The sequence below is a fragment of the Mercenaria mercenaria genome, chromosome 10, assembly GCF_021730395.1.
Source record: "Mercenaria mercenaria strain notata chromosome 10, MADL_Memer_1, whole genome shotgun sequence".
Classification (NCBI taxonomy): Eukaryota; Metazoa; Mollusca; class Bivalvia; order Venerida; family Veneridae; genus Mercenaria; species Mercenaria mercenaria.
In genome coordinates this window covers 43,161,785-43,399,598 of record NC_069370.1, presented here as the reverse complement: position 1 = coordinate 43,399,598, position 237,814 = coordinate 43,161,785, and the positions used below count along the sequence as shown (strand labels likewise).

At 35.0% G+C, this 237,814-nt stretch overlaps 5 protein-coding genes across 8 annotated transcripts; all 5 read left to right on the top strand.

Annotated features, from left to right (window-relative positions):
- The first annotated feature begins 14,286 nt into the window (after nt 1-14,286).
- LOC123527405 (uncharacterized) lies at nt 14,287-18,720 on the top strand. Its single transcript, XM_053516893.1, has one exon. The coding sequence runs from the start codon at nt 14,287-14,289 to the stop codon at nt 18,718-18,720; it is 4,434 nt and encodes a 1,477-aa protein (XP_053372868.1).
- An 8,702-nt stretch (nt 18,721-27,422) lies between these two features.
- LOC123561760 (F-box/LRR-repeat protein 20-like) lies at nt 27,423-102,764 on the top strand. 4 transcript variants are annotated; one of them, XM_053552931.1, is made up of 15 exons: nt 33,482-33,595; nt 43,259-43,982; nt 51,732-51,802; nt 52,957-53,011; nt 70,659-70,733; nt 77,881-77,975; nt 82,520-82,588; nt 83,858-83,953; nt 86,677-86,803; nt 90,706-90,780; nt 94,972-95,102; nt 96,964-97,024; nt 99,481-99,582; nt 100,407-100,619; nt 102,010-102,764. In XM_053552931.1, the coding sequence occupies exons 2-15, from the start codon at nt 43,884-43,886 to the stop codon at nt 102,115-102,117; spliced, it is 1,377 nt and encodes a 458-aa protein (XP_053408906.1). In that variant the 5' UTR covers nt 33,482-33,595; nt 43,259-43,883; the 3' UTR covers nt 102,118-102,764. The 4 variants fall into 4 exon arrangements, with proteins under 4 accessions (XP_053408908.1, XP_053408906.1, XP_053408907.1 ...); XM_053552932.1 differs by lacking the exon at nt 33,482-33,595 and adding an exon at nt 33,620-33,730; XM_053552933.1 differs by lacking the exons at nt 33,482-33,595; nt 43,259-43,982 and adding an exon at nt 27,423-27,595.
- A 10,396-nt stretch (nt 102,765-113,160) lies between these two features.
- On the top strand, nt 113,161-117,052 carry LOC123560360 (perlucin-like). Its single transcript, XM_045352560.2, has 5 exons — nt 113,161-113,287; nt 114,991-115,109; nt 115,484-115,583; nt 116,453-116,678; nt 116,984-117,052. Exons 1-5 carry the CDS (start codon nt 113,239-113,241, stop codon nt 117,012-117,014), a joined length of 525 nt encoding a protein of 174 aa, XP_045208495.1. The 5' UTR covers nt 113,161-113,238; the 3' UTR covers nt 117,015-117,052.
- A 732-nt stretch (nt 117,053-117,784) lies between these two features.
- Nucleotides 117,785-121,933, top strand: LOC123560359 (perlucin-like). Its single transcript, XM_053516892.1, has 5 exons — nt 117,785-117,877; nt 119,532-119,780; nt 120,218-120,317; nt 121,338-121,563; nt 121,865-121,933. Exons 1-5 carry the CDS (start codon nt 117,785-117,787, stop codon nt 121,893-121,895), a joined length of 699 nt encoding a protein of 232 aa, XP_053372867.1. The 3' UTR covers nt 121,896-121,933.
- A 4,559-nt stretch (nt 121,934-126,492) lies between these two features.
- Nucleotides 126,493-191,939, top strand: LOC123561759 (protein sel-1 homolog 3-like). Its single transcript, XM_053516891.1, has 24 exons — nt 126,493-126,633; nt 129,783-130,344; nt 136,978-137,104; nt 138,872-138,999; nt 139,345-139,460; nt 139,773-139,831; nt 140,367-140,502; nt 140,619-140,757; nt 141,437-141,648; nt 141,958-142,092; nt 142,727-142,844; nt 146,981-147,042; nt 149,099-149,218; nt 150,345-150,483; nt 151,599-151,657; nt 151,874-151,981; nt 154,526-154,650; nt 156,571-156,654; nt 158,000-158,090; nt 158,556-158,646; nt 188,754-188,860; nt 189,540-189,667; nt 189,939-190,041; nt 191,229-191,939. The coding sequence occupies exons 1-24, from the start codon at nt 126,580-126,582 to the stop codon at nt 191,328-191,330; spliced, it is 3,105 nt and encodes a 1,034-aa protein (XP_053372866.1). The 5' UTR covers nt 126,493-126,579; the 3' UTR covers nt 191,331-191,939.
- Nucleotides 191,940-237,814: the final 45,875 nt, after the last annotated feature.

Sequence of the window (237,814 nt, the reverse complement as noted above, 5' to 3'; positions counted from 1 at the left end):
ATTGAAACTTCACACACTTATTCACTGTGATAAACTGACTTACATTGCACAGGTTCCATAACTCTATTTTGATTTTTTACAAAATTATGCCCCTTTTTTGACTTAGAAATTTTTGGTTAAGGTTTTGTATGTAAGCTGGTATCTCAGTAACCACTTGTGGGAATGGATTGAAACTTCACACACTTATTAACTGTGATAAATTGACTTACATTGCACAGGTTCCATAACTCTATTTTGCTTTTTTACAAAATTATGCCCCTTTTTTGACTTAGAAAATTTTGGTTAAGGTTTTGTATGTAAGCTGGTATCTCAGTAACCACTATTTGGAATGGATTGAAACTTCACCACTTGTTCACTGTCATGATCTGACATGCACAAAGCAGGTCCTATAACTTTATTTTGCTTTTTTACAAAATAATGCCCCTTTTTTAACATAGAAATTTTTGGTTAAGTTTTTGTATGTAAGCTGGTATCTCAGTATCCTCTAATGGGAAAGGGTTGAAACTTCACACACTTGTTCACTGTCATAATATGACATGCAGTGCAAACGGTCAATAACTCAACTTTGCATTTTACAAAATTATGCCCCTTTTTAAACTTAGGAGTTTTGGGTTAAATTCTTATATGTAAGCTGGTATCTCAGTACCCACTAATGGGAATGGATTGAAACTTCACACGCTTGTCCACTGTCATGAGCTGAAAAGCACTATGCAAGTTCCATAACCCTATTTTGCTTTTTTGCTAATATATGCCCCTTTTTCGATTTTCGTATTCATTCAATCGACAAGGCTGTTGAATAGTCGAGCGTTGCTATCCTCCGACAGCTCTTGTTTATCACCCTCTACCAAGATTGTGTCTGATCCTAAGGTGACCCCTACCAAGATTATTCGATTTATTCTGAGTCGTCAGAAAAAAACAACATGGCCGCCTGAAGTCATGGAATTTTGATTTTCCTATACAGTCGAGACTGCCTTAACGACCCCCTGAATTTAGCGACTCCCTGTCATATGCGACCCTATTTTATGCTCCGGACGCAATTTACTATTAAAAGAGTCTGAATTAAGCAACCCCCTGCCTTACGCGACAAGCGACTGTGAAATCGGGCTCCGGAATCGATATTTAGACCGTTTTCAGCGACTTTGAGACGCTCCCTCGCAAGTTTTTACACGATAGAGTTACCGTTCTTTATCTCGCGTGAAGTTGTTTGAGACGAGAACTTTTTTGTTTACAAAAAATGGCTGATGAAAAACATAAAAAAGAACTGTTTTGACATTAGAACAGCGCGTTAAGGCACTTGAATTGCTCGATTAGGGAAAACCAGCGTATAAAGTCGCTGAAGAATTCGGAGTCGGTGCATAAATTAACTTTATTCCTGGTGAAACAAAAATATGGCGGTATTTAACAGGAAACGACGAAGTAAACACAGATTAAAGATGCAGTCAATAATCAAATAAATGTCAGTGAACAATTAGTACACAAAAATATAAATATCATAAACCTCAGTGTGTAAACAGTTCAAATGGAACATTTATATTTTACTGCTCCCCTTTATTTTCTTGCCAGATCATGAGCTTAAATTTGTTTTATCAACATCATGCGAATGATGCAAATTATTTGAAATTTATATTTTATCAATATGCAATTAAAGAAATAGTATTTAATCATTTTCCACTCCTACCTTAAAAGAGGCCAATATATAAGTATCCGATATTCATGTACTCTAATTGGAAAAAATATATGAAACCAGCGTCATCCTGTTAAGTGAGACTGTTTTAAGAGACTCCCTGTCATATGTGACCTTTTTCGCTGCTTCCCAAAGTCGGTCTCTTAAAACAGTCTCGACTGTATGCGTGTATGTCAGAAACTGACGGCTCAATATCATAATAATTTACTTGGAGTGGTTAAAAAATTCTGATTCGTAAAGAACAAACCAATGCTGCTGGAACTAAAAAGTAGAAAAATCTTCAGACGACATCACCTCCAAAACCATTTGTGCAATTTAAAGATACTTTTAACATAAATGTTCCTTAAGTGACCCTCTCCTAAGAATATTAAACTTCTGATTTTTTTCACACAAAAAAACAAGTCGTTATGCGATGTTTTTTCTCTTTTATGTATATCATGGGATATTTAAAATGTGCTCGTCAGAAGCTACCAGCTCAAATTTCAAACAGTTTCACAGGAATGTTTTTGAGTAAACCTCAACCAAGTTTGCTCAAATTATTCCACATGGCCGCCAGTTTCCTGTATGTATACGATGGGAAATTAAAAGAAAAACTACTTCTTGACAAAAACTTTTCATTCAATTTTGAATAATTTCATAGGAATGTTCTATGGATGACCATCTACGAAGAGAGATCATAATATTTCAATTTGGCTAAAACATTGGTTGCCAGAGCTTAAATGACATCTCCTTTGATTTTGAAATAAAATCACATAATTGTTGCTTGGATGACTCTCTACTGACAATGTTATTATAAAAGAAGAAACGTTATTGTCAGGTATTGGTCTAGTTTTCGATATATGGCTGCATTAAAATGGCCAGTTCTTAAGATTTTTGGTAGAAATATTTCTTGTTAAACTGGTTTGAGGCGTTAAACTTTGTTGAGTTGTAATATGTTGTTAACATTCTTAGAACCCGTAATCTGTTATAGACAAGGTTCAGGCCCATATTCTGGCATAGACGCTGTGAGGACACATTTAAGGATTGAACGTTATTTTTGTGCGTTTTTACAGGTATATTAAAAATAAAAGCTCCTTTGGAAGTATGAATAATAGCAAATTTGGTTTGAATGAGTCTATTCGTGAGAAATAATGAAACTTGCAAGCACCTCATGTCACCTAGCACAGGCTTAAGCCGGGTTTCTATTATCCATAAACATTGAATGGATTCCATAATCCCCAGGGACTAGAAATACGAATAACAGAACGAGTATGAGGAGGTTTTTTACGGCCGCTACATGGCACCAAACACCCCGCCCTTAGCACCGACTTAAGTGTGCACCTGTTACAAAGATACATTTGAGCCGCGCCATAAGAAAGCCAACATAGTGGGTTTGCGACCTGCATGGATCCAGACCAGCCTGCGCAGTCGCACCGACACAATTAAGGTCATATGGCAGCTTTTGATGGTGGAGGAAGACCCCAGGTGCCCCTCCGTCTATTATTTCATCACGAGCGGCCACCTGGGCAGAACCACCGACCTTCCGTAAGCCAGCTGGATGGCTTCCTCACATGTAGAATTCAACGCCCGAGTGAGGTTCGAACCCACATCGATGAGGGGCAAGTGATTTGAAGTCAGCGACCTTAACCACTCGGCCACGGAGGCCCCAAATCTTCAATCTACCTCTCGTGAAGCATTTGAACAAACTTGAGAGAGGTCAAACCAGGGCGCTAAAACCAAGTTTGGTTAAGATCCATCAAGCGCTTCACGAGAAATCTTCAATCTACCTCTCGTGAAGCACTTGATGGATCTTAACCAAACTTGGTTTTAGCGCCCTGGTTTGACCTCTCTCAAGTTTGTTCAAATGGTTTTAAAGAGTGTCTTTACAGCAAAATTAGAAAAACCTTTAAAAACTTTAAATATACTGCGTAATGGATATTCCCAAACTTTGTCAAAAGCAAGGTCAAAGGTTAAGATCCTCCTTACGTGAAACACTTTGCGGTCCATTTGATTCTCTAACAGTTTTTAGAATAACATCAGATCTATCGCTCAATCTCCGGCTCCGGAAAGGGTTGCCCATGCTATTACGGCACCAATATTGTTTTACGAACATAAACAGTCTGTACAAGATACAAAGTGAATGTGAATACTAGAGCTGCTTCTGAGAAAATCGCATGTCTTCAACAACTGCTTAATTGGCTGAATAGTTTATGAGTCAACCACGCACCAAGACTTCAACTGCCTTATCAGACTTTCAGTGCTTTGATCGTCAAAAACAAGTTTCAACGGCCATAATTCCGAAGTGCCTGAGCCGATTTGACTAGTTATCGAATTTGGCCGAGCACTTATTAGCAAAAACATTTTTTTAAGTTTGGTGAAAATCGGATGAGAAATGTCCGACTTTGAGTGCGGACAGGATTTATGACAGACAGACACACACACACAGGAGTAAGTCAATATGACTCCCAAACCACTGTGTGGTGGGAGACATAATTACCTGTTAAAATCACTACAAGAGCCCATAATTTGTTATAAACACCATTAATAGACAATTACACACACACTTTTAGGTCTCCCAAACCACTGTGTGGTGGGAGACATAATTACCTGTTATAATCACTACAAGAGCCCATAATTTGTTACAAACACTATTAATAGACACTTACACACACACACTGTTAGGACCCATAACTCGTATTGAGTGCCATAACCTGTTACAGACACAATTAGGACTCGTAATAAGGACCCATATTCTATAATAGACATTGTGATGCCACTTTCACTATTAGGGACCATAACCATTAGATATGAGGACACATAACCGGAACATGACAAACACGTTTAAGATCCGTAACTTGTTATAGATGCTATGATGACCTATATACTTTTAACAGACACTGTCGTATCCATAGCCTTTTTTGATACTATTTGGACCTAATATAAATAGATAGAGAGCAATAATGCTAAATTTAACACATAACCATAATTTTACAACATAATGTACATATTCCAAATACCCGTCATTTAAACAGGTTTTAGGGGCACAACGCATACAAAGTCATGTAGCGACTTTTCCAGCTTTTGATTGTAGAGAATACCCAAAGTGTCCAAGGTATTATTTCATCACGGGCGGGCACCTGGATAGAACTAAGCCTGCTGAATGGCTTCCACACATGAACAATTCTACTGTAGATTATTTTGTACAGCAAACGTTTCTATTCATGTTTGATACTATGATGAGCTATAAGGAAATTTAGACTGTATTTTATGTCAATTAAACTTATACATACTTTCACCAAAATCAGATTGTATAACCTTATCCCGCGCTTAAACAAGTAGCACACATACTTTGGTACAGGCTTGTATTCTGCTTTTCTGACAAATGATTTCAGACAGGAAATAGTCTTATGCATGATTTTGCTATTGGAAATTTCAACAATTCTAATGAAGTAATGTAAAATGTTTTGATAGAAACCAGCCCATTCTAACATGCTGTTTTTGCAGTACATTTAATCTGCGTTTCGTGTGATCCACGAGGCCGTTTTTGTAAAACAGATCACGAAATTAGAACACGTTGGTTTGGTTATGTGCACCACTTGAAGGCAGAAGCTTAGTTGTTTAAGGTAAGTTTTGTACGTCCGTACGACTTGCTTTAGAACCCGTATAACGGCAACTTTTCAAAGGTTTTATTAACTTCAATTATTGTTAAAAGCGTAAAAGATGTATCAAGTCGATGTGTTGAATCAACTGTATAAATGAGTATGAAACAACAAAGAAACTGATAAATGATACATCATTTCACTTTTCTCCTGCAGAGTATGTATAATTTCAATTACGCAGACAAAACTGAACAAGTACAAAATATAACAACACACTTAACTTTAGAAAGGTAGTCAAATTAAGAAGGGGCTCTTGAAGTGGTTTCACAGTTACTCTAAGCGAGCGAAATGGTTGCAAACTTACAAAATGGCGGATATTTGCTAAAAATATCGCTCATGCGCTTGTTTTTTTCATCAGTTAAGTGGGTTCCTATGGTATTTTTAACTCTACGGATGTGTACATGCATCAGTCCTATGTCCACGTCACACTCAGTTTTGCGATTCAGCGTCGTAGATTTCGAATTGAGGAAGTTATTGAAGGTATAAAATGATCATGTCCATGTTTTGATATTCGAACGGTGTCGTTTCTTGCCGGTTCTATAATTGCTTATTTTCATACTAGCCTGCTCAGTTTGTGGCTCTTAAACGAGACAAATCAACTAATTGTGAAGAAAGTAGATTTATTATGAACAGCAATAGAAAGCATCATCTGCAGACAGATTATTGTGATCAATTAAGTAATATCTGATGCCATCTCTTGATGGATGATTTGTCAGCAAATCTAATTGAAAGAAGAAACGCCCTTTGCGACTTCGAATAATTCATCAAATTGCTAGTTACTACAATTACACTCACTTTGTTGCTACCTATAATCACTATTGTTTTCAAAGGTAACTGACAATCGTCAGTTATAAATAAACGTTACGTACGAATTTGAAATAAAACTTCTGCTTGTTGCAAATGGCGTTGTCTAATATAAAGTGAGATAACTCCGATATAATTTCTGATAAATAATGTAGAACGGCAAGAAACGATGCCGTTCAAATAACATGGACATGATCATTTAATTCGAATCTATGACGCTGAAACGCAAAGCCGAGTGTGACGTAGACATAGAACTGATGCATGTACATATCCGTTAAGGTCAAAATACCATAGGAACCCACTTAACTGATTGAAAAAGAAGCGAATGTGTGATAATTATAGCAAATATCTGCCATTTTGTAAGTTGCAAACATTTTGTTCGCTTGAAATAAGTGTGCAACCACTTCACGTCCTGTCCATTGTAACGGTGGTGATGTTTTACTTGCAATCGTAGTACCTTAATTATTTTGGTCCTCTTGCCTTCGATCCGTCACCAACGTGTCTTCTGCTATCATTCTATTTTGTCTACCATCGTGTGATCATCGTGTGAACCTTATACGACATCGACACCACGATGGATTATCGGAGACGCCATTATCGTCTGTTCCTTCTTTCTTGGGTGCAACGAAATTAGCAGAAATCAGTTATCGTAGTTTACTAAGAAATATTACTTTCTTATGGTTGTAATGATTCCAGTCATAGATGTTTCGAATGTATAACATCGACATTTTGTTTACAATTATTCTCAGATAAGCAATGATTAATAGTATATGGTACTTCACGTATTTCAGACTTTGAATGATTAAGTAGTACCATGAGTACGTCTAAATTTTATTTGGTTTTACACATTTTTTTCAGTTACGTGCAGTGTTGTTGCATCAACTATTCATTTTTTTATAACACAATTTTAAAGTAACTCGAGTGGAATTAAAATCTATGTAACAGTTACATCACCGAGCTACTACTACTCATAGATCAGTACTCACAGTGCCGTAAGCACAACTCAATAAATAGTAATTACAGACTCTGTGTACCGTGAACAATACTCAGTAAGTAAAACTCAAAGCACCGTGATGACTACTCAGTGATAAGTTTTTAAAGTGCAGTGACCGCTTCTGTTCAGTGATTTATGTTCTATAAGAAGTAAACAAATAAATAAAAAACAAGCCAGGATAGGTCATTAGTGATGAATACTTATGACAAGTTTGTTTGTTTGTTTGTAAGTTTATTCATAGTCGCCACTTTTAACCAATTCGGGCGCCTCCTTAAATTAGAAGACTGTTAGAACTTAATGTTCGCGGGAAGACAGCACAAGATACAGCAGACACTTCCATTCTCTAGGAGCTTCCATGGTTCTTCAGCGTGCAAGATGTAAAGTACCTATACACGGGACTTTTACATCACTGTTACCTCAAGGTTAGTAGAAAAAAACTTTAGTTGGAGGAGCAATGACTACTTGGAACAAAGGATCTGAGAATGATCTTACTTTAAGATGGGAAATGTAGTATACTTAGTTACAGTTTTAACTAAAGAAACTCTGTTTTGAGCATCAAATCAGTTACATGATTGTTCCCTATTTCGTATATGGTTTGCTTTTATTTCTGCTCAGTGACCAATGCTCATGTCAATGTGTTTGCTACTCACTGAGTATTGCTCTGAATAGTGGTAATGGCAATGTGTGTGCTTCACATCAGTGTGTTTGTAAATTACATTACATTACATTGTTGTCTAGTTAATGGTAACAGCTCTATACTGTTACTCCTCGCTGAACATTTCTGACATCAATGTGTGTGTGTTATTCACTGAATATTGGTCATATCAATGTGTGTGCTACTCACTCAGCAGTCCTCTTTGATAAGCGGTAATGGCGTGTTCTACTCAATGACCACCGCTCGCATCTGTGTTTGTTACTCACTATACATTGCTCTCTGGATAGTGGTTATATATATATATATATAAATAACGGCTCTGTATTTACTACTCACTGAATAATGTTATTATAAATGTGCGTATTATTCTCTGAACATCGCTCTCTTAAAAGTGGTATCGGCGCTGTATTTGCTTCTCACTGAACACTGCTCACATCAATGTCCGTGCTTCTCACTGAATATTGCATTCTAAATAAGGATAACGGCATTGAATGCGCTACGAAATGAGCATTGCTTTCATCAATGAGCGTGCTGCTTACTAAAACCTGCTCTCTGAAAAGTGGCTATGGCAATGTATTTGCTACTCACTGAACATTGCTCACATCATTGTTTGCTACTCACTGGATATTGCTCTCTGAATAGTGGTAACGGCGCTGTATTTCATATTCACTGTACATCGTGTGCTGCTTACTAGATATTGCTTTTTGAGGAGTGCATGGTTACTTACTGTGCGTGCTACTCACTGAATATTGCTGTCTGAATAATGATAAATAGTGAGTGTCACTCCCCAATATCTGCTCAAAATAAAGTCTGTTTTGAATTAATTTAAAGGCGTACGCTAGAATTCCCTGTATATGAGATGGGCGAAAATTTTCCCAATAACAGAATTTCTTTAAACTTTGGATATTAAAGGACAATCATCTAAGAAACAAAAATATGCAATAAAAATTATAGGTCAACGGTATCGAAAAAGAGTTATCTGCCCTTGAAAACGTCATTTTTGGGGGAAATGCGGTTTTCAAGGGCAGATAACTCTTTTTCGATACCGGTGACCTATGATTTTTACTGCATTTTTTTGTTTCTTAGATGATTGTCCTTCAATATCCAAAGTTTGAAGAAATTCTGTTATTGGGAAAATTTTCTCACCAAATTCTAGCATATGTCCTTAACAAAAATTTCATTAAATCAGATTTTCTTTCTAAAAATGTTACCACCGTTATCTACATTTTGATATGTTAAAATTTGGATTGATCTTACAGACTGAAGCGCCTTTTGATCGTCTATACTTTTTCAATATCTATCATCATTTGTTAATAGATTATACGGCACACATCGTTAAAGATCGAAGTGTTGGGTTTACGTTGATATTCAGACTATGAAACTGGCCCCTCTATCTCAAGTGACCAGGCTCCTATCACCTTTATGGATCACGGGTCGACAGTTCCGTCATTTCATAGATTTGTATATCTTTCCAACTGGATGTCACCTGAGATTTAAAGGTATTTCCAACAGGTCCATATTGGAAGGTATACATATTGCATGACCAAATATGTTGAACCTAGCTGTGCCGTGCCTTTGGATTTAATATCACTGTATCTTTTAAGAGTGTACTAAAAGCTACAAATGTGTCCATTTTTCTCACCCTCTAATATATACGGTACTTCGACGAACATCTAAATCACTACTACATATCGATCCAAATGCAAATGAACATAATATACATTGCATATACATTTTTGTACATACAAGCAATAACAGAAGACCGGTATCCCCGCAAAACTAGAGCAGTCGCTCTCATGGTATATATACGTACACATACATGGCAATCATAGAATAAGAGGACAGCACCAAAAGCGAGATGTAAGATTGAAGCCTTCGGCATGATACCAAATACGCTCGGGTTCACATTCATTCAGGCCGGTAGGGTTTGTCCGACAGACGAGAGCGATTGATGTCAAGGTGAGCACAAGTTTTTCTATTTCATATATATATATCCCTACTTTAGAGAACCATGACACAGGTTTGTTTCAACTTTATAATATTATTATACGCTCACGAGGGTATAACTTCATGTCCAGAAAAGCTTTAGTAACAGGTGTATATTACTTATTTACTGGACTTTATAACTTCAAGCGACATACAGTGAGTAGTATGCACTCACAGAGTTAGCCGTATACAAAATGAGTACTAGGCACTGATCATGAGAAGTATTCTCAGTACTGTGAGTGTATGCCACTCACTTGGTAGTGTCCATGGCACTAGGAGTACTTGGCATTGAGTGGTGTTCATTACACTGTGAGTGAATGTTACTCAATGCATGTTGCCCACTGGGTAGTGTCTATGGCACTAGGAGTACTTGTCACTGCGTGGTGTTTATTACACTGTGAGTGAATGTTACTCAGTGCATATTGCCCACTAGATAGTGTCTATGTCACCAGGAGTACTTGTTACTGAGTGGTGTTCATTACACTGTGAATGAATGTTACTCAATGCATGTTGCCCACTAGGTAGTGTCTATGGCACTAGGAGTACTTGTCACTGCGTGGTGTTTATTACACTGTGAGTGAAGGTTACTCAATGCATGATGCCCCCTAGGTAGTGTCTATGGCACTAGGAGTACTTGTCATTGAATGGTGTTCATTACACTGTGAGTGAAGGTTACTCAATGCATGTTGCCCACTGGGTAGTGTCTATGGCACTAGGAGTACTTGTCATTGAGTGGTGTTCATTACACTGTGAGTGAATGTTACTCAATGCATGTTGCCCACTGGGTAGTGTCTATGGCACTAGAAGTACTTGTCACTGAGTCGTCATCATTACACTGTGAGTGAATGTTACTCAGTGCATGTTGCCCACTGGGTAGTGTCTATGGCACTAGGAGTACTTGTCACTGAGTGGTGCTCATTACACTGTGAGTGAATGTAACTCAATACACGTTGTCCACTGGGAAGTGTCTATGGGACTAGGAGTACTGCCACTGAGTGGTGTTTATTACACTGTGGGTGAATGTTATTCAATGCACGTTGCCCACTAGGTAGTGTCTATGGCACTAGGAGTACTTGTCCCTGAGTGGTGTTAATTACACTGTAAGTGAATGCTACTCAATGCACGTTGCTCACGGCACTAGGAGCACTTGTCACTGAGTGATGTTCATTACACTGTAAATGAATGTTACTCCATACACGTTGTCCACTGGGAAGTGTCTATGACACTAGGAGTACTTGTCACTGAGTGGTGTTCATTACACTTTGAGTGAATGTTATTCAATGCACGTTGCCCACTAGGTAGTGTCCATGGCACTAGGAGTACTTGTCGCTGGGTGGTATTCATTACACTGTGAGTAAATGTTACTCAATGCGTTTCCCACTGTGTAGTGTCCATGGCACTAGGAGTACTTGTCACTGAGTGGTGTTAATTACACTGAGTGTTAGTGAATGCTACTCAATGCACGTTGCTCATGGCACTAGGAGTACTTGTCACTGAGTCGTGTTCATTACACTGTGAGTGAATGTTATTCAATACATGTTGTCCACTGGGAAGTGTCTATGGCACTAGGAGTACTTGTCACTGAGTTGTGTTTATTACACTGGGAGTGAATGTTACTCAATGCATGTTGCCCACTAGATAGTGTCTGTTAGAAACATAAATGTAGTTTCTAATATTTGTTGTATCTGACGCTATTTATTTGACGTCTGTTTGGCGTCTTCAGCCACGTGATAATTTGCGGCGTTCATTGACGTCAACGTCATAGTTGTTTATACTTCCGCCCAGACTTTGAAACGTTAATTAACTGAACTGGACGTTAACTGTGGACATAAATTATTCTGATGAGACTTGATGAGTAAGAGACCAAATTCGGTAACTAAATACTGTTAATTTATTCAAAGCGTAATTACTGAACTCGAAGTTATAACATAAATGAATATATCGATATAGACTAAGTTTAATTTTCTGCATGATTGGATAGTGCAAGCTTTGTTGATGTGAAGTATGTTTAAAAGTACATCTGTTGTTTATATGAGTATATGTATAATTGGTGAGCGCAGTATGAATGTTGTTTGTATGTTTGTATTTGCAGAGAATCGCTATAACTAGAGAAATAAAAGAGTAAAGGCGCATCTCTCGTTTAGTCACTGAGTTGATCCAAGTCCCAGAACAATTCTCGAATCGTCGAATAATCGAATGCTCGAATCCAGCGGTTGATGTAGATCCACTGAAAAAACAGTGACGATACCATTGGATACAAGATGACAGATTCTGAAAACAAAACCTTTCAAGGACTTAAAGCCCCAACATTTACTACCCTGGCAGTAAGTTTTGTAGGAGGAGCCTATCAAATAACAATGCTACTCTACGCTGTCTGTTAGCTAAAAATAGCTCACTTTAAATGATTCACAGGCAAATGTAAACAATGGTCAGTTGAAGAAGAAATTTTAATTAGTTTGCATGTTTTGATGGTTAAAAACTATTATTATCCATATGTGCATCCATATCAGTATCAATCTATGAAAAATTGAGTCAAGACTAGCATTCCTGATTTTTAATCTTGTTTATGTAAATTTAACAATGAAACTCAAAATCAAACTTCATTTAACTAAAATTCTGTCATTACTGGCTGGTCATTAATTGAGATAACCTAGCACATAAAGTAGAATAATAAACTATTTAATCTGGGTGCAGAACAATACACACAAATTAGCAAGTGCTGCTGTGATAAGGACTAATAAATTTGAAATTAATATTTATCACTAATGTCTGTTATTAGTAGTTCCCTTATTCTTTAAAACATTTTTTTGATATTACATATAAAAATATAACTGTAGAAATGACTATGATATTTCTAATTGGTTTAAAAAATTTCAAATTACTTTCTGGAGAACTTTTGCAATGCACTCTAGGTTTAATTCCATTGATATATGAAGCTTCTGACGATCAAGTTTGTTGATAAATATTAACCACGTGGGAATTGTTTACTATTTCTGTTCCTCTAGGGTTCATGACCTCAATTGCTCTCAGCAAATTCAATTTTTGGCAGTTAGGTTTAAATAATTTTTTGAAACTATACTTCAGCATTTTTTTGTTTATAAAAAATAAAAACACCAATTGTTAAGAATATTTCAATTGTATTTATGCAATTTTTCATAACTTTTTATTCAGTGGATTTATAAAATTGAAAAAGAGGGCTCTCTGATGTGATAACATGCAAATTTATATATAAAATCTGCCCCAGCACCATCTTGTGGCTTTTATATGGCAGTTGGGGGTTTAAGCGGTCAAGGTCAGCACAATGTGCGCAACTGACGAAACTGTATAAGGAGTTGGAGCAATACATGATTTCTCATGATAATGATGATCTTGTTGAAAACTTGTATGTGAAACTGTGCGACAAATTCAACGCTTTCAAGAACATACATTTAGAGTGCCTAGACTTATGTGACGAACCCGCCGATTGTGAAAATCTAGAACAATCCTATGAGTGTTATCATAATAATTTCACAGAGTTTCAGGAAAGATATGAACAATGGAAGTCATCGAACCAGTATAATGAAAATGACGAAATTTGTAGCAATGCGTCATCAACGTGTAAAACGAAACTTGCGAGTTCCAAAGCTGAAAGTTTGATTGCTGAGCAAAAGTTAAATTCTCTTAGAAAAAAACACGAGCTTGAACTGGCGCGCAGAGAAATAGAAATTAAACAGCAAGAACTTGAATATCGGTGTGAATTAGAGCAAGCGCGTATTGAAGAATCGGTCTGGCACGAGGCATTGGAGGAAGAAACTGGTCAGCACGTGCAAGATTCGTCATATGTGAAGCAGACGACAGTAAATGATTTCACTTCCGGTCATGAACAGTCGGATAAGAACATAAGAAGTGCACACGACGACTGTGTAATTATAAATACACCTAACAACACTCATTTGGTAACGGAGCAACGTAAGAATGGATCAATGAATCAGAACGCGCATCCATCTGAGAATGTAGTCACGAGCGTTTGAGAAATACAGACACTAACGTTTTGAGAAATACAGACACTAGCATAGAATCAGCTTTTCAGTTGCTGGCAAATACGTTACAAGAAGGATTCAACTTACCAAAGCCGGAGCTCCTGAGATTCAGCGGTTCAACATTGGAATACTGCAAATTTGTGAGTAACTTTGAAACAAACATTGACTGTAAAGTTCGTGACGACAGGTTACGACTTAGTTACTTGATACAATACTGCGACGGAGAGGCAAAGAGTGCAATAGAAGACTGTGTATTACTGAGTCCAAGTGAAGGTTATAAACGAGCAAGAGACATTTTGTACTCACGGTACGGTAGGCCACATAACATTGCTAGAACTTATGTAGATAAAATTGTTAATGGTCATTCCTTAAAGGCGTCTGACACTAATGGTCTTTCAGATTTAGCACTTGAGATGAGAAAATGTGAAATTACTTTGTCTTAGTTAGGATTTAAGTCAGACATAGATAACACAGACAACTTACGTCGCATTGTTAGACGTTTGCCGATGCACGTCCGCGGTAAATGGGTAGATATTGCACACTCAATAACTGAGTCTGGTAGGGAACCGGGCTTTTCAGATCTAGTGAAATTTGTAGAAGAAAAGGCTCGAATCGCCACTTCCCTATATGGCCTTGACCTTGCAAATGAGAAGAGTCATGGTAAGATTGTTGAAGATCGAACCTTTAAGTCAAAGCCAAGTCCTGCACCTCGTAGAAATAATGCTGTCAGTTTTGCTACGAATAGTGCAGTAAACAATCCAATGTATAAGCTGTCACGTAAGTGCTATTGTTGTTCAGGTAATTGTAAAGATTTAGCTTCATGTACAAAATTTACAGCCATGAATTTAAATGACAGGGAACAGTTTGTAAAAAAGAACAGACTTTGTTTCAATTGTTTAAAGGGCAAACATTTTTCTAACGTTTGTAGAAAACCTACTGGGTGCAATGTAACAGAATGCAAATCTAGACACCACTTTCTTTTACATAAGTGGGTAGATAGTAAATCTGATCACACAGATCAACCATTTGTCGTAAATTGCGCAACTAAAAGCGGATCTTATGTGAAGAACTGTTTAGGTATAATACCTGTACTTATTAGAGGTAAAAGTGGGACGTACTGCAAGACTTATGCTCTGCTTGACGAGGGAGCTGACCAAACATTATGTGATGAACGCTTGTTGAAAACGCTGAACCTACCGTCCAAACCTGTGACGTTCAAGATGTCTACAGCAAGCTCTTCCGGTATTATTGTTGAAGGACAGGAAGTTGAGCTGCACGTGCAACCGGCGTCAGGTGGTAACGACGTTACGTTGAGAAAAGTTTGGTCAGTAAAATCTCTTCCAGTATCAACTAGATCTGCTGTGAGAAACGCTGACATCCGAGATCTACCATATTTATCTAAGATAGAAATCCCTGAAATCGACTCTAGCTCTGTGATGCTTCTTATTGGAACAGATGCACCACAGGCACATATACCCTTAGAAGTGCGTTCAGGCCGCCATGATCAACCCTACGCCATTAAAACTCAACTAGGCTGGGCAGTGCGTGGACCTGTTACAGACACTACAACACAGAAATCAGCTAATGTAAATTTTCATCAGTCAGCTGATGTATTGTTACAACAACAACTTGAGAAAATGTGGACTACGGACTTTGATGACAAAGTGAAAGTAGAAAGAAATTCAATGTCTCTAGAAGACAAGAAAGCTTTAAACAATATGAACTCTTCGTTGAGATATGAAAATGGACATTACAAACTGAAATTACCATGGCGTGACGAGAAAGCAGTAATGCCTAACAACTTGACTCTTGCGCATGCGCGACTCGAACATTTGAAGAGGAAGTTAGCACGAGATCAAGAGCTGCATAAAATGTACACAGCATCAGTAACTGACTATATCCAGAAAGGACATGCACAGGAAGTAACACACATTGAATCTGATAGTAACCGCGTGTGGTACTTACCCCATCATCCTGTGACGAATCCTAATAAGCCCGGAAAAGTGAGAGTTGTATTTGACTGTGCCGCCAAATACAAAGGAATTTCCCTAAATAGTCAACTTCTACAAGGACCCGACTTTATGAACAGCTTGGTTGGCGTTTTAATCAGATTTCGTCAAGAGCCCGTTGCTATAGCAGCCGACATCGAGGCTATGTTTCATCAGGTCCGTGTCGAAGATTTAGATTGTGATGCCCTACGGTTTCTATGGTGGCCTGAAGGGGACATGACTCAACAACCTAGATGCTATAAGATGCTGGTTCACCTATTTGGCGCGACCTCATCCCCAAGTTGCACAGCATATGCATTAATACGAACAGCGACGGATAACGCACATATGTATAAACCAGAGGTAATCAACACCGTTAAAAGGAACTTTTACGTTGACGACTGCTTAAAATCAGTTTCTTCTGATGAGAAAGCAATCGAGTTAGCCGCAGACTTACAGTCATTGTTAAGGAGAGGAGGATTTCGTCTGACGAAATGGCTCAGCAATAAGAGAGATGTCGTTGAATCTATCCCAGAGTCAGAACGAGCGCCATCTATAATGAATCTTAGCAAGAGCGACAGTTTGCCAGTAGATCGTGCCCTCGGTGTTCAGTGGAATGTAGAGAAAGATGAACTCAAATTTAAAGTGAAAGTAAGTGAAAAGCCAATAACAAGACGCGGCATCCTTTCCATCGTCAGTTCCATATTTGATCCCCTTGGACTGGTAGCACCAGTAACTCTACGTGCAAAGGCTATAGTACAAAACCTATGTAGACAGAAGCTTTCATGGGACGATCCTATCCCTGAAAAAGATACGTACGAGTGGAAACAATGGTTAGATACTCTTCCATATTTAGAAGCTGTCTCTGTGAGAAGATGTTTTAAACCACAGGACTTTGGAACATTAAAGAATGCCCAGCTACATGTATTCTGCGACGGTTCTCAACTTGGCTACGGCGCATGCGTGTACTTGAGATTAAAAGATGAAAAGAACCTGATTTCATGCTCTCTGGTTGCTGGAAAATCACGACTAGCACCAATAAAACAGACATCTATTCCAAGACTTGAACTTTCAGGAGCAGTTGTCGCTTCCCGGCTTTATACGCTAGTAGCAGAAGAACTAGAAATAAACATTGACAGTGTGACATTCTGGACAGATTCTATGATTGTCCTTGGATATATTAAAAACGAAACCCGGAGATTCAAAACCTTTGTTGGAAATAGGGTAAGTGAAATTCATGATGTGACGTCACGAGACCAATGGAGACACGTAGATACGGCTTCCACTCCAGCAGACGTCGCTTCTAGAGGAATGCATGCCAGTGATTTTAAGACAATGAAATTTTGGATGCATGGACCTGAATTCCTTCAAAAAGATGAAAGCCATTGGCCAAGCCACCTAACTAAACCTGAATTAGACGACGACGACACTGAGCTGAAAAAAGAGGTTGTCGTCAACACAACTAGTGCAGTTGAAACCATTCAAAGTATAATAGATAGATACTCCAGTTGGACGAAGCTGAGAAGGGCCGTTGCTTGGTTACTAAGATATAAGGCATACTGCAGACGTAAACACTTAAACCACACCTTGGGACTGAGTGAAGGTGACTTAAGCACCAATGAACTCAACATGGCGGAACATACCATATTAGCGTTGGTTCAACGTACGTCGTTTACTGATGAGAGAATATATCTACAAAATGGGAATTCTGTAAGAAAAGACAGTTGTTTAGCATCTTTGAAACCGATTATACACCATGACCTGATCAGAGTACAAGGACGCTTACAATGCGAATATCCAAGCAAATATCCAGTCGTACTACCTAGCAAACACCATTTAACAAAACTAATAATAAAACATATCCACGAACATAATGGTCACGTTGGAAAAGAGCATGTACTTTCTATGTCACGTGAGAAATATTGGATTCTACACGGACCTAGCGCAGTGAAGAGTATTTTGAGAGGTTGCATCCCATGCAGACGACAACATAAACCGTTAATGACCCAACAGATGGCGCCCTTGCTAGACGAGCAGACGACACCGGATATGCCACCATTTTCCCATATTGGAATCGATTATTTCGGACCATTTATTGTGAAGACAGCTCGTGCACGAGAAAAGCGTTATGGTTGTATTTTCACGTGCCTAACGTCGCGTGCGGTACATTTTGAAATTGCTCACAGTCTATCTACTGATTCCATTATATCTGCCTTTCAACGGTTTCAAAGTCGACGTGGACGCCCACGGAAAGTCTTCAGTGATAATGGAACCAATCTTGTTGGAGGTGAAACTGAACTCCGAAAATCATTGCAGCTATGGAACCAGTCCAAACTCAGTGGATTTTTTGCTCAGAACGACATTGAATGGCATTTCAACCCTCCGAACGCAAGCCATATGGGAGGAGCATGGGAACGTTTAATTCGTTCTGCTAGAGTTATATTGAAATCTCTCGTCCGAGAACAACTACTTAACGACGAGCAGCTGCTTACATTAATGGCTGAAACAGAGAAAATACTAAATGACAGACCTTTGACACCCGTTAGCAGTGATCCCAGAGACCCACCAGCATTAACGCCGAGTATACTACTGCTAACGAAATCAAACCAGTGCTTACCTGTTGGTATCTTTAAGAAGCAAGATATATACGCAAAACGGTGGTGGAGAGAAGTGCAGTATCTCGCAAATGTATTTTGGAAACGATGGTTGAGAGAATACTTGCCACTACTTCAGAAACGTCAGAAATGGCAACGTAAAACTGTAAACCTGAAGAAAGATGATGTAGTTCTTGTTGCCGTTGACAATGTTCCCAGAGGACAGTGGCCACTAGCCCGAGTGGTTGACGTGAATCTTGGTAGAGATGGCCTAGTTAGAAGCTGTGTGATCAGAACTAAATCAGGTCAATTAATTAGGCCAGTTACTAAACTGTGTCTTCTTGAGGCTTCAATGTAAATTTGATCCTAACATTTTTCGAAGCTAAATAATAATTATAACAAACAAGTAAGAGCCAAGTTTTGTTGTACAAATTGTTATAAATGCGCTAATTAGGAGTTGTCTTTATGAAACCGATAATTGTTTTTGTTCAGATTTCGTGCACCTTAAATCGATTAACTAATTACGTGAAATATGTCATCAACTTAAGAATTATTGATTATTGATAAAGCATGGATGTGAAATTTTTTGAAAAGTTTATTTGTTATGAAATGTATGTAATTTCATAGTGGGGACTGTTAGAAACATAAATGTAGTTTCTAATATTTGTTGTATCTGACGCTATTTATTTGACGTCTGTTTGGCGTCTTCAGCCACGTGATAATTTGCGGCGTTCATTGACGTCAACGTCATAGTTGTTTATACTTCCGCCCAGACTTTGAAACGTTAACTGAACTGGACGTTAACTGTGGACATAAATTATTCTGATGAGACTTGATGAGTAAGAGACCAAATTCGGTAACTAATTACTGTTAATTTATTCAAAGCGTAATTACTGAACTCGAAGTTATAACATAAAATGAATATATCGATATAGACTAAGTTTAATTTTCTGCATGATTGGATAGTGCAAGCTTTGTTGATGTGAAGTATGTTTAAAAGTACATCTGTTGTTTATATGAGAATATGTATAATTGGTGAGCGCAGTATGAATGTTGTTTGTATGTTTGTATTTGTAGAGAATCGCTATAACTAGAGTAATAAAAGAGTAAAGGCGCATCTCTCGTTTAGTCACTGAGTTGATATAAGTCCCAGAACAGTGTCTATGGCACTAGGAGTACTTGTCACTGAGTGGTGTTCATTACACTGTGAGTGAATGTTACTCAATGCATGTTGCCCCTTGGGAAATGTCAATGACACTAGGAGTACTTGTCACTGAGTGGTGTTCATCAACTGTGAATGAATGTTACTCAATGCATGTTGCCCACTGGGAAGTGTCTATGGCACTAGGAGTACTTGTCACTTAGTCGTGTTTATTACACTGTGAGTGAATGTTACTCAATGCATGTTGCCCACTGGGTAGTGTCTATGGCACTAGGAGTACTTGTCACCGGGTGGTGTTCATTACACTGTGAGTGAATGTTACTCAATGCATGTTGCCCACTGGGTAATGTCTATTGCACTAGGAGTACTTGTTACTGATTGGTGTTCATTACACTGTGAGTGAATGTTACTCAATACACGTTGTCCACTAGGAAATGTCTATGGCACTAGGAGTACTTGTCACTGAGTGGTGTTCATCAACTGTGAGTGAATGTTACTCAATGCATGTTGCCCACTGGGTAGTGTCTATGGCACTAGGAGTACTTGTCACTTAGTCGTGTTTATTACACTGTGAGTGAATGTTACTCAATGCATGTTGCCCACTAGATAGTGTTTATGGCACTAGGAGTACTTGTCACTGAGTGGTGTTCATTACACTGTGAGTGAATGTTACTCAATGCATGTTGCCTACTACGTAGTGTCTATGGCACTAAGAGTACTTGTCACTAAGACGTGTTCATTACACTGTGAGTGAATGTTACTGAATACACGTTGTCCACTGGGTAGTGTCTATGGCAACTAGGAGTACTTGTCACTGAGTGGTGTTCATTACAGTGTGTATAGAATGTTACTCAATGCATGTTGCCCACTAGGTAGTGTCTATGGCACTAGGAGTACTTGTCACAGAGTGGTGTTTATTACACTGTGAGTGAATGTTACTCAATGCATGTTGCCTACTGGGTAGTGTCTATGGCACTAGGAGTACTTGTCACCGGGTGGTGTTCTTTACACTGTGAGTGAATGTTACTCAATGCATTTTGCCCAATGGGTAGTGTCTATGGCACTAGGAGTACTTGTCACTGAGTGGTATTCATAACACTGTGAGTGAATGTTACTCAATACTCGTTGTCCATTGGGAAGTGTCTATGGCACTAGGAGTACTTGTCACTGAATGGTGTTCATTAACTGTGAGTGAATGTTACTCACTGCACGTTGCCCACTAGGTAGTGTCCATGGCACTAGGAGTACTTGTCGCTGAGTGGTGTTCATTACACTGAGTAAATGTTACTCAATGCGTTTCCCACTGTGTAGTGTCCATGACACTAGAAGAACTTGTAACTGAGTGGTGTTCATTACACTGTGAGTGAATGTTACTCACTGCACACAGGGTAGTGTCCATTGCACTAGAAGTACTTGTCACTGAGTGATGTTCATTACACTGTGAGTGAATGTTACTAACTACATGCTGCACACTGGGTAGGGTCCATGGCACTAGAAATAGTTGTCACTCAGTAGTGTTCATTACACGGTGAGTGCATGCCACTCAATGCACGTTTCCCACTGGGTAGCGTTCATAGCACTAGAAGCTCTTGTCAATGGACGGTGTTCATTACACTGTGAGTGAATGCTACTCTCTGCACGTTGCTCAATGGGTAGTGTCACTGGCACTAGGAGCACTTGTCACTGAGTGGTTTCATTACACTGTGAGTGAATGTCATCCTCTACGTTTCCTATAGGGTAGTATCCATAGTGCAAGGCGTACTTGTCACTGAGTAGTGTTCATTACACTGTGAGTGAATGTTATTCAACGCACGTTGTTCACTGGGCAATGTCCATGGTACCAGAAGTACTTGTCACTGAGTGTTGTTTATTACACTGTGAGTGAAGGTTACTCAATGCACGTTGCCCACTTGGTAGTATCCATGGTACTAGAAGTACTTTCACTGAGTGGTGTTCATTACACTGTGAGTGAATGTTTCTCAATTCACGTTTCCCACTAGGTAGTGTCCATTGCACTAGGAGTACTTGTCACTGAGTGGTGTTCATGGCACTATAAGTGTATGCTAGTCACTGCACTTTCTTCGATAGTTTCCATGTCACTGTGAGTTCAAGTCTCTGAGAACTGTTCACGTCAATGTGATACTCACTGAAAATTGCTAAGCGGGTAGTGTGAATATTTTTCACCTAGTAGTTGGTGAAATTCGCCAGACTCCATTCAAAATATCACTAGTTCGAATGGCGCAGTACATTGGTAAAACTGGTTGAGTTTGTGTCTTGATTCAACAGAAGTATGTCATTTTTCGACGCCGTCTAAGTTCGTTTTCGTTACCTATGCCACGTGACTTCAGTTTGCAAATCAAACTACTTGACAACACGTTATAGATAATTTATCAAAATGGAAGATTTATGCAACACTCTGCCTGATTGGACGAGAGTGTCAATTTCTTTCACTCTGTTGATTGTGCTACGCTGAGTAAAATGTAGACAAAGCGTTTATCCTAAACGACGCTGTTCACAGTTTTAAAGCTAACTTTGGCTCAGTATATTTAGCAAGAATATTGATATATCTCAAAATGATAAGTAAGTTTAATAAATATGATAAAAACCTGTTCAAATACCAACATATATCAAATTAAAGAAAGAGCTGAATACGATCTGCGTATCACATGAATAAGGGTGTGATAAGAGTCTTTTATGTAGAGAAGTGCTTTTTAAAAGATTTTCCTTGTTACAATTGTCGTCTGTATATGAAAAGGTTTCTTGCTTTTGTGACTTATTCAGATTGCATATTAAAATGAGTACTTGTTTGCTTTGATATATTTGTTATAAATTATTTAACTGATTTATTATATATGAATATTTTTCTTTAGTATGGTATGCAAATATTGAACTCAGTTGAAATCTGTTTTATTATATATATGCTATATAATGACTGAATCTCATTACACTGAAATGAAGGTACGTTGCATACAGTTTATCTATGTGATATGACTACGGTCAAACTTTGCTTATGAAACAGAAATATTGAAATAATTACAATTGTATGTTTTGCTTGACCTTCACTTTTTTTTATAGGTGTGACGTCATTGTCCAAAGATTCATGAATAGCGAATATGCATTTGTTAAAGCGGGATCTGTTGGCCTATTTTAGAAATAAATAAAAATAATAAATAAAAAAATCCTTTAATTGATTTTTTCTCATGTATTCTAATCAAACTTGATTTGTAGCATCTTTATTAGGCCCGCAGACAACTTTGTTCAGCTGGGACATTTAACCCCTTTTAAGGGCTGCTAGAGCTAAAACTAGAAATGCCTTTATACAGCGTCTCATGAACAGCTTGGTGGATCTTTGTCATACTTGGTCTGGAGCATCATTATAAGGTCCTCTTCCAAATTTATTTATATAGGAACTTGGGCCCTATTAGGGACCACTATAGCTAAAAGTAGATATGCCTTTCTTCGCATTAACCACTAAAATGTAATGGATTTTGTGTAACAATATCGTAAGGGCTCCTGCTATTTTGTTACAAATGGGGATAGGGACCAATTTAGCTAAAAATATAAACACGTTTAATGACCTCTTCTCATGAACCGCTTCATGAATCTTCATCAAACTAGTGCTGACATTATTCGTCTAAGGATAAACGAAACAAAATTGCAACCCTACGAAACCTTTGAGAAAAATTAAAAGAGAACCATTTAAATTGTTAAAGTGTGGTGTTTAGTTTTGCAATTTGAAAAATGTTAGATGAAAGATGAATGTTAGATGAAAAATTCATAAACTTCTTTCCTTATTACAATTCGCCGACCATCATTTTTAAAGATATTTCTTGTTAAACATATTTTGAAATACAACATTGATTTAGAATTGATTTTGTTGATTTTGTTCTCGTGTGTCCATTTCTCCGAAAGAGTTTACTCTTGTCAGGAATTAAATAAATTTCTACCTGTGTTTGTTTAAAGCTAGCGTATTGCATCAGCATCAGAAATGCTAAACTTACAATTCATTTCCACTTCCTGTATTTCTCGAATATTGTTAGCTCCTGGTACGCTATGCATAGGCTTTGACATACAGGGCTATTTCCAAAAAAATACAATTGTTTTCTATATTTTACTCAGTCATTTGTCCAGTCAAGATAGGAAGAGACTGTTTTAACTAACTGAAGGTGGTATATGACAATAACATGTGACAAATCGTCCGATCAATAACATGTTCCATGTAAATCCTATGCAGTAATTATGTGGTATTAACTTATTATGTGACTTTTGAGTTTAAGGCTACCACACTGAAACTGTAACGTACAGAAGAGCATTAGTGCCAGGTGCGTTTTATTTATTAACTCAAAGTTTCGAGATACTAACTTGAAATTTCGACTTAGTAACTCGAAATTTCGGGTTACTAAAAACGGATCGACCGACCGACCCACAGTCCGACCGGGAAGCTCACTCCTATAAACTTCGTGTGTGGGGTATAATGAATTCACAGTATTATCTAGCCTATCTGAGGTACCCTAGTTACTAAGTATACGGTGAACTCGGCCTTTGACCTCATGACAGCGGAAGTCATCTGCTGAGCACAGAATATCAAATAATTTATATATTGTGTTGTTGTTTTTTTTTTGGTTGAGTTGAGTTGAACATCACACCCACACATTTATAGATCATTGGTGACTTTCCAGTTTTTCATGGTTGAGAAAGACCCCAGGTGCCCCTTCGTGCATAATTTCAGACATGGACAGGCACATGGGTAGAACTGCTGACCTTCCAAAAGCCAATAGGATGCTTCCTCACACGAAAGAATTCTACACCCAAAATGACATTTCAAGTCCACAGCAGTGAGGTGTATGTGATTTGAAGCCAGCAACCTGAACCAATCGACCACTGAAGCCTCTAAGGATTTTATTTACAGTTTCACTTCTGCAAGTCCAAGAAATCTCAAATAACTGACAGAAGAACCATCTTAAACCCAAAGACCATTAGTTCAACTCAACTCAACGAATTAGAGTTAGTAACCCGAACTTTCGAGTTAGTAAGTCGAAATTTCGAGTTCGTAAGTCGAAATTTCAGGACTGTAAGTCGAAATTTCGAGTTACGTAAATTACCAAGTCTAAATTTAATAAATAAAACGCACCTGGCACTAACGCTTTTTCGTAGTAACGGCTCAGTTAATTTACGTCCGTTTTTCACCGTTGTTATGTTTTATTAAACGAAAACAATCAACCGCGTTTCCGTAGACCAGATCGATAAAATGTGTTTAGATATTTACAAAGGTTATCAGAGCGGACGCAGTAGTCAAGTGGTACTCTCTGACTACGAAACCAGGGGCCGTGAGTTCGAGCCCCTTCTCCTCCAACTAAGATTACCAACATTTGGATAAGAGTCCCTTACGTGTATGGGTGCTTTACACCTGGACTATCCTCCCATTAACATCACTAACAGTCTTCTGGAGGAGTCGCCCATACGGGTTACCAGTGGCGACTATAAATAAGCTGAAATACAAACAAACAAAGGTCCTATGCAGAGCAATTTTAAATTCGGTAAATCGACAGCACAACTGTCGCCATTTTGCTAAATATACATGTATATACATACATCAAGGAATCCTGATACGATAAAAGCAACATAAGTACACTGTATATGGTATAGTAATTACAAGTAAAAGTCAATCGTGACTCTCCGATATCCGAATGAGTGGGTGTGGGTGGGAATCCGACTAAGTGGGGATGGGGGGGGGGGGGGGGGGGAGCAATATGATATGAAGTATACCATATCACATTTAGAAACAGAAATGCATTTGTGGAGAAGGCTTATCCAATTCTTGTTAGAAACATATTTTTAGTTTACTTACCAGTCTCAAATATATTCTAAAACAATCACTTTATTAATTTATGTGTTCAAGTGAAATAAAGGTTTTTGACTTGACTTGCGATAGATCTATCAGTTAATAATAATATATTATTATTATTATTATTATTATTATACCAGATTTATATAGCGCCCTTTTCATGATAAACACGTTCAAAGGCGCTTTACATATAGCAAACGCAGCCACACAGGGCGCGAAATTCATCCTCTACTAGTACAGACACAGAGCGATCTGACCAGAGGGACAGAGTGAGATAAAGCCCCCAGAACAGATAGAGAGAAATCAATTTAGATACAGGCCTGTCCGGCTAACTTAGCCTAGCTTTTTGCGAATAGACAGTCTGGTTCTTTAACGTGCCCGGTGTATAGCACCGATACACGCGAAGCCGTCTTTCCTGGGAAGAACCACTACAGGCCTCTTAGTAAATATATTCGAGAGAAAATAAAAACACTAAAAATTACTGCAACGATAGCCAGGATTCGTTTTTGCAGACTATTATCAAGATGTACACTTTTTGAAAATGTCACAAGTTTTCGGTTTGTTTTTATTGAAGGAGCAGATATCATAGAACTATTTAAATCCATAATCTGATACACCCTGTACGAAATTTTACAGCTGTAAAAGACCTGTATTTTTGTTCAAAATAACAGTCATGATTATCTCAATCTTACTCCTGTAGATTTTATATAACAACATTGATTTTACAGCTGTAGATTTCAATTTACAGCTGTAAAACGACTGTAAAACAGGTTGAATTATGCAAATGAGATACAGCAGTAAAAAAAAGTTACAGCTCTAAAAACGAAAAAGTTACAGCTGTAAATATGCCTAAAAGTTACAGCTGTAGAAATATAACAGGCGTTGAAAAAGAGTACATTATTTTAAGGGATATAATCAGAAGTACAAAAAGTTTTAGGATGAGTTGTATTTCTCTAGAAAGGGTAGAAATTACTACATAAATGGCAAAATAAATGATCTGGTAAGGAACAATATGAAGTATGTTTCTAGTGTAGCAACTGCAAAGTTAAAGAGTAGGATACAAAGTAGAAACTATGTATCGTATCTTGTTGATAAAACTTTCTATGTCATGAAAACATATGACAATTTTGCAATTATTTCCTTTAAACTGATCAGTTTTAAATAACTTGACGAGTAAATTGTTAATGCATGTGCTTACATATGTCCTTTTACAACTGTATTAGATAATTAAACATTTGCAATTACTCCATAATGGCTAAAATTCCAATATTTTAGATGATGTGGTGTCTCTGTGTATTTCAGTTATATCCCGCCAAAATGCATTAAAGATGGCTGACAGTACTCATGTTTCCCTCCAAAAAAGTTACAGCTGTAATTTTGAGACATGACCATTTTACAGTTGTAACTTTCAATTAATATTTTTACAGCTGTATTTTTGAGACCAGCAATTATATTACACCTGTAAATTTCAACTATATTTCTGGTAATTCTCCACTTACAAGTCTTTTACGGCTATAATTTCAAAATACAGGTCTTTTACAGACATTTTACAGCTGTAAAACAGGTCCTGTTTTCGTACAGGACGTTATATACACGGTCTTGAAATACATTTTAAAGAAACTGAGAACTTAAAACGATTTATTCAAAATGAACATCTTGTGATTAAGGCGTGAATTAAATTGTTCGTTTATCATTAAAATAAGAATATTTTGCTGTAAACAACGATATGCATTTTTGACAGTTTGTAGTATATAAAATTTCCCGCCACAAAATATTTGCGAAAAACCCGAAGTCTTCCTAATGATAATTGTGTTAAATTGGATTTAATTGGCTGTTAAAATTAGCTACAGCAATACTCTTAATGTGCTGATCGATAGGCTATAATTCAGATTTTATAGTTCATTCGCAGCTGTTGAAGTAATGTTACAGAAATCAGGCAATTCACTTAAATTCAGTCATTTTGATAATAATTACCTTAATCCGTATAAAATTTAAGGGCACCTGTTTGTTAAAGGAACATAGATGCGTCATAAACGTTCGACCAATCAAATAGTACGTTACAACTGGCTTAGGCAGAACTGTCAATGTTATTATTTTTCTTTTGTCCAATTATTTGTAAATTTACAATGAAAACATTGTCTAAATGATACTACAGTGTCCAAAATGATGAATAACCACAACCACCACGTACACCAGAATGGGTTCCATCATAAATCTAGATCGGAGGTACGATTCAGAGTTTATATTGCCAACAATCGATTGTTATCGTGTTTGTTTTGGTAAAATTTCAGTGAGGTCATCAGCTGATTTCAATCAAATTATCTTCTTGATTTATTGTCTGATGTTAAAAATACTAAGACAACCCATAGATGGTGTAGTACTAGAGTTGAATTATTGCCAAGATATTAATTTAAATTCAGTTTTGAGCCTGTTTAGTAAGAAATAGCAAATTTGAAAACTTGAAGAACTTGTTTGAAATTTTTCCTGCCATGTGACTTGAAGATAAAAATTTTATTAGGAAAGTCTCCAGTTTGAAATCAATGTGGTGGATGCTGTAGGTTCAGTCGGCATCATGCGTAGTTTAGACCTTATATAGAGACTCTACTTTGATAGTCCAAATAATAGGATGTTTTGGGTCAGCGTGATCAATAACTTTTGACTGCATGTCGCTGTCCCTTCACGTCCAAACTTATTCTGCATACTTCTGTTAGGAAATCCCCATTGAAATCCATTGGGAACAATTTCTGGTACATGTACAAAGTATTTGTAATGATTACATCTCTAATAATGAATTTATGTTGACATTAAAGCATAAACTTGCCTTGCTTACATTTTAGGAATGTATATTTTGTGTTTTGTTTCTGCAATTTAGTCTCATCGGCAGTCTGCTGTGTATTGAAACCGGTGTCAGGGTAATATCTCCTCACACCTGTCACATCATATTTTTGAAGATTTAAGTCTCTTAATTATTTAAAATTATTAGTTATATTCAACCAATTTTAAGTTTCTACATGATTTATTAGAGCAAGTAAGTCTGACCAGTATATTATGACTTTTTTGGATTTTTTTAATGATTGTCTTCTTTTTCCTAATGATCAGTAAGGCTTAGAGGGATGACAACTAAAAAATATCAGATCATGAAATAAGTCATGGATCCGATATAAGTCAAATGAGTAAGACTACTTTGAAGTAGTCTATGTTATAATCTGCCAGCAAGTGAACATGCCAACTAGCAACAGGTACCTACACCAGTCCAACTCATTAAGAAGAAGGTTTGCTCTCTGTCAGGGCTTCAGTAATTGCCAGTTTTTATCATAAATTTTGGCAGTGTCTCGGGTACAGGTCCATATAGATCTATAGAATCAGATTCTAGGGGTACAGATCCGTATCTCTGGACAGGACTGTTAGGGGTTGTCTAGGGGTATAGACCTCCTTTTTTCAGATATTTAGGTTTATTTATGTCAATTTATTTTGAAAATGAAATATCAAATAAGCCTTATCAATATTCACCTAAAACTTGAAATTTAGGTGAATATTGGTATTAATAGGTCAATTTTATTGATCGTCACTTTGTGAAACAATGAATGCAAACTGTAGATCTGTTGAGCAACCCTATTTTAAGAACAGTTAAAACCAAATATACGTTATAAATCCCCAGCAATTTGCTGTCCAGATACCCATTTACAGCTGGGTCGATTGAGCCAATCTTGATAAAATGCCTTTCCCACACGCAGTGGGAGTAGCCAGGAATCAAACCTGGGGCCTTCACTTCCATAGGATTTTAACATCTAAACCCTCTCGACCAATGCATCCATATTTGTTAAATCGTATTTGATAGTTCATTTCAACAAAATAATACATGTAATTTTAAACAAACAACATATAGAAAAAGGAAGTCCATACCCTTTGACAGACTCCCTAACAGGTAAGGATTCGTACCTCAAGAATCAGATTCTAGGGGTACTGATCCATACCACTAGACACTTCCATTAATTTTTCAGACTGATTCATAAAACTGTGGAAACTGTTGTGTGTGCCTTATGGTAACTAGACACCTACATAGCCTGGTCTCTAGGTGTCCAGTTATCAGTTTGGATATAAATTAACAATTAAATAGCTGCAAATTTGCCAAAGGTTAGGATCAGTGCTAAGGAAAGAGGCATAATTGAAACAAAATATGAAATTTGGTGGTTCATTTTTTTTATTACATTTATGTTTCTTTCATACATTTCCTACACGGGATCCAACAAGAACTTAAAAGTCAGTGTTTGTCCATTTTATCGGCCGTTTTTTTAAAGCTTATATGAGCACAAAATGCTCAGGGTGAGCTATTGTGCAATCTGACTAAAGTACTTGATCTTCTAAACGAAGATCTGAGAACGACCCATTCACATTCGTCTTCTGTATATTTTGGATTTCCAGTATTGCTATTTTTATTTTATCCAATCAGACGACATGTTCGAATGTCAAAGAGTAAGAAAAATGTGCAGTTATTCTAGGGCTCGAACCCAGGACCCCTCGCTTACAAAGCAAGTGGCCTACCAATTGAGCTAACCGGCTATCTGATACATTATGACATAAGAATTGTAAATATCAAAAGTCAAGGCTACAGGTAGATTTGCAAGATGTTGTAAGTTAGGCTCTGATTGGCTAGCGAAAGGGTCGTCAGAACGAGGCAATGAATAGGTCGTTCTCAGATCCTATGCGTAGCGTAATAGGATATGTACTTTAGTCAGATTGAGCTATTGTGATCACTCACTGTCAGTTGTCCATCCGCACTTTTCTTCAAATGACGTGTGATGGAGGTTGGTAAAACTTGGCCATGATGTTCTTAGCATGGTCTTCTGCCAAAAAACTTGTTTAAACAGTTCTGCTTGGTTGAACATAGGCACCACCACAGCTAAAAATAGAAAAATCTAAACCACTAGTCTGATTTTGAAATAAGTTCACACAAATTGTCCTTGTGTGACCGTCTACTAGGAGTGTTAAAATTATTCTGATTCTTCCAAAAAACATGGCCACCATGGGGCGTGGTCACTTTATGATATTGTCTCGTAGTATCCTATGTCATCATTCCCCCAACGTCTTACCCCATCTCCCCCACCACCTCCCACCCAACACACACACACATTACCTACCCATATTTATCATAATGATTGAGTTTTCAATATTATCGAAGGATATAGTACATTTCTGTTGGACAGATGCTTACAGATCGCTGGTCCTTATTCGCCTCTAGCATTCCCTGAGGCCATCCAGCCGTAGCACAGAAGACCTCATAGGGATGTTATGCAGCAGGAATAAAAAATGTGTACAGATCTTTTTATTTGCCTGTGAAACAGGTCATATTAAGGGAACAATTGCCATGGATGGTGTGTGGCATCTACAAAAGTTGTCCACTCCCTAAATTGAGCATTAAACACTAAACTTGTTCACAATATTTATGGGCATAATATCTTGGCCAAGTTCAACCTTTAGCCAGCTGATATGTGATTTTAATTGCCTTTGTGACCAGTACAGACCAAGATCAGCCTGCACATCCATACAGTCTGATCATGGTCTGCACTGTTCGCTATTCAGTCAGTAAATTTTCAGTGAACATCCCTTTGACTAATAAATGGTACAACCCAGATTGAATGATAGATCAGTCAATTTTTAAAATACAGCAGGGTAAAGGTTTATAACTAGCTGGATCCTCCAAAGTTCTCTGGAGTTATGGTTCTTGAATAACTCAAAAGTAAGCATGCCAGCTTGAGAAGTTCTTACTTAGTGTTTACCAAACTTGGTCATAAATTTTATATATGTCAGACAAGTTCAATAAACAGCTGGAAGATACAAGTTACTCTTGAGTTATGGCCCTTGAAATACTTTAAATTGTGAAAATTGGCAGTGCCGGCTTTTTCCCAATGTTCACCAAACTTAGAATGTTTATGGGCATATTAACTTGGCCATATTTGCTACTAGATGGATACAATCTAGTCCTAGTCATTCTTGAGTTATGACCCTCTGATTATTTGTAAAATTGTAAAAAAATGAGGTTCCACGTAATAACATCAGCAGTTCTTATCCAGAGTTCACCAAATTTTAATAGTCAGAATGTTTATGGGGATATCAACTTAGCCAAGTTGTTTATCTGCAGGATAGTCCCAGTCCTTGCATTATGGCCCTTGAATAACTTGTAAAATTGCAAGGAAATGAGAGTTTGCTTAATAAGTTAAACAGTTCTTATTCAGAGTTCACCAAACTTAGTCAGAATGTTTATGGGCATATTATCTTAATCAAGTTTGATAACCAGCCAGATATAGTCTTTGTCACTCTGGACTTTTTGCCCTTGAATTTGTCAAAGTTCAGAAAATTGACAACAGTCTGCTCAGTAAGTACATCATTTTCAAAGTCAAAAGTAATTTGCTGTGATGGATATTATATTGTGACAGTTTGACATTCTTTGTTTATCATTTTTTATCTGCACTTCTTACCAGTTACCTTGTTCATGTTGTTGACTCAGGATGCACCAAGTACAAAACTGGAAGAAGTTCTAATAGTCTAATTTACTTGCCATACCAGAAACCGTGGCGGAAGAAAAATTCAAACAGTTGTATTATCATCCAATTCATTGTTCTCTTCTGCCCGGGCAAGGTCTGGATCCTGACACATTATATGAAAGAGATTGACAGGACATTCCACAGAAATTTTGAAATTATAGAGGTCAAGCTGTGTGTTAGTAGTCTTGTAATTTATGTGCAAATCAGGATTGAAAAGTACGCATACTCTGAGGCTCGAAACCAGCACTCTCATACTCACATAATGCAGGTGGAAAATGAAAAATGTGAGTCGAATTTCCCTGAGCTTGCAGTTTTGCAATTTTAAAATATTAAATGGAAATGACAGTGGTTTTCTTTTCTTCTACTTTTGGTTTTGATTTGCTGTAAGTATAATGCATTGATTGATGATGTTTCACACTGTTCAGATCAATAGTACACAATGCTCAGTAGTCTGTCCCTCAGTATACTGCTAATCTGATTATGTCTCTCCCCTCCCCCTCCTCTTTAAACAATTTCTCCTCATGAACCACTTCAAGGATCTTCCTCAAACTTGGTCTATAGCGTTATTATAAGGACCTCTCCCAGTTTGTTCAAATGGGGGCACTTGGTCCCTCTTAGGGTCCACTAGAGCTAAAATTAGAGGTACTTTTAAACAACTTCTTCTCATGAACCACATGATGAATCTTAATCAAACTTGGTCTGTTACTAAGCATCATCATAAGATCCCCTGGAGCCCAAATTTGGGAAAATGGGGACAGCTGGCCCCTTTTAGGGACCCCTAGAGTTAAAAATAAAAATACCTTAAAATAACTTCTCATTTAATTTTTGCATGATGGATCTTCATCAACCCTGGTCTGGAGTGTCATTGTATTTGGTCCTCTCCCAAGTTTTTTCAAATGGGGGCACTTGGCTTCATCAAAATTTTAGGGGCTGCTAGAGCTGAAAAATAGAAACACCTTTAAATGACCTTTTCTTAATTATGAACTACTTGATGGATCTTCATCAAACTTGGTTTGTAGTATCATTTTAAAGGTTCTGCTTGGTCCCTTTTAGGGGACATCAGACCTATGATTAGAAAAAAAAACAACATACTTGTGGTTGGTCTAATGGTCATGCAGTTTTTGGGCGTCACAGCAAAATATAGAAAAAAAACAAACCTTTAAATAACTTCCTTTTTATTGAAGTGCTTAAAGGACTGGTTAGAAACAGGGTCAGATGGTCAAGGGACCTCTTCAGACGAGTGACTTAGACCCAGTTGTGTCTCTTGTTTAGTGACAAGGCTTTGAATAGTTGAGCATTGCTGTTCTCGGACAACTCTTGTTATTGCCAGTTTGTTGTTGCTATTAAAAATGGCCCCCTTTTAGCAGTAGTTTTGCATGTACTTGAGAACTAACTTCTAAATTCTATTAAGAAGTTTCTTATTTAAATAAAAATGCTTTATCTTAGAAAATTTGTAGAATGACTGGTTCTATGCTTGTTAAGCATAAGAGAGTTTGCAAGGTATTGATTTTGGTATATCAGATTAGGCTTAGAACCAGTCGAGAGAGGCAGCATAACATTGCCTGCTGGTGCTACACGTTTATTTGTTTATTCAGTTTGTTCAGCAGTTTGGAGGAATATATATTGATAGGACTAGCGACAATTATGTGTGATTATTTGTTCTGGGTGTTTGAACTACTCATAGGTGGTGAAAGTGATAAATTACTGGACTTAAGCATTCTTTCTGTCATCTAAATCCAGTTAGATTTTACAAAACTGATATTGCATTTCACCTGTCTCTTCCTCTTGCATTCCTTGTTAAATCAGCTGTTGAAAAATTGTAAATTACTTATCTGTGAATTTGCTGGAATATGTATTAATATAATATCATTGACAGAAACATTTATGTGATGCTTTTAATGAATTCAGTGGGAATTTAACTGGATAAATATTAGTTTAAGTTGTGTAAATTTGTGCTGCATTTTGTGGAATTATGTTTTGTAGTGTATTATGTTCCAGAATGCAGACAAAACAAGAAAAGTTATTATTATATAAGTTAGACAGGTGTAGATAGGTATTTTGTACATTTTGTGGACTTTTATTCTGTAGTGTCTCTTCTGTAGTGGGAACAAAACAGGAAAACTATAATTCAAATATTATATTATATTAGTAGTTGAGTACTTTGTTAGATGGGCTGTAAGTGACATGTGGTTTTCTTATTTTATTTCCAAACTATTGCTTAAAGGGAATTTCGATAGTTTTTTATGCGCATCTTTCTGCGCAGCCGACACTTTCTATGGAAAACTGAACTGAAGTCAACATTTGTTGAAACATGTTACAGACAATCTTAAATATGAGGAATCTTGAATGAAATAACATTTTTGATAAGTTTTATCAGTAAACAAATGTTGATACTGGTTTATGTTGTATTGACAAGTATCATGCCTGACAGGTATCTTGCTACTTTTGTGGTTGTGTTTTCAAATCGCATTTTGGTACAAAGACAGTGTTGTTCATATAATGTAAGATAATTGACTTAGTACTGATAAGACAATATCACCTTTCAGATTATTTAGTATTCAATTATAGAAAGGATTAAGAATTTTTAAAACTTGTTTTTAACTTCTAGCAGACATACATGTAATCAATTTGGCCAGGTTCGCGCCATTTTCCGTCCGAACAGGTGTTGTATTCTAGCGGTCTTAACATAAAATTTAGCCTGGTGACCCATACATTTTTAGCCATTTTTATGCTCACAATACAATTATCTATACACAAGAAAAATAGGAAAAAATTCTATGAAAGAATTTTTTCAAAATTTAAAAAAATATTCTTCACTATGGGTATTTTTCACTGAAAAAAGTTCACAAAAGTAAATATGTAACAATATTTTTTGTTCGTTTGTACCCATTATTGTAAGGATAGAGTATTACAAATATGACTATGATATCAAATAAGTATATGATAAAATCTGTAAAAAGAAAAAACTTTATTGTGCTGTCTTGATGTATATTTTGGTTGGTATTTATAAAAAAGCAGAAAATTATGAAAATGTTGAAAAATCGCTAGCAGTTTCAGCAACAGTGGGTGTGTTCAAAACAATTTTTCACAAAAACAAGCCTGGTGACCTATTGTTTTTATTTGTTCATTGTTTTCAGCACAGAATTTCCTATCATATATGTGAATTTAAAAAAATTCTATGAAAGAAAAAAAACTATAGGAATTCTCTTTAAAGTAGTGCAGTGCTTACTTTGAATGTAAATGTATTAACTTCCTCATTATGTTACTGACTGTTCACACAATTAAATGGAGCAGACTAGCACTTTAATATCATGCCGGACACAATTGATTCTGCCTTTGTGACCAGTGTAGATCATGATCAGCACCCCTTTTAAAGTTAATGGCACTGTCCAGATTGAAAGATGGACAGGTTCATTATAGAAATTTAGCAGGGCAAGGGTTAAAATAAAAAAAAAATCATATCTCACTGATAACAGTCAAATGGCTGGCTGTCATAAAGATGCATCCAGTAGGTGGTGATGAGATGATGAATATTGACAGGGTCTATGTTAAAGGTCAAGGCTAAAGTTCAAATTTGGCCCGCATATGGTTATTGTACATAGCATAAGTTACTTAATAACCATTCAAGTTATTGACTATAAACTTGGCATATAGATTAGGTGGTAATGTGATGATGTTGCAGGTCGATATAGGACATAGGTCGAAATGAAAAATTGAGCTCAAAGGTCAAATTTGTCTATTGACTACTATAATATTACTTAATAACTTTGCAAGATTTTACTTTAAGCTTGCCCCCCCACCACCCCCACCTTGTACCTTCCCCCCCAAAAATCTTATAGTTACTTGTGCTTTACTATCCTGTCGTCGTCTTTATACAAAACACCACAACCCCCATCCACTACCACATTACCCTACCCCCTTCCAACACACACGCACACACACAAACCCCTCATTTAAAAAATAATTTATTCCTCCTGCTCTGATCCAAAACATTGGTTGTATATTTCCCTGCTTTGTGGAGCTCTTGTTTGTTTGGTTTATATAAGTTTAAAGTGTTAAAGTATCAAGTTTAAAGGAAGAAAATTGTAAAGTTTTGTTCAAGTTGTATTATTAGCACTCTTCCTTGTATCAAATTCCTGTTTTTTTAATGCCACTAGTGACTTTCTATATAACTTATACAGTATGGAGAATTAAAGGGGAATATGCCTCAATCTGGAATGTCACCCCTTTAAAAAATGGTGTAAAGACTAAAAGAGAGATTTAGTGGACTTGGGAACTTATATTTCATGTCTATTAAGTTGGGTTAACTTGGTTAAGGGTTACTTTAATGGATTTTTGAGATACTTATTAAGTCTATTACTTTAAGGGATTTGTGATAAACTTGTTTAACTTAGTTAAGTGCCTAGGCGAAAATGAAGGTCATATGACCATGGTCGACTGGCACCACAGTTTTTTACCATGGTCATGGACCATGGTAAAACTGTTGATAGTCTTTTCTGACCATGGTCAACCATGGCTACTCCTCTCTCACCATGGTTGACCATGGCTGACACTGCTCATGACCATGCTTTCACCGTGGTATTTGATAGTTGACCACTTTAAAACGTGGTCAACCATCAAAAACCGTGGTGACCATGGTCAACCATGATCATCATTTGGCCTGGGTGTTACTTGAATGGATTTGGAAAAAAACTTGTTTAACTTGGTTGAAGTGCTGCTTTAAGGGATTTGAGATAAACTAAATTTAACTTTAAGTTAATTTAATGTTTCTGAAATTAGGACTTTGTGATTACTTTAATCAGTTTCAAACATCTTTTGTGGTAATTTGATTGAATTAGTTAAGAATTAAAATGTAAAGTTACTTACATCTGGATGGTTTAATGAAAAAGTGTGAAAGTAATGGCTGACAGGTTTTACTGACTTACATGATATGAAGTTGGCAGATGAATAAATAAGGCTTAAAATAAACATTGAAATTGTGTAGGAGTGGGTACAGTTATAAGTTTGTTTTACCAATAAGCATACTCTTAAATTTCTTTTTAAACACTTACTATTATAAATGAAGCTATATAAATTTCTTTTTTTGACATAATTTCTTGGATTATTATACCCTTGGGTATAGCAATGTGGGGGCTATATTTCAGTACCGCATGTCTGTCCGTCCATTTGTTCATCCATCTGTCTGCCATTTATGTCAGCACAATATCTTTTTAACCACTTAAAAAATTTTCATTATGCTCCCCTTCGAAGAAGGAGGGGTATATTGTTTTGCAGATGTCTGTCGGTGTGTAGACCAATCTTTTTCCGGATGATAACTCAAGAACGCTTGGGCCTAGGATCATGAAAGTTGATAGGGAGGTTGGTCATAACCAACAGATGACCCCTATTGATTTTGAGACCAGTAGGTCAAAGGTCAAGGTCACAGGGACCCAGAACAGTTAAACGGTTTCCGGATGATAACTCAAGAATGCTTGGGCCTAGGATCATGAAAGTTGACAGGGAGGTTGGTCATGACAGCGGATGACCCCTATTGATTTTGAGATCAGTAGGTCAAAGTTCGAGGTCAAAGTGACCTGGAACTGTTAAACGGTTTCCGGATGATAACTTAAGAATGCTTGGGCCTAGGATCATGAAACTTGATAAGGAGGTTGGTCATGACCAGCGGATGACCCCTATTAATTTTGAGATCAGTAGGTCAAAGGTCAACATCACGGTGACATGGAACTGTTAAACGGACTTTGGAATATAACTCAAGAACGCTTTTGCCTAGGATCATGAAAATTCATAGGAAAGTTGGTCATGAACAGCAGATGACCCCAATTGATTTTGAGGTCAGTAGGCCAAAGGTCAAGGTCACAGTGACCTGGAACAGTTAAAACGGTTTCTGGACGATAACTTGAGAAGGCTTGGGCCTAGAATCATGTAACTATTGATGTTGAGGTCAAAGGTCAAGGTCACAGTGACCTGGAACAACTGTTTCCGGATGATAACACAAAAATGCTTCGGCCTAGGATCATGAAAGTTGATAGGGAGGTTGGTCATATCCAGTAGATGACCCCTATTGATTTTGGGTCAGTAGGCCAAAGGTCAAGGTCACATTGACCCGGAACATTTAAACCATTTCCGGACAATAACTTGAGATCGCTTTGTCATAGGAACACGAAAATTTATAGGGAGGTTGATCATGACCAGCAGATGACCCCTATTGATTTTGAGGTCAATAAGTCAAAGGTCAAGGTCACATTGACCCAAAACATTAGAACTTTTGTGTACAGTGGCTAAAAAATTTCTGTTCCTTGTTCAATTACTGGATGCATCAAGGGGGGCATTTCGTGTTCTACGAGCTCTTGTTGCATCAGTTTTTAACCTCATCAAGACAGCATGCAGGTAACTAGGTTGAAGGTTACACTTGTAGGTCATAGATCAGGTAGTTTAATGTTGTGTCTTCCTCAGATCTGCTAAACTGCTTACAAGATTTTCATAAAACTAACCTTGAATATTCGCCTCATCAAGACAAAGGTTTATAGGTTCAACTTCGAGGTCAAAGTTGCACTTAGAGGTCAAAGATCAAATTGCTCAAATTTTTGTCTGCTACCGTTACTCTCAACCACTTTCATAAAGCTAACATGGATTGTCAACCTCATCAAGATGACATGCAGAGCGCATAACCGGCATTAACCCAGGTCACTAGGTTCAAGGTCAAGGTCACACTTGAAGGTCAAATGTCATGGTCAGCATCTGGGCATCTGGGGGGTATTAATCACCTTGAGTGATGACTCTAGTTACTTGGTAGGTTAACATAATTTACCAAATATATTGTTGAAAAAAAAGTGAACCTGGTCATTAAGGTTTAGGAATATATCTTCAAAACACAGAAATTTTTGATGAACAAACAAAATTTTTACCAACAATCTATCTGGCCATTACAATGTTCTGTCGTAGTGTCCTGTGCGATGGATATTTAAAATATTCTCAAAAAGTTGCCCCCCTTTAGAAATGAATACCATTTGTAAAGAAATAAAAATAAACAATTGCTGAAAACTACGTTCAACCTATTTATATGAACTTTCACCACCGGGACATTATTGCAAGTGCATTTAAATGAAGATATATGTAACAGTTCTTTGAAAATGGTGAGTTTTTAAAGGTGTTGAACTGTCCGAAAGTATGGCCCCTTTATGCAGCCCTTTTCCGGACTTTAATGTATAATAACAGTAAACTGACAGTTGTTGTGTAGAGTAATATACATAATTTATATGCTGTTCAATTTTCATGTGAAACAATCTTTTCTTTCTATGATTTGGTGTTGTTTGATTTTTTTCCCTCAAAATGTAAGGCTAAGTCTTAAAACAAAACATAAAGACGTTTAGTTATGTTTTTACCCCTATTAACAGAACTCCCATAAAACATTCCTTTCTATTTACAATCAATAAACATACTTTGTTTATAAACAACATGAGGAGTACATAAACCAATAATACCTGCCTCCACTGATTGTGATGTTATTCTTTCTGATACATGTCAGTAAAAGTCTTCTGAAACTGTATGAATTATAATTTCTGAATCTTTCAGATACATTTCTGTTCGTGTTCAGAAAAAAATCAAAACATTTTCAGAACAAAAACTTTCTTTTCAGACAATATTGAGACTGCTGAAAGTCATTCAGACATGGTTTAGTCTGTTTTAAAACATGTTTGAGAAATACATGTAGTAAGAAAAGTATTTTCGTGAGGGTTACTCCACCAGTACTCTGCGGTTGGACGAACAGCCACTGTGTAAACTACCCGCCGTTACTTGACCATTATACGTATAATGTGAAAATTATTATTCAGTAATGAAAAACTTTCAGGGAGACAAATTTTCATGGATTTCAAGGTTATATCAGGCTTTACAAATACATCTCAGCAATTAAAATGACATTCAGATTAAGTTGCTTTATCATTAAAGTTTGAAATCTGGGAATTTATGGCCCCACAATGTAGCTATTTTAACTGAAACATTAATTATCATTAACCTCTAGCCTGCTTAATTTCTAAACATTCAATTTGATCAGTACCACTTATTATGCGAAGGGGTGTTCATGGAAAAATTACTGACCATGGTCTGTGCAGGCTGATCTTCAAGGTCTGCACTGGCCACAAAGGCAGAATCACTTACCACCAGCAGGCTTAAAAGGGGAGTTGAAATGATTTTACCATAAATTCCTGATTATAACAAGTAAATCAGGTGTTAAATTTAAATTATGACCGGTTCAAAACATGTTTCTTATTTTGTTTAGAAAATGTACTTCTAGCAGTATTTCTTAGAAGAAACAAGAAATGAATAGACAATCAAGTAGTGAATTTCTGATGTGATGCCCTTAGGCTACTAGTATGCAAATCATCCTGCATTGTCAGAAAGGCATAAATGGGGGAAAACAGAATTGGTTATTGTGTTTAGATCGATTTTAACAATATAATTTACACCAAAATTTGCATATTTGTAGCGATCAATAATGAAAATGCATTAACAGTTGTGCATGGTACAGGTATTATGATACAAAGTGCAACTTTTGTATGCCTTGGAGAGAAAGTTCTAATACCAAATGAGACTCTTTTAATGAAGAGTTTCATGTTTTGTACATTACAATAGTTGTGTTGCAAATTAGATTTTGTATTACTTTATTATACTGCAGAGTTTCAGACTTGGGGGATTATCAAGCGAAAAGTGCATGTTTCCAATGTTTCAGTGTTCGGTGTTAACACAGATTGTTTGAATTACTTGCTTCTCACCATTGCGGGTCTGAAAACTAAGACAGGCTTCAGGAGTAGAATATGCCATGTGAGGAAGTTATACAGATTGCTTATAGAAGGTCAGAGATTCTACCCAGGTGACCTGACGATCCATGCCTAAAATGATGCCCAAAAGGGGCACCTGGGATCAAGCTCCACCATCAAAAGCTGAATAAGTTGTCATATGACCTAAATGTGTAAAAAAAACAAAAACACACTGACTTTTACTGAAAAAGTAGAAGTTCAAATGCAAATGTTAACAAGATGTTTTTTAACCTTAAGCCTGCTGATCGAGGGCAAGTGATTTTGCCTTTGCGACGAGTGCAGACCAAGATCAGCCTGCACATCTATGAAGGTTGATCATGCATATGGTCTGCACTGTTTACTTTTCATTCAGTAAATTTTCAGTGAACACCCCTTTGAATAATAAGTGGTGCTGCCTAAATTGAATGATGGACCAGTCCATTTTAGAAATATGTAAGACGGCTCGAAAATAGGGATCTGTATTTTCTTCTGTTGTACATTCTTTTTAAAATTCACAAAATATTTGATATCATATCTAAATTTATATGTTTCTGAGAAACTCAGCACTCTTGGTGCCATTCACAAAATCCAATTTCTATTTTTCAGTTCTGTAGAAATAAATCTTTTTGCATATAATTATTTATATAAAGAATAATGCCTTGTGATTTTCATCTGTGTTATATTTTTGTTCAAGTTTTCCTGGTTGAGGGGATTTTCTGAGTTCAAGTGTTGATAATACATAATTAAGGAGAATTTCTAATGGAAGGTTTTTGAAGTGCCATCTTGGGAACTATTTTATGGGTTGCAACTTTAAATCAATGAAACATTGATGACTCTGACTGACATTAAAGCAACAAAATCTCTTTTGTAGTTTGTGGAATCTGTTTAAGAATATCATTTGTTTCAGTTGCTATTATTATATGTGGTTTTGAAAATTTGAATTTTTCAACCACTGAACCAAATTGCTTTACAAAAAACTGTACAATAAATTTCACTGGTACTAAACTACATAGGTCACATGTGGTGACCAGGAACAGTTAAACCATTTCTAGACCATATTAAACTTGAGAATGCTTGGGCCTAGGATCATGAATGACCAGCAGATGACACCTATTGATTTTGAGGTTTGACTTTGTCATTGCCTCATTGGCTTACTTCTGTGACAATGCTGTATGGTGGGGGTATCATTCATCACTCCTGTGACAACTCTCGTTTTAAGATGGTGACATTCAAGGGAGACAACTCACTAGAAAACAATAGAAAAAAGTAATATGAAAAATACAATACATATACACTAAGATTTAATTTTTAGTTGAGTATCAGTACAATTCTTAAACATATTTTAATATGGAAATACATTAGTACCAATATAAGTTGGTAGGTGTTCAGTCAGTATTGTTCATTTTTAGCTCGACTATTCGAAGAATAGGGGAACTATCCTACTCGCCCCGGCATTGGCGTGAGTGTTAGCGTTGGCGTGAGCGTCACACAAACGTTAAAGTTTGCGTACCACCCAAAATATTTTCAAAGTCCATTGAGATATTGCTTTCATATTTTGCATACTTGTTTACCATCATAACCCCAGTCAGTAAAAAGGAGGAGGCTACTCTGTCAAGCATTTTGACTGAATTATGACCCCTTTTCGACTCAGAATAAATGTTAAAGTTTGCGTACCACCCCAAATATTTTCAAAGTCCATTGAGGTATTGCTTTCATATTTTGCATACTTGTTTACCATCATGACCCCCGTCTGTGAAAAGGAGGAGGCAACTCTATCAAGCATTTTGAACGAATTATGGCCCCTTTTCGACTTAAAATAAATGTTAAAGTTTGTGTACCACACCAAATATTTTCAAAATCCATTGAGATATTGCTTTCATATTTTGCATACTTGTTTACCATCATGACCCCAGTCTGGAAAAAGGAGGAGGCAACTCTATCAAGCATTTTGACTGAATTATGGCACCTTTTCGACTTAGAATATGCTTATTGTAATGTTAAAGTTTTACTCATTGCTAATATTATACTATCAAGCACTGAGAATAGTCGAGCACGCTGTCCACTGACAGCTCTTGTTAATTTTACAGGATCTCATTTCTTTGTAGCATTTACTAAGCTAGTGCACTTATTTGTTGGTTATGTACGTTATAGGATCTGATTTCCTTGTAGTCAAGTCTTCATGTAGTTTGGTAGGTGTTTGATATATATCAGACAATATTTTTCCTGTTTAATAGGATTTTGTTTGCTTAGTTGTAGCAGGAGTCTCGGATATGTTGGTAGATTTTCAAGGAATATTGCATTATTGCTGAGGACCTCATTTAATCCTTACATGCTTATGAGATCAGTGATTTGCTTTCAGGTGATTTGTTTTCTTTTAAAAGAATCATTTATATATAGGTGTGGTGTTCAATAAGCAAACATGAAAATAATGTTTCATTTTCTGGTCCTGACAGACATCAAAATTGTATGCTGATGAAGCCATGTGTTAGCTAATTGAATTTATTTAGTATGAATTTGCAAACGTAGGAAATTTAAAGTCCTTAGTTCTTCAGGCAGTGCAAGTAGAATCAAGTTGAATCAATAAGAATGGCTAAGAGGAGCTGTTGAAAATGTAGCTACAGAAACAGTTTGAAAGTAGTTGAAAATGACAAGAACATGGCAAAAAGTGGTTGGAAGATAATGCACCCAAACCAAAATGGCGCATGGAAAATTAGAAAAATATAGAAAATGATAAGATCATGGTAAAAAAAATGAATAGATGATAGTGGAATATATGATATGAACAAAATGGAAAGTGAAAAAAAAAAAACAGAGTGAAAAATGATACAGCTGAAAATCATTAGAACAAAGCAGAAATTATTTGAACACAGTGAAAAATGATATAAAGACCTTTGGGAGGAAAACAAGAACATATTATAGAGAATGGTTGGGACATAGAGGAGTGACTAAACAATGAAAAAAAAGCTGTAGAACCGAGTTCAAGACATGACTGATATAAATTGATGAATAACCATAGAGCAATTGAAGGAACATCACAATCCATGGCTTCATGCAGATCTAGAAACTTGGCTAATTGGCATTTAATGATAGTTGAATAATTGTTGAAAAGAGAAAATGTAAAGAAATGGAATACACAAAACTTGTAGAGATGTAATGGAAATGTGAAAGATCCTTGTAATGCTACCATGTGGAAGGATCATGTCTGGATGTTGCTGTAATCATGTGTTCAGAACAAACTGGCCACTCGTACACTGGGGAGAGTCCCCCTATAGACAGGTGTGTTCTATATTTTATAGTCACTCGTACACTGGGGAGAGTCCCCCTATAGACAGCTGTGTTCTATATTTTATAGTCACTCATACACTGGGGAGAGTCACCCTATAAACAGGTGTGTTCTTTATTTTATAGTCACCCTACTCAGGGGAGGTTTTCCCAAAAAGGCAAGAGTGCATAACTTTTACATTTTCTAGTCTCAGATTAAAGCATTCCTTTGCAGGAACCTTTAATAAAGTACATACATGAAACAATATTAAGGTAAACTTGGGGAAGTTCTTCTATGGACAAGACTTAGTGTAAATTTAACATTCTCTAGTATATTTTCTCATCAGTTTCACAGCAGCTTTGATATTTGTTTGATTTTTCTCTGGAAAAGATGGGACTGCATGTTGTGTTTTAGGTTTTCTAGTTACCCTTGTGGCATAAACTATGTAGTAGCAAGATATATATTTGAATCCATCACTGTATATATATTTGACAGCAAATAATAATGGTTGAGTTTTCAGTTTGACAGAAGACATTAGTACTCTGCCTTTTTTTGTGGGAAAGTTCATCAGCTACTTGAGGGTAACAAGTATACAGGTACAGGTATAGAACCTAGGTTATTCACAGATGGTAAATGACTAAAATATTGTTGAATGTGGCATTTAAAACCCAGATCATTGAGTTTCCTGCCATTAAGCTTGTCATAACTATTGTCAAAAAAGCTATAATTATTATATCCCTTGCAAGGTGTATAAACACCTAATTTTAACCCTTTCCATGCCGGACAGGACTGCTTTTCCCTTTGCGACCAATGTAGATCATGATAAGCCTGCACATCTATGCAGTCTGATCATGATCTGCACTGTTCACTATTCAGACAGTACCTTTTTAATTAGCACCCCTTATAACAGTTAATTGTACTATCCAAATTGAAAGATGGACAAGTTCATTTTAGAAATTTAGCATGGTAAGGGTTAATGATTCTCTGCAAGCTGATACCTGTAACTTATTTTTTATCACAACTGAATGTAATTACGTACAGTCATGCCTTTCCCACAACAGTTAATTTTTTGGAGAATAGGGGTGCTATTCTACCCGCCCTGGCATTGGCCTGAGCTTTCTTGGTTAAAGACTTTCAGCAACCTTTGTATTTAGCTCACCAGAGCCAAAGGCTCAGGGTGAGCTATTAGGATCACTCACCGTCCGGCGTCCATCGTCTGTTGTCCGGCGTCTGTCTTCCGTCCGTAAACTTTTACTTTAAACGACATCTCCTCATAAACCGCTAGGCCAATTTCATCCAAACTTCACAGGAATGTTCCTTGGGTGAAGCTCTACAAAAATTGTTCAAAGAATTGAATTCCATGCAGAACTCTGGTTGCCATGGCAACCGAAAGGAAAAACTTTAAAAATCTTCTTCTCAAAAACCAGAAGCCTAGAGCTTAGATATTTGGTGTGAAGCATTGCCTAGTGGACCTCTATTAAGTTGTTAAAATCATGACCCCAGGATCAAAATTGACCCCGCCCCAGGGGTCACTTGATTTTGCATAGATTTCTATAGGAAAATCTTCAAATTTAAAAAAAAAATAAACCAGAAGGCCTAGAGCTTAGATATTTGACATGTAGCATTGCCTATTGGACCTCTACAAAATTTTTCAAATCATGACCCCGAGGGTCAAAATTGACCCCGCCCTAAGGGTCACTTGATTTTACATAGGAAAATCTTCAAAAATTTTCTAAAAATAAACCAGAAGGCCTAGATCTTAGATATTTGACATGTAGCATTGCCTAGTAGACTTCTACAAAATTTGTTCAAATCATGACCCCGCCCCATGGGGTTACTTGATTGTCCATAGAAAAATCTTCAAAATTTTATAAAAATCAACCAGAAGGCCTAGAGCTTAGATATTTGACATGTAGCATTGCTTAGTGGACCTCTACAAAATTTTTTCAAATCTTGACCTCTAGGGTCAAATTGACCCAGCCCCAGGTGTTACTTGATTGTAAATAGGGAAATCTTCATAAATTTGCTAAAAATAAACCAGAAGGCCTAGATCTTAGATATTTGATATGTAACATTGCCTAGTAGACTTCTACAAACTTTATTCAAATCATGTCCCCCGGGGTAAAATTGGCCCTGCCCCAGGGGTCACTTGATTTTACATAGGAAAATCTTAAATTTTTTTCTAAAAATAAACCAAAAGGCCTAGAGCTTAGATATTTCACATGTAGCATTGCCTAGTGGACCTCTACAAAATTTGTTCAAATCATGACCCCAGGGGTCAAATTGTCCCCGCCCCATGGGGTTACTTGATTGTACGTAGAAAAATCTTCAAAATTTTCTAAAAATAAACCAGAAGGCCTAGAGCTCTACAAAATTTGTTCAAATCATGACCCCGGGGGTCAAAATTGACCCCACCCCAGGGGTCACTTGATTTTACATAGGAAAATCTTAAAAAAAATTCTAAAAGTAAACCAGAAGGCCTAGAGCTTAGATATTTGACATGTAGCATTGCCTAGTGGACCTCTACAAAATTTGTTCAAATCATGACCCCCAGGGTCAAATTGACCCCGCCCCATGGGGTTACTTGATTGTACATAGAAAAATCTTCATTTTTTTCTAAAAATAAACCAGAAGGCCTAGATCTTAGATATTTGACATGTAGCATTGCCTAGTGGACCTCTACAAAATTTGTTCAAATCTTGACCCCCCCCCCCCCAGGGTCAGATTGACCCAGCCCTAGGGGTTACTTGATTGTACATAGGGAAAACTTCATAAATTTGCTAAAAATAAACCAGAAGGCCTATAGATCTTTGATATTTGATATGTAGCATTGCCCAGTAGACTTCTACAAACTTTGTTCAAATCCTGACCCCCGGGGTAAAATTGGCCCCGCCCCAGGGATAACTTGATTGTACATCGGAAAATCTTCCAAAAAATTTCTAACAATCATCAGTTTGACATTTGAAACATGTAGCTCATATTTCTCTGGTGAGCGATCCAGGGTCATCATGACCCTCTTGTTCTTTGTTACTATTGCTTATATCTTACTGTAACTTCACATTAACATTGTTCTGCATGCAAACAAAGTATTTGCAGGGGCTGGGCCCATTATACCCAAGGTCAAGGTCACCAAGGTGTTATTTAAGGTTAATGTTTTTCGGCAACCTTTGTGTTTCTGTCATATCTTTGTTACTATTGCTTATATCTAACTGTAAAGTCACATAAACATTGTTCAGCATACAAACAAAATATGTGCAGGGACTGGGCCGTTATACCCAAGGTCATGGTCACCAAGTTGTTATACTTGGAATTATTTTCATTTTAAATTTTTTCAAAAGCTTCGTTTATAGACATATCTTTGGTACTTTAAAAGATAATGACTTGAAATTAAAAACATTTCTTTATAATCATTATCTGCATATGTGATTACAATCCCCATAACTCTAATTGTAATTTTGACAGAATTATGCCCCTTTGATACTTTAAGTTTTTTGGCAATCTTCACTTTCTGGATATAACTTTACGCAGTCAAAATTGACTGTTTATTACGATGTTAATTCATGGTTTACCATGGTAGTTGATGGTCATGGGACAATGGTTTACCATGGTTGACCATGGCTGTGGTAATTTGCACCACAGTCATAAAACATGGTATCAGACTGTGGCCAAAAAACCTTGGTCAGCCATGATTTTTTTCACCATGGTTGGCCAGGGGTTTTGGCCATGGTCTAATACCATGTTTTATGACAGTGGTAGACAACCATGGTTGGGGACCATGGTCGACCGTGATGATTATTGACTATCCCAAAAATACTTAGTAACGAAAAATCAAAATACACTATTTTGATATATTTTAAAATCACTATATTTGAAACAATGTTTTGCACTTTACAAATTATAAACATTCATGTTGAAGGTTTGTTTAAAATATATTAAAATATTTCACGCTGACAGATAAGTAATTAAGGACGGATTGCACCAAACCGGAAGTGACTACTCAGTGTTACATGTGAAGTAGTCCAAAATGTAGTTCCATGCTATGGATGAAATCTGGTATAATGAGTGACATGAGGAGGTGACAGTTAAATTTTTGGCTTATGTTTATTGCTTATTGTATTGAGAATACCGTAGATCTAGACCATTTTCATTGTAAATTTCCTGGAATAAGTTTTATTCTTTGCGAAAAATGTCTACCTACGCGTAATTGCTAAACGGCTGTTTTCATGGGGGCATTTTTAGAGGGTGATGTTTCTCAGAACAGATTATTTTTCTTATATACAACATAACATGTCAATATTTTTCTAGTTTTGATAAGAAGACATGTTATACTAAATGACCATATATGGTTTTCATATCATTGAAATGCTCTAAAGTGCTGAAAATGAGGTCTGAATGTTTTGTTATTAATATGAAATAAATAAGGAATTGAACTGGTAGAATGTAACCTATAAATGTATAAATATGAATTTGAAAGGGTCGTGAAAACACATGACAATTGCAGTCTATATCTATTTTTGCAAGTCAGTCATTTATTTGTCATAAAATTTCTAAGTTGACAACAAATTATAGTCAGACTATGAAAGTTTACCTTTGAATCTGTCTTTAAATGCAGGAAAACTCTGCTTTAACTAGGAAAACTTTTGGAGCCAAAATGCAGTCAGGCGTCTTTGGTACATTGTAAAACTTGATAAGTGTGAAAATTACTAACATGACCATGGTAGAAAAAAGTTGATCACTGTAGACCATGGTCAAACTGATGATCGTCTTTTCTGACCATCGTCGACCATGGCCAGTCTTATCTCAGAATGGTCGACCATGGCCGCCCGTGCTCCTGACCATGCATGTTTTCACGATGGTATTTGATGGTTGACCATGTTAAAACATGTCCAACCATCGAAAACCGTGGTGACGTCATCATTTCGTCTGGGTAGTACAATTTACATGATATAAGATAATGACTTGAAACTTAAAATGTATCTCTATCATCATCATCTGCATGTGTGGTAACAATCCCCATAACTCTGATTTGTATTTTTGACCAAATTATGCCCCTTTCATACTTAATTTTTTTTTTTGACAAACTTTTACAAAAAATATATATATATTGAGACATGAATTCAATAGTAGAGCGCGCTGTCTTACGGACAGCTCTTGTTTTACCAGCAGAACTCTTACAAGTGAAAAATTATAGGGAGTCTCTGTATTGCAGTGTCATTAAGATAGTTACTGCCAACTAGTCTAAAGAGGTCTGTAAATCTAATGGGTTAGATCATTCTTCAGTTTTGGATTTTTGGACTGTTGAGCCATCAGACTGTTTGACTTTTGACCTATTTATCCTTTAGACCACTGGACTTGAACCATTTATATGTTAACAATGTTTTTATTTCAGGATTTGTTATCAAGTTTCTACAGTAGACTTAGTTGTCTTTCATAAGGTTTGAAAACACTGCTTGTAAATCCAATATTATAGTGTCATTGATCTTGGAAGTGATGATTATATTTTCTTGCATTTTTATACCCCCTTCAAATAAGTTGGGGTATATTGTTTTGCAGATGTTGGTAAGTTGCTATGTTGGTCGGTTGGTCCATAGACCAATTGGTTTCCGGATGATAACTCAAGAACACTTTGGCCTAGGATTATGAAAGTTTGTAGGGAGGTTGGCCATAACCAGCAGATGACCCAAATTGATTTTGAGATCAGTAGGTCAAAGGTCAAGGTCACAGTGACCCAGAACAGTTAAACGGTTTCCGGATGATAAGTAAAGAACGCTTCAACCTAGGATCATGAAAGTTGACAGAAAAGATGGCCATGACCAGCAGATGACTATTATTGATTTTGAGGTCAGTAGGTCAAAGGTCAAGGTCACAGTGACCCCGAACAGTTAAATGGTTTCCAGATGATAAGACAAGAACGCTTGGGCCTAGGATCATGAAAGATGACAGGGAAGAAGGTCATAACCAGCAGATGACCGCTATTGATTTTGAGGTCAGTAGGTCAAAAGTTAAGGTCACAGTGACCTGGAACAGTTAAATGGTTTCCGGGTGAAAACTCAAGTGCACTCGGGCCTAGGATCATGAAAGTTGATAGGGATGTTGGTCATGACCAGCAGATGACCCCTATTGATTTTGAGGTCAGTAGGTCAAAGGTCAAGGTCACAGTGACCCGGAACAGTTAAAACATTTCCGGAGGTTAACTTGAGAATGCTTAGGCCTAGGATCACGAAACTTGATAGGTTGGTTGATCATGACCAGCAGATGACCCATATTGATTTTGAATTCAGTAGGTCAAAGGTCCAGGTCACAGTGATCCGGAATAGTTGAACTGTTTTCGGATGATAACTTGAGAATGCTTGGGCCTAGGATCATAACTTAAAAGGGAGGTTGATGGTCAGAGACCACCAATTCAAAAAAGTACAGGGAACTTACTTGGAATGAGGTAAGTGTATACCTGGGAATAAGGTAACGTCTGTGCGTGCTGATTAGTCAGTCATGTAAACAAACCCAGGAAGTGATTATTTTTTCAAAATTGATATTTTTTCACTGCATTTACAGTATTTTATTATACATTTTGACAAAATTTGCTACATTTTATGTGTATTGAAAAAAAGTTTTATCAAAACGAATTTCTCCCGCCATGTCAATGATGTAAACGGGGTCATCTCATTCACACGAAAATTACTTAAATAGAGTAACACTATTCATATATTTTTCGTCCGATATTTTGGTAGAACTAAGATAACTCTTGAAAAACTTGTAATTAGATATACATGTTTCGATGTATTGAAGGCCGTACACGCCATAATGTTACAATGTAAGTCTATGGGAAAACAATTGGTGGTCTCTAACCTGATCATGACCAGCAGATGACCCCTATTGAATTTTGAGGTCAGTAGGTCAAAGGTCAAGGTCACAGTGACCTGGAACAGTCAAACTGTTTCTGGACAATTATTTAAGAATGCTTGGACCTAGGATCAAGAAAATTGCCTATGGAGGTTGGTCATGACAAGCAGAAAACCCCCATTGATTTTGAGGTCAGTAGGCCAAAGGTCAAGGTCACAGTGACCTGGAACAGTTTAACGTTTCCAGACACTAACTTGAGAATGCTTGGGCCTAGGATCACGAAACTTAAGAGAGAGGTTGATCATGACCAGCAAATGACCCCTATTGATTTTGAGGTCAGTAGGTCAAAGGTCAAGGTCACTGTGACCTGGAACAGTTGAACCCTTTCCGGACGATATCTTGAGAATGCTTGGGCATAGGACCACAAAACTTAATAGGAGGTTGATCATAACCAGCAGATGAGCCCTATTGATTTTGAGGTCAGTAGGTCAAAGGTCAATGTCACATTGACCCAGAACTTATTTTGCCAAATAGCTAGAGAATGCTTAAGTCTAAGATCACATTTGATACAGCGGTCACTTATGACTGGTAAATGACCCATAATTATTGATTTGATGTCAGTACGTCAAAATGTCCAGTGCACAGCGACCAAATAATTTCTGTTCCTTGTGCAATTAATGAATGCGTCAAGGGGGGCATTTCGTGTTCTGCGAGCTCTTGTTATTTCATGTTTCATGAATTTCTGTAATTGATGCATTTCAGGTAAAGAAATCTCTTAAATTTCTTTAGCTGATGATTTTATGTTTTAGTTTCCAAAAATATTTGATTTAATGATAATGATTTTACATTCACTCACTTGCATTTCAGATTAAAAAATCTCTTTGACTGATGATGATTTAATATTCTTACATTTGTATTTTCAGGTTTCACAAATCTCTATAACTGATGATGATGCTCAAATCAACAGGAAACTGCCAAAGGAACTTCTTCTGAGGTAAAGTTCAAACTTATAAGTATCCTGAAATGACTGCTTTCCTTGTGATTTCAAATACATATTGGCTACCAAAGATACCTCAGAATGGTTATAAACAATACTGAACTAACTAACCACTCAGTGACTATTTGACTGACCAATGATATTGGGAGAATCTTGTAAAAATATCACAGTAGTTGTGTTTAAAGTGTGTGGAGCCTGCTGTCTCCATATTTTGACACAAGAATGAATATCATACCCTTATGAAAGTTATGTAATAAACTCTGTGAAAAGATCCTTTGGAAGCATAGAACAAAACCAGGCAACATATTAGCAGACTTGGTTTGATTGTATCTCTATGCAAGTACACTTTGTTTTATTAACTGTTTTGAACCATTACTATTACTTAAAGGTTTGAATGACCTAGCACAAGATTTGGGTGTAATCACTTATATAAATTTTTTTTTGAACACTGTTAATATTAGAAGGATGGTATTGTTATACACCCAGAGACCAAAGTATATTGGGGCTGTATTGGAGTCGTGCTTGTCAGTAAGTCAGACTGTCTGCCAAAACTCACTGTCAGTCTATAAATTGGTGTCCACTCTATATTTTCTTAACTGCTGAGAATATGTTTTTAGAACTTGCAATGGTAATTGATTTCATCAAGACAACATGCTGAGAGCAAAACCCAGGTCGCTGGGTCCAAGGTCAGTCTTTGAGGTCAAAGAACAAATAGCATAACTTGTGTTAGCTCCATATTGTCTAAACACTGCTTAGAACATTTTCATAAAACTAACGTCAATTGTTTACCTGATCAAGATGACATGCAGAGTACACAACTTGGTGAGTAGGTTCAAGGTCAAGGTCACATTGGAAAGTAAAGCATTTTGCCTTCACTGTATCAAAGTGGCATCTGGAGGGATTAATCATCTTTATAGAGTGATAGCTCTAGCTGATTTATTTTGAAACTGTTATTGCTTTATAAAGTTCTGGAGTTGAGAATTGTTAACCATTAACATGTCACCTCAATTGACCATGATTTTGTGGTAGATATTACAACATGTTTAACATTGAAAACTGGAATTCCAGAGCATTTTTTGAAACTATCTGAAAAATTAACTGTATGTACATAAACTTGTCTTTAAAAATGTTAGTATTGTTCTATTTTTCAGAATTTTCTCCTTCTTAGATGTGGTGACCCTGTGTCGATGTGCTCAAGTCTCTAAGGTAAATTAGGTCTCATATAGATACTGTTAATTCATTAATATTTGTTGGAATGATTTTTGTGAATTTCAAGGTCAATTCAATCCACAAAATTAAATCCAAAGACAAAATAAAATACACATTCATTTGATGTTTAAAGGTTAAAAACCACAAATTTATATCCAGGAAATAACCATTTTGGTTCAAACCACAAAATTTCTTGTCTGCAAAATCAAATGGTTTCACTGTATTTGTCAGTATATATTGCTTTTTTGGAGAAAGCAGGTTTAATATACAGTACTTCAGCTGTTATACATAATGTATTGCTACAAAAGTGTAAATATTGAGAAGCAGTTTGAAAGTAGTTTGTGTAGCAGAGTGGTTACGGACGGTTACTGACCTTGAATCTATTTCCTGTCACCACCCTGTTTTAGATATAGAACTTGTTTCATATCTCGAAGCTATCCACTCATCATGAATAAGGTTACACTTGGACTACCCGTGTGACCACCTAGCTGTGCCAGAAACGATGTCCGAAGGGCACCACGGATCTGACCTTGAAGGTTGCAAAATGACTGAAATTGTGTTGGTGTTATTTATAGACCTTAATTATCAGCTGTGTGATTCACTATTTCATGGAAAAGAATGGCATAAGTCTATTTAGAGATACATACAGGAAATTGATACTTGAAACTATTCAACAATGTAACACTCAAAGCAGAATTGTAGGGTTTTTCAGTGATATGATATGTACATCAATAAAATGTAGAAAAGTTGATCAGATAAACAAGCTTTTTAAGTTATTTTTAGCTCATCTGATTTTTTGAAAAAAAATGATGAGTTATTGTCATCACTTGAGCGGTTGTCGGCGTCGGCGTCGGCGTCGGTGTCGGCGTCGGCGTCTGCGTCGGCGTTGCCTGGTTAAGTTTTATGTTTAGGTCAGCTTTTCTCCTAAACTATCAAAGCTATTGCTTTGAAACTTGGAATACTTGTTCACCATCATAAGCTGACCCTGTATAGCAAGAAACATAACTCCATCTTGCTTTTTGCAAGATTTATGGCCCCTTTTGTACTTAGAAAATATCAGATTTCTTGGTTAAGTTTTATGTTTAGGTCAACTTTTCTCCTAAACTATCAAAGCTATTGCTTTGAAACTTGGAATACTTGTTCACCATCATGAGCAGACCCTGTACATCAAGAAACTTAACTCCATCTTGCTTTTTGCAAGAATTATTGCCCCTTTTGGACTTAGAAAATCAGTTTTCTTGGTTAAGTTTTATGTTTAGGTCAGCTTTTATCCTAAACTATCAAAGCTATTCCTTTAAAACTTGCAACACTTGTTCACCATCATAAGCTGACCCTGTACAGCAAGAAACATAACTCCATCCTGCTTTTTGCAAGATTTATGGCCCCTTTTGGACTTAGAAAATATCAGATTTCTTGGTTAAGTTTTATGTTTAGGTCAACTTTTTCTCTTAAACTATCGAAGCTATTGCTTTAAAACTTGCAACTCTTGTTCACCATCATAAGCTGACCCTGTACAGCAAGCAACATAACTCCATCCTGCTTTTTGCAATAATTATTGCCCTTTTTGGACTTAGAAAAATCATTTTCTTGGTTGAATATTATGTTTAAGTCAACTTTTCTCATAAACTATCAAAGCTATTGCTTTAAAACTTGCAACAGTTTTTCACCATCATAAGTGGACACTGTACATCAAGAAACATAACTCTATCCTGCTTTTTGCAAGAGTGATGGCCCTTTTTAGACTTAGAAAATCATGGGTAGGACAATATTTCTATTATACAAAAAAAATCAGATGAGCATCAGCACCCGCAAGGCGGTGCTCTTGTTTTATGTGATCTTTGTTTACAATCATTTTTAACTCCGCTATTCAAGTCTGAGCTATTCTGCTTACCCTGGTGTTGTCGTTGGCATCACACCTTGGTTAAAGTTTTGCATGCAAGTACGTATAGCTATCATTTAAAGGCATGTAGCTTTGAAACTTATTTTTTTCTTTTTCTAGGTCAATTACCAACCTCACTGGGGTCAAAACCCATAACTCTGACATGCATTTTGGCCAAATTATGCCCCTTTTTGGACTTAAATCCTGGTTAAAGTTTAACATAAAAGTTACTATCTCAAAAAGTAATGCAGATGTTGAATTGAAACTTCACAGATTTCTTCTGGTTTATAAAACTTGGTCATAGCATTTTTTGTAAATTTTTTATAATTTATGGTATTTCCTCAAGCTCAAGTAGAGAACAATTTCAGTGTGATGGCCACTATCTAAAACATTTGCAGAGAATTCATTACAGCATTAATTTTGATAAAAGAAACATCAAACTATTGTTAAACAATTATAAAACACAAAATAAAACTAGTACAGTAAATATCGTTTTTTCTAGGGTGCCTCAAGTACTCAGATTTAATGAGATAGAATTCTAACTCCAACATTGAAAAATTAAGGTCGATTCCTGTGGGCCTGTTTTGAATTTTGCTCACTTCATTCAAAAATAGCCTTGGGGCAGAAGTAAAACCTACCTGCATTTCTTCCACAATATGTAATCTATTATAAAAGAATGAAGGCAAAATAGAGAACTTTTACCGCATGTAACTCAGTATTTTTTAAGATGTCTAACTCTACCCATCCTGATTCAGAGGTTAATTCACTTTGCACAGCAAGAAATCGCTTATAAAATGAAAATTTTCCACTTTTGTACAATACATCCATAATAAGTCTTGAAAGAAGTAAAAACTTATTAAAAGAAAAGGAAAATATGGAAAAAATCATTTTGGTCCCAGTGGGATTGAACCTACTGCAGTCAAAGTAGGTTTATGGTAGGAATTGAATACTCTTCAAAAAAGAGGTACTCTATTACAGGTCCAATACCTTAACATTTAGGGTAATTTTCCTGCTTCTGGGACAACAATTCGAATAGTCGAGCATAATGGCTCTTGTAAACATTTAGCCTGCTGGCAGCAAGTGATTTTGCCTTTGTGACCAGTGCAGTCTAAGATCAGCCTGCACGGACTGATCATGGTCTGTACACTAGCTGTTTGCTATTCAGTCAGTAAATTTTCAGTGAACACCCCTTTAAATAATAAGTGGAACTGCCCAAATTGAATAATTTACCAGGGCAAAGGTTAACATGCTCGTAAGGAATTTTATAGTTTTGGCTATAAACTCTTTTCATTAGGATAGGATTTTGTGGATCTCAAATTTTGCACATGAAATGACTGGGAAGTTTACCGTTCATTGTAATTTCATTTTGTGGATTGACTTAACCACAGAATCCATGCAAAATTAGTCCCCCATGAAAATTAAAGATTTTACAGTGCATGAAATTAACTTTTCTGTCAACCACCCAAAGGGGATTGTCTCCAGAAATGCAGTAAGTTCTGCAACATTAAGGAATCTGTATTGTCTTGGAAAAAATAATGGTATTAACAGTTTCTTAGAGAGAATTTAAACAATATATACCGCTCTTGCATGGCATAAATACTAGTAATTACCAGTAATTGCGTTCTCTCAGAGATATGCAACCAGTTATTATAGAAATTTTATTGCGTTAAGTATTTAGGATAGATCATGCCTTAATGTGGGAAGTATTGATCCTGCCTGTATGTTTTTTATAGCAAGTCAGTGGATTCTAGAACACTTGTTGTATAAAACATTTTGTTAATATTTAATTTTATAAAGTGTCGATTCTAGCAAAAATTGCTGTTTTTTCGCTTTGTGGGGGCGTTTTTATTGAGAGAATGTAGATTCTCATATTTAAGCAGTGTTCATTTTATGCATTGTTCCTTGGGACAACTTAAACTTTTCGATTGGAACAGTTGTTTCAAACCAAAATTAGAAAAAAGATGACTAGCATCTACTGACAAAAATTTCAGGAAAAACTTACATGGTTCAAGATGTTGATCATGGGCTTACTTGCCTTTCTTGTTATACGCCCAAAGGGACGTATTATGTTATGACGCTGGTGTCCGTCTGTCCGTCCGTCCATCTGTCCGTTAGCAATTTTGTGTCCGCTCTGTAACCCTTGAACCCCTAGAAGGATTTCAAGGAAACTTTACACAAAAGTTCACCACACCGAGAGGATGTGCAGAGCGCATGTTTTGGATGTCTCGCTTCAAGGTCAAGGTCACACTTAGGAGTCAAAGGTCATATCAGTTTGTTTCGTGTCCGCTCTGTAACTCTTGAACCCCTTGAAGGATTTCAAAGAAACTTGACACAAATGTTCACCACACCAAGATGACGTGCAGAGAAAATTTTGCTCCCATCCAATGATGTAAGCCTTCGGGCCTATATTGCCAAATGGTGGCGCTCTTGTTATAATACTTGATAAAGTCTTTTTGCAGAACCAAAGTATACGCAGGACCATTATTCTTTAGTTTTGAAAGTCTGAAACTAAACTAAACTTTAAAAGACTGATACTTATTTGGAAATTGGCACAGAATGTAAATTAAAACCTCAGCTCCAGACAGCTGCAATTTTCAGTTTAACTTACATGGAGAACTATTTGGCTCTAGTACAAAATATTTGAATACCTGTCAGGTCAACTGACCATTGTTGAAATACTGTTAAATAAATGACTTTATTGTCTTTAAACCAAATCAAGGTGAAGCAAACAAACCTAATGCCATGTACAGAACAGTAACCTGAGCCTACCATACATGATACAGCTCTGGAGTGAGTGATACTGGGATAGTATGGGTTATTGTATTAAATTACAAAAGTTGGCAAAGTTCAAGACTTGTGTAAAAGTTGAATTAAGACCCCAGATGCCACTTCAGGCATTATAACAGACTTAAGATGGTTACCGGAAAGATCCAATGGCCTTTCATAACCAAAGGTTAGGGAGGTTAGGGTACTAACTCTTCAGCAGAATTTATGTGTATATGCCCTTCCTAGGGCATGTTTTGTGCAATGTTTTTAGTCTAAAATATGTAAAGGCAGTCAGTGACCATAGCTGCTTAATAGTGTCTGTAATTATGCAGCTTTGCCAGTATGTGAACTGGTTTCCTTACTTAGGTAATGATCAGTTTGCTGTGATTATAAGATTTTTTGATCAATATCGACAGTTTTCAGTTTTCAATATAGCTTGGTGCTAGGCTATTTAAAGCCTCCAACTATTATGAAGGAGATAATTATCATTGGTCAGTCTGTTCAAGTTAAATCACAGCTGCCTTAAGAATTTAGATAACTGAGACTGTTTATTAAGGTAGTGGACCAGTATTGATTGCATGTTCTTGTATGGTGTTTCGGTATTCAGCTGATGATAATGTAGCTCATACGGAGCACCTGACTTTCCATTCATACCGGAGAATGCCAAAGTCACATACAGAGAATATGTAATGAAGCGGAAATTTCTGTTTGTCATTACATTAAGGACGTATGCTAGAATTTGGTACAAAAAATTGCAATAAAAATCATAGGTCACCGGTATTGAAAAAGAGTTATCTGCCCTTGAAAACGACGTTTCCCCCAAAAATGATGTTTTCAAGGGCAGATAACTCTTTTTCGAATCCGGTGACCTATGATTTTTATTGCATTTTTTTGTTTCTTAGATGATTGTCCTTCAATATCCAAAGTTTAAAGAAATTCTGTTATTGGGAAAATTTTCGCCCATCTCATATACAGAGAATTCTAGCGTACGCCTTTAAAGAAGTACAGTGAGACAGATTTATGACAGACATGCAGATTTATCAATGCGTCAATATTAAGTAAGAGTTTTGTTTGCAGACATATTTTTCCTTGCTGGCATTATGTTGCTTTGTTATTGTACGGGAATACAACTGTTTTCTAAAACTGGAATCCATAAACAACAAAGTAATTTAGATTTTGAGTCGTTCTAGCATGCAGTTCCAATATTATTACTGTAAAATGTAGTATGGCTATTAAATTACAAATTATAAGATAGAAGCAATATCCTGAATGTATAGTATTGCAGTATCTGTTGTTTGTCTGGTGTTAAAGGCACTCCAGATTTTGGCTTGAAATATTCTTTCTTTAAAATTGAAGTTTGGTCATATAAACTTTAGAACATGACTTTTTGTTTCTAAACTTAGTCAATCTTAAAAATGCCAAATCAAGAAAAAAAAAATGACTGTGTCTGGAATCAAACTCAGGCTGCTGTGGCAGTAAAACGTTGCTGCGTTCTTGACCAATACACCATGGGTCATCTGGGGTCAAAAACTAGGTCACCAGGTCAAATCAATAGAAAAGCTTATTAACACTCTAAAGCCTAATCTTAATGAAACTTGGTCAGAATTTTAATCTTGATGGTCTTTAGAGTAAGTTTGAATCTGGGTTATCTGGGGTAAAAAACTAGGTCACCAGGTCAAATCAAAGGAAAAGCTTGTTAACACTCTAGAGGTCACAATTTTGGCCCAATCTTAATGAAACTTGGTCAGAATGTTACCCTCATTAAAATCTTGGACAGATTCGATATTGGGTCATCTGGGGTCAAAAACTAGGTCACCAGGTCAAATCAAAGGAAAAGCTTGTTAGCACTCTAGAGGTCACAATTTTGGCCCAATCTTAATGAAACTTGGTCAGAATGTTACCCTCAATAAAGTCTTGGACGAGTTCAATATTGGGTCATCTGGGATCAAAAACTAGGTCACCAGGTCAAATCAATAGAAAAGCTTATTAACACTCTAAAGCCTAATCTTAATGAAACTTGGTCAGAATTTTAATCTTGATGGTCTTTAGAGTAAGTTCGAATCTGGGTTATCTGGGGTAAAAAACTAGGTCACCAGGTCAAATCAAAGGAAAAGCTTGTTAACACTCTAGAGGTCACATATATGACTGTATCTTCATGAAACTTGGTCAGAATGTTAATCTTGATGATCTTTAGGGTAATCTTGAATCTAGGTCATCTGGGTTAAAAAACTAGGTCACCAGTTCAAATCAAAGGAAAAGCTTGTTAACACTCTAGAGGTCACAATTTTGGCCCAATCTTAATGAAACTTGGTCAGAATGTTACCCTCATTAAAATCTTGGACAGATTCGATATTGGGTCATCTTGGGTGAAAAACTAGGTCACCAGGTCAAATCAAAGGAAAAGCTTGTTAGCACTCTAGAGGTCACAATTTTGGCCCAATCTTAATGAAACTTGGTCAGAATGTTACCCTCAATAAAGTCTTGGACGAGTTCAATATTGGGTCATCTGGGATCAAAAACTAGGTCACCAGGTCAAATCAAAAGGAAAGCTTGTTAACACTGTATAGGCCACACTTTTGACTGTATCTTCATGAAACTTGGTCAGAATGTAAATCTTGATGATCTATAGGGTAAGTTAGAATCTGGGTCATCCGAGGTAAAAAACTAGGTCACCAGGTCAAATCAAAGGAAAAGCTAGTTAACACTCTAGAGGCCACATTTATGACCATATCTTAATGAAACTTGGTCAGAATGTTAATCTTGATGATCTATAGGTAAAGTTCAAATCTTGGTCAGGTGGGGTCAGGTCACAGGTCACATCAGAGGAAAAGCTTGTTAACTCTCTAGAGGCCACATTTGTGGCAATATCTCTATTAAACTTGATCGGAATGTTACCCTCAATAAAATCTTGGACGAGTTCGTTTTTGGATCATCTGAGGTCACAAACTAGGCCACCAGCTCAAATCAAAGGAAAAGCTTGTTAACACTCTAGAGACCACATTCGTGGCTATATCTCTATGAAACTTAATCAGAATGTTTGTCTTGATGACCTCTAGGTCAAGTTCGAATCTGGATTATGTGGGATCAAAAACTAGGTCACCAGGTCAAAAAATCAAAGGAAAAACCTGTTAACACTCTAGAGGTCACATTTATGACTGTTTGTTCATGAATCTTGGTCAGAATGTTAACCTTGATGATCTTTAGGTCAAGTTCAAATCTGGGTCATGTGGGGTCAAAACTAGGTCACTAGGTCAAATCAAAGGAAAAGCTAGATAACTCTCTAGAGGCCACATTTATGACCGTATCTTAATGAAACTTGGTCAGAATGTTAACCTTGATGATCTTTAGGTCAGTTTCCAGTCTGGGTCAAGTGGGGTAAAAAACTAGGTCACCAGGTCAGATCAAAGTTAAACTTGTAAACAATCTAGAGGCCACATTTATGATTGTATCTTCATGAAACATGGTCAGAATGTTAATCTTTATGATCTTCAGGTCAGGTTCGAGTCTGGGTCATGTGGGGTCAAAAACTAGGTCACTAGGTCAGATCGAAGGAAAAAGCAAGTTAATACTTTAGAGGCCACATTTATGACCATATCTTAATGAAACTTTGTCAGAATGTTAATCTTGATGATCTGATCTTTAGGTCCATAGGTCAGGTGAGTGATACAGGGCCTTCAAGGCCCTCTTGTTTTGTTGTAGAATGATCTGGAGGTCAGTGCCCTTTAAAGGTGGATTACACTTAATCAAAATGAGATGTGACTTTTTGCTTTGAAATTCCTATTCGTGTTTAAGATTTTGTTTTGGACAAAATAAATTGTGCAATGTTCAGACATGTTCTGTGTCAATTTCACATCTTACAAAAGTGTTTCCGTTTAAATATTCATTATTGTTTTGGTGATAAATATGTTATTATGTAACATTTCTAGCAGTTCCTAAAATGTTGGCAAGAAATAAATATTCATTTGATACCCTTCCAGCTCTGTTTATGCATGTCAAGAAAGAGCATTAAATTTTGTATTGATATAATTTTACTGTCTGTAAAATGATAAATGTCATTTTGTATTAGACATTTTGAGGCAGCATTTATCATAAAAAGAGCATTTTGCATCATCTGCAGAAATATATATTTATTAAATTACCGAAGCTGTTAAGTAATAAAAAGGCTTAATTGTAAGCTTTGTAGTTAAAAATCAGATGGAGTAGTCAGTCATAATGGCTGAGTTGCATAACTCCAGGCACTTAAAATAGTTCCATATTTTTACATTGTGAACTTTATTTTTGGCAGTCTTTTACTTATAATATCTTCAGTGTAAAAACGAATGTAGGCGTAATTCTTACAGCTGCAAATAAAATGATTCCAGTGAATGGTGTACCTTTTGTGAGCATATCAGGGTATGTGAGATGGAATTTTGTCACACCTTGGTGTAAAAAGGGGTTGATATCTCCAGAAGAGCATTTCATTCTACAGTTTTAAGCATGTGTTACTATCTTGGAGAAAAATTATAGTGTTAAACAGTATATATAGCTCTGGCAAGGCATCAGTACTAGTAGTTATCAGTATCTGCATTCTCTCAGAGACATGCAGTCAGCTATTATAGAAATTTTGTAGCATTAACTATTTAGAATAGATCAAACCTAATTTGGGAAGAATTGATTGTGTTTGTAGAAAAGAATGGCATTGCAAATTCACTTTTATAAGTTAGACCATAATATTTGAAAATGACTGATGAAAATAATCTTCTGATAAACAGTTCCTGTACATTTGATGAAATTATTATAAGATCCTACATGCCACTTCAAGCATTATTTCAATCTTAAAAGAGAATTTTGAATGAATAACAGCAAGCCAGATGAGTGACTTGGTTACCTGAATGAATTTTAATCCCTAACAAGATTGAAAACCTACAGCTGTGAATGCCAAGTAAGTCAGTCAGTGACCTTAACTAGTGGGTCATTGAGATCCCCATAATTTAACTAGTGGTCAGTGTACCTAAATATTTGGTCACAGAAACCCTGTTTACTTGTCTAGTAATCAATCTGCAGTGAACCTAAATATTTAGCAACAAAACCCTGTTTACTTGTCTAGTGATCAGTCTGCAGTGAACCTAGATATTTAGCAACAAAACCCTGTTTACTTGTCTAGTGATCGATCTGCAGTGAACCTAGATATTTAGCAACAAAACCCTGTTTACTTGTCTAGTGATCAGTCTGCAGTGAACCTAGATATTTAGCAACAAAACCCTGTTTACTTGCCTAGTGATCAGTCTGCAGTGAACCTAGATATTTAGCAACAAAACCCTGTTTACTACAAAACCCTGTTTACTTGCCTAGTGATCAGTCTGCAGTGAACCTAGATATTTAGCAACAAAACCCTGTTTACTTGTCTAGTGATCAGTCTGCAGTGAACCTAGATATTTAGCAACAAAACCCTGTTTACTTGTCTAGTGATCGATCTGCAGTGAACCTAGATATTTAGCAACAAAACCCTGTTTACTTGTCAAGTGATCGATCTGCAGTGAACCTAAATATTTAGCAACAAAACCCTGTTTACTTGTCAAGTGATCAGTCTGCAGTGAACCTAAATATTTGGCCACAAAACCCTGTTTACTTGTCTAGTAATCAGTCTGCAGTGAACCTAAATATTTAGCAACAAAACCCTGTTTACTTGTCTAGTGATCAGTCTGCAGTGAACCTAAATATTTAGCAACAAAACCCTGTTTACTTGTCTAGTGATCGATCTGCAGTGAACCTATATATTTAGCAACAAAACCCTGTTTACTTATCAAGTGATCGATCTGCAGTGAACCTAAATATTTAGCAACAAAACCCTGTTTACTTGTCTAGTGATCGATCTGCAGTGAACCTAAATATTTAGCAACAAAACCCTGTTTACTAGTCTAGTGATCGATCTGCAGTGAACCTAAATATTTAGCAACAAAACCCAGTTTACTAGTCTAGTGATCGATCTGCAGTGAACCTAAATATTTGGCCACAAAACCCTGTTTACTTGTCTAGTAATCAGTCTGCAGTGAACCTACATATTTGGCCACAAAACCCTGTTTACTTGTCTAGTAATCAGTCTGCAGTGAACCTAAATATTTGGCCACAAAACCCTGTTTACTTGTCTAGTAATCAGTCTGCAGTGAACCTAAATATTTAGCAACAAAACCCTGTTTACTTGTCTAGTAATCAATCTGCAGTGAACCTATATATTTAGCAACAAAACCCTGTTTACTTGTCTAGTGATCGATCTGCAGTGAACCTAGATATTTAGCAACAAAACCCTGTTTACTTGTCTAGTAATCGATCTGCATTGAACCTAGATATTTAGCAACAACCCCGTTTACTTGTCTAGTAATCGATCTGCAGTGAACCTAGATATTTAGCAACAAAACCCTGTTTACTTGTCTAGTGATCAGTCTGCAGTGAACCTAAATATTAGGCCACAAAAACCCGTTTTTCTTGTCTAGTGATCAGTCTGCAATGCATGCATTTTGTTATCATAGTGGTTTCATTCTGATGGTCTCCCACAACTAATGCTCGAGTTAATTCTGGTTTGAAGCCAGTTTTGCCTCCATCAAGTTACTCTCAGTTTTCGTTCTGGTTTGAAGTTGACATGCTACCCACAGCCATAGTTCTCACTTTTTATTCTGGTTTGAAGCTGACATGCAGACTCCCACTGCCAGTTCTCACTTTATATGTTGGCTTGAGTCCCAACATGCAGCCTCCCACAACCTCTTTAACATATCATTGATCATGAAGTTTATTGAAAGTATTGCAGCTACTTTAAAGAAAGGTGAGACTGAAATCTTGCTTTGTCATTGTACAAGAAAAAATCATATTGCTAAAACTGGAAGCTGTATAAATAAGTAACTTAAGATGAATGCAGTTTTGAGATGTTTTAGCTTATAATTCAATAGTAATTTGTAAAATATTGCAACAAGTATGGCTATTTGAATTACAGGTTATTCATAAATGTTACTCAAAATACTAGAGGAAATTTCTTCATCTAGAAATGCTGAGACAGTGACACTGCCTCTGCAGTTTTTAGAGCAAAAATCTTTAATTGAAGCTCGCGATCCCAGAATTTTCAGTTAAAGCTTAGGTTATGCCCCTTTAACCTTTAGCCTGCTAGCGGCAAGTGATTCTGCCTTTGTGACCAGTGCAGACCAAGATCAGCCTGCACATCCGTGCAGTCTGATCATGGTCTGCACTGTTCGCTATTCAGTCAGTAAATTTTCAGTAAACACCCCTTCAAATGATAAATGGTACTGCCCAAATTGAATGATGGACCAGTCTATTATAGAAATTTAGCAGGCTAAAGGTTAAGGAAAAAGTTAATGTACATAGCCCAGGTTTTGCAGCATTACTATTCCTAGTGTCTGTTTCTGCAAAGATACAAGAAGTCTCTCCTTGGCACAGTGGTTAAAGTCAGTGACTTTTAATAATTTGCTTTCCCTGCTATGGGTTCAAAACATCCCTAGAGGTGTAGAATTTTTTTTATATGAGGAAGCTGTCCAGCTGGTTTCTGGAAATTCTTTTGTTTAGAAAAATACAAACAAAGATGTACTAGGATGTTTTGTGTCATGGATTATGGAGATTATTGTTGTGAATTTTAATTTAGTAGATGTAATTTGATAGAAGCTGAACACCCTGAAATTTAAGAGTCTGCAGTTTTAAGTTTTAAGCCAGAAGGAAATAATACTTTCTTCTTTGAATTGAGTAATGTTGAGACATGCTTTCTAGCCTCACATTGTACGAAAATGTTTTTCTTGATAGTACAATACAGAGTCAGTGTTATAAAAATGTCTCTAGCTGTTTCCAGAAAATATCCATTGTACAACTAGCCCAGCTTAGGGATATTTGGACTATTCTATGTACAAAGCTTCTTTATCACTTAACAGCTTCCTTAATTTAATAAAATATATAACTGCAGCTGACGCATACTGCTCTTTTTTATGATGAATGCTGACTCAAAATGTCTTACAATATGACATTTATCATTTTACAGACTGTAAAACATCAGCCAATCAATACAGAGAATGTTCTTTCTTGAAATGCACATACAGCCAGGAGGGTATCAAATGAAAATTTATTTCTTGCCAATATCCTGGTAATAGCAAAAGATGTTATATTACAATGACTTTCTATTGTATCTCCGAGACATGAATATTTTAAAAGTTTATTTCTGTCAGATGCGAAAAAAAAATAACTGCAACAAACTTTAAAGTCCAACACAGTTTTTTTTTTTTTGCCATGCTGTTCTTAGTATATGGTATGAATTGTTTCAGGTATGTAAGTTATTTTAATGCTCTGTAAAAGAAATAGGAGATTTATGTGTCTCATGCATAGGTCTGAAGAAAACATAAAGAATTCCCCTGCAGTCATTATGCCATGAATTGTTATAGTGGTTGGTGATAAAAATCAGACACACAAAGGAAAAGTCTTGCAGCTGCCTGGGTACTTAAAGCCAATTTTGAGGCAATTTAAAATCAGGATACTGCATGACTACTATTACAATGAAATTAGTCTCCTACATTGATTTTCCTGTAAACTAATTCTTGCAGACAATATCAGTTTCTGTTATTTATATAATAAGCCTCGTCTCAGGTGCCGTAGAAATAAAATAGTTTTTTTTAGATCCACACATTTTGCAGGCACATAGGCAATGCATGACCCCTATTGACTGTTTAAGGTCAATGGATAAAAGGGCTGTTTGGTACAAACATGTAAAACCTTGAGAATGCCTTGACCTATGATCTTCAAACTTGGCATGCACATAGCTTATGTGTAGTGGATGATCCCTGTTGATTTAAATGACCCCTATTGATTTTAATTTCATTGTGTCAAAGGTTTAGGTCAAAGTGACTGCTGTTTCAAAAACATTTGCCACTCTCTATCTTGAGAACCCCATGACTTACATTTCAGGCACATTGCCTACAGGTAGTGGGTGACCCCTATTGACTTCGAGAGCATAGGGTTAAAGGTTAAGGTCACATTGGCTGTTCCAACAAAAAATGTTTCTTCTAATTATTTTGAAAGTGTTTTTACCTGCAAACCTTCAAACTTTGTAGGCACATTGCCATTGGGCTGTAAATGAACCCTTTTGATTTAGAGGTCAGTTGGTCAAAGGTCAAGGTCACAGTGATTGCTTGTATATCCCTTTATGCTCATTATTTTGTGACAATGACTTACAACCCTCAAATTTGATAGGCGCATTTCTTTTGGCATATTATGCTCTACTGACAGCAGTACTGTTATAATGTTAATTCTATCAAAAAATAAGTGAAACTATTTATTGTAAAGATTGTCTGGTAAAATATTTACCACAAATGCATTTCCCTTAGAAATTAGCCCGACGAAATTTAATGATTTCACACTGAATATTTATTATACATCTATTTGTCTGTATATAGCACTGAAAGTCCCTGAATAGACAAATGTTTTGAAGTCACAAATTAAATAAGATGTACTTCAGCATTTTATTGTCATCCAGAAATCAGCACTGTGCAGTATTTCTGAATATTTTGCTCTGCAAGATGTTTGGGAAAAGTACAAATTAATGTTTGATTAAATAGATATTAATTGAAATGTTACACAAAGACTTTAACATTAAATTATTTAATTGACAGAATGATTTATTGAATTCAGCAATATTCTATGAAATTGAATCAGCTATTCACTGAGGCAATATTATACTCTCACATTTCATTATAAATGTGAAGTGGGCATTAAGTTTAAAAGGTATAATGATTTTCTAACATTAGATTGAGTCATTTTGGTTCAGCCTGTAGATCACAAAATGACATAAAGTGAGAATTTGAGCAATCAATACTGGCAAGATTCTCTCAAGATAAGGCTCTTTCCTAGTATATTGATTGTAAACTCTCTTAATCATCTCTTTCACAATTTGCTCTATTCAAGCTTCATTTGACAGTTTGAAATTCCTTAATATTTTATTTATCCCCACCCCTCAGACCAGAAGATGAAGGTACATCTTGTATTTAGTAAATTTCTTAATCACTAGGGCCCTGTCATTTGATGGAAGCCATTTAGTAATCAATTCTGTCCAGGGATCATCCTAGGTCAAAATTTTAGGGAGATTTTTAGTGACTTCTCCCTCCGCAGAATTTAGGGAGAAATCGAGGAAATTATAAGGAGAAGATTCGATATAGTATTCATTTTCCTGCCTATAATTATATATTTCCACTTTCTGTGGGTCTTGCTATAACTTATAAACAGTAATTATTTAAGGAAATTGATTATTGCATTATTATTTTCATGAATTTCTAAATACAGTATTAACTTAGCTATGAAAAAGTTGCCTTAAATTTTTTACCCGAAATTTACACGTCCGAAACTCGTAAGTTTATCAGGTGCACTTACGGAACGCCATGAAAATTTTCATTCATGTTTCGATTCTCGTGCTTTAATAATGCCTGATTCTTGCATCAGCTTGTTCAGATTTATACATCTAACTGATATATTTATTAATCTCAAAATAATACCAAACTCATAGATACTGGTGATCTTTTTACAATAATTTTGTACGGCAGTTTAGACGTCCGCGGAATCGTATTTTTATTATCAACAGTGCCCGGGCAATTCATTTACAGAAATTGGCCGTATTTGAAATATTTTTTGAAGTAAGTTTTAATAAAATCAGTCAGATCAATAAATAATATACAATTGATGCATAAGATCATGCACTCGTTAAGTTTGTCGGCTTTTTACACGCCGATTGAAAATTTTCAAAATGGCGGCGGCTTACAATATTATTGATTAACACTGTGGGATATTAACAATACGATTGGCTGAAGTTTGACGGGCGAGTAGGCGGGGTTGACTATGGATTTATCGGTAATTTAATCTAGAATATTCATCAAGTTTTACAACTTTAAGAAAACAGATTACAACACTCAGAAAAACTCGGTGATTCGGATTTCGCCTGGAGGCGATAATTAGGCGAAGTGGCTGACTTTACAGCGACGATATCGCTCAAATCTCCTTGTAGGATGATCCCTGCTGTCCATCCAGTATTCTCCTGGCTCAGGCAGTCGTGTCCAGGTCATGAGTTTGACACCCTACATTCCAAATAAATTTATGTACACTTGGTATGTATGAAGTTTAAACTTGACACAAATGTTTATTGCATAACAATATGCAAGGCACTACACTTTGTACAAAAAGTGGTTTAAACTTAACACAAATGTTTATTACATAACAATTTGCGAGGCACCATACTTTGTGCATAAGAAGTTTAAACTCGACTCAAATGTTTATTGCATAAGAATATGCGAGGCACTACTCTTTTTATTTAAGAAGTTGAAAATTTACACAAAAGTTTATTACAAAACAATATGCGGGGCAATACACTTTGTACATAAGAAGTTTACACTTGACACAAATGTTTATTACACAACAATATGCGAGGCATTACTCTTTTTATTTAAGAAGTTGAAAATTTACACAAATGTTTATTACAAAACAAATTATTATGCGAGGCACTATACACTTTGTACATAAGAAGTTAGACACAAATGTTTATAACATGACAATATGCGAGAAACTTACCATATTGTTTTTCTTTAAGGTCAAGGTCGTGAGGTATTAAAAGGACTTTCTTGCCCAGACCAAATAAAACAGTCAGATTTATAAGGAGGTTCAGTTTTATTTAATATATAATGATTAAGCTTCATTCTTAATCATTAATGCATGACAGTATTCACTACTGTTTACACTAGATACTCCAGAGTTTTTAACTTTACCCAATGCTAGATTTCTAAAATGGACTGGTTCATCATTCAATTTCGGCAGTGCCACTTCTTTTTCAAAGGGGTGTTCACTGAAAATTTACTGACTGAATAGCGAACAGTGCGGACCATGATCAACCTGCACAGATGTGCAGGCTGATCTTGGTCTGCATGCACTGGTCGCAAAGGCAGAATCACTTGCCACCAGAAGGCTAATGGTTGAAGTTGTCTCCCTCTTATATAGACCTGTATGTAAGGCACCTATCAATGATTCATTTTCAGACTTGCTAATTACCTTGGCACTGGAGTCATTATATAAAGACAGTTTTATGATCATTGTTAATGTGACTTTTACCTAATGCAGCTGAGCTTGCATTGAAACTGTATTGATTTTTCTTTTTGAAAATATATTTTTATAATTGTGCATTTGATGCGATTTCCTGACATTTAGTTCCAAATACTAGAGCAATAATACCTAGTCTAGTGTGTTACAGACAAGTGAAATTGTCACATTCTGGGAGATGCGACATTAATTCTGTTACACTGGAAGTTAAATAATGCCCAAGAGGCTGCTGGGATACTAGTGGCGATTAAACAGGACCTGATGAAATGTAAATTCATAAGAAGATTTCATTTTATGTCATACTTAGAAGACTGCTTGTCATAAATATTTTAAAGCTTCAGATTTTGTAGTATTGTTAAAGCCGATCTTGTCTTTCTGTCAAATAGTTTTTTTTCTTTTTTGTCTTAAAACTTTATTACGTAGATAAATAATATTTGTTGTTAGAAATGAATCCATGTAGTGTAAGTAAATTGATTTGGTCTACTATCTGCATTGCATGATATATTGATGAAACTGTTCATAAAATTATACATTACAAAGAAAATACCAGTAACCCTTTAACGTAATATATACTGTTTAAGTGAGAATGGGTGTAGTGGTTGACAACACAGTTTCACCTGACTGTGATATAGTCTGTCTCCATTAAAGTCAGAGGTAAAGTATTAAGCTTGGAGACCAGTCTCAGGACCAAGCCTCTGATTGGTTAATTCTGTCTGATTACAATTTTGAAACTGACGAATGATAAGGCTGCATTCTGATACTAGTCTCTAATTTTAGTACTCGTAAAGTTTTTTCTAAGAAAGGGACTTGAGAGTGACACCGTAGTCGTCTCTGTCTTTCTACAATCAAACTTACAATTGTTAAGTTTTAATCAAATCTAATACTATTTTTTGTTTATTTCAGTTCTGGAACCTTCTTGCCCTTGATGGAAGCAATTGGCAGAGAGTTGACCTCTTTGATTTCCAAGTTGATGTCAAGGTAAATTTATTATTAGCTCACCTGAGCATGAAGTACTCAAAGGTGAGCTTTAGTGATCGCCCTGTGTCCGTCGTCGTCCATCCGTCTTCAACAATTTGACTGTTAACACTCTAGAGGTCACATTTTTGGCCCAATCTTAATGATACTTGGTCAGAATGTTACACTCAATAAAACCTTGGACAAGTTTGATATTGGGTCATCTGGGGTTAAAAACTAGGTCACCAGGTCAAATCAAAGGAAAAGCTTGTTAACACTCTATAGAGGTCGCAATTTTGGCCCAATCTTAATGAAACTTGGCCAGAATAAAATCTTGGACGAGTTTGATATTGGGTCATCTGGAGTCAGAAACTAGGTCACCAGGTCAAATCAAAGGAAAAGCTTGTTAATACTGTAAAGGCTGCATTTATGACTGTCTCTTCATGAAACTTGGTCAGAATGTTAATATTGATGATCTTAAGGTCCAGTTTGAATCTGGGTCATATAGGGTCAAAAACTAGGTCACCAGGTCAAATCAAAGGAAAAGCTAGTTTACACTGTAGAGGCCACATTTATGCTCATATCTTAATGAAACTTGGTCAAAATGTTAATCATGATGATCTATAGCTCAGGTTCAAATCTGGGTTAGGTTGGGTCAAAAACTAGATCACCAGATCAAATTAAAGGAAAAGCTTGTTAACACCCTAGAGGCCATATTTATGACTATATCTTCATGAAACTTAGTCAGAATGTTAAACTTGGTCATCTTTAGGACAAGTTCGAATCTGGGTCATGTCGGGTCAAAAACTAGGTCACCAGGTCAAATCAATTTGACGAACATTTATATCTTGTGTATTTTTAAGCTAGTGGGAGATTAATTATATATATTTTCAAAATTAGTTCAAATAAGTTTAACACTGCTTGTGTGATTATAGTCTGTGCCTGGATATACAATGATGATGATAAAAATATATACAGGTGCGTAGTAGTTTGGGTTGAGGGTTTGGGGGTTCCAGACCCCAAGTGTCTGTGAATAGGATTGACAATACTGAACTAAATAGACAAAAATAGTGCAACAACAAACACTGAATTACGTCACTCACCCGATATGAAATTCAGGCGTCAGTGTATGGAAAAATATTGACGTTTCCGGTACCAGTGAAACTTAAAGGGGAATAGAAACGAGTATGTAATAAAAGCTGGTATCTGACAGTACCCACTAATAGGAATGGATTGAAACTTCACACACTTGTTCACTGTCATGAGCTGATAAGCACTATGCAGGTTCAGTAACCATGTTTTGCATTTTTACTTAACTATGCACCTTTTTTGACTTTTGTATTCATTCAGTTGACAAGGCTGTTGAATAGTCAAGCGTTGCTGTCCTCCGACAGCTCTTGTTTAGAGCTATTTTTGTCTCAAACGTCTGTTTTCGTACAAGCATGTTAAAAAATGTCGAAAAAAACACTAATTTTTAGAAAAAAAAACACGATTTTCCTAATATCCTTAGGACAGCGGGCACATTTTTATGCAAGCTCGCCAGGCATTATGTTTGTTTTTGGATGTCACTCGACTTTCAGCTATTTCTGGAAGTTAAGAAAATGAAAGTAGACATGCTAAACTTGAAAACGAAAGTCGAATTTGGATTCCTCGATAGTCAGGGGTCACGCGTAGTGGTCACCCCGTCAAAATGTATGCATATGGACTCCATTTTTTTTTTTCTTGCTAATGGGGAGTCAATTTTCAGCATTTTCTAAAGATTTGAAATTACCTGGGCTTTAGCACGATATGTCAACTTTTCATCTACGAAAACATATTTGAGCTCCGGATAAACACAAATCCCACAGGGGTTCGTAACAGAGCAAGGGTACATAGAGATTTTTGTAACTTCGTCAAATCGCTTAAAAGGTCCTTTTTGATGTTGTCTGAATGTGTCAGTATTATAATGCCTCGGATGTAAGATATTTCCCTATTTGAGAGCTGCTGACCTAGATATTTCAGAAATATTTTCAGAATGAATTTTGTGTAATAAATGTTGATTCTACGGAAGTGTGAAAGGGCCATCAGACGCTAATATGTTTTATTACGTTACAGGTGCAGAAAGGATATATTTAAGTCTGTTGTTTGTAAGCCATATTATAACAAAAGTGAAAGGCTTAATTAGGTTAAATAGTCAGAAATATACATGGTCAGTCCCGAGATGATTCCAGCAAAAAGTTTCGCCCATCCTTAAAAACAAGTGGAATGGGCCTCACACTTTGTAATTCAAGTCCATTCCTCATCTCTAAAAGTATCAGTCAGTTGATTTCTCGTATTTGCAAAAATATTCTGCATAAATATGTTATCTTTTACAGTAGTTGCAATATTGAAAAAAATCCACTATAGCTCAGTAAGGGGGTCACAATGCCATTTGCCACCTGAATCATTTACAAAATTTCTTGGAAGTTGTGAAGAGCCTGCGTGTTTGAGTAGCTAAGGCCAGCCAGGAGCTTCAAATCCCTTGCCCCTTACTGGTCAGTTCAAAAGTTTGCTTGTGGTGTAGGATCTTTCATGTGAGGAAGCCTGGCCATCCAGCTGTTTCTTTGGAAGGTTGGTGGTCCTACCCAGGTGCCCACCCATGCCTTAAACAAGCTCCAGATGGGCACATGAGATCTTTCTTCACTATCAAAAGCTGGAAAAGCTTTCTGTGTGACTCAAAACTCACCAGAAATGAACAAAAGGAGAAAAAAAGATGTGACTTTAAATCTATGTCCTGCATATTGTGCTTTACATCCTTTTTGAGTCTGGGTCCTCTGGGATATCTTCTGGAATTGGAATATGTTTTGTATCAGAATCTAAACTGACCCTAATTGTTTTGAGAAGTCACTGATATGCGCAGCTTATAGCAACTATAAATAAACATGCATTGCAAAAGTCTTTGACAGTTTTAAGACAGTGTTTACCTTTCATTCATTACAGTAAGCAATGAAAATATTTGATAATTAATATAAGATTGTTATGCATTAAACAAATGAAGTCTGAAAAGTATAAAAACTGTTTTCAAAATAGTAGACTTTCTTAACTTGTTGTCTTAATAGATTTGAACAGTTTTTGAACACAGACAGATGCATATAGATTTTCTTAAAGACAATATTACAGTGGAACTTCCATTATAAGGCTGTAGTTGAAATACCTAAATTCCCCAAGGCACATACATTTACAACTGAAATCTTGACAAATTAATTTGTTTCCTGTATAAAATCTATAGAAATTCATTTAGTGATTTAATACAGATAAAACGATTGTTTTCCCAAGGCATGCTGGTTCAGTTGAGGTAAAAGTGCTAGTATCAAAATGGCATATGCCTCTAAATGTATATAACAATATCAGCTTGGATTCCATGATGAATCTGTCAGATCCAGTAATAGGTTCCGGAGTTACAGCTCCTGACTGACCCCTGAAAGAGTCAAAATTTGTTAATTTTTACCTTGTGAACATGATAGAAGTGACATTTTACATATGATTTTAACCGCACTTACACACATCTTAAGTCACAATAAGACCTTGGTTCCTTTTGAAAACCGGCTAGATTTCATCATGGGTTCTAGAGTTACTGCCCCTGGAAGAGGCAAAATTTTATATTTTGGCCGTTTCAGCCATATAGAGGTTTCATTTATGCTTTAGTTTGATACAAATTTGCACAGCATGTTTATCTTGATGATCTCTAAGCCAAGTTAGAAACTGGGTCATGTGCGGTCAGAAACTAATTCACCAGGTCAAATCAAAGGAAAAGCTTGTTAACACCTGAGAGGCCACATTTATGAACCTATCTTTATGAAACTTGGTCAGAATGTTTATCTTGATGATTCCTGAGCCAAGTTCAAAACTGGGTCATATGAGGTAAAAAAGTAGGTCACCCTGTCAAATCAAAGGAAAAGCTTGTTAACACTTGAGGCCATATTTATGATCGTATCTTCATGAAACTTGACAAGAACTTTTATCTTGATGTTTTTTTGGCCAAGTTCGAAAGTGGGTCATGTGTGGTCAAAAACAAGGTCACCACTCAAATCAAAAGGAAAAGCTTGTTAACACTGTAGAGGCCACATTTATGACCCTATCTTAATGAAACTTGGTCAGAATGTTTATCTTGATGAGTCCAAGGCCAGGTTTAACAAGTGAGCAATATAGGGTCATCATGACCCTCTTGTTTTTATACGCCCGTTTGAAAAACGGGACGTATTATGGGAACGCCCCTGGCGGGCGGATGAGCGGATGGGTGGGTGGGCGGGCGGCGTCCACAGACCTTGTCCGGAGCATATCTTCTACATGCATGGAGGGATTTTGATGAAACTTGGCACAGTTGTTCACCATCATGAGACGGAGTGTCATGCGCAAGAACCAGGTCCCTAGGTCTAAGGTCAAGGTCACACTTAGAGGTTAAAGGTCAAAGTCAAGAATGACTTTGTCTGGAGCATATCTTCTTCATGCATGGAGGGATTTTGATGAAAGTTGGCACAATTGTTTATCATCATGAGACGGAGTGTCATGCGCAAAAACCAGGTCCCTAGGTCTAAGGTCAAGGTCACACTTAGAGGTCAAAGGATACAAGAATGAAAAATTCAAGAATGACATTGTCCGGAGCATATCTTCTTCATGCATGGAAGGATTTTGATGTAGCTTGGCACATTTGTTCACCATAATGAGAGGGAGTGTCATGCGCAAGAACCAGGTCCCTAGGTCTAAGGTCAAGGTCACACTTAGAGGTCAAAGGATACAAGAATGAAAACTTTGTCCGGAGCATATCTTCTTCATGCATTAAAGGATTTTGATACAACGAAGCACAAATGTTCACAAGCATGAGACGCAGTGTCATGCGCAAGAACCAGGTCCCTAGGTCTAAGGTCAAGGTCACACTTAGAGGCCAAAGGTCAGATACAAGAATGACTTTGTCCAGAGCATTTCTTCTTCATGCATGGAGGGATTTTGATGTAACTTGGCACAATGGTACACCATCATGAGACGGAGTGTCATGCGCTGGGCCCTTCTTTTGAATTACTTCCCTTTGCTGTTACTATAAATAGCTTATATTGTAACTTTTTCATTACAAGTCGTAGGGAAAAATCAAGACCACTTTTCTGTAGTACAACATGCATGTTACATCCAATTCTGAGGTGTATTTTGAGCTACCTCTACCTGGTTAGGATTTTTATATGGACTTGTAATTTTTTTCTTTTTTTTTCTTTTTTTTTCTTTTTTTTTTTCTCTCTCTCTCTCTTTAAAGATTAACTTCCCTTAGTTGTTACTATAAATAACTGACATTGTAACTTTTTTATAATTGACGCTAGGGAAAAACCAAGACCACTTTTCTGTGGTACAACATTGATGTTACTTTCAAATTTTGGGTGTATTTTAAGGTATCTCTACCTGGTAAGGATTTTTTTTTGTGGACTTAGAAAAATAAAAGAATTACAATAATTTCTAAAAAAAAAAACATTGTAAACAACTAGAAATTAAAATTCCATTTGCAAATACAGGTGCTAGTGTAAAGAAATTTACTGTGACGGGCGTATATTGTGACATTCTGGCACTCTTGTTATAGCTATAACACTTTTAAACATTAAACATAAATGCAAATCAGTGTCATTGTGTTAAACTGAGATTACTTTTATTACCGATTGCAGGGAAAATGTTTAATGCTTCACAACAAGTCTTGCTATAATAATAGTTTATTGCAGACAGTTCAGACTATAATTAACTTTTGTTCACTTCCTAATCATACAAAAAGATATTCATTAGACAACTTGGGATTGTGCACTCGGTCACAATAAGTCAATTGTTTTATGGTCTGTGGTTTAGTTGGGGACAAAATTAGTTATGTTTGTATGAATTCTCTTAAATATTTTCTCTATATAAGTGGGACAATTGCAATTGATGTCTGATAGTCACGTTACTGTTAATTGGATAACATTCATGATTGTTTTGGGTTTTTTGCTGTGTTTTTTGTTTAGAATAGAGCAATATGAAAATTCAAAACATTTGTGAATATTAAGAAACATCTCCTGAAGTATGACCAGAGGGTTGTATCAAAAACTAGAATCTACAGTACATTTACTAACTGTTTTGTTATGTAAAATGTCACATAGATAGAGTTATAGGTCATGTGGTGACTTTCCAACTTTTGATGATGGAGGAAGACCACAAGGGGTCCCGCTGGGCATTGATGCAGGCATGGGCGCACCTAGTTAAAATGACACATACGGATCTTCCGTAAGCACTCACATGAAAGAATTCTTAGGTCCCAATACAAGGTTTCACAGCAGTGAAGGGAAAGTAATTTGAAGTGTGCAGCCTTAACCACATGGCCATTGATGTCATCTATATTGAATGTGACTGTCTGAAAGATGGGACGTATTATGGAAACACCCTTGGCGGGCATGCGGGTGGCATCCACAAACTTTGTCCAGAGCATTTCTTCTTCATGCATGGAAGGATTTTGATGTAACTTGAGACAAATGTTTACCATCATGAGACTGAGTGTCCTGCGCAAGAACCAGGTCGCTAGGTCTAAGGTCAAGGTCACACTTAGAGGTCAAAGGTCAGATACAAGAATGACTTTACCCGGAGCATTCCTTCTTCATGCATGGAGGGATTTTGATGTGGCTTGGCACAAATGTTCACCACCATGAGATGGAGTGTCATGTGCAAGAACCATGTCCCTAGGTCTAAGGTCAAGGTCACACTAAGAGCAGTTCTGTAACAAAAACTTCTAACAAAATGTCATAGGGCATATATTTGGTGATTATGGCACCCTTAATTGTTAATGTAAATGCTTTTTTGTCTGTTCTTGCACACTATCAGTCTAGCAGTGTATCCCAGAAGAAATAAATTTTCTATAGTAGTATTTTTACACTACATTTTCATATTTAAGAACACCACAAGACAACATTTGTTACAAATGACAGTGCATGCAAAGTTATTTTTGTACTCCACTGTGGTTTCCTGTGGGGAAGTTGCCAGTCAAAGATGGAGGCTGCACTGGTAGGTTGTACAAGTCCTGGAGCACTGAACACTGCTTAGCTGACATCTTTTATTTAACATAAATACTACTGAAAAAATGCGTAAACCCATATTACACGCCCTGCGTGATTTAAACAGAATGACTACATTGTGTTTTGTTATTTTCCATTTGCAGGCCCCTGTGGTGGAAAACATCTCCAAGAGATGTGGTGGTTTTCTCAAGGCACTCAGTCTCAAAGGCTGTCAGAATATAACAGATGATGCTTTACAGTAAGTGTTGCAATATAATTGCATAAATTTCTGTTATTTCACCCTAGGTCTCAGTCTTATAAAAGTGAGTTTGGAGACCAGTCTGAAAATGCTGCCATGCCATTGGTTAATTTTGTGACTGTGCCCTGAATTAACCAATAAAATGCTGACTTATTTAGACTGGTCTCTAAAGCCAAGTTTTATAACCTTGGACCCTGGGTAAGATAGGACTTTTCATACTCTGTTGAAAGATTTCAATTTGTAGAATAAATGACAGCAAAAAGTACAAAAGATGTGGGAAATACATATTTCTTTTAAGTTTTATATAATAAAGTTGAATGAAAATAAGTTTGGAAACATTTTATAATTATCTGAAACGATCTAGTAATAGTTTGATTTATGTGTAATAAGTTTAACCAAAGGTTAAGCATTAAGGGAATATTGGTCTAATGTTTAAGGGTTTGGCCCTCTGTGGTTTCTATTGTGAACCATATTATATGACATTCAATCTGGTTTTTGCAAGAAGCTGCCTCTTGTTTAGCCCATATCATGCTGGACACGACTGATTCTGCCTTTGCAATATGTGCAGATAATGATCAGACTGCACAGATGTGCAGTCTGATCATGACCTGCACTGTTTGCCATAAGGGTTAGGGTGGGGTATTGAGACTGAAATAATGCTGCTTATTATGATATTTTGATTAAGTGCTGTATGGCAGCTGTAAAAGGTCTCCCCCTACTTGGATTCAGTGTTGTTATATTTTCTGGTCCTTTGGGATCATGGAGTCCTGGATTCAATAGACGTGTAATCGATAGATTTCCACTTAAGCTGATGCTAGGGGGCGTGAGAGGTGTCGCACATTTTATTACCTCTCATGACCAGACTCAATCAAACCGAGTCTGCTATTATTCTTTTTTGGTTGCATTCTATGTGCTTCCAGAGGATCTTTTTACAGATTTTATTCTACATTTGTATGCATTAAATTACCAATGTTATAATTTGTGGTTTTCTTCCAGTCGACTTAACACTGTCCCATGGTGCCCAAATGTATGTGTCCCATCGAGCCCAAGTCCCACCACCCTTACATTTTCAAAAATATATGAAGTTCATCTGCTTCACTGGGATTAATATATAAACATTTTGTGAAATTATCAATCAATGTGTGCTTTATGAATAGTGATATGGAAATGATTTCAAAGAGTTCACTGCAGAACTTTACGAGATGATATTTGTGATACGGTAACTTTTTCTTACTCAGACTAGTAAAAAAATGAAAAAAACTCGAACTTTTATTTTAAATCCTCCCGCTTTCAAACTGTGTAAAAAACAGTTTGAGAAAGGAAAGATTTTTAGCGATTCAGATAGTCTAGATTAGTTTATTTTCCAGAAAAAAAGTTACATCTGATATCCCATGGTGCCCTGGTCTCCCCTATACCATGCATATCTATTTAAAAGCTTCAGGATTAAAGAGCAATAGAAAATTACGGATTAACTGTATTTATCTAAATGTGATGAATATGCAAAAGAACCATCGTAGGTGCACAGCTTCAGTAAATGAAAAACGATTCTGTTAGCATTAAACACAATTTACCAGGAAGTGAATGAACTGTTTTAATGGTTCCCCTTATCTCTAATATTAAACTGATATGTCATTGAGTGTATCAATTATTGCACTGTGCTGTCTGCGGCATTATCTCCCAAATGGTGTGACTGCAAATTAATGTAACAGCAGTGTCAAATTTTACTTTGTCTGCTGTCTATAAAACTTTTCAGCCATAGAATATTTTTTGGCTTTTTATCATAACGGTTTCTTCTCACTTGCCGTCAGCATTATTTGTTAATGACTATTTTTCCTGAATTTTTGTTGTTGCATAAAATAAATCAGTTACTGTACACTGGGTCTCTTTCATGTAGGCTTTAAAAATGTAGCAATTTTATGGTTTTCAGCAATATTTCGTGTTAAGAATTTGCAAAACGGGAGCAGTTATATTTTAGGGTATGATGATTTATATTTACAAGTAATTATGTCTCCCCCAGGAGACATATTGTTTTTGCCCTGTCCGTCCGTCCGTCCGTACGTACGTCACACTTCATTTCCGAGCAATAACTGGAGAACCATTTGACCTAGAACCTTCAAACTTCATAGGGTTGTAGGGCTGCTGGAGTAGATGACCCCTATTGTTTTTGGGGTCACTCCATCAAAGGTCAAGGTCACAGGGGCCTGAACATTGAAAACCATTTCCGATCAATAACTAGAGAACCACTTGACCCCAGAATGTTGAAACTTCATAGGATGATTGGTCATGAAGAGTAGATGACCCCTATTGATTTTGGGGTCACTCCGTCAAAGGTCAAGGTCACATGGGCCTGAACATTGAAAACCATTTCTGATCAATAACTAGAGAACCACTTGACCCAGAATGTTGAAACTTCATAGGATGATTGGTCATGAAGAGTAGATGACCCCTATTGATTTTGGGGTCACTCCGTCAAAGGTCAAGGTCACAGGGGCCTGAACATTGAAAACCATTTCCAATCAATAACTAGAGAACCACCTGACCCAGAATGTTGAAACTTGATAGGATGATTGGTCATAAAGAGTAGATGACCCTTATTGATTATGGGATCACTCCGTCAAAGGTCAAGGTCACAGGGGCCTGAACATTGAAAACCATTTCTGATCAATAACTAGAGAACCACTTGACCCAGAATGTTGAAACTTCATAGGATGATTGTACATGCAAAGTAGATGACCCCTAATGATTTTGGGGTCACTCCATTAAAGGTCAAGGTCACAGGGGCCCGAACATTGAAAACCATTTCCGTCAGTAACTTGACAACCACTTGACCCAGAATGTTGAAACTTAATAGGATGATTGGTCATAAAAAATAGATGACCCCTAACGATTTTGGGGTCACTCTGTGAAAGGTCAAGGTCACAGGGGCCCGCACATTGAAAACCATTTCCGGTCAGTAACTTGAGAACCATTTGACCCAGAATGATGAAACTTCGTAGGATGATTGGTCATGCAGAGTAGATGAACCCTAAAGATTTTAGGGTCACTCTGTGAAAGGTCAAGGCCACAGGGGCCTGAACATGGAAAACCATTTCCAATCAATAACTTGAGAACCTCTCGACCCAGAATGTTGAAACTTCATAGGATGATTGTTCATGCAGAGTAAATGACCCTTATTGTTTTTGGGGTCACTCCATTAAAGGTCAAGGCCACAGGGGCCTGAACATTGATAACCAGTTCCGATCAATAACTTGAGAACCACTTGACCCAGAATGTTGAAACTTCATAGGATGATTGAACATGCAGAGTAGATGACCCCTATTGATTTTGGGGTCAGTCTATTAAAGGTCAAGGTCACAGTGGCCTGTTCATGTAAAATCATTTTTTGGAAATAACTTGAGAACCACTTGACCTACAATGTTGAAACTTAACAGGATGATTGGACATGCAGAGTACATGACCCCTATTTATTTTGAGGTCACTTGATCAAAGGTCAGGGTCACAGGAGCCTGAACAGTGACTTGAGAACCACTAGGCCACGAGTGTTGAAATTTAGCGGGATGACTGGACATGCCAAGTAGATGATCCCTATTGCAGCCAACATTCAGTGTCTCTTTGACTTTCGCTCCTGACCCCTATTGACTTCTTGCCTATAGGACTTTGCATTGGGGGAGACATGCGCTTTTTTACAAAAGCATTTTCTAGTTTTAATTTGCTAGTGGCATTTTCCCCCCAAATATTAATGAAAATGAAACCCATTGCAATTAATACCCAATCTGCAGTATTACTCCCATTTATTAAAAGGTTATAAAGTCTAGTACCCGCTGTACCTACAAAATAGCTGATTTTGCTGACATGTTAAAATCTCAGTTTTTGTTATGAACATGAAATATATTATTTTCTTGTTAAATCCAATGTTTGATAATTGTTTTCTCATGTATTTGTCATATATTTGACTATTTGATTAACATAATAGAAAGTACTATAAAAAGCACTGTTGTGATTATCTCCTGTTATGACCCTGACTTCATAATTTCATGTGTAATATTAAAAGTAGCGTTTTTCTAACGATTCAGTTATGTGTAGTCCCTATGTGGACAGCAGCATTATCTGTTTTTAACATAAAATTAAAAGCTTCATGGAACTTTAACACAATACAAAAATTTATTAAATATTTTCTAGATAGTTCTTCAGAATGTCTTTGTTTCAAGCCAGACTATTTATTCGACGTAACCTTGGCATGCAATATCTTTACAGCCAGCTTGCAGAAGATAGATGATTCTGCTGGGGTGTTTGAACTAGTTGTATAGAAATTACCAATAGAGTGCTTTTGTCATCTTCCACCATGGATGTTCTGTAGTTGCATTGTGACCGAAATTATATTGATCAATATTACCTAAAGTAATGAGATTTACATTTAATAAAAGTGTTAAGAGAAAATCCCTTGGATTGAATGCTTGATAGTAATGTCTGGTTTGACGACATTTTTACAGAACATACTTAAAAGTTTACTTTGCTTTTATTACCTGTCTGTTTTTTTTTTCCAGGAAATTTGCTGAACAGTGCAAAAATATAGAGGAATTGAATCTGAATAACTGTAAGAAACTAACAGATCTGTGAGTACATCAAATTTTGCTTTGTTATTTGCTCTTTACTTTCACCTGACCATCAATCCATCCATCCCTCACTCTGTTCATCTTTTCTCCATATATAGATAGCGGAAACTATAAAAATCTTCTTGGCAGAAACTAAATTCTGCCTGATCTTAAAATAATTTCACAAATGTTTTGTGGGTGACCCTTTATTGAAATTGATTAACCTTTACCATGCTGGATACGATTGGTTCTGCCTTTGTGACCAGTGTAGACCATGATCAGCCTGCACATCTGTGCAGTCTGATCATGATCTGCACTGTTTACTATTCAGCCAGTGTCTTTTTGGTTAAAGCACCCCTTTTAAACAGTTAATGGTACTGTCCAGATTGGAAGATGGACAAGTCCATATATAGAAATTTTAATATGGTAAGGTTTAAAATATTCTGGTTTGTCAAGAACATGGCTGCTGGAGTTAAAGATAGAAAGATCTCCAAATGCCACCTCCTAAACCACTGGTAGGAGTTTTGAAATCATTTCAGAGATTTTTTGGGTGACCCGGCACTAGAATTTTTCAAGACTTCTTGATTTGAAGGGAACCTGTTCTCACAATATGAAAATGGTCTCTGAATCTGCAGGCCAGCAAAATTATTTCGCAGAAATGTTTCTTTAGCTGTACTAAAATTGTTATCTGTGCAAGATGTAAATCTCGGATGAAGGGTCTAGAGCTATCATGACCCTCTTGGTTAATTTTTTTTTCGTATTAAAGCTGTCTAGTGGGAAAAGTCCTCTGACTGTCTCAGTCATGGCTGTTTCTTTGTTACCCATTTGAGTTTGGTTAGAATTGGCAGCTGATTGCTAAAAGATATAAATGCGACAGCATGAGATCCAAAGTGTATGAGGGTTTGAAGATTGTGCTAGCAAGTTTATTTTGCCCCCTTGCTGCAAGAGTAATTTTAGAAACTTATCAGGCTGCAATATTCCATGCCTGATTTAAAATATACACTAAATTTCTTATATGAAGCTGTCTTCTTTCATGTTATTAGCAAAGGGGAAATATATATCAGTGATGCAAAGTGGTTTTATTAAAAAATTTGATGAAATTCTAGATGTACTTCATTTAATATTTGAATTATCTCATTTATTACAATGGAAATGCACTAAAATGCAGCTTCTAATCCCATGATTAGTCTAAACTTTTGATATTAAGATAAACACACTTCTGTAACTTTTTATGCCTACAAAATTTTGTTAATATTGTATCAGGAAACCATGTGGGTTTTAATATTTCAGAACATGTGAAAGTTTAGGTAGACACAGCAAAAAGCTTCAACATCTAGATCTGAGCTCATGTCAGGGTATAACAGATAAAGCTCTAAAGAATATCAGGTAAGTAAAATGAGCCGCGTCATGAGAAAACCAACATAGTGGCTTTGCGACCAGCATGGATCCAGACCAGCCTGCGCATCCGTGCAGTCTGGTCAGGATCCATGCTGTTCGCTAATGGTTTCTCTAATTGCAGTAGGTTTTGAAAGTGAACAGCATGGATCCTGACCAGACTGCGCGGATGCGCAGGCTGGTCTGGATCCATGCTGGTCGCAAAGCCACTATGTTGGTTTTCTCATGGCACAGCTCAAATATTTCTTTGCTTTGCCTGATTAAACTTTCTATAACATTAAGATCTTAGCATAATGTCATTATGTAACAGGTCAAAAAACAATATGAAACAGGTAAGGAAAGTATCTATCTCCTGTACATTTGCCTGATTAAGCATCCTATGTCATTTAGATCTTAGAGCATGTCATTATGTAACAGGTTAAAACACTAATGATAAACAGGTAAGTATTCCTGGAACATTTACCTGATTAAATTTAGATCTTAGCTCATGTCATTGTGAAACATGTAAAACACTAATGATAAACAGGTAAGTAAAATATATTCTGCTCATTTACCTGATTAAACTTAAATCTTAGCTCATGTCATTGTGAAACATGTAAAACACTAATGATAAACAGGTAAGTAAAATATATTCTGCTCATTTACTGGATTAAACTTAAATCTGAGCTCATGTCATTGTGAAACATGTAAAACACTAATGATAAACAGGTAAGTAAAATATATTCTGTACATTTACCTAATTAAATTTGGATGTTACCTAACATCATTGTGAATAGATAAAACACTTATGAAAAACAGGTAAGATAAGAAATGCATTGTGCATTTATCTGATTAAACATTCTAAAACATCATATGATTGTGTAACAGAGAAAACAGCAAATTTACACACATCCTGATACACATAACTGATAAAAGTTTCAGGTATATGTAAATATTTACATTTAACCTTAAGCATGCTAGATAAATTGTCGTCTGCTGGAAATGTCGTCTGCTAAAATTGTAAAGTTCATTCAATTTGCTCCAAAATTGGAAGAAATATTGTCAGAATAGCAAACAGCTTGGAACCTGATCAGACGCCGATTTAATCGGCGTCTGATCTGGTTCCAAGCTGTTTGCAAAGGCTGTTAAATTCGCCTGCAGCAGGCTAAGGGTTAATAAATGAATAAATCAGTCAATTTTGACTGGAGAAAAATTTTCCTCTTACCTGTAACAGATTAGTGCTCAATTTTGTATGATCAGAATAATTCATACATCACTCGAGATCATGATCATTTTAAGGCAGTATTAGACATGGTAGCATTTAGAAAATACAGTTCACTCAGTGTGGTTGTGTCAGATTCATGGCTGTTAGTAAGTCTTTATGAGAACAGAAAATAAGTAAAGTCACCCATATTAAACCTATAGATCTTATTATCCCCCTTATTATTTTTTTGCCCCCGAAGGGAGGCATATAGTTTTTGAACCGTGTGTCGGTCTGTCCGCAATTTTCGTGTCCGGTCCATATCTTGGTCATCAATGGATGGATTTTCAAATAATTTGGCATGAATGTGTACCACAGTAAGACGACGTGTCGCGCGCAAGACCCAGGTCTGTAGGTCAAAGGTCCTAAACTCTAACATCGGCCATAACTATTCATTCAAAGTGCCATCGGGGGCATGTGTCATCCTATGGAGACAGCTCTTGTTTTTTACATTTCTTTTTTTAAAAAATGTCCAAACCTTCAACATCCAGCCATGTTCAAGATATCTTACTTGATTGTGCTCTCTTAAGGACACCTGTTCTTTTAAGTTCAAATGTACCACTTGGTCCCAAACTACACAAAGACAATATTTCATTCTAGTTACACTTCAAGCTCACATTTCAAATAACTCCATTTATTTCTAAAAGCTTAGCTTATTGCAGTAATTCCGCATAACATACATTTATTATGTACACTTAAAACATTCATTTTCTGTTAAATTGATTTTAACTAATGAAATTATTTGCTTCTTAGTAACATCCTTACTTTTTGCCAGATATATTTTTTTGCCATTCCTCACCACAAACCCTTTCGGCGGGGATACCAATTCATCAAATTTGCTTGTTACTTTTAAATAATATAATTTTGTTGATATGAAATTTCATGGTTTAAGTCAAAATGTAATTTCATATAGATATTAATTTGAACTATGTAAAGCGCCTTTGAACGTGAAATTGATCATGAAAAGGGTGCTATATAAATCTGGTATAATAATAAATCTGGTATAATAATAATAATTTGTGTATTTCAACTACTGAGGATAAAATTAGTTGAAGTTTACTTGTTCCCCGGGATTTAATATCATGGGTTGACACATCTTCAAAATCCACGAAATAAACTTTAGCCTGCTGGCGGTAAGTAATTCTGCCTTTGCGACCTGTGCAGACCACGTCTGTGCAGGCTGATCATGGTCTGCACTGTTTGCTAGTCAGTCAGTAAATTCTCAGTGAACACCCCTTTGAACAATAAATGGTATTGCCCAAATTGAATGATAGACCAGTCCATTTTAGAAATTTAGCAGGGTAAAGATTAATAGTCCCTCAGGAATGTTTATGAATCCAGTTTGCATTACTTAGCATTTCATGATATGCACTGTAGAGTATAGGTGTTAAAAGGAATCATCATAAAATTTACTTTTAAATTATTAATTTTTTAAAGTTATTTATAAATAGTACTTTGACTATGTACATTGCAGTGATGTGTGTCACCATTTACGACATATCAATGTATCATGGTGTAAGGACGTGACAAATGATGGTCTGGAAGCGCTGGCGCGAGGCTGTCTCAAATTGGAAGATTTTATCTGTAAAGGATGCAATCAGGTTATTTTAAATTACAACTGAATTTTATATGTATGTGCCATCATGTAGGTGGATCACCCCTGATATTTACGGGCAAAGGAATTGAATGTTACCCCAGCCAGTGTGTGTTCGTTCGGGGAAAAGCCTTCAATATGTCTATGAAGAAAATGTTATCATTGATGAAACCACAAAATCCATAAAAATTAGACAGTTTTTACATTATTTGTGCATGAAGTAATTTGAGCCGTGCCATGAGAAAACCAACATAGTGGGTTTGTGACCAGCATGGATCCAGACCAGCCTGCGCATCCGTGCAGTCTGGTCAGGATCCATGCTGTTCGCTTTCAAAGCCTATAGCAATTAGAGAAACTGTTAGCGAACAGCATGGATCCTGACCAGACTGCGTGGATGCGCAGGCTGGTCTGGATCAATGCTGGTTGCAACGCCACTATGTTGGTTTTCTCATGGCACAGCTCATTTGTCTTTTGCTTTCATTGCTATGCTTTGTTAAAGTAAAAAGCATCCTTATTTGTTTTGCTCATTTTGAGAAATTGTAATGTCCCAGGATGCATTGTGTTTGATATTTGTAATAATTTGATTAAAGATATTTGATTAGAAACATTTCATCCTACACACTTTTAAGATAACTAACATAATGAATTTTTATGCCCCAGTTGCCAAAGAAGTTTGAACTGTCAGTCAATCCATTTGCCACACTTTATTTTTAGCTCTCCTGAAACAAGGGATCAGGGTGAGCTATTAGTATAGAAGGCTGGGCCAACATCTTTTTAGCTCACCTGTCACGAAGTGACAAGGTGAGCTGTTGTGACCACTTGATGTCAGTCATGTGTCAACAATTTCTAAAAAAAATCCTCTTCTTGAAAACCACTGGGCAGAATTACACCAAACTTCACAGAAATGATCCTTGGGTGGTCCCCTTTCAAAATATTTCAAAGAATTGAATTCCATGCAGAACTCTGGTTGCCATGGCAACCGAAAGGAAAAACTTTAAAAATCTTCTTGTCCAAAACCACAGGGCCTAGGGCTTTGATATCTGGTGTGTAGCATCACCTAGTGGTCCTGTACCAAAATTGTTCAAATTATCCCCCTAGGGTCAAATATGGCCCCACCCCAGGGGTCACATGGTTTATTTAGACTTATATAGGGAAAACTTTGAAAATCTTCTTGTACAAAACCACATGGCCTAGGGCTTTGATACTTGGTATGGTATGTAGCATCATCTAGTGGTCCTCTACCAAGATTGTTCAAATTATCTATCCCCCTAGGGTCAAATATGGCCTTGCCCCGGGGGTCACATGGTTTATATAGACTTATACAGGGAAAACTTTAAGAATCTTCTTGTACAAAACCACATGGCCTAGGGCTTTGATATTTGGTATGTAGCATCATCTAGTGGTCCTCTACCAAGATTATTCAAATTATCCCCCTAGGGTCAAATATGGCCCCGCCCCGGGATATAGGAAAAAAATGTTAAAAAGTCTTCTTGTCTGAAACCACAACACTTAGACCTTTGATATTTGGTTTGTAGCATTTTCTTATGGTCCTCAACCAAAATTGTTCAAATTGTACCCCTTGGGTGAAAAGAGGCCCTGCCCTGGGGGACCCAAGTTTTATAAAAATCTTCTTGTCTGAAACCATATGACCTAGGCTTTTGAGCATTGTCTAGTTGTCTACCAAAATTGTTCAAATTATGCCCCTGGGGTTAAAAGAGCCCCCTGCCCTGGGGTCACTTAGTTATTATGTGATTTATATAGGAAAATGCTTAAAAAATCATCTGATCCTATTTCCAAGACTGTTTAATTATAATTACCTGATGACCCCAAGTAATATGATGTCACTTAACTGTGACCTTGACCTACTGACCTTCTTTCTTGTTTTTAGCTCACTTGTCACAAAGTGACAAGGTGAGCTTTTGTGATCACATGGCGTCCGTCGTCCATGCGTGCGTGCGTAAATTTTTCATGGGATCTGTATGAAAGTTGGTCTGAATATTCTTCTTGATGATATCTAGGTCAAGTTTGAAACTGGGTCAACTGCGATGAAAAACAAGGTCAGCAGATCTAAAAATAGAAAAACCTTGTGACCTCTATAGAGGCCATACTTATCAATGGATCTTCATGAAAATCGGTCAGAATGTTCACCTTGATGATATCTAGGTCAAGTTTGAAACTGGGTTACATGCCATCAAAAGCAAGGTCAGTAGGTCAAATAATAAAAAAACATTGTGACCTCTCTAGAGGCCATACTTTTCGATGGATCTTCATGAAAATTACTCAGAATGTTCACCTTGATGATATCTACCTCAAGTTCGAAACTGGGTCACATGCCGTCAAAAACTAGGTCAGTAGGTCTAAAAATAGAAAAACCTTTTGACCTCTCTAAAGGCCATATTTTTCAATGGATCTTTATGAAAATTGGTGAGAATGTTCACCTTGATGATATCTAGGTCAAGTTTGAAACGGTCATGTGCGATCAAAAACTAGGTCAGTAGGTATAAAAATAGAAAACCCTTGAGACTTCTCTAGAGGCCATATTTTTCATGAGATCTTCATGAAAATTGGTGAGAATGTTCACCTTGATGATATCTAGGACAAATTCAAAACTGGGTCACGTGCCTTCAAAAAGTAGGTCATTAGGTCACATAATAGGAAAACCTTGTGACCTCTCTAGAGGCAATATTTTTCAATGGATCTTCATGAAAATTGGTCAGAATTTTTATCTTGATGATATCTTGGTCAAGTTCAAAACTGGGTCACATGAGCCTAAAAACTGGGTCACTATTTCAAATAATAGTAAAAAAGGCCAGATTAATGACCCTATCTTCATGAAAGTTGATGAGAATGTTTATCTTGATGATCCTTAGGCCAAGTTAGAAACTGGGTTTTGTGGGTTCAAAAGCTAGGTCACCCACTCAAATCAAAGGAAAAGCTGAAATGAAATTTGATCGGAATGTTTATCTTGATGATCCCTTGGTCAGTTTTGAATCTGGGTCATGTGGGATCAAAAACTAGGTCATGTGCTCAAATCACATGAAAAGCTTGTTAACCCTCTAGAGGCCACATTTATGATTCTTTCTTCATGAAACTTAGTCGGAATGTTTATCTTGACGATCTCTGCGCCATGTTCGAATCTGGGTCATGTGGGTTAAAAAACTAGGTCACCCGGTCAAATCAAAGGAAAGCCCTGTAGAGCCTGAAAAACGCTCTGGAGGCTGTAGGCCCAGTTGCTCAGATGAGTGATCCAGGGTCATCATGACTCTCTTATTTTGTTACTCAACTTATACAAATTCACTTCCTATATACATCATCAACAACATCCAATGAACATGGGGATATTATCACAAGTGTGATGTCTTATTGTATTGTTTTCAATATCATAACACAAATGTAACAAACATTTTCAAGGGACATGTGTCATACAGTGATGACAACATTCTTGGTTTATTCATACATTTTTGTTAATGATTAATTTGAAATTTTATCATGGAAAAAAGTCCTAGATTTCAATTACATCATTATTTCTTCAAATGTAAGAATCTAAAACATTGGTCCAGAAAGGGCCCCAACTTGGATTCAGGCTGCAAACAACTTTTGCCCCCAAAATATTTTCTTTTACAGGAAAATAAGCTGTAATACTAAAGATTGAAGCCAATTTTAAAGACCATACTGATAAAACCTTAATTTTTATTGGTAAAGATAGTATAGTGAAGTACACAACAGAGACAAGAGAGGTTTTGTTTTGGTCAGAAAAATATAGCTGTAGAATGTTGCCCCCTTGCTGCCCCCTTTTCACCACACCTTGCCCCAACCTTAAATCAATCCAGTGCCAGTGTATGAAGTGTAAAGTTAATATCTCAATGTATTATTTGTTTGTAGTTGAAAAGTATTTTCTAATTATTACAGATAACAGATGTAGGTGTGGGCCATATAGCAATACATTGTAAAAACATAAGGCGTATCAATCTGCATTCTTGTCAGGTAAGTGCAAGGTTTTTTGCTTGTTCACAGCACTGTTTGTAAAACGTGACTTGTGAGTTTCAAACCACTTAAGGATGCCTACCCGTAATAGGCCTCAGTTTCACCAAAAGCGTACATACAACTTGATAATGTAAGCTTTGAAAATGTCAAACGATAGAAATAAGGTGCATATTGACAAGTTAGATAGTGACAGAAGTTCTCAAAAATTTCCTTTAGATTACCTCCCCTGAAAATTTTGGTTTTTCATGAGTTTTATCCCCTGAAAACTAGAAAAAAAATAATGTTCTCCTTTTCCCTACGAGGCATTTTAGATTTCTTTTTGATATTTGTATCAGAATCATATAATGCAGCTTTCTACCGCAAAATTTTCTCGAAACTCAAGATCAGATTTTCATAATCAAAGAAATTATAAATTTCCCATAGGCATCAATGTTAACTTCAATACTGGTTATCTCCCCAAAAAATGATAAAATTCGAAAAGTCTCTCGGTGAAACGTTTTTAATGTTGAATGTCTTTAAAGTGACCAAATTTCATTTAAATATTACCATCCAGTTACAAGATATGAAATATGGCTATTACACCATGTTATCCATAAATATCAAACAGTGATATCAATAAAGTTAATATGAAATTGAGAGAAAATAAAGTGCCATTTGGATTTTGAACTGCTAGCTTAAATTTAGAATAGCTGGTCCTGATGAAATTTCAGAATAGCCCAAGTTAACTGCTTATAAAAATAAAATAGTAATTCATCCAGTTAGACAAGTAGAGAAAAGTAAATGAAAAAGGAAAAATATGGAGCTACTTCATTTTACTGATGTTATGCTGAATAACGTACAGCATTGATGTCCCATTTGTCAGTTGTACTGTGTACATTTGTATATTATTAGTGAATATGGGCCCAATATTCTGAGAAACAACAGGCAAGTATCATAAATTTATCAATGTTAGAATTTATGTCATCTTGCAATAAGACGAGAAATGCAGACCAGCGCATATCTTGTCTTTTCTTAACGTTTTGAATAATTCCCCATGCACGTTATTGGATTTCCTTCTCCTGGAAGATGTATTTCGGCATCCTGCCCTTGGCAAATCTAATTGATCAATTTGTTCCAAGATTTTGAAATTGACTGCACCCAGTTAATGATGAATCATATGAAACCAAACACTGTTTTTTCCCCCTTCAATATCTGCAAAGTGAACATGCTTTTTTTTGGAGAGGATTTAAGATTTTGAAATTGTCAAGGATGGAAATGGTTTAACGCTTTTTCTTTTCTCACTTTCACTTGTCTGGCTTTAAATCCATCCCTAACAAATTGATTTAACATATTTTTAGGGGAGTAGCAAGCTGTTTATGAATAACACAGATTTCTCACATTTTCAGGCTAGCTATTTTTTATTATCAATCATTCTTGCTTGATACTGTAGTGATCTTTATTGTATAAGTCTACTTTTCTCATCCACACTGTTAGAGTTGTATTTTTTCATCTCACTGAACTCTGTCAAGGTGGCTAACAACAGTAGAGCCAAGTAAAAAACTGTGAAAGAAAACAAAACATGTCACAATTGTTCTTGGAATGTCTAGATTGGGAAGTAATGAAGCAAGTACTAAATTTTTCACTGCCTGTCTATTTTTATATGCCCGAAGGGACATATTATGTTATGACACCGGTGTCCGGTTATCAATCCGTTAGCAATTTTGTGTTCGCTCTGTAACACTTGAACCCCTTGAAGGATTTTGAAGAAACTTGACATAAATGTTTACCATGTCAAGACAACGTGCAGAGTGCCGGCTGTGCTGTAACTCTTGAACTGCTTGAAGGATTTTAAAGAAACTTAGCACAAATGTTCACCACATCGAGACCGAGAGCAGAGCGCATGTTTTGGATGGCTTGCTTTGGACATATATTGCAAAGTCCTTGAATTTGATGCTTGGCTTGAAAATTCAAGAATACCTAAAAACCAGATTAAGAACTTGGATTTGAAAAAAAAGCTTATAAAATTGCTTTGTGGAAAGATTAAATCTAAGAAAGAAATGAAGGTCTAAATTTAACAAGACAATATGGTATTTTGTAACTTCAACAGTAACTTGCTTGCATAGCAGGGAGTCATAACTAGTGGTCTAGCTAACTACATGTAATAGTCATAACATGAAGTGGATGTGTGTTTGGGACTTCCAGTTCTGATGATTATTTCTTGAGTTGCAGCCTGGTTATTGACTTTATTTATTACTCCATCAAGCATTTTCAGGGGAGTGGGGTGGCATGCATCATCCAGTGATGACATCATTCTTGTTCTTTATTCTTATCTTTTTTCCTCCTCAGTTCTTTCACTACTTCTTTTTGAACTCGTACTGAAATGAATGCACAATGCATGTCAGTGTAATTTGTTCTAGTGATTGATATGAAACTTGATTACTGACAACAGCTCTCGGCAATTTATGATGTACATTTACCGCCCTCAAGGGATAAATATAATGCTTGCCATAATTGCACAGTGTAACAGTTGACAACATACCCATATGCATTACGTAGTCTTTTTACAGAACAGGATGGTTCACAGTCAATTGCTTCCATCCATTGTGCGTATTGTTTGTTAGCTAATGGTTACTTGCTTGGTCCACAAATACTGATATTGTCATTAGTTTATGGGATTTTTACGTTACTTTAGGGTCTAGACAGAACTCATTTTCTTTTGTAAATTACAGAACGGAAAGCAGATAATGCTTTCCAGGTTTCAGAACATCTGTGAATAGATTTTATCTTGCAAGCATTAGGTGATAATGACATTTTGTTGGGTAATATAGAAATGATTTAACGGCATATTCATATAATATCTGCTGCGTTAGCTCAGTAGAACTATAGACTTCTGAGTCTGCTATTATTTTGCTTGGTTGCATTTTATGCTTCCAAAGAATCTTTATACATTGGATTAACCATTCACAAAGAGGGGTTCTTCATATGAATGAGATAGCAGTCTTTAAGTGATGAGATTTGCTGTCCATGCTATTTATATAATTATTATTTCTGGTACTGTATGTCATGGGAGTACATTCATTGTAACTAGAGTTTTACTTGAGTCAGTGCTTAGAAGCCAGAGGGACATTGCATACTTTATTATCTGATATAAACTGAGTCTGCTGTTATTTGCATAGTTAGGTTATATTAGTTTAAAGGATCTTCTTATGGTAGATGTGAATCTAATCACAAGTTTGTGATATCAAATCCACGGTCAGGTGTATTATGAAATTATTTAATTTCATGGGCATACAATTTCATGATTTCTGCAAAAATTATTATTTCGTGGAAACTTTTAACCACTAATAATGCTAGACATGACTGTTTATATCTTTGCAAAATATAGATCATGATCAGCCTGAACATCCATGTAATCTGATCAAGATCTGCACTGTTCGCCATTCAGCCAGTATCTTTTTGGTAAGCACCTCTTTTAACAGTTAATGGTACTGTCCAAATTGAAAGATGGACAAGTTCATTATAGAAATTGTGCAGGGTCAGGGTTAAGATACAATAATTTGGACTTCTGTTTGTTTATTAATTGGGATTACATTTTGAAAATTTGATGCAGCCAGGAAATCCACAAAAAACAGTTTCGTACGAACATAAATGATTTCACAGTATATTCTCCATGCCAATACATCTAAGCTCATTGTTTGTTTGTATATAAGTTTATTTATAGTCACCACCGGTAACCCATATGGGCGACTCCTCCAGAAAACTGTTAGTAATCTTAGTCTGAGGGTCATAAATGCAAGATACAGAAGATGCTCCAATTCCAGAAGCTTCCCTGGTTCTTTAGCGTGCCAGCTGTAAAGCACCAGTAGTCTTATCCCAGTGTTAGTAATTTTTAGTTGGAAAAGCAGGGGCTCAAACTCACTACCCCTGGTTTCATAGTCAGACAGTGTTACCACTGGACCACCACGCCCACTCTAACTCTTTGCTCATTTGTCCACCACCTCTGATTTATATGGCACAGTTGTTTATTAGAAAAAACAATAAATAACTTTATGAAGTGAAGGAACACAGGTTAGATCCATTGACTGCCATATATAACTGAAATTCTGTAGAAAAAAAACAAATTTTTTGACAAAAGAAAAACAAGAAACACTGGTATCTGCCAGTTTTACTGATACATGTATTTTATGATACAGAATGATTATTTTATTTCAGAGTATTACAGATGATGCATTGCAATTGATAGGGGAACATTGTCATGATCTTATATTCTTGTGTGTATCAAACTGTCAACGGCTCTCTGATAATGCACTGGTATCTGTTGCCAATGGATGTCCTGCCTTAAGGTGAGTATACATAATGTGTACCCTTAAGACAACTGTTTTTTAATTCACCGTTTGGTAGTTTCCATTTTGATATGGAGTTCATGGATGTACTTAAAGCAAGTGGCACTGGAATTCAGTAATATTTTACCAAAAGTTGAGTTCACATCTTTAAATAAGTAACTACTCTGCATCTGCATTCATAACAACAAATCTATATAAATGTTGTGTTTGCAATTCCCAGAACAGTCTGTGTTATGAAGTTGTGTAAAGGGGGAACAGTCCAGTGTACATGCATTTTACTTGTAGAAAACATTTATTGTGATGCTGCTACAATGGTTGCTATTCAAACATCAACAGTTAGTTACTGATTTTGTTGTCTTAGGGATCTGTAAATTCAAAAGTGTGCAATCATGGATCACTTTAAAAAATACAAAAAAAAGAAGAAAACAAATCTGTGATATATAACATTAAATATATAAGATACAAATCATGGTTTAATAATTTCTATCTGAGTATGAAATACATGGTTGTGTTTCAAGTACAGTCGAGACTGCCTTAACGACCCCCTGAATTTAGTGACTCCCTGTCATATGTGACCCTATTTTATGCTCTGGACATAATTTACTATAAAAATAGCCTGAATTAAGCAACCCCCTGCCTTACGCGACAAGCATCTATGAAATCAGGCTCCCGAATTGATTATTAGCCCATTTTCAGCGACTTTGAGACGCTACCTTGCAAGTTTTTACACGACGGAATTACCGTTTGTTATCTCGCGTGAAGTTGTATGAGGTGAGAACATTTGTTTACAAAAAATGGCTGAAGAAAAATGCAAAAAAGAACTGGTTTGACATTAGAACAGCGTGAAAGCACTAGAATTGCTCTATCTGCGGAAACCGGCGTAAACTATAATTTAGTCACTGAAGAATTCGGAGTTGGGGATTAAATTAACAACATTCCTGGTGAAACAAAAAGAAGGCGGTATTCATCAGGAAACGACGAAGTAAACATGGTTTAAAGATGCAGTCGATAAACGAATAAATATTACAGGACCATTAATACACAAAGAATCAATTGAACATTAACCTCAGTGCGTAAATAGTTCATCTGTATCTAATGGAACATTTATATTTTAAAATCCCAATTACTGCTCGCCTTTGTTCTCTTGCCAGAGCATGATCTTAAATATTAATGTTTTATCAATGTCATATGAATGATGCAAACTATTATTTATTTTAAATGTTTTTTTTTATCAAAATGTAATGAAAGAAACTAGTATTTAAACATTGTTCACCCTTACCTAAAAGAGGCCTATAAGTATATGATATACTTAATTGGGAAAATCAAGCAATATGAAACCAGCATCAGCCAGTTCAGTGAGACGGTTTTAAGAGACTCCATGTCATATGCGACCTTTTTTGCTGCTTCCCAAAGTCGGTCTCTTAAAACAGTCTCGATTGTATGTGTTGTTTGACCTCCACACCCATTAAACATGTCTGTATTTCAAACCCAAATGTAAACTGCTAACATGTTAGTTGTTTTACAGTGATAAATTGTAAACATTGAATAAATAATATGTAAAAGTATATTCTGTACAACTTCTAGTGAGCTATATAGCTATATCAAATTACAGACAAACTTTGATTGCTCGAACTCTAAAGGACCGGTAAATTTTGTTCGAGTTATTAATAGTTTGAGCTATCAAACAGTATGCATTATAAAAGGATTTTGCCGCGACCTGACATTGAATTTGAGCATAGGGTGGTGTTCAAATATTCTTGAGTTCGAGCAAATAAAGTTCAACCATATTAGATGAAAAGTCTCATTAATTCTAGATCATCACTTGTATATCATAATTAAGCCATGTGGTTGTTGATTTCAGAACTCTGGAAGTTGCCTGTTGTTCACATTTAACAGACAATGGATTTCAAGCCTTAGCAAAGGTAACTTCTTCCATACATTTGGATTTCTAATAGTTACGTGAGCATATGCACATTCCACAGAATTAATTCATTAAACAATTTTACCAATAAAACATTAAAAAATATCTATAAATTGTTGAGTGATTAAGATAACTTGCCTCCTCTGACTGTGTGTTCAAAAACAGGCATGTGGTGTGGAATTCATTCATGTTATGCCTTCCAGCTGCCTGCCCATGCCTGAACTAATTATTAGAGGGGCACCTGCGTGGAGATGGAGAGTTACCACATGACCCATAATTGTAATGATGTGACATTAAACTGAACATAAGGAAAACTAAATCTCATTTCTGTGCATCTTATGACTGGTTGTTCTGTATGTAAAACAACTTCAAGACAACTCTTGGAAAACTACTTTCTCATTTTCAGATATATATTATTGTGTCTTTTTAGCTACAGTGTACTTCTATACACCAAAGTTTGTGACAGCATGTCTATCAATGAATAAAATAAAAACAACATTCAAACTTACTCAAAAAAACTTGTCTTTTAAGATTCCACTTGTATTCAGAGACCATATTTTAAGTTCCTTTTTATGTTGTTAAAGAACAAATTATGTTGTTTAAAGAGAGCATTTGTGTTAAGTCCACATTTTGATACGTGGTCTCTTAATGAAAAGTGGTACCATTTAAGACTGACTTTTAATTAGCCCATGATCAATGCAATCATCTGGGTACAAAATATTTTAGCTACACTGTACTATTACATCATCTTGAGGACATTGATTAATTTCAGAAAGGATCATAGGTTAAACAAGCAGAACTTTACTACATTTATTTACATGATCAATCTATGGGAAGGTCCAAATTTATGAGAAATAGGCATGTTTTTAGAAGTAAGATTTGTAGATACACAGACAATTGTGGCTGGATGTAACATTGGAAGTGTTGAAAATTTTAAGAATTCCAGTAACTGCTGATATAGTTTCTGGATTTCTGCTGTTTGTCATCTATAATTCCATTTTTTTGTGTGTGTGAGGGGGGTGGTGGGGTGGGGGGGGGGGGGTGTGGGGTTGCAGTGTTTCTGGTGTTGTGAAATAATACCTAATTCAAGAAACGTTATGTCTTCTTGGAGTCTGCATTTATAGCCTTATCTTGTCCTAGTTTGGTTTTATGAGAGGACTTGGATATTTTCCAACTATTTCTTAAAATAATAGATTTACTTACTCCATAAGAAATATGCATGGAAGTAATTCATACGAAAATTATTTTCCAGTGTCTATCCATATTCAGAGTCTTTTAAATTAATTAGTGCGGGAGGTTGTGAGGTTACTCCCTACGCCTTGTCATACTGAAGAGGTGAAATATAGTAGCAAACAGCCCACTTTCTTGAGATTTCACATTAAAAAAGGAAATTAGGGTCTACTTTCATAACCCTGCATTGATGAGTATCATCAGGAATGAGTTGTTGAGAGTGATTAATTCAAGTTTCAGAAGAACTTTTTCCTAATCAGCTTTTATGAATTTTAGTAAGTTAGTATTAAGTTTAATCAATAAAATTTGTTTGTATATTTCCTGTTCCTCCTTTGAGTGCCAACACTCTTCTCAATTGATTTTAAATATATATGGTTATCATGTAACACAGGAACTTGTTTAACTGTGTTCAAAGTGTTGCCATGGATGTGGTCATTAGGTATCCATTTTTATGCCCCCGGCATTTACTGATGCGGGAGGCATATAGTGATTGTCCTGTCCGTCTGTTGGTTCGTCCGTCCGTCCGTACGAGGTTAACCAAATGGGACCGTTTCGTCTAGCATCAATACCCCTTACTAGAATTACTTGATACTAATGCAGATATAACCTGTGACTATTCCTCATCTTCAGAAATCACCTGACCTCAGTTTGACCTTGACCTCATTTTGGACTTAGGTTGCTTTATATGGGCCATCTCTTGGTTAACCAAATGGGATCGTTTCGTCTAGCATCAATACCGCTTACAAGAATGAATTGATACTAATACAGATGTAACCTGTGACCATTTCTCATCTTCAAACATCATCTGACCTCAGTTTGACCTTGACCTCGTTTTGGACTTAGGTAACAATGCTTTGTATCGACAAGGATGCCACCGGGGGCATCAAGCATTTATTAAACGCAGCTCCCTGTTCTAACACATAATTCATTTCAGTCCTCATTTCATAACCATTTTTTATGTCTTATCATTACAGTATGTTTTAGGCAAGAACTTTGCTAGAACATTGCTTACTGCCAATAGACATGCAATTGTCTTACTTCTGTATGTTTTTAGCCCCCTCCTGGTTATGTCAGTTTGTGGGCATGAATTTAAAGTCTGACAAAAACTCTTGTTACTATAGCAATAAAAAGAAGTGAGAAACAAATAGGATGTGAAACTTGCAAAATCTTTGAACTTTGATATAATTACTTTGTCAATCAATTGCATCTTTTTTATTTGTTTGACAGAATTGCCAGAATTTAGAGCGTATGGATTTAGAAGAATGTATACAGATAACTGATTCAACATTAAATTATCTGGGAAGTTATTGTCATAGACTAACAGCCCTTGTAAGTACATACTTCATTTATTTGTGAAGATTGTATCATTCCTGTTTTAGTGCCTTCTTTTAAAGAACAGCAGATGTTTTGTTTTGCTTGTAAATCACCCAGTCTGTCTGATGGTCTGTTGGTTGATCAGCAACTGAAGAACACTTATGGGTATGTCTGTTCAAATCCATAGAAATATTGCCTATGGATAGTAGATGACCTCTGTTGTTTTGGATGTCAGGAGGCAAAAGTCAAGGTCACTAGGGCCTTGAGACTACAGACTAATGTCTAGAGAATGCATGGGGCTGGGGCCATCAAACTCACGGAATGATAGCCTGTGGTCAGTAGATGACCCTTGTTGCTTTGGGTTTTAGTAGGTCAAAGGTGAGAGCATATTTTAGACTGAAATTTACATACTGAACTTCCTCCAAGAGGCTGCCATTATGAGAGTGGGTAGGTACAGCTCCAGTTCACACGTATTTTGGTCCGATGTTCAAGTCAAGTCAAGTCAATATCTATTTATTGTCGGTAGATAAAATAACATTATAAACATAAGCTATGTATAGCTTTTGACCGACATAGTGTTCAACGTTTTCGTTTGATATCTGTGTAATATTCAATATTTTTTTCGCGAATAAATGATTTCAGTGTCTAATAATTACTAAGAAAACAGATTAAATCATAAAATGGCAGATATTACTTGAACCAAAACAAAACCGTATAGTTCTTGGTAAAATAGACCAAAATTGAACCTTGCCAAAATACCATGAAGTACAATACTGTCAATGTGTCACAAATAATAAGTCATGTTCTACTTCCTGTTTGATTATGTTTTCTTGTTGCAGAGTTTATCCCACTGTGAATTAATAACAGATGAAGGTATTAGACATTTAGGCTCCAGTCCTTGTGCCACAGAACAGTTACAGGTGTTAGAACTTGATAATTGTCCTTTAATAACTGATGCGTCATTAGAACATTTGATGGGTTGTCAGTGTCTAGAACGTATAGAGCTGTATGACTGTCAGCTTATCACAAGACAGGGAATACGGAGATTAAAGGTTTGTATGGAGTTTCTTTCCCCCTAAATTTTTGACTTGGTGAAAAATGTGCATAAAAGGAAGTTTGTCACACTTACCACAAAATGTGTTTGACCAAGGGTCATTAAACATTATAGGAGAGTTATTCAGCATGAGAAGTTGTGCACCTGGCGTTTCGTTAGGGATTTCATTCCGTCAGACAAGAGTAAAGGTCTTACGGTTTGTGTCACATGTATTGCAAAAAGTATTTGACCTAGGGTCATTAAACCTTCGGCATTTGTAGTTGCACACCTTAGATTTTGTTTGGGACTTCACTGTGCCAGCCCAGAGTTATAGCCCTTGACTTTATCAAAAATATGCATTAAAGGCCGAAGAGTTTGTGATGAATAAATCTCAAAAAGCATTTGACCTAGAGTCATGAAAGATGAGAGGATTGTTATATAGCTTGAAGTTTTGTATCTGGTGTTCTGTTTGGGATTCCACTCAGCCAGAACAGAGTTATGGCCCTTGATTTAGTAAAAAATATGGACAAATGGCATTTAAGTTTTTTTTTGCACTTATCTAAAAAAAGTACTTGACCTGGAATCATAAAATCATGTAAGAATATTATTCAGAGAGTGAATTTATTTTATGTAGCATTTAAAATGCCCCACCCCACTAAGCTAGGGAGATATAAAAGTTTACTAAGACTTGCGTTGTCAGCAAGTAGTATATGACCATACTTGACCAAAAGTAGGGCCACCAAATGAATGTTCTGTCTTTCTTTGTACCATGATTGTAGCGAAGTATACAGAGAATTAACAGAATAAAGAATTATACATATTATTCTTTTTCTGTACCATTTTTGCCTCTGTACAGTTGCTTAAGTGTACATTGATATGTGAACCCTGTACATTGAAAAGAGATTTCTTTTCTCTGTAACTTTGGTTAGGTTTTAAGAAATGAGATTTACTTGGATTTTTTGTGCCATTGTTTTGGTAGTGAAGTTTCCATAAGATTTTCTCTTGTAAATTGAATAAGAGAGTAAATTGACTAGTTAATAAATTTGTGTAGATTATGAACTCTGAAAGTTAAAATATATGGTAAATTGAATTTAAACTTTTGTTGATTTTAAACCCTAAAAAGTTGAATTAACAAATAAGTGACATATGAGAAGAGATATCTTAGATATTAGTTAGAAACTAATCTCAAGAGATCGAATAATTGAAGTGAATACAGTTAGAATTATTGTATTTCAAGTGAAGCAAGGTAACTGATAAACGTTTAAGTCTTTATTCTTTTACATTGGTTTACTACAGGTAGAAGAACATGTCAGTCGTAAAAATAATTTCATTTTCAAGTTGAAGTAATAATATGGCATTTTAAGAAGTGAAGAAAACTTTGCTTTTTGACACATTTTATGTATTTTCAGACAAGACTACCAAACATCAGAGTTCACGCCTACTTTGCCCCAGTGACTCCACCTGCCTCAGTGGGCGGTGGCCGGCAAAGGTACTGTAAATGCTGTGTGATACTATGATGAAAATACTGTTCTATTAATAGCTGTGATGTTTCCTACATGGACAAAATACCTTGCATACATAGTCATTCTAAAACCATTGTGTACAAGGTCTATTTATTCCTTAAAACTTGTACAGCATTCACTGCTGTGTAAACTGGATTAGTTGAAGGGATGGATACTTCATACTGACAGCTAGAAGTGCATTACAGTGTAGCATATACTTATGGGTGATACTGAAAGTTGAACAGTGGAGGACTGTGTGCACGGGATGGAAATTGTTTGACGCAGAAAGTGATTTCTTTCTCTGACAAGGGGAGCAGCCAGTGTTGAATGTATGATATAAAATCAAGCCTTAATTTGGAATTTTCATCTGTTTGACACTGTAAATTTTAACATATTGTAAATTTCATTCTTTTATCTTAAAATTGTCATCTTATAATCGCTCACTTTAAAAAAAGTGTTAAATATTTACCCTGCTAATTTCTAAAATGGACTGGTCCATCATTCAGTTTGAGCAGTGCCACTTATTATTCAAAGACGTGTTTACTGAAAATTGACTGACTGTAGTGCGAACAGTGCAGACCATTATCAGCCTACATAGACAGTGTCATGCAGGATGATCTTGGTCTGCACTGGTTGCAAAGGCAAAATCACTTGCCACCAGCAGGCAATCACTTGCCACCAGCAGGCAAAAGGTTATGAAGTGAAGTATGATATGTAAACCATAGTATTCAATTTGATGGGATGGTAGCTGCCTACATAGAGATTAAGCAAGTAAGTTTGTTTCTGATAGTCTATTGAAAGTGAGGGTCTGTTCTTTTGTAACACTAACTTTTCCTCTGCAAGGTAATAAATATTTGGAAGGAACATTGAAATGGAAAGTATGGAGTTGTAGACATTACAATTTCTTTCTGCATTTTGAAAGTTTTCGGATAATTTGCAGGCAAAAGGTAGAGTTACCCCTGAAAAATAAGTTACCGACATGCCATACTGTGTGATATTTTATGGTGATATTTTAGCATGGTCCACTTTTCAACAGTGTTACAAAAAAAATACGAGGTTTTATTTCGGCTCGTGTTACAGTCATCATTTAAAGTATTTTCCAGTAAACTTGACTATCATAATTACCTGGTAAAATTTTGGTAAGTACAAATTTCGTTTTAGCCAGTATGGCAGGTAAGGCAGGTTAATAAGTATGTCGAAATTGTCCCAAAGCACTGTACCTCATGTTACAGTAGTAGTTTCTCTTGGAGTAAAAATTTTTTCTACTGCATATTGATAAGTGAAGTTAGAGAGTGTTGGATTTCAGTACTTGTATATGTATGCATATGTGCAATTAGCGTCTGCTAAAATGTTTTCATAACATTTCATCAGGATTCCTGATAAATCTACATATTTCAAACTTCTGATTGTAATTTTTACAGGTACATTTTGATGTGTACAGCTATATTGGGTGAATAAGTATTAATAACCTGAATTTTTATACATAGGATGTTTATTGAAACAAAAACTAAATAGTACATTTAGGCGTACCTTTACAAGTAATGAAATTACTACCTCTCTATTATGTAACTGTGCAATGCTCATGTTTTATCTTGTTTTCGTAGCTTAAGAGCACAAACCTTTGTGTCAAAATTTCTAATTTGTTGGAAAAAAGGTCAGACAGAATGAATTTTGCATTCGATTCTTTCTTTGTCAACTAGTTTTTACAATATCTAGGGATAATAGCTTCTTCTTCCCTAAACAAAAATGCACTCAAATCATTTTTCAGTTGAAAAGTGCATTTTTGCTTCATGTAATTGTAAATTTTGTATTCCATGCTTCATTAATATTTTCATCCTTGATACAGTATGGTTTAAATGTGAAAATATCAATATTTACAAGTTGGGGAAGTAAATTTTATAAGCTAGGGACCAGCTTGAGGACACAGTTGTTACTTTGTTTGCGATGGTGCTATAAGAACTACAGGTTATGTGTAATGCATTATCATTCAGTGTTTCTATTGAATTGGAACTGTATAAGTGAAAATAATTATAGAAGTGTAACTATATTGTATTTCGCCTGTGACCTTTTGTTTTCTAAGTCTACAAGACTATAACTCCATTTGAGCCGAGCCATGAGAAAACCAACATAGTGCATTTGTGACCAGCATCTGCGCAGTCTGGTCAGGATCCATGCTGTTCGCTTTCAAAGCCTATTGAAATTAGAGAAACTGTTAGCGAACAGCATGGATCCTGACCAGACTGGATCCATGCTGGTCGCAAATGCACTATGTTGGTTTTCTCATGGCGCGGCTCATTTTATAAGTGAAGGTCCACAATAAATGAGAAGTTATTAGCTAAAAAAGAGTATACTAGGACTGTTACAAATGTTTTGCGGGTCTGATTTAAATTAAGTCGATAAATCTAGTGAACTTACTAGACTAGATGATTGTTTACAGTCCTAGATCTGGGCTTTAAAACTGTTTGGTGACTAGTCTAGTAACTCTCGCATTTGATTGGTTGGTTTGAAGCACAAATTTGAAATTTACCAATTGTAAGACAGCAGTGATAGACTGGTCTCAAAACACAGTTTTAAAACCTTAGAGCTTGGAAATTGAAGTTTGCAGATATGTGCACATTCCTTTAATTACTAATAGAAATTCTTGTTCACTGCCTGCATCCATGTGACAGAACTGGTCATCAAGTTATAAACACCAAACAAAATGTCATATTCTTGTTCATTGTTGCTTGAAAAAATGTTACATTCTAATGTTTGTACTAAAAAGTCAATATCTGCTTGTTAAACTTTTAGTTCAAGGTCACATTGGTGGCCCTGTAAGTTTATGTCTGCATTCTAACATTTACATCTTCTTACCAACATGTTTTACCACATGAACCTGTTCAAGGTCAGGTTAATGACCTTGTAGGTGAAGGTCAGGTCAGTGACCTTGTAATTTAAATGTCTACTTTTCAGTTACGTCTGCCTGTTTGTACTACCACCTTTATATTTCACCATACCAAAACCTTGAAAGAGACTCAATGAACCATGCAAAACATAAATCTAAAAATAGCGCTAGAAGACCTTTTCTATGGACTGTTCTAAAATACATGATTTACAGTAAATGATAGGGGTATTCTACTTCTTATGCTCAAAAACTGTTCAGTGAATACTCCCATTTGGAACAAGGTTTTTGAGATTTGGAGGTATGACTGCTATAGCAAATCCAGTTAAAACTGATCATTTTTTATCCAACTTTGTATTGTCATAAATGATATATGCTGAGAAACTGGAAATACTTGCAACTAGACTGTCTTTAATTCCATAGAAAAGATACTTTGCAAAACCCTTTTTCGTGATTCAATAGACAACAGCCAAATTTGTGATACGTACTAAGAATTTTAGCTTCGAAGGTGATTTTTCTTTTGTATAGAATGTTGCTGAGCACTTGGCAGTTCTGAACTGTTAAAAGTTAGAAACTTGTTTATGTTCTCAAATTTGAGCAAAATTAAAACCATTTTGAATATTTTTCTGTGTATAATACAGATTGTTTTTCATTCTTGTATCAATGGTTTAGTTTCCTGAGATAAAGGTTCCATTGTTTTAATGTTCATTTTCAAATCGGGAAGAAATTCAACAGTCTTGAATATCAACATAAATTATGTATTTATTATTTTACGTGTTGATGAAAATTTTCCATGGCAGACAGTTGCAGGTATTTTCAGGCATGGAATATAATGCAGGATGTATTATTATCATGTAAATAGGTGTTGTCCATAATTATGTAAACATGAATTTTGGTGAACTTGCAATATCTTCATTTTATATTGTTAAATATAGCATGGCTGTAATATTTATGTTAAATATAGTTTGTTTATAGCCTTATTAGGTTTCATTATTAAGTTTGAATGAGTTGCTATGTTGTACTTTTGTTATGAGAATATGGGAAAACGGTTTTTTACTTTTCAGACTGTTAGATAAACTGACTTCATTTTTAGCTCACCTGTCACATAGTGACAAGGTGAGCTTTTGTGATCACCCTTCGTCCGTCGTCCGTCGTCAGTCCGTCCGTCTCGTGCGTCAACAATTTCTTGTCTGCACGATAATGGTTTCATTTATGATTTTATTTTAAGCAAACTTGCACACAACTTGTATCACCATAAGATCTCGGTTCCTTTCTTGAACTGGCCAGATCCCATTACAGGTTCAAGAGTTATGGCCCCTGAAAGGGCCAAAATTAGCTATTTTGACCTTGTCTGCACAATAGCAGCTTTATTTATAATTTGATTTTTACCAAACTGGCACACAACTTGTATCACTATAAGATCTCGGTTCCTTTCTTGAACTGATCAGATTCCATTATGGGTTCTAGAGTTATGGCCCCTGAAAGGGCCAGAATTAGCTATTTTGACCTTGTCTGCACAATAGCAGCTTCATTTATGATTTTATTTTAACCAGACTTGCACACAACTTGTAACACCATATGATCTTGGTTCCTTTCTTGAACTGGCCAGATTCCATTATGGGTTCCAGAGTTATGGCCCCTGAAAGGGCCAGAATTAGCTATTTTGACCTTGTCTGCACAATAGCAGCTTCATTTATGATTTGAATTTAATCAGACTTGCACAAAACTTGTGTCACCATAAGATCTCGGTTCCTTTCTTGAACCGGCCAGATCCCATAATGGATTCCAGAGTTATGGCCCCTGAAAGGGCCAAAATTAGCTATTTTGACCTTGTCTGCACCATAGCAGCTTCATTTATGATTTGATTTTAACCAGACTTGCACAAAACTTGTATCACCACAAGATCTTGGTTCCTTTCTTGAATTGGCCAGATTCCTTTATGGGTTTCCAGAGTTATGGCCCCTTAAAGGTCCAAAATTGGCTATTTTGGCTTTTGCAGCCATATAGAGACTTCGTTTATGGCTTTATTTGATACAAACTTCCAAAATATCTTCAACAACAATAAATCTTGGATTCCATGACAAATCAGATCCATTCGTAGGTTCCAGAGTTATTTTATATCTGATTTCCTGCCCTGATTGTAATCAAAATGGATTTATATCAGTAATTACTTACAGGACTTATTTGAAATTTCATTATTGTCATTAGTTGGACGGAGCCAATCAGGGTAGATAACTATGGACTGATTTTATGTCAAATTACCTCCCTTTATTTCAAATTAAAATGGGTATATCTCTGTAACTAACGAAGATACTGATCTGAAATTTCATTTATGTCAACAGATTTATTTGGCAGATCCTTTTTTTGTTAACTTACAATCATTTTTTTTTTAATTATTTCCCTTTTACGTTACTATAAATAGCTTGTTTTTAGTAACTTTTTTATTATTGGCCGTAGGGAAAAACCGAGACCACTTCTCTGTGGTACAACATGGATGGTACCTCAAAGTTTTAGGTGTATTTGGACATATCTGTACCTTGTAAGAATTTTTTTTCTGTTTGGTTTAATTTCTTTCCTTTGTTGTTCCTGTCCTTTGGACTTAGATATTTTTTCTGAGGACCTTCTTGTCCTCAAGTGCAATGATAACAGGTGAGCGATATAGGGCCATCATCGCCCTCTTGTATAGTGTTCCTTTTGAATATTTTTTATAACTCTGCCTCTTTTAAAGGATGAAACAAGACATATTATGATTTATGTACAGAATGGTTTTCATTTATGACTTCAATTACTGTACTTATTTCATGTTTTTCAGTGATGTATTTGAAAAATAACATTGACTGAAAAATAACATTGAATTATATGTTAATAATTTCACAGTGAGATTACCCAATATAATTTCACTGACATAGAACTATGTTTGAAAGTGAAGTGATATAGAATATGAATAGTAACTGAAAATTGTAAAGAAAATGTACTGAAATTAATAGAATTGTCATTATTTCTTACAATAACATGAACATTTATGCTCTTTCGTATTAAAATGTAAAAGAAATGTATGCATTTCTTGGAACTTTTAAAAGATTTTTCTAAGGTGATGATGCTCTGCATGTGAAATAGATAAATGATAACACATTGAACAAAAGAATATCTAGTTTGTTTAACATATAAAACAAAGCTATATTTCAGTTGTAGACACCAGATTTTATTTTCTCATTTATGGTTACACCACCAGTGAAAATATTGCTTGTTTTGAACAATTTTTCAATCTCGAAACACTGAATTAAACGAATATCCTCTATTTCTTTTTCTAATACAGGAGTTCGTTGGCAAGTTACTTAGAGGTTGTAAAAATTAAGTTTGGAGGCCAGTCTTGGAATACTGTCTTGCCATTGGTCAAGACTGTGCTCTGGCTGGGAAACAACCAATCACATGGTTTGATTTTGAAACTCAAAACTCAGTTTTATCACCTTTGAACCTAAAACTGTGTCCTTCAAGTTAAAGCACTTAATTAATTTTGTTGTCATCTTGAGTCAGTATTCAAAACAGATATTTACTGTAAATTTCTAAAGAACTGTTTCTTTGTTATTCTAGCTGTACTAAAAGCAGTCAGTGAGCTGTGAACATGGGCATATTGTTCAGCATTGTACTCCCTGGTGCAGTGGAGGCTTTCAGCCTTTTTTTCAGCTTTCTGAATGAAGCTGTTGGCCAGGATGGGAACAGGTTTCTTATTCTTAATGCGTTTGTATATTTGTTTTGTCAAAATGGGTCTGCATTACAAGCTAGCCATAAAGAAATCTTCAAGACTTTCTTTTTAAAAAAGTGTAGCACTCAATAAAAAAATACCAAATTTATAACACTTTTTTTCCAGTGAATTATCGAAACATTAGAGTGAAATATATCTGATATTTTCACTGGTAAGAAACTATAAAATGGGTAAATTTAATCAAAACATGAAATAAAAAGAAAATTTGTTTGTTTTACATGTAATATCAAAATATCTTCCACTCATGAACACCATATCTTACATTTTCACTTGTGGCTATGCCACACGCATGAAATTCATTGCAACTGTTGTTCACTTGTGAAATATATTTCAATCTTACAGAGAAACAAACATTTTAAAAGCAACACTGTAACACAAAATACTGTCATCTTAGAAAATTGTCTGAGCAAATTTTAGAATGGATTATGTTGCTGGTCTTAAAGCTAGCTGTTTGCAATGCCCGTCAGTTTCGATTAATGCATAACTCTCTGCAATCCATTATGTTTTAGATCATTGTATTATTTACAAGCATTTTATATTGAATGTTATGAACTTATTTTGATGCTTGTATTAAAATATCCTATTATTTGTATGGTCTATTTTGTAAAAATAAATATGACATTGAAAACTGTTTATTTTTGTTCATTGTTAGATTTGATTATTGCCAGTTCTGATGTACTGGATCACTAATGCACTCCTGTATTCCCAGTAAAAGTTTGTGAAGATAAATAGTGTTGGAATGGTTTAGCCCATCAAATGGAACTAAAACTTTACATACACAAAGCAACCAGGTTACATGCCACTCCGCATCACAACCAGAGCCCAAGATCACAACCAGAGCCCCAGAGCCCAAACATCACAACCAGAGCCCAACACCACAACCAGAGCCCAACACCACAACCAGAGCCCAATATCACAACCAGAGCCCAACATCACAACCTGAGCCCAAACATCACAACCAGAGCCCAACATCGAAACCAGAGCCCAAACATCACAACCAGAGCCCAACATCACAACCAGAGCCACACACCATAAACAAAACTTAACATCATAATCAGAGTGACAAAAAACAACCAAAGCCACACACTACAAACATAATCAAGCACTGAAGCCAGACCCATTCACCACAACCAGATACATACACTTCAACCAGAGACACACACCATAACCAGAGCTGCTCACAACATTAGTCGGGCTTTGCAGCCAGAGCCAAGCATCACAACAAGAGCTAAACAGCACAACATAGGCCAAAAACCACACCAAGAGCCACACCACACTCATAGTCAAGCACTGCAGCCAGAGCCACACCACAATCATAGTCAAGCATTGCAACCAGAGCCACACCACAATTGTAGGCAAGCACTGCAGCCAGAGCCACACCACTATCATAGTCAAACAGCACTGCAGCCAGAGCCACAGCACAATCAGTCAAGCGCTGCAGCCAGAGCCACACCACAATCGTAGTCAAGCATTGCAGCCAGAGCCACACCACGATCATAGACAAGCGCTGCAGCCAGAGCCACACCACAATCATAGTCAAGCGCTGCAGCCAGAGCCACACAACAGTCGTAGTCAAGCATTGCAGCCAGAGCCACACCACAATCATAGTCAAGCATTGCGGCCAGAGCCACACCACAATCATAGTCAAGCACTGCAGCCAGAGCCACACCACAATCATAGTCAAACACTGCAGCCAGAGCCACACCACAATCATAGTCAAGCACTGCAGCCAGAGCCACACCACAATCGTAGTCAAACATTGCTGCCAGAGCCACACCACAATCGTAGTCAAGCGCTGCAGCCAGAGCCACACCACAATCATAGTCAAACACTGCAGCCAGAGCCACACCACAATCATAGTCAAGCACTGCAGCCAGAGCCACACCACAATCATAGTCAAGCACTGCAGCCAGAACCACACCACAATCATAGTCAAGCACTGCAGCCAGAGCCACACCACAATCATAGTCAAGCACTGCAGCCAGAGCCACACCAGAGTCATAGTCAAGCGCTGCAGCCAGAGCCACACCACAATCAATGTCAAACAGCACTGCAGCCAAAGCCACACCACAATCGTAGTCAAGCGCTGCAGCCAGAGCCACACCACAATTGTAAACACTGCAGCGTGAGTCGCACCCCAGTCGTAGTCAAACACTGTAGCCAGAGCCACACCACAATTGTAGTCAAACACTGCATCCAGAGTCGCACCCCAGTTGTAGTCAAACACTGCAGCCAGAGCCACACCACAATTGTAGTCAAACACTGCAGCCAGAGTCGCACCCCAGTCGTAGTCAAGCACTGCAGCCAGAGCCACACCACAATTGTAGTCAAACACTGCAGCCAGAGTCGCACCCCAGTCGTAGTCAAACACTGCAGCCAGAGCCACACCACAATTGTAGTCAAACACTGCAGCAAGAGCCACACCACAATTGTAGCCAAACACTGCAGCCAGAGTCACACCACAATCGTAGTCAAGCACTGCAGCCAGAGCCACACCACAGTTGTAGTCAAGCACTGCAGCCAGAGCCAAACCACAATTGTAGTCAAACACTGAAGCCAGAGTCACACCCCAGTCGTAGTCAAACACTGCAGCCAGAGTCGCACCCCAGCCGTAGTCAAACACTACAACCAGAGTCACACCCCAGTCGTAGTCAAACATTGCAGCCAGAGTCACACCCCAGTCGTAGCCGAGCACTGCAGCCAGGGCTGCCCCACAGTCGTGGTCAAGCACTGCAGCCAGAGTCACACCTCAGTCGTAGTCAAATTCTGCAGCCAGAGTCACACCCCAGTCGTAGTCAAACACTGCAGCCAGAGTCACACCCCAGTCGTAGTCAAACACTGCAGCCAAAGTCGCACCCAGTCGTAGTCAAACACTGCAGCCAGAGTCACACCCCAGTCGTAATCAAACACTGCAGCCAGAGTCACACCCCAGTCGTAGTCGAGCACTGCAGCCAGAGCCGCACCACAGTCGTAGTCAAGCACTGCAGCCAGAGCCGCACCCCATCGCAAACAGAGCAACACACTGTTTAAAGAGTCACACATGGTAACCAGACTCACAAATGGCAACCAGAGTCACACACTGTTAACAGTGTCACACATGGCAACCAGAGCCACACACTGTTAATAGAGTCACACACGGCAACCAGAGCCTTACACTGTTAACAGAGTCATACATAACAACCAGAGTCATACACAGTTAACACACATGGCAACCAAAAGCCACACAAGAGTCACATAGCATAATAACAGTCGGAGTCATACCAAGCTCACTCACGTAATTTGTAGCCATACACACGCAGCCATACAGTCATATACATGGCAAACAAAGCCGTACACTATTACCAGATACACAACCTATAATCATAGCCACACACTGCAAGACGAACCTGAAGTCAAATAAACCGCAGTTCATTCAGAAAATGTCAAATTTCCCGAAGCGAACTTGATGCTTATTAAGACAAAAAATATAAATATTTTATTCCCTGATCATCTTGAAGTTATGTATCCATTCAGAGAAAAGAAAGCACCTACACAGAATGTGATTAATAAATTCTGATATTAATAATATTGAAATTTGTTCCAGTCATTTGCCCTAGGAACTGCAGTTTGCTATGTTTGCATTTTTCTTTTTGTTGTCTGAAATTCATGGAAATCATGATTTGTTTTAAGCTCGATTGAAAGTATAAGTGGATGGTCGAGCTTCCATCGTCAGTTGATTATTGTCCATATCTTTACATGACGACATTTCCTAGAAACTTTGTCAGAATTGCAAAAACCTTCCTCTGCAGCGCCCTGACCTCTTAACTCTGTTCAAATGGTTCCGCTTCAAGCTTTGAGTGCATTTAGGGGTAGCCAAAGCTCAAAATAGAAAACAATTTTTAAGTATATTTTGAAAACAGCAATACTGATTTCTGTATCTTTAATACTATACGAGTCGTTTGTTAATATATATATTGTATATATACACGCGTAGGAATCCTCTATTGTCCACAGTGGTCCACAGGCGGGAAGTTATTTGTTCAAATACAACCGCGGAAACAGACTTTCCATATGAAGGGCCTATATTTTTTCGGCTGTGGCTAGCCATGAAAGGAGCTTCTGGAATTTGATCTGTCACTTTTACGATCCTCAAAAACGTAAATTTACAAACATTCTTCCGTTTAGAAGCGGCTCAGGTACAAACAATACCCATATGTCGTGCTACTGTGAAAACGCCTGTAAGGAAGACACATTTTGAAGACATAGTAAAAATAGATCAACCGTATTAACCAAAAATAAAATTGATTACTAGTAAATCATTATATATACGACCATTTTTTTAAGACCAGGCACAGAGGTAATTGATCGAAACGTATAGTAGGTCACACTGACATAATGGTCTTCAAATTTACGCATGTTAACTTGATCATTTGTCTGGCCTCTCCCTGTTATTAAAGTTTCTGGCTAGATTTGATCTAAATGATAAGGATGCCATAACTCTGAAGTCAAAAGAATGGTTAACATCATGCATATATATGGAATACTATTTCTAATATATGGCGGTAAGATATTCATCGCTGATGATCCATTTTTGCCGATGTAATAAAGATTTTTTTTACATTTGTTTTTATCTCTACCTACCACCGCCTCAGTAGCGTAGTGGTAGAGCGCCCGCTTCGAGTGCGGGAGGTCGTGGGTTCGATCCCTCGCTGAGTCATAGCAAAGACTTGAAAAATGTACGAGTAGCTTGCTTGGCGCTCAGCATTAAGAGGATAGGTCTAGAACTGATCAGCCCGGTGTCAGTATAATGTGACTGGGTTGGGTAGCATGTCACGTGTCTACGGCGTGATATTTCAGTGTTGCAGCACTACTATACAGTTGGGCAACAAGTAGACACTTTCGTTTATATGACTGAAAAATTGTTAAAAAGTACGTTAAACCCTCCCCACTGCCTACGGTACCACTAGAAATCGATTTCATTTTCCTGCGAAAGGGATTACCTCCTATTCCTGTTAATTAACAAAACTATCTGTTCTAATTAATAATACATTTTTAATTTAAGTACAAGATATATTTTAAGGGGCTTAATCTTGAAATGAAGTAATAAAATTCATATTTTGCCGTCTTTCTGTGCTATGTTGTACCTTTATTTCGACCTGGTATGAGTTTGTCGAGACCGCGACCAAATTCCGCTCTCACTGGGACTCAAACCCCTTATTGCTGGATCAGGAGTAGGAACAGAATGTCTCCCTAAATACGAATGGAAATAAGATTTTATCATGACATGTTATGTGTCATAAGTAAATGATTAGCCTTGACCTATATGATAAGAGTGACAGATCACTATTTTTATCCACAGCGGTAAGACAATAATTTCTGAAGATTTCAAATGTTTGAAAGTTTTAAGCACTATTTGGAGACATAGTGTTTAGGTCATTGTGTGTAAACTAACAAAATTGTAAAGTCCGTCAAAACCAAGGATGAATATAGATCAATGATATTTCAAAAACGCAAAAGAGGAAAATATGTGAGCTCGGTATTTAGAGCATTAGATCAGATGATATTTTGAATAAAGACAACATCAGTGATGATAAAATACTTGCATGACTCCATTCAAACAAGGTCAAAGTTTAAGGTAAAAAAACAACTGAAAACGGGTTTCAATAAATAGATTCAGCATGCTCTGGCGCAGAATTGTCATTTTCTACAATGATAACCTGGGTCAGAAAATGATCCCTTTTAGCTTTGGCTCAGTAGGAAAAAGGTCAAGGTCACTGTGGCCTTTGAAATATACATGATTTTAGAAGTAGCTGGAGAACTTCCAACTTCATAGCATTGTTGTATATTGTCAGTAAATGACCCCTGTTTTGTTGGTCAGGATGTCTATGATCAAGGTCACAGTGACCTTATGATTGAAAACGGCTTCCGATCAATAGCTGGGGAATATTGGACCTAAGACTTTCAAATATCATTTGGTTATTGCCGGCGGTCAGTAAATGGTCCAAAACATTTTTGGTCATGGTCACTGACAAGTAGACTAAAAGTGTTTCTTTATCAGTAGTCTGCAGTCGTCAGACTTCAAAATTCTATGGCCAGTATAATGTCTATGGTCAGTATATGACCTCTGTTGTACTGTTATTAGGGGCATAAGGTCAAAGGTAAAGGTAACAGCATTCTTGAGACTGAAAATTACACACCAAATTACAGACTATTGTAGAGGCATATGTGTTTTATAAGCAGCTCCTGTTTATTTTATTCTACATAGTTTGGTGCCAAGAAAGCAGACGACAGTCGGCGTCAGGATGTCCAATTGACTTTGAAAGACACGAGGATTCCTGCTATCAAATATTCGCCAATCCCACATTGAAATGGTGGGAGGCAATGGTAAAATTTTCTTAGTGTTGCTTTGACTCGTCATGTGTAACAATATTTCAGTGTCGTAAATACTTAGACTATCGGATCGATGTTCATAGACTATGTGACTTTTTAAGAAACTGATAACCTTTCCACATGAACTAGATGTCATCTAACGTTTCGGCCAAGGATTACACTAACCTCAAAAGGGAATTGAATCTAGCCAGGTGTTTCCTTGAACGAGCTTACCGGGATGCTTTTTATTACTTCTTATCTTTAATTCCCCGTCGATTTTTGCAGCGAAATGAAAGGCATGAATTACAATGACGTTTTGCAAACAAACTAATCCTTAATGGTACGAAATTATTATCAATAATTTTAGATTTTTTTCCCCAATTTATTAGGAATTCTGTCAGATATATGGAAACGGGGAAGGTACGCTTGCTACAGTGGAGTCTGAGTCGGAACAACTATTTCTTGAGAATGAACTTAAGAAGAAATTTCGTAAGTTGTTGTTGTTCTTTATTCTTTCTTTTTGCATTATGTCGGATGAAGTTTATAGGCTTAAGTCTAAATGAACCAGTTAAAAATTAATTGCATTTTTTCCCCAAGCCTTTTGATTGACTACATTGAATGAAGACATTATCTCTATGAAAAAAGCTTTCGAGTCAGGCGAAGAGATACGTTTTAGTATGCACAGCACGTTTGTGTTAGAGAATAAAAATAACTCTCAGTTTTAAATGCTCCCACGACGTCTGAATTTCCATATAACATTTCCATGCGTGTGTGCGTGCGCATATACACATGACAATTCGATATAATAATAATAACAATAATGATGATAACATCAAGGGCGTAAATGTACATCCTTGGTAGCACTATGAAGAGAATTAAATGCCTATGCACCAACAGAGCTAAATACAAGTTGTAAAAGTGTAAAAATTATTTTCTATCTGCGAAACAAAACCCTAATAGACCTTTATGTGAAAAATATTAGAAAGCGTAGGGTAACTTTAAAGCACAACAATATTGTTATTATAATAGTAATACAGAAATAAAGTCAAGAAAAAATAACTACACACTATTTACAAGAGCGCCGCCTGCAGGTGCCAACGCTCGTCTGCAAGTGCTTGACTGTGTGAAAGACAGTAATTTAGCTGGTTCTCAACCTGCCAATGCATTTGCAGTCTTTCCCCCTGAAAGCAAAGTCAAAAAGCCTCCATGGGCTTTTTTTTTCAAACAAAATTCCTGTTGTAATATCGACCCATCTAGATTCACCAGAATACATGTAATAATTAGAATATGTTGATAATCTTCATAACGAGTAACATAGAATGTTTAAGGTCATGCCATATCTGTTGTATTAAATGCAGCATCTCCAGTTGGCAAAGACTTTTGGTTGGGTGCTAACGACATTACACACGAAGGTACTTGGGTCTGGATAAGGAAGAATGAATACGTGCAAGAATATACCAACTGGGCACCAGGTGAACCTAACAGTGGTACAAATGAAAACTGTCTGGCCTTGTATGATGGGTTACAGTATAAATGGAATGATGCACCTTGCGGGCTACCAGAGGGATTCATATGTGAGATCCCGTAAGAGGAATATACATTTTGATTCACAAGACAAAATAAAATATCCGTTTTGTTTAAAAATAAAATAGAATATGCATTTTATATATTCAGGACTTAGTAGAATTCTCATGTTCAAGTTGTAATACAAAGTTTGCATTTTCATTTGCAAGACATAATAGCTGAAGTATTTGAACAGTAGTTTCTTCTCAATGAAACATCATGCTAAACGCCTAGAAAATATCAAAATAAGGCATTTTTTCTTAGATTATATCTAAAATTTTAGAATATTATATCTCTCCGTAATATGAAAAAATCTTTTGTTTCAGGGGTTCGTCACCGAATGAGATTATTGGATGAATGTTACAAGTCTGTGTGAATAAAGCAATTTACGTTAACAGTGTTATTTTGATACATATAAAATAACAATTCTTAACTCGAAACTTACACTAAATAAGTAAAGAAGGGTTTATGTTTGTTTGTCCGTGCTGGGTCTGCAAAGCTAACCCTTCATTCGTCGCTAACATTTATGCAAATATTCATGCTATTCAAAGCAAAACTAAGCCATACTCAGTAATGTCTTCAATTTCCAGCATCTATTACATGTTGAGGACAAAGGTATGTTTATTGCATTTAGTAGCATAACGACTTTTGAAACATTTCCACACATGAATAGAGAAAAAGTGGAGTGGAACAGTTTCGCATTTTTGTCCTACATTTTTGTCTACATAAAGTGAGTAAATGTATTCCATCGTCTTTATAATGAACTGGTTATTTTGTTTATGTTGCGTTTAATGTCACACCGACACAATCATTGGTCATATGGTGACTTTCCAGCTTCTCGTGGTAGAGGAAGACCCCAGTTGCCCATCCGGACATTATTTCATCACGAGCGGGCACCTGGGTAGAACCACTGATCTTCCGTAAGCTAGCTCGATGGCTTTCTCACATGAAAAATTCTACGCCTCAAAAGAGGCTCGAACCACATCGGTGAGGGGCAAGCGATTTGAAGTCACCGAAATTAACAACGGCCACGGATGCACCTTCAAGATAATTATCGAAATGAAGTAATAACGTTCATATTTTGCAGTATTTCTGCGCTATGTTGCACGTCCTTTTTTTGCGTTATAATGGGTCGTTCAGTTTACAGAAATGACGTTGCAGAGAAAGATCTTAAAATTACTTTACTTGCACTCGATGACAGCCTCATGGGAATCTTACCAGTATTTCACTACAGTATGGGTTTGTTGAGACCGCGACCAAATTCTGCTCTAACTGAGAATCAAACCTTTGACCGCTGGATCAGGGACCGACGCTCTTCGCCAGGAACAGAATGTCTTCCTAAATACCAATAGAATTAAGATTTTATCATGACATGCTATGTGTCAAAAATAAATGGCTAGCATTGACCTATATGATAAGAATGCCATTGTTCTGTAGTGAAAATGATGGTTAACATAGTACACATTGTTGGATCAGTATTTTTTAACTACGGCGGTAAGTCTTTTCTGACGATATATACATATTTCAAAGTTTTAAACGCTATTTGGAGACAGAGTGTTTGAGTCACGTGAAGGTCATAAAATGTATGTAATCTAAGAAAAGTGTTTGAACCCGTCAAACACCTGGCCAGTCAATACCGAGGACTAATCTACTAAAGTCAAATGATATTTCAAAAATACAAAAGAGGAAAAAATGTGAGCGTCGAAAACCTTTTATTTCGGGACAAGCTCAGTATTTAGAGCACGAAATCTCCGAGTTTAAGGATCTTTTTACAGATTTTATTTAACTATCACAACAGCAATCTTTAAGTGCCGTGTGGCGGCTGTAAAATGTCTCCATGTACTTGGACTCAGTGCTGTTATATTTTCTGGTCCTTTGGGATCATGTAGTCAATTCAACATATGTGTAATGGAGTTCTGCTTAAGCCGGTGCTAGGGGGCGTGAGAGGTGTTGCACATTTCATTACTTGTCATGAACAGACTCAATGAAACCGAGTCTGCTATTATTTTTCTTGGTTGCATTCTTTGCTTCCAAAGAATCTTCTACAGATTTTATTGATATATGATGTATTCAATAAAGAGAACATCAGCGATGATTAGATATAATATTTTTATGACCCCCTTCGAACAAGGGGTATATTGGTTTGCTCATGTGTCTCCATCGAAAAGTATTCAATGGTTATACAAACTTTACACATCGCTTTGACTTTCATAGAATGAGTGTTTATTCTTAGTGGTCAAAATCAAGGTTACGGTGAACTTGGGCCGAATTGTAATCGGGGAATGCTTAAGCCATAGATTGACTTTATAGGATGATTGGATGAGTATACTAGATGATACACCTTTTTTCAGGGATCTGTAGATCAAAGTTTAAGGTCAAAAAAGCACTTTGACAGAAAATGAATTTCGATAAATAAATTTAGTAGAATTCTCGTTTTCTACAATAAAAACCTGGGTCAGAAAATGATCTCTTTTAACTTTGGCTCAATAGGAGAAATATCAACATCACTGTGACCTTTGAAATATACATGATTTTATAAGTAGCTGGAGAACTTCCATCTTCATAGCATTGTTGTATATTGTCAGTAAATGATCCCTATTTTTTGTTGGTCAAGATGTCTATGATCAAGGTCACAGTGACCTTATGATTGAAAACGGTTTCCGATCAATTGGCCTAACACTTTCGAATATCATTTAGTTATTGCCTGAGGTCAGTAAATGATCCATATCATTTTTGGGGTCAGTAGGTCATGGTCACTGGCAAGTAGACTAAAAGCGTGTGTTTTTATCGATAGTCTGCGGTCGTCAGACTTCAAAATTCTATTAAATATTAATGTCTATGGTCAGTATATGACCTCTGTTGTACTGTTATTAGGGGCATAAGGTCAAAGGTAATGGTAACAGCATACATGAGACTCAAAATTACACAACAAATTACCTCGGACAGACCATCATAGAGGCATATGTGTTTTATATGCAGCTCTTGTTTATTTTATGTTGCATAGTTTGGTGCCAAGAAAGCAGACGACAGTCGGCGCCAGGATGCCCAATTGACTTCATAAGACACGATGATTCCTGCTATCAAATTTTCGCCAATCCCACATTGAAATGGTGGGAGGCTATGGTAAAATTTCTTTGTGTTGCCTTGATTCGCCATGTGTAACAATATTCTAGTGTCGTAAATACTTTGACTATCGGATCGATATCCATAGACTATGTGACTTTTTTAAGAAACTGATAACCTTTCCACATGAACTAGATGTCAACTAATGTTTAGGTCAAGGATTACACCAACCTCGAAAGGGGATTGAATCTAGCCAGGTGCTTCACTGAACGTGCTTACCGGGATGCTTTTTATGACTTCTAATCTTTAATTCGTTGTGAATGGGCTATGGACTATGCTAGATGCTGATTTCATATCAGATATATACACTTCGAGTAGCCAGGTCTTCAAGTGTAGCATAGACTACGAAATGAAAGCCATGAATTATAGAATAGCATTTTGCGAACAAACTAATCCTTAGTGACAATAATTTTGAAACTCTTTTTCCCATTTATTAGGAATTCTGTCAGATATATGGGAACGGGGAAGGTACGCTTGCTACAGTCGAGTCTGAGTCGGAGCAATTGTTTCTCGAGAATGAACTTAAGAAGAAATTTCGTAAGTATTTTTTGTATCATGTCGGATAAAGTTTAGTATAAAATTAATTTTATTTTATTTTAAACGTAATATTAAATGGAGCGCTGGAAAAAAAATCAGAAAAGCACCATTTGTGGAATTAATAAGCCAGTTATAGTTTTAGTATCTCTCTATAAATTATGTTGTCGGTGAAACTCTGTTCTATTTTCTGCAAACAAGACGTGCAAGCCTTTTGAATGACTAAGAACCGATACATCATCTCCATGAAAGAAGCCAGGCCTATTTGTTTTTACAAATAAAGCATTGAGTCAGGCGAAGGCATGCATTTCAGTATGCACAACACGTTTGTGTTAGAGAACAAAAATTACTCTCAGTCTGATACGTACTGTTTTAAATGCTCCACAACGTCAGAATTTTCGTATGACAGATAAATATAATAATTTCGTGCTTGCGTGCGTGCGTGCGTGCGCATATACAAATGACAATTCGATATGATGATAATAATAATAATTATAATCATTATTAAAATTATAATAATAATAACAACAATGGCCTAAATTTACGTCCTTGATAGTACTATGAAGATAATTAAATGCATATGCACCAACAAAAGCTAAATAAAAGTTGTAAAAGAATAAAAGCTATTTGCTATCTGCGAATCAAAACCCTTATAGACTTATATGTGAAAAATATAGGAAAGCATTCGGTAACTTAAAAAAAGACAACACACAACAAGGTTGTAATGATAACAGTAATACAGAAATAAAGTCAAGAAAAAAAAACACTGCACACTATGTAACAAGAGTACGGCCTGCAGGTGCCAACGCTCGTCTGTAAGTGCTTGACTGTGCGAAAGACTGCAAATGCATCCATGAGATTCGAATCAAAGCTTTTGGTTGTTTTCTTTGCTTTTAAACAAAAATACTATCGACCCGTCTGGACTGATCAGAACACATGTAACAGTTGAAATATGTTGATAATCTTCATAACGAGTATCATAGTATGTTTAAGGTCATGCCATATCTGTTGTATTAAATGCAGCATCTCCAGTTGGCAAAGACTTTTGGCTGGGTGCTAACGACATTACACATGAAGGTACATGGGTCTGGATAAGGAAGAACGAATACGTACAAGAATATACCCACTGGGCACCGGGTCAACCTAGCAGTGGTACAAGTGAAAACTGTCTGGCCTTGTATGATGGGGTACAGTATAAATGGAATGATGCACCTTGCGGACTACCAGAGGGATTCATATGCGAGATTCCGTAAGAAGAATATACATTTTGATTTACAAGACAAGATAAAGTGTGCATTTTGTTTCAAAATAAAGAAAAATATGCATTTTTACATGTTCAGGGCTAAGTAAAATTTTCAAGATTAAATAGAATTTGCATTTTCATTGGCAAAATGTAATAACTAAAGGTCATATGTAAACAATACTTTCTTCTTAATGACAAATTATGTTAAAGACCATGAAAATGTCAAAATAAAGCAATTTGTTTTATATTGTTTCTAAAACTCGAGAGGATCATGTCTTTTAATAATGGGAAAAATTATTTGTTTCAGGGTTTCTTCCCCGAATGAGATTGTTGGATGAATGTTACAAGTCTGTGTGAATAAAGAAATTCACGTTAACTTCAAGTGTTTTTATAACAAAGACATAATGACCAGTTTTTAACAATATACTTACACTAAATAAGTTAGGAAGGGTATGCAGTAATCTGTTTGTTTGACCGTGCAAAATCAACCCTTCATCCAGCGCTAACATTATGCAAATACACCAGGTATTCATCCTGTGCTTATATAAGCAAAACTAAGCCAATATGTCTTCAACTTTCAACGTAACATTAAATATTGACCCCGTTGAAAATTGATCCCATTGATGAAAATTAAATGTTGAAATGTTGGCGGGGTCAATTCTCAACGTTGAAAAAGGACCTTTTGATCAAAATTTAATGTTGAAATGTGGGAGGGGTTAATTCTCAACGTTGAAAAACGACCTTTTGATAAAAATCTTATGTTGAAATGTTGTTGGGGTCAATTCTCAACGTTGAAAAAAGACCCATGGGGTCTATTTTTTAACCGGGTCAGTATTTAATGTAACACCGGCATCTATTACATGTTTAGGACCAACCTCCGCGCAGGAATATTGTCAAAGATTCATCCCTGTCTCCAAGCGAATCGCGCGGCGATGGCAAAACCATGTGATCCTAAAATGGTGAAGTTACAGACAAATTGACACATATGTCGTTTGGTAGAAGTCCCTGACTGTACTCAAAATACTGTCAATAAACTTCATTGCTTACAAGTTAGCAAGTGCGCTTCACAACACCAGCAAACCAAGAAGTAATTTTAGCAATACTGTGTTATCTTTTCGCTTGGTTTACAAATAAAATATATAATATCTAACTATTGAGATATAGATTTTGCAACACAACATTCAAAAATGAAAACAAAAATATAACTCGACTGAAATTCAGCCCAAGCAGTGTCTACTGTACCGATAAGGGGAGGTAACTTTGGTTCACAAACGAAAAGAGATAATGTAGAGTGGAACATTTTGGTATATGCTTACTGAACTAAGGATTCCTTCAAGTGAGCACTATTTGTGTAAAACTAATGAATGCTTGAATCAAATTCCTGGTTCCTTAGAGACAACCGGGGCTAAACACATTCCGACTATCATACTGTAGGCATAGGTACTATATGCTGATATAATTTCACTATTATAATTGAAGCTATCATCACTTGAAAAAAACTTTCGCCCAGGTTGGTTTTATAATGCTAACATCTGTAGACTAGACATCCACGTTTTTTTTTATTCAATGCCTTTTTAAATTATAAATCATGTAGCATGTATAACATGTATTTTCATCTTATTTTCTTGTAATAATTTGAGAGAATATATTATTACTGTTAGATATGATTCAAGAATATACTTTCAACATAACCACTACATCACTTTCGGGTAAATAAACTCCACGTGTCTGCGAGTAGAACTGCTTAACACAAGATGCTACAGATCATACATCAAGCAATTCAAAAGAAGTCTGTAATGGGGATTTTCTGTTTTATTTCTGTGTCCAGTGGAGCAAAGGTATTGCCGTTATAATGCAGATCACACATCCATAACACGGTCTGACAAAACAATTAAATTTAACAATTACTGTTTAAAAAAATTAAAGTCGCATGTTGCTGCCAAATTACTTTGAAAACTAGCCTGCAGGTTGAGAGGAAAAGTTTTCCTTAAAATCATATATAATAGGGAAAAGTAAAACTGCTCCAGCAGCCATCGCTTTTTTGGACACATCAAGATGGTTTTAACAATTTTAGTATAAAGTCAGCCAGGGAATATTTCTATGAAATTGTACCAAATCGGACCAGCGGTTTATGGACGAATAGAAAAAAGGTTTGTGTAAAATTATTTCAAAATTGGACAGACAATTTCTAAAAGGAAGTTTGTTTGAGTTCTCACGTTGTACATATAGGGAAAGGTGTTCACGCCCTTTAGCAGCCGTCTTCTTTCGGAAATCCGATCAATTTGAACAAACTCTGTAAAGCGTCATCCAAGGAAAATTATTTTAAAATCGGACCAACAGTTTCATCTAAGAAGGTTCCCTCTTTATACATACAGGGAAACTTTCGGCCATGTTTTTGGCGAAGTAGGATTTGAATGGTCTTAAAAACATTATTGTGAAACTATTTAATGTTGGCCAGTCGGTTCTGACAATAAGATGATTTTTAAATTTCCCACCACATACATATAGGAAATGGCCATGTCAGACGATTCGAAGTAACGTGAGTAATATTGAAAGAAAAACTATGCTAAAATTGGACCAATGGTGTAGAAAGAGATATTATTTGAAGATTTATTGTTAGCTCTGGTGGCCATATTTCTTGACAAATCAGAACAGTTTTAGCAACGTTAGTACAAGGGCGCGGGGAGGTGTTGGACATTGTGGTTATTGAGGGGGTCTTCCCACTCCGACGTTCGATTTATTTGTCGAAATAAGTATAAGAAATGTCGCTTTCTGGTGTACTTGGGGAGAACATCTTGCCTTAAATATAGTCATGAGTATCAGTTTTATATAATCAGTTAACTGCTGTCCCTGTAAATAACTGTATTTTGTCGTGTAACACTCTAAATCTGGTGATTATTTGAGGTATACTAAATCTGGCTTTGGATGTACGTGTAACTTCAAAAGCTGATGCGTCCGTGGGTAAAAGCTAGACCAGTATACTAACTAGTCTAGCTAGGTTGTTTGTACAGCTCATTATTATTATTACTTTTATTAGCTTTTGAAGTTATATGTACATCCCAAACCAGATTATTTTAGTATACCTCATATAATCACCAGTAGACATTCTGATAGACAACCGCGTACAAAAGGAAGTCATTTGACTCTCCTGATCATCAACAATTTCAATGGTAGTCTTACCAGTCTCTGGCCATATGTGGTCTCCCGGTGTACGTGTAACAACAGCTCGCCAAGGTCAAGGTAAGCTTCCAGTTGTTCCCAGAACATGTCAAACGCCTTTTCATCGTGCACTGGTGGTAAGTGCTACTAAGTTCTGCAGCAGAATCTCCCTCCAGTTATCACTACATCGCACGATCTCGTAACCGAGATAGAAGAAAAAAAGAACTGTTAAGTGTAGCCATCTGGGTCTTTACCTTGATAATTCGAGCACGGATTTTGAGTCTTTGGAACGCCCAAACGACACATCCCACAGGGACTGAAGTATATTGCAGTTGTCTATTACACACATAATGTACTTGTTTGTTTTGACATAGACCATTAATGAGTTTCACCATTCACATAGGAATTGGCTTATCAGCCCACTAATCCCTTCAGACAGTATTTTGATAGTGTTGAAAAGTATATTACAAGCCTACTTATTATGTAATTAATATGCAAAAAACAAACAACACAACACCGATTCACAATAAAAGATATGAAATACAACATCGATTTACTATATTTTATGAAATCAAACGAGTATTTATTATAAAGATTTACAAATATTTCCTCAGTTTGAGAAGATTACGATAAATGTAGACGATAAAGGGTGCAGGTTCTCTTGTTATGTATCTCCAAAATTTCACTTAAAAGATTGATACACAAATCGCTGCACCACTGAGTACAACCATCAATGCACAAGTTGGTACATTATGCACAGTCAGGCTATGTACTAGACCTGATAACATTGTAATATTGCCCTGAATATGGTGTATGAATTTGTTCAAACTGGAGTCATAAAAAAGAGAAACTTTTGCAGAACAAATGTTTTAGGAATGGCAAAGCCTGTTGTATTTTGGTCGGTAGAGAAGAGAATATGCAATGTGAAAGGCTAAGTAAGTTTTTGCATGTATGCTGGTAGCTCGGTACCCACTGATGGGAATGGATTGAAACTACACACACTACACACACTTGTCCACTGTGATGAACGGACATGCTTTGCACTGGTTCCATAACTCTGTTTAGCATTTTTACAAAATTATGCCCCTTTTTCAACTTTTATGTTCGTTCAATTGACATTCAAATATTTGTTAAGTCTGTTTGAAAATTTATGAAAAGAGGATACAATACATAATCTAAAAGCACAATGTATGTTTGGTGACTGGCCCCTATGCAGATGCACTAGTCGCTACGCCTCAAGTGTTAAACTGTAACGCTTTCCTTCTAAGTCCTACAAAAATGGACGAAGGGACATGATTTTTTTATTGCAACTTGTCTAGCTGTGCCCTTAAAAGCATGCTTTTAGTGCTTTTTTTGAGTAGATTATTGTACCGATACCACGGACTGACTCTGTTTTACATGTATTACTTTATACTGTCGGTTATTTTGTCACTAAAGCTAGAGGAGTCCAAGATCGAGCTTCATACTGACAGCAGATTTTTCTCACCCTGTAGCATATTCATATTTCACTCTTATATAGGCCCTATCATTTACTCAATGAAAACAACGTATAAAAACAACTTCATCTTTGCTTCGATCATAATACATTTTATGCGTTTGCTGGAAAAAAAACTGAAAGGAAGTGTAGGTGCCCTTTTATGTTCATGTTTTAATGGCCATATTCACAGATGTCGGTTGTGTACAGAATCCTGTGATACTAAACCTTTGTAATACGAAAACAATTATTAAACAATTAGAATCAATAAGCATGTGCACATCTGTTGCCGGAAATGACGTATAGCACAAAGACGTTTCCAAATAAATTTGACATAAATATAGCCATACAAATTGATAACAGGAACAATTTAGCGTACTTGAAGAAAAATGTATATTTACATAAAGTGTTTCATTTTTATGATTGGAATTAAGTTTTCAAAGGTATGTCAATGGAATATGTATTTTCATATTTAAAATTTCCATTTAGGTATTTAGGTTTAAAAGTATTAAAGATTGGGCAAGAAAAAACGTGTATTTAGCTCCTAGATCATGATATATTCACAAAGTTTTTTTTGTAGTTACAGTAAGATTACTATAAAGTTGCACGAATTTACTGTTATATCAATAAAAGTCATCAAAGTAAAGATGTATTCATATTATTCTTGCTTTTCATGTGGCAAATAACTTTTTACGGTATATCCATGAATACAGTATCAATTTTAACATCACTATTTAAAGCTTTTCATTTAAGAAATGATTGTATGAAAAACACAAATTGCATAATATTTTTTGTTAAAAGTGGTATTATTTGTGAATAAAGAAATATTTTAAGTCATGTAAACCTAGACGATAAATGTTCCACAGATAATATTTCAGTATGTTCTGTTGTACTTGAAATGAAAGGCGATGAGTTTGGGTATTTCTGTTTGTTTCGGAGAATGTAGGGTATCTATCATCCGAATGTGCTTGGTATCTTGCACATTTTTACAAGCTTTGACAAAATAGAGAGGTTACGGTTTCATATTTGTACGCGTACGTGTAGGATTTTATACTATGTTTTTTTTTTCAATAAAAGTCTGTGTTGTGATCTTTCCTACCACGCAACTATGTCGTGCATATTCGAAATCTAAAACTTGTACGTTTACGTGTAAAAAACAGCAAACGTGTAGATTTGAACAGCCAGACTTTTTTTTATTTACTTGTAACGAGCAGCTTGAAAGTTTAAAAGACAAGAAGATTAATGTATAGCAAGCAGCTCGATTTTCTAGCAAACGTGTAAAGCAGCGCCTTCTTTTAGCAGACTTGCAGATTTATTAAACTAAATACTTGTATGCTACAAAGATGGTTGGCGCCTCTGTTTTGAATAGTCCGCTGGCCATATACTTGTTCTTCTTTAAAACGACCACATAATCTTCTATGATCTCGAAATGTCTTTAAAGCAATAGAAAAGTGTAAAACTTGCATCGAACTTTAGCAGATCAAACTTTCGTATAACGTAAAAGATCGTGTCGCATCTGCAATGGGTTATGTTATATATCTGTAAATAGGAGATGAGCTAAATGCAGATCGAAATAAGGATTTATATGATATGTGATAACATGCCATGTGTTACAATTAATCAATGCGACTTATGATAAATAGTGTCCGTACAATAAAAGGAAATCTTTATTTTGATCCATGCCTTATATCGGTAATAATTGCATCAATGGATGCATTAGGAACATACCTACGCAGCTAAATAAACTGTTATCGCATTTATTCTACAGATTTGAAATGAATATTTCGACGGTTTAGGCGAACTTAAAGGTAACCACTTATATACACTTAAAAATCCATAAGGCCTTAAAGTTAATGTTAAACTTTCCAGATAAACGGTATGCGTAATTACACTGTTTTTTTTATACTGCACATGAACTTTTACAGATAGAAATATGAAGGGAGGTAATAGAAAACAATGGTTTCAATAAAACTTACTACAATGTTAATTAATATTCAAACCTTTGACAAATATTCAAGAAAACAAGAATTGGACATAGATCTAGAATTTACCAAGAAATTGATAGATTTTATGTTAATAATGAAAAATGTGACAGCCACATTTTAAACAAAGACATTTACTTTTCTAACTCCGCCATTTTTTTCGGAAATATTGACATATTTCAATGAAAGTTGAACACAATTTTAAATTATTTTTTTATTGTAACGTGACATAACTATGATTCTTGCATTAAAACTACTTTTCACTGGATCCGCCCGTATATTAACGGGAGAAAAGTCGTGTGCAAACAAGGCAATTCACGTGCTGTTAATACATGATTTTTATTTTTGAAATGCTTTCCCAGGGACGTATATGTATTTCTCCACAGGTTGAAATCTGGTATCTTCGTCTTGTTTCTTTCATAATTACCTGTTTTTATAGCATAAACCATAGAATGTTTTGCTGTATCAGTTACCAACGCCAAATGCACTGCCCCAAACAATGTTCGTACTCGCAACAGAATATGGTAATTAAAAATGTACCGGAATCGTAAAGTCACCACATATGGAAACAATACATTTAGTCGTCGTCACGTGTATTTAGGCAAGAATAGCGACAATACACGTTTGTTTTGTGTATTAACGTCTGCAGAAGCCCTTGGGATATGTTTGTGACCTCGTCCTTCGGTCTCGGTCATAAACATTCCCGCATGCTTCTGCAGACGTTAATACACAAACAAACGTGTATTTTCCCTACATAAACGTCGGACGTAAATTCGTTGAGCCGTAACAGTTGCAATAAGGTATTCCCTAGATCAAAAGTCACATAATTAGTAAATTCCTTGTTACTGCAGTAAACTTAGAACGTTTTGAATTTATGTAATTCATATAACTTTATACTCCGTTAAGTTCAATATTTTCTATATTAACGTATACACGTCATATCAGGTGTGTGACGTCACTGATGCCACCACATCAATGGAAGTCGCAGAGTTGAGAAGTAACGTCGATAATTTTCAGCTTTACTCAGCTAAACAATCAAAATACAAATCTTTATATTGAATATTCAACAAAAAATTATAAGCTTTGCATCGAAAAACACGCACTCATTTTTTCGCGAACTACTATTGCCTCGCTAAGTGTCGTGATACCTCCCCGACAGAACTCGTCCATTTTTGTTCCATACAAATCTGATACTAATAAGTATCCCTGTCCAAATAAGGGCGTCTCCTAACCCGTTGGCCGCAAAATTTGTTACTCCATTAGTTTGCACTATTTGCCACACACTGGCCATCACTAACTTGCACTCATTTATAACTTTTTGAGTGTTACCTTATTGTAAATGACATTGCTTAATGAAATCATGTCGAATTATCACCAGTCATCATTATCATGTTTTATTCAAAGCAAATTAATGGCCAGTAAAAATGTTTCCAATTTTCATTGAAAAAAAGTCAGTAATTCGCAGAGATCACCACGAAATAAATGTGTGGAGTAAGAAAGTTTTTGAGTATAAAAGAAAGTGTTCAATAATTGTAATTCTGATAAAAATGTACAGTCAGAGGCGTCTGAAAGTATACTGTATATTCTTAAATGTTCTTTCTCTCCACCAGTGCAAAATGGAAAACCCTAAGACAATGTCTGTTGTTATCAACAAGGAGTCGTCACTCTTAGAAGACTACATTCAAATCAAAGAGCCGCTTGCAACCATTTCCGGTGCGTTTACAAAAGTGACAGTAGAGTATCGATGTACGGAAGACAAATTCGTTGGTGTGGAAGTCGTTGCTGATACAAATCTCGATGTTTCACAGAAATTATTTCAGAAAGTCTGGAGGTGTCATAAAAGTAATGAGTTATCTGTTATAAAATTGAAAAAAGTCAAATTAAAACTTCCGCCGGAAGTCGCCTACAACTACAATGCATTTAACAAACACGTGACAGTTACATCCAGGTCAAAGGTTAGAATATGGATGCTTGACAACGACCTGTGGTCATCTTGTTTTAGACAGCGTAATTGTTATACAAAATCATCTGTGAAAGTCTCGTACGATGTCCAGATCTCGCCGCCGTTCTCGAGGCCATATTACAAACCTTATAAACAATGCAAGACTTGGGGCTGGGATATTGTTGCTATGATAACGTTTGATATTATACCAACGTGTCCTTGCGAAGAAGGTAACTATTTTCATACTATAATACTTTCATATATAATCAAAAAGAACAATATATAATGATGTCATAACACAACTCAAAAATTTCTATTCGTTTGAATTTTTAGCTCGACTATACGAAGTATAAGGAGAGCTACTCGACCCGGCGTCGGCGTCGGCGTCTTTCCGCGTCCCCACCTTGGTTAAAGTTTTTTTTACACCTTCTCTTTTTTCAGCTTATCTCTGTAATTACTTGATGGATTTGATTCAAACTTGAAATACTTATTCCTCATCATCATCCACATATCTGACATAACTCTTGCACCAATATTTCATGAATTATCCCCCCATTGTACTTAGATTTTCAGGTTAAAGTTTTGATGCACTTTCACTCTATCTCTGTTATTACTGAATGGATTTGATTCAAACTTAAAATAGTTGTTCAACATAATCACCCACATCATATGACACAAAGTGCATAACTCTGGCACCATTTTTTCATGAATTATTCCCCCTTTTTACTTAGAATTTCAGATTAAAGTTTTGGTGCACTTTCACTCTACCTCTGTTACTACTGAATGGATTTAATTCAAACTTAAAATAGTTGTTCAGCATCATTACCCTTATCATTACCCTTATCATATGACACAAGGTGCATAGCTCTGGGACCAATTTTTCATGAATTATTTCCCCTTTTTACTTAGAATTTTAGGTTAAAGTTTTGATGCACTTTCACTTTGTCTCTGTTATTACTGAATGGATTTGATTCAAACTTAAAATAGTTGTTAAATATCATCACCCACACCATATGACGCAAGGTGCATAACTCTGGCACCAATATTTAATGAATTATGCCCCTTTTTGCTTAGGCTATACTTAGATAGTGTTTTGATACATTTTCTCTTTTAAATTACCTCTCTTATTACTTTAAGTTAATATTTTTGACATAGACTCATGCTATTGTACAATATCTTCATCCACAATTGGAGTCATTAAACACTCCAGTGACAGCTCTAGTTTCCTCAGATGTGCCCAGTTTTACTATCCAGTCGAGCGCGCTGTCTCCTGTGACAGCTCTTGTTTAGTTACCTCCTGCTAACTTATTATGCCCCCACACATTTATGTGTGGTGGGGCATATAGCGTCGCAGCTGTCTGTACATCCGTAGGTCCGTCCGTACGTCCCGAATGGTCCTCCTACAAGGATTCGTAAAACATCTGGCCATTTGGTAACGTAACTGTGAAGAGGAATTGTCAAACTCGAAGAGTTTGGTCCTTTCAGTCAATTAAGTTTAATTGATCCATACCGACCAGGTTCTGTATCTTAAGATCACTTCATTAAATTTGATGTAAAGAATTCAAACTCCAACACAGTGTTACTTCCCCGTATCGGTACAGTAGAGATTGTTTGACAATATTCCTGCACGGAGGTTTATATAGAATTATGCAAAGTCCTATACTTCAGGTGTGTTTATGTATGGAAGGGAATCTCCGCCAGGACATGCATGCTGCTAAATGACATTGCTATGTTATTTACTTACATATGCGTTCTGCAACATTGCAACTGCATTTTAGTTTCTTACATTTGCCTTACAAGAAATTCATCTTTAATGCTTCTTAATGCTAAGAAAACAGTCCTTTCATGAATTATCGGTTATTCTTGATGTAATTGAAAGTGCGTTCAATCTTTTTGTTTGCTTACTGCAATATTGAAATGTATACTCATGCTATTACTAACTGTATTCTATGTTTTCTTACGCGTATTTGACGTTGTTGCTACTGATGTAACGAGCTATTAACAACGTTGTGACTTGTGAATATTCCGAAATCTTCATAACTTGATTGTTACTGCTTTTTGGATTTAACATTAGTGATGTTTGCACACTTGGTTCTTGTTTATATTACAGTTTCCCGGCAAAAATAATATACTAAAATACATGGCTTTAATAAATTTTTTAAACTTGCAGTAAAACAAAAATTTAAGCACGGTAGTGCATTACACATTACAGGGAAACCAACAAAAAGCAAAAATTTTAGCGCAAATTAGTATACAGGGAGCCCACTTTCGACAGTAAATTCACGTGTTCGGTAGTTTCCGTAGGTTAAACGGTGAGAGAGTCTAAACTTACCCGTTTTATACTTGTGTTGTTTTCGGAGGAAATTAGTCCTGGACAGCTGGAAATTTATGGTACTTTTTTAATTAAACACCGTTCATGGTTCACTGATTTTACGGAAACTGCCGGAAATTTGGTTCCCAGCTTTCTACGAATTTCATATTACAAATGTTAAAGTCGCATTTGATTAACTTCGTATGCTTAGTGCTTACTTAGCACTGTTTTCGCCTTGATAAATTTCAATCATTGCAATACTAAGAATCCATGAATTTAAGTAGGGACTACATGGAAAAGGTCTACAACAGGGCCCTATATATCAAAAACAAAAAACAACGGGCAACAACTAAATGCTAACATGCATGTGTTAGTTTTATATAATGGAGGAACGATTTAATCAATTTCAGAAAGTAAAACGTACAAAACACTTAGAACGTGTTCACATAAACATTTTAATATGCCATAGAATGGATGCATTTGCCATTTACACGCAAGAATATGCGTTTTACATACATGCAGTGACGAAACATGCAAGGTATGTGCCACTAACGGATGGAAGGTAACACAAAGACGCATGGATGTTGCATTTAGTTTAAAACGAATAACACATGGCAACATGCATTTGTCATTTAGCAGCATGCATGTCCTGGCGGAAATTCCCTAAAATGCAGTTGCAATGTTGCAGAACGCATATGTAAGTAAATAACATAGCAATGTCATTTAGCAGCATGCATGTCCTGGCGGAGATTCCCTTCCATATTTATGCCTGTCATCTTTAGAAAATCTTGAAGTATGACACCATAAACTCTACCGGAATAAGATCAGTTTCTTTTGCCCATTGTTACATTACTAATACATTCGACCATTCTCGGTAAAACCATCATCATTGAAAATATGCTTTGTACTTATTACTGTCGACCTGGTTTGAACAATAAACCCTTAAACACCAGTTTGAATTGAATATGCCATGTATTTATTTATTCCGACTTAACTTGTTTTGGAGAGGAGCGATGAACCTGAAAAGCACCAGCTTGAATGTACTAATTCTAGTTTGTTGTAGTTTGAACATGAACAATAAACTGTGAAATGCAGAAGCTTGAATATATATCATGTACTTATTCTGGTTCGACCTAATTTGCATAGGAACAATTTACACTGCAATGCAGCAGCTTGAATATAGATAGATTTGATTTTATACATAGGCATTATGCCCATCAGTATACAAACATCTTTACAAGCACGTTATCAACAAATCGAACCAATGACAACTCAACGTTATGCAATAAAATCTATCAACAGCATTTACACACAGTACACAAAAGTTAACACACTTTGTGAAGGGACCTTTTATTATCGATAGTACATATCATATCTTTTTTTTCGAAAGTGTTAGAAATGTACATGGCTAGATTTTTGACACTTCGCTGGTTTTGAGACTGAAACCGTTCTTTAAATTTAAGTGCATTTGGATTTCTCCAATAATATTTCTTCATATGGCGTATGCGTATTTCATAAAGAAGTAGGCATTCAAATTGAAAATGGAATTCATCTTCCAATGCGTGACAAATATAACAGTTAACAAATTTTTTGTGGTTAGCCTTCAAGCGCTTAACGGTGCGCAGAGACCTTTAATCGCATATAGGCTATTGTAAAAGTTCTGGTATTAACAATATTAAGATATGGTTGGTAATGTAAGCATGAAAATAATCTATGCGTGTGTGCTCTTGCAGAGTCATTTAACTGGCTATTCTATCGTTGTACAAGATTATCATACAATCTTCTCAAATAATTCTAGAAAAATAGCTTTGCCACCAACACATTGGAATAACCAGACAAAGTAAAAACCTAAAGATTCTAACAAAGTCTTCATATGTTTTGCCCACGATGTCTTATTCGGATAACGCTCTAAATATCGTAACATCGAGTATCACATTCAAATATTTTAAGTCAATATCATGACGTAATACACATGTTTGTATACATTGTATGTTTGCCCGAAGAAGTATTTTAATACGAAACACGTTGCAAACTTGATTTGTCTTCTTTATTTAACCATAAAACAATACCGTAGAATACACAACAGTCGTTTATTTAATAGACAAGTACTAGTTATATTGTTTGAGTATGTACACTAAGTTTCTGTTTACAATATTGCAAATCTATTATTTTCAATAACGTTTACTTTTCTAAAATCCCAAATATCACAACCATAATTAAGTATCGGTACACTTGCAATTATATTCCAATTGACTTAAGTGCGCCATTTGACACTGTCGACCACGACATTCTGCTAGATGTCCTAAAAGCACAGTATTGTGTCTGTGAAACAGCTCTCCAAGAGGTAGAATGATATCAAATATTTGGCTTCTTATTCCTAACAATTTATATCATAACATCACGTACCACATAGTCGGATGCCTTAGTAAAATCTATAAAAGCAACAAAAAGTTTGTATTTGTATTTAAAATATGATATAAAACTGTGCAAAATGAAAATATTATCAATGTACTCATCTTTTTTCTAAAGCATGTCCGAGCCTCAATATATACATTGTAATTTTCAGGGTAGAAGTTTAAACGATAGTATAAAACCTTTGAAAATAACTTTCCGAGCGTACTCAATATATACCCTGTACTTATTCTGGTTTGACATGGTTTGCATAGAAACAATACACCCTAATATTATACCATTTCCTTATACTGGTTAGCGTTGTTTGAAAACGAAAAATGAACCCTGCAGTGCAGCAGCTTGACTTATACTTCCCTGGAACAGTACTTTTTACCCTCTTTTCCGCCCTTTTCGCCCGCAAATTGTATCAGTCTCGAAAAATGTTTATTAAGATGTTGGCCTCAAAATGCAGGTATCAATTATCATGTTTATAAATGTTTTACGTCACGGAGTATCTAGGCGACGCAAACGTCAAGCCTCTTTGCTATCAATTATCATGTTGTTTCTTTTTATGAAAAACCCGATACTAAGTTTTATTATCATGTTATCGGATCCAGCGTTTCTAATTATCTAATGTCTCTTTATAGAATCACTAGAATTATAGAAACCTTCATGGAAATTATTGACAAGCTATATTGGGACAATGCATAATGCTAAATTTGAACATAAAAAAGGGCATTCGCTTATTTATCCTGTAGAATGACTTATTTGTACACCTTTATGACTGAAATAATTTTTGCTTTCTTTACAATATTACTGATTTTTAATGTCTGCACTTATTTTATTTGCAATGTTTTAGATACGTACAGCTTCGTTCCTAAAATAATTTATCCCTGTAATATTGCAAACTAAACTGCACACCTTTGTTATTTTCATATTAATGCACACGTATAATTAGCTGAAAGAGGCAAAACACTTTAAAGGGAACGGAAAGATAATTTCACTTTCTTATTTTACTTTCGTTTTAAGATTTTATTCTAACTAATTATCTACGCAAGTAAGAATTGCTAATGGTCTCTCACGGTGCCTGTAGAAAATAGCTATTTTTGACTTATACCTACGCAGGCAAGAATAATTAATGATGCACCCACGTTGGCTACAGATAGTAACTTTGTGAATCATCAGTCAGTCCTGTTTATTGATTTATAAAGGGTCACAACATTTTAGTGGATACGTGACATTATTCACGACATTTTTACCTGTTTACATTGTATGTTCTTCACGTTTTGAAAAACAGCGTGTTCGATATCGGAAGATCTGCAACCATATTATAATGTGCAAAAGAATAAGACTGAAATACTACATTAGTTTTTCGTTTGTTTCTTTTTTCAAATCACGACTAAACGCGGTAAAATGACCGTTAATGATCCAACCTTAATTCTTAAACTCATGTAAAACACAAAACCACCAAACTTTTTCTACAAACAATTTCAGAGGATGCATGTGCAGGAAGTGAAAAATGTAAAAAAACAGTTTAACGAATGACCCTTTTTAGATCCTTAAGCAAGTTAGATATCAGCAAAGCTTTGTACTAATGACATAGTTTATATTTCCCTTGAACTTATATCATGCATTTATTGAATAATTATATTTGTCTGAATATAATAATTCCGATGGCATTTTGATATTTACGCATTTAAACGGTTTTTCATTTTACATAAGGCACCCTTGAACTGCTTTAATCTTGTTCTGGTCGCTCTTTGCAACACAGACATAAAGTACAACATTTCTTTTGGTTTCAGAAACAAAAGACTTCATACAATACTATTTTCAACAAATGTCCAATACCTAATGAGTTTCCACGCTTTGCTAAAAAAGAATACTAGTGGTTTCTACAAAATAAACACTCTACCACTATGTCTAGTATCTTAAGCCAAATATGCCGACATAAAATACAAGTTTTAACACATTTATTTCAAACGTATTGTTGCCGGTTTTGCTCAGTAGCTACAATTTATAAAGCATTTATTCGAAAATATATCCTTAGCGTATTACGGTTCAGTTTGTTCGGCTATAGCCTAACGAACAAGGTTTAGGCACTTTCTAGGTTGTGTGTTTAATACTTATTATGTGTTGAACTAATTTTTACTATTTTGTGCAGAGACAATTGAAGCTATAAAGTACCCAGTTGTGTTAGGTGGAGATGCATACGGTGTGTATAGACAATTCCGTCCATATAACAATCCTGACCTAGAAAGGACCAGACAAGATCAGATTGCGAGGCCAATGTAAGAATAAGAATTATTTTTTGTTGTAACAAAGCTATGGTTCAGCCATGCATTATTATAAGTATCATGATTATTAACAGTCCATATGTGATATAATAGGGTTATTATAACAGTAGCTTGATCTGGGATGCAGTATTCGGCTCGAGTGGATTTTGCCAGATCGGATCTCACGAGGCGCGCAAGCGCCGAGTGTGATCCGACATTGCAAAATTCACGAGAGCCGAATACAAAGTCCCAGATCTAGCTACTGTTATAATGACCCTTTTATTATATACCTTTACCATTTTGATTCTTGTTTTGTTCTTGAACGAAATCTTCAATGTTTATCGATATTAAATGGAACTAAGTGAAGTTTTTATGTGCGCTAGTTATAGAAATGTGTCGGGTCATGCATATTAATGAAAATAGTCCGGCAGCATACACTAAGGAATTTAAGAGGTACAATACGGGATTTTTTGTCTGTCTGTTCATATTTAATTGTAAAATACAAGCCGAATTTTTACAGAATTTATATAGGTATATAATAAACCTATATCTCTGAATACAGTGAAACTTGAGCTTAAGATCACCTGTGAACAGAGAATACCTGATTGACTCTATAAATCAATAGTATTATATCCAAATCAAACATTTTCAATTCGTTTTAACCTGTGAATAAAACAAGACTTTGATTTCCAAAATAAGGTCGTTATAAACAGGTGTGACTGTATTTATTTCATATTACATTTCAACGCAATCCAAAAGTGCAATATGTTCTTTAACCAGATTTTCAAATAAAGTTGTTATTAGTATATCGTTTTATTGGGCGGGCGGGCGGGCGTGCCGGCGGACGAGCAGCGTCAAACAGGTCGTTTCCGCTCAGTAACTTAAGGTTTAAACGTACATATTGTCAACAAGCTGAGATAAAGGTTTGGATTTCTTTAGGGTCACTTTGGTCAAGGTCAAGGTTACTATTTCTCAAAATATAATATGGTTTTTGCGTAAAAAGACAGTTAGGAATGATATATTGTATTATTGAAAGCTGGTGTGTAGAAAACTTAAGAGGAAATAATGGTAAAGATTGATGAAATTGCCTGGATCAAGGTCAAGGTCACTGTTACTAAAAATAGAAAAAATGTTTCCGCTCAGTATATTTAGTTCGGACAAACTTTGTATGAAGACAGCTTGTATCGATACAAAGTTTTAGATTTCTAGGGATCATTTGGATTAAGATCAAGGTCACTTTCAGTTTAAATAGAAAAACGGTTTCCGCTCAATAACTGTAGTTAGAAATGAACTATAGTGGTAAACCTTGGCCTGTAGCTTAGATGGAGATGATATTTGGGATTACATTTGGGATTGTTGTGTCTAATCTTTAGTTTACTAAAATAGAAAAATAATTTCCGCTTAATATATGTAGTTCGAGTGCACCTGTTGTTACCGAACCTGGTCTGTATATACCTGTTATCGAGACAAAAGTTGGAATCGTATTTTGGTCCACTCGGGTCATGTCGTTTTTACTAAAAATTGAAAACTGTTTCCGCTCAATATAGTTTGGACAAACTTACTTGGCGTGTAGATATCTTTTACTGAGGCAAAGGTAGGACATTTTTGTAAAGTTTGTTAGTCCTCAGAAATTTGATAAACATTACAATTTTACAGCTGCATTAATGTTCGTATCAAAGGGTTACATGTCAAACGTTGAAAACTAAGATTAACATTAGTATTACATATAACTTTGTTGATATCATTGTTAATAGAGATTTCCTTTATTTCCTTTTTCGGTAGGTTTACCCTGTCTATCTGGCTATATATACTAGAGTACTGTCGTGGGCCATCAATGCTATGTAGCATAATGCATCATTTCACGTGGAATGGACAATTCAAAAGTATTATGCTTCTACTTACACCAGAAGGTATTATTATTATTATTATCTATATTTATGTCGATATATCCAACAACATAAAATTGTATTGGCTTCTGAAATAGTTTGCTCCAAATTAGTATTTCAAGAATTTTTCACTTTTTGAAGTTTACCTGTAAATTCCTTGATACTAACCTGACAAATTAAGATTATACTATTTACATATGAAATGGAGTCTGAATCAGATTGAAAATGTTAGTGATTTGAAATAAATTACTTGTGGTTTGTAAAATGTTTTATTCTGTTTTCTGTTGCAAGACTGTTTTCTATTGTCTCGCCGGTATGTAGAGTTGCCTGACTGTAGAGTTTGTCTCGAATGTGGTGTTTCTCTTGTAGGTCGCATCCATATACAAATAGAAAACATACAAAGACAACATACAGCCGGGTTGTCATATTTCAGCATTCCTAAAAATCAGTGGGTCAGACTTATCCTCCAGTTCCAAATTCAGACGGTATGTTCACAACTTATACTCATATTGTTACCCTCCTTCGAGTGCGTGATTATAAATAATGTATTATAGTTTTATGAATGTATTTGTCTCATGTATTTGTAAATATACAAACTGAGAGTATTTGACATACACTTTGAAACTTTGAAACTTCTTTTATGCACCCATGTTCTATTTGCTTCCATAATATTAAACAAAAAGTATTCATTTTTTGCATTAATTACCATTTTTCTTCTTTCAAGTTTAACTTTGAAGAATTCGTTTAATTAAAGAGCACTACTGTATATTAATACATGACATATTTTCTTGTTTCAGTGGCGCTTGGTCGTCAACTATGGTGAAAACTTCAAAGAAATTTTAGAAACTGAATACAGGTAAACTTTGACGTCAATTTCACATAAAGTATATCTTCTTATGCAGTATACTTAAGAAATGAAATCATTCTTTTCGGTGTTCATGCAAAATGAACGACAGAATAGAATCGGCAAATCCATGAATCGCGCTAGCGTTGTCATAACTTTTGCTGTTCATACAAAATGAACGTCATAATTTTCATTAGAAAAGAATAGGACGAATGTAAATATTGTAAGATTAACCGCACGAAATAATTAGACGCATTTATGTTACAGTAATATTTTTAATCGAAGTCATGTTTGTTTACACCTCTGCTAATAAATATTTTCTATAACCATAAATGCATTTATTGAATTGATCTTTATTTATTGGAAATGCATCCGCATAGTAAAAGATTGAGGAGGCGTTGCTGTAGACGAGGTTGCGTTTGACTACGGACCGCGGTCATGCTTTCTGAAAACACATTACTCTACATTTATTTGATGTCAACGTCACCATACGGATTCACAGAAATCAAAACAAAACAAAGCATCTGTATTTTCCATTTCATTTCAGACATCCAGGTGAACCCATTTTATACGATGATGCCAAAGATTTGTTTACATTTGGCGGATCAGAATACATGCAAAGTTTCAAAGGATACATTGGACAGGCAACAATATACAGAAACAAAATAATAGAACCAAGAAATGTATGTTATTCAAAAGTTTTTTTTGATAAGAATTTTATTATATTAAATCAATTCTTTTGTTTCGTGATAGTAAATGTGCATTGATTGATGATTGAACACAAATGTCTTAATTTTAGATTCCTATGCCGAGCAAGTTTCACCCAATGTTTGAACTTAAGCTCACCCGACGCGAAGAGAAGTGCAGCAAATATCTAGAATGGGTTTCAAGTAGGATAACTGCACATAAAGATCGGTACATTTACAGTGCCCAGAAAAGTAAGAAACATTATATTGTTTCCTCGTATTCATTTCATTTACAAATTCAGTTAACAAGACATAAAGCTATTGTCTAAGAATTGTTAATGAGGCGAGGCGTAGCTATTTTCTGTCAGTAGTTGAATAACAGACGTACAAACTACAAACATATCTCTATTTTCTCCATACTTGAAGAGTATTTTCATAATATCTCGTGCAAGTCTTATCAATGGAACATGTCACAACATGTATATATAAATTCTATTCAACTGAATGAATTGAGATAAGAAACACAACACAATGTCCATATTATGTACAAATTGCAAAAAGATACAAATATAATTATATGTAAACAAAGCAAAATTAAATGAATATAATAATTTTACTCTACATTGATGTTGGAAGACAAACTAAGAAAATATTCTGTCAAGGTCTATAATAAAACAGTTATTGTATGATAAATAGGGGAATATCCAAGTTTATGGACCTGGCATGTTCCGTGTGTACAAAACTCATAAAAACGCATTTTTATTCGATTCAGTATCATTTTATAAAGCAGTTTTTCTTAGCCGAGGTGGTAATAGCATACTTTAATACCTCTCATGAGCAGGCTCCTATAAATAAAACCTGCTATCGTTTTGTTTCTTTGCGTGTTTTCCTTCCAAAGATTCTTACACATTTTAATATGAATGTATTTTAGAGACTTGCCGCCATCCCTTCGTCAAGATGGTCCAATCCGCTATTGATTATGACAATTTAACAACTCTTCCAACATGTAAACTCGCAAGGAAGAAAAACAACCGTTACAGAAAACAAGTTGATAGAATTGTAAAGAAAATGGTTTCGGATGGAGAAGAAGTTGACTTTAATCAAATAGCTGACTTGCTTTACCAGAATGCAACGGCAGCTTTGGTAGAGAAGTGTTTCATTTTCCCAAGTCGAATACAATAAATTTTAATACTATCTCAAGATTCTAGCCCTTGTCTTAGTAACTTTGATAGCATTGTTTAATAGAATATTCTATAGAAAATTGGTAAAATGGTTACGTCGATTCATTATATGTCTATAAACATAATGAGACCCGTTGTAATTTTACTTAATGGTTATAAAAGTTTATTGTATGATAATTAGGCAAGTACAAGGAAACATTTCTAATTTTAAAACATCCCTGTATCTTATTTGATAACAAATAAAATTTCCAAAGTATATTGTTTAATAAAGGATGAGAGACTAGACAATATCCGGGATGCGTTTCCAGTACTAAAACAAGCAGCCTGTTATGGGAACATGGATGCCATGTATACGATATCTGTCATACTTAACAACGGCATATACATCAAAGCAGATGAAATTCAGGTATTCTTTGATGAAATGTTTTCAGTTTGTATCTTCTTGTATTTTTATCTTCTTGTTAGAAAGTCTTGTAAATACTCTATGCATGGTGTTAAAATGATTGATTGTGGTGATAATACATATCATTGTCCAGCTTGCTAACGGAAGGTTGGATGGTTACATTCAGGTGCCCGCTCGTGACTGAAATAATGCACGGAGCTGCCCTAAGTCTTCCTCAAGCTCAAAAAGCTGGAAAGACGCCGTATAACCTGTAGTTATGTCGGTAAAGCGTTTCATCAAACAAAATAAATAAGTAATTGATATTCATGATAACTAAAAGAAGCCCATTCACAATGATACTTAACAGTAATTTTCCCAATATTTATTTTGAATTTAGGACGATTTTTATTGAATTGCTGATTTTCTGCATTTAAAAATACTTACATTTGTTTTTAACATGTGACATCTCTAATTTCCTTTTTCTAATTTTCATACCATTAACATTTTTTAGCAAAAAAGGTAATATGTTGTAAAAAGGGAGACAATCCATTTATTGTATTTATGCGTATGAGTCATGTAATGATAGCCCTGGTACACAATGACAGGCATAAGAGGATGCTATATCACACTATTCCACTGAAGAATATTTTACTAACAGAGTCAAGCGTACCTGATGTTGGCTGCTCTTGATAATCACAGACTGGCAGCTTTAGCACTTGGTCATAAACATAGGTATGGCACTGACGGTGTCACAGAAGACTGGGAACAGAGCTACCGTATGTTATTTGCTGTAAAAATGTTTATTTTAACAAATTGAATGTATATTTACTTGCATAATCCATGAACAAACCCAATTGTTCTAACAGCTAACGTAAAGACTAGAAGAAAAAAGTCAAACAAAGGCATCCTAATGTAGACAACGTTTTATCACATTTATACATGCTATTGTTATAGATTTGCAATATACTTTTTGATTATCAAACCAAGTTTTATTTGTATTTGTATCGCATCCTATATGTGCATTTTTAGAAACTCCAGTAATCTGGATTAGTATGCCTAGAGTTTCCAAAATTATGACTTGCGTAGGCATTCTCTGAAGATGGACGACTACCAAGTTAAACGTTATCTACCAGGTGCCACAAGAAAGACTAGCCCGGTAGTCGCTCTTGAGAGGCCCTTTATAGTGAAATAAACGAGGTCAAAGGTCATTCGGTACATTTTTCATGTGTGTCACATAAAATACCTTGTATCTTGGTCATTTATCGGTGTAGAATAACAACAATGGTATCAAAATGAAGCCAGGGTTTTGTACATTTATTTACAAACACTTAATAAGAAAACTTTCTCATTTACATACTTGTGAATATTCATGAAAACTTAAAAAATGGGCAGATAATTCGTTAAAAATGATATTTTCAAATAATGCAAAGATCAAATCTTCACTATTTGTGTTTATAAATGGATAAAAATGAGCAATATTACATTTGAAACATTACTTTATATAAATATATATCTGTTTGTAGCATTACTTATTGTTTACAAGAGTAAATACTGCCAAAATTGGGTGGGGTATATTAATCATTAAAAGAAAATATTTAAAAAACTGACAATATTTACATATCTCACATATAAACCATATTTTGAGATAGTAAGATGTTTTGATTTTGGAATAATGTTCTTCATAAATATTAATTAAGAGTTTTTCAGCTCATTTGTATACTCATGACTATTAATTAAAATGTATCAAATATGCATTTAAAACGTTCATTTAGTACACATATATCTGTTCTTAACCATTGATAAGAATCTTATCAGTTTTATAAATGTCCAAGTAAAACTTGTAAATATTCCATGCATTAAGAATATAATTACTATTTAACACTTATTCAAGATCCATTATTTTACGCTATCGATGCAAAGTTGGAAAGCGTAATTAGTATATGTCCAATCTGACATAAATGTATACCTATGATGGTCTGTCTGTATACACAGGATACACATGTGGTCAGTCTGTATGACCCTGATACCCAAAATGGCCTGCAACTATACCTAAGGTACCGATAGTTGCCTCTTTGTATGCCAAGGACACTCATAGTGTATATGTATGTATCGCTAACCTGACCTGTATGTATATCCTTGATACCCAGAGTGACCATTATACCTTGGATATATTGGCGGTCTTTCTGTATACCAAGAATATCCGTATTGGTATACATATGTAGCCCTGATAGCCTGTATGTATACAATGGATACCACGAGAGGTCAGTTTGTACACCTAGGATACCACATAGTTTTCTAAATATATAACCAGGAAGACCTATGTACCCAGTATACCCAGAGTGGTCTTCATGTATAGCAAGTTTACAAATAGCGGTACCCAGGATCCAATATTGGCCTGTATTTATAGCCAAGAAGACCTCACAGTATACCAAGGATACCCAGATAGACCTGCCTATATACCTAGGGTACACCGGTGGCATGTATTTATACCCAGGATATTCATAGTGGTGACATTAAGTAAACGGTCAGGATGGCCCGTTTGTATACCCAGGATACTCAAGGTGGCCTACCTAGGACGCACTCAGGTGACCTGTCTATATACCAAGCATACTAAACACATATACTGGCCTAGTGTATAGCAACGTTGGTCTGCCTGTATACCCAGTTTTTTTTACCCAGAAAGGCTTATATGTAAAACCGGGATAAACATAATGGCCAGTATATATGGCCACGATGACATGTTTGTATATCCAGGCTACACAGAGTAGCATGGCTCTATACCTTGGATACATAGGTAATCTGTCTGTACACAAATGCCATCCAAAGTGACCTGAATGTATAGCCATGCTGGCATGTCTATATACCCAAGATATCCAGAATGGTGTGTATGTAAATCAAAGATACCCTTAGTAGCCTATATATACAACGTATAGCCAAGATGACATGCCTGTATAGTGTATACCCAGAATGTCCAGAGCTGCAAGGAAACTCGGTTGGACCTTCTGTATGTCCAGAATACCCAGAAGAATTGCCTGTCTGTGTATTCAGTATACCAGTATTTGCCAGTATGTATACATGTGTAGCCAATATGACCTGTCTGTATGCACAGAATATCCAGATAGGCCTTTCTGTATACCCATGATACCCATAGTGACCTGTATGTATAGCCAAGGTACCCTTAGTGGACTGTATTATGTATAGCCAGGGTGGCTATACATGCATGCACAAAACACGCAGAGTGAATAATTGTATAACTAAGATACCCATAGTGGAATGTACATGTATGTATACCCAGGTTAATTTTCCTGTATAACTAGGATGCCCGTTTTATCTGTCTCTATATCCAGGATACATATTGTTTCCTATATGTATAGCTAAGTTTTCCCTAGATGTCTGTATGTATAGCAAGAAGGGCCAGTTTGTATACACAGGATACCCAGAGTGGCATGTCTATATACCCTCGATACCGATAGTGGCATCAATGTTTAGCCCGGATGGCGTGTCTGTAAACAAATGATACCAAAAATGGCCTTACTATATATCACTGATACACAGTTTGCCTGTCTGTATCCTAAGAATATCCATAGTGGCCTGTATGAAAAGCCAAGTTTGCCTGCCGATATACTGAAGATATCCATAGTTGCCTTCTCTATACCTCTAGATACATTGGGTGCCCAGTCGTTATACCAAGTATACTATTGATACCAGTTAAGGCTATCCTGTCCGTAAACCCACTATATGTTTTAAATAGTATATTGTTTAATTATCCGTCAAAATCCTGGAAAACCTTACATAAAGTCTTTTGTACATTCTCCAGTATATTAGAAAAACTGAACATACGGACTTCTTGACGGCCATTGAGAAAAATGGCTGCCTTATTGGTTGTCTGAGATGGTGCCAACCTGATTTAAAATAGCAATGTTTTTTCAGTCACGATACTATACTAAACTACATAAAACAACTATGTAAACTCTATATTGATGCAAAGAAACCTTAACATATTGACTTTTGGCAGCCATTTTGAAAAATGAGCGCCATATTGGTTATCTGAGGTTGCCTACATCGCGTATGGTCTTATTATTAATTGTATTTATCAATCTTAATACTGCAATAAATTACATTAAAACACATGTAAACGCTCATATATATATATATATGTATGCATACTTTTGAACGTACTTACCTTTGGTGGTCATCTTGGTCGCCATTTTGAAAAAATGACAGCCATATTGGATGTGTGACATAGGCTCACATATTGAAATAGCCGGCAGATATATACGTAACACAAAAGAAATGCCTTGCTTTTGTGAAACAAATACACAATTGTGCTAAAGGTAACTGTTGGTCAGAAGTCAACTCATCCCACCCACTTCAAGCAGTATCTACACATAAAACACATATGATGGCAATATAAACAGTTGCGTTTATCAATAGATAAGTATCACACATATCATTTGTTACCGTTCTATTTTTCATGAAAATTATATATAAAACAATAAATATTGTACAGCTGTACATACATGCCAATTTTTATCGTAATTTGGTACGATTTTGCCGCTTTCATTAATATTAATTAATATGCAAATGAGCTAATTTGCACATAGTGATTTTATTTCATAGCTAAATACATGGGCTTCAATCAAATACCATTTTTGCTCACTTATTTCAGCAAATGGCGAAGATATAATGCCATATAAGTGAAGTTTGTAAAAACTGCACTTAATGACCTTTGACCTAATTTCCTGACCATAATTTGACCTTAGGAGTGTGACTACCGGCACCAATGAACTACTTATATCATATACTTTACATATAACACATAAAAGTTGCATCTTCATGAAATGCCTACGTAGGTGTTATCCAGCCACATATATGAAAATAATTGGTAAACTAGATGTTATCTTATTTTCAGGCTACTACAAATTTGTTGCAGATACGACAAATGCGGACAAGGAGAGGCATAAAGATACTGATGTAAGGAATCAACAATTTCAATATGCAGTTTTAAATTGATCACTTTTTTTTATTAAATACTTATCGTAAGTTGGCATTTCAGATAATTCCTTGTGAAATAACAAACTGACATAACAAAGAACGATAAAATGATCACAGCATTCGGTATAATTTATAAAGCCAAAATCTTTTTATTTCTGTTTGAATACAGATAAACAAAGGGTGAATTTTTAGACCAAAACTTCAGACACAGTTCAAACATCTCAAATGTCGTTAAATTATCTATTCATGTCTAGGCTGAAATTACAGTTTAAACTAAATATTCCAAGGGATCGAGCGCTTTAACTTTACTATGAGATAACCGAAATGCGACATAAAATGATATTTTGTGCATGTGTTTCACGCGGGACTTGAAAATAATTTCGAGATAGCGGGAATTTTGAGATAAGCGAGTTCGAGATATCGAGTTTCAACTGTACTTAGTTTATGAAAAGCATTTGTATACCTTCGAGTTTGTTAACAGTGAGTAATCGGGAATTGGTTCAAAATATATACTGTTTCATCATTTTCCTTAATGTTTTTTTGTGTGTCAATTATGCCTTGATTCTTGTTGCAGTATCATACTGGATACTAAAGAGCACTTTTGGTTTCATACCATGGTGATTATTTTTGCAGTTGTTCTGAAAATAAATGAGGTATTTTCCATAGTATTTTTTGTTGTTGTTTTTGTTTCTTTTAAAATCTTTTAAATTTCGATTTTGACAACTGTTATTGGATTCTAATCAAGTTTTGAGACCATCTTAGTAATCTACATATTTCCAAGCTGTAATGTCAGAGGAAGACACAAGGTATATTAACAATGCTATATTACCCAAGCTGGCCAAAATAGGATGAAAAGGTTTTGGACAGAGGATTAAATTCGTTTCTTTGCTTGTTTTGAATCAGTCACACACCTTTTTAGTTACCGTAATTATCACAATGAGATGTATGTTTACTTACCTGGGCAATTTAAAAGGGATTGGGATGCTACATACGTAAATACGTACCGAATAGCTGACTACGTGAAATAGTTGCTAAAATCTTAATACAATCTCTGTTTATTATCAACTTTCCAAGGCTTTTTGTAGTATATGTACTAGCTTCCAAGAAAAGGGGATTGGGTTTTTGCAAATAATGTTCAAACAGTTATTTTTAAAATTGTCGTTTCATATTGTATAGCATTCAAAGATTCCTATTCATTTTCCCTAGAACAGCAGGTCAGTGGAACATGTTACCCGCTGTCGCACACATAGCTGTCACAGATGACTCCTTCAAAGCTTTTGTTACTGTGCCTGTTCTAATCTCTTCCCTCAATCTTTAAACAGCTACCAGTGTAAAACGTTTTAATAATGTAAAATTTGGAAGGTTTTATTGTTTGGCACTTGTACAAACTTGATACATGTATATGTAAAAACACCATAAAATTTTATTCAGCGCCTACATATAATCTTCGAAGTTATGAAGGAGTGTAGTATTTTTGAAGAAGAAAAAGAACAAGAAAATAGAAATAAAAACACCAACCATATGTTTATATCATTGCAAATTGCAAATCACACTTCAGACGTTTGGGTACAATGCAAATTTATATATTGTCTATAAGATATTAGACAGGATAGCCATTCATGAACCAAGCGATTAAGACAGAGACAGTGACACATTTCAGGGCTATACAAAGTCAGTTAGACTAAAGGACGAGGCAGCTGTTCACGATTAAACTGATATTTCAGGTCTATACAGAGTTTGTAAGACTTATTGATGAGGTAGCTATTCATGAAGATGGTATTATATTTCAGGTGTATACAGAGTCAAGCAGACTAACGGACGAGTAGTTATTCTTGAACAAACTGATAAAGATGGTGATATACTAGTATTTCAGGTGTATCAAAGTTTGTGGCTAAGTTTGTACAAAGACTAATGGATGAGGTAGCTATTCATGGACAAAGTGATGAAGATGATGTTTTATTTCAGGTGTATACAGAGTCTATCCGACGAGGTAGCTATTCATGAACAAACTGATGAAGATGATATTATATTTCAGGTGTATACAGAGTCAATAAGACTAACGGACGAGGTAGCTATTCATGAACAAACTGATGAAGACGGTGATATATTTCACTGGCTCACCTTTCAAGCTAAACAAGGCGTCCTCTCAGCCCAGGTAAGTAGTGATTACTAAAGTTCTCGAACACTACCATATCAAATTATCCCATAGTTAATTAATTTCAGCTTTATGCCAACATCTTATTGGCATAATATATTTGCATAACATAGAAATCACACAGCAAATGGAAACGCCCTAAGTTTCCATTTTCTTTTACAAAATCTATTGCAGGCAAATGTTTAATGATACATTTAAAATATACGTTAATAAAATAATCTGTTAAAAGATCCTTTGGAAGCAAAGAATGCAACCAAGAAGAATAATAGTAGACTCGGTTTGATTGAGTCTGTTGATGAGAGGTAATGAAATGTGCAATACATCCCACGCCCCCCTAGCCCAAGAGGCTTAAGCGGAACTTTATTTCACATATGTTGAATAGACTCCATGATCCCAAAGGACCACAAAATATACCAACACTGAACCCAAGTACGTGAAGACTTTTTACAGCTGCCACACGGCACTTAAAGATTGCTGTTGTGATAGTTAATAAAATCTGTAAAAAGATCCTTGCAACTAAAAGGATTAATACAGACTCTGTTCGTGAGAGGTAATGAAATGTGCAACACCTCTCACGTCCCCTCCCACGGTGTTATTGTCATTCATTGGTCCGTTGGAATCATAGAGTGCATTAATTTGGAGTGCATTAAATGTTATCAGTCACATTAGTCCCTAACCAGTATTTCATCAGAGGGGACTTATGTTATGCTCCCGGTCTGTCCCTTCTCCTGTTCGTCAGTCCATCACACAATTTGGTCTCCCGCGATAACTTTCAATGTACAAGCAACATTTGCACGAAAAATGACTGAAAGATGTGGTTGTGTACTTAGAGAATATATAGATACTTCAATTAAGTTTCAGCTAAAAATGTGGTTCCATTAGCAGCAAATATGACAAATTCCCTTTCCAGCAGAGAACTTTTATTTCTTGTTATTGGTCATGTTTCATAAAAACGGCCCGCTTCAGCTGATAATACGTGGTGAGGGAGTGTTGTGTATATCATAACCTCTCATAAACAAACTTATTAAAACCGAGTCTGCTATTAATATTGCTTGGTTGTGTTATAAGCTTCTAAAGGACCTTGTGATTACTTATAAAGTCATTTTGTACACCAATTCATTTTCAGAATCGTATAGGAAGAGCATTATTTTGGGGTCAGCAGGGGTTGAAGAGAAATCTTGCAACAGCAGTGGAATATTTCAAGATGAGCGCTGAGACAGGCGATGCTCAATCTCAGTACGACTATGGCATTGTTCTACTGAGGGTAGGTACAAAAATATACTTTACCTCTATCAGCAGTGGAATATTTCAAGATGAGTGCTGCATGAGACAGGCGATGCTCAATCTCAGTGCGACTATGGCATTGTTCTGCTGAGGGTAGGTACAGAAAATATACTTTACCTCTATGTAAAGGTTTTCTTATTTAACATGGGAAGATGATGAAAATAGCAATTGAATTGGATGAAACAACTTCATTTTATTCTCGCATACTAGAGATCTACCATGGTTCCTTGGTGTTCGTCTCGTGGTTTTGACGAACATCTAATGGATGAAAATGCTTCATTTAAGCCGACCTTAAGGTATGTGCCATTATCACCTTCCCGCCATCCAGTCTAAGCCAGAATTAATTCCTGTTTCTGGAAATAGTATCAATTAGTGTAACCCAAATTTGGGAAATCCGGCACAACTGGAAATCAATCCCGGATGACTAGCCCTGAAGCAAAAACTGCTTAACTACAGAAAAGGATGACTAGCCCTGAAGCAAAAACTGCTTAACTACAGAAAAGGATGACTAGCCCTGAAGCAAAAACTGCTAAACTACAGAGAAGTTGCGGAATGTATTATTCATTTTAGGAATTTTATCAGACTGTTGAGTGCATTCTCTGCAGTTAAGTTGAACACCTAAAACAAATTACTGGTAAGATTTATTCATTGTTACACTTTCTATGAGATGTGCAGTTGAAAGGTTGATGCGTTCTTAATAAAGTTTCTTAACATTCACCAAGTAAACAATATAAAAATGCGACATAATTTTTACGTCCTTGTTTAAGTTCAATGTTTCTTTGCAACAGAAATAGAGATATTTGTTTAAATCATTTACAGTTAATAAAGATAATTCCAGTTTGCTTGTATAGTGTAAGAACAAGACTGACAATGATAAAATGTTAATTAATTAAATAACTATATGTCCAAGTAGGGATTTTCGAAGCAATTTGATTCATTTTCATTAAACTACACAGAAACATAGTATATATTATTACTTCAGTGATATTAATAATCACTAGTAAGATTCACAAATGATGAAAACTGGGTTTCAGTTATTGTATTGTACAAGTAATGAAGTACTTAATGAATGTTTATAAATATTCATATTTTACAGGACAGGGGGTGAAAAAGACCATACAAGCTGGACTGATGAGTTACACAAGGCAGCAGAGTGTAAATGGAATTGAACAGTTAACCACAGTTCATTCAGATTGTTTATGTTTTGGCCAAGTCTTGTGTTACATATAAATCTTATAATTAAAGTCATTTTGAATTTCCACATTAATATTTTCGGCATGCTATTAAGAAAACTTGTCAGATATGTTGTGATGTGAGTTTCGCCAGTCCCATATTGTCCGAGATTATGAACATTAAATTTCTAAATTACAGGAGAATCCAGCAGCTATAAATGCGATAGTGTTGGCACGCATGCATTTGGCAGAACTGATAAAGCTGCTGAGCAGTATGAGTAGGCATATAGAATGTAATCCACCTCTAGTATAACTTGTATACTTATTTAATGGACTACCGAAAAGATAAAGATTGGTACATATTTTGTTCTTTAAATGTGTTTCTATGTACTGTTTGACGGCTATTTTATTGCCATCAGTTTTTATATTAATCTTTTTTTATAACCCCAAAATGTTTTGGATATGGGGACACATAGATTAAGCCTTGTCCATTCGTATGTCTGTCCGTCCAAACTTGAGTTGCGCATATCGCAAAAAGTATTTGAACTACAGTCATCAGACCTCACAGGATTGTTATTAAACATTTGAAGTTGTGCATCTGGTTTGGGATTGCACACAGCCAGACCAGAGTTATGACTTGAAAAATATACATACAGTAACAGGAAGTGGGGGCACCAGTGTCCTGTGTACACGCATCTTGTTTAGTTCTGCACTATAATATAATGTTAAAAACGTAACAGTTTGTTCGTTACAACGAACCAATTTGATATGCATCTTATCATCCTCAAATACACTTTCTGTTTTTGGTAAAATCACTATGTTGAAGATATCTATCTAGCCTATCAAATTTATACAACTATTAATTGTATGTTCTTTTCACATGGTGCTAGTGATTTTTCGACTGACATGGGATAAAACCAGTGAACAGTTTTGAGTCCATGTACATGACAATTATGACATGCACAGTACTTTTGTTGTAATTCAATGGTAATGCATTCTTTTTTCATGAAAACGGTAATGGTCACAGCAATACATATATTTAATTTATGTTATCAAAATAACACTTAAATTTATAATGAAATAAATATTTTAACTTACAGATTTTAAATTCGAGAAAATCTTTGTCTACGAGGTCTTCAAAACTGATTTTTCACGGAAGATAGTTTATGGGTCTGTAGATGTCTTTTTTGGCATTTAAAAGTCTGTAAATAATGTTAACTTGATGTCAGAATAATTTGTATATTTGATACATTGATATCGTATCATATATACAATAGTAAAAGGGAACCAACTATTTGTTAAAGCAAGTACCCGTTGTAAAATACTATCTACTAATTTGGACCAGTCAGAAACAAGTTCAACCTTTAAAGACTTAAGAAGAGTTGCAGAATTGTATCTAGGTTTTGAGCTATAAGGCCAGTGCATAGGAGTTTTACCTTAACGGTAGTTGAATGCTATAGACGATAGCAAATATAGGCTGAGCATCGGAAAGCTGAGGCAGAGACACAGTGTTTAGTAATCTACTGAGAAAGTAGGATAGTTCCAGCTTATAGACGAGGTTCAGCGTTATAGGCGAAGTACAGCCAAGACATCGGAGTTATACCTATATGATAGTTGAATGGGGATGTGGTTTACAAACTTCGTAAGATCTTGGGTCATGGTAATTTTCCAAGGTAAAATTATAAGACGTTTTATTTAAAGATAGGACCCAACTGTTTTGAGACATTCGCATGTTTAGTGTTCAAACCGTTTACAGGTGACACTACGCTTTCCTCTTTGATTGTGCTGACGAAGAGGGAGACTCTATGATAAGCAGTTTTTTAAATCTACCAGGACTGAACTGTTGATATCTGTCTTCTGCCTGTTTGTCCGGGCCCTTAAGGTGTTTCCCTGTTGCTCTTATCTCTGAAAAGGCATTGAGTACATAAGTTTTGGTTCTAAAACGTTGCTTTTTAATATTTATACACGAGCATTTTTGGTTTTAATCCAGCCTTTTTGTTTCCATTAACGTATGTTAGAGATTCACACTGATGGGATTTACTTTATTTACACTGTCCCGTGTCATTTGAACATGGTGCGAGGGTGTGGGGTGTTGGGAGGGGGTGGGTAAGAGTGAGGTTGGTGCGCACCATAAACCGTTTTAAAGCTCCCCAGAGAGTTTTTGACACTGACCGTTCCAAGGCGGTGCCCACTGTGTTCCTTTGTTTGTTCGTTGGTCCAATGGTTAGGCTTGTGTGTGCGCGTGTAGTGTGTGTGTGTTTGTGGTGCATTGGCTTGGTGTGCGCCGGTAATGTGTTGTTGCGGTGTGTGCCGTCTTCGTGCTGTAGGTTTCGTTTTGGGGAGGCTGCGTTTTTGGTGCGTGGCATTCCCTGTTTGATATTTGTCTTTGTTTTGTATATTGTTGATTCAGAGACATTGTCTGACGGGAACTTCAACAAAAAGACCAGTCGACTATAGTCCATAGGAGTTTGAACAGATTATCATTAGTTGAAGGTTGTTAGTTTAAAAGGTTGTTAGTTTGAAGATTGTGATTTGCCTGATCCAGCTCATATTTGAAATCATTTACGAATCATTGGTACACGAATCATTTAGGCAAAGTAACCAGAATTTGTTTTATATATGAGATATATGGTCTCACCAACTCTAACGTTTTAACAAGGGACATTCTACATCGTTTGTCAGCCAGTCTAAGACATAGTCACTTTAGCGATTGGACCCATTTCATTGTTCAAGATAATAAAGGCGTTGGCACACACCTAGGTCATAGTACTCGTATCCTGACACGATAAAACTACTGACAAGGTATTCGTTTGAATTTTCAGCCGTACATACATTTTGTTTTCAATTGTAGGACAAGGCATTGAATTATTTCATGTATGCTGCCGCAAGAGGCCAGATGGATGCTGGTGTCGCTGTTGCTTTTCAGACAATCAAAGGCACGAGCAGACAACCTCGCAATGTCTACACTGCTGTTGAGTACGTATTGCTTGGCATTTCGGGTGCTTCTGGTCAGGTGTGACTGGTGTTCAATTAATAATAAACTCTACAAGAGACCCTTTGGAAGCATAGAATGAAACCGAGCAAAATAATTGCGGTCTCGGATTGATTTAGTCTGTTAATGAGAAGTGATGAAATGTGCGCGACACCTCTCACACTCCCTAGTACCGGCTGAAGCGGAATTCTTTTGTTGTAAAATGGAATGCACTCCCATTTCCCAAAGAACCAGAAAATATAACAATACCGAGTTAAAGAACGGCATGACTACAGCAGTTTTAATTAAGTCTCTTGTTATGATAGTTTATAAAATCTATACGAATATGCTTTTGAAAAGCATAGATCGCAATTAAGCAAATAGTTTGTCATTTGCTTGCTACATGTGCACATTACAAGTTTTCTATCTTAACACCTAGTCCTTTTTATATCTGCCAAATACCAACAGATTTTAATGAAACTTTGGCACTCTATATAACAATTATTTTATTCTAATATAATTTTACAGCCGTAACAATTGGACGTGAACTTATTTAGCTTTAAGGGTGACAATAATGTAACACAAAAATCAAAAGTCACATGATCTTTAAATCCCAACTGACGGCAGTATACTTCGAACGTATCGAATTAATGATATCAATTTCCGGATGACGTCGCGTCGAAAAGTACATTTACGTTTATAATTTTTATTTTTTCTCAGCCGTTCGAAGAAAATATGTTTTATTTTATAAGTAAAATAGAAATGCAACAAAAAGCTGTGCACTGAAAAATATGCACTTGTTTTTTTTGCGGACTGATCTCTAGTGCATAACTCGTTCATATTTCTTGATACAAATCTGATAATGTAATACACATCTGTAAGTAGTATCTAATGTCTGGATAAGGACGTCTTCTAGCCCTTTACACGCACAATTGTTTAATCCCTTATATGGCACCACCCGCCACATAGTTGCAACCATTTTCTGACTTTTTTATTTCAATTTTACCATATTGTTTTATCAAACCTAGTTGTTTATCAAGTAGTGTGGTCGAATTTTCATTGAAATATATCAATACTTGACAGAGATAACAACAGGAAAGCAATGTGTGGATTTAGAAGACGGTTTTATATAAACCGGCGGTTCCCGTGCACTCTCGCACGACCGGACCTGCAGCTTGTCACAAAATTCGGGTTTAACTTTAGTTTGTTTTTAATAATAACATATAGTTACAGTATATTACAGCCGTTTTAAATTGTGCTCTGGGCGAACCAGATCACTTCCAGCTAGTTTGATTATAGTATAACTCACAAACTTATTTTTAAAATCTGCAGTTTCATTATACAAACATCTTGCATCGTAAAAATGTTCGTCAGTTCATCAAGGAATAAACTGGCATCTTTTTTTCTTGCTATTCTTTCAATACATCTGACAGGATAGAAACATTTACGGTTATAATTGGTTGTCTTACACACCCCCCAAAGCTGACCTTGGTATAAAAAGCACCTTTGTAAAATATAATACGTTTTAAATTTTTATCTCGGGGTCTGTTACCCTCAGCATTAATCGTATCATGAGATACCTTCTGTTGTATAATTATAACTCGATATCTCGAATTCACTCATCTCAAAAGTTCGGCTATCTCGAAAACATTTTGAAGTCCCGTCCCAAAAACGCGTGCACAAAATATTTTAAGTCGAATTTCGGAGTGAAACGTTCGATCACTTGGAATATGAGATACCAAGATCCAACTGTATATAAAAAATGTTGGCTTTTATATTGCTTTTTAATATTTACACGACCTTTGAATAAATCAGATCGCTTAATTCTTCATACCAGTGCCTCAAAGTATATACATTATACATTTATCTCGTATTTTTTGTTGCAAATGCATTAGGAGTTTAAACATGCTTTCTCCATCTTTCAGATGGGCAAGGTTTATTGCCGAAAAGAATCCATCCATAGGACTTGCGCTGCGTAAAGCACTACATGCATATAGGAAAGGGAAGAGGTATGGTATTTTTTCAGAGGATGTTTACACCTGTGGTATGATTTTGTTGAGTGAATTTGCAATGCGGAACATAGTGTTATATGACAATTTCATCATCAATGTAACAAACATACTTACGGCAAAGTTCTAAATATATTTTTTGTAAAGAAGATTATACGCCTAGTTTAGATAATATTTGATGCAACTATCATTGTTTTTATTTACTCGAACCTCTGCTTACTGATGTTTTATTTCATTTATCAAAATGTATGGAATAGTAAATGTCAATATTATTTATGATATTTATTTACCTTATTTGTTGAAAGTAAAAAAAAGAACAATCAGGGTGCTTTCCTAGTTTATATGGTAAAGCATTTACATAATTATTATACCAGATTTATATATAATAAGTATTCATACAGTAACTACATGTAAATATTTTGCTGACAGTAGTGCATCTTGGAATTAGGCAATTGTTAGATAGATAGATAGATTTCGGCAAAGGATATCATTTACATAACAATCATAATATAGAATAAAACAATAAGCATCATTTAATACTATACTAGTATTATGCAAAAGAAATCACGACATGCTCCTAATACCAAGGATAACGCTTTTATTTTCATTGTGGTCCTTAGAATTAGTGGCAAGACATAGAGAGGCATTATGTAAATGAAAAATAACATCTATATCACAAATCGAAATTACAAATTGAAATTAACACAGCTATGCTACTAGTATCACAAATTGTATCGCAGTGTTACTAATAGTATTAAAATGTCTGATCATATATCTTTGATAATCCATCAAACAAAACGAAACTGTTAAAATGGTTCTGATAAATGTGTAAAAGAGCATGTCATGGCAAAAATAAGTGACTATATATGACCTTTTTGTATTGTCTGTAATTGTTTTGGATGTCAAACCGCAATTCCTAGTAAGATTGAACGAAATCAAGTATTATCTTCACTTCACTGACTCTACAACCTTCCATTTCGTTTAAACATGTATTCAGTGTGTTGTACATGTCGGGGATATCTTTTGATTTTACATCTTGTGATCTTACATTCTAGCGGTGTAAGCTTATGATTTCTACATTCAAAGGTTGTTATCTGTGATTTTACATTTTAGCGATATTAGCTGGAGAGTTTATATTTTAGCGATATTAGCTGGAGAATTTACATTTTAGCGATATTAGCTGGATAATTTACATTTAAGCGATATTAGCTGGAGAGTTTACATTTTAGAGATGTTAGCTGGAGAATTTACATTTTAGCGATATTAGCTGGAGAATTTACATTTTAGCGATATTAGCTGGAGAATTTACATTTTAGCGATATTAGCTGGAGAATTTATATTTTAGCGATGTTAGCTTGTTTTACTATGCTCTGGCGGCGGATGCAGGTCTAGAAGTCGGTTCGTTCAACAATGCATGGTTGTGTGAAGAAAATAAGGTGCGATTATTTCACAAACCTTCTTCCCGAATCTTGTTAAATTTTAAATAAGAAACCTATCGAAAAGCTTGGCTTTCTTTATCATTGTGGTGTAAGGCTTTGTGCGCGTTTTACTTGCTCGATTGTTTACATATATAGTTATATCAGTTTACTTGAGAAAACATGTTGCAGAAAAAAGTATTTTACTTGTAAATTTTGCAACCAATTTTACTGTAATTACTTGTTTTATTCAAATATTATTCTGAATGTTCACGACGTAAAGTTTTATTATGAAATGTTACATATCTACATAATTTACTTCCGCATTGAACTGTATCGGAATATGTCATACATTGTAAGCCGACCAGATGTAATGTAAATATTTCTTCTGTAGGCTACGTTTAAATGCAATACCGCATACTGTAGCTTTTGTACCAAACATTAAAATGACAACACCCACACTTGCAAACAATTTGTTTTATGCAGGATGGAATAACGAGTTTTATTGAGAAGGAATGCGTATGGAGCCGGTACAACTTGTCTACCCAACGAGAACCGCAGTTCGTAGATCCCTACGGTACTATTAATTACAATTGTTTTATTTCATACTATAGTGTAGAACAGTTTGAAAGATTAGATAGTTTAACTAAATTAGTCCGTCCGTGGTTTGTTTTCATTTGAATAAGACTGGTTTTTTATTTAAACCTATTGTAAAACGGATTTATATAGTCCTTTACTTTCGGAAACCTGATGGTAGTGATGATATGGTAAGAACTCAAATGATAGCTATCACAAATATTTCTTTAAGGTATCATAAGCACGACACGAGCTGTGTACAGTTCTTTCCATATGAATGAAGTATTGCCTCCACTATGTTGTTATGATATGGCTAATTTCGGGGAACCAGAAATAAAAAATTTGCAATAAATTATTGAAAGCATTTTAATTATGGATTCGGGTATCATAGACTACGTATATTTTCAACGTAATTTAGTTAGTAATTTCAATACATGTTTGCAAGAACGTATATCAACTCCTGAGAATGTTATTTACGGACTTTGTAGATTATTGGTCACTACATATTTCTTGTTGTATTCGGTAAAATTTCCTTTAGCTTCTTTGTCCGTGCATTAAAATAGCTAATTCATCCTACACCTTTGACTTAGTTGATAAGAAGGGATTTATCATTTTGGCTTATTACTGTGTTTTGCTGGAAAGCAATACGTCTCTATGTCTTCTTTACAATTTGTCACTTTGTTTTGATCCGTGACTTCACTGTAAAATACGGAATATTCCTGGTTCTGGGTGTATTTGGTAATGTCAGTTAATGCAGTTAAACTTGTGTTAGAAATTACGGTCGCTCAAAAGGCGTCATTCCATTGTTTATATGCTAGTTAATTCACATAACATATAAATTGGACATGTTTTGTTCAATCCCTATCCGCTTGTTTATTTTGTTTTTTAATATTTGTTTTGGATTTTGTAACTAATTGGATATGTATTCGAGATAACGTACTATATACCGATGCTGTTGAATGGTCGAAATTGGTGGAAAATATTCGCACAGATCAAAACAAATTCTGCATTGAAGATGTTTCTGTAAACCATTATCATCTGCCTAACAGATTGTTAAATTGATGTTGATCTTAATCGATATAATGTGCGTTTGTTCATAACAGAATATCCTAAAATAAAAAAATGTCATAAAATGTTGTTTAAATGGGATGAGCAGCTTTAGACTGTGTTTATCTATTTGGTATCAAATGCAGAAAATCCAGTTCTGAGGAATTTTTTTCTGGCTTGAAAACATTTTTATTATAGAATTGGATTCTGTTTTGGTCAAGGCGAAAATGTATATTGATCAATATAGAGCGTCCAACTGCACAGTGTTTTTTGTGTAAAATATAGACAGCTGACTTCTATCAACACACCAATAAACAAGATATAAGCTATAAAAATGATCATCATCAAACAAGACCTGAGCAATATTTTTTCAATTCGACACACCTTTGGTGCAGTTTTCACGTTCAAGAAATTGTCAATAACAAAATTCCCTTCCCATGTTTGAGGATCATCAAAAACACCAGGGAGTGACGAGTGAACACCAACGCAAACACAAGGGAGTGAGAACGCATTGTTGTTTTTGGAAATATACTCTGTGACATATTCACAACCGAACAGTCCTTTAAATATTCGATAATTGATATTCTAAAGACTTCCTCGCTTGGCGCTCAGCATTAAGAGGATAGTACTAGGACTGGTCAGCGCTTAGTTAGTATAATGTGACTGGGTGGGGTTTCATGCCACGTGTCTACGGCGTAAATATTGAAGTGAGGCAGCACTATAAAGTTGGGCATTGTGCTCACACACACACAAAGAATTTTTATTACTGAAATGAAAATTCAGTATTCCACACAAGTAATACAAGATAAGGCTACTTACTGAGACAAAAATCAGCAAAAATTACGTTGTAATACTAATGTTAATTTAGGAAATTGGATTTGCTATGTGGAGACGTTTGATGAGCACCTTCTTTATCATTTTTGTGATCATACGTGCATTTCAGCTGTACAAGTAAAAATAAAATGCCATAACTTATTTTTTAATTCTTGAATAGAGCATTCATTTTCTTACTCACCATTCTTTATCTGAATTTGGTTTCAGTTAAAAATTTGATTAAAAATTGTTTTTGAAAATTATGCCTAACGTATTATATTTCCTTAAAAAATTATTAGCACTTAAATAATATAAAGCTACAGTGGTATGATTAAAAAAAAACACGTACCTTTACGCCCACGTTTAGAAAATCTATCCCAAAAATGTCCTCTTAGTGAAATATCTAATATTGTAATTTTTATCTCTTAAGATTTACGCCCCGCTTTCACTAAAACCGTTGATAATTCCAGTGAACTATCATCAATTATCATGCAGACAATAAATTTTTTATATCATTTGTGTTATTCTTTCATATGTCTAACAGTTTTGCAATTGCAAAACTAAATACGACACTTGGTTCTCTTTTATTATTTCACAAATGTTCGGAGGAGTGCATTGTGTTTTGTTTTTCTACGCAATGGTCTTGAAGACATCTCTGGTTAATCACACACTTATTCATGTGATACGCAGACCGTATTTGTACAGGTTTTTATCATATTTATTAATGTAACTTATTATTTTTAGATATATCAATATTTTTGCTAAATATACTGGGAGAAACGTAGTTTTAATAAGCATCATAAAGGATAAACACTTTGTCTGATATATCACTCAGCGTTGCTTGCACAATCAATAGAGTGAAAAATAGCAATTTAGCCCAGTCAGGCAGTGTTGCATAAATCGTTCATTTAGATAAATTATTTATAATGCGTTATCAAGTACTCTGATTTGCAAACTTAAGTCACGTGGCATAGGTAAGAGCAGGTCACGAATTAATTCTTAGATGACGTTCGCCGAAAAATGCAAGAATATTGCCAACCTGATACCAACTGAATCAAAAAACAGAATATCAAAAATCAGTATACCAGTTTCAGTTTTTATTTGGCAAATCGGCATATATAATGCCTTTGGCCAGTTTAACAATTTTAAATGATGAATATGGCCAAGTCATATACAACATATATAGAATACATTTAAGCAGAATTAGATAACATAAGTTGAAGAATGTTTTCCAAATATACGCAAACATGTACATATAGTTTTTTAAGAAGCAGCGTCAGGTTCAGTGGTTATCGTCCTAAACTGAAAAGCCTCATGTATATATTTTGCAGTTTTATTTAACCTAGATTTACCTTTAGATGGCATGCACAGTGACCAAGCTACAAAAAACATTTGTTTCTTAATTTAGCATATGCAGGACAGCTTAACAAAAATGATATTTCTTGACTTAAGATTGTTCTGCACGTTCAGATCAAAACCTTTTCTACAATGTAGAATTTGATTAAACCACGATTTTTCAGAACTTCAGAATATACTTAGAAAACTCGGCAAATAAACATGATAGGGTCATGTGCTCGATTTTTTGTTAGACTTGTTTAAAAAATTACTTTACACAAGTTTTCATAATTAGAGTCTATGGGAAAATAACAATTTTTATAACATTTTCGCGTATAGAATTTTTTGCCCCAATGTAGATGTTAAAGAAACTTCTCACAGTCGTAAATAAACATACGGCCTATAATAAGGTTAAATAAATTGTTGAGGCATGTGTGCTTATTTTTGAGTTATTTGCCCACAATTAAAAAGATCCGCACAATTTCAAGCTAATTTTAAGACATTATTTTCGGAATTATTTAATATGTCTGATGTTTTATATCATATCTTAACTTTGAAAAGTTATCCGAAGCCGCTGTAACAAATTCACTCACCTGTTGCCATAAATTGATAAAATGAGTTTCATTTCATACGCCGAATCCAGGCTTTACTTCTGGCTTATCAAACGTGCAGAACTGCCTTAACAGGTGTTGATGGAAAATTATCAAGCCAAACATTTCCAAACAGTCTAGAGAAAATGTGTAGCTGTCCCGGTCAAAACAAAAACATTTTTCTTTCTTCATGAGCATGTTCGAATACGTGATTAATGAAGTCTAGTTAACAGTCAAGATATATAAAGATATGTACTACAACACAGCCATCAACAAAAATATCATAAAATCATCATTCAATGTTTCTCTATATCTTTAGAACATTACAATGTAACCACTAAATCAGTTACTGTTCTTAAGGTATTGTTACACAACAGAAATGCAAAACAATATCGAGAACGTGCATATCTGGTTCAGCCTCATTTAACGTCATGAATATGTGCAAATTTATGATTCCTGTCGGTTCACTTTCGTCCGAACTCTATCTAGTGTCATAGCCCTTTTCGTTCTGTCTGTGAGAAGTCCGTAGCATTTCGACCCTGGAAGAGACTGATGCCTACGCAGTCTTGGAAAGCTAAAATATATAGTTTCAAATGTTTATTTCATTTAAATGATCGGTATTAACAAAGATACACTAATCTGAAATGTTCAGCAGAAACAAAGATCATTGAATTTTACTTTAAGCACCATTTGATATTTAAGCATCATTTTGTTTCCTGACAGAACAGCCTCAGTAAGAATGATAAGTTAGCAGTAAGAACCAACTTGAACTCGAATTATCCAGCATGACAAACTTTACCATTTCAGTTTTTTAACGTAATTAAGTAATCGTATTTTAAGTGCAAAATATAGTTTATTAATGCAAGCATAATAGAGGATGCAATTTTAAAATTGTTCTAAACTGCTGATATTTAATCTGGCGATATACGATATGTAGAATATGCTGATGATATAGAGAAATAAGGGTGCCGACATAAATATTACGTAGATAAAAAAGTTGCTATCTAATATTTACATGTTCACATTGTGAGCATTATTTTTATTAATAACATAAAGAAATTGACATATGAATCACCGTTTGTAATATTTATTGTGAGTTTTACAAAATGTATTTGTAAAAATTATTTTCCAGAATTTCACAAATCCTACTAGCCCGTCCGCTTAGTTCAGTAGGGAGAGCATTAGTCTACGGATCTCGGGGTCGCGAGTTCGATCCCGGGCGGGGCATATATTCTTCGTGACGATTTGATAAAAGACATTGCGTCTGAAATCATTCGTCCTCCACCTCTGATAATTCATGTGGGGAAGTTACTTGCGGAGAACAGGTTTATACTGGTACAGAACCCAAGAACACTGGCTAGGTTACATGACTGAAATACTGTTGAAAAACGGCGTAAAACCCCAAACAAACAAACAAACAAACAAAACCATTTATGAAACAGAAAAAAAAATACTTTTTATAATTAGTGTATAAATACCTTGTCTCCGATTCTTGTAGTAAAGCTTCCACTTCGGCTTGTATAGACCTGTTCTCAGAAAGTATTTCCAAATCGTCTTCACTCAGAACCTTTAAATAGTTTAACTGTTAAATTTGAAAAACGAAGCAAAATATATGTGAAAAGTGTGAAAAGTGTGATTTGTCATCTGTAACTAACAAGACTTAACAGTTTTCTCTTAATCATTAGCAAAAACTTACGCGAGATGTTAAAAATGTATACCTGTCTCGGGGATTTAGCATCCCGTAGTTTTACTGACATTGTTGTGTCAAGGGTAAGATCAATATTTTCTAAGGCTATATCTGCCACACCAACCATGGAGCGTCGTCGAAAGAATGTAGAAACTCTGCGTAGCTGTACTGTAAGCACATATCCGTTTAAATCATCTGTTTCCAAAGCCATATTAAATGTATCGTTGAATTCGCCATTCCCCATATTCGATCTCAGTTGACGGGTTTTCTCTTTTTGTGTTGAACTGTTCCTAGTCAGTGTTACTTTGCAGAACATTTTGCTGTTATGTTCTACAGAGCTTTCAACAGAAATCAAGACAACTCTAAGCTGGCGCGACCGTATGAAATGTTGCAGACCAAGTGTGATTGATCCGCTTATTGTAAGCTTACACTTCTCAGTCTGCTGAAATGATTCCCCATTCTTCTTCGTCGAACCTGCTCTAAGACTGCAAATAAATGGTCGAAAGTGTTCCCTGCACCTGAAGCTCAAATACTTGTTGTTCCTTTTCTGCACATTACTCACCTTTTCACAAAATTCAGAATAGTTTTTTGAATACTTTTCGTCAGTGTCTGTTTCCTCCTCTATATTTTCTTGTCTTTCCTTTCTTTTAGAAAGATCTCTTTCTTTATCCGCTCTTATTCGACGATGCAGTCTATGTGATATTTCATCATTTTCTCTGTTTGAGGATGTGCTTAATACAGATGTACATGTATGCTGCTTTTCAGATAACTCTGTGAAATCTATATCAACACCAGAGTCATTAGAATGCTGTTTCAGGGATTTCAGACAACTTGCTGTATTTCCACTTGCAGTTTCTATCTGTAGCACGATTTCAGATGTCATTGACTCGCCTTTCCTTATTGTTGGTTTACCTACGCAAGAGTGTAACTCTGCTCCTAGACTTATTGTGGATCTGCTGCATCTTATTGAATAATCATTTCTTTCAACTGAATTTCTCCCATCATATTCCCTTCTGTAATGATAATGTACGTCGTCGGTTTCGGTAATATCATCCGATTCTCGATTTCCGTCATTCTCACGACCCCCAAAAGCACTTGAACAATATTTCCTGAGTCTGTGAAAGTATGTTGATTCTACACTACATGTTACTGCCGCAGGTGCACTTCTACTGCCATTCTGCAGACTAGCAGCAAGAGACAAATTGGGAATCTGTAACACTGATTGTGCTCCTCGTCCCTTAAATGAGCTTCCTACTCTTTGAAACATGCCACCAGCCCAATCCTTTACCTTATCCATCAATGGAGTTTGGAGTTCAACAGTCTACATTGCAAGAATTTGTGTAAATATAACATAAAACTCTCTCCAGCTCTATTATATATGTTGATGTAGATATGAAACGATGTGTTAATTAAGGGAGTTACATGGCAACAATTTTCAGCTGGATTGATCATGTCTTTCATTCATGATAAAATACCATTTTTAGCTGCACCCAAACGTCTGAGTGGGATCTTGAAAACCTGATTCTCAATCTAAGTGTTGATTTATCAAATTCTGAATGCAGGCTTCAATATAATGGTAAATTAGACTTCGGCGACACCAAATTGAAAAGTTGTTCATCGGATTTTCTAAAAAATGAGACGGCAAGCGAAAAAAAAATTGAAATATTGTTGTATTTTTTTAGAAAATCTAGAGCGCGCGAAGAGCGAAAAACTATAGTAGTCATCATTTGGCTCTAGATAAACTAATAAAAACCTTAAAATAGAATGTACAGCCATTTTACATTAAAATAATTCAACTGGAATTAAGAAAATTTAACCAGCAGGCGCACAACAAAGAGGTAATAACATTGGCATACCGTACAGTGTAATCAAATAATGTATGCGTTCGAAAATGCTGTTAGAAAATATGATATATAAACAACGCATAGTCTTAAATCGACTTGAATATTTACTGTTATGAAAATGTAGCATTTTTAGCTCGACTTTTCGAAGTTTTTGAAAAAGTCAAATATATCTGTTACTATTGAAACTTGAAATAGTTATTTACTATCAAAGTCTACACCAGGAGAAACAATCTGCATAACTCTGAAAATATACGAGCGGCAAATCCGATGAGCAACTTTTTAATTTGGTGAGGCCTTACCAATGTGTAATAGAGACCAGGGACCATATTTGTCAAAGGTTGAAATTATAAATTTAAATTTAGATATAAAACTGTGAGACAGGCAAATATTCATTTACAATAACAGTATATAAATGATACAATGGTATATACATCTTATGATGTTCGTCTCAACAACGACACAGCTAAAAGACAATTTAGCCTTTTTATCTTAGGGCGTTTTTATAACACCAAAACCTTATCTTACTCATTCACACTAGATTAAAAACATGATTGTTCTGAAGAGTATGATTCTAACTAACCTTTAGCCTGCTGGAGGCAAGTGATTACCTTTGCGACCAGTGCAGACGAAGATCAGCCTGCACATCCGCCTTTAATATAATTTTATGATTTTGAGGTTACCCTGCAATATTTTTAAAGCTGTACGGGTTAGTGTTATAAATTTTATAACAATCTTACACATCACTTTGATAAAAGCATTGCCCAGTCATAAATTCAGTATTGATTGATATAAAGGTACTACCGATTTCATATGAAAATTAGAACAAAACAATAAAGTGTAAACCAGAGTAAAACAAACTTACACAGTGTTTACAAAAATAAACCGTTGCAACGGTTTATAAGTGAAAAACTGCAAAAAACTCGAATGTTACAGTAATTCTGGAAACTAGAAACGGATCAACTATTAAGCTTCATGTAAATATATGAAACAGTGGTTGACATTTGCCTTTTGGTGACAATTAAAAACAAATCACAAATCACAACGTGTGATTTCTTGCTTTAACATTTCCATTTCTATTATTTAGTTGTATAATGTAAATGGTGGAGGGGGGTGGGGGTGGGGGGGGGTGGGGGTATGGGTTACATATATATGATAATAAAGGGAAATTTTAAAAATTAGTGACATGATAATGCCTTTTAATCAATAGAATCTTTATCTTTTACCACAATAGACAAAGCTATCGTGTATAAATAAGCTAGTATGGTACGTAGTTATGATGATTTTGTTTTGTTGTTGTCAGGATGCGTTCATAGTAGTAGTAGTTGTAAAATGTTCAAGACAGACATTTTCATTTTTGAAGCAAATAAATGTGAGTCTTGTCTGCTTATTAGATATTATACATTTAAAGCTTTTTTATATCGGTAAAATTATGTCCTTTGCTTGCAAAACCTTTACAATACTCATTTCGAAACCCCATTCATTTATTTCATACATAGTTATTGTGTGCGTTTTGAAAACAAATCCGTAACGTATTGTATCATTTAACATTTTAATTAAACAAGTAATGCCATATGCATGAATAAAAATTTATTTTAAAACAGTTGAAAACTTTACTACTGCATTAGACTATGGATAAAACATGAGACTGCTTATCTGAATATAAATAGTAAAACAAAGGAATGATTGCTTTTGAAAGCTCGAACAGATCAAAATTTTAGAGAAATTGCATAAAATTGGATTACAGAAGACATAATAACTTAAAGAAGTATTTTCTTGTATGACCGTCAAGATAACTAAGGCACTGAAAATTCATATAGTATCGTGATCGAAAGGAATTTTGCATGTCGGATGTTAACGGTAGTTTATGTAAAAACTACGGAATTATATTTTCAAGAAGAAGACAATATTTGCTTGTGATATTTTGTGAAACACGGACGATTCTTACAATGCTACAATATTAGAAATAATAGCAAAACTTAAATGTGTAAGAGCCTAGATACGAGGGATTAACAGAATATAACAAATCCTTATATAACACATGACATGGATCATAACTTTAAAAAGTGATTGCAGAGTGTATGTTTAATAAGCAGGTGCGACGGTGCATTTTTGGGTACTGCACATTTCATTTCTTTATTTGTCACGAACTTAATCAGTCAAATCGACTTTTATAAGAAGGTAAACGTTTGTAAACAGAGATATTTTCATACCCACGTGCTTATAGTACATTTTTTACATTACATTCATTCTGTGGCCAAAGTTAAACGTATAACGGCACTTTCACGAATAAATCTAAATGAAATGACGCCATCATAATAATATCGTGCATTTCATGAATATATAAAGACGTTTATTCAGACTATATCGATCTTTTATCTTTTTGCATTTTTTTTAAACTTGAGAAGCGTTAGCGTTTGTATCGTTTTAGAAAATACGTGAGAGGATTTGCACATGTCGAAATATATCATAAATATGCTTAATCAGACCGAATCTGCTATTTTAAACTTCGTTTCTTCTAAGAAATCTTTTTATTGATTTATTGAAGTGCCAACAATCTGTTGTACTACTGATGAAATATACGTAATTGGTTATTTATTTCTAATGGACATACAGATGGCAGGCTAGTCTCAGACTGTTACTCTAAAAACGGAATTGTTAGAAATACATCCTTCCTTATCAGTTAGTTGCGGAAAAAGCTCTATACCATCACAGTCTAAAACTAAATTGAAGGGCGTTATCTATCACGAAATGCAAAGTAGTGCCAGAATAAAACAAACGAGTTTTAATTTAAATAAACCTTCGTATGCCATTAGTTATTTCGAGGTGTATTATAATGTGATAAAAATCATTTAAACACGTGCGTTATTATATGCTTTACTTGAGTTCGTTGTCTGTGCAGGCGATTTCGACGTGAGTGACAAATTTATTGTTTATTTTTTTCCATAAACAAATATCATACACCTCACATAGGAAACTATGTCCAGTAACTTTGACCTTACCTTGTGAAGATTTTCTTGTTAAAGCTGACTATTTTATATATACTAGATATAGGTACATATACACACCAGTGAATATCTATTATCATATGTATTTAACTGCCTAAGAATTATGGAAACAAGTTTTATATGTAGTAAAAGTCAACGGAGTGAAATTTTTTTAGGGTAGTTATTCCATTTATTGGACACAGTATCAGTATAATACGTATAACGAAAAAAACAACTAAAACAGAAAACAGTAGAATCAAGAAAAGAATTTGAATCAATACGATTTGTAATATAACAATATTAAATGATACATCTCGTGCGATAATAATTTAAAGGTCCACTGCTAACGCCCGAACGAGTATTATATGGAAACCAGAGTTTGTAGCTGAGATTTCAAATTTACTGAAAAAAATATGACCCACTGTATCGGATCTGACCAAATTGTCATGAATATGTTCAAGAATAACCAAAAAAAATATATGTCACTGTCAATTTGAAACATCTCATATTTTTCATGCAAATCATATATAATTACCGTGATGGAAATTCTAAAGAATACAGATATTTTGTGGTGCGTCTTTAAACGGATATTTATTGAATTAATTTTAAAATTAATTGATCTCGAAGAATTTCCAACGACTACGGAAAAGCGATAAACACGAAAGTAGGACAAAATGACCACCCAAGTCAGTCTAAGAAAATGAAAAAAAACAAACAATTATTCGTTTCTCTGCACATGTTTTGACTTCAAGGGAATATTGTACGGCTATCGTAATGTTTAGTAGTGTATTTCAAAATGTGTAAGCTTTTTCTTTTCTTTTAAAGATTTATGTTTTTTATTTGTCTTTATCTGGCACCTTTAATGAACAATTACGTAAAATAATTTGTACAGAAAGAATAGGTGACAAATCAGAAAATATTTCTTTTTACAAAACAACCTTTTATGTACGCAGGGTTTTCACAAAGCATATAAAATAAAATTCCTTGATTATTTCCTGACTTGACCAAATTAAAGTTTTCCCCGACCAAAACCTTTCGTATTCACAGAAGCTTTGCTAGACACCTACGAGCATGATCTCAATCTTCTCTGTCACCAAACTCTTACTAACCGTCTTGGTAAAATGATAACTATATGTATAATAGTAGTAATGTTTTGATTATATTTTGTTTAAGTTCCCATTTTTATTCATAAATATTAAGAACTATGATGCCAAACATGTCTTGATATTAACTCTACGTATTCAGTTTGTTTGCATCTCTTCTACCTCCAGTATTCTTTATGTTTTCTCCATTACCTGAATTCTAAAGTAAACCTTAGATGCTGACATAGAATACTGTTGAAATGACCTTTGTAATTATACTTCTAGATTGACTTTGTTCAATATGTTTTACATTATTTGATCTGGTATTTTGTCACTAGGGTTAGAGCTATTCCTTTCTCATCCCTGTTACCCGCCATTGCATTTGCGCCCTCTTGTTTATACTATGAATGCGTTATCGTGCCTAGCATACTTTTGGCCATCGGGCGTCCCCGGGTGTCTTTTTTTTCAGTGTGTGTATGTGTGTATGGACGTGTATCTTGGGTTGTTCCCCATAGTATTGTTTTATCTTGCGTATGTGTGACCATTAATCACTTATAAAATTTGTTCAAAAATCTACAAAATGAAACATTGTAAGGATTGTAGACAATTAATATCCAAACTGCTTTCACACTAAATGGAGACTTGTAAAGGGTATTTCTTTTAAAACTGAAAAAAAAGCGTTTACAGTTGTTGTTGTGTATAAAATGCCATCAGTTTCTCTGACGTTTGCCTAGTTTCAAAATTTTACTGACTAATTAAAAATTCCTTGACTCTTCCTTGACCTTGCAAAAACAATCTCCGTGACCTTTTCTCTGACCGTGGGAATCCTGGTACAGCTGACTCAAGACTGGACACGATAAAACAAACACGGAGCCCAACACAATACAATGGATCACAGAGTACAGACAGGACCTCGGAGTACTGATACGATGACTGTAAGGACATAATACGTATAAATATATGAAAACATACTTGATAAAATAAAACTAAGCAGGTGAAACTTAACTTTGCTACTAACTCCCTCACATTTTTGGAATGTCTTCTACATTCTAGATGGTAGTTGAAAGTAAGCATCAATAGATGACCAATATCTCGTAACTTTGACCTTCAGAATAACATTTGAAAAGAAAACACTAAGCAGGTTTTTTTGTTGTTTTTTTGAGGGGTGGGGTGGGGAGGGGGGTGTCCATATTCGATAATTCTTCAAATTTTATTAAATCTATTTAGTTACCTAATTGGAATGTCGGTCTAAGATGTGTAATCCTTTGAATACAGTTTCCAATATGTCAGCACGAGTTGTCGTTCTTGAATGGAGTATATATCTAGAGTGTTTGTAAAACGTAGCAAAATCAATATAAGGTGACGAAGTAAACTTAGCTGCGGAATCCTGTTAGGGACATCGCGTTCTCGCATTTTCATAGATGCATTAGAAAAAAAAAGGATCGTTACATCATATCATCTTATCTTTTTTTCAAAAACGAATGAATATACTAGTACTATATGTCTATTGGAAAATAAAAAAATCTCTCGAGATTCAACTTTTTGTTTCGCGCACTGTTTTCACAATCGTAGAAAAAACACGACATTTTATGGTAAAATAGTTTTTTTTATAGTACATCTTTGAAAGGCGAGGGGCGAGAACGCGATGTCTCTAACAGGATTCTGTAACTTTGCGATCGTACATAACTATATTTTGCTCAGCCATCTTCCTGATACATGTAACTTCGATTGCATCATGGTAGGCATAACTAAGGTGCTCTTGCAGTCTGTTGATATATGTGTCATGTTGAGGAGATTTGTTATTTCTGGGTGTCGTAACAAGAAAAAGCATCAAGGTGCCAAAACATTAACACATTAACAAGAGGGTCATGATGACCCTGGATCGATCGCAATATGAGCTACATGTTTCAAATGATGTCAAACTGATGATAAAATATTAAGAAAGTCAGTAGGCCACATTCATGGTCAATGAAATTCAGTTTTACGATTTGTGTGCAAACTGTGTATGTCATCAAAATTTCAAGGCTGTGTCTTAAAAAACAAGAAAGTAGGTCAGTAGGTCAAGGTCACAGTCAAGTGACATCATATTACTTGGGGACATCAGGTAATTATAATATAACAGTCTTGGAAATAGGATCAGATGATTTTTAAAGTATTTTTCCTATATAACTCACATCATAACTAAGTGACCCCAGGCTGGGGCCTCTTTTAACCCCAGGGGCATAATTTGAACAATTTTGGTAGAGGAATACTAGACAATGCATCATACCAAATATCAAAAGCCCAGGTCTTATGGTTTCAGACAAGAAGATTTTAAAAGCTTTTTCCTATTTAAGTCTATATAAAACTTGGGACTCCCAGGACAGGGCCTCTTTTTACCCAAGGGGTACAATTTGAACAATTTTGGTTGAGGACCATAAGACAATGCTACAAACCAAATATCAAAGGTCTAAGTGTTGTGGTTTCAGACAAGATGATTTTTAAACTTGTTTTCCTATATAAGACTATGTAAAACTTGAGACCACCGGGGCGGGGCCATATTTGACCCCAGGGGGATAATTTGAACAATCTTGGTAGAGAACCACTAGATGATGCTACATACCAAATATCAAAGCCCTAGGCCGTGTGGTTTTGTACAAGAAGATTTTCAAAGTTTTCCCTATATAAGTCTATATAAACCATGTGACCCCCGGGGCGGGGCCATATTTGACCATAGGGGAAATAATTTGAACAATTTTGGTAGAGGATCACTAGATGATGCTACACACCAGATATCAAAGCCCTAGGCCCTGTGGTTTTGGGCAAGAAGATTTTATAAGTTTTTCCTTTCGATTGCCATGGCAACCAGAGTTCTGCATGGAATTCAATTCTTTGGGGGCCACCCAAGGACCATTCCTGTGAAGTTTGGTGTAATTCTGCCAAGCGGTTTTAAAGAAGAAGATTTTTTTTTAGAAATTGTTGACGGACGATGCACGACGGACGACGGACATCAAGCGGTCACAATAGCTCACCTTGTCACTTACTTTGTCCAATACTTTGCTTTCTTGGTAAAGTTCCTAACATCCGGAGAAGTGTACGGTTAAACCTTTCTGCAAAAGGGTTTCGCATGGGATGATATGGTTTAATACGGGTTGTGCGGACAATAGCTTACTTGCAGAGCTTTTCGATATATTTATTATCAAAGCTGCGACCTTGTTCTTCAAAGTGATAGATAACTATATCATGAAATGATCTTAAAGCACTTTAGCCGTAGTAGTAACCTTCTGATTAATGCAAGATACAACCTTTGATTTACTGGTGAAATGGTTCACTATACCTATAAGACATCCTATTAAGTACCATCTCAAGCTTAAGTAAAATACATGCAGGTTTATTTGCATTGGCCAGGCCTAAGCTCAGTAACTTGGACTTGAGAGATTCCTACAAAATCAAGGTTTATATGAAAATATACGATAGTTAATATCATTTTCAGTCCCCGACTAATGAAATCTCTGGCGAGTAAGCCATAGTGACTTCTCGCAGCCCGGACGGCCTACTTCTACGTTGACCCGTCGAAATACAATACCTCTGTACGTCTCGGTAATAATCAACCGCTGGACTTGTTCCGGGTCTGTGAAGAACACCTTTCCTATTATTAAGTTGTTGAAGTGATGAAGCAGGGACTTACGTCTTTATGTAGATCCTTTCCCCCAACCCCCTGTGCACGAACCGTATAGTTGTTAGTATATCGGCATGTCATGCGGGAGACCGGGGTACAATTTCTGTCTTGGGGCCATTTTGTAGAAGGGGTTAACGGAGTGATGGAGTGAAACAACCATATTATTGTATTTCCATTTATTGGACACAGTACCATAACGTACGTACAAAGAAATGCCTAAAATCATATAACAGTAAAGTCATAAACAATAAACAATACGAATTGGAAAACAACAATGATAAACATACATGGAAAAAGTGCATATTACACGTGTTACTAAATTATCAATTCCTAATATTTTGATAAATGAAGTAAGTTTTCGTTTACAAAAAGAATTCAAATGATTTAAAATAGGTAGAAGGAGGAAATTGTGTTCACAATAAACCTATTCTCAAGAATTATATGTATGAATATGTATGTAGTTTTAATTACCAGATCTTTATTCTTTATTACAGATTATTTACTTGATCAGATGAAAAACGATTTCATAAACAGCTAAAATCAGACCCTAAGAAAATACATATCTAACGCTGTTTTTTATCATGTTTATATTTAAGTTGTAGTTGAATATCACATATTTTTTTATAAACTGAAACGTAAGAATTGTTAACTCGCCTTGAATACACGCAGAAAATTGTTTTTTGAATCTGTAAAAATTCTGTAAAAAATCGGCTTTTTTTACAGATGTAAATACCAAGCGCCTGACATCTTTCATTAACATTTATGACAAAGTCGTGAAATAAGTTCAATTAAAAACGAAAAGTTAGACATATATATTTCCCGTTCTGACATAAAATTGCAAACTACTGATAATGACATCATTTATTAATAAGAAAAGTTTGTGTCATGTATCTCAAAAAGTATTTGACTTTGAGTCTTAAAAATATATTCTTGTTATATATCATGTGATGTTGTATACCTGGTTTTCTGTTTTGCGATTTTACTGTGCCAGACCAGAGTAATGGTCTCTGAATACGTGAAAAATACACGTCAAATTTACGTTTATGTCATGTTGTACGATCTGTAGTTTGCCACGTTTTCTATTTTGTAATATTCTAATGGCATGCAAAATGATGCTTTGTGCTGAAATGATTTATTTGTCCTATAAGTTATGAAATAAATCCCACACTTCACGTATTATCATAACTTAATCCCACACTTCACGTATTATGCATGCTAACTTGACATTTATACTACGTCTTTGGTACAAAACTGGTTCTACGAATGTCAAACTTATTATATATACAATAGCTATCTGTGGAGTTCATTTTATGTCACATTTCATAAGAACAATGTATGCTTTTGAAGAAGCTTAAAGTACTTCTTTGTGGTACATATTAGAAATGAAAGCCCGTAACAGCCCAAAAATACAAGTCAGGTAAGTAAAACATCTTCACTTGTATTTGTTCTTTAAATTTTAAACCGCTTGTGTTCTGCCCTTCTTGTTCTGAACTTGTGTTCACGCATGAAATATCACTTAGATACTATCACAACATCATTTTGGATGGTTAAAACATCATCTATGTCAGTACACATGAAAATATCAACGGTCTATTTAGAATGATTTAGTTATTTCGTGGAATGTGTCTAAGTTTTACTATTTCAAAATACTCTTTTCTCAATTGATAATATTTATAAAAAGGTTAGTTAGAAGCGTAAAACGCAGCCGAGCAAAAACATAGCAAGCTAGGTTTGATTGAGTCTGTTTACCGTAATGATGTGTGGTATGCCCCTCGCATATCTAAAAATGTCTTTGATCTTTGTCTTAAATGATCGCTATGATATGACAGTCACGGCCCCAAATATTTCCACACTTGACACATACATAAATACTTCGGCATCAGATGTCACTTTTTCCAGATATGAAGGCAACCTCTAATAAATATGTCAGTTAGCATGGAAATCGTTTTTGCTGATTCATTTATCAAATTTCTTGATTACATATCTAAAGACATAAAGGCAGAATGTTTAAACCTAAATAGGTTCGTGGTAGATGAGAATATTTACATGGACAGAGGTATAGAGTATTTGTGAATGCACTCAGTTGACCTTTGACCTCATTATACCCTAATGAGAAAAACTAGAAAGCGACAACACTCTTAACATTTCATGCTTGATTTTCAGGATAATCAGACTAAAAGATGTTGATGTAACACAGTTACAACATACGACGATAAAATCTCGAAATAATAAATACACTGCCCAGTGCATAATACATCTAATTTGTCATATGGTGGACAACAAATTAACAACAATTTCATAAAACACATTCTTATATCAGCTATCAACAAAAATAAAAACAAAAAATAGGTGTTTATTATTTGAAATTGCAAAAACCTTTCGTGATATTTTCTTATATACATTTTGTTTACTACTACAGTTGTATTCAAATGTATTTTATATGTGTCTATGTCATTTGGTTTTATAATTATTATTGCAAAGATATTTGATACAAATAAAAGTGCATTTTTAACTATATTTTGAAACTTTTGTACATGTATTCGGACATTATATGTCATTAGAATTCAGAAATTCCCAGTTTATGAAAATGGCTTTGGGTCACAATTAGAAATATCAGACTGAGTATAGTAGGGAAAACAACTTTTACAACAAAAACACGCTCCCACATACTTCATATTTGCTACTGTGTAACTATATCTCCAAAAGTGTATGAAAACTACATTTAACAAAATTCATTTCTAAGCATTTCTTTTTGACCATACAGAGTTTTGCGAATGATTTAAACTTTACCTAAACAACTTCGAGAACAAGTGTCGCTGTTGCGGCAATGCAAGAGATAACATTTTACTACCTTAACATGTTTACGATTTTTGTTGATTCGCTGTGCTGCGAACTGTATCCTCTAGTGTCATAGCCCTCTTTCGTGTATCACTGAAGCCGCCATTATTGTGAATATGGGGCAAAGACTGACGTCTGCTTTTGCTTGAATACCTTGAAAATAAGATATATTTTAAGTAACATTCGTTTAAAATATAGAAATGCTCTACTCTTACAAAATATAGTAAAACCCTTGATGATATTGTTATGCAAAATTGTTGCTGTACAGCAGATTCTAAATTTATTAAAGCTCGCAAACGAATGTGTAGGAGAAAGGGTAATGAAAAAACACTGTCCCGTCCGTCTGTATCTACATTTAAGACATTAACCTTGGTTAATGCAAAATACTTTTAAAAACTGAAATTAAAATAAACTATATCTCTTTTGGGGAACGAATTTGTCACATCACATTTGTGCGTATTTTAGAAAAATAGCTTTAATAACTTTAAATATACAGAAATAAATTTTAACAAAAATAAAAATTCTGATGAAATGGAAGAAAACATGAAAGGCATTATTTCGGCAGATAATGAATTTTCTTTGAACTTTTTAGTCCAGACAGTATTTTGGAGATATAAAAGGTGAATGTTATGAAATTTGGCAGTTTATAACAATAAGGAATTGTACACGAATGAAATTATGTTTCTTGGACTACAAGTTTTATCATTTAAATTTAGACTACTAGGGTGCATCTGCCCTACAAAAGCATCAAAATTCAGGTGTAACAAGCTTCTAATTTATAGGTGGTATCAATTACGCCTTATTAATTATAATATTTATGATTTGAAATTAGAAACGCGATCCCAGACAATCTTCTTATTCGGTTGTGAATCAATATGAAGGTAACACCAATGCAAGCGTCATTGGAAATAAATGTATTTTGTTTTGTTAGGTAAAAAGTGCTTTTCATTACTAGTATAAAAGTAGCTGATAATAACTCATTTTAAATCGATTGTGAAGCAAGTTTTACAATTCATATTAATCACTCTTGACACCTCATTCCTGACAGAACCCATGGCCACGAGGGTATGACGGAAGAGAAGCCAGTTTCCCTTTAAATGATGAGCGTCAAGCAAGGGAGCTACTCTGGTACCATTTTCACGTCTTTGGTATGACGCGGTCGGAGATCGAACCCACGACCTCCCGCTCTGTACCACTAGGCTATCGAGGCGGCTTTAAGGTAGAACGCGACACTTTGCGAACTTTCGAGTAGCGTCTTGAAATTTTGCATGTGTAAAGTTAACCATATTTCAAACAAGATGCAGTTTATTTTATACTAATAGAGCCAACCAGTTTTTGTACACGAGACGGCAAATTTGACCACCAAAGCCCGTTTTTGAAACTGACGCTGCCGCGTATCCTTGGCAACTTTTACGGGTACTCCAATGGCACCAGCCAACACATTTTCTTAAATTATACATTATTCGACGAGAATTATTTTTTCCTTTATGGTGATGTAAAAATCTTTGTTTTACACCGATAAATCTTTGAAAAATGGAAAGAAAATCGCCGTTTTTGACTAAAAACTGACGTTCAGTTTCGCAGCATTTTTTCGGCTTTAAATCAGCATATAACAAAATCCCTGAATTAAATTTTTGATTTTTTTCAATAAACGGTGTTTAAAATGTATACCAAGTCCAAATGACAAATAAAACTGGGGGGTCACCGATTTAGTTTTTTCGGTACATGTGATTTTATTTCCCCCACCCCCCATGCGTAAATTGTACCATAATTCGACGTCTGCAGATACGTTCGAGACATCATAATTCAGCCATTTTGAAAATCGCTTTTAATATATTTTCTATATAATAATGATTTTTTCTCACCTTTTTCTTATTCAAAGTACCAGTTTAACAAGTTTTCCGTTGTAATACACTGCTAAAATGAAGAATTCATACATATGCATTTGTGTAGATAGTTCGGAGATTTCACATTTGAAACAAAAAGTTAAAGCATAATTATTGTAAAATATCATAGATCAGTATCATACAGAAATTTCATATATTTTTAAGTTCCTCCATAAGCACACACGCACGCACGCCCGCACATCCCAATGTCATACATTTTTACTATTTCGTTTCTTACTTCTCCAGCCTAGTAACACATGACAATAAGATTAATTTCAATGGTCTCTTCCGGTTAATTATCAGCTCCACGCACATGTTCACATATTTTGATGGCGGGATTTGGTTTTACTAGTCAGAGTATTTTGATATTTTATAGCAGATGGCACTATTTGAGATATGAGTTCCAGGACAATCATGATATGAGCCGCGCCATGAGAAAACCAACATAGTGCGTTTGCAACCAACATGGATCTAGACCAGCCTACGCATCCGCGCAGTCTGGTCAGGATCCGTGCTGTTCGCTTTCAAAGCCTACTGTTAGAGAAACCCTTAGCGAACAGCATGGATCTTGACCAGACTGGGCGTATGCGCAGGCTGGTCTGGATCCATGCTGATCGCAAATGCACTATGTTGGTTTTCCCATGGCACGGCTCAACAAGAGATATCGCTTTGAATACTATGCTAAAGTTATATGAACGCATAAGCGTGGCTTTATAACATTCTGATGAGTGAACTGCTAAATTGTTTGAAAATTGTTACATTCTGAATGTTGACATCTCAGACGCTTATGAAAATAAAAATAGATAAAAAATAAAATCTTCCACATATACATGTACTGGTACAAATCCTAGTATCTCGTAAATACGAAACCAGGACTAGCAATTTTGAGCCGTCGGTCCTATATACAAAGTTACGATTCTTGAGTTGCTTATATAGATAATTACAACATAGACTTATACATGTTTAACCGCGAGTTTCCACCACAACCACTATTTCTGTGTTTCTTTCTTTTACCCCATCCGCTTAGCTCAGTTCTATGAATCGCTTTTTCGATCCCTGGGTAGGGCTTGACAATTTGGTGGAAGGTATCTGTCCGAAATCATTCGTCCTCCACCTCCGATTTTATGTGGTGAAGTTGAAAGTTACTTGTTGAGGAACACTGGTTAGGTTAACCGCCTGTCGTATCAGAAAACAGCGCTATACCTAAAACAAACAAACTGTTTTCTTTCTTTTTTATTTGATGGAATATTTATCATTTTTAGCAGAGTATTTACTCGTAATTGTTATGTTTGATAGGTCTGTAATATTAGGAAAAATATTGTATATGGAATATGTTTCTATTACGAGTCTATGAATACAAGGATAACCTTTCTTAAAGCACATCTCTGGAGAGCTAAAACCTCTTTGTAAAGGATGGTGTTTCTATCTAGTGTTGTTAATAAATTAACCTTTTCAGAGCAACAGCCCCCGTACAATGAATATAAATTCTGTTTCCCCGTGGCTGCACTTCATTTGGAATCGGGGTGTCTAACTACTCTCGAAACAATCGAAATATTTCCAAAACGTAAAATTTATAAATAAAGTTAAAAAAGCTTATGATGTTTATTCCAACATGATGACATAACGATATTAGGGCTTTTAATTTTTCTTATTATTTTTATAAATGTTTACAATGTCGTGTGTATCACTCATGTATAATCATGAACTTAAGAGTTAATTCAAGAAATCCTTGCAAAGTTGTAAAGGACTCTTTTGACTAAATTCTTCTTAAAATAGGTTAAAAATTGAACACAAGACATACGAGAACCCGTTTAATTACGTATTTTTTATCTGGGTAGGGGTAGAGTAATGCAATTCAGCGTAATGATTTCGCCCACGGTAACAGAGTTTTAAAGGCAATTTTGATCTTAAAGTAGAGTTTATCTTAAAATGAAGATTTACAGAAACAAATACTCATTGCGATTAAATAAAGTTTTCATCATCATATTACTTTTTAGTCAAATTATATTGCTAGGGTTTTACATTAGACAAGGTTAAAGTATATTTTTATTCAAAACGCAACGTCATATATCGAGTCTAAGGTTAAGTGGTCACCACAAATTATATACCATTTTAAATGCAGATACTTGTTGACTGAACAGAACGATTTACGAAAACAGTTCGACGGACGTGAAATCACGGTTCATCAAAAATGGACGTCTAAGGTTTGCGGAGAAAAAAGTTACAGAAATACCAAAATGTCAAATATGCATTATATGAGGAATATGCTGGTTTTTAAATTAAACAAAATGTCGAAACGGAACCAAATAACTTCCGAATTTAGGCGCATTCCACCTTAATTATAGCACATTGTGTCTACTTGACGCATTTAAAGATACCAAACGCTTCGGATTTTTTTTTTGCACCAGTGGCACGTTATATAATATATTGAAATGTACTAAGATTTCACTTTTTAATATGCTTTCATCATTGTTTATATATAAACGTCTTGCCATGGAACAAGATGTTTGTTCTTGTTTTGTATAAAGTTCTTTAAGAACCAGTAAAACACTAAATGGTGCAGCTGATAAGCTAAACACAATGGCCAAATTATGATGTCTCAAACGTATCTGCAGACGTCGAATTATGGTACAAAATTTACGCATGGGGGTGGGGGAAATAAAATCACGAGTACAGAAAAATCTAAGTCGGTGACCCCCCAGTTTTATTTGTCATTTGGACTTGGTATACATTTTAAACACCGTTTATTGAAAAAAATCAAAAATTTAATTCAGGGATTTTGTTATATGCTTATTTAAAGCCGAAAAATGCTGCGAAACTGAACGTCAATTTTTAGTCAAAAACGGCGATTTTCTTTCCATTTTTCAGAGATTTATCGGTGTAATACAATGATTTTTACATCACCATAAAGGGAAAAATAATTCTCGTCGAATAATGTATAATTTAAGAAAATGTGTTGGCTGGTGCCATTGGAGTACCCGTAAAAGTTGCCAAGGACACGCGGCAGCGTCAGTTTCAAAAACGGGCTTTGGTGGTCAACTTTGACGTCTCGTGTACAAAAACTGGTTGGCTCTATTGGTTATAAATAAACTGCATCTTGTTTGAAATATGGTCAACTTTACACATGCAAAATTTCAAGACGCTACTCGAAAGTTCGCAAAGTGTTGCATTCTGCCTTAAAGTACAGAAATCCCCTCAAAATTTTTTTGTGGCAAAAATCAGTATGTACTGAAGGTATTTTATAACCTCATTGTCGAACAAGTTTGACAAAAGTTCCAGAGAATACTTCGCAGTTTTCGTACTAGAAAAACGTAGAATTATATAACATTAATTGTACAAAATATAACATACAAAATTATTTTGTGGTTTGGTATTACAATGTCTAATACCATTTTAAAATTAATATTGAAAAAACAAATTTAAAGCTACTCTTTCACATTCTGTGAGAAAATAATGAATATTTTTATTTACACGAGATCTGGTACTAATCCCTAATGATAACGTGATTCCCGCCGAAACGCGAGGACGAGTCCATTTTATGAAAATGGATAAAATAATAATTCATAATGCTTGCACATTACTTGACAAGTAAATATTTGTATTTGTTTCATTTTAACTATCCAGTTAGTATACTGAAACACAGGTCAGTCGGATGAAATGCAGATAACAATTGGATATAAGCAAATCGTTTTGTGTGTTCGAATCCTGATGAGGATTTTTTCAGATTTTTAAAAAAATATATTCCCATTCGTTTTCATTTTTGTTTCCATATTTTTTATACAACAAATATTTTTTGTAAATACCTGGTCTTTGGATGATCCAAATCTTGTACAAGTTTTGTTACCTTGACATCTATAAATCTGTTGTCAGAAACTATTTCCATATCTTCTTCATTTGAAACCTACAAATAATCGTCTTGTTTCTTTTAAAATAGATATTTATTCTTGTTTTAGTACAAATGGTTTAAAAATATTTTTGTAAAAATTTTATAGTCACTTCTTTTCAAAAGAATGTTCTTTAGAACTGACAATGTAGAACTGTATGGAACGCAGTGCTTATTTATAAATGTGGTTTATTATCGTTCAGACCGTCTAAACCAATGTTAATCACAGTTTGCTATTTCAATTTACGTACATGTAATTTTTGAACATAAATTGTAAAAGATGTAAGATCTGTCAGAGTCGATATCAAATTAAAATTGAATCGAACTGTATGGCTTATTATTTTGTTTGAATGAGTCTTAATTTTTCATGTGAGAAAAACAAATAATGATTATTTTCGAAAGATAGAAAAGATAAATATCATACCTGTCGAGATTGTTTTGGGTCCCGTAGTTTAACTGACATTGTTGTGTCAAAGGTAAGATCAATATTTTCTAAGGCTATATACGCCACACCAACTGTTGAGTGTCGTTGAAAGAATCTTGACACTGTGCGAAGCTGTACTTTAAGTACATTTTCTTTCATGTCATCCTTTTCCAAATCCATGTAAAACGTCTCTTTGAAATCGGCATTTCCAGTGGTCGATTTTAATTGACGAGTTCTCTGTTTTTGCGATGAACTGTTCCCAGTGAGTTTTACTTTGCAAAACATGTTCCTGTTGTGCTTTGTAGAGCTTTCAACAGAAAGCAAGACAACTCTAAGCTGGTGCGACTTCTTGAAATGTTGCAAAGCAAGTGTAATTTCCCCTCTTACTTTAAGCTTACACTTTCCTGGCAGCATACATAATGCCATTTTATCTTTTGCTTCGTTCGTTTCAACGCTGCAACTGGATGATTGAGGCTTTTCTTTGCACTTGTTGCTAGACAAAGTGCTTGTCTTGTTCTGGATATTTCTAAGCTTTTCACAGAATTCTTTTTTTGAAAAAGTTTCGTCAGTCTCCGATTTTGTTTCCTTATTTTCGTGTATACATATTTTTGCAGGATTATCTTTCTCTGCTGTTGTTTGTTGAAGTGGCATTTTCGGCATATTAACATTTTCCCTGCACATTATTTCACTCATTCCAGAGGTATGTTGCTCATCAAATGTCTCTTCGAAGTCCAAACTTACATTAGACACTCCAGGAATAGGTTGTAGGATATTGAGACTACCGTACTTGTTTCCATTTTCAGCTGATGTCCGTCGGCCGATTTCTGTTTTCAACACATCACTATGTCTTCTTGTTATTTGACGGATGCAAGGGTTTGGCACACCCTCTGTAGTTGTTAAAGATATAGATATACTGAATGATTGAGCAGGTTCTGTCATTTTGTTTCTCCCAAAACCTTCACTACTGTTATGATTATGCACCGCTTTTTCTTCGTTTATATCATATGATTCCAATTTTTCATTGTACTTCTGTCCGCCAAAAGCTCTCAAACTATATTCCTTGAGTCTGTTATAATAGGAAGAGTCCACGTCATATGCCACTGTCTCCGATGCACGTCTACGTCTATTTTCTTGGCCTGCAGGAAGAGATATATGATGGTCCGATTGTGCTCTTTGTGGCCTTAATAAACTTCCGACTCTCACGAGCTTGCCGCCAATCCATTCTCTTGCATGATCTGTCAATGAAGTTGCCGACTCAACGCTGTCCATTGCTAAGATCTGAGCTTATATGATATAAGACCTTCCACTGTCTTTTATATATCTTGTCGGAAGTGGTAATATAAATGTACTGTGTTTTAAGAAAACAAGAAATGTTATGAAATGAATCTGTGAGATGTGATTAACAGGTGCGGTCAAGGATTTTACAGAATCGATTAGTTGGCATTTCAGAGTGATGATACATTTCCCATTTATATCTTTAATTAACCTAGAATTAAAACTAAGGCCATACTATTTAACTCAACAACGTTTATACGAGAGTTGATATTTTATTGATATTTAGCAATTTAAAGTGGAAAGATATTTTTTTGTGGATGAAGGCACAAGGTTGCCAGGCACGGTCGCACACCTTGGTTGAACTACCACTCTTCCGTACGTATCCAAATATTAAAAAAAAAAACACTGACAATAATAGCAAACTTGTACTAGTATATATTTCCAGGGAAGAAAAAAGCGGTAATGCGTGATTAAATGTGATTCTTTAATATTCTAGTCGACGGAGTTTTCATTTTATGTACATTATTTCGCATTTACTTGTTTCGTTAAATGTAACATGTATAATAATTATCAGATATACAATGTACTTTCATAAAAGTGTACTTGTGATGGAAATCTTGTCCTAAAATAATAAATAAAATTCAAGAAAGCCCATCAGTAGAAGTCGCATTGGGAGAAAAAAAAACACCCGTAAGGTCTGTACTTTACTACAGCTAAAACAAATACTTTTGAATGTTTATTATAAGGTATCTGTAAACTAATATTTTGCCTATGCATGATTAATGTTTTGTGTGAATTTATGTTTGTTTTTAGCTCATCTGATTTTTTGAAAAAAATGATGAGTTATTGTCATCACTTGAGCGGTTGTCGGCGTCGGCGTCGGCGTTGCCTGGTTAAGTTTTATGTTTAGGTCAGCTTTTCTCCTAAACTGTCTAAGCTATTGCTTTGAAACTTGGAATACTTGTTCACCATCATAAGCTGACCCTGTATAGCAAGAAACATAACTCCATCTTGCTTTTTGCAAGATTTATGGCCCCTTTTGTACTTAGAAAATATCAGATTTCTTGGTTAAGTTTTATGTTTAGGTCAACTTTTTCTCTTAAACTATCAAAGCTATTGCTTTGAAACTTGCAACACTTGTTGACCATCATAAGCTGACACTGTACAGCAAGCAACATAACTCCATCCTGCTTTTTGCAATAATTATTGCCCCTTTTGGACTTAGAAAATCATTTTCTTGTTTGAGTATTATGTTTAAGTCAACTTTTCTCATAAACTGTCAAAGCTATTGCTTTAAAACTTGCAACAGTTTTTCACCATCATAAGTGGACACTGAACATCAAGAAACATAACTCTATCCTGTTTTTTGCAAGAATGATGGCCCATTTTAGACTTAGAAAATCATGGGTAGGACAATATTTCTATTACACAAAAAAAATCAGATGAGCGTCAGCACCCGCAAGGCGGTGCTCTTGTTATGAAATTCTAGTACATGTATTTCAAAAAAATGTCAGTAGCCATACTTTACTCTCTAAGCACGTTTGTATGAAAAACTGATACAAATACTACCAGTATTGTTTCATAAGATATCCATTGCTCATTTTCCACTAAAATATTCTATGGTTAGATTCTAATATGGATAGTTTTCATCAAACTAAATGTCATTTGGCTAAATATGTAAATTAATTAATTGTGTATGTAGTGCTACAATCGTAATTAAATGTAACTTAATAACAGGTGGTTGTTTAAAATATCCATTGTTTAGGGGTATTTAAATATACATGTTTTAATTATGTATATTTAGAACTTAATAATTAGTACTGTATGTACACTTAAAATTGTTAATTTGGTGCTTACATAAACTATATATAGTAATTAATCATCCTAACATGAAATTTGGGTTTTATATACTGTATTACATTAAAATGAAATATTGGTTTTAAACCCTTACTCTAATGATTTTTTTTTTAAAAATAGTTGCTAAGCAGCGAATTACAGAACGTAAATAAAAGCTTTCCACTTATCTTAGTTGGAGATAAGAGCAAAATGTGCTAAATACTTTTGAAGTAAACAACTTGTCGGCACGTTTACATTTTGCTTGTCAATAAATGGTTATTTTAGAAGAAGACAAACTGCAATAATAAGAAATTTATATTATGAACTTCATCTCATTCATTAGGTGTAAACAATATATGTTTAGCAAGACGTGTTTTGATACTAGAAAAAATTGTAGGCACTTTATATATGACTTCTGATAAAAGAATAACTTGTATGCATGTGTATCTTCTTTGAAAGATTTTAATAAAAGTACAACTCATAGGCACTATGTAATTGCTTTTGAAAAACATTAACATGTAGGAACATAGCAATTATTGGCAAGACATGCTTTTGATAAAGAAAAAATTGTAGGCACGTACATATGTTTAGCAAGACGCGATTTTGACAAAAAGTAGAACAAGAGGAAACAGTCAATGAGTTGTCAAATGATATAAAAATACTGGACAGAAGCGGTATTGAGCGAACGACTATGAAACACACTTACAAAAGGGACAAATGGTGTTGCCTTGTGTCATGACGTCACGTAGAATATTCGCACCGTCCAAAGCTCGATGACATCACCCCTCACGGTAACAGACGCTGCTCTTCTTATAAGAAATAAGAGGCAGGATGTATAAACATTGATCACGACTGTTTGGCAGTGGCAATTATCGTATGAAGTTGTCTTAAACGTGATATAAATTATGTTTACTCAATATTTGTTTCAAATCTAAACCGCTTTAAGAACATAATGTACATTGGATTCAATAACAGTAATTCCGATCGAAGTCAATGTTTAGATATGGCATGAAATATAAAATATTCAACTGCTATATCATACCAAGCACCGCATATTGTAACTCAGGTCACCTGGTTCGAAGATTTTTAGCATTGTATTACTGCATAGTTTTGCATGCCGCGCTGTTAACGAATAAAAAAGATTTAACCGTCTCAATCATAACCCAATCGTCACTAAATATATCTATAACTTCTGCTTCAACAGCTTTTGACGCAACTAGAAAGGCCCCGTTTGAATTATTAATTTTAAATCAACGTTTACGAGTTATCCTTCGTATGAGAATAGCAATGAGAGTTTTCATCATTTAAGCTTTCAGTTAATTCTAAATACACTGTATAGTTTGAAATTGGTTAACTTTCCATTATTGCGATCCCAAGTGTTTGGGCAATGACTGTTTGAATTATTCTTGTCCGTACGTCCGTCCGTCCCTATGTCCGGTCATCCCTACGCATATCCGGATTTGTGTCATGTATATCTAAAAAGATATTTTACCTAGAGTCTGCAAACATCATAGGATTGTTATTCAGCATGAGATAATTACATGTAGTTTTGTTTGGCATTTCACTCAACCTGACCTGGGTTCTGGCAATTGGCAGTCATAAATATGCATATAGGGCCTGCACGTTTGCATTGCATGTACGTCAAAAAGTTTTAAAAGTAGAGGGATAACACAAAATAGAAACATTGTACAGCATTTGAAGTTGTGCGCCTTTGTCTTTTTTGGATTTCAGTCAGTCAGACCAGAGTTATGACCCTTGATTTAGTAAAAACTTGCATTAAGGACATAACATAAAGCTTGTGTCTCTTGAATATCAATTTGGTTAGGTACGTAGGCTAGGATATCTACCAATATCATCAGACAGTAAGTACTTTATTTTATGACAACACTGATAAGACAGTATGGTTAGTTTCTAATGAAATAATAATGTTAGATATTCTATAAGACTTTTTTACAGACAGTCAGCCCGTCTGTACTATCTAGATCCGCTCACAAAAAAAATTGTCAAACGATATAAAACATAATGTACAGGATATTACACTGTTGTATTGTGTTATAACCAGTTACATTTAAAATATTAACGAATCAAATACTGTATACATTGAAAACATGCTTGTTTGCAGTATTGTCAGTTTTTAAAGGTAAATTTCACTTTATATGGACCTCAATGTAACTAATTATTGACCTCTGTGATAAGCGGAATTTACGAGTGATAAAATATTTCATTGTATTAATAATTTTAAAGCATGCATCTTCGTATATTTGAAACATGTATTTGAACTTTTTTTTTTCTATACCTTTTTTTCTCTTCCAAACAGTGACTCGAAAAATGTATTAGACCGACTTGTCCAATATGTTTTTATTTTAGAACGGGCACTAGTCCTAATATATCGCTGTATTGTACAAAACAATGTTAAATTTTGTACTTCTTTTGTAAGAGCTTTTTTTGAATGTGTTGTGCAAATGATCAAAATGTAAGATAATCATGCCAAACATACAAATGATATATTTATTACATTTGTTTCAGAAAATTTTTGAAGTACTAGAATGAGAATTTTCAGTCATGAACACCAGATTTACATTTTTGCTATGCCACTCGTGAGAATAGTGCATCTAAAGTTCGCTTATTGAAATCATTTCAATCGTACAAGAAAGTCCTCTAAATATTATTTAGACCGTAGATTTTTCTTAAATTTCCAAATATCTGCGGATAAAAATGGTTGATGCTAATTGCTAATGTGTAATAAATTAATTTTTAATGAAACCTTCCGCTGTTCTGTCAAACAGATTAGTAGTGTCAAGCAACCTTATTATTAATTTTACTTTAACATGTCATTGTGTTTGGACTTATTCTAGATCAAGTAAATTAATAACTTTGCCCATTATATGTGTGTATATAATATTGTTAAATATTCCATTTATTCCAGCCCTTTTAAAAATGGGCGACTATTATTGGTACGGCTGTGAAGGTGTTAGAGACAGTAAACTTGCAGCCAGTTATTATGCCGAAGCAGCTAAAAAGCATGATCCTCAGGTATGTGACAGTTATTAAGTTTTAGAGTAATTCTGCTTGAAATCCTTAGGATAAAGTGAATGTTACAACAATGGTATAACTTAATGGGTATATTATGAACTGTTTCAGATTATAGTCAGTCAGCTTAAATGTCGCTTTCATTCAAGCGATTCTGTTTAAAAGATAGGTTAAGGTGGGGGATATGAACTAATTTAGAAAATCTTTCTCAGAAAATTACCTATAAAACAAATAAAGAACCACACTTGTATGTAATTGTCGAAGACACAGTCGAAGCATATCGAAGGTTGAAAGCCAAAGAAGCTATCTGCTTGTTTGTTTATATGCACTTGTACCCTTTTCGACCTTTTATGTACAATTTGCATGTCTCCCAATGTGTTTCTTGTAACAAAAATATGAAGTACTGTTTTCAGGAGTAGTATTTTGATTACACAAAGTTTAATGCCAAGTATTTATTAAACGAATATACAACATAAAAGTTTCATTATAAATACATATACTTGTGAAAAAAAAGAGAGTAAGATCTGAAGAGTTCTGCTGGGTTTTCGTTGTTATATTGAAACTATCCTGATATACGGCTCGTGCCGTTTTGAAACTACTGTATCCATTGCTTCGTAAAAAAGCAAGAGTACTAATTGTTCTAAACGTAGCCTTATGAGACAGAAGTTTTTATTTTTTTCAGGCATTATTCAACCTGGGATTTATGATTGAGGAGGGAGTGGAAGTACCAAGAAAACATCTACGTGACTTGCGAGTTCCTGAAAGATTTATATCAAATAATATTACTTTGCTGGAATACTTATACACACGGTGCGTTGGGTTGTTTACTTACATTTTAACAGATTCTGTGTATAATTATTATGATGAAAAAATACAATATCATTATAAAAAACCATAGATACAATGTAAGTGTATTTTTCTTCGGTTTGGCTACATTCAATTTCGTGTAACTATTGATACAATCACAGTGATGTCAAAAGAAACAAAAACACATACAATAAAATCATAAATGAAACGCCTGCGTATTAGTTTTTAATAAAAGCTGTAACATGATCAAACGAGGTTCGTTTTCTATTTATAGATGCAAAGACTCTCACAAATCAGAAGCTTATGTACCATGCTCAATAGCACTTTGGAGAGTGCAGGCCTTGGCTTTCTGGACAAAATATCAAATTGCAATTAAGGTATCAACATATATTTCATGAGATTTAAGTACGTGTAAAATGTCCGATACGCATAAAGTGAAAGCGTCGAAGGATAGAAGACTCATCTCACTGCAATTCGAATAAAGCAATACCGGTATTACATTTCGTTGAGCAGTATGTAATCATGACACTTGTATATTCTCTGTATATAATTTAAAGTTAGCTAAAACAGGGCGGCCAACCCACGTTACTTTTGATTGACCTAGCACCAAGAATATTTCAGATACCAGAGATATGGTTTTTGTCTTCTTAATGTCCGCTCATCCAATCTATGATCTCTACCAAGTTACATGAAATTCGCATTTTGGATACCGTAGTTACCGTCTTAGATATATACAAATGTGAGAGGTTAAGCAAAAAGTGAGATTATATCATATTTAATCCAGATTGGTTCTTGTTTTCTTCTTTTCCATTTTTGTCTTCTATCATTTTATTCAGATTTTTTCTAAATTCTCTTCCGTGCTAACGCCTTCTACTTCGCGTCTTTGGAATCCTATATAAAGTCATTTCATAAATATTCAAGAGAGAGTTAAGACTTCTGTGTTTTGCACTTGATCTCTTTGCAATTTTCCATCGTCACATGATTGTGTTGAGTTACATACATTTCCCTTCAGTGGATTGGAAGTTCATTTCAATCGTGTGACGTATTATCTGCATGGTTACATACCAAGTGACATGTGGCTTTGTCATCGCAATTTTAAAAAAAAATCTCAATAAATAGGCTCACAGAAACATCTGTGCCAGTGGTGCAAAGCAAATTCAAAGTCAGAAGAATTGTAATTTAATATGTCAGCAATATTTTGATAAAGTTATGTTCATTTATTACATTTGAACATAAAACTCCTCTCCCAAACTCTTTTATTTAGCATAATTTTATATTATAAACGACTGAAGAATAGCATGATAGCACTGAAAACGTTAAAAAAAGTTTGTTATTTAGAAAGCTCAAAAGCTGAGTTACAGTTATTATGATTCATAACAATCTATATATAAAATGACAGCGCAAAGTGAATATTTAGTACTTTAAAGATACACTGTACTCATCTTTCACAAAAATGTTTTATCTCAAGATATTAACTTTAAATGTAGAAATCCCCATGAATGTTAACTAAAACTGTCTCTAATTATACAAGTAAGGAATAACAAAATGTTTCATTATTTTTCAGATAACAAGTTTCACAGGGATAGCTTCTACGACAGCTTTGTCAGTATATGTCTTAGTTCGAACACATCTACGAAGTCATATTGACAGGACGGACAGTATTTAGCCTGTGTTACTGTGCCATAGGTTGTTGCATATCTTTGCAGAAAAAACTTTATCCATAAAGCACTTCCATATATCACTCAACTGAAAATACTACATTGCAAAGTCAATACCAAAAGGGTGTACTTAACAACAGTCGTTTCGTAATAAGCTGTGATGCTGTAACAAAGGGGTGTTTTTTGAGTGACTCTTTACGAAGACTGTATATAATAGCAGTTTTGAAAACTCCTTCATGTCAAAAACAGTTTTGTCCGATTTTTATAACAGTTTTGCACAAATGATCCTTTGTGACCCTTTACAAAGATAGTTCAAACTCGATATTAGATTTGTCACAAGACATGTCTGCCAGATTTCTAATTAATTTTGAAAAACTGAAAGCATTATATATATCAGGTGTGAGTTTTATTTCAATCATATGTGGGTTTTCCTTCCGCTAATATGACCAAAATAAATAATCAAACGCTGGAGTGTAGATTTCAGCAGAAGCGAAGGTCATTTACTATAATCGCCTTTAGATAAATATTATTTTTCTTTTCTCGATTTCTTCCAGAAAAAAGAAAACAAAAGTTTAGTGAGAATAACGTTCCCTTATAGCATCCTTTTAGGGATACAAACCAAATTTTGGATTTTTGTTTGTTTTGTTGTGTTTATCGTCGCTCCGACACAATTATGGGTCATGAGGCGACTTTTTAGCTTTGATGGTGGAGAAAGACCCCGGTGCCACTCCGTGCAATATTTCATCACGGGCGGCATCTGGGTAGAACCACCGACCTTCCGCAAGCCATCTGGATGGCTTCCTCACATGAAGAATTCAACGCCCCGAGTGAGGCTAAAATCCACATTTAAACTTTTCCAGTAATTCCGTCACCACTGTATCAAATACTTTAAGTCAATATCTCCGGCATTACTTAGAAATTTTAGAAAACCAATTCAAGAAAACTTATTAATTTTGTAATATTTTTGATCGGCGCCAAAATAAAAGAGATGTCCATATACTCGTATATACCATTCAAAGTGAATCTTCTTAGAAATGTTTTCAATTACCTTTTTAATATTCTCTGGTAGCTAAGAACTTCAGGGATACGGATAGTAAGGCCACCAAAATGAAATACAACATACACAACATAATTAAGAACCGGACAAAAAGCAAGTGGAACTGTCAGTAAGCTATATAAAGGAAACTGGGGCTTTAAACGCGTTTGGGGCATTCCATCGTCGAACTTACCCTGTTTTCAACAAGATAGACATGACTGTATATTAAACTAGAATGTGTCTGTAGGACACAGGGTGTGCCCCCACTGGTACATTTGTCACAAATAAGGGGTAATAATTTAGATGTTTGCAGTTTTTAGGGGTTATAGCCTCAACAAAGAGTTTATGAAAAGGATTCATTATTCTAGGTCATAATACTTTTTCAGCATTGAGAATCACAAACATAAAATCCATTATTTTGGCTATTTCAAGGGCCATAACTCTGTAATAAGCGCTAAGATTCTAAAGAAGAATGCAAAGTGTGCAAGGTCACATCATGATAAAGACTCAAGCAAGGTTTCTTGAATTTACACCAAATACTTTTTGAGTTAGGCACATTATTAGGTGAAAATGTGCATTTTTGACTATTTCAGGGGCCATAACTTTAAAAATAAGTTGTGGAGCCAGCCAAAAAATAAGAGGTATGCAAGTTTTTTTTATCATGATAAAGACTCGTGCAAGTTTTCATCCATTTATATCATATAGGTGCGAGTTAGGTGCGTCACAAGGTGAAAGTGTGCATTTTTGACTATTTTAGGGGCAATTACTCTGGAAATAGAGGGCGGAGGCAGACAAAAAATAAGAGGTGTGCAAGTTCATATCATGATAAAGACTCATGCAAGGTTTAATCAATTTATATGAAATACTTTTTGGGTTAGCGCGTCACATAGTGAAAATGTGTATTTTTGACTATTTCAGGGGCCATAACTCTGGAAATAGGGGACTTAGCCAGATAAACGACAGAAGGTGTGCAAGCTCATATCATGATTAAGACTCGTGCAAGGTTTCATGAATCTATATAAAATACGTTTTGAGCTAGATGTGTCACAAGGTAAAAATGTGCATTTTTTACTATTTCAGGGGCCATAACTCTGGAAATAGTGGGGGGAGCCAGACGAAAAATAGGAGGTGCGCAAGTTCATATCATGATAAAGTCTCATGCAAGGTTTCATCAATTTATATCAAATACATTTTGAGCTAGGCGCGTCACGAACTTCGGACGGACGAACGGACAAGACCAAATCTATATGCCCCCACCACTCATGTGTGTGTGTGTGTGGTGGGGAGGGGGACACAATAACACCCCGCGGCTGAGAAAGGACCTAGCATTAGTGACAAATACAAAATTATATACAGTAAAAGACATAAATATGGTCGTCAGTCTGATGTGTCAGTACAGCAATGTACTCTACAACTTGTCGGAGCACCAAGGGGAACAACTATGCAAGTTGCAGGACAAAATTCCACTCCCTTCCGTCCATTTTTACATGATAGAAGAGAAAAACATCATGGATTCTTACACTTCATCAGTCATCGCATAATCAAATAGGAAAGCGTAGCGACTTACTGTAGAGGGGTCACTTACCAAACAATGTCTGCGCTTTACGATTTTTGCATAGTATCGTCTTGTGATACATTTTCTAACACATTTTACAAATATCTTATTGAAATAAGCATTATGTGTAATTTTCCGTAGTTTATAAACTACATTCCCATAGGAAACGTGGTGTGTAAGAATTTTAAGTAAGTAATAAGTTTTAGAAGTGTTATTCAAATTAAATCCAATTTTATGAAAATGAGATGTGAAATATTTGTTGAATATATCCTTTTACGAGTCCTTGAGCAATGCCATATTTTCAACACTCCTGAAACCATATTTATTAAAAGCATCGCCATCTCATTTCAAGTCAAATGTCTGATTGAAAAAAGCTTTCCCAATGTTCAAGCTTAATTGCCGAGCTTTCACGTTTTTGCGATAAACTGTTCCCAGAGAGTATTATATTGTAAAACATGTCACTGTTGTGTTATGCAGAAATTTCAACAGAATACAATGCAACACTAAGCTGACGCTACTTTTCGAAATGTTGCAAACCAAGTGTGACGCTTACTTTAAGCTTTAAGTTACAACTTTAAGATAGAAAACATCTTCATAACACCCTTTCTAAGACTGCAGATAAATGATCTAGCCTAGGACATACACCTGTTGCTGGACTTTTTACCAAGTTTTTCTGTATATTACTCTTCGTAAAATACGGAATAATTTTTGAAAAATTTTCTTCAATCTCCATTTCCATTTCTTTACTCTTTTGTTCAGTTCTCCTTTAAGAATAATATTTTGACCCCCTTTGTGTCGAAAACCCTAGAGGCGTTTACTGTTTTGAACTGTCTGTTCGTCCATCTGTCAATACGTCAAATTGAAATGAAACATGTTGACATACGCATATTAGCGGGATTTGTTTTGTCCAATTACCTTTACTTGAGCTATGGTCTTTTGGACTTTTAAATATTACGACTACGTAGAACACTGTATATTAAAATCCCCCTAAAGTTTCCTACCAGTTAGAATGAAACATAGTACACGTTATCAGCATTAACTGGACATGCGCATATTGGCATATTGTCGGGACTGTTATGTCGTTGTTTTATTTTTGAGCTATGACCTTATTTATTATTCTATCAATCATTTTCAGGGGGCATGTTTCATACAATTTTGACACCGTTCTAGTCCTGCTTCAATTTGACATGCTGTTGGATTGCTCATCACGGAGATAAATGTATTTTTTATCTCCAACTCCAAGTTCCCTTAACTTTGTAAAGGTAATATTGACACTTGAGTCTGTAGAAAACTGTTGCATGGAATAGAGACGACTTGTTTTTCTAGATGATGTCAGTGGTAAAGTTTCAGTTTCTATAGTCCTTACTTTTCCTTGTTGTTGATTTATTTGAACAAGAGTGTACCACTGCTTCTAGACTTTTTGGATGAGTATCCATTTGAATTGTCTCTTCTAGTACTTTCACTTCTGTTATGCTGATATAACATTTTGGCTTCTGTACGATTTCACTATTACATTATACTTATTCTCATCAAAAGCTTTCAAATAATAGTTCTTGAGTGTGTAAAAATGGAGTGAGTGTACGCCATTTAAAACGTCCTTAGGAGTAGTTCTTTGGCCAGTAGGAAGAAAGAAGGTATTTGAAGCACTGATTGTGATCTTTGTCTCGTTATGAGCATCCAGCTTGATGGAACATGTCCGAAATCCGATTGCTTGATCTATCGATGTTATTTTCAATTCAGCCTTCTCCATTACTAGGATTTTTGCTGATATAAAGTAAATCTCTCCTCAGCTCATTTACACATTGATAAGAACTGTTATTAGATATTCCAACTAACATTTGACAAGGCAAAAATGTTATTGGATCTGATGTCTTTTCAGTCGATGATATTATTATCACTTGCCGCCAAACATCTCTGCATGGGATCGAGAAAGACAAAAGTCGCGTTGTTTTATTCATGCAAATTTATAGCAAAGTCTTTTATAACATTAATGATAAACCGAACTATGTAACACATTATATAGCACAGGCCATGAACGTTTAAAGTCTGAATTTTTGACTAGAACATATGAACGACAAATACTCAACTTGCAAAACCATAGTATATTAAGACATTATTCATCGAAAAATTGACCAAGTTATGCAACAATGACAGGACAGAAAGAACTTTACGAGCAAGATTGTTCATAAAAAGAAAATAGTTTTGTCATACATGCGACGTTGACCCCTTATATCCTCTAACAACTGTCATGAAATAGATAAAGCTGACTAGGATGTTGTTTGATTATAAAGTGTTTTGTTGTGTTGTTGTTCCACTGCGTCAGTACACCAGAGTTTGTTATTCGTGGAGAGATAGTTTGTGACTTAAATGTACTGGACTACTTCACATAACGAGCAAACTGTGATAACTTATATTATCGACTGTTCCTTGTATAAGTAAATGAAGTAAACATCTATAAAGGATAGGTCCGAAGACATTTTGATGCATCACAAAACCAAAGTCATATATTTCCTGTGGGGAGAAATGACAAATTCCAAACATAAATCAGACACAGCGGATGAAATACTATAAATGAATAGAAATATTACTTGTGTTGGTGCGCCGTAAAACCCAAATAAATAAATAAACCATTGTGTTCTATGATCTTTATTTTTACATTGATTATCTATATGAATTATGTATTCCAAACGAAAAACGACCACGAGAACACAACATATTGAGAAATATTGATTCTAATTTCAATCGAGTTGCATTGCGAAATATCTCTTTCCCTTGAATTACATATACTCGCAATGCACGTTAAAGGGATATTTTTGTTTGTTTGATTGTTTCTGTTAGTGTTGTTGTTTCAAGAAACATATTTATCATTATTTATTTATTCATTTTAACAAGGAGAATAAAAGTAAACAGAAGAAGGATGTTTAAAATAGACACATAAATAGTGTTCAGGCCTCCATAACAAGGCTTACAAGGCATATAAGGACAAGACTGAAATTAATGACCGTGTAATTTGACAAACCGCAAGGGCAGTAACACTTTGCAAAACAGACAAATCTTCGTTCCTGATATACCTCCCTTAAAGTAAGGGAACTAAAACACACGTGACGTCGTCCCTGCTGAAGGAATAAACGACAGTTTTATCCCTTTGATGGTAGAGGAAAAACGTTGGAGTGATTTCCCCTCGCAAAACTAAGATGGCAGGGCTCATATAGGAACTGATATTTCTTCAAGCTCTTGTCACTCAGACGATTCTAGTGAGTTTGATGTATTCATGGATTTAAAGAAACCGAACCGGAAGTGATCTGTAATCGGTCACATGAATATATACAGCACCTGATATAAATTACAGGAAGTATGAAACTCTTTTTGACATTTTCGCATTCGTTGAAATCAAAATCGACACTCATTTAATCGCATGAAATATAAATAATCTGCTAATATCTACTCATTGTGTTCTGCCCCATGTGGTTCTGGGACGATCTTCTTTCAGTACAAGAATACAATCTGGATAGACGTGATCGGAGGAGGAATACGGACAAAACTAGTGCGTGCAGATTTTTCCATCAGGCGAAGAACAGACCTTGAATGCCAAAACATTGAAACAATATGTTATGAAGTCACGTTAGACAAACGTAAGTGAGGAATTCTATGCCAGTGCAAGCCACCCTCAATGTCCGTTGCACTTTTTGAAAATGAAATGTCTTCGATACTACAAAAGAATGTATATATATTTTAAGCATTGCCATATTATTGTACTTGGAAATTTTAAGTTTGAAAAGAAAAACACTTTAAAAAAAAAACGTTTCGCCGTTCTCCATTTTCGCTTCTATATTTACTTGTATACTAATTATTTCAGGATTATCGTTCTCTGTTGTTGCTTGATCAAGCGATACTCTTAACATTCTCCCTGCACACATATGCGCTTCCAGAGGTACAGGTATCAAATAGCTCTCCAAAGTCTATATTTACATCAGAGTAGAAGTAAAGTAGTTGTAAAGGATGAAGACTGCCATACTTGTTTTCATTTCCGGCTGATGTCCATCGGCAGATTTCAGTTTTCAATGTCTCACTTTTCTTTCTTGTCATATGACGGATGCAGGAGGTTGACACTGTTGCTAAACTTGTAATTGAAATAGATATGTTGATTAATTGAAAATTTCTTGCCATTTCGATTCTTTCCAAACTTTCAATACTGTTAAGATCATACATCTCATAGTCACCATCTTTGTTTTTACAATATGATTCCTGTTTTCCATTGTACTCAAGTTCCGCCAAAAGCGCTAAAACAATATTTCTTGAGTCTGTTATTATAGGAAGAATCCACGTCATATGCCACTGCCTCCGATGTACGTCTATGCATATTTTCGTGGCCTGCAGGGAGAGCTATACAACGTAAATATGAAGCTCTGTGTGTGAACTTTGTCGCCTTAATAAATTTCCAACTCACTGGACGTCCATTGCTAGGATCTGTGTTGATATGATATATGGCCTTCCTTCTACAGTGTTTTATATACCTTTATAAAAGGTGTTAATATTCTGGGTTTAAAAAGAGAGAGAAGATAATTTGTTTAATGAATCTGTGACATGTGATTAGCAGAAAAAGATCTTTTGTATCGAATCGATAAGCAAAAACTAAAGAGTGGTGATATATTTCCCGTGTAAATCACTTGTTTTCCTTAATCGTAGCGGAGGCTATGCCAGACTTGTATGGACAGAGACTTGACGTTCTTATAACAATAACTCTAAATTTGACTAGTTGTTCAGAACATACGTCCTAATGTTGTAATAGATATATTCTATTGTTATACCTTTTATTTGCTTGTTTTTGTAAGGTTTGAAGTCATATCAACACCACTGTAGGTCATATGGTAACTCCAGTTTCATATGAACAGTATTTTCATTCTTGATTTACAAGAAAAGTCTTACATTTTACAATCTAATAAGGATAATTAACATGTTTAACACTGATCAAGGGTAAAAAGTCTCCTAATGCCCAACGTAATATTAAAGTCTTTAAAAATCTATACGATATGGAGGACACATCTAATACTAAATAACTTATTTATCATTCATAGTCTTTCGGATTCAAGTGTAGTTCCGTGCATGATATTATCACTGCTTTGAAACAATAGTGAAAACAAAAAATAAATATCCGTTTTTCACTTAAGTAATGACCCATGCAATAGTGACTTAAATTTTTCCAAGGAGCGGGGGGGGGGGGGGGGGGGGGGGGGTGGGGGGGGGGGGGGCGTAGGTTCAAGCCCCACTGGGACCAAATTTTGTTTCCTTATATACCTTTTTTCTTAGTAAGTTTTCCCTTTTTTCAAGTCTTATTATCGATTTATTGTACAAAAATGAAAACGTTTCATTTGATAAGTGATTTCTTGCTGTTCATAATGAATTTACCTCTGAAACAGAAGAGGGCAGAGTTAGAATCTTTAAACATACTGAGTGTCATGAAGTAAAAGTTCTCTGGTTTGCCTTTACTCTTTAGATTACATATTATGGAAGAAATGTAGGTAGGTTTTACTTCTGTCCGAAGGTTATTTTTGAATGAAATGAACAAAATCTGAAACAGTCCCACAGGACTCGGCCTTAATTTTTCAATGTTGGAGTTAGAATTCTGTCTAATTAAATCCTTTTACTTGAGGCACCCTAGAAAAAATTATATTTACAGTTTTATTTTGTGTTTTATAATTGTTTACCAATAGTTTGACGTTTCTTTTATCAAAATTAATGGTATTAGGAATTATCTGCAAACGTTTTGGACAGTGGCCATCACTTTGAAATTTGTCTCTACTTTAGCTTGAGGAAATATCGTGAATTATACAAAATTTATGAAAACCGGTACGGTAAAAGGTGTTAAAGTTTTGCATACTAGTCTCTCACTGAATACAGTATATTGCTGTAACATTGTTTTGAACATTTGAAATATTCACCATTAGGTTGGTCATACCTTAAACATGAAATAAAACCGTTTTATAAATTAGATTAGATAGCCCTAATTTCATTAAATAATTGTTTGTAAGATGTTGTTTTTATTTCGATGAAAACTGTCGAAAAAGAAAACAAGTCCTACACAAACAGTAATGAGTTTCTGTTTTTCGTTACATTTAAAAATGACAGATTTAATGAATATGGTTAGACTGTTATTAGGCCACATTTATAAGGTATCAATATGTATTTATTATGCCAATGTATGACTTATTATTAAACAAAAGTGCCAGACTGTCACAAAATACGCCCGTCTAAATATTCAGTTACGTATCACAAAGGTAATATTGTTGATAGTGTATGCCTTGTTAACCCCCAAAAAGAGTAAGAAGGAACCAAGGTATTTGTGAGGTTCCATGTTACATGTTGCTACTTCCTTTTACACTTCAAATGAGCAACAATAGTTTCTGTTTGTTTGTTTTGGGTTTAATGCCGTTTTTCAGCAGTTAACCTAACCAGTGTTCTTGGATTCTGTACCAGTACAAACCTGTTCTCCGCAAGTAACTGCCAACTTCCCCACATGAATCAGAGGTGGAGGACTAATGATTTCAGACACAATGTCGTTTATCCAATAGTCACGGAGAACATACGCCCCGCCCGAGGATCGAACTCACGACCCCGCGATCCGTAGACCAACGGTCTTACCTACTGAACTAAGTGGGAGGGCTGAGCAACAATAGACACAAATTTTCAACAACGTGGGAATAACAAGAAAGCAGGCGAGGAAAGCGGCGTAGAAGCTAATCTTACAGTTGTGTTATGTAGTGGCAGAGAAACGTCGGAAGAAATGGGCGTTGGTGGTTGAAGGGAAGTGCGTGTTAATCGAAGTGCCTGATATACCAATGGTGGTGCCCGAAAGAGTAAGGAGTGGCGGCAGAACCAACTGGGCTAAGCGTTTCTCCGGAGATGCCATCAGCTGGTACAACAGAGCCTGCGGAGACTTCAATGGGACAAAACCCTCATCCCATCAGCCCCAACTTTTGGAGGTTATTTACGGTAATTATGCCTATTGCAATAATTGACAGATTTTGCAGCGACCAAGTCCCTCTTATGAGCGTCCATACAGATTTGGGGTGTCATGTTGCGGAACATATTAAGAACAAGATAATTGCTGGCCACTATGTAGATCTTGGATCGCTTTCAGAAACGCATCCAGGGGAGGTAGAATTGCGAACCCTTAAGGTGGGTATTTTGGTCAGCTGGTTGCTAAGCCCGTATAAAAATAAGATTAATCATATTGAAATTTGATCAGATGCATTTCTATTTTCTTGAATTTTCATTCCCATAGGACGCAAACTTTTTTAATGTATATGAATATTATATGATTAGCTGTTAAACGTCATACTGCTTTAGGTTTAAAAAGTTGTGATCTGCAATAAAGGTTTCAATTGGCATCGTATGAAGAAAGGCTTTTAATTCCACGAAAGAAGTGGTAAATATGCGAGAATCTATTTATTTTGATGTGTCGGGGTTGTGGGGTAAATTCACGAGATACATAAATATTGTTAAATATCTGAGGAATCTTCTATCGTAATAGTTCATGAATTAGTCATATGTTGGCTGAATGAATTTTTTTGTTTCATGTAAAATGAATAAAAAATACTTTAATATTCTAACTGACATTTCCTTTGCTGGAATTGATTACGAACTTTGACTGTTGTTTGTAATGGATATCTGCAACGTTGTTAGAAGCAATATAAGCTTTAAGTTAAGTGATTTAATTATTTACTGTGTCTGAAAATGTAATGTATACATAAACATGCTTGCATTAATTGTAACTGCTCTCAGCTCTTTTAATAGGATACAAAGTTAAGGATTTACTGCAGCCCGGCAAGTCAGGGCCTCTGCTACCCAGGGTCAACATATGGCCGGGCCTCGCTACTGTACAGATGTCCGTTCGAGGAAAATTTAACAAAACTGTTACTTAGATTTAGGCAAATGTCAAATAAATATTGATTTGTTGATTTCGTTTTTAGAAAGGTATCCAAATAGGCTGGATGATGAATTGTTAAAAGATTTTTTAAAATGGTTTTTGGCTTGGTTTGTTGGGAATAAGGTTGAGGTTTGTACAGTTAATCTGAAATCTGCACGTTGTCATCCATGTTAAAAGATATGTAGATTTGCTGATCAATTTGGAGATCCACCCATTAAAAATCTCAGAATCACACCCGTTGGCTTAATCTCAAAGGTTGCTGGGGGTTGGCGACTTATAACTCAATCATCTTACCCAGAATGGGAGAAGTGTAAATGGTGGTACTAGTGATTAAATTAGCGAAGTTAATTATACATCGATTGATAGTGTGGCAGATATGATTTTCTGATTTCCCCTGATGATTTTTGTTTACTGGGTTTGAAAGAAAATTATGAAAATATTTATATTGATAAATTTTTGCCGATGGGGTGAAAAATAATATGTTCTTTGTTTGAAAAGTTTTAATCATTGTTACAATTGATAGTTATGTACTTTGCAAAAAGAAAGACTAACTGAAAATCACTTTTCGGACGATTTTATCTTTGCGAGCGCTCGCACAACAAATTATTGTAGAGAGATTGTTTCCTCATTTTCGTCAGTGTATAGACGACAACTGCTGCAGCTATGGCAGGCTATCTTTGTTTACTTGTTTACGCAATAAAGAGAGCTGGTCGACTGAATCTTAACATGAAGTCGGAAGCGTTGTGGTGGCAAGGATACGGTGGTTTATCATTATTAGATATAACAGGTAAATTGAAAACCTTAAAGAAATTTGCAGAAGTGCCAGATATTATTTTATTATATTGTAGTGTTATGACCTATGTCGTATTCTACATTAAAGCATTCAAAATCAAATACAAATGTACTAGACATGATAATAAGGTTTAGTGTAGGTAAGGATTTTTTTGTCTGACAATCATTATTCAGTTTATGTATTAAATATCCTGATTTGAGGGAGGTAACCCCAGCTTTATATGCAGAAGATAGTATCCATTTATATTTACCTGACAATTGTTTGTTTTAAGCGCAACTATTGTCTGCATCGCAAGGTAATAAGGTTTGTTATGATTAGACAATCATGTTGCCTTGTGCTGGTTCAAATACTCATCAAGCAATATGCTGGTGGATATTCGCTGTATCAAAAGTATGTTTACTTTTTCTTGGCAATAGCTAATATCGTGTTCCCAGATATATATGTGATCATTGTTGTTACCATTGAGCAGGCACCGAAATCCCAACATAAGTCTTTTATTCTTTTGATTTAGATCTCTTTGACAGCGAAAGTAAAATAGTATTTTATCTGAAATTCATGTTTGGTCAAGGCCTTTTGTATAGCTTGGTCACTAATTTCCTTTGTCATCAAAATGGGAAGTAGTTCTGCTGATAAATTTTAATTCTTTTGGGGCAATCTATTAAGTTGGCCTTTTGGGGCATTTATTTCATTTAGCTTTTTATTTAGTCTTTTAGGGCTTGCCTTTAAAGGATTGCTTTAAGGTCGCTCTAAACAACAATTTGTTTGGTGACTGCTTGACCTAGTGGGGTCAACCTGATGAGTACGGGAATCATACCCAAAACTATCCAAATCTAAGAAATAAGCTAATATACTCTTGACTTGTCAATCAAACCGAGCCTGTAACATTTTCATTTACATCGTGTTGGCAACCTGTGGTTTTCCACATTTTCTGTTTTATATGAAAAAAAAATGTATTAAACAAACAAAATGCTTGCTTTAATCTATATAGGTCGACTGTATGTAAAACAACGAAGTATCCCGGATGAAAGCACACTTAATAAAATAATTATGGCTCACAATATATATTCAAATGTCAATTTTATTTGAACTGAAGCGAATACAACGATATTATCCTACTTTCAGTCGGATGTTGCTGTTTAATAATTGGTTGAACTCGATTCTCCCCAGAAATATACAAATTTTCCCAATTTGCTCATTTTTGAAACTGAGGAGTTTCCATGATTGATGGGGTTATATCTTGACTTTGGGTGAATGAAAATTGTTCGTATTTGTAAATTGTGTGAATATGAATACTTTCTTAGTAGTAAAGTAATTGTTTGTGCGAAGTCAATCTAACCTCATTTGACCTTTTGACCCTCGGTCCGAACTGACCAATGCCGGCCAATTTAAAAAATAAGAAAAAAACAGGTTTTCAGGTTGCTTTAACTTGACAAAACCTTACCAGTTAACAAAAATGAGAACAAAATCTAAAATATATTAAAAATAATTAACTATAAAATGTACCTCCTGTAATATTACTTCCGAATTTCTTATTTATATACTAACTATTATACCGCAGTTAAACAGACGATTCATTATCACATTCCTTTGATCAGCTGTTATTTGCAATAATCAATAAAGCGGCACCGGTGCATTAAACCAATATTTGTTTAAAGTTGTTGATATTGATAAACTTGAAAATGACACCGGTGTTGATAAATAGTTTTTGTTGAAACAGTTTATTGAGAATTACGCTGTAATTCATGAAGAAATGTTTAAAAACATTAAACGTATAGATTATATCTTTGTAATTTGATGACGCAAAGCGTTTACAAATGGTATTATAAGTTAAACAGACGATTTATTGCATTCCTTTTAAGATAAACATTTATGTCGGTTTTTTTGAAACATCTGATTGAGAATTACGCTGTAATCCATTTGCACTTAATGACCTTAGTATAGAACGTTTCGCAGACGACATATGTGTCAGTTTTTGTTGAAACAGTTTATTGAGAATTACGCTGTAATTCATGAAGGAATGTTAAAACCATTAAACGTATAGATTATAGCTTTGTAATTTGGTGACACACGGTGTGTTTACAATCAATATTATAAGTTAAACAGACGATTTATTGCATTCCTTTTAAGATAAACATATATCGAGGAGTTGTTTATACAACATATTTGATCTTATTTTGAATTAGTAAGTATATTATCAGGGTACACATAGTAATTAAAACTTTTAATTAATCTTTTAATTAAACCTTTAATCCAAAAGTCTGTTTCTATCATAGGATACAGGTTCATCCGATATGTAGAATTTGATGTAACTATCCGCCAAAAGCGAAAATGTTACTTCTGTAGATTTTGAATCGTCATAAGGATGAATATCAAACATTGTTCCTTGTTTTAGATAAATTTTAATTTTTTTCTTATACATAGATATTAACTGATCAGTGTCAAAGTCCTCGGCTGTGATATTTACATTATCAGATGTATTCAATAAAAGAAAAGTTGGAATAATACTCAACCACCTAAATATAAAATGTGATATTGGGCTTTTAATCGGTTTATCCGGTTCACCTATAGGTCTGGCCCCCGTTAATAAAATATTAATATCTATTATATAAATTCCAGGTTTTTCGACTATAAACACACCCTTCAAAAGCACATCTTGTGCAATTAATTTATATTCTTGGTTTGTTTTTATAAAATCTTTATAATCTACAATAATTCCAGGTCTAAACTGAAATGTATTTAAATAGTTCAGACCGGTCATATTTTCATATGTTGAATATATCCAGGCACCACCACGGTTAAAATACTTTTTCATTTTTACATAATCATAAAAACTTTTATTATAGTATTCAAAGAGAAACACTTCATGTCTCACTTTTTCTATTTCTTTTTCCAATTCTTCTTTTATTTTTTTGTCTTTCTTTTTAAGTTTAAGAATTATTTCAGCTAAATCATCAACTCGTTTTGTTGTAGCAACTTCAGAAGCAGATAAATTGTCAACAACGCCTTTTGTTCTAGCTAATTGTGTTTCTTGTTTTAAGAAAACATTTTTTACTTTTGTAATTTCTTCAGCATTAGTGGTAATTTCTTCGACATTAGTGGTTATTGCTTTAGTATTAGCAGTAATGACTTGGGTATTAGCAGCGATTGATTCTCCTTGTTTAGCTGATATTTCAACTACAGAGTCTAAATCATTTATTATTTTTTTAATTTGATCATTAATTATCTTAATTGCTTCAGTATTAGCAGTAATTAACTCCCCTTGTTTAACTGATTTTTCAACTACAAAGTCCAGTTCATTTTTATGTTCTTCAACTTTAGCATTAAATTCATTAATATCATCTTGTAATTTTTTGTAATATTACTTAAGTCTGCATACTTTAAATTATGACGGTTGTCAACAATACTAATCCAATTTCGAATTTGTTTTTTAAAGTCATCTATTTTAGAATTAATTTCTTTTTTAAAGTCATCTAATGCTGTGTCATGATCATCACCTCTTTGTGAAGCTGCCTTTTCCAAATCAGATTTGTATTCTGCAAATTTATTTGAAAATAATTCTAATAAATCTTTATGCTTATTTTCAGTTTCAGTATTTAGTTTATTTATTTCTGTTCTGATTTCTAACTGATACATATTTTGTAACTTTTTCTCAGCTTCAATAATCTTGTCTTTTAGTTCTTCATGTTTAATCATACTATCTTTTAATTCTTGAATTTGGGTGAATAAAATGTTTAAATTAACTCGAAATACTTCTTTTATGTTGTCATCTGTCAAATCAGATTTCTCTTCAAGTTCTTTAATAGAATCAACCATAGCTTTCATTTCTTCTTCAATTTTACCTTGTAATTGATTAATTAATAATGAATTCTTTTTAAAATCTTTTGTTAATTCTTCAATATTCTTTACTTCTTCTTCTAATGTCTGTTTTATAGATTTGATATCTTCAAGATTATAATCATCTATTACACTTTGAACTTTTTTAAACATAAATCGTCTTGAAACTACATCGGTGGATTTATCTGGATTTCCTAGGTTGATTATTTTATTACCTCCCATATCTAATGCTCTGTTCATTGTGTTATCAAGTTCCTTATTTCTGTGAAGATATGATTCCATGTCCTTTCTAAGCTTTTTGAATTGTTTTTTAGTAGCATAATCACTTAAATCAATATCAAATTTAACTTTACTTATACTTTCAGGTTCACTTATTTGTTTTACATCATTAAAAACTCCCATTATATAATTATTATATATTACCAGTAAAGTTTTTTCTTAAAAACTTCCTTGGTTTGTCAATATATAAGAAATCATATTTTTGATTTGTTGCATTAGCAAAAGTATCACGATCTATATTTTGTTCATCGCAAATCCTATTATTTTCCATTTTACCTGGACTTTCAAATAAAATATAATGTGAACAGTTAATTCGAATATCTTTTGGTGTTTTATAGTAAGACTGACTTAAATAAATAACACAACAGTTTTTGTGACGTCCTTGAATAAAGTATTTTGTTATTTCATTTTGAACTTTTTTATCTTCACATACAAAATCATCAAATATTACTACTTTTTGTTTTTCTGATTCAAGATTCTCACAAGGTTCAATTTGGTTGGGATCAGCTGAATATTCAAGTATTTCATTTGGATCTAATTTAATCTTTTTTGCAATTTGATTTAAGTTGTTAATTAAATCTTGGTATTTAGATTGTTCTAAGTTTTTAGCATACAAGTATAATTTATCATAATATATAAGAGGTTTTCGAAGTATATGCATTAATGTATTTGTTTTTCCAGATCCAGAAGATCCACATATTAACATTCTAAAACATGAATCTGGCATAAAAGGATAACGTTGTTTAAAGTTATTGGATTTATCACTTTTTGTATCATAATTTGGAATTTCCATTTATATAATATTACATTATTTTACATTATCTTACATTATTATATATAAATGCAATCGAAACTTAATGAAATAAGAATAAGAAAAAAATTAGTCGGGCAAAAGATGAGAGATCTTAGAGAAGAAATAATGAGAGAAAAAATAAGAAAAGCTACAAATCGGGATATGTACACTGAAATTTATAAACCAATTACTGAAAAAATAGAAAGTCAAAAAGAACAATTATCAAGTCAGTTAAAAGCATTACCTGGAATAAAACAACAATTAGCGTTACTAGGTGATGAAATGAAAGACATACAAACATACCAGGGTGTACCACAGCTATTCCAAGAACCAATACGATTATTACCACCAAAACCGGCTCCCTATACACCAACACCAATAGATTGGGGAGATGAACCAGCTGGATGGGTTCCTCAAGATGAACTTAAAAGATTAGAAGATTATGGAAGAGAAAAGATGGGAATAACTGAAGAATCAGAAGAATTTCCTGAAATTGTTGGGACAAGACCGAAAGCAAAGGAAATACCTACAGTAGATTTAGATGCTTCTCTAGATAGTAATGTTATAGAAGAATATGGATATTCCAAACCGTCTGAATTGTTTGACCTTTTAACTCCAGATAAATCTAATCCAGGTAAAATAAATAAAGTCGTACTTGAATTTACAATAGATGATGTTACTAAAAATATTAGAAGATTAAATGGTCCAATAACTAGCAAATTAAAATCGAAAGATCCAAATAAGCAAAAAGAAGCAAAAGAATTAAAACGTGATCAAGACGAACTGATAAAGTACAAAGGCCGGTTAAATAATATTCTTGATATGGCTTCTACATATAAGGGACAAGGAATAAAACATCATAACCCATATAAAGTTTTACCAAATGGGCAATATGGTAATTTAATTATTAACTTAAATAAACTTTATAGTCAAAACAAATTAATTGCTAAGGATAGAATAACTGGAAAAGAAGTCATTAACACTAAAGTTGATGATGATTTAATTGATTTGATTAATAAAAGATATAACAATAAGAAAAAGCATTCAATTCATTCAATAAAAATATTTAAAGAATTAACAGAAAAGTCAGGATTACCTATCAATAAAAGATCTATGAAATTTAAAAAAGTAATTAGGGGACAAGGTTATGACGTTTGTCCATGTAATCCAAAAGAATTGGTTAATGACTTGGAGTTAATTTGTGGTTCAATTGATGCTGGAAATAATAATGAAGAACTAAAAAATGAAGGTATTAGAATAATTGATGAACTATTAAAAATGAATTCTCTTTTACCAGAACAACATGAATAAAAATTATTTTTCTTGAATTTAGTTTTTAGTTAAAGTTTTAAAACTTTAGTTTTTAATTATATATAAATGGAACAAAAAATAGTATTAAGTTCTGAAACAGTTAAAGATAATAAAAATACTCCGAGTGATTTTACAATTAGATTTAGTCGTTCTTTAATTTTAGATAAAAATAAAACTTATGTTGTTGGTTTGGATAGTATTAACACTATGACCTACTCTTGGCATAATATTAGTGATGAATATGACAATAAAAGAATTCGTTATCATAATGGTAAAGATTGGAAAGATATTATATTTACAAATGGTTCTTACAGTTACACAGATATTAATAATTATATTAGGGAAACATTAATAAGTAATGATGATTATGAATTTGATAAATCAGAAATTGCTCCAATAAGTTTGGAATTTGATTTAAGTAGTTTTAAGATTTTGATTTCAATTACAGATAATTTTAAGTTGGATTTGGAAATATCAAATTTTCATACATTGCTTGGATTTGAGAAAAAAAAATTAGACAAAACTGAATGGGGAACTAAAACACCAAATATAACTAACTCTGTGGATACAATTTATATTCATTGTGATCTTATTGATAATTCACTTGTTGATGGTAATTTCAGTGATATTATCTATGCTTTCAGTACTGCAGATTTAACAAGAGCTTATCCATTTACAAAAGAACCACAAAGAGTTGGATATTCTGAAATTAATAAATATATTATAAATTCAATTAGAATATATATTACAGATGTATTTGGTAGAATAATTAATTTTAATGAGGTTGAAACAAGTTTTACACTAATTTTAAAAGAAATTTGAAATTATAAATTTTAGTTTTATATAATGTACAAGAAAGTTTATGACAAAAATAAAGGAATATTTATTTATGTTGATGCTCACACAGGAGAAGAAATCATACACGGAACAGGTATCTTTGACACTTTAACGAAATTGCTTTCAAGTTCAGCCGCATCTTCAATTAGCACAGCTGGAAAAAAAGCTTTGGAAACAGCAGGAAAAGCAGCACTTGAAAGTGGAACAAAAAAGGTTGGAACAGAAGTTGGAAATTTAGCTGCTAATAAAATTATTGAAAAACTTAAAAAGAAACCTGCTCCGGCAGTTGGTAATTTAATTGCTAAGGAATTACAAGAAAAGAATAATAATAGTAAAAATAGTAAGGAGGAGGAGGATATTCATATGAGAATAAATAGAATATTGTCAGGATCTGGGACTTTAGCTCGTGCTGGAACTTCAGCTCAACAAAAACGTATTAACAGATTAATTTATAAAAAATAAAATAAAAACTAAAATAAAAAATAAAATAATATATAATATATACATGTTTAGAACAAAAGAATATTGTGAAAGATATGAATTAACTCCTATTCAATTAGATACAGCTTTAATATCTGTCCTGGGAAATAATGTTAAGCAACAAAAAAAAAACGGATATCACTTTACAATTAATGATAGAAGTTCATATTTTGATTGGTTTAATGGTTATTTTGAAGTAAGTTTTAAAGTAAATAAGCTTGCTAATGGTAATAATTACGGTGATGGAGATCAAATTGCTTTAATTAATAATGCAGCTTCATTAATTGATCAGTTAGTGGTTAAACAAAATGGAAAAATTGTTTATGATTGTAATAATTTATACAAAGTAATAAATGTAAAGAGTTTAGTTGAACTATCTGAAGATTATGTAAAATCAACTGGAACAAATGAATTTATCTATTTAGATACTACTGATACTGCTGCTGCTGATAATAATTCGGGTTTTGCTTCTAGGAAGTTATTAATCCAAGATGGTAATGAGGTAAATGCTAAAATTCCATTAAATAATTATTCATTTTTTCAGGGTTTAGAAACTAATATTTTACCTCCAAGTCAAATTCAAATAACACTGCAGCTGACAGATGATGATGAATTAATTTTTAGAGCTAATGCTGCTGATCCTGGTAGGGTAATTGTAACTAAATTAATTTTGTGGGTTCCACGTTTGGTTTTTAATGAATTTGGGTTTGATTTAATTACTACTGAAAGATATAAAAAAGCAAGATGGTCATACCTTAGGGAAATGATGACGCAATCAACTGATACACGACAGACGGACATAACTTTTAGAATAACAGCTGGTATAACAAAACCACAACATGTATTTGTTTATTTACAACGACCTGACAAAAGTAATGCACAAAGACAGAATCCACATTTATTAGATACATTTAAAGTTGATGCAGCAGTTGATAATACTTGTATTTTGAGCTCTTGTCGTCTTGAAGTTGGTAATGGTGTTTTTTATCCAGAAACAGAATACACAAGTATATCAAGAATATATGATGATGTAATTAATTATTATTATAAACAAAATAATAAGACTACTGGAAGTCTCTTAAATAGATCAAATTTTCAAAGTTTGTTTGGATTTGTTCATTTTAACTTGGAATATAAAAAGGAAGTAACTACAGAAGATCCTAAACACATTACATTAACAGCTAAATTAAATGTTCGGCCGGCAGCACATGTCCGTGTTTACGCAATTGTATTATATGAGGAAACAGTTGAAATAAATACTATTGGAAATGAACTTGTTATTGTTTAAATAAAATAAATATAAATTAAAATAAATATAAAGTATATAATGTCATCAAATTATATTGAATATAAAATTAACCTTACAGATGGACAAAAGAAAAATTTAGCCCGAGCCTACAACAACAAAACTCCATATAATTTTAGATTAAAACATGAACAATTACGTGGAAACTTCCCTTTACTTTTAACAAAAACACAAATTAATCAAATTAAAAAAGCTGTTGCAAATAAGAAGGGATTAGAAATTACAATTTCAAAAAAACAAATGTCCAGTCAAGGTCAAAATGGTGGATTTTTAGGAGCTTTGGCTGGTTTGTTAGGAAAAACAATTCTTCCAATGGCAGCAAAAATAGCTCCAAAAATATTAGCCCCTCTAGGCATTGGTGCTTTGTCTGGGCTAGCCAGTACTGGTGTTAGTAAAATACTTGGAAATGGTATTATTTCAGTAGCTAATGATAAGAGAAATATAATATCACCATATCTTACACCTAATCAAAGAAAGCAACTAGTAGGATCTGGAGTGATTAAATTAACACAAAAACAAAAACAAGACGGTGGGTTTTTAGGTATGTTGGCTGCTAGTCTAGGGATACCTTTGATTACATCTTTGTTGAGTGGAAAAGGACTACAGATTGATTCACAACGGAGACCTTACAGACGAATTCCTATAGTAAAAAAAAAATAAAATTTATAAACAAACCTATTTCTAACTTTGAAATTGAACAATGGGTAAAACAGTTAAAAATTAAAAACTTTAGGGGTGTATTTAGTAGAAATAATTTATTAAAATTAAAAGAAAAGGACGAGTGTGGAATTATAAATTTGGATGACTCTGTTGGTCCTGGAACACATTGGGTTTGTTATATTGGTAAAATATACTTCGATCCATTTGGACTTCCTCCGCCGAAAGAAGTAATTAAGTATATACCAAATGTAAAATACAACAATGTTCAATATCAAGACAAAACAAGTACACTTTGCGGATATTATTGTTTATTTTTCATTAAAATGTTACAAGATAAAGTAATATTGTATGATTTATTGTATAAAATACTAAAAATTAATAATCAAAGAGTAAATGAACAAACTATTATAAATTATTTTAACTAAAAAGGACATTTATTTAACTGGAATAATTAATATAATGGGAATATTCAATAATATAAATGAAAAAGTAAATAAAATAGAAAGATGGACGTCGACACAAATTAAAAGAAAACCTCCGTTGTTTTTAACAAGTTATACCCAAGATACCGATGGTGGATTATTTCAATGGAAAACTGTAAATGCTAGTCCTGGTTTAGTTCAAAATGGTAATAATGTAAGAATTAATTTTAATTGCATTTTAATTATTCTTGTTGATGCAATTAAATTAGATAAAGGAGAAGCTAAATTACAATTAAAAAATAAAGAAAATGTAATTCTTCAAAGTTACAATGCAAAAAATAACAGAAAAAATGAATCTATTTCTATTAATTATGCAAATGAATTTAAAATAAATGATGTTATTTATATTAATTCCTTAAACGTTATGAATATTCAGTTAACAATTTATGGTTCTATAATTTAATAAAAACTTTAATAAAAACTTTAATAAAAACTTTAATAAAAACTTTAATTAATTTAAGAATAAGCTAATGTATCAATACCATTATCAAGAATATATCTTTTATCGTCATAACATGATAAAGATGTTTTATTTATAACATAACTGGAAAGATTGTGTTTATCAGAACGAATAACTTTAAAGGTGTGATTACTTTGGGTTGAATTAAACAAAGTATCTTTGTAATTTTTATGAACTATTGTTTTCTTAACAACAAGTTTTTTAATTCCTTTACATTTTTTAACATTAACTTCGTTTTCTAATAAATATGAATACATTTTACTTCTTAATCCGACAAATTCAACAATGGGAATGCCGGCAGCTTCATCTTTAAATTTTCCAATTACTTTTTTATTATTATCGAAATAAAATTTTGAGTTGTTATCGTAATCACTATTATCAAATAAATCTTTGTCCTTATAAAAATCCTCATATGCATCTTTGGTTTTAATTTCATAACATAATGAATCAGTGTCAGTAAACAATAATTTACAATTACTCTCGTACTTTTCCTTAATGTAATTATAATGAAAATCATACATTAAATATTTTGATAAATCTAGAATGCACATTCCAACATAACAAGGTCTGTTTAATAACAAACTTTCTTTTATTCTATGAATACCAAAAAGGTTAGAGTTAAACATCGTTGAACTAACAAATGAAGGTTTGGCTATGTATTTTAATAAAATATTTTCATCATGTGTTAATTTAATATTAACCCTCTTGCGTAAATTCTCCATCGTCTTACCGAATACAGAGTTGTTCATTAACTTAAAAAAGTCCTTTTCAAATGAATTTTTTGCTTTAGATCTTTTTTGAGTATTAAAATCAATATACTTTTTTAACCAAGGACTTTCGTCAAAAGTTAATATTTTATGTATTTTTGTTACTTTTAACCCTAATTGTGTATATAGTTCAAGATTTTTATAATGAACTACATAATTTTGTTTTTTCATTAAAGTTGGAACTAACTTCTTTACATTACTTTTTCCTATTTCAAATTCTGTTTTAATATTTTTACTATAATCAGAAAGCCATTGATCTGGTATAATAATTTTTTCAGGAGCTAAAGGATAATCGTTGTGGGTTTTATGTAATTCTTTTGGATATTCAAGATCACATTCAACTATAAAGTTAGTTTTACCTTTTGCAATTAATTTCTTAAATTGTTTTTCGGATATAAATTTAAAGTTTCCAGAGGGCAAAGGTTGACACATAGCCCAACCGTAAAGGTTATTGGCATCGAGGTACATAATGTATTTGCTTTCTTCTTTTGAATTATAATCTTTCATATATTTATTGTTTGCTTTACTGTATCTGTTTGAAATATAACTTATTCCTCCTCTCAGTCCCTTTTCAATAAAAAGATACATATCAATATCAGTTATTAAATCTAACTTAATTCCAGTCATTTTTAACATTGCATCCCAAGCTAAACCAGGGCTACTAAAATAATGACAAGGATCTAATTTGTAGTACTCCAAACATAATTTTCTAAAATTTTCGAATACATCAGCTAAAAGTAATACGTCAGTTTTTAAATATAGATCATGATATTCTCCCATTGTTTTAATTTTACATTTATTCCAAACATTTTTAGCATGTTCATATTCGTTGTCAGATATATGTGTTTCATTTAAAATTGAATAAAACTCTTCTTTAGAAGGTAATTTTGTTTCTTTGAATTTTTTAAATGAATCCATGTAATCATATGGATAAACACCTTTTGTCTTTAATAATTCAACATTTTCACAATCAAATTCTTGAGATAAATATTTAAATTCTGGAATATTTTTTACTAAGTTATCCAATGATTGAGACATAAACTGGAATGAATCAATAAAGACCAAGTCAGAAATCATAAATGCCATATATCTTTCCATATTGTTAGGAATAACATTGATTTCTTTTTTGAATTTCCCTATTTGTTGCATAATAAAATGACCGTCATAACCTCTTAAATTATGAAAAATAACAGGAATTTTATGTGTTAGTTTAAAATTAATATTACATTCTGAGTGAGCACTTCCTCTGAATTTTCCTGTTATATGACAATGATCACGTACTGGCACTTCACCTTCTATATATTCTTTTTCACAGATATGACAAAACTTTTGTTTTTTAAATTCACTTTCATCTTTTTTAGACATTCTCAAATCTTTGTTAAAATGTTCTTTAAATATTTCTTTACAATATTCATATTCCTCAAGCATTTTTTCAATAAACTTATAAACTGCATTAGGTCCTCTATAAATCTGGGTTGGTTTAGTATATTTATCGTCATAACAACAAACAACTTTATAGCCGTAACCACAATCTATATGATTTTGATATGGTTCAGTAAATGAAGATTCAGTTGATGGTAAAGCAGTTAAAACTTTTTTAGTTATTGATTCAAAATCAGCATAAATTACAAAAGGTACTGCTAAACCTTTATGATAATTTTTAAATTGTACTTTACTTCCCTCTTTTGGCATTTTTACACCTTGGGTACTATTAATAGCTAAACAATTTGGAATATGTTCATTTAATATTCTTTCTTGAGTAAAGTGTTGCAGACAAGATCTACAAAAATGTTTCTTGTTTGTATTTTTTGTTTTGTTATTCATTAATCTGTTAAAGTCTTTTATCCAAACATAATGTTGGACTACAGTTCTTGAGGGCTTACAGTCATCATCAGTTATTTTATCATTTATTTTATCATTTATTTTATCATTAGTAATTAGCAACATGTCACAGTGTTCTTCGTATTGATATTTTGATATGTACAATGGATAAATACTATTTTCTTCATATCCAAATATATTAAATGATATTTCATTTAAAACTTCTATTTTAGGTATTTGATTTAATGTAACAGGAAATTTAATTCCAGTATAATCAAGATCGTTTATATGTTTTTTATAATTTGAAACTCTTTCAGATTGTTTTGTTACAGGAAATTTGTAAGCTAAATGACACCATCTAAAACATTCATTATCATCATTCTTTATATTTATTAATCCTTTCATTGAATTTTGTAATGGTTTTGGTAATTCTAAATAACTTGAAGCAGCCAATGGACTATACTTATATCTATTTTATATAATGAGCATCAACTGACTCTATTCTCCAGCCACTTCCTTCAGAAATCCAATTACCAATTCTATTTATTATTTCATCAAAAGCTTGATGTAAAGTTTTTTTTATTTCGTTTGTGTTAATAATTTCTAAAGCCTTTGATTGAAAATAAGCTGATTTATATATTGTATCAGTTTTATCCATTTTTGCAAAAGTTATTTTTAAAACAACATTTATTTTTTATACCTTTTAAAGTTTTAAGTTCAGATTTAAGTATTTCATAAGAGTCGTTTATAGTTAAATATAATTGATTCTTTGGATCTTGTCTATATGTAATTTTAATTTCAAATTTCTTATAATATTGTTTTGTAGATCTCTCGATTTCCATCTATATATTATATTTAGAAAAAAAAATCTTCAAGCAAAAAAGGATTAAAAAAAAAATTAAAAAAATAATTAAAAAATAATAAAATAAATAAAGTTTTAAATTATCTTTAAGAAGAAATAAAATATTTAAATTTATATCTTTTTCTATTAACTTTTGATATTCCACATTTTACTCGGTTTTTTCCCTTCACAACACATTTTTATTAACCCAGCATTAATACCAAATTCTTTAGATGCTTTGTAAGTGCTTCTATATATTTTTTCTTCATTAGTATCACAGTCGGTTACAATAACTTTTTTAGGATTGTTTCGATAATTATTTGGTCTGGGACAATCACATAATCTTTCATCATTTTCTTCTTCAGTTAATAGACAACCACAGTCCCATTCAAATAAAGTTCTTTTACGAAGATAAGGATCTATAACATTTTGTAATTTATCAATAACATGATTTTTATATTCATCGCTAACTATTTGATCAAGTTTTGATTTAATAACATTTCTTCTTTTAAGAACTTTCTTATATGAATTTTCATCTGGATTCATTATTTCTCCCAAAGTGCTAGATAATTTTGGCATAATCATTCTATCTACCTTTCTATTAACCATCTATATATAATATACTTATAGAAAAAAATCTTTAAAAACGCACCTAATGAAATTATATTGATTTGAGAAATTTGTTTATATTATCTATATCTTTTGAATAAGATTTTAAAGTCATTTTTTCTAAATTGTTATCAACTGTTAAAATTTTAATACCTTCTTGAAACATTCTGTTTAACCATTCTTCGTGTAATTTGTGTAGTTTTTCTAAATAATCTAAACCAACTTTGTTTTCTTCCGTTCTGTTTCTTTTTTGAAGTCTTTTAAAACATATTTCTGGGTCGGTTTTAACATAAACAAATCCATCAATTGGGTTTTTTCCATATGGTTTTATAATATGATCAGTTAAGAAAAGATTGTATACTGCCCACTCGGGGTCATTTATAACACCATTGTCGTGATGTTGTTTTGTAAAAACGTTACTGTTAGTTAAATAACAACGTTCAAGTACAGAAACACCATCAAACTGTTTAGCAGAAGATAACATTTTTATATGACTATTTAAAGTTGTTAGCTGAAAAGGAAATAAATATTTGGAAGGTTCTTGAGCAGCAAGTTCAAAAAGGTTGCGAAGCTGGAACCTTCGGTTGCACGTGGATCCGTAACATTTTGCCATTCGTGAATTGGTTCTGGAATTATATTAAAATTAGGATTATATTCTTTAATAATATCTAAAAACGTACTTTTTCCTGATGCAATATTACCTTCAACTGATATAATTTTTCTCATTTATATAAAATACTTATAGAAAAAATCTTTAATTAAATTTAATACAACTCTTCTTCTTTTTTACTTTTATATCCGTTAAGTTTAAATTCCTTCATATGCATTTCAAGAGGTGTTGAATAATTTTTTTCTTTCTGCATTTCTAATAGTATTGTAAAAATATCCTGAATAACTTTATTTGGATCTTCTTTATTTACTTTTCCGATCCGTGCTTTTGTTATTAGTTGTTTTATTTTGTGATGATGTGCTTTTAAAATAAATTTCTTGTCGTCAAGTTTTAGTCTGTTAGTAAATATGGTAATTACTGATGGAACAGCACCAGCAACTGCTACAAATACAGGAATAGCTGGAAAAAGTACTAATGCAGCTGAACAACCAAAAACACCTGCTGTAATATATAATCCAGTACTTACTCTTCCGCAAAACTTATAACTTTTTCTGTAAGCAGCAGCTAGTTTAGTTAAGTGAATAATTAATTGATCTATTGTTTCTATTCCATTATTATTAGAAATAAGATTTTTATTACTCATTTATATAATTAAACTTTTTATTTTCTAAATTAAATTTGTTCAAGATCGCTAAACGGAACCCAACTATTAAATTTTTCATTGTAACCTTTCCATTTTACTAAAGCTTGTTTTTTCTTATAGTCTCGTCTAATAACTTTTTCTATTCTAAAAACTTCTTGTGTAGTAGGTAAAAGTTCTTGTTCATAAAATGAACCTTGAATTATTTCATCATTTAAATCTTTAATAGTGTATGTTCTGGGATTTGTATTATTAATTTTATAAATTATAAATATTTCCTCTGTCCAATTTGGTGTATATCCTTTTTCAAAATGTCTTTTAAGTTTACTTAAGCGAACTCGATCACCAATTTTAAATTTTGCTTTACTCTTTGGTATCTTTAAATCGCCATATAAATTAAAGTAAACAGTACCTTTATTTAAGTTTTTACTAGCTTCGGTTGGTGTCATTTTTATACTAGAATGTTTTGTTTTGTTATATTTATCAACCATATCCTGCAAATTATCTAAATAAGTATAAGTATTATTTGCTGTAAAATATTTCCACATTATTCTTTTTAAACTTCTATTAAATCTTTCTATTACTACAGCCTTGCCTTCATTAAATGTATGATACATATTAATCTTATTTTTATTCAAAAATGATTCAAACTTTTTATTATAAAATTCTTTTCCTTCATCTACCCATAAATTTACTGGTAATCGTCCTTCTAAAATTATTTTTTCAAATGCTTCAGTAACAGATTCTCCAGTTTTATTCTTTAATGGAATAACCCAAGCATATTTACTAAATATATCAATAACGGTTAACAAGTATTTTACTCCTTTATTATATTTTGAAAAAGCTTGCATGTCGACTAAATCAGCTGACCAAGTATCATCAATATCATTAACTATCACTCTTCGTTTCCTAAATTTCCTTTTAATTGGTTTGTGTAATTCTTCTGCTAATTCATCGCTCCAGCGGTAGCTTGGTGCAGTGATTCCGGGGGTATACTCTACCCCCTTTTCCCGTTTTTTGACTTTTGTTTTTGTCCGAGACCAAGTGTGTATTTCGTTTTAATTATAGGTTTCACAACTAAATGTTTTGCAATCTTTTCTCCAAATGTTTTTGATTTAGTTTTATTTAAATTGGAAAGCATTTGCTTATCACATGTACCCTTTTTTACATCACTGTCATAGCATAAATCATGGTCCATACATACTGCATCCAGTTCATTGACAGGGGGTCCATTATCTAGGGGATTTCCTGGCCCACAATAATTATATCCTGGAAGTGTTAAACCTTTCTTAGGTAATAAAGGTAACATTGCTTTGTGAATATCTAAATTACCCCCTGTACTTTTAACAAACTTTGATTTCATCTTTCCACAAGATGAACAGGTAGCTTTTATCATTTTTCTCCCATTTTTTGTTATAACATAATGGGGGTTTATATTATCAGTAAATCTTCTTTCTTTCAAACAATATATTTTATTTTGTAAACTCATCTATATCATATGTATTTAAAACTTTTAAATGGGTTTAAAACCTGTGGATTTTAAATTGGCCGGCATTGGTCAGTTCGGACCGAGGGTCAAAAGGTCAAATGAGGTTAGATTGACTTCGCACAAACAATTACTTTACTACTTTTCTTACATACATAATTGTTTTAGAATCCGAATAATCTTGATAAACATTGTCAATGATAGATTTAGTATCTTATATCAGTAGAATAGTTATACCTCACTCTTAAGGCACATTCGTATGTTTTCGCGTTTCTTTATATAATGTGAACACGCACAATAAGCGAGGAAAGGTAAATCTATGAAAATACCCCGACATGATGAATTAAGGTTTAGGAGTATATTATATCACAGAAATATTAGATAAACGAACAACATCTTTAACAACAATCTACCTGACCATTACATGTTCTGCCGTACTGTCTTGTTCGATGGATACATAAAAGATTCTAACAAACGTGTTCCCCTTTAGAAATGAATACCAGTTGTAAAGAAATAAAGAGAAACAATTGCTGAAAACTACGTTCAACCTAGATATGTGGAATTCACTGGGACATTATTGCAAATGCATCGAAACGATGATATGTAATAGTTCTTTGAAAATGGTGAGCTTTTAAAGGAGATGAACTGTCCGACAGTTTATGTCCCTTTATGCAGCCCTTTTTTGGAATTCAATGTAAATATCAGTAAACTTGTTGTGTAGAGTAATATACTTGTTTTTATGTTGTTCAATTTTCTTGTGAAACAATCTTCTTTCTATGATCTCAAAATGTAACGCCAAGTCTTAACATTCTGGCCAAATTCATATCAACACAAACTCGTCAAAATGGCTGAACTGACATGGTAATTTTCCGTTCTGCGTTGCTTATGCATTCGAACTAGAAAACCAATGAAGAAAGTGCAAGGTAAGCAAATTTTCTTTGGAGAATATGCCATACTTTGCTCTGTCAATAGTCTTTTTGGAGTTTTTAAACAAAACGTATAATTTATTCAATGACTGGGATTTTAGAACAAATACTTACATTGTACGTCAGCAAGGGGTCAATTAAAATGCGATTGAACATTTTTAGAAATTAAGGCATTTTAAGAAGATACTGGAAAACATTCCAGACAACGCATGACAAACTACAAACTAATTCCTATGAATATTCCATTGCTCATTCCCTAATCTTAGTGTCTATGTTATCTATTAAAGATTGATTCATTTACATTTTATAAAAGTATAAACAGATAAGAAAATGTGGCATAAAAGCAAATGGCCATTCTATATAGAAAGTCAAGTTTGTATCATTATATCATATCATAATATCTTAAAGTTATTCCTTACATTCGTTTTAACCAGAAAGTAGTTTGATAAATCATAGTTAAATTATTCTGAAACCCGTAAGCAAGAGAAATACACTTTCTTTCAAATATGATTGACAACTGAATCTTATACAACTTTTAGTGTTTATGTATATTATGGTAACATTAATACACAGGGACCGTATGTATAAATGAATGGAGGAATGTATGTATTTATGAGTGTCTGTATATGCATGTGTGTGGCCTAAGGATGAATATGTGTGTGCCTACATGTATGTACTAACTCAGAAAGTGAGTAAAGAAGTAATAGAAATGGTAAAGATGCACAACTGTGCCACTAACAAATATTATACTAAATCATTTGTCTCCCCTGATCTAACAAAAAGTGATTGTGACAGCTAAAAGATATTGACACCACTTACAAAGATAAAAGTTTCTACGTTGGAATATGTTAAAGCTGGTTTTGGCAGCATACATAGCATATTAACATTAGTTAAATTTAAATACACAGCTTGAGCAAACAGGTTACAAAATTTATATTTTCAGGATATCGTGTGTACGTGTACTACATTTTCAAGCAGCGGACACTAATTAACCAGAAATAATTTCATTTCATGGACTCTATTTCCTCAGCAAGCCAAGTCTTTCCTTTTCAGTAGGATTTTTATTAACATCAGCCTGATTGGAAAAGGTAAGAAAATGTGTTGCTGACGTTCATTCTTCGCCGGTGTATTTACTTGAATATCTCGTTGGAAACCCATTATTGATTCCGCGTCTTCCCCAGCTTCGGCCGAATTCTGATCTTCTGGGCGACAACCCTTCAGCATATTTCAAAAGTTAAAACTAGAATTGTGTCCGTACGATACGGATGCCCCCACATACTGTGCCATCCTCTGTATAGCAAAAACTGTCAAAAGACCATAACTGCAGTAAAACTATTCACAGAAATAAACCTTCCTTTATGGTCATCTGCACATCAAGCTTGTTCATCTGTGAAAGTTTGTAGCAAATCAGGCTTATAGTGTGGGAGGATTTGGACACACACGATTTTTCTCTATATTCTATATAGCAAAACTATCGAAGGGCCGAACTGTTGTGAAAATAGTCGCAGACAAAAGGCCTTCCTTTATAGTCATCCGCACATTTAGCGTGTTCAGCTGTGAAAGTAAGAGGCAATTCAGGCTAATAGTGTGGGAGGAGTTAGATACACAATATTTCAGGACGTACGGACGTACGTTTAAAGCTATATGCTTTCCCCACGCCAATAAATGTGTAGGGCATAAAAATTCAAGAGTAAATACTATTAATCACACTTGAGTGAGTGAGTGAGTTGGATTTTACGGCGAATCGATACAAAATGGTCATATACCGCCGAGTCATCACACTTGAGCACTTCTACTCACACAGTTCAGGCCATATGGCGACTTTTGATTTTTAATGGTAGAGGAAGACCATAAGTGCCACAGGCATGATTTTAGACACGAGCAGGCACCTAGGTAAAACCAAGGACCTTCAGAAAGCAAACGTAAGCATGGAACAAAATGTAACTGACAGGCGGTTCAAAATTGTCGACTTTAACCGCTAGGCCAAAGAGGTCCCTTGAAAAATGAAAAAATAATAGTATAAAGTTTAAGCTTATGTAAATGATATAAGAAATTGTTTGTAATAGGTTACTTTACTTTACAATAAGTAAGAGTATCTTTACTAGAACAAGTAGCTCTTAATTTGAATCTATATACCAAACCTGGTGTATATGTCCTTTATTCTATAAGATATAAGAACGAGTCCTTTATGAAACAAAAATTGCGCTGGCTCTTCAGTAAATACCATGTGTCGGACCCTAACAGTGGGAATATTGTTTTGAAAGTTCAACGAAAAATACCTTGCGATTCGGAGGGATTGGCATGTTTTTACGTGTATTTCCTACTTAACAGCTAAATGCTAGAAATTTTATCAATATAGTGGTCTTACTGACACATATTGTACATGTAATGCAAGATTTTTATCAAAATGAAAGTTTTCGCTGGAATAAATTGTACCTTTGAGTGGAATTGTGTCCAATTTTCAACAATAACACAACCAACAACAACAACAACAATAACAAAAACACAACAAAACAAACAAACAAATAAAACGAAAATAAATACGCGCGCATTATCACTTCTGTCTTTAAAGACTGGCACCCAGTTAGAATGCATTAGCAAACGTAGAGCGGAAACTCAGCTCGGATTCGTTAATGACACGTTTATTGTGCTTGCATCTCGCTGTTTGTCTCATTCTGACATGTTTTGTGAGTAAACTTTGTCCAGTATGATGATAGCCAGGTACGTTTTAAGGTAAAATTTGTTTTGTGGTGTATTATACAGCGTAATTAAGTCAAAGTTAATAACTGTTTATGACTAGAAGAACGTTAAAGTAAATCAATCTTAAATTAGAATTGTGTCCATTGGACACTGAAGCCCCCACATACTGTGCCATCCTCTAAATAGCAAAGTTTCTAGTACAGACCATCTTCACATGAAAGATGTTTGACTAAAAGTGTGAAGCAAGTTGTATTCAGATAAGGTTGTGCATCTGAGCAGCTTTGTATGTTTTGTGAAATTAAGAAGGGGCTATAATTCTAGAAAAAATAGCCACTTAACAAAGTCCATTATTTATGGTCATTTTCACACGAAGGTCCTTCATGTATGAAACTTTCAAGCATATCCTTTCAATAGTGTTTGAGGAGTTGGACACCCAATATTTTTCTCTATATTATATATAGCAAAACTATCAAAAGGACATAGCTGCAGTAAAAATAGTCACAGAAATCATTTCTTTCTTTATGGTCATCTGCACATCAAGCTTGTTCATCTGTGAAAGTTTGAAGCAGACCAGGCTAAAAGTGTGGGAGTAGTTGGACACACAAGAGATTTGCTCTATACTGTATATTGCAAATATATATCACAGAGCAATATTTGCGGTAAAAAGAGTCACAGAAAAAATTCATTCCTACATCAAGCTTGTTCATCTGTGAAAGTTTGAAGCAAATCAGGCTAAAAATGTGGGACAAGTTGGACACACAATATTTCGGGATGTACGGACGGACGTACGAACGTACGTACGGACAGCAGCAACGCTATATTCCCCCTCATAAATGTTGGGGCATAATTAGCAACGACTAGCCCTAGTAACGTGAATAGTATATTCGACTGCTCCCTACAAAGTTGCTGTAAACAGCTTGTAGGTTTGGCAGAATCGAGCGACAACAAGCAACAGTCACTAAGTTATATTATCGACTTTACCTTAAACAGTTGACGTAAATCACGTGTAGTCACGTTTGTACAGTTAGCAAGACCTGTTCAGTAAAAATGGCAATTTTGTCAAAGAAACTAAGATTCTTTTTCAATACAGCATCTCAGTAACTCATTTTGTCAGACTTGTCAGCAGTAGTGCAAACACCGCATATAAACCATCACAAGTACAAGCAAATAATAAATTTAATTCATACAGTGGATTTTTTGTCAAATATTTTTTCTTTTCAGTCATAATTTGTAACTTGATTATCAGCCACTAGACTGATAATAAATATATTTCTACATTTAGTCCCTTTTTTGTCGAATTACATTTCAAAGAGACAAAAGCCAGTCTATTTTAGAGATTTTCACGGAGGAATGATGCTAAAATTATATATATGATATTCGACATAGGATATAGATTGGCTCAGTTCACTACATTCAATCATAAAAATGTAAAAAAGATATATCATAGACTAGGAGCTAGTCTAGGTTATCATGAACACAAAGTCAATCACATCTACGATGGTCATTCAGTATATAGTGACACATACGAAATATCTCTAAAAGTATATTTCCAATCACGCTGAAATTTGCATGCTAACTTGTTTATTCTTGTTGCGATTTAACGTTTATTGATTATGACGTCATGTTGTATGACGTCATAATAGCGCGACATCAAATGACGTCACTCAGAGTGTCATGGCCACGTTTACGTCGCAGGATCAGCGCAGCTACATAAAACTTGCAGTTCAACGTAAAACGAGCGCGAAAGAAATTTTTGAAGCACTACGAGAAGCATGCGGGACAAATGCTCTGTCAAATGAATCAGTAACAAGGTGGGTGAATGAATTCAAGTCTGTACGAGAGACCGTGAAAATCACCAATGTGCAGGCAAAACTGCTAGGCTAAGCGTAACCACTGATTGAAACATCGAACAAGTAAAGGAACTTTTGAAAGTGATTGAAGACTTACATGTGAAGAAATGGCAAAGGAGCTGGACATAAGTGTAGGGTTTGTCTATACAATTATTCGCAACAGGTTAGGAATGTGGGAGGTTTCCGCCCGTTGGGTACCCCATCGGTTGACGTCCGACCAGGCTGAACATCGTTTGGAATCTTTCACGGTTCAGTACGGAGGGTGAAAACTTTCTATCTAGGATTGTTGCTATTGATGAAACGTAGGTGAGGTCATATGAGCCAGAGGTGAAGAGACAATCTGCTTAGTAGCTACTCCAAGCGACCCGCGGTCTGCAAAACGTTGGCAAGTCGGGAGACAGGGGCTAGTTGATACATTTTTTAAATATTTGCTAATTCAAAACGCGCTGTACAGTATAAGAAGAAACAAAATTTAAGAATGATAACACAAACAATACTTTATTAACAAGAATACTACTTTTGGTTATAGAACGCATTTTAAAAGAAACACAAATGATTCTGAATGTCGGTCTGAGTGTATCAATTAGCCCCGTGCTCGGGGCCTTTAGTACATGAGACGGGGCTATTTGATACAGTTAACTATTAACTGTAAGATATACACTTATGCTTTTCAGATAGGTATGTTGTCTTAATTTACGTATATAGCTTTAATGGTCAGTATTAAACATAATTTGTGATCATCATCATCGTCGTCGTCGTCGTCGTAAAAGTAGTGTTAACAGCAGCGGCAGTAGCAGAAGTAGTAGCATTAGTAGGAGTTGTAGGAGCAACAATAGTAGGAGCAGTAGTCGCAGTAGTCACAGTAGCAGCAGTAGTAGCAGTAGCAGTAGTATCATTAGCAGCAGTTGTAGTAGCAGTAGCAGCAGTACAAGCAGTGGTAGTAGTAGCAGTAGCAGAAGTATGAGCAGTAGTAGTAGCAGCAGTAGCAGTAGCAGCAATACTAGCAGTAATAGGAGCAGAAGTAGTAGTAGTAGCAGCAGCAATGGTAGAAGTAGCAGTAATAGTAGCAGCAGTAGTAGCAGTAGGAGCAGTGGCAGCAGTAGTTATAGAAGGTGCAGTAGTAGCATAAGCAGGAGTTGTAGGAGCAACAGTAGTAGGATCATTAGTAAAGTAGCAGTAGCAGCAGCAGTAGAACATTAGTAGCAGTAGAAATAGTAACAGTAGCAGCAGTAATAGCAGTAGTAGTAGCAGCAGCAGTAGAACATTAGTAGCAGCAGTAGCAGCAGTAATAGCAGTAGTAGTAGCAGCAGTAGTAGCGGTAGGAGCAGTGGCAGCAGTAGTTATAGAAGGTGCAGTAGTAGCATAAGTAGGAGTTGTAGGAGCAACAGTAGTAGGAGCATTAGTAAAGTAGCAGTTGCAGCAGCAGTAGAACATTAGTAGCAGTAGAAGTAGTACCAGTAGCAGCAGTAATAGCAGTAGTAGTAGCAGCAGCAGTAGAACATTAGTAGCAGCAGTAGCAGCAGTAATAGCAGTAGTAGTAGCAGCAGCAGTAGCAGCAGTAATAGGAGTAGTAGTAGCTGCAGCAGTAGTAGCAGTAGCAGAAGTAGGAGCAGTAGTAGAAGCAGCAGTAGTAGTAGCTGTAGCAGCAGCACTAGCAGTAATAGGAGCTGTAGTAGCAGTAGTAGTAGTAGCAGCAGCAGAAGTAGGAGCAGCAGCAGCAGCAGCAGTAGTAGTAGTAGTAGTAGCAGCAGCAGCAGCAGCAGTATTAGGAGCAGCAACTGCAGTAGCAAAGTATAATAAACAGGTTGAAAGATCTTCTGGTTAAGTGGACAGATGTCTGAAACTTTAAAATCTTTGACGATGTTTGTTGATACTGAGGACGTCGGCCACGCTTCTCTTACAACGGACGGAATGTTGTTAACTGTGAGGCATTGTCCGTGACTGGACCTCATCCATGCGTCCATAGCTGTGGCAACATTGCGTTTAATTAAAAGGTCCAAATACAGTTCTATCAAATGGTTACAACTTATGACTGCAGCGTGGAGGGAACGATACTACAACAATATCATTACTTTTGGAAAAGTTTAGGATGTCAACAGCTATATGTGAATGATGGTTATCTAACAAAAGAAAATATATCTGCCGTCATCCGAGAAGAATGGGCACAGCCAATATAACTAACTGGACCATCACACACAAAATGATGCTTGAAATGAGTTCTTGGGAAAATAAGGAATGGAGAAATAGTATTTCTTGAGGCACTCACAGCACAGCATGTTACAAGACTACCTCTCTAACCAGACCCCACATAGCCCTAACCTGTATCATACCCTTTTGAGCAATAACCTATCGTGGTTTTTGAACGGTAGTTACTCCAGTTTCATCAACATTCCAAATTGTATCGGAGAGAAATGATATGTATCCATCAATTTCCTCAGTTTAGAAAAGAACAAGGTAACATTATTACAACTGAAGCTAGAGAATCTGGACAAGCTTGTAGATTCCGGGTATCGGAGGGTGCACACTTGATTGTCTTCCAATTGTCAGGCATACTGGTGTCAATTCAAAGCCAGCAGCACACTAGTACTACACTTGTATGCAAGTGAGCATTATTATTTTTTGAAAAAAATTAAGTGCAACTGTATATAGATCTAGATGTTTGGATGAAATTTATATAGATAAGATGGTTATATATATAAATGTTGACTGGGGTAAGTTGACTGTATCATATAGCCCCAGTTCAACTGTATCAATTAGCCCCATGCCACCCCTACATTAAAAATGAACTCGGTCACAGTGACGCGCATAAAATTCAAACGTATAATACTGTTGACAGAATCGGTAAGTACATGGGTCATTAATCTATACCAGTGCTTAGCATTAAATGCATAGTTGTAGACTGCGTAGAACTCAGTTTGCAATAACTTAAAAAGTTTACTTGCGCTGACATAAACCAATAATCTTGGTACAAAAAAAAACAACGTTTTCGTCTTATTTTTCAAAACTGCCGCGCAAAATGGCTGCTTCGCCCCGATATTTATTAAAATGAATGTATACGACGTCATTTGCGACGGAATTCCTTACAACGTGCGATATAACAACTAGCCCCGTGTATCAACTAGCCCCGGTCTCTTCAGTCAAAATTGAAGATGCTTATGATCTTCGCGTACGATATCCGGGGTGTTCTCACTACCCATAAAGTTGTCACATCACTACAATACAGTGTTCAATATTAAAAAGATACAGCTTTTTTGGATGATGTAATGACGTTTATTACGTACAATGTTAATTACTTTTGACAACACTGTTACAGTAAAAATCACATCTTTCCAACAGGTTTTATCAGAAATACTCATGTTTACACAATTTTATGTCATGTTTATACAATTTTAATGACTTTTGTAAGTCATGATTACAATTCTGATCAAAAAATATTGATTAAATAAAGATTACTGCAATTGTCAAAGTCCCTCGTTGCGTGAAATTCAAACACAAACATAGTAAGTTGGCGGTACTAGTGTGAAAATTATTGTCCTGTTGATATCCTTACTGAAGCCAGCATGCTGTTCCAAAATGTGCCCACTGTCTTTGTATAAGATCGGCAATAATTTACAGCCGTAAGCATGTTGTGAAGCGGTATAGAATATCATTTTTTTTACATACAAAACATGTTACCCAGTAATATAAGTACACAGTACAACATACAAGTCGGTGTAGGGACTCTCTGTAAGTTGTTGAAAAGTGTCAGCAGATATAGAATAGGTTGGCAGCTATAATTGTACAATACTTTTGAGTAGAAAGTTTTAAACAGTCATGATTGTCATTGAATACGAGTAAATCTTTACTTTTGAGTAGAAATCTTTACTTATTAATTTTTACTTTTGAGTAGAAATGTTTACACATAATTGTCATCGAATACGAGTAAATCTTTACTTTTGAGTAGAAATTTTTTAATCTGTACTTTTGAGCAGAAATTTTTTAATCTTTACTTTTGAGTAGAATTTTTTACACATAATTGTCATTGAATACGAGTAAATCTTTACTTTTGAGTAGAAATATTCTACACATGATTGTCACTGAATACGAGTGAATCAGTGATTCCGACTCCGAGAGGTGCTGTTTCCGGAGTTACAGTTGTACGTGCTTCTGGATTTTTCTGCTCATCGGATCGGAGTACATCATCGTCAGCGTCCTTCCTAAGAGAATGCCATTCCTGTGAATTTGCGGCAGAGATCGGTGCCTGCTCAGTGTTGAATACCTAAAAAAGTGTTACAATTATTTGTCACATATATCACATTATTCAATGTTAATATAACGTTTATATACATGTATTTGATAGTGCTGGTTAAAAATGATTCTAGTATGCTTCTGTGAACTCCTTTTGCCTTGCATACTTTTAAGACGATCATTATCTGATTTTTTAATTTCGTTTGATTAGTCACCCTTTTATCGAAATATTTTAATAACGAGTTTCTCACTTAAAATTAAACTGGAAACATTCCACTTACACAACTTGTACAAGATAGGAGTAAAGCTTTCAAACTCGCTTGTTCATAAGATGTTCAGACTCTTGAAGTAGAGCAAAGTAAGAGTAAAAGTCCAATAAACTACTTGCTCGCAAGACTCTTGAAGTAGAGCAAAGAAAGAGTAAAATTCCAATAAATACCTGCTCACAAGATTCTTGAAGTACAGCAAAGAAAGAGTAAAAGTCATATTAAATACCTGCTCACAAGGTGTTCATGCTCATAAATAAGAGCAAAATAAGAACGTGGCTCCCATAAATACCTGCTCACAAGGTGTTTAAGCTCGTAAATATGAGCAAAATAAGATTAAAGCTCCCATACATACCTGCTCACACGGTATTCAGGCTATTGAATAAGAGCACGATAATAGTAAAGCTCCGATAAATACCTGCTCACAAGGTGTTTAGGCTCATAAATAAGAGCAGAATAAGATTAAAGCTCCGATAAATACCTGCTCACAAGATGTTCAGGCTATTGAAAAAGTGCAACATAATAGTAAAGCTCCGATAAATACCAGCTCACACGGTGTTTAAGTCCATATATAAGAGCAAATTAAGAGTAAAGCTGATGGCAAGACTCTTGAAGTAGAGCAAAGAAAGAGTAAAAGTCCAATAAAAAACCTGCTCACAAGACTCTTGAAGTAGAGCAAAGAAAGAGTAAAAGTCATATTAAATACCTGCTCACAAGGGGTTCATGCTCATAAATAAGAACTAAGTAAGAACGTGTCTCCCATAAATACCTGCTCACAAGATGTTTAGACTCGTAAATAAGAGCAAAATAAGAGTAAAGCTCCAATAAATACCTGCTCACAAGGTGTTCAGGCTCTTGAATAAGTGCAAGATAAATGCAAAGCTCCGATAAATACCTGCTCACAAGGTGTTTAGACTCGTATATAAGAGCAAAATAAGAGTAAAGTTCCAATAAATACCTGCTCACAAGCTGTTCGGAGTCTCGAAGAAGAGCCGTAACTTCAGCATGTATAGACCTGTTCTCGGAAGTGATTTCTAAGTCATTCGCATTTGTAACCTGCTTTTAAACAAATTTGAGCATAAGATTGGATGCGCTTTAAATTTAAATGTATAGAGTTCAGTTCCAACATTTTGTTAAATACAGAATTCAGCATATTCCCAATTTGATGTATGAAACGGAAACCTATATGTGTGTTAGACACTTCAACTTGGGCGCATTCGACACTAATTTAGATAATGGTGCTATTAGAAGACTACATGTCAAAAATTCAATATTACAAAATTCATGTACATTTAACTTACAACTTACTGGAATTACAATTATGCCATTGAATATAATAAGAGTTTCAATTATAAATACAGAAAACTGAGATTTGAAAAAGTGAACAGTTATTTTAAAAGATGTACTTCGCTCATCTTTCTCAATGATAATTTAAGTGTAGAAAATCAATCATACTTAACAAAATACATGAATTTAGCACATAGAACTCACAATATAGTTTAGGGGCCTCCATGGCCAAGTGTTTAAGGTTGCTGACTCAAATTCACTTGCCCCTCACCGATGTGGGTTCGAGTCTCACTCGGGGCGTTGAATTCTACATGTGGGAAAGCCACCCAGTTGGCTAACGGAAAGTCGGTGGTTCTACCCAAGTGCCCGCCCGCCCGTGATGACATAATGCACGGAGGGGCACATGGGGTCTTCCTGCACCATTTCAGCTGGAACGTCGCCATATTCATGTGGAGAAGTTGGCAGTTACTTGCGGACAACAGATTTGTACGGTAAAGAATCCAGGAACACTGGTTAGCTTAGCTGCCTGCCGTTACATAACTGAAATACTGTTGAAAAACGGCGTTAAACTCAAAACAAACAAACAAACTTTCTTCTGTGTTTAATATTGCTTAAATGTTTTAATAATTTAAATATAAATTAACACACCTTGTCTGAAGATTCCGGGGCCCTTAATTTAACCCACATTGTTGTGTCAAAGGTGAGGTCGATATCGCCTAAAGCGATCGTCGCTTCACAAGCTGGGCGTGTGCGTTTCAAGTATTTTGACAAAGTACATAACTGAACCCTAAGCAGATAGCCAGTGAGATCATCTTTTTCTATTTCCATGTACAATGTCTCATTAAACTCGGCGGTTCCTGAATTCGATCTTACTTTATGTGTTTTCTCTTTTTTCGGAGAGCTGTTTCCAGTGAGTGTTACTTTACAAAATATATTGCTGTTGTCATGCACTGAGGTTTCCACAGAAAGTAAAATAACTCTGAGCTGACGGGAGTTTTGGAAATACTGCAGACTTAGCTCTAGGCGCTGGCGTGCCTTTGGCTTATGTGTTTCAACGATTGATTCCATCCGTTGAATTTGAACCTTTTCACCCATAGAATGACTGCTATGAGACTGACATATTCTTCCATCATTTTGTTCAGACCGAGTATTTGCTTTGCTCTGAATATTGCTCAATTTTTCACAAAATATTGAATAGTTCTTCGAATACTCCTCTACAATTTTGTTTTCCATCTTCTTAATCTCCATATGGGCTGGTGTAAAGTATTGATCGACGTCAGTCTCCTCGATTTTGTTCCCACCATTTCCTGCATCAAACAAATCTTTGAAATCGGGCTGTACACCCGAGTCATTAGACTCTTGTTTGCGGAAGGGGATGTTATCATTTATCTTACCAAGTTCTGCACATGACTTCTGAGTAATATCCTTATTCAGATCACACGTTAATGTCATTTTATTGGTACAAAACTGAGATTCTGCCTCTAGACTTGATAAAGACACACTTCTTCGTATTTGATATGATTTTAACTTTGTCTTTTGTCCGTTTGCCGCTGATTGTAAACTTGGACTTATGTTGTCAAACACTTCAGATGTTATACCAACACGCGGTTCGGTTTTTCCAATCCTCTTTTTCTCACGCGATTCATTAAGTTCATTGTCATAATAAACTTCCAGTTTGCCAGATGCGCTCTTTCTGTCTCCATTGAAGTAGAAATTCGACAAATATGGTAATTTAAACAACTGCGCTTTTCTTTCCCTAAATGAAGACCTAAATCGTTGTAAAACATTACCAATTTGCGTTGGGTCTTCAGCCTTTTCCATTTCTATATTTTGTCGAACTGCAATTTAAAATGCACATCTGTCTTTAGCAAAATATCTCACTGCTGTATCAAAGTCATGTTCCTATTTGTGCAACAGCAAAACTTGCTAATAGAATCGTCAATAATGCGTCACAAAATCTATCTTACGATTGTCAGAACGTTCAGTGGCTGACATTATAGGGGGATCATATCTTACATTTAATACATATTTCACTTAGGTATGCCTTTTACCAATTAAAGCAGTGCTTTTGCTCTGGGGTCATGTGTTATTTTCCCCGCGGGGTTTATTTCTCTTATTTTTTTCGTTGTATTTTTAGTTTTCTTTATGGTATTGCGTTAGATCAGTTCCTATCGTCAGACTGATGAATCATACAATATTTAGTAAAAAAAAATATGAATTTATTATTTATTGGTTAAAAGTGAAACAAGATAGGGATACATTTGATTACTTAAGTTTATTTAGATTCATTAATGTACCCAACGTTTTGATTTTATTTCCAAAGGTTATGTAGCAAATAATACCCCCACCCCTACCCCCCCCCCCCCTCCCACTTAATATAACAAATGATATATATAAAACCAGATATGGACGATATTTTGAGTTAGGTCATTAAAGGATATTGTTCTAGAGCCAAACAAAAGAAATTTATAACAAGAACAAGGTAAATGTTAATCTCTAACAAAATTTAATACAGAATTTCAGAGATTTGAATACTCAATAATGATTGATAAAGGAATCACATATCAAGTGTTGAGTTCCACAAAAGGAAACAAGTTGATACCTTAACCCAGTGTGTTGCTAATGAAAGTGTTGCCTGATAAATCAAAGCCCTACTTTCTCCATTGTCTCACTCAAAGATAACTACCTTTTATTCATAGGCTTATTGTCTGAAGATAATAGTGCATTTTAGTCAGTTTGACAAACACCTGTAAGTAGTGTGCACTTCCTTGTGCATTTGCAAGCAAGTAAATGAAAATCAGGTGCTGGCTACAGTTCACTACCAACTTAACTCATACTTCTTATTCTTCCTTCCTTGTCCAACAAGACTAGATTCTGTTCGAGCAAACACCCTGTATTGTAACCGTGATATTCTTTTGTACTTAAACGTCACAGTGACACAATTATTGCTTATATAATATGGTAAATGTACAGTTTTTGATGGTGAACAAATATCCAAGGTGCGCCCCCGGGCTTTATTTCATCACGGCCCGGACGGGTACTTTTGTAGAACCTACGACATTCGGCAATGCAGTTGGTAAGCTTCCGCTTCGCGCAATATAAAATCTATACTCGAATCGATTTTTTATAACCCCAGGGGCAAGAGGTTCGAAGCCATTAACAACTCTGCTATGGAGCTCCCAATTGCTTGTCAGGGGCCCCTATTTACCCAGTTCTACAAATGTGACATTGGTTTTCCTGCTGTTCGTCAACAGTTCCAAGGTGATTGTCCTCCCCCACCCTGCTAACGCACCAACTATGACATATCCTGTATATGCATGCATCCAACTGAAAGCCCTACAAGCATATATGCCAATAATAGCAGCAATCTTTATGAAATCAACGACTCTCGTTTGGGTTATAGCTCGACATTTCTTGAAAAGCATTTTACGAGGAGATCTGTGTCGGACTCCTCGGAGCAGATCACTACATCCTGACAGTCCTGTCATTCTGCATGAGCAACATGGAGAATCAGCGGTTTTGAGTGGATAAAAAAGCCAATATTTCTATATTGTACTGATTATTTTCAATATTTAAGGACTATGTCAAAATAGCTTCATGATAAAAGAAAACATTTTTTAGGTTGCGAGTATTTATCTCGGACTGTTTCAGGAAATAAAATGCCAATTGTACTCCCATCATTATATGCAATAACCTTTCAGTATTTCCTTTACTCCTAATCAAACATTTATTTTTCTTAGTTCGGCGGCATTAAGTTTCATCTGACCTAAATGTTCCTAGCTCTGTCTAACCCCTAAATGATTGCTTTTTTCCACTTATTCCGGTGTATATAAATTAAAAAAAAATACAACATAAACGCCAGATCGTAAACGTAAAAAACAACAGACAATGAAAATTCGCAAAACCTCTGGTCCCATCTTAACAGAAGATGTTTAAAATATTTAGATTTGTAATAAAAAAAAAAAAAACAAGAGGGAAGTGGCGGCCCTATATCGCTCACCTGATTTAAGTGGCTTGCTGAAACAAATTTTATTCGCTTAAGCTTTACTAACAAAAACTAGGTGAGTAGGTCATGGTAAAGATTTTTCAAGATAACTACTGAAATCTGTATACCGATTTAAACAGGTGGTCCAAATTTCTTTGCTGTGGCTTCAAAAACAAAAATGTAGGTCTGTAGTTTCAGAGTTAAAGATATTTAAGATGAGTATTGAAATCAGCATCAAAGGTTATAAACGTGGTCCAAATTTCTATGCTTTACCTTCAAAAACAAGAAAATAGGTCAGTGGGCCATGACTAGGACAATTCAAGATGAATATTGAAATCTGTATCGAATATAATGCTTGTGGTCCAACTGTCTATGCCAATGCATCAAAAACAAAAATGTCTATGTAAAACAAGGAACCACCCTTTGCCATCCACCGGGTCATGATTTGAACAATCTTGCTAGAGAACCACTAGAGCATAACACATACTAAATATCTAAGCTCTGGGCCTTATGCTTTAAGACAATATTTTTGTAAAGGTTTTTTTTTCCTTGTATAAGCCTATTTAAACCATGTGCCCCCACGGCAGGGCTATATTTGACCCCAGGGGAATTATTTGAACAACCTTAGTAGAAGACCACTAGATAATGTTATATACAAAATATCAAATCCCTAGATCCTGTGGTTTTTGGACAAGAAGATTTTCAAAGTTTTTCCCTGTATAAGTCTATATAAACAATGTGACCCCCGGGACAGGGCCATATTTGACCTCAGGGGGATAATTTGAACAAAGCTGGTGGAAGACAATAGATGATGCTACTTACCAAATATCAAAACCCTAGGCTGTATGGTTTTGGACAAGAAGATTTTCATTATTTCCCTGTAAAATCCTTTATAAGCCATGTGACCCCGGGGCAAGCCATATTTGATCCAAGTGGGATAATTTGAACAATCTTGGTAGAGGACTACCAGATGATGCTAAATACCAAATATCAAAGGCCTAGGACTTGTGGTTTTGGACAAGAAGATATTTTCCCAATATAAGTTTATCTTAACCATGTGATCCCCGGGGCAGGGCCATATTTGACCCTAGGAAAATAATTTGAACAATCTTGGTAGAAAACCACTAGATGATGCTACATACCAAATAACATAGCCATATGACCTGTGGTTTTAGACAAGAAGATTTTTAAAATCTTTCCTATTGGTTGCCATTGCAACCATAGTTCTGTATGGAATTCAATTATTTGAACATTTTTGTAAAGAATACCATCCAAGGAACATCCCTGTGAAGTTGCATCAAAATTGGCCTGGTGGTTATGGAGGAGATATTGTTTAAAAGACAGTGTGGACGGACGCCAGACGGTGAGCGATCACAACAGCTCACCCTGCTCAAGTGATCTAAAAAAGAAAAAGAAGTGACTGTCAGAGCTTAAAATAGAAACATCTTCAAACACCGTCACCTCCCGACGGGATGAGTATAGTTTTTCTCTAAATGGATATATGGAAACCTCTGTGAAAATCATTTAGCAGAAATGTTACACCTTTTCGAGTCATGAAACCCTGGAGCTTGATATCATGTAGTCATGACATTCTTTTAATATGTTTAAGTACGGAAAAAGGGATATATTCAACACCGGTGGCATAAAAACTGGCTGAGTAGAAAGAGGGGTAAAACAATAGCAAGAGTTTTATTCAGTATTAGTTATCCAAATATGACCCTGATGTACATTGCAAACTTGGTGTTTATACACGCTGCCGACACCGGCGGATGTATAGGAGAAGTCCCCGGTCTACGTCACGGCTAGCTAAAAGCGATATATTTTTCAAGCCAAGCCAAAGAGACAACATGGAAATTGAAAATTAGGCTAACTTTCTTTTAATACTTTGCCACGTTTATTTTTGATAACTACTGTTTTTCACCGGCATTTCTCTTATGTTACGGTTAGCAGTTAACCTAACCAGTGTTTCTGGATTCTGTAGTATCCTGTTGTTTTCACAAACTTTCAAGTTCTTCAAATGAATCAGAAGTAAAGAAAAACTGACTTGAGAAACAGTGTCTTTTATATAATCATCACAGAGAGAACACGACGCTCTCGGGGATTGATCTCACGACTCCGGGAGCCATAGATCTTTGCTCTTCCTAATTAAGTAAGCATACATTCACATATGCTCGTAAAGCCTGGATGCCGCACAACTTTGTCGGACAGACGTGAAAGCCCCACGAATGAAATGTTTACAAATACACAACGTAAGGTTCCTGTAGAAATGTATTATTATCTATATTTTTCGCCGAAATATACATACCCGGCCTTTTTTCCTCGCAACTTCAAACCTCTGGCGCTAATTACTGAAAAAGGCTACCATAGATGCATAGCTATAACATAGCTTCTTGTTCTAGAAATGTGTAACCGTCAGCTGTATTTGCCTTGGCTTGTTTACCTGGTCTGCCTCATCAATTATAATAAGCCTTTAACAACAGTCATATGACTTGAATCACATAATTATTAAGTATTCACACGCACTAGTTTTTTCTTTTTTAAAAAAAATTAAAACCGTAAAGAGATGCGAAATAACATCATTTAGCATTCACAACCCTTGCAAAAGTGAATAATTGAAAAAGATTGAACTAAAGGTTGTTGGTTATAAAACAGTCCGCGTGATGAAGTTCTGTTATGATAAAAAAATGTTTCATTTTGTTTTGTCTAATGTGTCAGGCTTACATC

Excerpts from the sequence above, each read along its gene's own strand:
- LOC123527405 (XM_053516893.1), top strand. The coding sequence starts at position 14,287 with ATGCACGTCCGCGGTAAATGGGTAGATATTGCACACTCAATAACTGAG.
- LOC123561760 (XM_053552931.1), top strand. The coding sequence starts at position 43,884 with ATGCTACCATGTGGAAGGATCATGTCTGGATGTTGCTGTAATCATGTG. Across the intron at positions 51,803-52,956 it reads CCAAAGGAACTTCTTCTGAG|AATTTTCTCCTTCTTAGATG; the intron begins GTAAAGTTCAAA and ends TCTATTTTTCAG. Across the intron at positions 82,589-83,857 it reads TGTAAGAAACTAACAGATCT|AACATGTGAAAGTTTAGGTA; the intron begins GTGAGTACATCA and ends TTAATATTTCAG.
- LOC123560360 (XM_045352560.2), top strand. The coding sequence starts at position 113,239 with ATGGTTAACATCATGCATATATATGGAATACTATTTCTAATATATGGC. Across the intron at positions 115,110-115,483 it reads TGAAATGGTGGGAGGCAATG|GAATTCTGTCAGATATATGG; the intron begins GTAAAATTTTCT and ends CCAATTTATTAG. Across the intron at positions 115,584-116,452 it reads TGAACTTAAGAAGAAATTTC|CATCTCCAGTTGGCAAAGAC; the intron begins GTAAGTTGTTGT and ends TATTAAATGCAG.
- LOC123560359 (XM_053516892.1), top strand. The coding sequence starts at position 117,785 with ATGGGTCGTTCAGTTTACAGAAATGACGTTGCAGAGAAAGATCTTAAA. Across the intron at positions 119,781-120,217 it reads TGAAATGGTGGGAGGCTATG|GAATTCTGTCAGATATATGG; the intron begins GTAAAATTTCTT and ends CCCATTTATTAG. Across the intron at positions 121,564-121,864 it reads GGATTCATATGCGAGATTCC|GGTTTCTTCCCCGAATGAGA; the intron begins GTAAGAAGAATA and ends TATTTGTTTCAG.
- LOC123561759 (XM_053516891.1), top strand. The coding sequence starts at position 126,580 with ATGTATATTTACATAAAGTGTTTCATTTTTATGATTGGAATTAAGTTT. Across the intron at positions 139,832-140,366 it reads ATTTTAGAAACTGAATACAG|ACATCCAGGTGAACCCATTT; the intron begins GTAAACTTTGAC and ends ATTTCATTTCAG. Across the intron at positions 142,093-142,726 it reads TCAAAGCAGATGAAATTCAG|AGTCAAGCGTACCTGATGTT; the intron begins GTATTCTTTGAT and ends TTTTACTAACAG.